Source organism: Lygodium microphyllum, chromosome 2 (assembly GCF_053477565.2).
Source record: "Lygodium microphyllum isolate KBCC chromosome 2, Lygodium_microphyllum_v1.1.10, whole genome shotgun sequence".
Taxonomy (NCBI): domain Eukaryota; kingdom Viridiplantae; phylum Streptophyta; class Polypodiopsida; order Schizaeales; family Lygodiaceae; genus Lygodium; species Lygodium microphyllum.
In genome coordinates this window covers 47,528,174-47,812,996 of record NC_141136.1, presented here as the reverse complement: position 1 = coordinate 47,812,996, position 284,823 = coordinate 47,528,174, and the positions used below count along the sequence as shown (strand labels likewise).

General features: G+C 42.5%; 3 protein-coding genes across 3 annotated transcripts; 2 read left to right on the top strand and 1 right to left on the bottom strand.

The window, feature by feature from the left end:
• Positions 1-59,585: 59,585 nt before the first annotated feature.
• LOC148039701 (phospholipase D beta 1-like) lies at positions 59,586-225,456 on the bottom strand. The gene is made up of 10 exons (XM_087693182.1): positions 223,751-225,456; positions 203,213-203,329; positions 187,504-187,698; positions 187,059-187,337; positions 171,239-171,307; positions 171,011-171,158; positions 132,407-132,555; positions 75,804-75,977; positions 60,435-60,632; positions 59,586-60,211 (listed from the first exon to the last, which is right to left on the bottom strand). The coding sequence occupies exons 1-10, from the start codon at positions 224,699-224,701 to the stop codon at positions 59,918-59,920; spliced, it is 2,574 nt and encodes an 857-aa protein (XP_087549308.1). The 5' UTR covers positions 224,702-225,456; the 3' UTR covers positions 59,586-59,917.
• LOC148039703 (uncharacterized) lies at positions 113,932-115,029 on the top strand. Its single transcript, XM_087689893.1, has one exon. It carries the CDS (start codon positions 113,947-113,949, stop codon positions 115,027-115,029), a length of 1,083 nt encoding a protein of 360 aa, XP_087546019.1. The 5' UTR covers positions 113,932-113,946.
• LOC148039702 (uncharacterized) lies at positions 151,044-161,527 on the top strand. The gene is made up of 3 exons (XM_087689891.1): positions 151,044-151,354; positions 151,866-152,101; positions 161,292-161,527. The coding sequence occupies exons 1-3, from the start codon at positions 151,056-151,058 to the stop codon at positions 161,525-161,527; spliced, it is 771 nt and encodes a 256-aa protein (XP_087546017.1). The 5' UTR covers positions 151,044-151,055.
• Positions 225,457-284,823: the final 59,367 nt, after the last annotated feature.

The following is a 284,823-nucleotide window of genomic DNA, read 5'->3' as shown; positions in this document are numbered from 1 at the left end:
AAATAGTTTCTCTCTCTAGGATCTCTTATTGAGATTGGTGAAGACGGGCTAAGAATCAATGGCCAATGTCCCCATGATCGGTCTCCAATGCTCCCATTAGCTCCATGATGACAACTTCAGCCAAGAATTGAGTCTTCAAGCTTGATTCTTCAATGGGGGAATGAAATGTTGAACTTCAGTAGTTCTCAGCATGCCTTGAAGATCATAGAAGAAGAATGCCCCAAAATTTCACCCCATAATGCCTTCTCGTGCTCCAAAGCTCTTCCCATTGAGTAAACAAGCTCCATTGATGGCAATGAGTCCAATCTTGAAGCCACGGGACCCAATCTTGAAGGGAACTTGAAGAAATTGAAGGTTGTGGTCTATGGCTATGGTTGCCCCAAATGTCCAACTTGCAATCTTGCCTCCATCTTCAAGTACGGGCCTCTTGATGCTTGCTTCTTGAAGGATTCCCATAGGTACAAGTTCCTGGGACCAAGGAAAACAAAAGCCCTCAAGAATCGGTGAATGCTGAAGGAGAATCCATGGCTGTCCATGGCCTGCACCTGTTAGGGTTTCAAAGGCTGAAGGATGTTCAAGAGGATGAAAAGGAGGCTTCAATCTTGCAAGAATCAACTGTTAGATGATGGGGAAGAAGGCCAAGATGAAGGAGAGGCCTGGTATGCTGCTGGTTTTGCTCAGGATGCAGCCCGAAATTTGCGCCAAAAATTACGGGCTGCTTCTTGGAGAGAAAGGGAGGGTCAACCAGTCCCTGGACAACTTGAATTGATGGCTGTGATCCTTGTGAGGCTTTGTAAGAGTGATGAAGATCACTGGGGCTGAGGTTGAGAAGATCCAGGGTGTTTCTCTTCCATAGGAGCTTGGTAGGAGCTTGAGAATGAGGAGAGATAAGACTCCATATGAAAAGTAACCAAGACTAACTCTTCCCTACTTCTTGTGACCATTGTTTCTAAAATTTTACCTTCAAATTTGGCCCAGAATGACCCACGACCTGCTAAATGTAGTGTTCCAGCCTCCAATCTTGGTCCAAGGACTCCATTAATGCTCCTGACTGCTGTCCTCTTAGTCCTTGACCTGTGGCTCTTCAGTGCTCCTCCATTTATGTGCATGTCACTGTGTATCTGAAGCTTCTTGGATTTTTAAACTGAAAAGGATGGTAAAACTGAGCATGTAAAGTACCTAAATGGATCAGAACTAGAGCTCTGATACCACTTGTAATGAAGGGAGGCAAGAGAGAGAGAAAGAGAGGAGAGGGAGGGTGCAGAAGAGAGAGAAACACTGCAGGAAGAGAGAGAAAGAGAGTGACAAGGAGAGAGAAAGAATAGAAAAGGAGAGAGAAAGACAGAAAGAGAGAGGAAGAAGCCAGGAGAGCTTGGAGAAGGAGATGAAGATGAAAGGACACTTGTATTATAATCTGATGATGAAAAATCAAGTCCCTAACACCTTATATACAAGCCAATGTAGCTAGTATTTTCCCATTATTAAATCCCCCTCTCTTACAAAAGGGAAAGAAAGTACTCACACAAGTAGAAGCAGAGCTACTAATTGAGAGTTGGAAGACACCACCTTGGCACCATGGGAGGATCGGAGCCGATGATTGTGACTAATGAATGCCCACTTAGTGGTCACCACAACAAAATGGTGTGCAATCATGTCACAAGTGAACAATTGCCTCACATGAAATGACCTCAAGTTGCATAAAGGCCTCATGAAAATGGCCATTTGATGAAACTTCACCCAGCTCTTTGTGTAGTCTAGCAATAGGATCACTACGTGCTCGTTCCGACCTTTGTTTGCATGACATGGTGTACATTTTGCCACTATGTTATCAAGCATGTGTTGTTGGCATGCAAGAAAGTTGTTAGAACTGACATTTGTTATGTATATCCATTACTTCTTTGTGAGACAGTAGTTTGATGATGTATTGTGACTACACTGCAAGTTGGACATATTGTTAGTGTACCGATGATGCTTGCACATTCCATTACCCAAGATAATTCAAATTTGTGTACATCATGCCAAGTTGTAGCACATGGTTTTAGTGATGTTTTCCTAAAATTAGTTAAAAAATCTAATACCAAGTTGTAGTAGGTAAAATTAATTAGTTATTTTTAATATAATACTTAATTGGTATAATAAAATTAACGGAGCTAGGTACATAAATTTGTACATCAATTAATTAGTAATTATTTTTTGTACCTTAAATAATTGTTTTTAATTACATTAGATATAATACTTAATTAGTATAATAAAATGAATGTAGTTATGTACATAGAGGTTAGATATAATACTTAATAAGTATAATAAAATTAGTGTAGTTAGACACATAATTTTATATAATTAAAACTAATTAATCAAGCTAAAAAATAGTTACTACTTAATTAATGTACAAAACTATGTGCATGACTACATTCATTTTATTATACCAATTAAGTATCATACAAAAAGTATTTAATGATAATATAACTAATTATTAATTGATTATTAATCAAATTTGTTAGATAATAAATTTTAATTAATTATTAAGTGATTATCTAAATTAATTTTAATACATTTATTATCTATTATATAGAAATAACTAATGAATTTAATTAAGTAATAAAAAATTAATTAATGATAATCTAACTCACTACTAATTCATAGTTAATCAAATTAATTAATAAATAATAATTTATAATTATTCAAATTAAATAAGTAATAACCCCACTAATAATTAAATAATAAATAATTTTATCAATTATTAAATACTATTTTAAATTTAAAATCAATAATTTAATGGTAAAACTATTATGATTACTTAAATTACACTAATTTAATCATAATTATTACTAATTACATATAGTTCATACTAGTGGACTAACGAATAAGTTAGTTTTAACTGTAAATAGTTAGTTAATGAATTAATTGTTTTACTAGTTCATTCATACAAATTAGTTACTTTTCCATTGTATAAGTGATCAATTAGATAAATTATCTATTATAATAACGGATTAGAGATTAGATAGCATATGATTAGTATAGTTAGTTATCCTTATCGATTAGATAGTCCAATAGATATTATTGATTATAATCAATTAGAATTAGTTTTCATAATCAATTAGACAGTTGCATTATAATCAATTAGTTAATGAAGTTAGTTACTTACCTAGACTTAGACTTGATAGCCATATGGATTGGATTTGATGCTGGCAAACTAGATGTGATGATAACAATATTGAATTGGATCTAACGGCAATGAACTGGATGTGATAGTGAGATGGGAGGATGGCGACAACTTGCAAGCAGCACGAACAATAGCACTTCAATGGGGTGAGGATAAATTTCTTGGGGTCAGTTTTGTCATTTTCGATGGGTCACAAGCTCGAGCCAGTTAGAGTCACCAGCACTTCTTAAACAAAATTTAGGGTGTGTAAATGAAAATGACAAAAGATGTTGAAACCAAAATAAGAATGAATGAAGCCATTAGTTCACAGGATTTTGAACCTCGATGCTTTTACGCATGAGCCAAATGCACCATTGATACAACATGGCAATATTATACAATGATTTTGGTGGTTCACTTTATATTATTTAACATTTCAAAATAGTATATACTAGGCTTCTAGAGGATCAAAAGCTTCAAATTTATAGGGAAGATTATACTAAGCATATAGAGAGACTTGCAATTGATAATTATGTGCATTACATTGATTCAAGTATCCAATGCTCCCAAAATAACTCATATTACCAAGTGGAACCTCATTGAAAGTAGGTTGACCTTTAATAAATAGTATATTCATGGACATGCTAACTAATACACATTTCGCATGTGTTAGCCAAACTTAAATATCATTTAGAATGAGCAATTGTTGTATATCATTGGAAATCTCTTCAAACAAGGAATCTTAATGTGCAATTTGTGACAAATTATGATTTGATTTGTGAAATTTTTAACGTACATGCATTTTCTTAATATGTTGCTTGTAATAAACACAAAAGCGTACTAGATTAACTTGCTTTCACCATGCAACAACTCATCTCTATATTTTATTAATAAGTGATTGTCTAATCTTAGAATATCTTTCTTTATAACAAGATTGAGTTATATCTTAAAAATATAACCATCACCAATAAATCTCATCAAACGAATAACTATTGTAGAAATATGTGCTATTGTTAATGGGAGCTTCAAGTTATAACCTTTCATCCAACCAAAAATCAAGTTTTTTCTTTCCTTCAAACCTCCGCACATGCTTCACAGACTCTAAAACAGTGTTGAGTTGTGTCCTTTTTATGAGTTTATACTCATATTCTAGCTAAAAATGAGGATAATAAATAGCTTTTTTACTAATGATGTAAAGACTTTTGGATGATTGATCTATGGCTAAGGATGTAATATGAAGATCAGTATCAAAAAACAATGCGAATTCAAAAAAGAAGAAGAAGAAGAAACTAGTAAGAAGGAAATGAGGATGGAGGGAGACATGCAAAAGTTAAAAAAAATCAATTGAGTATTCATTGCCACTTTTATGATAAAGGTTAGATCATTATTGGGACAATTAGTGTCGCCTTTATGGAGGCCCCAATTTCTAGGTTTAATGTAAGCCATAAGATTTTTTCAATAATATTTTTTAAATTTATATATGCTTATTTATCAAAAATATACTTTTTAAAAAACCACACAATGTTTTCTAAACCCCCAAATAGTTTCTCTCTCTAGGATCTCTTATTGGGGTTTCTTGAGACCTCAAAACTCCCCTTATGGATATTTGACCATACCAAGTGTTGGAGAGAGAGAGAAAGAAAGAAAGAAAGAAAGAAAGTTATATTAACGTCTTCTAAAGACCAAAACTGGCCTATGAGACAAACTGTGATACAACTGATGAGGTCCAGCTATCCAAAATAAAAGTGCTGAATGAAAAGCTAAAAACTGGAAACTGAAAATACGGTGCTGAGTGTGATAAGTGTCGTATATGTATATGTGCGTATGTAGCTCTGGTACTCCAGATAATGGCTACAAAGGGGGAACAAATATCGGCTGTGATAGGGGAACAACTGTCGGTTGTGATAAAGTGGTGCGATGTGTATATGTAACAGATGCAGGGAGATATACTATCCTGGGATGTAGTAGCAGTCGTCGAAGTCGCTAATAGCAAGTGATCCCTCATGGATGCAGGATGTGGTACATCGGCGGTGGAGAAAGAGCAAATTGGAGATCTGAGATCCAATGTGTCGAGTGTCGTCGGATCTCAGTCTGCTGTCGATGTAGATTAAGAATCCTCCGGATCTCCTGTCGGTGTGGCTGTGGGGTTCGAAACCCCCCGATCCTCGTGCGGCGTCGGGTACGCTGGTCCTCAGCCTGCTGTAGTGTGAGCCCGGAGGTCTGGCTGGAGGCTGGTATAGTAGCTCTCACTCTGTCTGTCTGAAAGAACTGTGTAATAGTCATCTGGGTGGGCCCCTCTCTGACTGGGACCCGCTGTGTGCTCTGCTCTCTGATGTGCCATGCCTCTCCCAAAAAACGGTCAAATGATCTCTAATCCATATCAGTCATACATCCCTGAAGTGAGCTGCTCAATGTGTATCTAGATCTCAACTCTGAGTATGTCGGGCATCTGAGAACAAAATGCTCCTCACTCTCCATCTCTGATCTGCAAAGGGGGCATATCCTCTCCTCCCGTGGGATGCCACTGGCTCTGCCACTCTCAATCATAAGCTGATGTGATGATACCCTGAGCTGTCCAATAAGAACTCTCAATCGATGTGGCATATAGATCTGCATATATCTCGGAATCTCTATGAATCCCTGCTTTGATATGCTCAAGAACTGTGTATAATAATGTGCCATCTTCGATGGCAGTGGCTGTGCAGGGCTGACCCATGTCCTCTGTATATAAATATGCGATATCTCCTGTCTGATGACTCTGTTCCTCTTAGAGAGAGAGAGGGTGTAAGTGGGAGCTTGAGTATCATATAGAAGAGGTGGGAGTCTATCAATGTCTAGCCCATGTCTATCAAACCAAGCTCTAGTCTGTGCATACCATGATGTGGTATCCCCCGCTCGAGCCATCTCCTGAGATGCCATATATGCTCTATATGCAATGCGATCTCTGTCCATATCCTGAAATCTGTGTAGGAAGCAGACTGTCTGAAATAATGCCTCGACTAGTATGGGCGGTGTGGCAAGCTCTGCTCACACAATGTCATGTGGGACTGAGGCCTTGTTGCGAATCAATCTAGATATCATGATCACTTGAGGTCTCTCCATCAATGTCCATACATAATCGGCAAGGCCTGGCCCCCATATAGCTACTCCATACATCAGTGCTGGAGTGACTAGAGTATCAAAGAGCCACCCCTTGGTGCGGGGCTCCTGGAAATGTGCCTGATAACACTGTCGCTCCATAAGAGCCAATGCTGAGTATCCTCTAGTGAGGCGGTCACGAGCTGCCTGTGTCATCGAGAAAGTCCCTGAAGCTGCTGTAAAGGTGACTCCCAAATATACATATGATCCAGTGACCTCAATACTAGAGAGAGAGAGAGAGAGAGAGAGAGAGAGAGAGAGAGAGAGAGAGAGAGAGAGAGAGAGAGAGAGAGAGAGAGAGAGAGAGAGAGAGAGAGAGAGAGAGAGAGAGAGAGAGAGAGAGAGAGAGAGAGAGAGAGAGAGAGAGTGTGTGTGTGTGTGTGTGTGAAATTGAAGGTCTCGTTCTACTTTAAAATAGTTTAATAATTTTCTAAGACCCTGATAAAATTGACCAAGTAGATTAGTGACATATAAGCAAATCTAGAGACCATATATATTCATAAATTACTTGAAAAGATTTCAATACACAACTCATAAGAGTCACTTAATCAGATTTTGTATAGATAGTATTGTTTTGTAATTATGTGAAAAACATGAATTAATACAAATCTGAAGAAGCTAATGTTTATCCCTACTATGCATATGAACAAAGAATAAATTCCCATTTAAAATTGACAATTGAAAAATTAATGTTCCATTATTCACCTTCGCTATGTATGTGATGAAGAGTGGATAATTAAATATTTATATCTAAATCCGACTAGATTTATATATAGCTAGTTAGTTTTACAAACCCAAATAGTGAAAATGAATATTACATTAATTTTAATATACAATTAATATATATATTTAAAGATACCTTAAGTTAAATATAAAAAATCATGGCATGTAAAATCATGTGGAGCAATAAGCTAGTTTACATAATTTTTGTTATTAGGGTCATTTCTCAACCCCAAAATCATAATGATCACCTAAGATTTGAACTATTGATAAGAAATTTGAGTTTCTTATACCTAAAACTACTCTTTTACAAAAGAAAAGTATGCCTAGATACATAAAATTATAGAGAAATATATTGAAGCATATGATAAGTTGTTTCTCAAATTGAGGATTTTTGCATATATTTTGCATTGCACATGAACAATCACATTGTAGAAAAGAACACAAAGAGCATATCAAGCAAAAGGAAACACAACCAAAGGGAAAGAAAGTACTCACATAGGTAGAAGCAGAGCTTCTAATTGAGAGTTGGAAGACAACACCTTGGCACCATGGGAGGAGCCGATGATTGTGACTAATGAATGTCCACTTAGTGGTCACCACAACAAAGCGGTGTGCAATCATGTCACAAGTGAACAATTGCCTCACATGAAATGACCTCAAGTTGCATAAAGACCTCATGAAAATGGCCATTTGATGAAACTTCACCGAGCTCTTTGTGTAGTCTAGCAATAGGATCACTACGTGCTCGTTTCGACCTTTGTTTGCATGACATGGTGTAAATTTTGCCACTATGTTATCAACCATGTGTTGTTGGCATGCAATAAAGTTGTTAAAACTAACATTTCTTATGTATATCCATTACTTGTTTGTGAGACAGTAGTTTAATGATGAATTATGACTACATTGCAAGTTGGACATATTGTTAGTGTACCAATGATGCTTGCACATTCCATTACCCAAGATAATTCAAATTTGTGTACATCATGCCAAGTTGTAGCACATGGTTTTAGTGATGTTTTTCTAAAATTAGTTAAAAAATCTAATATCAAGTTGTAGTAGGTAAAATTGATTAGTTACTTTTAATATAATACTTAATTGGTATGATAAAATTAATGGAGCTAGGTACATAATTTTGTACATCAATTAATTAGTAATTGTTTTTTGTACATTAAATAATTGGTTTTAATTACATTAGATATAACACTTAATTAGTATAATAAAATTAATGTAGTTAGGTGTATAGAGATGATATATAATACTTAATCAATATAATAAAATGAATGTAGTTATGCACATAATTTTATATAATTAAAACTAATTAATCAAGCTAAAAAATAGTTACTACTTAATTGACGTACAAAACTATTTGCATGACTATATTCATTTTATTATACCAATTAAGTATTATACAAAAAGTATTTAATGATAATCTAACTAATTAATAATTGATTATTAATCAAATTAATTAGGTAACAATAATTAATTAATTATTATGTGATTATCTAAATTAATTTTAATACACTAATTAATTATTATATAGAAATAACTAATGAATTTAATTAAGTAATAAAAAACTAATTAATGATAATCTAACTCACTACTAATTCATAGTTAATCAAATCAATTAATAAATACTAATTTATAATTAATCAAATTAAATAAGTAATAACCCCACTAATAATTAAATAATAACTAATTTTATTAATTATTAAATACTATTTTAAATTTAAAATCAATAATTTAATGGTAAAACTATTATGATTACTTAAATTACACTAATTTAATCATAACTATTACTAATTACATATAGTTCATACTAGTGAACTAACGAATTAGTTAGTTTTAAATGTAAATGGTTAGTTAATGAATTAATTATTTTACTAGTTCATTCATACAAATTAGTTACTTTTGCATTATATAAGTGATCAATTAGATAAATTATCTATTATAATAACGGATTAGAGATTAGATAGCATATGATTAGTATAGTTAGTTGTCCTTATCGATAAGATAGTCCAATAGATATTATTGATTATAATCGATTAGAATTAGTTTTCATAATCAATTAGACAGTTGCATTATAATCGATTAGTTAATGAAGTTAGTTACTTACCTAGACTTAGACTTGACAATAATATTGATTGGATTTGATTCTGGCAAACTAGATGTGATGATAACAATATTGAATTGGATCTAATGGCAATGAACTGGATGTGACGGTGATATGGGATGATGGCGACAGCTTGCAAGCGGCACGAACAATAGCACTTCAATGGGGCGAGGATAAATTTCGTGGGGTCAACTTTGTCGTTTTCGATGGGTCACAAGCTCGAGCCAGTTAGAGCCACCGGCACTTCTTAAACAAAATTTAGTGTGTGTAAATGAAAATGACAAAAGATGCTGAAACCAAAATAAGAATGAATGAACCCATTAGTTCACAAGATTTTGAACCTCGGTGCTTTTACTCATGAGCCAAATGCACCATCGATACAAGCTGGCAAGATCATACAATGATTTTGGTGGTTCACTTTATATTATTTTGGGGTTTGAACTCACACACCCTTCTTGGGGTCAACTTTGTCGTTTTTGATGGGTCACAAGCTTGAGCCAGTTAGAGCCACCAGCACTTCTTAAACAAAATTTAGGGTGTGTAAATGAAAATGACAAAAGATGTTGAAACCAAAATAAGAATGAATGAACCCATTATAGTTCACAGGATTTTGAACCTCGGTGCTTTTACTCATGAGCCAAATGCACCATCGATACAATGGCAAGATTATATAATGATTTTGGTGGTTCACTTTATATTATTTTGGGGTTTGAACTCACACACCCTTCAACGCTACCCACACACCTTACCACTACGCCATCACCCCCTTGGCATCAAAATAGTATGTTAAAAAAAGCAAAAAACAAAATGTGTGCGTACGTGCACCCCAACCCCCCCGCATACCACTGATCCACCAACCGCCATGGTGTCAATATGACAAAATGGACCACAAGTTTTTTATATTGGCCGACTTCAACGGATCACAACACACAGAATGACCAACAACGACTTGCACGAACGCATGACCAATAGCTTATAACTCACTGCCTTCATCACAACCACTTATGTGTTGTGTGTTAAATATAGTACACCATCACACAAGGTTACTCTACTATATAGCAAGCTAGCTAAAGAAGTATACGCTCCAACATAGCATAGTCATCAAGGAATGATGGGATTGTAAGGCAGCAATGTTAAGTATTTTATGACATTACATACCACATTCCCTTGGCCCATTTTGCTACTAGCAATGTGCAACTCTTCCTCAATGAGAATCTTGTCCAAAAGAAGGTGTTGAGGGAGTGATTCCATCAACTTGACACCTCAAACCATTGTAAGATCTCGGAGTGAAGTGGGACTTATGTATGTCTTGTCACATGAGGAGGTTTTGAGGGCTCTTCTTTGCTCCACAATGGTCATCCTTTGATAGCCCATTTTGGCAATGGAAGCCCAAATGGAATACCATTTCCTTTCGAATATCCTTTACTCTTTCATGTTGCACTCCAACTCTTTGACCTCCATAAAACTCATTTGATATAGTTCTATATGGAAGGAGGGAATGATCTAGAGATGCTTGGCTATGCGATCAAGGATGACTTGTATGTATTTGGCCATGATCATGGGTTATTTAGTGCAAATGTGCTCATGTAATTCCCACATTACCATAAAGGCTAGAAGAAACTCATGCCCTGTTGGTAGGACACCCACATCTACTTGAATGTAAGCCCAAGCAAGGGATTTGATCGTGGGCTTAAGCTCTCGGGATTGCTAAGTCATGGTTTGCTCCCCTTCCTAAACTATTTTTCATGTAATCTCCAAGATGGATCTAGTGATCAATTAGATTTTCAAGAACATGGGTGGTTCTAGTTGGGAGGGGCTCTTCTTGGCAAGAGCTGAGCTAATGGTATATCCAATATTAGGATGGATATCTTATTTCATTAAAGCACTAAGGTTTTGAGCCTCGGTAGACTTGATAGACTTGACTGTATAAGTCACAACTGAGGGGTGCGATTATTGGTCTTCCACTCTAGACTTGGAAGTAGTAGTTGCAAGGTTGAAGGACTTGGTAGCATATGTAGTCAAGGGGGATCGCTTGAGTTGTTCTTCATTTGAGAGCCTCATAGCTTTTAGAGATTGACTTTGGGTTTGGGCTGTGTCCTTTTGAGCAACAACTAGGGGTTATTGTTATTCTAAGTCCATTGGTGATTTGGAAGTTGTGGGCTTAGCCATGGGGGTAGTCAAGGATAATTTTGTTCTTGGATGTGTGGGTGGATGGTTGTTAGTGAGTTTTGCTTCTTATTTTTAGGGTTTTGATGTTTGTTTCCCCTTAGGATCCATTTTATTAGTTGAGGTAGTGACATGGAGCTACTGTAGCATTCTTCTTCCTTCTTTAGTGACAATGGTTTGGACTTGAGAGAGTTGGGGCATCGAATCGGACTAACAACAATTGATGTGTATCAATGCTCATCGATATCTAATTCTTTGATAATCTCTATGCTTCTAGGTTGGGCTAAATGGCACTTTCGGCCTTTGACAATCTCAACTCTTTTGCATGTTTGGACGTCCCTTCTAATTTTTTGGTTGTAATTAATAGGTCAAAAATGGCTTTGGTTTTCTAGGTTTTGAGAGTTGTAGGTTCCTTGGCCTTCTTTCATAAACTAGGGTAAGCTCTTTAGAGACCAATGGGAATTTCTTGGATGCTATAGTGATGTTGAGCTCTTTTCCTTGCATGAATGGCTTCCCATGCATCATTGATTCTCTCCTACGAGTTGGAAAAAGCCTAAGCTACTTGCATATTTCCCATTTGTCGAGTCCAAAGCCTTCTCTTAACTTGTTTGGTCCTCGTAGGCTTGGTTGCTCCTAGCTCTCGACTTCTATACTAGGCTTTTGTCCAAGGCTCCTCTTTTGCAAGTGCATTGGAGCCTTATTTAACATTAGTTGGTGGAGGTGGCTTTGATAACCATAAGCAATAGCTCCCTACATAATATCCTTGAGCATTCAAGAGGGTTTTGGGAACCATTATTGCTTTGTGCTAACTCATTGTCATCATTTGTAGGGCTATCCTTTGGCTTGTTTCCTTCATTTTGATGGGGCCTTTTGACATTTAGTTGTGAAGGTCCTAAAGGTTTTTTTCACCTTATAATAGTGTCAACTTTTTTGAATGTATCCAAAGAAGTAGTGCTAAGCAGTTGTGCTTCTCCTCCTATGCATTAAGCAACTCCTTGAGCACTTGCTTGTTTTCCCTACTAGGTGTTTGTGTTGACTCAAGTGATGGTACTTTGTCCTTTTTCTAGGGAACAAGGAGGTCACTTGAGATAAAAGCTATAACTATCTTGACAGTTGGTACATAATCTAAATTCATAGTGCCAATGTAGTTGATATCACATCTAGTCACATATTTGAAAGGTTATTCAAGTAGGACTTCCTTCCCTACATTCTCATGGTTGGGCAAAGCATAAAACATCGTTGGATGCTTTTAGTCTCAATACTCATCCTATTTCTACATTTGCCTAGGAGTGAATATGAGCATTCTCCATACCCAGGGGGTGCACCTTATAGAACATGTAAGATATCACGTGAGTTCAAAAGAAAGGGTATTTTATTTAGTAAAGTTTTTAGGATTATATTTATAAAATGAGTTTTGAAATTGCAATTTGAAAAAATTCTATAAGTTTAATAAAGTAAAAAGGGTCATTTTATAGTCTTCCAGCATGTAAAGAAAGGGTATTTCTTAATACCAGTTGAATGCACGTTATATAGATGATTTCTTGTTGGCGCATCCCCCAAGCCTCCATAAGGGTGGATTGTCACATTCGTAGATGCAAGATTTGGCTATCCAATCTTCATCCGCATGTCATATATTAAGATATTCTAGTCTGCACCTTCATCTATGAGAGCATTGATCACATGCTCTTGGTCTCCTATCAACTTGACCTTGAGATATGCTGGTGGTATGAGCTCTTCATCTTCATGGCCAATATTGATAGCATCAATTTTCAAGATTGCAATACTATCCCCTATTTCTCCCAACAAGTCATTGCTAATTCCTCCATCACCTTGCTCCATAAGTGGACCACTAGGTTTAAGCACTTCTATTGCTAAAGCTCTAGTCTATCCCCTCAATCTTTCCTCACAAGGTCTTGCAATCACATTCCCCATGGATCTCACTATTTCATAGTTATTGTGTGAATGCCCCATGTTGCTCCATAATTTCTCTCCTATTTTTAGATTGAGTGGATCAAGTACATTATTTTTTCAAGGGTATTGTTGTTGCGATCTACCCACATTTTGTATTGGAGCACCACATATCTCGAGTCCATTTTGTAGCGCTATGAGGAGTTAAGAACTATGCTTGAGTTTATGGCACTTGAGTCTATACATCCCTTTAAGTTTACTACACTTGACTCTATGCTTGCCTCTTGGTTTGCAGATGATTTTTACTCTTGCAACTCCCCTTTTTCCTTGAGCTAGATTGTCAGCTCATTTGTGAAATTGGGGGGCATGAATCATCACCCATTTGCATATAACTTGAATTTTGTAAATCTTGCATCTCTCCAAACCATTCTGCATGGCTAGTCATATGATTAGATGCACCTCAATCAACATATCATACGTCATAATGTGTCCCCTTTCCTATAACAACATTCATAATATGTTGCATAACAAATAGATACTCATTTTTGTCTTCAGTCTATCATAAAGACAATGCATAGTTTCCTTGCTATAATTTACCATTGTGGATATCATACTTCTTAGCATAACACGAGGCTGCAATATGATCTATTTACCACAATAATGCCAAATAATACCAGAATTTCTAGAACCTCTATTTTGCCATCCATCTATTCCTCTAGAGCTTCCCCTACCTCTAGAGTTTCCACAGCCTCCTAAAACCTGCATTCCACTAAACTACCAATTTAACTTGTTTTGTTGGTTATCACTAGCACGTCCCATACCACATCCTCTTGAAGAGAATCTACCATGTCCCCCCCTAAACTTGACTAAAATGCTTGGATTTTTTCACCACCTCTTTGAGATGATTCACCCTACATGGCTGCCCATTGTTCTACTAAGTAGGGATATTTATAGTGTTTAATTCTAGTTTCTTCAAAAATTCTAAAAGTACCAAAGATGGATCAGGTGAACTTTAATAGATCACAAACAAGGGTTAGAACTCCATTTCAGTCATCATCTTTTTAGCCACTTGGTTCTCAGCAAGGTTGTCATGGGCATTATAAACAATTGCCCTATGATAATGGATATGATGAGCATTGGTATGAGCAACAATCTCACTATGATAATGGGCATGATGATCATTGGTATGTGAGCAGAAACATGCATATGATGGTCGTGCTTATTCTCATGGATAACATAGTGATTCTATTGATTAGCATTATAATGCTGATTATGATTGCTTCAATGGCCAACCATGCAGACATGCTATTTCTTTTGAGCAACATGCATATCATGCACCATGCCAACCATGCCAAGAAAATGGGTAGCATTAAAATGTATTTGGACATCATCATGATGAATATACCTATAATGATAATGGTTTTGAAAAACATGTATGAAATGCACCTTGTCAAGAAATTGGGCAGCCACATGATTATTGTGGACAACATGATGATGATTATGCTTATGAGGTTCTACTTAAGCAACAATGTGATGGACAACATGTTATTGGTTATGCCCATGAGAGTTCATTTACTTTTGATAAGCAAAAAGATGATAATTATGCTTTCTACTATGGATAATTGTATCCCAATGGCAATCATGCTACTTCCTTTCAGCCACATTCCAATGAGTTTGAATAGCATGTTTAATTGGGACAAACTAATGCAATGGTGAACACTTTGCTTGTTGATGTGGGTAGTGAAGATGTGGAAATGCAAGAGGAAAGAGTTCTTGCCCATAGGAGCTACCTATCTAATGAAACATTGAGGGATATGCATTCAAAAGGGTTATGCTACAAGTGCATTGAACAATGGTCACTCATCATAAATATACATGTTGAGAAAAGCATTCCAAAATGCAGATCATTTTAGAGCACTCCCTTGAAGAAGAAGAAGAAGGCAATGAAGAGGAAAATGAACAAGAGGATAACAAAGTGAAGAGCATGAAGGATATGATGAAGAGTCGCATGAATCTCTTGAGGTTGAAAGAGAGCAAGATGAAGTGGATCATGAAGTACAAGATGGAGAGCAAGATGAAGAGCCACATGAATTTGATATTCAAGGAGAATATGCTGAAGACAAGTGTATTGAAGCCTTTGGGAAACTTCATGATAAGCCCTATGGATGGATATTATGATTTGGATGCATATGGTTTGGATGATTTGGATACATATGGTTTGGATGCATATGATGTGGACACATATTATGGAGATGATTCTTTATACCCGTTTGATCCGGGTGGTAAAGAACATATGATTGATGATACTTTTCCTATTATGTTGGGATTCCTTTTGACCTGGGAGGCTTCCTTCTAAGAGAAATCAACTTTCAACAAGGCATTCCACATCCAAGATTTGTGCCATTTTTTCTTCATGGTTTCTACATGTTTCTTATGGGAAGAAGGTTGAAGAAGATTGGGTTTCCTCTGCAATATAAGATGTTGTATTAAAAGCATTGTTATTGAATAAATTGCCTTACTATCATCATAGTCGGTGTTTCATGGTTGGAGGTGATGCCCCTTTATGTATACTTTGATATGACACCTCGTTTACTCAATTTGAAGTTGTCTATCAAGAGTTATGGCTATTTTTTATGATAGACCCGTTATGATAGCATGCAAGAAACTCACTACACTCTTTTATTTTGTACTTATCACCTATAGGATCTTCTTTAGCACATGAGATCTATGGTTTCCAAGTTCTATCCATTCTATTATTTCTCATATTTCAAGCTTTGAGAACAAATCTTCTTGAGGCCAAGATGGCTTGTAATGTAGGAATTTTTGGACCCTAAGCCTTGTAAATAACCTACACTACCTAGTCTTAGGTAAGAACTATGAATAGGGCACAATGTAGTATTGTAGGGGTCTTTTGTCATTTTAATCAACCAACTTTGGTGAGTTCACATGCTTGGGGTGTTTTCCAAGATTCATTTCTTGTTTCTTTTCCCTTTTCATATGTTAATATAGTTTTGAATATGGCTTCCACCAATTTTCTTGATATTATAAGTATTTTCTTTCAATTTCTTGGTTTAAGCTAGGCATTCTTCTTTACATAAATAGTGTCTTACATAGTATCCTCCTTCAATGCACAAGTATCCCAAATTAGGAAAGGTGCAAATCTAACCTCCACAAACACCTTGACACTATTTTACCAATCCCATAAGATAAAAGAACCTTTCTTTGTTCTAAGGATGCCATTAGTTGTGAGAAAGAGAGAGATGTGGGACCTTCCCTTGAGACATCCAAGTGTTGTGGCCACATTGTTTGACCACTCTAGAGTCGTGCACATGAAATCACATTGGGAACTTGGGAAAAAATAGGCCTCACTTTAGTCAGAGCAAAAAATCCAATCGCTCTCCTATTGAGAATTGGCTAGAGCCAAATAAAACCCTTTATTCACAAACTTATATTCCTAAGCATCTCCCTTTGATGATAAGTGTGCCAAAACCACTTATAGACCTCCTCCTTTGAGGAAGGTTTCCTGGTGAAATAAAAATAAACACTTGTGAGTAAGAAGCCTACATACATTTTCTTGAGTGCCGAGATTGAGAAGGTAGTAGGGACCTTGAGGATTTTATTGTCTTAAGCAACTTGAGCATGACAAAACTCATTATACATAAAAAGATCCTTTGAAGCTCTATAGGCACCATGTTAAGACTTTCATTATAGGTAGTGTAATGAAGCCAAAAGAGTGTCAATTAAAAGGACGTCCTTCAATCTTCCAAACTAGAAAATGAGTATGCAATGCATTAATGACACCCTTCTCACTTAAGTTGACAGGATTCTTGAAAAAGAAATTGCAAGGTGAAATGAAGCAAATGTAAATATTGGAGTGTTATAGAAATGTAATGGATTGCATAGAATGACTAGTAAGGTTACATTTTGTGACCATGTTTAGAAAACTATCTATTGCCACTATGGATGAAGATCACTCTACCACTAAGCTCTTAGAATAGTGGAAATCCCTGCTAGATGAAACCATAGTATCTACATTAGTCATCTGTGAAGAACTACAAGGTATATTTCTCCTCTCCTCTTTGCTTGTATCTTGGAGAGCTTTTATTACCACTCAAACCTCCATTGATAAACTCAAGCTTCAACCTCTGATCAATAGAATCAAGCAAGAGCAAGTCATGAGAGATACTGTTTCTACTTCTTCTACTCAAGATTCCAAAGCCCTAGCTGTAACTACCTACAACCCAAAACATCTTCACAAAAGAGCTCACTCCCTTCACCAAAAGCCTAAGTTTTCTCCTCGATCTAACTTCTGTGGAATTCTTGGTAATCCTCATTACAAGCCCAACTCTCATCATTCATTTCAATCCCTATCCATCTCAAGAATTTTTCACTATCATCTCGTACATAATGTTTGCAAATGACATGGTCATATAGAAAAGGACTGTTATAAAAAAAATAGATTTAACAAACATCACTCAAAGGGGCAAGCTCATTTTGTTAGCATTGGAAATTATGATACAGAAGATCAAACAAAAATTGTCATCAGCCTAGCCACAAGTGTTCAGGTACCTCATTCAAACTCCAAACAAGAATATACTTGGTTCCTAAACTCCAAAGAGGAATATACATGGTTCTTAAACTCTAGAGCTACTCACCACATGACTTTTCATAAGGAATGGTTGGTCAACTTCAAAGAGATATCCACTCCACTCAGTGTTGCCATGGGAGACAATAGCATTCAAAAAGCTCTAGGCTACAACACCATTCAAGTGGAGCTTCCTTCCAATCACGTAATCAAGGTACATAAAGTCTATTACATTTCCAATCTCAAGAAAAATCTGTTAACTTCTCAATCCTCTCTCACTGTTCACTTCTATAAAGACCACTGCATCTTGCAACTACTTTTACCTTCTCTCACACTCACCTACCCAAAACTAGGGTGGCTTTACACACTTGGCTATTCACTTCTTAAACCCTCTACAAATGCTTATGCTAACTCCACCTCACGCACCTGTACACCACAACATACTCTTCTATGGCACTCTCGAATTGGTCATGCCTCTTAAAACATTCTCCAACAACTTATCCATAAGAAACTTTTCCTTAGCATTCCATGTTCCCCCTCTCAACTCCCATTTTTTCAAGCTTGTGCCCTCAACAAAGCCACAAATCTTCCTTACTCAAAATCCTATTCCATCACAACTCAACCCCTTCAACTAGTACACTCTGATATTTGTGGTCCCATCGGTCCTGTATCTCTCACTAGAGCAAAATACTTCATGGTACTCATTGATGATTAATCTAGATATATTGTGGCATATTTTCTCACAAGGAAGTCAGAAGTCTTTTCCAAGCTCCAAGAATACATGAAAGTAGTTGAAAATAAGCATGAGTTATGACTCAAAGCTCTTCAGACATATAATGGAGGAGAATACACATCAGATGAGTTCAAAGACTATTGCAAACCCTTTGGCATTCAATATGAGCTTACCATACCATATTATCCACAAAAAAATGGAGTTACCGAACGTAAAATTGTACTTTACTAAATGCCTTAAGAGCTATGCTATTACTAGCATGTATTGGCAAAGAATATTGGGAGTAAGCAATTGCTACAGCAACATACCTTCAAAATAGGTTGTACTCTACCTCTCTACACAATAACTCTCCCTACGAACTATGGTTTGAGACCTATCACATTTAAAGGTGTTTTGATGCACTACTTGTCTTGTCAACATAGATCACAAGTCCAAATTCTCTCCTTGAGCCACAAAACTTATCTTTACATGATATGGCGAGCCCTATGGTCACAAAGCTTATTGGATTTAGACCCACACAACAAGTTCTTCCTTTATGGTAGGAGTGCTATATTTAATGAAGTTAATCTCTTCCCTGCATGTTTCCACCATCGCACAAAATCGAGCCCTAACCCTTTATCTAGTTGCCCCATTTGCCACCACATCTTCACATTCATCATCTAGAAATTCTCATGATGGGCCCACTATATCCACCACCACGTAATCATCTCCTCCCATTCCTTCCCTGTTCCTTCCCTTGGCCATTCTTGAGTATGCAACTCTCCCTTATCCCATCAAAAAGCTTCCTCACCACTTGCCACATGTGGACAAGCCCTAAGTCCAACCAAAATTAATTGATCTACCTTAGCTCAAATTTTCAAGATACCCTCCAGCTCATGACTGCATAACATCGATGGCCATCTAGTGCCATTCCCTATGCACAGAAGTCAATGCCAATCATGCCTGCTCCATTTAGTGACATGGCTACAGTTACAGATTAGCATTCCACATTGCCACTCTAGCCCATGCCACATTACATAATGTAGAGTATTGTGCCAAATCAACCATGTCAACTGTCCATGCAAGAAACCAACAATATCACTCCTTCTTGAGCTCCTATTACAACAACCATTGAAGCTTCTCATCCATCTAAATCCCCAAATACAAGCTCTTCAGCTATTTCCTCATAGCTATATGCATCTTAGCAGCCCCATGCTACCATCATTACACCTCCAAAATCCCAAACTACTATAGGAAATCAATTGTACTTTAGTCCACTCACAATTACCTCTTCTCCTCAACAATCTTCTCTCTTATTCCCTAATCAAATCCCCACAAAAAATCCACAATCAAAATCCCTTCCCACTCTTCAAAGATCTGGCCAAAATAGCTGCAATGTCCTCCAATTCTAGCAACTTCCCTTCTATTGCTCTAATTGTAACCACCCTTAAACCTCCATCTCAAATTTCCCCTTCCATGCCCATTACTCTCTTAAGCTCTTTTGAATTTGACAATGATGAGGCCATCTCACTACCAACTCCATGTTACAAGAGCCTACATGACCTTCATTTCCAAGCCACCAACATTGCCCTTGGAGACAAGCTCAATATCCACCTCCAAACAATATTCCTAAGCCACCCAATTGCCCTTCCATCGGTCAAGCACTTCAAAGTCATGAAGACTCTCAATGGCAAGCTGCAATGCTCAAATAATACAAGGCTATTCTTCAAAATCATATTTGGACATTTGTCCCACTTCCTCTTGGAGAATCAACCAATCAGCTAGCAAATGGGTGCTTCAAAAATCTCAAAGTGGATGGCACTATTGACAAGTACAAAGCTTGCCTTGTAGCTTGTGGTTTCAAAGAAATTGAAGGCCTGCACTACAAAAGTACATTCTCTCCCGTATTGTCTATGACTTCCTTACGGGTATTAGTTTCCATGGATGCTCGTTTCAAATTTATTCTACATCATAGTGATGTCAAAATTGCCTTCTTGCATGGTCACTTAGGGAAAGGGAGCGACAGATCGAAGGTTGGACTCGAGAGCTATGGCGGGAGAGCAAGAGCAAGAAAGAGAGACACTAGAAATGGGAACTCCAACAGTCACAATGTGTGACCTGGCCTTCCTTTATTCAAACTGTCACTAAAAGAATAAAGAATAAAGTGACGGTGACGGCCGCTCGCCGCCTGCAGTGTGCAGTGGCAGTGACTGTCAGTGTAGTAATACATGGGCGGCTAGGCAGAGGCACCTTTACCCCCAACAACCTCCCACTTAAAGGCAAATCTGCCCCAGTGAGGAGTGAAAAGAAAAAATAAAAAGATAGTACAACATGTACACATGTACAATAGGATGAGGAAAGACGTCATCTCATCCCACACCCATCAACCTCCCGAGGAAGGCAAAGCGCTTTGTAGAGAGGCTTTTCGTGAGCAGATCTGCAGGATTCTAGTCAGTCGAGATCTTGACAAGATCAATAGACTTGTCCTCAATGACCCCATGTATGAAGTGATACCTCACCTCAATGTGTTTCGTCTTCGCACGGAAGACCGGATTCTTGGCTAACTGAATAGCACTCATAGAATCCGAATGCAGTGTAGGGATAGCATCAATACCAAGGTCAGCAACTAAATGACCCAACCAAATGGTCTCCTTGCAAGCCTCAGTGGCTTCAACATACTCGGCCTGTGTAGTAGAAAGGGCCGTGCATTTCTACACCCTGGACATCCAAGAAACAGCACCTGCAGACATAGGTGAATACATAGCCAGAAGTGGACTTCCTACTATCTGCATGTCCTGCATAATCAGAGTCAGTGTACCCCATGACTCCTGTATCCTGGCTGCCATAGCATATGCACATATCTGCAGTGCCCTTCAGGTACCTCATGATACCTTTCACGGCATCCCAATGCTTCTTGCCAGGTATAGCCATATAGCGTGCCACAACACCAACTGCAAAAGGCAATATCTGGATCAGTGGCTATTATGGCATACATAAGACTGCCCACTACGGATACATAGGGAATCTTGGCCATCTCGGCCCTTTGCTCATCTATCTGTGGACAATCAGCCTATGATACCTTCACATAAGAAGGCAATGGACAGCCAATAGGCTTTACGTCCGCATGCGGAAGCACTCAAGGACTTTATGAATGTACTCCCTCTGTGACAAGTAGAGGAGTCCTTGATGCCTGTCGCATCTAATGTGCATACCAAGTATGTGAGCGTCCTGTCCTAGATCTTTCATCTCAAAACTCTTCTTGAGGTGAGCCTTAAGAGCATCTAGCTCATCATGAGCTTTCCCTGCTATCAGCATATCATCCACATAGAGTACCAAAATCAATAAAGAACCATCACGGGCACGGATCCATAGCACTCCGGCTGTAGCCCTGTGACTGCATAAAGGCATCAAACTTATGATACCACTCCCTAGGTGCCTATTTCAAGCCATAAAGACTTTTCTTCAATTTGCAAACTAGGTGCTGCCTGCCAGGTTGTGCAAAGCCCTTAGGCTGCTCCATATAAATCTCATCATGCAAGTCCCCATGTAAGAAAGCTGTCTTGACATCCATCTGGTATAAATCCAAGTCAAGCTGAGCAACCAAAGCCAAGACTAAGCGCAGGGTGGTCATCTTAACCATAGGAGAAAATACCTCGTCAAAGTCCACACCATGCTCCTGCTTAAAACCCTTTGCTACCAATCTAGCCTTGTATGTCGGCTTGGGGTGTCCAGGGGTACTTTTTAGCTTGTACACCCACTTGCATGGCAAAGCCTTCTTGCCCATAGGCAAGGAAACCAAATCCCAAGTGTCATTCTTATATAGGGAGTCTATCTCAGATTGCATAGCCCTCTCCTAGGAGTGACTTTCACCCTTGCACATAGCCTCATCATAGGTGAAAGGCTCTCCTGCATCTGTAACCATGACATAATGCCTCTAGTAGACCATGTCACAGCAGGCTTTGCTGCCTGCCCAGCTACCTGTCCAACACCCTGACCATGAGCATCTACTGCAGCTGTAGGCTGTCCAACTGGCTGTGCGGGAGCTCTAGGCTCCTCCTGAAATATGACCCTACGGATCTCAATAACTCTCTCAGGCTGCCTATGCTTTTTTTTCTTCATGGAAGACTACATCATGACTGCTAATGACTTTCCGCGCATGCGGATCCCAGAGACAGTAACCCATCTCGCCTGCATTTCCATAACCAAGGAAAATGCATTTGACACTCTTGGGATCCAGCTTACTTCTCTTGTCCCTAGGCACATGGCAAAATGCCTCACATCCAAAGACACAGAGATGCGCATAAGAGGGAGGTTTTCCAGTCCATACCTCCTTTGCAACCTGGAAATCCAAACCACTAGAGGGTGATCTGTTTATGACATGCACAGCTGTACTAACTGCCTCAGTCCAAAAGCTCTGTGGTAGGCCTGCATGGCTAAGCATACTGCATACATGCTCCTGGATGGTTCTATTCATCCGCTCAACCAAACCATTCTGGGGGGGGTGTAGGGGGCGGTCAACTGACACTTAATACCCCTCTCATCACATAACTGCTCAAAAGCACGTGAGACATACTCACCCCCATTATCTGTCCTTAGGCATTTTAGCCTATACCCAGACTGGTTCTCAACTAATGCAAGCCATCTCTGAAACACAGCCAAGACATCAAATTTCAGCTTAATGGGATAAGCCCAAACTTTTCGTGAAAAATCATCTATGAACGTAACAAAATACTTTGCACCACCCATAGACTGACAAGGCATGGGCCCAAAGACATCCGAATGTACCAATGCCAAGGGCTCACTCATGCGTGGCCTACCAAAATTCTTATGCGTAGACCTAGTCTGCTAGCCATAAAGACAATGCTCACATGAATCTAAACATGCATAATCAAGGGGCGGTAAGTATTGCAAATCAGAAAGCATTTTCATTCCCTTCAAAGACATATGGCCCAAACGTGCATGCCAAAGAGATACATGTGGGATAGAACCCACACACAAAACATGATCAAGGGAAGAAGCTGATACAATCAAGGGGTGGAGACTGCTAGCCTTGGCACCTCTCGCAATCACAAGTTTGCCACGAGCGATCTTCCATGTAGAGTCTCCAAAACATACATGATATCCTGCATCATCAAGCTGTCCAGCTGACATGAGACTGCGTGTCAAAGCAAGTCAAATAGTGATAGTAACAAAAGAAATCACAAGGAAAAACTTGGTGGTAGGGCTACTAGTGGGCTAAGAACCATACCTTTCCATAAAATTTAAAGAGTATACATTATTTAACAGGTTGTATCACAAAACTTAAACAAAAAGAAATCCTTAATAATTATATATATGTATGTATGTATATATATATATATATATATATATATATACACACATATATATATATGCTATCATTGGCATTTATAATCATGGTGTGGATAGGATAGAACTTCAATAAACCATAGTGATTATAAATCTCACTTAATATAAGCCACATACAATGAATGTGATCATCATCATTATCATCATGAGTAATGATGGCACAAAAAAAAAAACATATCCTGCATAACAAAACTGCTGCCAGAAGGAAACTGTAGCCTAACATCACCAATGCCCACAATATCAAGAGAGCTCTCATCACCCAAGCGCACAGAACCCGAAACAATACGGTATGAATGAAACCACTCTCGGCAAGGTGTCACATGAAAGGACGCACCTGATTCCAAGAGCCAACACTATGCATACATAGAGTGTATCTTTGTCATCTGCGAAGCACTAGAAGAGGCTGCAAGGATATAATCATCATCATCAACATCCTCAGGTTGCATAACATTGATCTTTTCAATTTTAACACTAGACTTTGCAGGCACTATGCTGCGATCAGAAGACTTATCCTGCACTTTGTCTTTCCCCTTATCTTTGCGCCTTTCATTGCGCAATTCATGGCATTGTGGCCTAATATGGCCCTTTTCCCCACAATGGTGACAAGTAACATCTGCATTCCTGCCACGGGATTTGCTACGTGACTTCCCACGAGACTTGGACCGAGATTTTTGAGAATCCTATCCACGGCCACTGCCACTGCCATGCTTTCCATATCCATCATTCCTGTCTCTAACTGTCATAGCATGCGACACACGAGAGGCATCCAAATTCTTACGGTTAACCTCTTCTTGCAGAAGAGCACTCTCAACATTAGATAATTTCAAGGTAGCAGTAGAGGCACATAATGCAGTGCGGAATACATCTCGTGACTCATTAAGAGTACTAAGCAAGAAAAGAGGAGTGACATTCTTTGCAAAAATGATGTCCTGCGAAGTCAAGTTCTTGAGTATAGCATGGAACTAGCTCAAGTGAGTAGACATAGTCACATTCTCCTTCATGCGCAGATCCAGAAGCTGCTTCAGCCCAATACATTTGACTCTCTGGACTTTTCTTGTCATAGAGATTCTTGATTTTATCCCACAACTACCATGCACTCTCTTGTTCCTCAAATACATTGTAGTGAACATGTTCTGTGAGAGACAATACAATGGTGGACTTGCATAACTCATCAAGCTCAAGCCATTCCTCATCTGGCATAGTTACAGGCGGATGCCCGCTTAACCTCAAAGGTTTGATCTGCGATTTCTGCACCAACACCTGCCAAATCTGGCTCTTCCAATAAGAGTAATTTGTACCATCAAGCTTAGTGATGTTGAAAATAGCATGATCAGTGGACGAACTCGCCATAATGCAGGCTAGAAGATTGTAGACAGTTCAAAATTGCTTACTGTTTACTGCAGAAAATGACAAAAAAATCACCAAAATCGAGGAAAAATGGCGAGGAAAGTGGAACCAAAGCTGCTGCCCACCAAATACTAGTGAAAGTACATCATTTCAGAGTGTTTCAACATGAAAAATCCATGTCAGTCCATACATATATGCTTGCTGTAATAAATTTCAGATTTCAGTAAAAGAGAGCTAACAGTGCCAAAATCCGATCCCAAGGCAACCAAATTTCAGTAAAAGAGAGCTAACAGTGCCAAAATCGGATCCCAAGGCAATCAGATATTGCCAAGACCAAATCCGGCATCATGCGGGCATAGCATAAGCATATGACGGTCGATAAGCATGAATCCAACACCCAAGTATGTCATACAAACATCTGCCAGTGAGTAGGTACACCCCCCAGGCAATGGGGCAAAGTGTTCCTGCTACTACCAAAACTTGACACAAGTAGGTGTCAGTTCACAAATATACAAATCCAAAACTGAGACTTAGCTCATAAGCATACTATGAACCAAGACATATGATGTATCATCCCAAAAGGTAAGAAGTCCCAAAGTCTCAAGTGTCTGTAATTGTTCAATAGCATGTAACAGCTCAATGCATAAAAGTACCACTTGCTCAATGTCTGATAAGCATTCAAGAATGCTCCCACGGGCTCAAGCCAAGGCAAGACACAGTGCCAATGACATAAGTCCAAGACAATACATCAATAGTACATCCCGAACGTGTAGGCGGTAGAGCATCCGTATGTAGCATCCATAAGCATGTAAGACATCAAGTACATCCCAAGATACAACTCTGGCAAGCCAATAAATAGCTCAAGTAAGCTCTGAGAATCCAAGGTCAAGCTAAGACCGAGCTCCAATAGCAATAGGCTCCAAAAAATGTAAGTAGCATGTAGTAATGGCATAGGCTAAGCATGTTAAGACCGGTCAGACATAAGCAACATATATGCCATAAGTACATCCAAGATGGAGCATCCAAATGCTTTCCAAAGCGAGCTCAAGCTCAACCAACGATCTCGAATCAAAACCAAGCTCTATGTCGAGCCCCAAGTGTCAATATATCACCATATATGTTCGAAACATAGCCTGAAAAGCATAGATATAAGTATACATGAGTAAAATGACTTCAGGACAACTGTGTATAGCAGTGATTTACTGTTCAAAACTGAGAATTTCAGCACCAAAATCAGCTTCAAATGGCTGCCAAACAATAAACATACATTCCCCTAATATCCAGACATCAAACGGGACCAACCGGGCATCAATGACAATGCCAAACAAGCTGTAGCATTAAATGTCAGTGTAACATTGTCATCAATTGCCTGTGGATTGTTATGACAGTCCCAAAACAGTGTTAAATCAGTCTAAATGCTATGCCAACACATCAACCATCAAAACCAAGCATCAAAGCATGTTCATATGCCCGAAATGGAGCCTTTCCAAGTGCCAATGGAGGGGGAGAGTTGCTGTTGTGACTGTCAATGCTGAAGACACATATGGGAGGGCTGTGTGATTTCGCCAACTATAAATGCTTGTCCTGGGGCTGCAAAAAATGATGGCCAAGCTTCGGAGGGGTCCGGTTAAAGCCAAGGAAGGCCTCAAACAAGCTCCAACAAGTCTTGTTCAAAGGCAAGTGAGATATGAAGCAAGGGAGCTTCAATGGTGGCTGCCCCAATCTTGTTTACAGACTGTGAGACCTGAGAACTGAAGTAAACCCTGAAGAAAATGATCAAATATCTCTGATGCAATGCCCTGAAGGTGCCCAACAATGCCGGGAAGGTGCTCGGGAAGCCGCGGAGTGACGCGAGCTCGAAGGAGTTGGATATGGCTACCGGGAAGGAGACCCAATGCAAGTAGGGAGTCGATGGGATGCTGAAAATGCCATGAATCAAGCTCAAGAGTCGGAAAGCAAAGCTCTGATACCAGTTGAAAGGGAGTGATGGATCGAAGGTTGGACTCGAGAGCTATGGCGGGAGAGCAAGAGTAAGAAAGGGAGAGACTAGAAATGGGAACTCCAACAGTCACAATGTGTGACCGGGCCTTCCTTTATTCAAACTGTCACTAAAAGAATAAAGAATAAAGTGACGGTGATGGGCGCCCGCCACTTGCAGTGTGCAATGGCGATGATTGTCAGTGTAGTAATACATGGGCGGCTAGGCAGAGGCGCCTTTACCCCCAACACTTAGATGAGCAAATCTATATGTCCCAACCTCCAAAATTTGTCAATCCTAAATTTCCTACTCATGTTTATCTATTGCATAAAGCCCTCTATGGCTTGAAATAAGCACCAAGGCAATGGTACACTTGCATATTCATTCTCACTTAATACACCATGGCTTTAGAAGGCTAGATACTAACCATAACATCTATATTCTTCTTCAAGGCAACACAGTCATTATCCTAGGTCTCTATGTTGATGACATCCCAATTCTCACTCACTCTCATCATGCCATGTCCAGGGCCAATCCATTATATGCTCCCAATTTTCTATAATAGATTATGGCCCTATGCATTTTTGTATTGGCATTGAAATTAAACAGACACCCACATCTATAAAAATGCATCAACACACCTACATTACGTCTATTCTCTCATGTTATTCCATGCTCCAATGTAACCTCATGGTCACTCCTCTTGCCCACAATCTCCAACTAGTCCATATTCATCTCACTCTCTTTCAAATGAGTAGGCTCGTGAAATAGAAACTATTCCCTATATGGAAGCACTCAGATATCTTGAGTATCTAATTACTTGTATTCGTCTAGACTTGTCTTGTGTATGACATATTATTTCCAAGGCCATGCATCAACTCACTTATGAACATTGTAAGCAGCTGAAACACATCTTAAGATACCTCAAGACCATGTCTCATATGGGGCTATGTTTTACTAAAGATAGCAATGACTTTCTTTTACGAGCATATTCGGATGTAGATTGGGGTGGAGACCTTGCTACCTGAAGATCTCTCACAAGTTTTATTGTTACTCTAGCAGGTGGTCCTATCTCATGGAACACTAAACAACAACACTCAGTGGCACTTTCTACTACGAAAGGCGAATATGTGGCATGCAACATGGCTACCCAGGACATTATTTATTTTAAGAAAGTCTTGGAGGATATCAACTTTGGATATCATCTAATTGCAGTAATTTCCCATCTTCACCGACAACAAAGCCTGTAGCTCTGTGGTTCAAGGCCCCAAATTAAGTCTCAAGCTCCATCATATTGATATGAGATATCATTTTGTATGCAAATTAGTTGAAAAATTCCCATATCATCCTTCAATATGTACCGTCCTGTGATAATGTTGCTAACTTAATCATCAAATCAGTTTCCCACCTGAAGCACAAAATTGTAATGCAAATCCTTTGCATGCTTTGACGGGGAGGGGAAAATATTGTAGATGAATGTAAATCATGAACTTCAGTGGTACTTTCTTATTTTTTTGTAGTTGTATTAAGTTAAATTTCCTATGGAATTCTTTTGAAGGGGGATGTTAGGATTAAAATCTAGAGAAGATAAGGATAGGCAAATACGTGGACAAAAGGATCCCATAGTTATCCACTTTCTAAATATCTTAGATATTTTAGAGAAGAAGCTCACCTACCTCATTTAATGTACCACATATATATACAACTACTAGCAATGAAATCAACAACTACTATTCACTCTATTTTCTACATTGTCTCTATCTCTTTCTCTCATTGTGTAGAGTGTCCTTTCATCTACTAATCCTCGAGTTCCTATTTTCACTACATACAATACCATGTGCTCTATGTATACTTGGTATCTTGATTGAAAGAATACCAAGATCATCATCCAAACTCTTTGAACCATTGGAATCTCCATCAAATCCCAAATGACTAGTAGATGCATCATCATCATTTGACACTTTCTTCTTCCATTTTTCTTTACATGCAACACTTTTAGATGCATCTAAAGATGTGAGGCTACTCTTCAGTCTCCCAGACCAAGGGCTAACTATAGATATAGTCCTAGATGATGTTCTTGGTCTACCAAGGCTCCATGATTCTTGCTTTTCTTTTTGCACATAACTATCATGATCATGATCATCATCCAATGGATCACCACTATATGCATACCAATTGCTCATCTCATAAAAAAGAACATCCTTGCTCACTCTGAAATCACTTGTGATAGGGTTATATCAACGATACCCTTTTTACTCTAAATAATATCCAATAAAAGTACATTTTTCATCCATTGGACCAAACTTATTTTGCAACTTATTTGGCACATGATTATATGCACAATACAACCAAACACTTTCAAGTATGATAGATCGAGCTTCATAATATAGATAGTAGTATGAAAAACTTTAGACCAAAAGTATTTTGGTATATTCTTTTCATCCACCAATGCCAGTGGAAATTTTGCAATATGTCTATTTTTCCTTTTTGCAACCCCATTTATCTATGGGGCATACTTGTAATAAGTAAACTATCTCTTTATCCCATGATATCTTAAAAAGTCACTAAACTCATTAGAGAGGTACTTTCCCCCTCCATCTTATCTCAACAAGCACTTAACTTTCAAGCCGGTTTCTATTTCAATGGCAGCCTTGAAAGTTTTGAAGTGCTAACATCTCTATCATGTGAAAAGGGTTATATTGTTTGCTTACCAAACTGACATATGTTACACACTTTATGAAATTTTGCAACTCTAAAAAAAGTAGGCAATCTCCAACCCTTTGGACTGTATTAATTTTAGCATTTGCACATTTGCATATCCAATGTTTGTGCCATATTTCAATGTTTGCAATCACTCCTTTTCCTTTAGCATACATAACAACATTCATAGTAGGAATTCCAGCATCTAAAGTAAACATGCGACCAACTCTACTTCTTTTTGCGACCAACCTACACTTGTCATTAAAATCTTTCACCATGCATCCTTTTGCATTGAAAAGCCTCAAATCCTTGCTCTACCATCTAACCAACAAACACTATATTCTTTGTGATGGATGGCACATGTAATATATTTGACAGATTCTTTATTTGACCATCATACAAAGACAAGAGAACCTTTTCAATGTGTAAAATCGGATAGTATGAATCATCACTCGTCTACACATAACTTAGATTTCTTAAATCATGTATCTCTCTAAACCATTTAGCATGATTGATCATATGATTAGATACACCTGAATCAACATACTATACATCATCATGTGTCCCCTTGCTTGTATTAGTATTCATCATATGTTGCATAACAAAGAGACGCTCATTTTCATCTTCATTTTTTTGTGAAGATGATGCATATTTTTCTTGTTACAATTTACCACTATGGATTGATTAAACTTCAAGTAGAGGAAGACAAAGATGGAGCAAGTAGAGGTCATGAGCTACATGCTCTCCTCCTCTTCATTATTCTCCAACCATTTCATTTCTCTTTAATATTCTCTCACAAGTCTCTCACACACTTACTTAATACAAAGCATAGGATAAGGGCTTAGGCTACGCCTTATTTCTCAACACTCCCCCTCAAGCTCAGAATGTGCTTGCAAAGGTAATACTCCAAGTGCACTCTTGAAATACTCAAACTTATCTCTACCTAATGCTTTGGTAAATATATCAGCAACTTGGTCATTTGTTTTGACATGGACCAAGTCAACCTCTCCATCAATGACCTTCTCTCTAATGAAGTTATAGTGCACTTCTATGTGTTTTTTCCTAGCATGATAGACTGGGTTCTTTGCCAACATAATGCTGCTAATGTTGTCACAATATATGATGACACCACCATCAATTTCAATCCCCATGTCACATAAAACCAATCTCAACCATGTCTGCAATACCTCGATACTTAGCTTCTATACTTGATAAAGCAACTGTAGGTTGCTTTTTGTTGCACCAACTTACCATTTCCGATCCAAATGAAAATGCATAACCACTGGTGGATCTCCTATCCATAAAATTACCTGCCGAGTCTGCATCAGTATACCCAAACAAGGTAGGCTTTATTCCCTTCTCATAGAATAAGCCAAGTCTAGCTGTCTTCTTCACATACCTTAGAACTCTCCTCACTACATCCAAATGTGATTTATATGGTCTTTGCATAAATTGGCTAATCAATCCAAAAAGATAACTCAAATTTGGCCTTGTAATGGTTAAGTAGATAAGGCTACCAACCATCTTTCTAAACATAGTCACTTCCACATATTAGCCATCATCAATCATTTTGATGTTCTGATCCAAGGGAGTATCCGCTGGCTTACATGCTATCATGCCATACTTCTCCAACATCTCCAAGGATTACTATCTTTGTACCAACCAAATACCATGAGGTTTATCAATGACCTCAATGCCCAAAAAATATCTCAACAGACCAAGTTCCTTTATGTCGAATTCCTTATGAAGACCATGCTTAACTTCAACAATCTCCCTCTCAAGTATACAAGTAATAATGAGGTCATCAACATAGATAATAATCACAACCATGCCATCCTCTGTATGTCTCAAATAGAGTGAGTAATCAACCATACTCTGTTGAAATCCCATGCTATAGAAGAATCTATTAATCCTCTCACACCAAGCTCCTAGTGCTTGCTTCATTCCATACAATGCCTTGTTCAACTTGCATACATAATGCGGGTATTTAGAATTCACATACCCTTCAAGATGATCCATGTATACTTCATTTTCTGAATTCCCATTCACGAATGCATTTTTCACATCCATTTGGTACAATTTCTAGCCATATAAAGAAGTCAAAGCAATCACTGATCTCACTGTAGTCATCTTTGCCACTGGAATGAATGTCTCCTCATAATCCAATCCATATGTTTGTGCACAACCCTTTGCCACCAGCCTTGCTTTATACCTTTCTAGAGAACCATCCAATTCGCACTTGACTTTGTATACCCATTTGCAACCAATTGATTTCTTTCCATGAGGTAACTGCACTAAATCCCAAGTTTTGTTTTTCTTCAATGCATCCATCTCCTCATCCATAGCTTGTCTTCATTCTTTGCTTTCCACTACTTCCTCAAAGTATATAGGTTCCACATGTTGTACATAAGAAACCATATAAGCATAATGCATCTTCATGAACCCATTATATGTCAATCTATCAACAGGGTATCTAACCCTTTCTGATCTCCTCAACCGAGGCACATTACTTGGCGTCTCAACTGCTCTTGTATGCGGTGGCACATATTTTTCTGCACTTCTAGTACCCGGAGTTTTTACATGGGGAATGCCATACTCATCATTGATAGATTCATCCTCTGAACTTTCAGCCATAGGCCTCTTGCCTTTTGCAATTTCCACACTCTTTTGTGAACTCTTCAATCTGCCACTCCATGGACTATAGTTGCCACTGCTTTCTGCATTCTCCTGAGGTCCAGACATATCTTCTAAAAGTGCTGATTTCAAAGCTTACCATTTGCTGAAATTTTCTTCCAATGAGCATCATCATCACTACTCTCATAAGAATCCAAGTCCATTGCAATCTTGGGCTTGTACCATGATTCATATTCACTGAATCTAACACCCTTGCTAATGTAAACTTCCTTAGTCACTGGACCATAGCATTTGTAACCCTTCTTCTCATCACGATATCCAAGAAAGATGCATTTTATAGCCTTTGGCTCCACCTTCTACCTCAAATCATCAGGAACATGAACATAAAAAATACATCCAAAAACCCTGAAGTAAACAACAGTGGGTGTCCTGCCATACATCTTTTCATATGGTGATACATGATGAGTCAATGCTGTAGGTGTCCTATTCATGATATGTACTACAGTATGCACTACCTCTACCCAATATGTCAATGGAATATTCATTTGGTTCATCATTGCCCTAGCAATCTCTACAATGATACACTTCTTCCTTTTTGCCACACCATTCTAATGAGGTGTGTACTTGCATGCCACCTATCTTTTGATTCCATGATCTCTCAAAAAACTTGAAAATTCATATGACATGTACTCTCCTCCATTATCAGACCTCAAGCATTTTATGTAACAACCAAACCATTTTTCAACCATAGCTTTAAACTCCAAAAGCCTTTCAAAGGCTTCACTTTTATGCTGCATGAAATACACCCAAGTCATTATGCTAAAGTCATCAATAAAAGTGATATAGAACCTACATCTCCCACTCAATGAAACATTCTGACATGGACCCCAAATATAAGAATCCATCATTTCCAAAGGATAAATGCTGATTCTCACCTTCTTTGGAAATGGTAATCTAGCTTGCTTGCCAAACTGACAAGCCTCACATACATTATCATAATTAACATAACCAAAATGGGACAAACTACGAACCACCTATTTGTTTGCATTTGTTTCAGTCTTTGCAGGTTTACATGTCCAATTCTCCTATGCCATAATTCAACATCCTTATCTTGACCATGCCCATTTTCAACATACATAGAATTTTGAATGACAGGAGTAGCGACATCCAAGGCAAATAACATGCCTTTCTTCTTCCCTTTTGCAATCAACTTGCTAGGCCTTCCATTTCAAAATTCCTCAATGAAACATCCATATCTATTGAATCTCGCCTGCATTCCTTGGTCTACCATTTGACCTACCATTTAACCAACTTATGCTATGTTCTTAGTGATTGTAGGTACATAAAGTACATCCCAAGCTTATTTTCAACTCCATCTCTAGTGACAAGTGGCACACTACCAATATGAGCAATTTTATACAAAGTGTCATCCCCAGAAGCCACATATTCTTCATTCTACATTTGTTGTTTTGTGTCAAACCACTCAATATAATGAGTCATGTGATTTGTAGCCCCTGAGTCCAAAAACCAATCATCCTCATCACTGGGAGGGTGTGTCATGCTCCCTAATACATGTTCCATGGCAAATAAATGGCCTCTAGCAAAGCCACCTCTAGGTTCATAACTTGCACCTCCATAGCCACATGCATAATGGTTATATTGAGTCCTTCCTTGACCCCTAGGCATAGCATTTTTCTTGTGATAACATTCCCTTTCAAAATGTCCATATTGCCCACAATAGTTACATGCACCATATCTATGTGGAGGAATAGACCGTCCTCTACCTCTAGAGTATGCTCTCCCCTTGCCTCTAGGCATGGAACCACCACGACCAAAGGTACCTCGACCATGTGCAAAGCTATCACCACCACAACCATAAGATGAGCCTCTAGCTCTAGATGGGCTGCCACACCCCCTTTGATGAAAGCCGACATGATGCTCTAACAATCCATTTAGCTCAAAGAAGCTTTGGACAGTTCAGTTCTTCTTCTTGGCCTGAAATCTCATATATTGTCAATTCGGTTACTCAAATCAGAACTGCTTGAGTTCATCTTCTAGAACTTTCAATAATTGAGAATTTCTTTCAGGAATTGGGCTTATTCTATTCGTAGTATAGCATTTTCATTTGACCAATGTCACAGAGCATGTCACGCTCTGATACCATGATAAAACTTCAAGTAGAGGAAGACAAAGATGGAGCAATTAGAGGTCAGGAGCTATATGCTCTCTTCCTCTTCATTATTCTCCAACCATTTCATTTCTCTCCAGTATTCTCTCACAAGTCTCTCACACACACTTACTTAATACAAGCATAGGATAAGGGCTTGGGCTATGCCTTATTTCTCAACATGGATATCATCCTTCTTAGCATAAAAATGGACTAAAATATGACATGTTTTGTCACAATAATGACAAACAATACCAGAAATTCCAGAACCTGTGTTCTACCATCCACCTCTTCCTCTAGAGCTCCCCTACCTCTAAAGTTTCCATTGCCTTTTGGAAACTGTATTTCAACAAAATACTGATTTAATATGTTTGGTTGGTTATCACCAATATGTCCCATACCATGGCTTCTTGAAGAGAATCTACCATGTCTCCTTCTTGAACTTGAGTAAAGTGCTTGGACCTATTTACTACTTTTAGATGATTCACCTTGCATGTTGATCTCTTCAGTGATCATGAGGGAGACCAATTCATCAAAATCTGGAAATGGCTTCTATACATATACAGAAGTAACAAAAGATTTCCAAGTCTTTTCATTATTAAGACCATCCAAAGTAGATGATACCAAATCATCATCATTAAGCATTATCGTTGCCAAAGCATCTGTAATGCTCCTCAACTTTGAACATGCTCAGTGATAGATATTTTTCCTTTCTTCAAAGTATTCAGCTTTTGCTTAAATTGAATTGTTTGTGCCTTTTTATTCATAGAAAACATATTTTCAAATGTGTTCCATGCTACATGTGAACTTTTTGCATTTTTAATATAACCCAATATAGTATTAACAATTAAGGGCGAGCTCAAAATTGGTGGATATCAAGGAGTTGAGGTGGAGGCAGAGGCACAAGAAGGTGAGGGAGAGGAGGGAGCTCTTGAAAATTGGGACCTCACACTCGTTGAGGATGATTGCAAGTGGTGGGGCTTAGCCTAGAGGGGCTCGACCTAAAGGGTCTTGTCCTTGAGGGGCTCGACTTAGAGAGGCTCATCCTTGAGGGACTCCTCCTAGAGGGGCTTAGCGTAGAGGGGCTTGGCTTGAAAGGGCTCGTCCTTGAGGGGCTTGGGGTGGAGGGGCTCATCCTGGAGGGCATTGAGAGACTCAAGATGGTGGGGTTGGGGTTCGTGGACCTAGAGGGGCTTGTTGTGGAGGGAGTCGGCATGATGGGGATCTACCTGGAGGGACTCAACCTAGAGGGCCATGACCTCGGCCTAGAGGGGCTCATCCTAAAGGGGCTTATCTTGGAGGGCTGAGACTTGGAGAGGCTTCATAGTGTCAAGATTGTGGGAGAGAAGGAAGGAGTCTCACTTGTAGCTTTCTTGCTTGCACAATGGGGGAATACACACAGAGGTGGAGGCTGAAAACAGTTTTTCTCTTCTTAGTTGTGTAAGCCAAAAGAACTCAAGTACATAGAAATAGAAGAACTCTATATATGGGTCTCAAACCAAACTCAACTAACTAAGGTGGCATACTAACTGAGCCACGAACTAGAGTAGATAAGGATAGCTGTCATCTAGCTATTATTCATGGGCGGTGTACCAACCGCATCTGCAATTGACACGTCGGTGACATAAATGCACAACGGTCACCCTGGCATATCACGAGTGGAGCTCGATATCTCAACACTCCCCCTCGAGCTCAATCCCAATTCCTGCACACCAAGCAGGTCTCTGAACTTGCGCAGCTTCTCTGCGCCCAATGCCTTCGCAAATATGTCAGCTACCTGATCCTCTGTGCTGACATAAACTAGATCAATAAGACCTAGTAAAATCCTCTCCCTCACATAGTGATTATGCACCTCAATGTGCTTTGTCCTAGCATGATAGACTGGGTTATTTGCCAAGTGCATACTGCTCATTTTGTCACAATAAATGACAACTGGCCCATCTGTAGGCCGATGCATATCATAAAGTAGCTTATGCAACCAAGCTACCTCACATGCAGCCATTGCTGCGCCCCTGTACTCAGCCTCTGTGGCTCGACAAGGCAACTGTAGGCTGTTTCTTGCTGCTCCAAGTGACTACAGCACTCCCAAAGGAGAACACATATCCACTGGTAGATCGTCTATCAGAAATGCTACCAGCCCAATCAGCATCAGTGTATCCATGCAACTGTATCTGAACCCCAGTCTCATAAAATAGTCCATACTGCAATGTGGACTTCACATACCTGAGTATGCGTCTAGCCGCATCCAAATGCGGTTTCCTTGGAGCCTTCATAAGCTGACTTACCAATCCAACATCATAGCTCAAATCTGGCATGGTAATAGTCATATAAATCAAGCTTCCTACTATGCGTCTGTACATAGTAGGGTCTTCCAGAAGCTCACCTGCATCTGCGCTCAGCTTCACATTCTGCTCCAAAGGAAATGAAATAGGCTTACAGCCTGTCATCCCATATTTGGACAGCATGTCCAATCCATACTGCCTCTGCAAGAGCTGTATCCCACTTGGTGATCTAATCACCTCAATGCCCAAGAAATAACGCAACTCTCCCAAATCCTTCATCTCAAACTTCTGCTTCAATAGCATTTTCACATGAATGATATCTTCATCACTGTCACCTGTCATAATCAAATCATCAACATAAATGACAAGTAGCATAATACCTTTCTCTGTTTTTCTCACATAAAGTGAAAAATTTACCTTGGAAATGTAAAAGCCAATAGTGACAAGATACAGTCCTATCTTGTCAGACCATGCTCTAGGTGCTTGCTTCAAGCCATACAATGCTTTCTTCAACCTGCAAACAAACTCAGGATGAACAGCATGCACATATCCTGGTGACTGCTCCATATATACCTCTTCTTGCAAATCACCATGCAAGAAGGCATTCTTTACATCCATCTAATGTAAAGACCATTCCTTTGATGCAGCCATAGCAATGACTGCTCTTATGGTTGCCATCCTTGCAATCGGACTGAATGTTTCTTCATAGTCAATGCCATATGTTTGTGCATACCCCTTGACTACTAATCTTGCCTTGTATCTGTTCACAAATCCATTTGCATTGTGCTTCACCTTATAAACCCACTTACAGCCAATTGCATTCTTACCTTTAAGCAAAGGTACCAATTCCCATGTAGCATTTGCTTCCAAGGCATCCATTTCTTCATCCATGGCTTTCTCTCATTTTTCTTTTCCCATGGCTTGCTCAAAAGAAGTGGGTTCTGGTTCCTGTATCACTTTGACCATATATGCATAGTGAATGGCTGTAAATCCATCATATTTCAGCCTATCCACAGGATACCTAACTCTGGTTGACCTGCGCAAAGTAGGTTCACTCCCAGGTGCTCTCAAAACATCCCTGGTCTTCCTTACTCTAGGTGTAACAATAGAAGGAATACCCAACTCATCATCAATGCTCTGTTCTGAGCCACTGGATTCACCATCCACATAAGAGTGACCTGCATTCACATCAAACATGGACTGATCTACCTTCTCTTTTCCTTTTCGTGATACCTGCATACCACTATTTGCACTGCCTTGAGAAGATTCTCCTGATCTCAATCTGCCTGTCCATGGCGAAGAACGTGAACCACTGCTAGAGGACGCTCCAGGTCCACTAATATCTTGTGATTGCTATTGAGAATTATGTGCAACATTACCATTTTGTGCATCTACATTATCAATCACATTTACTGGTTTATACCAGCTACTCATCTCATCAAAAACAACATCTCTGCTCACTGTAAACTTACGAGTAGAAGGGTTATAGCATCTATACCCTTTTTGCTGCAGAGAATAACCAATAAAGATGCACTTCTCAGCTTTTGAATCCAACTTGGATCTCAACTCATATGGCACATGAACATAGGCAATGCAACCAAAAATTTTCAAATGAGAAATATCTAGTTTCCTACTAATATACCTCTCCTCTGGAGTCATGCCATGTATTGCTGCAGTGGGAGTCCTGTTCATTATGTAGACTGCTGTAGCAACTGCCTCAGCCCAATAAAAATCTGGCAAGTCTTTTTCGTTGAGCATGGCACGAGATACCTCTCCAATATGCCTGTTTTTCCTTTCTGCAATTCCATTTTTTTGTGGGGTATGACTGCATGAATATTGCTGCTTTATGCCATGCTCCTGTAGGAACCTTGCAAACTCATTTGAGAGGTACTCTCCCCCTCCATCTGACCTTAGGCATTTTATTTGCAGGCCTGTTTCTTTTTCAACCATAGCTTTAAGAGTTTTGAAATGCCCAAAAACTTCACTTTTCTTTTTCATAAAATACACCCAAACTTTTCTGCTATAGTCATCAATAAAAGTGACAAAATAATGACAGCCTCCAAGAGATGCAGCTTTAGTAGTCTACACATCAGAGTGGATTAATTCCAATGGCTTCTTACTCTCTTGAACATGTCTAGGAAATGGTTTCCTTGCCTATTTTTCAAATTGGTAGGCTTCACATACCTTATGCATTTCTACAACCTTGAATTTAGGCAATCCTGCAACAATATTTTGGGCCTGCATTGATTTAAGTCACTGTACATTAACATGACCAATGCGTTTATGCCAGATATCAATATCTGCAACTACACCGGTCCCATGTGCAAACACTGCTGCACTCAATTCAGACATGTCTGCATCCAATATAAACATTGTGCCCTTCTTCTTTCCTTTTGCTATCAAGCGACCTTTATTTTTCATATCCTCAACAAAGCATCCATGAGGATTAAATCTGACCTGCAAGCCTTGTTCAACCATTTGACCAACAGAAACTAGATTCTTGGTGATATTCGGGACATGAAATACATCGGACAGGCATTTCTTTTTCCCATCCTACATAGACAAAGGAATTTTTCCAATCTACACAATAGGATGTGCAGTATCATCACCAGTCTCCACAAATCCTGGTTTTTCCATTTTCCTTGCATCCTCCATCCATTCTGCATGACCTGTCATGTGGTTTGATGCACCTGAGTCAACATACCATACATCGTTGCTTTCTTCTGTACTTGTCATAGAATTATTCATATGCTGCACCATAAACAAATGCTCATTTCTGTCATCACCCTGTCTACTAGAAGATGCATAATTCCCTTGTTGCAATTTACCATTCATGATGTCATTCTGCTTTTTATAGCAGTCCTTAGCCATATGACCCATTTTACCACAGTAGTAGCATTCAACATTGCTGTTTGCATTTTGGCCTCTTTGCCATCCACCACGACCTCTTTGGCTCCCCCTGCCTCTAGAGTTACCACGTCCTCCTCCATAGGACTGGTTTTCTTGAGTTTGCTGCATATTCTGATTTCTACCACGGCCTCCAAATCGGCCTCCTCTACCTCTGCCTCTACCTCTTCCAACATTTGAGTAGAAGACAGCTTCTTTCGAAGTTCCTCCTGAAGAAGATGCACCACCATTTCTCTGCTCCTCAGAAATTAGAGGAGCAATCAACTCCTCAAAATCAGGAAATCTTTCACGAACTGAAATGGATGTTCGAAACTGTGCATAATCCTTTCCTAGACATTCAAGGTCACAGAAACTAAATCATCATCTTCCACTGGCGACCCAATGGAAGCAAGTGCATCTGCAATCTTCTTCACCTTCATGTGGTAGTCATTGATGCTCATACTTTCTCTTTGCACATTGTGCAACTCTTGCTTGAGCTGCATTTTCCTGGCTTGCATATTTGTGCTATACATTTTTGACAAAGTATCCCATGCCTCCTTTGGCATACTTGCATCCTGAATATGCACAATCATAGAGTCTGAAATACTGATAGACAGCCAGTACATAACTTTCCTGGCTCTCTCATGCCATGCTTTGAATGCCTGCATTTGCTATTGATTGGGAACATAAGGAAGAACTAGTTCTTCTTCATTTCCTGCAACAAATTCCCAATATCCTTTTCCCATAAGGAAATTCGTCATTCTAAACTTCCATGCCTGGAAGTTGTTCTTGTCAAGCTTTTCAGTGACAATCTGTGAAAAAGAATCAGACGCCATTACAGAATACTGCAAAAAATTCTGTCACGGCAAAAAACACAGCTTCACCCTCACAAGGGCAAATCTGCAAAACTGGCGAAAGTGGTATTTGACCACACAGTCACTTCCTAGTGACAATTTTGCATCAACAAGCCACAATGATGATTTTGTAACTCCCAATGTCTCTATGCACAGGCATATGATGCAATTTCTACAGTAACTTTTCACCGACCTGTAGAACAGTGATCGCACAGCATAAAACTGGGCCTTTTCCTGAGTGCATGCAGAAAACTTCCGCCTCCAAAACAGGCCCCGAAATGGCCTTAAATAAAAAAAACAGGGTCGCCATGGGCTAAAGCCCTCACCCGCAGCATATACTGCCCTCTTGCTTCACCGCGAAGGGCGTCTCAACCTGAGATAATGCACTCTTGCAATTTCCGACTGTGCTACCTGCAGAGATCTGCTCCCAAAACAGAAAATGAAAGCAACACTGCTCCTCTTACTAGAACACCACGAGCTTGGCTTGCTTTCTTGAGCTCCTTACCACGAACAAGGCTCTGATACCATGTCAAGATTGTGGGAGAGAAGGAAGGAGTCTCACTTGTAGCTTTCTTGCTTGCACAATGGGGGAATATACACAGAGGTGGAGGCTGAAAACAGTTTTTCTCTTCTTAGTTGTGTAAGCCAAAAGAACTCAAGTACATAGAAATAGAAGAACCCTATATATGGGTCTCAAACCAAACTCAACTAACTAAGGTGGCATACTAACTGAGCTACGAACTAGAGTAGATAAGGATAGCTGCCATCTAGCTATTATTCATGGGCGGTGTACCAACCGCATCTGCAACTGACACGTCAGTGACATAAATGCACAACGGTCACCCTGGCATATCACGAGTGGAGCTCGATATCTCAACATAGAGTGGTAGGGCTCATCCTAGAGGGCCTCAAGGGACAGGACCTAGAGGGGCTTGAGGTGGTGGGGCTGGTCTTGGAGGGCCTGGAGAGGTTTGTCCTCCAAGCAAGGGAGGCCCCTCATTGGATCAGTAAGCAAAGAACGTCCCTTGGTGTTGACTCTCCTTAGAACTTGAACATAGTATGGGTCACGTATAGGAAAATGAGACTTCTCCCTAGGCTTAAGAGCTCCCATATAACTTGGTTTTGAGCCTCATGTGCATTGAATGCCTATGGGTCACTATAGAGTGAGGGAGGTCCCTCACTAGGACGGTGGGCAAAGAGCATTGCTTGGTGTTGATCCTCATACACACTTGAACACAGTAAGGGTCACTACTAAAGAAAAGGGGATTTTCTTTAGTCTTAACAGTACTCACATTGCTTGATTTTGACTCTCATGTGTAATAAATGCCATATGGATCACCACAGAGTAAGGAAGGTTTCTCACTAGGATGGCGGGTAAAGAGTGTCGCTTGGTGTTGATCCTCTGGGCATTGTGATCTTTGTCACTTGGTGGTATCCTGCATATGGTGTGAACCCTAGATGGGTCACCACCAAGCAAGAGTGCCCCATCCCAGTGGTGGAGTTCCCTCCTATTGCTTAGTGGTGACCCTCATAGTAGGTGGTAAAAGTAAGAACCACATAGTGCCAAGTGTAATTATAACAATGTTCCATCCTGCTATTAGATAATAGCCCTATGTTGTTATAGAACCCATCATAACTTTGGTACTATATTCTGAAACCGGATATCTATTCCAGGACAAGAAGAGTGCACAAGGAAAATAGGGAACACTAACCAAGTTTTAAAATAGAAGGTGATGGAAGGAGACAAAAAACCCATGTGCTTTATATCAATGACAACATTGCTACACTAGCTACAATTTGCAAGCATGAGGCTTGTTACAACGACCATGAGGCCACTTCTTCCCTACCTCAGAAAAGAGCTTCGACAAGGTGCAATCACGTGGAGATTTTGCCATCACACCACCCATCTTGGAATCAACATCTGCCTTGGTAGCTTCTCTAGTATCACTATGTAGGCTATTAACTACACCCTTGGCTATCCCTATGTCAGTACTTTCTCCCTCAACAATCTCTTGACAGACCTTTGACACCATAGCCTTGTCCAACTCAGCCTGACTCTGAGGGTTGATCTTATCATTAAATAAGACAGTGGAGAGGGGAACCTTATACCCATATAAGGCCTCAAAAGGAAAAACTCCAATGCTAGAGTGTGTGGAGTTATTTTATGCAAACTCAGTCAAGTGGAGCCACGTATCCCAACTGTGTTGTATATCATGGCAAAAGTGCCTCAAATATGTTGCAAGCCATTTGTTCACTCTTTGAGTCTAGCCATTAGTCTAAAGGTGGTATGCAATGGATGATTGGTCTCCATGGAGGTGAAAATTGTTTGCCAGAAGTTACCCATAAACTTTGCATCCCAATCATGCACTATGACTTGTGGTAAGCCATGCAACTTGAAGACATTTTCCATAAATTGAGTGGCCACCTGAGAGGCAGTGTATTGGGTCTTAGTGGGGATAAAGTGGGAAACTTTGGTGAGGTGCTCAACTACCACATAGATACTGTTCTACCCTCTCTTAGTCATGGGAAGGCCGGTGATAAAGTCCATTGTGATGTGAGTCCATTTCCCTTTGGGGATAGGGAGAGGCTGCAAGAGGCTAGTGGCCTTGAGTGTATTGTCCTTGTTCTATTGGCATGGAACACATTTGGTCACAAAGTCCTTGACTTCCCTCCATAAGCCTTTCTAATGAAAGCTCTTGGAAATCCTGTCATATGTTTTGAAAACACCCAAGTGACTAGTAGTGGGGAAAGAATGCATCTCTTCCATGATCTTCTACATGAAGGGGGAAGTGTGTGGGATGACAATCTTGCTATGGGACCAAATATGGCCATGATTGAGCTGATATTGGGAGTTTTCAGCCATGACCCCATGCTATAATTTCTAAAATATGTGGTTGACGTGATCATCTAACAAGTAAGTCTCTTGAAGCTCTTCAACCCAATCACTATGCAATTTTGAGATGGAGGATACTTTGCATGCCTACATTCGAGAGAGTGAATCAGCCACAATATTATCCTTGCCCTGAGTGTGCGAAATGTCAAAGTCATAGTTTTGTAAGGTTGCCACCCATCACCTTTGCTTAGGAGTCAAAGTGGACTGAGTCAAGAAGTACTGGAGGACTTGGTGGTCACTTTTTACTTGGAAGCGGCGGCTGCCATACAAATAATGGTGCCATTTCTTGATGGCATGGAGGATGGCCAACATCTCCTGGTTATATACATTCATTTGCATCTCCTTTTGATCAAGCTTGCGGCTCTCAAATGCAATCACACCATGCTCTTGCAACAATACTGCACCAATACCCCTTCCACTGGCATCACAATGAATGGTAAACAACTTAGAGAAGTCAGGGTAAACAAGGATGGGGGCGGAAGTAAACACATCCTTTAACTATTTGAAGCTGTGATCAACAGTGGCATCCCAAAAGAATGACTCCTTTTTTAAGAGATCAGTCAAAGGTGCTGCAACGGTGGCATAATGCTTAATGAAGCGTCTATAGAATGAAGAGAGACCAAGGAAGCCATGCAAAGAAGTGGTGGTGGAAAAAGTGGGCCAGTCTCTAACACATTGCACCTTCTTCGGGTCAGCCTATATGCCATTTTTGCTCACAATGTGTCCCAAGTACTCCACAGATGTCTGCATGAAGGTGCATTTTCTCTCCTTAGGAAAGAGTCGATGCTCTCTTAATATGTCAAACACCCTTCTGACATGTGTCAAGTGCTCCTTGGATGGCTTGTTGTAAATGAGGATGTCATCAAAGAAAACAAGCACAAACTTGAACAGAAAGGGTTGTAGGATTTTGTTCATGAGGCTTTGAAATGTGGCGGGGGCGTTAGTCAACCCAAAAGGCATCATTAGAAAATGATAAAGTCCACGATCAGTCCTGAAGGCCGTTTTTACCTCATCTCTCTCCCTCATATGAATTTGATGGTAGCCAGAGCGTAAGTCAATCTTAGTGAAAAAACATGCTCCTTTTAACTCATCCAGCAAATCATCAATCCATGGGATGGGGTAGCGGTTTTTCACCGTGATTTTGTTTAAGTCTTTGTAATCAATGCACATGCGAAAGGAGCCATCTTTCTTCTTGACTAACATGACAGGGGATGCATAGGGGGAAGAACTTGGTTCAATGAAACCCATCTCAAACAACCCCTTGACTTGCTTTGCAACCTCTTCATGCTCATACTTGGAGAGTCTATAAGGGGGACTTGTTTACTGGCTTGGAATGGGCTCTAAATCAAGTGGGTGGTCCACTTGCCTCTTAGGAGGAAGGGCTGTAGGCATCTAAAATAGGTCGTTGTATTCCTTAAGTAAGGCCTGCAAGGTTGAATCATTAGATAATGCAGAGGGCTGATCGGAATTGCCCTTACGCAATTGCAAAACAAAGATTTGTGAGCATTTCTTAAACTCCCTTTTTGAGTTGTTTTGCTACAATGAGTTGAAAATCAGCATGATCTTGAACTCCCTCTAGGTAGATGGGCTATCTATGCATCATAAACTCCATGTAGAGCTAAGAGAAGTCCATAGCAAAATTTTCCAATTGTTTCAGCCAATCACAACCCAAGACAACATCAATGGGGCCCATATCTAGGGCAATGAGATCAACCAATGCCACATAATTTTCAGCCAAGCATAAGGGAATTGTGGGACATACATGTGTGCTAATTTCTTATTCTCCATTTTCTACTTGGACCTTCAAGGGGTGGTGTAATGCCATAGCGATGCATTTCAACCAATCAATGGTTGATTTATTGACAAAACTGTGAGTGCTACCACTATCCACAAGGATGAAGACATGCTTTCCATGGATACTTCCTTGAATGCGAAGGGTGCTGGGGCTTCGGGAACCTATCCAAGTGACCAAGTAGATAGAGCAAAGGAAAGTGGTAGGTGGGTGGGATGTTAGATCAAGTATTCATGATGGATCACCGCCCACAGGTTGAAGGGAAACCCATCCTCTGGGTCATAGAACTGCTTGTGATATGATCAACATCCTCTGTAGGCTTAGCCTGGTTGGTGGGTAGGTCATCCTCATCATTGTGCCAATCTTCCATGGCATACATGATATGAACCTTGACTTTGGTTGTTTTGTGCGGGCATTTGGAAGCATGATCAACAGTGTACTTATCTCCACATTTAAATCATAGCCCCTTTTCCTTCTGTTCCTTCACAACCTCCGGAGAAATGAAGTAATGACTACTGGATCCATGGGAAGGTGATGCAGTGGACTATTTATTTTTAGTATACTTATTCTCATCATTAGAGCCAAATGCTGTCCCAAAAGTGCCCATTTTTCTTTCAGCATGGAAAGCGGGGTAAGTGCTACTTTGGGGCTGATACTAGGCATAAAAGTGCCTCAAAAACCACCTCCATATGGGGCTGATTGTGAAGGGATGAGGGGCTATCCAGAACCTTGCTGAAAATGTTCATTCTTATGGTACTTTCTTGCATATCTCTCAGTTAGTTCAATTGCATCAAACAGTGTGGTAGGTTTTTGGGCCATGACATCAGCCAATAGGCTTGGTTCCAACCCATAGATATACTTGTGCAATTTAGCATCATCGCTAATGCTCTCCATGTACATTGTTAAGTTCATGAACTGATTTGTGTACTCACATACATTGAGGCTACATTGGTCAAGAGTGTACCATTATCTTGCCAACCGTATTTTCCATAGGAGACACAAAAATTTGGACCTTATGCATTTTAAAATCTTCCCAGTCAATGAACTGATGATTCTCTCAATTGATATAGTGCCACCATGTGTGGGAAAATCCTTCCAAGTGGAGAGAAGCAAAAAGTATTTTGTGATCATCAGTGTGAGGGTAGATATTAAAGTAGGACTCCAACTTGGATGTCCATTCCTCTAAGTTAGATGGTGAGGGGGATTGCCCATTGTCCTTCATTAGGATGATCTTATTATGCAGATCATTAGGGCGATGCTACCCATGAAACCCTTGCTGCCCATACATCCCGTGGTGGCCATACATGCCTTGTTGTCCATACATCCCATGTGGTGCATTAATCCTAGGTTGTCCTATATAGCCCGATTGTCCATGATTGCCATGCTAGCCATTGGTACCATATTTTCCATGATGGGGCTGATTCATATAGGGTGCATGGGGGCTCCTAGGGAGAGCAGGGTAATTTTGACCAAGGGTGGGAGAGGGCCTCAGTGGAATGTTGGCTATATGGTTGACGGGGGAATTCAATAGGGGATCATCCTACGCATGAGAGAGTTCACCAATCTCATAGGTAGAAGGGGGAATTCCCTTAGCACCAAGTATACCCTATGGACCTTGCAATGGCTCCTGATGTGGAGGATGTCTAGATTCATGCCTAGAGTCATTGACCTTCTCTTGGCCTGAAGTGGTAGGCTGATTGAGCAACAAGAGTAGTGAGCTGCTCCAAGGTCTGTTGAGTCCTCGAGTTTGAGAGGGCCATATGCTCGATGGCTTCATCAAAATTTGACATCATTTAGTGGTGGTTGGTGACCATGTCATTATGCCATTCCATGTGACGGAGCTCATGCTGACATATGGTATGATTGAACAGGGTGTACGGGTCCATTTTGGGCATTTCCTCCTGTACATCACCATGGTAATCTTGTGCCGAGCTCGGTTCCTCATTCATGGAGTTCTAGGATTCTCTAATCTCCCTCTAGAGGTCCTCTTGGATCTTGTTTTTGCCTTTCTAGCTAGCCATCTAGATGCAGTCCACAGGACTTGTTGTCAGTAAATGGGGCGTAACTTTTGTAGGAAACTCCGATTGATGAGATTTTTGGTTCAGGTCGGAGGGAACAAAGTCCTCTTTGAGATAATATATTAATCTTTGTGATAGAAAATGAACATAATTTTCTACAATGGAATTACTATGCTTGTCCTGGAGCATGGTCTGCACCTTGCCCACATTGACCATAGAGCACAAAAATGGGCATAACTTCCAAACCATAGCTCTGATTGGGGATATTTTTTATTCAAATCAGAGAGGAAAATTTCCTCTTCAAGGTGAGCTATAGGGTTCACTCCTGAATTCAAAACAAATTTTTTTGTAGTAGGATCTTCTTGACTGTCCTTCAGGACTGTGACCAAAAACACTGCTTGGCTCTTATTGCAAAAGCCTTAGATGGATGGAGCATAGTTAGAGGGGCCTGATCAGAAACATAAATAGCATCTTGAGCGTATTGAGCATTATCCCAAGCATCATTGCATACCCATCTTATTTTCCATTCAATGCTTAAGTAAACTCACTGCCATACATCTCTTTTGACTGCATGCACTTCAAGTATCATATATGGGTGCCATTAGCATTGAGGAGGTGTCCAAGGGAGATCATTGCATTAGGGAAAGTGGAGATCATGGGGAGTACCTGCACTTGCATACAAGTATCGGGCTCCAGATCACCAAGAGGTGGGCAAAGTCCCCCCGGGATGGATTGTGCACCCCTTCAGGGTCTTAAGTGTTAAGGGAGGGTCACCTCTCTTTTGTTTTACCACCTCGCCTAGCATTGGAATTTTTCCTCAGCCAGAGTATACATGGCATAGATTTTTATTAAGAAATCTTAGATGCATTGGAAAGGAGACATTGGGCCTTTTCGTGAGATGCAAGGAATGAACAAGGGTTGGGGTAGGGGTTACCTTGGTAGTCTAGTGATTCACTGGCTGCTACTTACCCAATTTACAATGGCTATTATTCACTTTGAGGCTTATCCAAGGTCACAAGACAAAATGGGGGTTAATATCAGCCGATACAATGAATTTTCAGGATTAGATATGATGCATGCATGCAAGGGGATTGAGCTACTGAGTCTATGCAATCTTTAATCTCTCCAACAGGGGATTAAGCTCAACAAGTGGCTAAATTTGAGAGATTAAGATTAGATTGATATACCTCTTCAATGCTTGGGAGACTGTTGAATTATAGCTCATCATGATGCCCATTTGGTTGGGCATTCCCATGGAAGAAGACTTCAGTATTCGAATACTCTCAATGATGATGATGGCTCTCGTGCTTGTTCCTGAGCTTGAGCTTCAAAGAAGGGAAGCTTCAAGTGGAGCTTTCATGGCTGCCTACAAAACTCCCATGCATGATGAGCTCCATGTCTTCAATTCGGGTAAGAGAAGTTATTCATGGGCTGAAGGGCTTGTGGGGGTTGAGCTCTCAAGATCAGAGATAACTTCAGTTGAAGAATCCATGGTTGCCCAAACTGTCCCAAACTGTCCAGCTGCTCTCCATCTTGGAGATTGATTCTTGGGGGCTAAGATTGTCAAGAAGGAGGAGGTAGGAGTACTAAGCAAGTGCTTAGAGTGGCAGAGGGCAAGGGGGAGGGGAAGATTAGAGCAGGGGGTAGGCCGAGTAGGGAATGACAGTGCAAAATGCATCGCAAATTCCGGGCTGTTCCCTAGCCTCTCTCTTGGACTCTGACCCTTCACAAGGGTATTGACCTTGGTGAGGGGCAAGAGGGAAAGACTCCTGGGGGTTCAGCATGGCAATTCCATGGCTTCTCTAGAGAAAATGGGGGTTCTTCTCTACTGTGTGGATATAGCAGTTTGCCTAGGTGGAGAGAGAAAGGGGCTAAAGCAAAAAGTAATTGAGTTTTTGTCCTCCTCTAACCCCTGAGACTCCAAACTTGGCCTGGAACCCTTAAAGTTTGCATGAAAAGAAGTGACGACCTGCTATCTTAACTATTTTACCTCTAGATATGTTTGAGTCTCCAGCCATAGCTCCTGCTTTCTCTAAAAAGCCGAGGTTAATTGTAGTCCTTCTTGTTGTACATGTACCTGTAAGTTGAGTAACTAGGGTTTTTGGGATTTGAAAATGAAGAAAGGGGAAATGAGAAAAGGACCAAAGCTTGAAGCTCTGATACCAATTGTAATGAATGAAGCTGAGGGGAGTGAGAAGAGGAGTTGAAGAGAGAGAAAGAGAGCAAGAAGAAGAGAGAAGAAGACTAGAAGATGAGAGAGAAAGACAAAAAAGAGGAGAGAAGGGAGGAGGAAGCCATGGAAGTTAGAAATGAAGGTGAAGAGTATGTTCTTGATAATAATTGGTTGCCCTAATGTGGGACTCTTACGCCTTATATACCCCGGTTAGTGTGACTGGGTGTCTAAACCCTAGTCGATGTGTATCCCGCTTGTTACAACTAATCAAGACCTTACCACAACTTGTCTATATTGCATTGTTACAAGTTCTCTAGCACTTAAATCAATCTTTTTATGGCTCCCTACCAAAAAGATAATAAAATTTAGAGTAATTACAAAAGAAAACAAAAAAAAGATCAAAATATCAAAAGGAGACCCTAGATTATATAACTTACAACTTAGAATTTCCATGACTTCCTTTCAAAGAGTTGATGTGAGGAAACATTGCTTCTCCACACAATCTATTCCAATTAGGCTTCAATGAGAACTGAAAACAATCATACTTCAATAATTTAGCAAAATAAAATCTAACAAAATATCAAATTACTTACTCTTCATTGCATGGAATTAGAAGGATCTCCAAATTTGAAAGTCAATTGGATTGGAGTAATGATCAAATGCACTTACATCAAGCTCACTCCTCAAATAGTATGAGATAGATGGATCAAGAACCTCAAATTTTTGTTGTATATCAAAGGAGAGCTCATGCATTACATACCGAGCAAAGGAATGGAGATAGTAAGCATAAACATGAAAGCCTATTACTAGAAAAATGTAGTGAGTAAAAACAAATTTGGATAAATTATACCTCATCCAACAAGAAGAATAGAGTCGCGAGGTAAAAAACAATAGACATTAAAGCCCTTAGGATAAGCCCCTTCAAGAAGGGTAGATAGCTCTTTTTCAAAATATGGTAGTTGCTTTGCTTCCTTTTCTTTTGCCTTCTTCCTTCATACTTCCTCCATTTATTTGCCTACTCTTTTGTTTCCTTTTTCTCTTTCACATGTTGTCTTGTGTCCTTTTCATGGGTGATATCTTCAAACTTAGGACCTGTATCACAATTTTTTTTCTATATGGAGGCACATTTAAAATATTGGAAGTCTTCACATTAGTAAGGGGGGCTAGCTCAAGGACCTTTAAAAATATGTATCTCAACTTCCTAAGAATGATCATGTCTTTGTTCATAAGTGTAAGCCTATGTGCATAAGTAGCACATATATAGGATTCTTAGAAAAACTCAATCAAAAAATCTTCTGCAACAGCCTCCTAGACGTAATTGAGAGCTATCCTTGTCCATCTAAAACTATCAAGACTATGCTTGTTACAAATTTCTCTAACAAGTCTTTGAAATGGCACTTTTGGAATTGCATTATCTAGAGCCTTTATTGCACTTCTAATTTTCTTCAGGCATCTAACATGATGCGAAAAATTTCTCCTTGGCGTGGATTTCCTTGCAAGTTTAGAAGGCTTGGAAGAACGATGGATCTTTGAAACAAGACCTCTAGGATCAATTTTCTGCTTTCTTGTAGTAGCCTTAGTTCTAGCCATTTGAAATCTCTAGAAAAAACAAAAAAACTTAGAATTAGGACAGCCCCAAGTCAAACAAATCTTGACATAGCCAAGGATCTTATGCATTCACAGTTCTCATTTGATGTATACCATAGTTGCTAGTGAGGTACTTGAATGACACTAGTATTTACTTCAAAGTGCATGAACGATAACTTGCATAATTGTCACACTATGTTCCATTAGTGTAGGTATCCCATGGCCAAAAATACAGCTAAGAGAAAGCTTTGCATATGGTTAGTCAGTCTATTGCCATTCTTTATATTACTACCATCCAAATTTTCCCAATCCCAAACCAAATTGCACACCCTACTCTTGCTCTTGAAGTCTTAATCTCGATAGAATTTTATCCCAAAATTGTTGAGTACTGCCTCACTTATGTGGTAGCAAGAATCTGTTGCACAACAAGTTCAGTAGTAAGTTCTCAAGCTCTAGAAAGAAATTGAGCAAGTGCGGAAAGAGAATATGGCTCTTTAGGCCCAAGTTTAGCAACAGTAGAAGATAGAACTCTAGGAGCAATAATAAAGGCATAGTGTAGAAGAAGCCCGCTCCACAAATCACAAAGATTAATAGTAGGACAAGGAAAATGCACCTCCCTTCGACATCAAGCTGTGTTCCATGTGTTTCAATGTGATATATGAAACAGAGAATTGAAGACCTCTGCATGAGAGAGATATGGCATTTTCACGATTCATATGTCCAATAACAACTTCGAAGAAAATTCGAAGAAAAAAATTTTAGATAGAATTTGAAGAAAACAATTTGCAAAAATCTTGTAAATAAAATTTTGATCAGAATTTAGTGAAAATTTCAAAGAAAATTTATAAAAATTTTCAAAAATTACATCACTATAAAGCTAGCCAAGATCTATCAAAGGAAATTATAGGCCCAAGACTATAGCAAATACTATGCATTATGGGACCTATGTGATGAAATCTTACCTTGAGTTGTAATGAAACTACCTCATGCTGGGTGAATTGGAGCAGGAAAAGAGTTGAGTGATTCGAAAGTTCACTTTGTGGTTCAAAACTTTATTTTAAAAGGACATATCCTCAAAGAATAATGATAAATTTACTTTACACATGTAGCGACTATACCATTGTCGCCTTAGAACTTGTGCCACATATCACTGACCTTTTTAGACGTTGTGGCACTTTTATGACATTATTTTTTAGGTGAAAGGAAAATTTTATAGGCCTTCTTTTTTAATTAGTATGTGGCACTTTTGAGCAAGTTCCAAGGTGACCATTTATAAATAAATACACATTCCCAAGTCAGGCTTGTTTTTACACAAAATTTCCTTCTACGCATTTTTTTTCTCTTCCACAACCACACACTTTGCACATCACAAAAGCCGAGAATATGTGTGCTCTTGACTAAACTTGTTCATGCTAAAAAAGAAATACATTTCTAAGGTAACAAACTTCTATTCGTCATTTTTCTTGTGCACAAGTGTTGACAAATGATTGAATCTATTATTTTTCTTGTGTGCAAGAATTGAGAAATGATTGAATTAGTTAATTTTTATCGGATGAAATGCAACAAGTCTCCTCAAAGCTCCTCAGACCTCCATAATTGCATTTCGTAAGTTGTCAAGTCATAAATCACAAATGCCTGATGAAACACGAAGGATGAAGCCATGGTTCACTGCTTGAAATCTAAACTCGCATTTCATAAGTCATTTTGAAGGCAATCCTCTTTTGATTTCTTATTCTAGCTAATTTTGTTGAGTTTGATTAAGTATATATGCAATACTTTTCTCAGCCCTTGTACTATTCAAGAAGCTAATGCTAACTTGATTTTCTTCTAAGTTTTAGATTTTTGGCTTACTAGCTTTACCTTGAGTAGTTATTTGATCTTCTTTAAGTTTTGGAAATGAGATTTAGTCTCCTTAAGAATGGATGTAAGCATCATTAGGAATTAGATAGTCCATTCCTAACAAACACTCATAGACACCCAAGTTTGTAACATACAACCTTACACTAGTGGACTCATTCTCTAGATCAAAATCCACATTCCCAGTTTGTTGTGATAATGTAGCTTTCTTTCCATAACTTACACAAATTTAAATTGCTTATTTGGATGTGAGAAAATGTGGATTAGTTCTTTGTATTCCTAAACTTGCCTTGTTTACTTAGTCACTGGTTCCTTCACGTAACTTAGATACTGACACAAAAATATCAAGCAAGTTCCTTTTTCTCAATTATCTGTTCTTTATTTATCATAATTCCGGAGTACATCCAATATCATTCCTGAAGGCTATCCCAGCAATCTACAGGATTGCTGCTCCAAGTTTTGCCTGTTGACTAGTACACGGGCCTTGAGATCCCATCTCAAGTCACGTTGGCCTCTTGTGTGGGATCCAGAGGCAATGAATTTACAGCCAAAGCCTCCCCTAGCACCCAAGCGTCCTCGCGCTCCAAGCAGCACCCATGGAGAGACTTCTCGCGGCGAGTTAGGTCCATATACTCGGTGCGGCTAACAACCCCCTTGGATAGGGCCAGGCAGACAGTTGGAGGTAACTGTTCTTGCCTCTCCCTCTAGGCTTTTAACCTAAAGCATTAAATGTTTTTCCTTGGATTAATTCCTTGAGCAAAGGAGATCAAATAATGTACCTAAGTGTACAAGCACAAACATTTCAGAGGCCGTTTGTACGACCAACTGCCAAGGTGTGATTCCTTTTTTCTCGGATGCTCCCAGCACCCAATCCTGGATCCTCTCTCTCTCTCTCTCTCTCTCTCTCTCTCTCTCTCTCTCTCTCTCTTCCACTTCAAGGCTCACCCCCTTCAGCTGGTATTAGAGCCATCTTCCCCAAGTGATCGAGTTTGACCTTCAGCTTATGGAGAATACCTATAGTTCATAGTTTTCATGGTAGCCATGGCTTTGCCTGAAACACCATATTGGGGAATATGGGAATTTCCCATAAGTTTGGGACACGTGGTCAAATCTTTTGATTTGTCATAACTTGAGCACTATAACTCCATTGAGCGCTCTATAGCTCAATAGATTCCATTTTTCAAGTGCTTTCCAATGATAGGTCACATAATATGGTTTTGAGAAACTTACGGATATGTTATCCGGATGCCACCTTTTTAGTACTCAAAAAATGGGAATTGGGAAATTCCCAAACTCACTACTATTGTGTTCTGAAGTCATATACATTATGGTTCACTTACTTCATAGCTTGTCTTGGCATGTTCAGTAGCTTCATTGAGCTCCCCTCGATCCCCATTAACATCAACACAACCAGCAAAAGTCCTAGGACAACACGTGCGATTTGCACTGACTGGATAGCCCCCACTTCCTCCTCAGATTTGATCCATCTCGCCTCATCTTCAATTTCTGGCATTCGACCTGGGGCAATCACTTGGCATCCTACCTAGAACCTTTGGCACGAGTTTGGAAATCACTTGGAGCTCCTCGGTTCATCCATTGGCTCACAGTTCATGATAGTTTGCTATAATACAGTTCTGGATAGCACTTCCCTCATTGTCTGGAGGTCACTTATGCTTCCCGAGATATCTATTTGATGTCGAATCACTTGGGCATGCTATGTCAATGTCTTGGAATGCTATTGGACTGATTTGAGCACTCATTTTCTCAATTTTACAGAGGTTTTTCATTATTGTAATAAGCAAGGATAAATGCTATTTTGTTAGAGAAAATTCATACATATTGCTTGTTGATGCTTACTGATTACTCGACATGCTACACTAATGTCTATGGTTGATGCCATATACTTGGCTATGCTTCCAAAAATGCTCTTGGGTTGAGATTGAAACTCAATCTCATTGACTTTGATTGTCATTTCTCACAGCAAGCACTCATTTGAGACACTTCATGCCTCTTATCATTGGGTGATACATGAGCCATTTGTTAAATGTATTCTGATATGGATGCTACATTCTTGGTTATATTATGATAGACATTGAGCTTCACATTCAACTTGCACTTGAGCTATCTTGGAGCTTGGACACTTGACATTGGCTATCATTTATCTCATTGGATGCTATAGTAAGAGCTTTGCTGACTACATTGGGTTTGATGCTCCTAATATCTATTACTTGGGTCTTGGATGTACGGTACCACTCACATGAGGTTTTGAGCTTTGCTTGATCGTCTAGCATTTGACTTTTATTCTAGTGGGAGCTGCTACTTGACACTTGGATGTACTATAGAGCATTCGGTCTATGCAGTAGTTGAGCTTGAGCTTATTATAGTGAGACAGTAGGGCTCATTGTGACATGTACATGCTCCCTTGATACTCATTGGATGTAGTTATCCTATCATGGGTTGATTTGATCTTTTGTCTTGGACATTGCACTTATGTCTATAAGAGTGCTGTCAGTGGTATTTATATGCCTTTGGGTTATGTATTGAGACTTGCTCAATGGGGTTATGCATCTGGTAGTTCTCTTCATTTATCTTGAGACCTACTCTGTGCATGGCATCTATGCCTCTTGCATGTATGGTTACTGACACATTGCAATTGTGTTAGTCTTCAATACTTGTTCTTCCTGACTTTCCTTTTCTTGGTTGCTTGTAGTTGATTGTTTGTATATTGCTACAATTTATTACAACAACCTATCATTTTAGTTCAATGTATTCTATTTGAGGGCAATCACTTGAATTTGACAGCTTCTTACCTATAGTTTGTGGACATCTAATTATTTTGGCACCACCCCTTGTTTTCAACTTGATTTGGTAGTGGATTTGGGGTTGATTTGCAAGTTATTATAGCAACCTTATTTGCCCTTCTGTGCTCTTGCTTGGTCTCATTATGGTTGGTGGTTCTCATGATAGTGCTCTCTTCAATATTGACAAGTTGGATGGCACTAGCTACAGCTAATGGAAGGCCCAAATTTGACAAGTTTTAGTGCAAAAAATGTAAATTAAGCCTTTGAAACATGAGGGTGTCAAGCCCAAATGTATTGATGCAGATGATTGGGCTGAGTTGGATGAGGTATGTAAGTCCACGATCAATTTGTCCCTCTTAATAGATTTTCTATAATGTTGTCTCTATTGGGCAGTCGCGGCATGGAACTTACGAGATAAAATTTGCAATGTCTATGACAAGCAGCCTAGTTCTCACATATATTGGATGGCTGAAGTAACTATGGACCTTTCTATGTGAAGGACACTTTCATGGCAGCCCACTTAAATGAGTTTCATTCCATTCTCAACCATTTGTCTTTGCAAGGGATTGAATTCAAGGGTAATCTCTCTCCCTTGTTTCTCTTTGTTACACTACCTGAGTTATGGGATACATTTTGTACTGATATGTGTGTAAACATGCCCACTGATGGATTAAAGTTGTAGGATGTAGAGGATGCACTCTTAAATGAGAAGGCTAATAGAAAAAATGTTGATGCTTTCTGTACCTTTCATGCTTTGATAGTTAGAGGCCATAATGATAGGAGTGGTAATGACTGCCATGGGAGAGACTCTCAATAGTCTCATTCTCAGTCACGTGAGCCGTAACTGCTCATTGACTTTTCATTCTTGTAAAAAAGCAAGTCATATTCGACCATAGTGCCATAAAATGCATGAGGACAAGCGCAAGGTAAAGTTCTGGACAAAAATGATGATCGTTACATTGTCCCTAGCAAGTCCAGTATCAAGATTGAATATATTAATGTCAGGTAGATTGATTCTGATGATGAGCGATTTGCGTCCTCTATGGATTATGTTATGGTGATAGATGCTGGTGAGCCTCTTACTTATGATGAGGCCATGTGCAAAGGTGATAGCCACTCTTGGGAGAGGGTCATACAGTTAGAGTAGTATGACTCACTATAGAAAAATCATATGTGGGATTTGGTCTCTTTGCCTAGTGGAAAGCATGCCTTGTCATGTAAGTGGATGTACAAGTTGAAAAGTATCCTTGGATGCCCCAAGTTGGCATACAAGGCCAAATTGGTTGCCAAGAGTTTTAAGTAGAAGCATGGTGTGGAATTTGAAGTTTTTTCTCATGTTGTGAAGATGGCTATCCTACGCTTGGTATTGGATTTGGTTGCTCAACTTGACTTGGATCTTTGTCAGATGGATGCTCAGACAGATTTTCTTCATGGAGACTTACATGATGATATCTACATAGAGCAGTCTAAGGGCTTTACAGACCTTGGCAAGGAACATCTAGTGTGCATATTGAGAAAGAGCCTTTATGGCCTTAAGCAAACACCTAGGGAATGGTACCATAAGTTTGATGCTTTTATGCATGAAGAAGCCTTATGATGACAGCCTTATGTTTTTGCTATGTGGATGATATGTTGATTGTTGGGAGTTCTTATGATGAGTTGGATGCCTTGAGAGGTTAGCTCAAGAAGAGCTTTGAGATGGACATGGGATAAGCCACACATATACTTGGGATACGCATTATGTGCGATCGCTCTAAGGGGCTCTTTTACTTGTCATAGGAGTACATCTAGAAGGTCCTTGAGCAATTTCATTTGGAGGACGTTAAGCTTATTAGTTGTCCTTTATCTTCTCATGTGAAGGTTAGTTAAGTCAATTGTCTGCAGTCTAATGAGCAGAAAACCGAGATAGCCAATATTCTTTGTGTATCCTCAATGGGCAATTTGATATATGCCATGATAGCCACTTATCTCTTGACATGGCATTTGTAGTGGGAGTTGTGGCACGCTATATGGCTACACCTAATAGATGGCATTGGGATGCCGTCAAGGATATTATGAGGTACTTAAAAGGACACAACAACTATATGAATATCTTATGGTGGCTAGGATACATGAGTCATGGGATACATTGACTTTGATTATGCAGAATATGTAGACAGTATGAAGTCCGCCAGGCTATGTCTTCACCTTTGCTAGAGGTGCTATTTCTTGGATGTCTAAGGTACAAAAACATACACAATCCTATCTATTAGAGAGGTAGAGTATGTTGCAACCATTAAGACTTGCAAGGAGAGACTTTGGTTGGGGTCTTAGCATTACTGATGTGGTCTCTACACTGCATTCGAATTCTATGAGTACTATTTAGTTGGCTAAGAATTCAATCTTTCATGCAAAGATGAAGTACATTGAGGTACGTTACCACTTTATTAGAGAGATTGTTGAAAAGAAGTCTATTAAGCTTATCAAAATCTCAAGTAACCAAAATCCTATAGGCTACTCAATAAAAGTCTCTCAACAAAGAATTTTTTCTTCCTTAGGAAGTTAAATGACATTAGATGAGATGACGTCTTTCCTCATCCTATTGTACTCTATATATACTTATACTTCATCATCTTTTTTCATGTTCTCTCCTCACTAGAGACACATTCATCTTTACGTGGGAGATTATTGGGAGTAAAGATGTATATACCTAGTCGCCCATATATTAGTTACATTGACAGTACCCACACCGTGTATTAGTTACCTGCATACCTATACCCTATAGGTGCTAGGCACCCATCATTACTACTTTATTCTTTTTTCTTTCAGTGATTTGAATAAAGAAAATGCTAGTTAAACATTGTGACTGTTGGAGTTTCCATATCTTGTGTGTGTCTCTCTCTCTTGCTCTTGTTCTTTCCACCATAGCTCTTACTTTTGCTTTGTGCTTCCACTTCAAGTCTTACTCCCTTCACTTACAAGCTGAAGTGTTGACTCTTTCTAGATTGTTGAATTGGTGAGATAAAACATTGCTTTGAAGGAAGCTTTTTAGAATGGCATGACAAGGTTAAAAGATAGTGGGAGATTATGATATTTCTTACCAACCAAGACTTTATTATTTTTCTTTTTTGCTATGGTAATACTTTTGCATAACTATAAATTAGAAGTTGTGGCCTAGGTTGAAGGAGAAAATTGAAAAGAATATCTCCCTAATTTTGGGGGACTTCAATCCTTGCTGAGATAAGGTTTCACACACTAATTTTCTACAATTTGTAGCAAATGCAATATGCCATAAGATAATAGAGGATAAAATAGCTAAAAAGGCTAATAAGGTGTGGTCATGTAGAGGTGGTTGTTCAAAATGGCATGATAGATTGGTACAATTATGGATATCAAAGTTTCCATGTTAGGGAAAGCTTTAGTTTGGGAAGATCTTATTGGAGGCCTTTTATTAATGATGTGATGCCATGATGCAAGATTGCTTGTGGCGATTGTTTACATGTATAGAAACATGATCTCATAGTTTTGTTTCCCTATTTAGTTGCTAGATAGATTTGGGGTTTTATTTGACATCCCATAGAATTACAAGTCGTGCATCGGGCTTGGGAAGATTACCCCATAATTGACACATTATAATTGTACCATTCTCATTTGACTTGTTTAGTCACGCATGAGGCTTGGTAATAAATGCAAAAAATAGGTGGCCATTTGCAATTGCAGCTTACATAGCCATTTACAAGAGCTTTTTTTGCTACCTTTGAATTCGAAGAAATAAAAGAAATGCAATTTTGACTCAAACTGTACAATAGATTTTTAATTCCCCACTCATACAAAAAATAACTGTTAGAACTGAACCGTTCAAGGGTATTCTCTATGTTACAGGATCACTTTGATTCCAAGACAATAAAACAAATGTGCTAATTCAACCTGTAAAAGTGATTTTTAATTCCCCTCTGATACCAAAAATAACTGTTAGCCCTGAACTGTTAAAGGTTACTATCTATATTACAGGCTCCATTGTTGATAGAAAGCAAGGGTATTGCATTCCTGAGCTGCACCACAAGTAAGCTGCAGCTGGTGTTGTAGCCCAACTGTATTGTGACCATACCAGCTTGTAGTTAAGATGTCAGAGCATCTGGCAATCTTGTGCTAGTCCCTAAAACCGCCCCTCCGACATCAGGGAAATATTCATGATCAGGCAGTGGTGAAAGGTCTCCAGACTCATCTACTTGGACTGGGTATTGCATTAGATGACCTGTCATATCTTGCACTTCGTCGGCAGCATATTGCTCCCAGTATTGCTGTGCATGCTCCCGAACCTTCCTTACACATTCCACACTCCAGGGTTCTTTAAAGCATTGCTCCTCAACTCGCAAGTGCTCATACCAGAGTGACCTTCGATAACCATAAACCTGGTGCAAGAATACAAGGACAGTGAATTGCACATCCTATTCTTGTTCTCTAGCACCATTGATTTTATTCTATAGACCACAGCCAAGAATCACATTCACACTAGCGACAATAAGCGATTGATTCCAAGGGAACAAATAAATCAGAATATTCACTTTTTCCCCTTCTTTAGAGATACAAATTGTATACCTGACATGAAACTACCAGAGAGTAATTTATGCTCACCTGACCCCTAGGACAGGCCCTTTTACGAGCCCAACAATGATGGGGCTGATAAGCACCCATTGCAATCTCTGTATCCCTTGAGCCAGCCATTGACCGCTGATTGATATTGGCTGAGCCAATGATCACATATTCATCATCAACAATCATTCCTTTTGCATGAACATATATCATGAATCGTCTGCTTTTCTGCACTTTCTCCTGCATTGATAAAATAAATCTTAGAACCAAAGCTTGCATTCGTCATGTACTGCTCCAGATAACCTATAGAATCAATGTCAATCCATGTGAGGTAAATACAGTTGCAAAACTGCTTAAAGCACAGATCACTCAATATCTGCAAACAGCTAAAATGGCCCTATGAGAACTGAAAATAGTACAATTGAAGACAATCTCTCAACATAGAATACAAACCATGAGTACAAATCATGCTTTAAAAGCCCTACGATTAGACAACCAAAAGCAGAAAGAAAGCGTGACATAGTATTTGCTCATCCAAGTCTGTCTCTCATGGGGTGTTGCAGCAAGTTATCCAGCATAGCAGGACCGAGATATTTCAGCAAGCATCTGTGGCAGGCGATGATGGCTCTGAACTTTCAATGATTTGGGGGGGCAGTTTGTTTAGTAGGCATGGTTGTTTCACTCAACACAATCCTATAGATTTATCCAAGGAAGCTCCTTTTCATGATGACTTGCTATGTGATGGGTCTGTAGTAGGGAGGGGAAGAGTGCTGCCAGGGTCATACTGCCTCTGTCAATCTAGTTTGTCTCCTTTCTTTTCTGTTTGGGGTGGGTGGGTGTGTTGTGTGTTTGGTGGGTTTTTGGGAGGGTTTTGTTTAGTAGGCAGGATTTTCTAACCTGACACAATGCTATAGATTTATCCAAGGAAGCTCCTTTTCATGATGACTTGCTATGTGATGGGTCTGTAGTAGGGAGGGAAGAGTGCTGGCAGGGCCATACTGCCTCTGCAGTCTAGTTTGTCTCCCTTTTTTGTTTTTTGTTTTTTTTTTTTTCCCTTGAGCTTGCCAAGTGGCACTCATCACCTTAATATCAGTGTGATTGATAAGGCACTGGCAAAAATGATGGGCAGTTGACTTCATCCTATCCTTCCAGACATCATTAACGATGCACAGACAAGACTTGGAGGACATAGGGGTATCATGGACAAAATCTTTACCTTCTTTGAGCCTATAGGGTGGGCCCAACATGACAGCCAGAGGATTGTAGTGCTCCTGTTGGACTTCAAGAAGGCTTATGACAAGGTAGATTGGGACTTCTCGGAGGGTATCACGGATCAGTTGAGATTTCCTCAACACTAGATCAGCAGCATCTTTGCCTGCCAAGTGATTATAGGAAGGGGAAGGAGAGGCACAGAATTCTGCTTGGGGTGCCTGGTCCAACATGACTACCCCCTTGCTCCCTACCTATTCTTGCTCTTCATAGAGGCAATATCCTATTTCCTTCAATCCAGAGTCAATGGGCTGAGGGGACTCAGGTTGTCAGTGCAGACTGAGGTAGAGCTATTGGACTTAAAAGAGTACACGAATGACACAACACTCTACGTTTGACGATAATGACGTGATGTTGGACAGTGAGACTAGCAGTGGGGGTTTTTACACGAAACCGATTGTGAAAATCAACTGCCGTAAGTAACTTAGTTTTCTTGTAGACCCTGACTCCAGCACTGATTGAGGCATCCACTGGAGATTCAGTTGAGTGAACAAACATAGAGCAGCCCAGTTGTTGTACTGGTTCTAGACTCCATCTAGTGGAAGCTGACATGCTGGGGCACAGCCCGCCTCTCTTGAAACTGGCCTTCAAAAACCCTAAGGGTGGTAAACCACATCTTAGCAAACACTTATTTCAGCATAAAAGTAAATTCAGCAAGAAAATCAATCCCACACACAATCGGAGCTAGAGTGCTCTTGCATCACACATTACACTTGTGCCCAAAGCTTGGTGCCCCTTTCAATATTTCATTACAAATGGCTGTATTTTTGCAATTTGTTGTGGCAAAAGTGATCCAGGGTGCACAATGATCTTGTTACTTTCAATGTTGGCCTCCAACCAACTATAGAGTGTTCAAAAATGCATATGAACACTGCAATCTACCAAACCTTAAAAATGACAGCCAGCATTTGCACCCAAGAATTTGCCTTGATAATTGTCCTACATCGTTCCAATGCAATCCTAAACTTTCTCTCACAAATAGAGAAATTTCTTGTGAAGCCAAAAATGGTGACCACATGAGAATTTCACCTAGGTTCCTTGCAGGATTGCCTATCTTGGATGCCATGTGGGGACAAACATTACCTTAGTGTAAAATTGGCACCTCTTCTTCTGAGCATCAAACAAGAGCTCCTTTATCGGAACTCGCTGAGGCTTTCAGATGGTAATGCAAATAGAGCAAAGGAGGCTTAAGATGTGATCATACAGACCAAATCTAGAGGAGGCTTAGGGATCCTAGACCCCGATAGCTAGAGCAAAACCTTGTTGGTTAACCTAATTGTTAGAGGTCTTCTTGTAGGCAAGGAGCCTTGGAAGAAGCTTTTGATAGGGAGGCTTCAATCTATCACACCCATGTATGGAGGACCATGGCAACATAATTAACTAGATTTTTCAAGGGATCAAGACCAAAGACTTAAGGGGGAGCTAAGAGGCTAGATTTGTAGCTCCTATTATCAAAGCACGGAGATTTGTTTCATCTAGCCTTCATCACTTGCCACTGACTGAAGGGAATGCAATGGCAGTGGAGAAGGAGAAGAGGAAGATGCAGGAGAGAAGAGCACACACAATGTAGGTGTTGTCCAACTGAATTGACAACCTTATTGCACTATCATATTATATATGAATAAAGAATGGGCACTCAGTGTACACGGGCAGGCCCAAAGGCCTTTTACCCCAACAACCTCCCACTAAAAGGCCAATGCGACTAGGAAGTGAAAACAAAGAAAAGAAAAGAAAAAGACAAGGTGAGGAATCATGACATCTCACCCAATGCCCAATCGGAAAGCGAGCTGTGCAAGAAGTGTCGGGAACCTGTGCAGAAGAAGAGTCAAGCATCCCCGAGTCCATGACATCCAAGAGATAAGCGATCCCGCAGCTCCATACAATGGAGCAATTCAAGAATGCTTCTCATGAAGCAAGCACAAGTCATCAATGCACGGCTGTAAAGCATCAGAGTCACGCATAGCATCACTGTGGCGCATAGAAGACAACGGAGAGCAGTCAAACTCTCCAGAGTCAATCACTGAAAGAAAGCCAACATCCCAGACACTCGTCCAACGGGATCTCAAGGCTACATGTGGCCTTAGCGAAGCGAAAGACTGACATATGGCTGGTTGTCCAACCTGTAAAACTATAAGAAAACGGCTCTCATGAGCTTGCAAGGGGTCTAGCAACTGACCACCAACATCCTGACCCTGACTGCTATGCATAGCTATGTCATCTGGGCCAATAAGTGCCTCATTTTCAGCATAAACAGCTTGCTATAATGGCACTATAGCTGCTGTAAAATTAGCCATAAAGAGTACTGACTCATAGAAGACAGCATGACAGCTGCGTATGACTTGTTGGGCATCCAAATCCCATAATCTGTAGGCCTTAAAGTCACCATCTCCATAACCAAGGAGGATACATCTATGTGACATAGGCTCATGTGGCATATGTACAGATGCCTGGCAGCCAAACATCCTTAAGTAATCATAGGAGGGTTGCATGCCACTCCATGCCTCATGGGGTGCAATATCGTCCAAGGTCAAGCATGGCATCCTGTTAACCAAATATACTGCCGTGATAAGGGCCTCAGCCCAAAAGCCATAAGACAACCCAGCTGTAGTAAGCATAGAAGCAACCTTTGCCTGTAAGGTCAGGCATATGCCATGAGCAATCCCATAATACCGTGGGCACAAGAAATCAATGCCATACTGCTGACAAAAGGTTCGAAAGCTGGGATAGAGAGTATGACTCTCATAATCCACCTGCAAGCACCTAGGCTTGCTATCAGTAGAATCCATAAACTTGTCAAGCATAACTGTAGCATCCTCAATCTGCACCAAGGAAAAAGCCCAAACACGGTGGGTAGCATGATCAACAAAGGTCACAAAGTACGACGCTCCACCAAGTGACTGGGAAGGCATAGGTCCATATATTGCACAATGGACAAGATCTAGAGGAGCATGCCTCATACGATCGCCATAAGCCAAGGGGGCTCTGCAAGGACCAAGAGTACAATCAAGGCAAGCATTAAGATCTGTAAGAGACATAGGAGGCAACAATGAGTCTAAATGAGACAAGATCTCCATCTCTTTGTGGTGCATATGGCCTAGGCGATAATGCCATAACAATGCATGTGGTATCCGAATAACTGCAACCATAGAATCTCCCACATGAGAGACATGCACTGGGTAATGAGAACCAACTCTAGAACCTCTGGCCAAAACCAAGCAACCATGACAGATCTTCCATGACCTATCCTAAAGAGAAACAGTATATCTTGCATTATGCAACTGACTGACAGAAATCAAGCTCTTACTGAGCATGGGAACATGTAAAACATCCCTGAGTATAAGAGAAGTCCCATTGGGAAAAGCTAGGTGTATATCCCTTGTATCAACAATAGCATAAGACTACTCAAGGCCCAAATCAATACATCCGTCAACCTTCGTGTAAGAAGAGAACCATGCTCTATGAGGGGTAACATGACAAGATGCCATAGAGTCCAAAAGCCAATCAAACGCATAGGCCTGATCACTGAGCAAGTAAGCTATAGGAAAATAAGATGACAGGAGTACATTGTATCTCTGACTCTCTGCTCATGTCGAGTCCTCGTCTCTGTCTCTGCTGCTCTGTAATCCGTCTAAAGCATTTTCTTTGAACATGCCCAAGCTTCCCACAATGGAAGCAAACAACATCAGGAGTAGAAGAACCTGTAGAAGACAACAAGGAATCCAAGTCATCATGAATAGGGCTATCCATAGCATCCACGGAGCTCAAGTAGTCGAGGGCTATCCCAACGGAGGGAACCTGCTCATAAAGACAATCATTTGCAAGTACATCAGTGGTAGAAGCATGCTGCAAAGACTCATGAAACCTCAACAGACGAGAGGACATAAAGGCATCAACCAAGGATGCAAAATCTCCCACATGAAAAAGAGTCGTAGCTAGCTACATAACATAACCAACCACAGTACGGTAAAGCATAAGACATCTGTCATAAGAGCATATGGTATTCAGCCATGAAATCAGCCCATAACCATAACGGCAAACATGACTCTGCAGTACATCAGCCCACATAGTAACATGCAAATCAATGCAAGAATGGTAAGTGGCATAAGATCCTGCAATGATCAAGCTCGAGGAGAAGCCCAAGTATCTGTACAACAACATCCAAATAAGTGGCTCTATAAAGTACATGACAATAGATAAAGTGTATAGCCGGATAAGCATCAAGAGCAATGGCCCTCTGACTTGTATGGGCAAAAGCAACCCAACTAGCATAGAAGCTAGGCAACACAGAAGCAACAAAGCCATAACTACTAAATCCAAGCACTGTTAAGAAGTCTAGTGATCAAGGAGTAACCCGCAAAGAACCAAGCATCAATGAGCAATGAAATCTCAATAACCAACTACCAAGACAATGGAGCAAGCACTGCTCAAACATGTATCTGCATCCAAGTAAATTCAAGATCCATAATCGGGGCATTAAGAGACAAATAGCATCCAAGCTGCATAAGTGATAAGCCAACCAAATGCAAACTGCTCCACAAAATTCTCAAATGCACGTCAATTCAAGCCCAAACATCTGCCATACTGCAACCGAATCCAAAAGCATCCACATCAAACATCAGTCCCATAATGGGTAGCACGGGGCATAAACCTTGTCAAGTGAAATACCAGCTGCAAAGAAAATAACAGTGAACCAAGAATTGAGCTCTACTCGTTGCTTAAGAAGCATCCGGGAGCATAAACATCAAAGTGGCATCATCCAAATACATCAACATATCATCCCGAGTAGTCAGAGTACTCGTAGACCATAGGCATAACCAAACTGGAGGTAAAATAACATGTCAACCAAGACAACATAAATCCCAACCAACAACGAAGTGTCTGCACCCAAATCAAGGCTCAATAGCTCTCAAATAGCATATCCGCGCATAAACCATGATGACCAAGCATCAATACATCGAATAGGACATCCGAATGTCAACAAAGAGCATTATGCATAAGCCGTCCCTGATAAAACCTTGTTGCCCAAACAATGTACAGTAGTAAATTCCTGCATAAATCGAGCTATGGAAGCTCAAACCAAGTCCCAAAGCATCTCAAAACATTGGACAAACATCCCCAAAGCATTTGGGCATCAAATACCAAGCCTTGGGAGTATCACATAAGCTAAGAGCATGACCTTCTCTTGATGTAAATCAACTCAGATCTGTTACAGAAAATTCTGTGATTAGAATTTGGTGGATCTGATATCACCATTGCGTTCGAAGCGTGCCAAAACCCCAAGTTAGACTCTTACCTTGCCTAAATTGGGTTCCAGATGCTCGAGATATGAGAAAAAATGGGATTTTTTAGCCAGATTTTGAAATAGGCGCAAAAAAAAGTGAGCTGCTACTGTGGGGCCTACTGGTTATGCTGAGGATAAGGGGGCAAATGGAGGTATACAAGGTCCCCAATGAAGCCAAGGAACACCTCAAAGAGCCTATGAGGACCGGGGAGAGGCGAGAGATGAAATCTTACCTCGGGGGGAAGAAGCCATGGATGGCATTGAAGCTCCAAGCTCTAGGTCTTCAATCCGGGCTAAAGAAATACCGGGCCAAGCTCCATGATCAAGCTCTGATACCAGTCGAAGGAGATGCAATGGCAGTGGAGAAGGAGAAGAGGAAGATGCGGGAGAGAATAAAGCTCCATGATCAAGCTCTGATACCAGTCGAAGGAGATGCAATGGCAGTGGAGAAGGAGAAGAGGAAGATGCGGGAGAGAATAGCACACATAATGTAGATGCTGTCCAAGTGAACTGACAGCCTTATTGCACTATCATATTATATATGAATAAAGAATGGGCAGTCACAGTGTACACGGGCAGGCCCAAAGGCCTTTTACCCCAACACTGACTATAGCCAAGAAGAACAAGGCAGCCTCTTCTCTTCAATCAATATTTGAGATTAGAGTCGGGCCACACCCTTAGATAGAGGACACACCTATCTTGGGAAGGTTCTTTGTGTAGGTTACTGCCTTAGCAGGAGACTAGTTCACTTTCACGAGCAACTGTAGGAGATTCACAGGCAAAGACTACATGAGCTGAAGGGAGCATAGTTGTCTCCGTACGTAGTACCGTACGATCAATACTGTATGGTACATATACGTACGATTTCATATGAAAAGATAGGGTACTTTTGGCCACATCCCTCGAACCTCCTTTTCTTCAAGTATCAATCTTCCCACACCCCTCTCCCTCTCTCATGATAAAGTTTCTCACACCTCTCTCTCCCTCACCCCTACACTTCTCTTATTTGTATGATCATTTATGTATGAGCATGAGACATATACCATAGAGATTTTGACATGTTACCCTTAAGTAATCATCTTGTGTACTCTAATAGAATTGCTCATTAGACTTTACACACTTATTCTATCATCCTTAGTCCAAAATACCCAAGATCTTTTTTTTTCCATACTAATATCGTACCGTAGCTTATAAAATCTTAAGGTACCATTTCGTACCGTATTTTATCATATTGTAAAGTATCATACCTTTCATACTTGACGACTATGCAAGGGAGCCAAGGCTATGATCAAGGCTGTGATAAAGCGAGTACCTCCCCATTGGCGAATGGATACAAACACTTCTCAAACCTAGGTTGGTCTTTTTCCCTAAGGGGACATTCTTCCAATGGTCTTTGTGACTACCAGAGATAGGAAATTCACTTTTATGGTTGAGGAGAATAGCTGTCTCTAGTGTGAGGACTTGGACCAAATAGAGTTCACAAGATGCTCCATGCTAAGGATCAAAGTAGTAGCACACTACAAGAGGAAATGACACGTTCACCTAGACCCAACCCCTTTGCCTAATGGATATATTGGGCTTATCAAAGGAAGTCTCTCTAGAGATTATAGTGGGCTCCAAGAGAGAGGGTGTGGAGGGATCCATTCCTTCATAGGCCCATGCAATGTGGCCATCTTTGGCTACAATACTATGCTAGGAAGGAGGATTCAGATAGCTAGGATCAAAGCACAACCAAAAACCATCTTCCATTGGCACAAACAGGGCATTTCAGACCATTTATTACCGGATTTTGTAAGGAGGCTAGATGACAACTTTATGCCTAGGCAGCCCTCTCTCTTTCTATGGCTTTTAGCTCATAAGAGCTTAGCAATTGACATTTGGCTTGGATATTGCACAAATCCAATCACATGTGCAAGATGGAGTGAGCTAGAGGAGACACAAAGACTCTATCTACGGGACTGTCCCAAAACTCAGGAGATATGGAGGAGAGCCCTCAAGATGATATTCCATGGCACAACAAAGACTATAGTTATGACCCCCAAGGAAAGAGGGGATAGGGGTGGGGTTTGAAAAACCTAATTAAGCACTTAATTACAGAAATTAGCAAACCCATAAAAATTGAAATGCGCAATTTATCATACAATCTTGGGCATTAGACACCTTGTTGGCCCCAAAACTCGCACCCCTTGTGGTATTTCTTTATCTTGTATTGCAATTGGATGGGGTACAATTGAGATTTCTTAATCTCCACTGATCCAAAAGCATCTTGTGGTCATAAATGATCATAAAAACTTTTGGGTAATTTGCCCCTTGATCTTCACCCAAGACTTATACAAATTGGACCCTTGACTAGCCAAATGCTACCCCATATCAAATGGAATGGGATGGACTGACATTCAAAATCTTTAGCAATTCCTAGAATACCAACTGCTGATTTTGGTTTTCAATGCCTCTAACTGCTGACACAGATCCCAAGGTGCCTGCTAAACCCTAATTTCTACTACAAATTAGGGTTTACAGCAGCAATTCCTTTGTTGCCCACCAAATTTGACTGAGTTTTGCTCCAAATGACTGAGATTATCAGAGAATAGGCCGGAGAACTTGAGAGAGTGCTGTAGAGAGAATTTTTAGAGTTTCCCCACGGGAAAATCCTAGAAATGGTTGTTGCCTTGCCCGAATCAGCCCCAAATGTTGTCGCCTATTGCCAGGGAGTGCAAAAAATGTTGTCATCAGCCCTTGGCTCCTGTTGTCTGCTCTTGGGAAGGCCAACTCTGCTGTCGCCTCCTCCAGAATGAGTGGTTGCTGCTGTCGCTAGCCTCCAGAGGGTCTCCAACAACAGAAAATCAGACCAACTACCTCTCTTCTCTCTCTCCCACAGCCTGCATAAACTTAATGAGTCTTCCCAGCCCCCAAATAGCCTTCTCTCCCATTGCATGGCATTGCATGGGCATTTTTGCCAAGTGGCAACGTTCTAATCTCATTTTCCAGCAATTTTCAGCCTTTAATTCATTTCTAGAATAATTAATTCTGAAAATTAATTTCATCCCTTCTAACCCTATCCAAATTTAGATGTGCCCATCCACAATTTGATTGGCTGGGCCATTTGCAAACCCAAGTGGTCCCAACCTTAATTGACCCTTGGACAAGCATTAATTAATTAATTAATGCTTAGTCCCTAGTATCACCACTGACACTTATTGGCCAAATAATTGTCCTAGGGCCAAACTGATACCAACTATCACCTAGAACCTAACTGGCATAACTTGTCATAACTTTTGCCTTTGACACCCACTGCATCCTCAAGGTCCTTGGCCTATTACCATGAAATATTTGTTTGCACATCACATGCCCATCACAACATTGCACATTTGATTTTTAAATTAATCAAATGTCTCCAACAAAAGCAAAGCACCCAAAAATTTCATTTCCCTATGATAGTTGTAGCTTGGGTCACAAAGAGAGGCCTAGCAAGTGGCTATGATGATGTTCAAGCAAGGATGGTCTTGCATTATGGCCCACCAGATTGGTTATTCACAGACTCACACAATCATTGTATTTTTGTGAACAACATTGCATTTTTTATGTACTAAGCTACTCTTGACAGGGTTCTTTGTACATTGCATTTTTTATGTACTAAGGTATTATTAATAGATTTTCCTTTTCATAGGAAAAATAATATCAATCACACATAATTGACGCCCCCCCCCCCCCCCCCTTTTTAATATGCAAAATAGCAGCTAAATGACCATTCTATACAGTTGCAAAAAGGTACATGAAAGCATATTTTGATAAAAGTACTTGTGTGGAATTTTTGGGTATCAAAGAAAAGCTTGGGTGTACTAAAACAATCAAGTTATAAGAGCAGAAGAGCAGTTCAAGTTTCCCCACAATATTACCATACTTGTCAGCCAAAATTGACTATCTTTTTGGAGCTCTTAGAGCATTACCTTAAGGTCCTCAAGTTCATGAAACATTTAGAAGCTGCTACACCTATTATTCCCCACTTGAGAAGGCACAGCCTCATTCTTTTGTCATGGCTAAGATTGTCAAGGCAAGAGTGGAAGAAATGGGGCCTGAATTGAACTACAAGCTTATCTTTGGCTCAGCTTAAGCTTATGACCAACTAGAGTCGACATCTTCTTTGAAAAGGAGAAAACTATAGTCGACATCAATCATGGAGCATATACTCTCTTAGAAATGTGTATGCTATTCTATACAGTGCTTTATGAGTTTCTCTAGGGTGGCATCCATGGTGAATCCTAGGGTTTGGAAATGTGTATGCTTTGCTTTGAAGTTCTTTAGGAGTTTCTCTAGGATGGCATAGAATCCTAGGGTTTAGAATTGTGTATGCTATTGTATAAAGTGCTAGAGGGTCTTATAAACTTGTACCTTGTAAAGGCCCCTACTCAGCACTCCAACACATTAATGGCTTTAGTCATTGTTGCTTGCACTTGCTTGGTGCTACGCTCTTGGCTCTTGGCTCCTTGCTTTTTTTTTTTTTGAAAGTAAAATGTGGCTGATTATATTACTCAAAAAACTGATTACAACGGAGTGCTCATGCTCAACAGACTAGCTGGAGCTGATGAAAGTCACAAATACATCATGTATACAAGCCTCTCAAGGTGGTCTGGGGAGGATGGGGGCAAGAAGCCATGGAGGGGGGGTGTATCCCCATCTGGGGCTACCTGCCTATGTCACGAAAAACAGGTCTTGGCCGCCCCAAGTGCGCATGAAATGACATCGGAGCTCCAAGCGAGCCATGGACTTGCCCTGCACTTGATCCCATCGGCCACGGAGGGAGTGGATGATGGAGATCCAGAGCTCTACTAATGTTGCCTATACTGAAAGTCTCTCTCCGCCAAAAGCCTCCTGATACTAAGCCGTCTAGATATGTCAACCAGTAAGACTCCCTATGATCTCCCATACCTCAAAGAGGTCTGCTATGGGCTCTAGTACCTGGCCCTCTCCCTCCTATGGAAGGCAGGATCTCTCCACGCATCGCGTGCTCCTATTGCCAGTAGGAAGACCTCCCATATCTCCTGCTCCTCCCCAACCATGCCCTAGTAGTTTCTGCCTCTGCCTTGCTGGTCCTCTAAAGCCTCCAGGTTGTTGAAGTCTCCTCCAACGATCTAGGAGTCCACCTCTAGGAGTCCATCTGTGATCCCCAACCAGAACCTACTACGTGCCCTAACCTCAATAGGGGCATAGACATTGAGGACTCCAAGGTATGAGTCCCTAATATCCAATGTGATCCATAGAACCCTCCCTACCACTATTGTCCCGTGGTCTCGTACACAAGCGGTGAGACTTAGGCCAATAGAGGTGCATACACCTCTGCTCCTGTCGTGGGCACCGATGGCATGCTCCTAGTAAGTGTGCGAGCTGCCCGGGAGTACCTTCCCTACCCTCTAGGCCTGTGTGGGAGTGAGCTCGTGCTCCTGTAGAAGTAAGATGTCGATCCGTCTGGCAAGGGCAGGCTGCAGCTCCTGCCGAACAATAAACTTCCTAGAACCACGTGCCCCACTATAGTGGAGGCTATTCACATTCCAGGATGCAAGGTGTAAACTCAAGGGGAGACCTATGATTGACCGAACAAGCATCTGTTCGGTGTGTAAGCTCCTGACGAAGAAGAGGAACTATGAGGCATGTGGATATGCTTCGTTGTTGCCCTGGATGGTGAACTCCATTCCCCCATGGTATCCGTCGGTCGGGACCATGGGGGTGATGGATGCGCCTAGTGGTACCACCAGGGCATCTATCAACTAGGCTAAGAGGCGAGACTCCGTACACTGGTAGAAACAGGCCCCTGTGCCAAGGGCCACTCTATCACATCTACCGGTGCTCTCCACTGCGGGGGGGGCCTGAAAGATAATGCTCAAATGAGGAACCTCGGCCCCTGCCCACCAGTTGATGCCCATTATGCAACCCAGCCACTCTTGGGAGAAAAGTGTCAGTCCACCTTTTCCCATCCACTGGGAAATGTGGTCTGCCACCTGGCTCTTCACCTCCTCTACCTGAGTCATCATCCAATCTCCTGTGTGAGAGGTCTGACAGAAGAAAGCGTAGTTTGGTCCATCCGGTGGTGCTAATAGATGGACCTTGCCGCACCTAGACTTGTGTGTACCACGAAGATTCCCACCTCCAGGGGTAGTGGGAACACTCCGCGCTTCGCAACTCTCAAATAAGATCACAGCCCACTGCGAAAAAATTCTTGTGGTAGCAGTTATGCTTGTCTCGGGTAAGTGTGGCGGGCGGCATGGACGGATGAACCGGTGGCTGTGTGAGGGAGGGAGGGAGGGGGGGCTAGATAGCCAATAGGTGGAGGATGTCAACGTCTGGGGCTCCTTACCTCCTGTGGGGGGAGTGGCGATGGGTGGGGGAGGGGTCACCTGTACTGGGTGGAGATCTCGGTGGGGGGGGGGGGGGGGGGGGGAAGGGGCTGCTGGTCGGCGGGGGTGATGGTGGGGGGAGGGGGGGAGGATCGAGAGACGGTAGGGTGGTCGGAGACACCTGGTGGGTGTGGGGGGGGGGAGGGAGGGTTAGTGTCTCTGGGGGAATGGGAGTGTAGACTAGGGTCAGGGAGGGGCCGTGGGGGGGTGGGGGCTGTGGGCCCTCAGGTGAGGCGGCCTGTGACTCCTCTATGGGGGGTGGATGTGTAGACTTGTGAACCTGTCAAGTAGGGCGAGGAGGGGGGGGCCGCGTGGTGCTTTGCCGGGGGGGGACGCTCGCTCTCTTGCTCCCTGTCATGGCTGTGTCTGAGGAGCTCCCTTCAGCCCCCCTGCCGTCTCTCTCTCTCTGTCGCCTTTGTACTCGTGTGAAACCTTCCGCATCCACCTGTGGGCCTGTTGGTGAAGCCACCCTAGCACCGAAGTGCGTGCACTCTACTGCATGGTGCCCAAAGTCATGACAGCACAGGCACTGCCCTGGCTGCCCAGTCACAATGACTTACTGCTTGAAGGAGTGTCTGTACCAAGGGACCATGTATATGACCCCCTTCGTGGATGCATAGGGTGATCTGGCCAGTAACTCATGGGCCACGTCTGCCAAGGTGAGCCGTACCATGAAGATCCCTTGGCCCATTAGAACTTCCTCCACGATCTGCGCTGTGCCAATGCGCAGCGTGGAGTGAAGCCAGTCCCGAAGCTGGGCCCTGGATGGGGAATGTCCTACTACCTGACCATAGATCGCTGTTTCCTTTAGCTCCAGCTCTTTAGCCCGGACGGCTAAGAGCTGCTCCTCAGAGAGGACGACACGCAAGGTGTTTGACTGGGGGGCACTCGTTGAATGCGCCGGCATCTGACCAGAGGTTTCCATTCCACGTCCCTTCTGAAAAAACTACCAATCACATTGTAGTGCTACCGGAGGGGGGGGAAGTTGCTGCAGATGGAGGGAGCAACTAGGGGGGCGGGGGACCATGGCGAGGAGGGGGAGCTGCTGTTTTTGACGATGGGGGAGGTGTTGGATGCCACGGATGGCCGGCTTACGATGGGTACCGCGCGGGGAGTGGTAGGTCTGCCGGACGGAGCAGGGACAATGGGGCGGAGGGGGCATGTGGGGGGGGTAGGCGGCGAGGGGGGGGATCTGGTGCAAGGGGTAGCCTGGCGGGGGGAGGGGACAGCAGGGCGGGGGCAGTGCGGGGGATGACAGCGCAAGGGGGCTAGGCGGGGGGGCAGAGCCCCACGGGGAGGGGAGCTGGCAGGGCAGACGCACCATGGGGAAGGGAGATGGCAGGGGACAGCGCGCCACAAGGCGACGGGTGGGGGAGGGGGTGCGATGGTGACGGGCAGGTGAAAACGGGGGTGGATGCAAGGGAGAGGCGGGGGGCTGGCGCGATGGAGCAGTCGGGGAGGGGGGCAGCAGCGCGCTGTGATGGGCGGAGCTCTCTATCTATATGAAGGTGATAATATTGTCAGTGTACATTGGTTGCTAACTTTGCATTACCTCTGCTCAGGTACCTCTTTTGTGACCACTATCATTATTAAGTTACTTCCCAATTCATCACTGCTCTTGTTTGTGCCTCAATCTTAGTAGCGAAGTGCATGTTCTTGTGCTGATGATGAGAAAGAAAGCAGCAGCATTAGGGTATGGGCATGGTGTACAAGGCTCAGTTACTTTGTTACACAATTAGCCAAATTCTTCTTTAGATCATTTTTAACTTGGATAGCTGATTCTACAACAGCAATATGTGACTGATTATCGCCCTACATATCTTGTGAGGGACCTTCTCTTGATTTTCTTAGCTTGAATACCTGACATCAATACTCTGCTCTGAATGAAGCAAACAGTTTGTGCATAACTTGGTGTCTAGCACCTACTGAGTTTCTGGTGTCACATGGTCTTTGTATAGCTTGGTGCAGAAGAGCTAAAACCAATCCAAGCAGAAATCACTTTGCATAGGTGCTTGCTATAGATTGGAATAGTGCATCAATCTAGGGACCTTCCAAATTGTGGCAATTGCTTCACATAGACATCATTGCCAGCAGCCATTCCACCTACTTCCATGAGCATGCTGAAAGACCCGACTTGAAAAGGGATGCCCTTCACACTGCAGTACATACAAAAAATCTTAAACAGCTCAGATGAACTATGACGCTTACAACACTGAGCCCAGCTCCAATCATGGACTCCTTGCAGTTAGCTGATACTGGTAACACATGGCTATATAAAAGCCATGACTAACAGTAAACATGTTTTAAGTGACAAAACTCAATATCTAGAAATGTATAAGACAGAAAAGAACTTACATGTTCGAGACATGTCTGCAGTTGCACATCTTTAGGTAAGCATTCACATCATTCAATATTGGCCATTAAGAAGAGATCATTTATGGTCAGAATAACAAAAAAGTTAGTTTGTTATACTTGAGTGCTGTTTGGAGCAGGTGGAGTTGCGGGAACATATTCATTTTCACTAGGTTGTTCACGATTTCCCAAGCAAAAGAAGTTCAGATAATCAGTGGGATGATACTGGTTGTCCAACTTTTTCTCCTTCAAAGCATCTGCTATTAGCTTGTACATCATCATCATTGTCTGGGCCTGTTTCAACAGAAACTGATCACTCCATAGCTGAAAATGATGAAAACATGAAAAAATGTATGGAATAAGAAATAAGACAAGACAGAAACAGGAATGCATCAGCCATGAGGAGCAATAAACAACACGGGTTATTAGGCGGCTCAATTGGTGAAAATACGTACTTTGAAAGAGGTACTTTATTAAAATTAACACAGTCCTGGAGAATGTCTGTGTCCCATAAGCCAAACCCTAATTTGGGAGGATCCATCCATCTGATATAGACAGGCTATACACCACTCAGCCTTAAAATCTCATTATTGCAAATTACAAGTACCGAAACTCTGTTGTCCACACCCCACACGGAGGATATGTCAGTTTGAGCTGTTGTTTACTGCTGAATACTGTTGGTGCCTCCTCTCCAGCCCTCCCCAAGTGTTGGCAACTACTGTCCACTGCTATTCAGCCTGCATTTACTGCTGTACGACCATTTGCTGCTGCTGCAGGGACTTCTCAGACTGTCGCTGGCAGCCGTGTGGCAGTTTTTACTGCATTTGCTGCTCCAGACTATAACCAAGAGTGTCATGTCAGCAGCTGACCTTGCATTTTGCTGCTGCACCCTGTTACCCCGCTGCCACATCATCATTTGGCTGCATTTTGCTGATCTAAACTGCTGCCTACTCCATTTGCTAATCCAGCTCCTATTGCTGCATGTGCTTGTTGCCACACTTATCCGGAGGCCATTTGCTACGTTTTAGGATCTTTCAGAGTAGGATAAACTCTACAGCTCATACTCTCTCCCTCGATCCTTAAGACACGAGTTCGAGGGTCAATATTTCACCCTTTGCATGGTCTGTTTGCTGCATCGAGCATATTCAATATTCGTTATCTTCTTCAATGTTCATTGTCTCAAAGTTACCATAACCCTAACTTTGTTCTTTATCAGCTTGTGCTTTGTCCTATGATTGTGTTTGTTATCTATAGATGAGTATTTCTTCACACACATTCTTCAATGTTCATTGTCTTTGAATAATTGTAACCCTAACTTTGTTTTTTATCAACCTGTGCTTTGTCCTACGATTGTGTTTATTCTATAGATGAGTATTTCTTTACACGTACTATATCCAACCAATCCTAACTAGATGGAGCTAGACAAGATGGTGTTGCATGGCGTCATTGTGTCCTTTCAAAGTCATACAACAACTCATGTAGTGCTTCACTCATGGAACACCCTTTTTTTTGTGTGTCCCTATATGGGCATTCTATTGTACATTTGTCCACTATATATCATTGATTACCGTTTAGTAGGTTACACTTTGATATCCAAGGACTATTACCCTTGTACACAGTTTTCTCATTGTTTTCAATCTCAACAAATGTTATTCACTCTCTCTTTTTTCCATAATAAGTAATTATATTGGCCAAACCCATAAATGAGAGTGCAAGAGCCTCTTAGACACTTTCTTTTTCACTCTCTGATTTCCAGCACTCGAAACACACTTAAAAAAAGCTAAAAGGCTGGTTGCGTATAGTGCACGGAAAAGAGTACACATGTGAAGAAAACTGCTAGGGTTTGCGCTGAGGACACACAGAGTGTACGACCATGACCGAAACACAAAGAGACAGACGCAGACACAGAGGGCAAAACTCAAACCCTAAACGCAAAACTCAAAACTCAAAACTCAAACACAGAAACTCAAACACAAATAGAAGAAAGGAGAGAGAGAACACAACTCTGAAGTGAACAAGTAATGCATGTTTTAGCTCAACCCCTCTCAGGCCCAAAACTGAGCCGAAAGGTTAGGCTAGCCATTGTGATCTTTACTTATCCCAAGGCATCCCACCCCAAAGCAACCAGGGCATCGGACAAAGGGTGCACGTCGGTTGCCCAGTGGCCTACCAAGACTACAGAGGCGATGGTTATCTTACCAAGGGAATCTAAGTAGACTCCCCCCCAAAGAGGACACGGCATCGGACAAAGGGTGCATGGTGATTGCCTAGTGGCCTACCAAGCCCTACAAAGGCAGATGGAACCACATGGAACTTTTTTTTAAAAAAATAAGTGAGGTAAATTTTATGAGATGCGGCCGATTGAGTAATAGTGACCCAGAAGACGAGAGTAGGGAGGGTACACCCAACAAATCACAAAACATAACAAGCTAACCCATCCACTCAAGGTGTTGATGACGAGGAAAAATAGGTGATGAGATATCCATGTGATGAAGGAGGATGGTGGTGTGGTGATAACTGCCGCCAGTGGAAACAACTTAGGATCCGCTCAAGTGGTACTTTGCACAATGAGATGCAAAGTATGCTACATGCTGAAGAATGCTCGTGCAGCAGGTGCCACTTGGACAGTGTCCCTTATGGGGAAATTGTTCACTTGCCCAAGCACCCTAGTACAAAGATGATAAAATCATACAATGCAAAGGGTAGCGTACAGCAGGGGGAAAAGCCGATGTCGAAGACAAAGTGCTGAAGCTTGTAGAATACCAAGAAGAGTAGGAACCCCCTCTCAACCTGGATGTAGATGCCAAATAAGGAAGAGAAGCCTGATGTTGGTCTTTGGATAGTGCCAAGAACCATAAGGAATGAAAGAAAATGAAGTGGATAAAGTGGATGAAGCATGCCGCTAGAAGAGCAAGGTAAAAGTCACCGCCAGGATAGCATCGAGAGAGATGTTGCACGATCCGCCTCGGAAGCGGAAACCGCCATGCTGGAAGAAGAGCAAGCACTCCTAGGATGATGAAACCATGAAAGGAACGGTGCGCATCCCCACGTCTCTAGCCCAGGTAGGACCAAAGCAATTTGCAAGTTAGCCCTACATTGAAAGACAAAACCTTGCAAAAGAGATGAGAATCTGCAAACACAAAGATTAGTGGTGAGATGCTCCAAAGCAAAACATAGAAGAAAGAAAATCTAACTCAAAATAAATGCAATGAATGTGTATGTGTGTAAGTAAATGCAGCGGAAGACAAAAGAAGGGAAAAGCTAAGGACAATGAATCCTATGGGCCCAACTCTAAGAGTGCGAAAAATGAATGCTAGACTAACCTAGGGGATCCAAAAGGACCTAGAGACATGCTAGTCCGAGAAGTGGCTACCATCACGTATGTCTAGTAGCAGGGCTCTGCCAAGGGAACGCCTGACGAGGTAGGGAGAAAGGTGAGATAGATGCATGAAGTGCAACGAGATCGGAACCTACAGACCAATCAGCCAGTCCCTCAGGAATAGTGAAAGAGATGGGCTGTTGAGGCTGTACTCGAGCCACATGTTCAGTAGCAACGGCGGGTGCTAAAGGAGTAGATGAAGCAGGAGCAGAAGGCGTAGCCCCACTGGACTGTGCAGTCGCGGCGGTCTGCTGAGGCTTTTTAGGTGGAAGATCTTGGGCCTTGGAGCGACACTCCTCGTCCATATGGCCTACTCACAGGCAAGCAGTGTGTGCAAAACCGGTTTTTCTTAGGGAGTTGCTGCCAAATAGGTCTAGATTCTTTGGTTCCATCTGAAAAAGAGGAGTCACCCTTTGATTGGCTTGCCATCGCATCTGTCGAGTTTTTGCCACTCGTGGTTTTCCTTCCCGAAGAAGAGACAACCAACCCCCTCTGCTCTGAATAAGGCTGTGATGAGGATTTCTTGCGGACTTGATCATGCAGCCTTGCATAACACAAGAACAGACACTCAAACTCGTAGAAGGTTGGCGATCTAGGTTGGAGATGATGTGTTGAATGAAATTAAAGTATTTTTCGGACAACTTATTCAAGAAGAATGTAACATGATCGTCATCTGACTTTGGAGAGCCAATAGTGGTGAACTCGACATGTAACGGTTTATATTCAGCCAACTTGACTTTCAGATCATCCCCTTTCTTAATAGAGAACTCTTGAAGCTCAAAGTTAAGATTGATGTGCCGAGTACGATCACGAGCTGCATAGCGGTCAAGAAGATAACTGCAACGCTCTAACGCGAGCGGGAAGTGCTGCAATTGAGAGTGAAACTCAAGAAGCAATCCCTGCATCAGCTCAACATTGGTTGTGGCATTGCGGGCTCTCCATTGACGGATGTAATCAGGGTGAGCTAGTCAAGGATCCGGTATAGGCTCTAGACCAATGACAAGGTCCCAAAGACCCTGAGACTCAAGCACTTGTTGCATGAAAGTAGACGGAGTGGTGAAATTCGACCCGTTAAAACGTGTCTTATCCGTGAAGGCATTCTTGGCCGTTGCAACAAGAGTGGTAGTGCTCGGAGATGGATAGTGTGAAAAGTGTAGTGTGGGTAGGATGGGGGAGTGGAGTACACTTGGGAATGGGCCCCAGAGTGAAGGGGTGAGTGCGCAATGGAGTGCGAGCTCAAGGCGTGAGCTGCAGAGCTGAGCTGAGAGTTAGAGAGAGTGAACGCAGAGATAGGTATACCAATTTGTGACGGTACACAAAGAATACAAGAATGTATTTACATGTAGGGTACAAGGTACAATAAGAGTGTGTTCACACCCGTAGGACTACTTACAAGGAGATGAAGGGACTTTACACCAAAAAACCTCCCACTTAAAGGCCCGAAGAGGTACCTTTAAGCTAACCAACTCCCACTAAACGAATGCAATACTCATGCTGAGCCTTTGCAAGACACTTAGTGAGAACATTTGCAGGGTTATCTTGGGTTTTGACCTTAGTCAGTGTAACAGGACCATCATCCAAGACCTATCGAATAAAGTGATACCAATATTTATGTATTTGGTACGTGCATGAAGCATGGCATTCTTAGCCAGACATACTGCACTCTGGCTATCACAACCAAGCATTGGAGTACGTCAAGAAAGACCAAAATCCTTGACCAGAGGACCAAGCCAAGTAGCTTCCTTAGAAGCTTCTGTGGCTGAAAATATATTCAGCTTTTGTAATACTCAGTGCCACAATTTTCTGCAATCTTGAACACCAAGAGATAGTCCCACCAACCAAAGTAAAAACATACCCACTGGTAGATTTCCTAGTGTCAAGATCTCCTGCCATGTCTGAATCACAAAATCCCTGCAACTCTAGTGTACCCTTTCCATAGCATATACATTTTTCTTGTGTACCTTTCAATTATCTAAATATACATTTCACTGCTTCCCAATGTGGCTTGCCAGGGTTAAACATAAATCTGCTAACAACTCCCACTACATGAAAAATGTCAAGGCGAGTTGCAACCATGGCATACATCAAAGATCCACAAGCTGATGCATAAGATATACCCTTCATGGTACTAGCAGCTGCATTATCCCTAGGGAAATCAGATTTACTAAGCTTTGTATGTGGCGGTAAAGGCACACCAAGAGGCTTAGCATCAGCCATATTAGACCTGTCAAGTACTTAGCTGATGTACTTGTCCTGTGAGAGAAACAACAAATGCTTCCCTCTGTCTCTTTTAATGCACATGCCCAAAATGTGTTTAGCTGTCCCCAAATCTTTCTGTAACGTGTCCATCTCTTATTTTCAGGACACGTCTTAGCAGTCCATTGGAAAGTATATCTAGAAGACTCTGCCCGGCACTCCCATGGAATGTTACGAGATTTGCGATCTAGGACTCTCCGCGTATGCCACGTAGCGCCGAGTCACGTTAGCCTCTTGTGCAGGGCCTGGAAGGTGAGAGATTTATAGCCAGAGCCCCCCCTGGCAACCAAGCGTCCTGCTCCAAGTAGCGCTCAACGGAGAGACCTCTCGCGGCGGGTTCGGTCCACCTTCCCGGCACAGTTAACAACCCCCTTGGTTAGGGTCAGGCAAGCAGTCAAGGGTAACTGAAGTTGCCTCTCCCTTCAAGCCTTCAACCTGAAGCATTAGATATCCATTTATCCTTTAATTCTTTGATCAAACAAAGCAAAACAGTGCTCTTAAATCTGTAACAAGCACAAACATTTCCATTGGTCGTTATTGTTGGCCAACTGCTAAGGAGTGAATCCTTCTTTCCGAATGCATGCAGCACTCGATCCCGAGATTACTTGCGACTTGGCAAGATCCCCTATATCCTGGGTTAAAGCCGTACCCTAATAACTCGACTTGGTCAATACCTTAAGTTCATATGTTATTCCAAATTATTGATTGGTCTCATGCTTTCAAGCAATTATCTTTACCCAAGAAAGATACTATATTAGGACGATTTTTCATCCTCTTGCAAAGTAACTTGCGTAAGAGTCTGCCAACCTCATTCTGAGAATTGGCCATTCCCTTGTGATCCAATCACAAGATCATACGACTCTGCACTTGTTGCACAAGTGTCGCATCGAACTATGGGACTATTCTACCCATCAAATGGAGTCACGAAACAATCTGTTCCTGATTACATTAGGCTGACGTTGCCAGTCCTAGGGTTCCAAGTTCCATCTTTTTAGCGAAAGATTCTTAGGGACAAACCCTAGATTACTTCTCAAGTATGTTCCGCTGTCCCTACATTCGGTGAATGTGGGCAAGTATTTAGGGTATAGGAGTTTCAGTTTTTGCAATACGTGCGACTAGGTTACGTGTTAAATCCTAGTGAGTTCTTTGGAATTGAATTAACTCTTTCTAAAACGAGTACTCCACGGGTTTAGGTGTTTAGGTTTATGCCAATTTGTTTAATTCTTGAAGATAATTACGCTATCATTTCCATAAACACATGACTCATTGTCTACGCGTAAATTGATTTTCAACCCTAACTTACCGATTTAAGATCAAGCATAGGTTAGGTTATAACCTAATTCCAATTAATCATCCGATAACTTGCGAACAAGATTCATGCTAAACAGGCAACCTTTTACTAATAACTATGCAGTTGAAAAACAATATTTGACCAATTTATGCAACTTAGGAATCATTTCATGCCTTGCAATTTCCTATAGATTATTAGCACTTTCCGATATGTCCTAATAATGAGACATGCAATTTATACTTCCATGCCTAAACAGAGTGCACTATCTTAATTCCGTTTTGCCAATGTGGACATTAATCTAAGTTCAGTTCATCGCAATGCGTAAAACTACTTGCTAAAAATGCATATCAATTTTTTGTTCACTTTAATTTGTTCGTTTTATTGAAAATACTAATGACCGAACTTTTCTGTCTCGTGAGCTAATTCTTTCAGAGTTAATCTAAGTATTTAAGACGAAAAATGCATCCTATCTCCATCAATTATCCTCGCACGTTTGAATTATAACAATACCAAATAAAAATTAGGAAGGGAAACCTGGACTTGTGGTGAGATGTCCACGTGGATGCTAGGAGATGATCCTCCTGCGGTTGCGCCTTGGGCTTTCTTAGGAGCCATCGCGAATGTGGCCTTTCCATCTTGGATGCGGCCTTGCGAAACTCCCTTTGTAATTCACCCGTCCCTTGTGACTGTTTTTTTTTCCTTCCTTTTGTAGAAGCTTCGGTGCGAATTGAATACACAGGAAGGGGTTTAGCCTTGGGCTAATTTGGGAGATTGAAGGAAATCCAAAGGAAAATCTTGATGGGCTTTTTAAAGGCCTTGAATAGGGTTCCACGAAAAAAAAAGGTACTAAATGGATTTTTTTGAGGGGTTGAAAAGAAGGGCAAGGCGGAAAAGGCCTTAGAGGGATCTTTCGTGAGGGAGGGGGAAACCCACGGCTTGGAGTTCAATTCACGGGAAGGGGGTAGGAAACCCTCTTTAAAGTGGGCCTTACTAAAGCCAGGAGAAGGGGCTTTTCTTTTTTGTGGGGGGAAAAACAAAGATATACAAGGGCCTTAGGGAGGAATTTTTGCATGGGGGAAAAAGGGCTCTAATAGTCCATATGAGGGGAATTTTTGAGAAGGTAGGAAGAAGGGTTTAAGGGTCACATGAAGGCCCTTTTAGGCAAAAATTTCTTTTGGGGGGAAAGGGGGTTAAGACCACTTAAAGGCCCTTCAAGGAAAAATTTTTGGGGGGGGGGGGGGGGGGGGGGGGGGGGTGGAAAGGGGGCTTATGAAGCCCCCTTAGAAGCTTCCAGAAGCTTCAGAGAGCTTCTGCACGTGGGGGGTAAGGAAGATATAACCCGACGGCGGTTTCGTGGCCAGCTGGCGGATGATAGGTGGCAGGGCGGCTTCTCCCGATCCTCGTCTTCCTCCTTTACGGCAGCAGCTCGGCTTCCCCATGGCGGACTGGCGGTGTCGCTCCACGGCAGCCCCCCCTCTCACACCACACCCACACTCTCCCTCACGGCTGCTGTCCTTCAGCCATGACGTAATGACCTTCTCCCTCTCTTTTGCGGCAGGCGACAGTGTCTTCACCTCGTTCTATGGCGGCCACCCCTAATCCTCCTGCCATCATTGACTTAAATAGGTGAGGGGAGGGGGATCCTCCCTCCCCTGCGTGGCATCTTGCATGCCCTTTGCTTATGCATGCTATTTCCCTTCTCCTCCAGCACGACAGTCGGCTGGAGAAAAGAGGGATAATCAAAAAATTTTGCCATAATTCAATTTATTATCCTCACCACTTATCCTTTTGGCCTCGTCTTTTAGAGGCGGTTCATGCGTATTTCTAGGAAAGTCGGAATATTACATTTTCACAAAGAAGGCTGAACTCAGCTGCCTTTTAAGAGCATTCAAAATACTCTTATGCTGTCCTGCAATCAGGATGCCATCCACATATAAAACCAACACAATAAGGTTGCCATCATCAGCCTTTTTAGTGTATAAGCAGTGATTTGCATGATTGCATTTAAATCCATGGTTGAGCATAAAGGTATCAAATTTTTTGTACCATTGTCTAGGGGCTTGTTTCAGCCCATATAAGCTGCGTTTCAGCTTACAAACCAAATGCTATTTTCCTGGAATAGCAAATCCTTCTGGATGTTTCATGTACAGCTCTTCATCCAAGTCACCATGAAGAAAAGCAATCTTTATATCCATCTAATCCAACTCTAAATCCAAGGATGCAGTGAGAGCAAACAAAATATGGAGCGTAGTCATCTTCTCCACTGGTGAAAAGAGCTCCTGGAAGTCTATGCCTTCCTTTTGTGTATAGCCCTTAGCAACCAACTGTGCTTTGTACTTGGGCTTCCCATCAATACATTTCACTTTGTAAACCCATTTATTAGGAATAGCTTTCCTATCCTTGGGCAAAGGTAGAAGCTCCCATGTGTTTTTGCATATAGAGAATTCATCTCTTCTTGCACAGCAAGCTCCCACTTTCTCTTGTTTTCACATGATTGTGCCTGTTTAAATGTCAGAGGCTCACCCTCATCAGTCGACAAAATGCAATCCAAAGATGGCTGAAACCTCTGTGGCTGCCTTTTGACACGTGTAGACCGTCTTACCCAATGATCTGTATTATTAGGTAGTGGGACTACATCCTGAGGAATGTACACACCATCACCAGGTGGCTGATTTTCAGCATTTTCTTGCTGCTGTAATCTGTTTTCAGCATGTTCTTCTTGCTGTCCTATTTCATCCTGTGCATCTATTTGTCGTCCATGATCTTTAGGCTGTAGCACAATAGGTTGCTGCTCATTTTCAGCATCAAAAGGGACAGAACTTTCAGCTAATGTCTGCTGAATGGCTGGCTGTTCATGCTGAAATTTGACCTTTTTGTCAAGATCACCATGTGTAGCATTTTTCAACAACTTTGCCTCATTAAATACTACATCTCGGCTGCGTACTATCTTCCTGCCCTGAGGAAGCCAAACTCTATAACCCATCTCTCCCTTATCTCCATATCCCATGAAGATGCCCTTGATGGATTTCATGTCTAGTTTGGTCCTCTGTTCTACACGTACATGCACAAAGGCATCACAGCCAAAGACGCAAATGGTCATATGAAGCACATTTGCTAGACCAAACCTCTTCAGGAATGCCATTTTTCAATGCACGATTGGGAGAGCGATTGCATACATGAACTGCAGTTCTAAGAGCCTCTCCCCAAAACTGCTGCGAGAGATAGGCTGTGGACAGCATGCATTTGACTCTCTCACAAAGTGTGCAGTTAAATCTTTCAGCCACACCATTTGATGCAGGATTATAAGGGGTTGTCAACTCCCTCTTAATGCCATGCATCTCACAAAACTTGCTAAATTCTTTTGAGACATACTCACCCCCATTATCTGTTCTTATGGATTTAAACTTAAGCCCCTTTTGTGTGGTAACAAAAGCATGAAAGTTTTTAAAAGAATCCAACACTTTTTGCTCTTAAGTACATACACCCATGACTTTCTATTGAAATCATCAATGAAAGTAACAAAGTACCGTGCACCCCCATACGAATTAACAAGCATAGTGTATACATGAGAGTGTACTAGGTCAAGAGTATTAGACTTTTTAACGACGCCAGAGTAATAAGGAGACTTCACTTGTTTTCCATATAAGCAATCATTACAAAATTCGAGACCAGTGCCTTTTACATCAAATCCCCCTAAAGAGGAGAGAACCTGAAGGCCTTTCTGGCTCATATGACCAACTCTTTTGTGCCAAAGCTCCATCTGTGAATGGACTTCAGCCGCAACCAAGAACTTGCCAGGTATTGCTTTACAATGCAAGTAATAAGCATAGAGCCCTTATGGACCTTCCAAGATCCACCACCAAATGTAGTAAAATACCCTTTAGCATCAAGCTGCCCAACTGATAGTAGACTCTTCTTTATGCCACGTACAAATCTAACATCCTACAAAATCAGCTCTTGGCCATTTTCAAGATCCAAGTGAATGGTACCAACACCCTCTATCTCACATGCATAGTTATTACCCAAGTAAACCTTGCCTAGGCAAACCTGCAGTGTATTCAGAAAATGACTCCAAAGAGGGAGTAACATGGAAGGAGGCACCACTGTCCACTATCCATGATTGTGATAACCCATCATGAGTTGAAAGTAAGGTATCAATTACCTCCTCTTTGGTGACGTGCATATCACCTGTTGCTGCCATAATATCTGCATCATTGCATGAGGCTACAACAAGTATCTCTTCAGTGTCACGAAGCTCTTCTATGACCACACTAGATGCAACATTTGCCTTTGTAAGTTCTTTTGAGGAAAAGCTGTCATAATCTTTCTTATCATCCTTCTTTTTCTTACCCTGCTACTTCGTACTCTTTCTTGAAGTATCGTAAATCGGGCTTTTTATGCCCTTTACACCCACACTGATAGCATGTGACATCCTGTTGTTTGCCCTTGCTTTTGCTTCTGCTTTTCCCTTTACTGGCTGCATTACCCCTCTTTTCACACCTGCCTCTCACATAGTAAGCTAAGCCACTGCTTTCACCACTAGACTTTCTTCTGATTTCTTCATTAAGGATTAAACCTCTTACACCATCAAAAGTCAAAAAATGATTGTTACTAAGTTACACAACCAAAGCTTCCCAGCTGTCAAGCAAAGTCATCAATAAGAAAATAGCTTTTAATTTATCATCGAAAGCCGCTAAACTAGAGTCCTGCAACAACTGACTCAAAACCCCTGTGAAAGTACTCAAATGCTTAGATGCTGGCTTAGATTCATCCAACTCCATGTTCACAAGTTTACGTATAAGATGCACTTCATTAACATGAGTTGTATTTTCATAAGTATCCTTAAGCTTTTTCCATATAGCATAATCTGTATTAAGATGCTTGATGTCTGTAAGTACATCATCAGACACTGCCATCTTAATGTATGCAATGGCCTTCTTATTAAGTCTAGCCCAATCCACATTTGTCATAGCTACAGACATAGTCTCCAAGAGAGCATCTTCACAGTCCTTGAGAAACAAAATGCCTTGCATCCTATCCTTTCACAAGTCAAAGCCAGTGCCATCAAACCTCTTGATTTCAAAGAGGGATTTAGTGTCATTGTTGCTAGAAGCATTTGCAGCCATTTTTCAACAATAAACCAAAAATTCAATGCCGCAATTTATGATAGCAAAAATGAGCTGAATATTCAACTGATTTCAGCCTAATTTTTCAGCAAATAATAGCAAGATTCAGTCCGAGCACATGTACAACAGTACAAAGAATGACTTTCAGCAGTATGACTGCAATTTCAGCATACATTAAATGCATACACCACTGCCACGTAACTCCCACTTCAGCAATATCACCAAAGATACATCTGCACCAATCCCAGATCTGCAAATGATCACTAAGACTGCTGCAACATGAATAATCAGCAATACATTAACTCAATAGGAGCTGTCCACCAAGAATACTGCATATGTATGTGATTGTATCATCTTCTGATACCCAAAACACCAAGAAATCTCTGCAATTTCTCCAAAATCGCACAAGTGGGAGATAAAAATGCTCAAATCACTCTACTTATAACCACAAGATTGCTTCAGCAATATTCCCAAAGTGCATTTCACGCATTAACTTTGCCAAAATCCACAAATTTCAGCAAAAGCCCCAAACTTTCACTGACGGATCTACCCCGATTGCATTAATACATGTTCCCGAAAGTATAAAACGGGTAAAATTAGCAAAATTTCACAAAATTTTGCAAAAGCCCCAAATTTCACACATCCAAATGTGCACCAATGTCAGCCAATCTGACTCGGCTGAACAAAAAATTTCACCAATACAACAAAAGCCCCAAATTTTCTTGGCCTAATGTTGCGAAATTTCACTCAAATGAGCAAAATTTCAGTAAATTTGGCGAAATCCCCAATCCAAACACGCACAATGTCTGCAATTTCTGACAAGGATGCCTTAATTTTGCATGAGCAGCACTCAATCTAAAAAAACCCCAAACTTTTGGGCCTAAATTTGCACAAACTTGCGCACTGTGCTTGCACGCACGAACACCCAAAAGAGAGGAAATAAATCAGACAGAAAATTTCTGATTTAAAAAAATTATTTGACTGTTGATCTACCCAACGTCCGTGCTGTCAGGTCGTGTGACGGCTTGTCAATCATGCACCCCCCCCCCGTCGCCCGTTATGCGGCAGTCAACTATAGCACGCCTGTCGACTATCCGCTCGCTTGAGCCTTATCGCAAAGATATTGTCTGTCACGCACTGCCAATCTTGGACTTGACGCTTGAACCTGTCGTCTGTCATGACCTGCCAGTCTTGGACCTGACGCTTGTACACATGTCACCTCAACTGCCGACTACTATGCAGAAGCAAGCTTCCTCTATTGTGCAGACCTGATTCACACTTCTTGAGAAACGCGAACACAGTTACCAACACTCTGATACCAGTTTGAAGGGGTGATTGCGCAATGGAGTGCAAGATCAAGGCGTGAGCTGCAGAGTTGAGCTGAGAGTTAGAGAGAGTGAACGCAGAGATAGGTGTACCAGTTTATGATGGTACACAAAGAATAAAAGAATGTATTTATATGTAGGGTACAAGGTACAATAAGGGTGTGTTCACACTTGTAAGACTATTTACACGGAGATTAAGGGACTTTACACCCAACACAGAGTGCCCACCAGGCATGCGGGTAGTGTGCAAGGTGGATCCATAGGTAGGGATGGGATGACTAGGCATAGGCATGGTAACCACATGAGGAACCCAAGGAGGTGGGCCGAAAACATGGGAAGCAGAAGAGGGGAATCCCTGCGTAGGTGTAACCCAAGGAGAGTGTGAAGACGCACCATAAGCTGAGGATGGAAACCCCTACGTATGAGTGGTCATGGGAGATGTGAAGCTGGGGATAGTGAGGGGGATGCCTATCACAGTCGACCCAGGAGTTATGGGTGTGCTCATTTGCTGAAAGGTGAGAGGCCTTGTGTTAAAGGGGTGGCATTCCCCCTAACGAAGTATCATGGTGCAAAGAGGTAGAGAATGGGGTGGAGAAGAAAAAGGTGCTAGGAGCAAAGATGGAAGATCCAACCCCTAGGGTGTGTGATGCAAATATGAAGTGTAATCCAAGGTTTTGAAACATGATGAGAGGTGATCAAGGTGTGATATGGAAAAGGGTGGGATGGCAGGGAAGTCAGAAGTGTGTGTGATATGCTCAAATGAAACAGAAGCTGTAGATGTACCTGGATTCCATCTGCTTCGTGAGCCCCCTCTATTGAAGTTCACATACGGAAAGCCATCCGGATCCTATACCTCAAAAGAAGAAACAAGCAAGGGTTTTGATTCATGCAACACAAAAGAATTGTACAAAGCTGACATTGGACCCGACTGAGATGATGAAGTTGGATCGCCAAACGTTTTGAATGCCGTATGTCCTTCGTGATCAGAGAGGTGGCCAGCCTCAACAACGGGTCTAGATGTGGTAGCAAAACTGGTAGGACGGGTGTAAACATCAATGTACTTGTTGTGATAGTACTCCTCAAAGTCCTCTGTCATCTTAGGACGGGTGTAAACATCAATGTACTTGTTGTGATAGTACTCCTCAAAGTCCTTAGTGAAATCTGGTGAAGGTGGAGTGTCGTCCTCCTCACCGAGTCCATAATGCCATCTCAGGGCCTTCAATGATGGAGAAGCCCGATAAGACATCATAGGAACTGGAGAAGAAGATGTCTCAGACATTGTGATTCGGTTACGAGTCGTATTGTGTGCCTCGCACAAAGACTAGCTCTCCACAATATCCGCAGGATACTCTTTACAAAAGCATCGGCTCTGATACCATGTGAAGAAAACTGCTAGGATTTGCACTGAGAACACACTGAGTGTACGACCACAACAGAAACACAAAGAGATAGACACAGATACAGAGGGAAAAACTCATACCCTAAACACAAAACTCAAAACTCAAACACAAAAACTCAAACACAAACAGAAGAAGGGAGAGAGAGAACACAACTCTGAAGTGAATGAACGTTGTAAATGAATATAAGAGTGTATAGTGTGCTCAAGGGTAGAGCAATGTCGAAGTGTGACGTCCACCAGAGACGGATCCCAAGTCTGTGACAACCAGTCGGAGTGTAGGAGTGTTGAATAGTAAATGGCAGCAGGCTGGTCACCAAAACGGAGCACTCCAGAGGGTGGAAACTAGTAAACGCAGCAGTGTACCACCGATCAAAGGCTGGAAAGTGCGCAGAGTCTGCTGTAAATAGCAGGCTGAAACAATGTCTGATGTGGCTGGTGATGACTAGATGATCAGATCACAGCAAACGATGATGTCGCCAACAGCTGACGTCAACATGGATGAAGGCGCCAACAGCAGGAGCAAACACGGATGGAGTGGCAACAGTCTCGAGGGCTGAACAACCATGTGGGAGGAGGCTGATGGCTAAAATTTGCACGTGGAGTGAGAAACCTGCATACACAAAATAAGGCTGAATGGGGGCAGCTTGTCTATTTATAGATGTGAAAGGGCACCCCAAAAATTAGGGTTTCCACTGAACTCTCTCGAATGGCTCCCCGTTTTAGGGTTTCCACTGAACTCTCTCGAACCACTCCTTGTTTTAGGGTTTACTCTAAAAGAGCATTTTTTAGTGTGTTTTGGGGCTCTTTTAAGAGGCTAATCAGCAAGTAATGCATATTTTGGCTCAACAACACACACACACACACAGTGAAGATAAGTTGAGGACTGTTTATAATTAACAAGGAACTCACTCAGATATAAAAACTTGAAAGAACCCACCAGTAAGAGAACATCCCAAGACATAGACGGATGATCGAATCCCCCAAATGTAGAACCAAGTGAAAAACACAACTGAAAAGCCAAACGCAGCAAGGACCGACACTATTGGGGAAGTGGATCTATCCGAGCTCATCAACCTGATCGACAAATTGGCAAAACAGGAAACCTTAGACATGGCAGAGGGCAACTCGGATCGTAAAAGTAATGAAGAACTTTACCTCGGAGACTTTCCTGAGGCGATCCAACAATTAGTGAGCAAATATGATACTCAAACCTGGTTAGAACATCGCGGTAGACCTACAGAGGATATCATAGAGGACCTTGAGGAGGAGAGGAATCTAGCATGCAAAGCTCTGCAAGGCATAGTTGCTTACAACCAGGATCAATAGACTAGAAGCTTACGCCAGAGCATGGAAATGTGAGAGATCCAGAGAGTGCTACCCCTAGTAGGCAGAAATCGGACGGAGAACGAGAGAGCGCTAGGAGACCCCACGCTGAGCGAGCTTCTGACGACGCGGCTGCTAGATAACATGGTAGCAAAGAAAAGTACTACAACATTAGCAACATCGCTACTGGTAGGGTTAGGAGTCAGCCAAGGCTCTAAGAGCCAATCGAAAATTCTCGTAGTAGCGAAGTAGCTGCACAAATACCAGTAGAACGACGACTGTACAGCTTCGTAGAGCAATTCAAGTAGGTATGTGAGGCCAACGGCTTCACTGATCTCACTCAACGTTCGCAAGCTTTCGGTCTGTGCTTAGGCGATAAGGATAGTACCTGGTATACGAGTCTAGGTGCTGCTCCAGCGAGCCAATTTCAATGGCTTGAAAAATCTCTTCATTAAGAGATTCTCCGAACCAGGATACTTCGACAACCTACTAATGCGACTCATGAATGTCAAGTAGAGAGAGAGGACATCCGAGATTACATGACCCATGTGAGGAGCCTCTTCAAGAGAATCCCTATGGGCAAGAGACCAACCGAAAGAGCGGAGTCCACGGTATTCATTAACGGAATACAGAGTGAAGACCTCTACAAAGTCTTGACAAGCAACTCGAGCCTACAGCAAGACGCGCTGGCAAAGGTCTTTGAAGAAGCTATTAGAGTGGACGATCAGCTTAAGGAAAGAAGCACTAGGAGCTCGAATCGAGAAGAGTCCAGTGCTAGGAATTCCGAGAGAGCTTCAACGCCGAGCGAGAGATATGGCCCAAGTGCTTAGGATAAAGAGAAGGGCACTAATTCAGAACAAGAGCTAGCAGAGATGAAGATGGGCATAACCAAATTGCTGGAGATGATGCGACAACCAATGCGTCCACACGTCCAATGCGTATATTGTGGCGGCGGAAACCACTTGCCAGCCGAGTGTCAAGACTCTGGGTCACAACCTTGTGCTAATTGCAATAGGTTCGACTATGACACCATGCATTGTTGACTACCTTGAAGACTCCCATACTCGTAGCCTTACGATCAACCCTATCTTGCGAATAGGCCATCGAACTTCTTTGGAAGGGAAGCCCCATTGGCCCTCCCAACACCCAATGACACTAAGCCGGCCATCCCTAGAATGGAGATAAACCCTACAGGTATCCCTAGACCACCTCGACCCTACATAACCCATCCACCGAGTGACACTCTAGTCCACTATATGGAGGAGCCGAACGGCAACGAACCTTATGTACACCCTTACATATCATACAACGAAGAAGGCAATGCAGTCCTTGTGGATTACCGACCAGTACCAGTGATGGCGTTAAGTAGAGGGAGAGGTAGAGGCCTAGGAGGGCACACACAAGAGCCAATCCTATTTTGGACTTGCGGTCACTCAGGACACGTTTCTTTGCGCTGCCCTGAGAGGGAGCAAGCAAATAGAGACAAGACTGACCTAAGATGCGTTGAGTATGGAATCACTCATCTCTTTGTCGATTTCCCTAGACGGAAGCCATCCTCTAGTTCGGCAAACGAGCCACCGGTCCCATTGGGATTGTTTGGTGTCGAGACACTCGATGGGGAGGCCATACCGATCCCATTGCATGTCATGACCCGCACGCAAGCAAAGCAGGTCGGCATATCATTGCTAGGGCCTAGCAATCTCGACGCAACCTCAATCGAAAAGAAGAGTCAAAGACAGAGGAAGAAGAGACCAAACACTAAGGTCACATTGAAAACTGAAGATGCCACGACACTACCGGCAAGAAAGAAAGTCACTCATGTAGAGGCAGAAACGTCAACCCCAAGGACGACTGAAAAGGGAAGTGCTAAGGTCGAGGAGTACCCCAACCCGAAGCACCAACTCGAAGCCATCGAGAAAGTGAAGGAGTGAGTGAAAGAAGCCCAAGAGCATCTAAAAGACGCTGAGCCCATACTAGAAGACGAGATCGATGATTTCTCAACCATAAGCACGTCAGTCTCACTCCCACGACCAAAATCGAGGGATGCAACTGCACCACAAGCAGTGCCACTTAGACAAAGTCTAAATGCTACAGGCCAGCAAATTAGTCAAGGCCATTGGCCAAGAACCGTGGAGTTAGGAGAGAGGCAAGCAGCTAGCAACCTCCTTAATACATTGGTGACCACCCCTATGACTCTAAGCTTAGGAGACCTGCTTAGGCAGCATCCAACACTATGGCAAGAGCTGAAACAGTGGGTAGAAAAATCAAATGAGCAAGTTGCCGCAGACTTGCACGAGCATGACACAAAAACGCAAATACCGAGCCTAACGCTGTACTCCGTGCCTATGTCATTGCACATCAATGCTTTCTGGGAAGGCACAAAGATGAATACAGTTCTGCCCATCTTAGCTCTTCAAGATGTCACAAGAAAGGGAATCGTAGACATGGGAGCAGGAGTCAGTGTGCTAAGCCATGCACTACTCCAAACTTGGGGTAATCCACTGATCGAGACTGCTAGGTTCAACGTCACACTAGATAACGGAATGAAGGTGAAACCATTCGGCGTGTTAAAGAATTGGCCAGTGAAGATCACAGGAGTCCAATTCTCTATTGACTTTATAGTCATGAAGGGAGTGGACTACGACATCCTAGTAGGCCGACCTTGGATGCGCAACGCGAGAGTCATAGAAAACTAGGGTAACATTCTTATCTTCCTAGGCAATCGAACGGAGGCTGTAAGGGTAGAGATGGACACTTGGAAGACTATGCCGGTTGACCTAGACACCATCTCCACCATGCTGAAGGGTGATGGCTAAATTAGGAAATCCTAAGGGCCCTTAACTAAGTATATCCCATGTCCTGATGAGGACAAGCGAGACTGGATGCATGTTCTTGCTACCATCGACCTGCCGTTCTCGGACAATGAGGAGTACCAACAAGCCATCAAGACAATTGGCAAGCCCAAGGACACACCCTCTGTACCAATCTGCATGATGGCTGGAAGCCTACGCGGAAGACCCAACCCTATCACATTCCAAGTCCCAAACAATAGATGAGAGCTCCTTGAGATCCTAGGATATCTCATTGACAAGTTGGCTGGCAATCCAACAACGAATTTCAAGCCACTCCAAGATCTCTTGGATGAGCCTAAGTGGCGATGGTCCAAGGTGCACGATTTAAACTTGATGTACAATTGGGCCTTAGTCCCCGACCAACAAGAAGAGACATATCAGGACTTGGGAGATGATGAGTAGTCGGACAAAGATAGCTCTGACAATGAATATAAAGACTAATGTTCCTTCAGTGATGAGAATGAAGGGGAAATTAGACACTATAGAATACGACACTGGGGGACATGTAATCGAACAAATACGAGTTGACTCCAGACCATGCAAGCAGAATGTCTTTAGGATAGAGAGAGGAGTCACACGTATGGATTGCGATCGAACCTAGTTGGAGCACATAGGTGCAATTGACTACGAGCAAGCAGGCCTAGCCCAACCAAGCTAAGAACTCACCTTCCGAGCTGCGACCACCAGGAGAGACTCCCTAATCTAGCGAAGATGGAGAGTTCGATTTTGAGTCAAAAGTCAGCTCAGATGGTGATCCTGAGATACCTCAACCTTCCAAGACTAGACACACCAAGAGGGACCTACCCATCCACCCAAAGTGCCAACGGTTAAGGGAGGAACGACGAAAGCTGTCTAAGGAAATGCAGACAGAAGAGCAGTGAAAACCGCAAGACCTACCGAAGTGATTCACGAAATTCAAAAAAGGAGATAGGATAGTGATATTGCTGGGAGCCAAACGACAGGGGCAAGCAAGCGAACCAATCGAAGAACCTGCAAAGGTCAAGGAGGTCAATTTAGCCAGGGAAGGAAAGACACCTCAACTTGTCTTTATAGCTGATGACTTGACTAAGCAAGAGAAAGCAACCCTCATTGCTCTTTTCTGAGAGTATATAGACGTCCTTGCTTGGTCCCTAGAAAAGCTCAAAGGGGTGGACCCGTGTGTAGTGACTCACAATATACCTGTGACACTTGACGCAACGCTGGTCAAGCACCAACCGTATCCCATGAATCCAAAGCACGCCCACGCCGTCAAGGAAGAAATTTCCAAGCTAATGAGAGTAGGATTCATCTACGAAATTGAGCACACAGACTGGGTTTCACCCATAGTCATCATATTAAAGATGAATGAAAAGATTAGAGTGTGCGTCAATTACAAGAAGGTAAACGCTGCTATGAAGAGAGATAACTATCGATTGCTGTACACTAAGCATATGCTCGAGAGAGTAGCTAGCAAAAAGGCCCATAGTTTTCTAGACGGCTTCTCTGGATACAATCAAGTGCAAGTGCATCCTAATGATAGGCATAAGACTGCATTTGCCACTGAGTGGGGCGTCTTTGCCTACATAGTCATGCCCTTCGGGTTGACTAACACGCCAGCTACCTTTCAACGACTGATGTGCACTATATTCAAAGATATGCTTAGGAAGGAGTTAAAGGTCTTCGTAGATAACTTGCGTGTTCACTCTATTTGGAGGGAACACTTCGACAAACTCCGAGCGGTATTTGAACGGTGTCGACTATATCGTCTCTCGTTGAACCCTTTGAAGTGCCAGTTTTGGGTAAAGCACCGATGCATCCTAGGGCACGTAGTGTCAAAGAACGGCATTGCCACGGACTTCTAGAAGGTCAGGGTCATTGTCGATCTTCCACCCCCAACTGATTACAAGGGCGGTCAAAGCTTCTTAGGCCATACAAGGTATTATCAGCAGTTTGTGTTAAACTATGCGTTGATTGCTAGACATCTATACAAGCTGTTGATCATATTCGAATGGACCAAGGAATGCCAACGCGTATATGACGACCTGAAAAAGGCTCTGACCACTGCACCAATTCTACGAGTCCCAAATTGGACACTTATGTTCCATGTGTACATTGATGCTTCGAAATTTACCGCAAGAGCTGTGTTGTGCCAGCCTAGTGAACAGAACCTAGATTACTCAATGAGCTTTGCTAGCAGACAACTCACTGAGACATGTGAATGCCCTTAATTTTTCCCAAACATCTCATTTCACTTTATTTTCCTCTTTTTCTCATCTTCTAGTATATTTTTCCTTATCTTTTGGCTACGGCGTTTACCTTCTTTATTGACTATCCAGCCTTGTTATATCTTGTTAATAAACCTTGTGCTACAGGACACATCGCTCGATGGCTACTTTTGCTTTTAGAGTTTGACTTCTGCCTGGTGGTACGTAATGGGAAGCAGCACTACATGGCTGACCATATGTCTCGCATCCCCACAGGAGAAGCTGCTAGACAAGGCATTGTAGACAAACTGCCAAATGTGCATCTATTCAACTTATCCAGTGAAAGAGATTTGTTTAGAGCCGACATGGCACCGTATTGGACAGATGACATAGTCCAAGTGCTTGAGCACGGACTATTTGAACGACCAATAGAAAAGGCCTGACTTAGACGACTCATCTTGAAGATCCAACCCTATCAGTTGATAGCAGGCCAACTCTATAGGTTGGGGCAAGATGGGTTGTTGCGCAAATGCGTGTGTGAGCATGAAATGCATGGTGTACTCTCAGATACACACGGCGGAATCGCACGAGGACACTTCAATGGAGACACAACAACTCGCAAGGTGCTACAATCCTACCTGTGGTGGCTCACTCTTTTCCAAGATGCAGCACGATTCGTAAAGCATTGTGATGAGTGCCAACGGACTAAGATTCCTATTTATAAGGATCACATGGAGCTAACCCCAATCATTACATGACAACCCTTTGAGAAATGGGAGATTGACTTTATCGGACCCATTAGTTGCACGGCACAATATTTACAAGCTAAGTACATCATTGTCACCACTAATTATCTAACGAAATAGGCAAAAGCACGCGCTATGAGAAAAAATGATGCTAAGACCACTGCCAAGTTCTTATGGGAGCAAGTGATCTCACGATTCCGCTGCCCCACTGAACTTGTTAGTGACTAAGACACACACTTCATCAACGAAGTGATAGCTCATCTCCTATCCACCTTCCTAATCATCCATCAGAAACCTTAGCCTTATTACGCTCAGGCAAACGGCCAAGCTGAATCCACAAATAAAATCTTGGTAAATGTCCTGACCAAGGTAGTCTCTGCTTCGCACAATGACTGGGATAACAAGTTGATGGCAGCCTTGTGGGCCTACCGCATGGCTTAAAACGGCTGTGGGTCAGACTTTCTTTAGGTTGACCTATGGAACTGAGGCAATTCTACCCTTAGAGTTCTTCGTTCCTAGCCTGACGATAGCCCTTCAAGAGAGATGGGATGGGAAGGAGGCATGGACGGAATGCTTGGTTGAGCTCAAATGCTTATTGGAAACTCGGCTTCCACCCACCCATGTGCTAATATGCGAGAAGGCAGATACAAAAGCTAGTTTAACAAGCATGTCAAGCAGCGAGACTTTGAATAGGGCAACTAAGTACTGCTCTACTCAGTCAAGGGATATAAACAAAAAATCAAGTTTAGAAGGTTAGGACCTTTCAGAGTTCGGGCCATTAGCCAAGCTGGCAACATAAAACTCGAAACCCCGGAAGGTGAGGGCATAGGCTTCTTCAATGGCATCCGCATAAAGAAGTACTACCCTCCCATGCACCCACTGCATGAGTCTCCAATACTAGGGTCCCCTGCCAATGTACAAGTAGCCACTATCACTGAGATGGACGATGAGGATGAGGAAGCTGTAGAACCAACTTACCTAAGCATAACGATCACTGCCAAGCACACATGCATCTTCAATGCATTGATTGATGAGGGAGTTGATTTTAATGTCTTAACTCATGATCATTGGACCCAAATTGGCAAACCAAAGTTACAACCCACTAACACTAAATTCAGCCTGTATAGGGGCCGATCATTCACACTCTTGGGAAAGTGCAAGGCTGCAGTTTCTATGAAGTTTGAAAGCATGTCGATGATCTTCTATATGTTGCCCAACACTAAAGATGCAAGCACAGAGTTGTTAGGACGAACCTTTAAGAGGCAAGCTCGTTGCAATGTCGATTACGAGTCACCGCGTATCCACCTAGCCATGGGCAACGTGCGTATAGTTACAGCTTTTAGCAAGGGATACGTGACTCCTTCCAAGTCCGCAAAGCCACCGATAGAGAAACTTTCCGTCAAGTCTAAGGAGGGGGTAAGTGCTTCATCAAAACCCACCAAGCCTCAAGACCAGCAAATCACTGAAGTCAAAGCTAAGGCCCATGAGCCAAAGCTTCAATGGATGCCTAAACTGCAAGGACTGCCACCTAGAAGCAGGCACCCACAACCCCGTAAGGCTAAGAACCCCACCTCGCGCCTTAGGAGGCCAAGACGCAAATATAGACATCAATGTGCAGTCAAGCCATGATGGTTCCCTAAGACCCTATTGCAAGCGCAAGGCTATTACGAGGGTAATGCCTGGATATGGATTCCTAAGGCCAAAATGGCCAAAGGCACTAATCGAACACCACCCTCAAGCTTGACCACACAAGGCCACATGACACATCCAAGGCCAAGGCCGCAAAAGCCTCTGGATTCAAAGCCTTCAAAATCACAAACCCACAAACTAGTGAAGACTGAGCGAGTCTATCAACCCAAACCACAGCCCACTACTCACACACAAGCCATGACTAGTCCTACAACTCATGGAATGTTACCCGAATGTCGCAGTGCACCGTCAGTAGCCACAGCCCAGCCTATTGTACAAAAGGTCCACCCACAAGCTCAGGAACAACAAGCGGCCACCATCAACTGTTGAACTCTCTAGTTCTGTCAAACCCCAATCCCCCACCGGCCTTAGACCCTCTTGTGAGCGATGATTGATTCTGATTGTTGCCCTGGACTTAGTGGAGAACACAGGGGATGACTTGGTTGCTTGTCTTAAACGCTTAGATGCCACCTTCATGTCGCTTGCTAAAAGCTATGACCGCTTAGACTTGGGACTCTTAGACGAGCCTATAGCGACGGAAGTACGGATACTCCCTTGTTCTTGGGAAGAATCGGAATTTGTGTTTGTCAAGGCTTCGGAGGTAGCTGAGGAGCTGATTGCCACCGACGTTTCCAACGAACAAGCGCAGAAACAACGCCTCATCACCTCATATGACAAGCGCACAGCTTATGCCAACGATCAAGAGATAGAAGACTTAAAATAGCTTGCAGAGCAACGACGCGCAATCAAAGCATCGGAGTATGACCCAACTTATGTTGCTCCAACCTCTTATAGGATATTGACAACCATTCGTGACCGACCCATGGAAGAACACATTCAGGGACACCCCTACTTAGATTGCATCCTCACCGAGGAGGAACTGCACATCGCTAGTCACGTAGACTCCGGTGACTTCTTGCTCGATGTCCTTACTTACATCACCCAGGTAGGCATTCGACCTTTCGACATGGACCGATACCCTCATATGGAATATAATCCAAATTTCTATGCTTGGCTCATGTGAAAGTAAAACACTATGCCCATACGCTGAACACCCTTTACCCTCTAACCTTCAATCCTAGGAAGGATTCTTCTCAATTCCGAGGCGGCAGGGGTAAGGGGATAAGGTGAATCAAAATCAAAAGGGGGTAAGGTGAATCAAAATCAAATCAAACACATAAGAAAACGAGAAAAGGAAAAACACACCTTAAAAGCCTCAACCACACCTAAGAACAAAAAAGGAAGGAAAACATTAACTCGCGATTGAGGAAAATGTCACAAAATTTTAAAATAAAGCTTGAAGGGAAAGTCTATTCCTATACTAAAAACGTTTCAATTCAGCAACCATGAAGTCTTTTCTTCTAGCAAGTAACTATTTTGGAAAGCTCTAATGGTAAACCATGGTTCATCACAGGAGCTAAAGATGTCACAGCAAGACAGAGCCCATCGTCTTCCCTTCACGGAAGAGGAAAGAGCGAAGTATGGCCTTTCCCTCGAAAACCGACAACTAACTCAATTTCAAGAGCATTCACAACATCGAGGTGGTGGCCAATGAGGAGGCTGTCAAGAGGGTTGTAGTATAGTGCAACCTCGCCAAGTACATCGAAAAGTTCGGACAAGAGCCCTGACCACACTAAGTGTGTGGAATTCTTAAGGACATACAACCCTGACAAGGACTGTGGGACAGTAACTGTGGGGAATAGAGAAGGAACCAAGCAAGTGCAAATCCCGCTTAGTAAGACCTTGGTAGAGAAGGCGTTGGGATTGGAACCTAAGATGGAAAAGAGGCAGAAGATAGATGTTTATGCCATACTGAAAATGAAAAAGGAGAACGTCTTGACAAACGATGGCATAAGCATCCAAGACATCCCCGACTCAAAGGTCAGATTGCAGGCTAACGTGATCCACTCCCTCTTCTCCAGCCAAAGGTACAACTCGCTTACGCACAAGATCAGCATGGCCGTGTTGGAGAGCGTGGCCGCTCACTCGCTGGATGAGGTGGATTGGAATGGCTACATGCAGAAAACCATTGATCAATCCACTAAAGCACTAGCCCTTGGAAGCAAACCGGTGGGTGGAGAGTTCCCAGCGTCAAAAGAAGCCGAGAGAAAGAAGCCTTCAGTCAAAGCCTCGTTCATTAGGTATGGAGGAATCTTGATCATTCTTATCCAAGAAGCGATAAAGGAGGCACAGGATGGAGAGGAGGGAGCGGATGAACCACCTGACAGGTCACCTCCTCAACATGACAGAGAACAATCGAGTGAGAGGACAATTAATGAAGAGGAGGGAGAGCAAGAAGCTCAGTCCGGCAGAAGGAAATCAAAGAAGTCCAAGAAGAAGACAACACAAGAAAAGCGGGAGGAAGAAAGGAAGAAAAAGGAGAAAGCGGATTTGCAAAAAGCCAAAAAAGAGTCGATGCAAGAGATGAAGGAAAGGAAAAAGAAAGAGAGAGAAGAGTTTGAGAGGCTAAAGGTAGAGTCAAAACGAGCCAAAGAAGAGAGGAAGAGAAAGACCACTGAAAAGGAGTTGAGGAAGAAGGAAGAGAAAGACATCGAGCTGGGCAAGCACAGGTCAATGAAGCAACAAGGTGAACAAGACGAGATGGACACCTTGAGCCCGAGGAGAGATGAGGGACCGGGTTCAAGCACACATGTGCATGTGCCTGAAAGCACACCAACCGCAATGTTGGAGGGCAAGTGCAAAGCCCCCATCCACCCCATTTCACCCCTCATGGTACCTACCCCCACAACAACAACGCCGAACCAGGGCACCTTGGCCATGGTCAATGCCAATAATCTTATGGCCTGGGTGCAGTATTTTGTCAACAAGGAACTGGCTCAAGCAAAGAGTGTGGAAACCCCAACCGTAGGGTAAACGAGACCCGCAGTAGTAAACGCCGAGAGTCAAGGCAGGACCCTAAGCAGTAAAGGTGGGAACTTCCACAACTCCCATCCCCACAACTATGATGCCACCCACTAACTACGACGATTATGTCGCGGAGCTACTCTCTCAGTTGGAGAAAGCCAAGGAGAAAAAGAGAATAGCGGTGGCTGAGTTGGAAGCAGAGAAGAGTCAGTGACGGCCTTCCAACTGGAAAAAACCCGGCAGGTGGCCATGTACCAAAAGGAGATTAGCAAGCTAAAAGCAAGGCTCCGTACCAAGGAAGAAAGGGAGGAAACTTGGAGAAAACAGCTCGAAGATGAGAACCAAGAGCTGATTGGACTACAACGTGAATATAAACTCTTAATAATGCAACATGGGGACCTGGAAGCTCAGCTGAAGAGAGTCCAACTAGGCATGGATGAGCTCGCTACAAGAGAACAAAAAAGAGAGCAGGAAGAGGAAGAGCATCACCAAGAGGTCAAAGACTTGGTAGTAAGGGTGTTCCTAGAGATAGATGAGTAGAAGAGATTGGAGAGAGAGATTGAGCACCTGGAAAAGGAGGAGGTGATAACTCAGAAGTGGAAAGAACATGAATCGGCAATAACAGCCTTAACACAGAGGCAAGGGAAGAGCTTCGGGGAGATGATGAAGAGAGCAGAAGAGTGGGCAACCCACAATGAAAGGAGGGTGAAAACCTTGGCGTGTTGTCTGGCTCAAGTGGACAAAGACAAGGTACTCAGCTAAAAGCAGAGCAAAGGCCGCCCAAGTGGGCTTTCAAACTAGCAATGCGCCTTCCTGAATACCTTACTAGATGTCACACAAGCAGAGGAAGGAGAATCCATAGAAGTTGTAAAGAAGAAGCTAGGAATAGCACACAGGGCCCTGAAAGCAGGCTTGCAGATGCCAACACAACCCGTGGGAGTTGGCCTTAGCCTTGAAGAGCAACACCACTATCTCCTACTAGCAAGCCTAACCCCATAAGAAGTAGACGCACTTGGATTCACATAAGGGGCGCAGCAAGAGCCAAGGCAGGAGGAGGAGACTAAAATGAACTTTGAAATGGGACCACAAGAGGAAGAGCTTGTCCCACCGCCTCCTTCCCCACAACCAGACGAGCAGCAACAAGTAGATACCTCCGCAGAAAGAAAGGTGGCACTGCGAGAAAGGAGAAAACAAATGGTGGAGGAAACAAAAGAAGATGAAATGCCAGAGGAGTAATAGCACTACCTGTACCTATTCCACCCTATAAGGACGAATTCCCATTAAGCTTCCACACCAACCTTGTGATCTGGGAATGGTAAGAAACGGCCAAGGGCCCCTTTGATTTTAATTTCCAATTCCCAACCACCCTGTGTAGAGTTGCCCATCAAGGTGGTGGAGGAGGTGATTAATATTAGAGACAGGCTCGAGAAGTGGCCAAAGGAGAGAGAACAGAACCCCACTTTATGGGGCACTGAAGATGCTGAATTTTGACACAACAAAGTTTTTGAAGTGCTGAGGTCTATGCTTGGTCATGAATGCCAACCTACATGGAGAAGGCGAATCTACGACGTCAACATGGACACTTGGATGGCCTTTTGCAACACTCAACCCTTCAAGCGGAACGACCAAACATTCATGCTCTACCCTTGAAGGGTAGGAGTGGATTTTGACCCCAGTGTCCACCACGGCCGGTATGATTTTCCGATAATCTACAATCCGCATTGTACTATATATGAAGATGCCCTTATTTTCACATCAGAAAATTTGTATGATACCATGATCCGCTTCATCAACGAATTCTCTTCGTGCCCTCAACCCCGCCTTTATTACCACTTGTAATTACCTTAGATTGCTTAGAATAATCCTTAGGCAAGATCCCACTCTGCAAGAGCATGGCTTCCCAGCTCTCCATTTTGATCATAATGCTATAAATAGTTGCGCAATGGCCCGACTAATGATATGAGCTGCACTACAATCTTCATTTTTCTTAGCTCTTCTAGAGGATATGAATGATAGCCGCTCCACCCGCTACAATCATCCATTCCTCTCCACCACCACCCTTCAAGTCCGCCTCCAAAGCCACCAATTCCTTAACAAATCTATTAAGCCTCCTCCTCCGCCTCACTCTGAGTGTAACTAAAAAAAAAAAGGCAAGGAAGTACAAAACAAAAAGAATGGAAATGGAAAGAGAAATCACACGAAGACACAGGGAGCTGCACATAGACCACAGTTACTGCACCTAGGGGTTCTCAAGTTGGGCACGTCCGGTGGCCTCAGTCGGCTCGGCTCCGTGTCTAAACCCCTAGCCCTTTTTGATCCCCCACTACACATGCTTAGAGCACTTCAAGGGCAGGACATACCTAGGGAGGTAACACTCGCCAACAGTTAGATCTGTCTCCCTGAGTTGCAACCACCGCACCTCACTTCCGCACGCATGGGATCCTCAAGTATGAGACATCACCCAAGTAGACCCAACTCCCCATTCCACCTGCACAAGCACAATGCGCTACACGATGAGGTAGAAACTCCCCCTAGGTAGAGCACATCTTCTCTTTTCAAGTACTCTCGGATGCTACAACCACCACCATCGGAGGCCCCGCCATCCACTCAACATACCCTCGGTCTCCAACAACACAATCATTGCCAAGCTCCTCAACCACTACCAATCAACACAAGGCCCCATCATCCACTTCGGCAACCACCCTTCGAAGCATCAGACCCTCAACAACAAAGCCTCGCAAGTGCCATGGGACTTGCACTTGTCTAGGAGGGGGGTAATATTAACCCCAACTCGAGACAGAAGCAAAAGAAGTGAAATGCGGATGAAATGGAAGAAGTAGGATGGAGAACAAGCAAAGACGCAAGGGCGGCCTCTAAAATCAAGTTAAAGGTAAAAGCGCATTTTTAAGTGAAATGTGCCCTAAAAATTTTGTAAAAGAGCGCTAGGCTCCCTCCTGTGCAAATTGTAAAAGGGTAGACGGGGGGCATAGGCTAAAGAAATAAGCCAAGTAGAAGGGAATGGAAAAGAGGACCTGGCCACAATGGCCAGTCATGTAAAAAAGGAGATGCGTGCCCATGGAATTTTAGGACATGTATATAAAGTTCAAAAAGTGAATAAAAGCTCATTCTTTGGTGTGTAGCAACAAGAGACTCTTCTTTTCTCCTCTTGACTTGCTTATGTGTGCTTGAGAGAGGGAGTGTGAGAGTGTGAGGGAGTGAGTGTGTGAGGGTAAGGCGAAGCTCTCCACCATCTCCTCTCTTCTTATTCTCTTCTCTTGTCCTCTCTTGTCTCGCGCGCAGCTATGGAGCATGAAGCTTGGAGGTGGAGGCTTGAGGATGCTTGAGCTTGCATCAAGAATTGTGGGGCTACCAGTGTGCTTGAGAGAGAAGGCAACTCATTCGAGTATCAAGGTAAGCTCACTACACCCCGATAGGATCGAAGGCGCGTCCGCTAGGTGAGAGATAGCCATAGGCGCTTGCTTGAAATGCTTGAACAAAAAAGCAGTCTGTGGGGCTTGGCGGTTGAGCATGAGCTCCCTCAACACTTCCATACACTATGTATAAATAAAATAGTCTCTAATGATCTCATGTGGGACATAGGCCTTACATCTGATCATCATCCTGGAGGTCATGGATACCAAGGGCCTCTCCACCCATCTCCATCCATCATATGCATAGTTGCCTCCGTACATGGTATGAAATGGTCCGTACGGTACGATCTCGTACGATTTCCGCATGCTCTTTCCGCGTAAATTCATGCTCCCCCGCGTCCCGCATTTCGCGCTTTTCCTGCAAGCTGCACTTTGCGCTTTTTGGGGGGGTGGGAAGCCTTGGATACCTCACCCCACCCCCCTTTTCCAGATTCCAGCCATCATCCATGCAAAACTTAATGCTCCTCTTTGGCTTCCTTCCATGCTCCAATTTGCAGCCCTCTCTTTAGACTTTGGATTCCTTCTCTCTTTAGACTTTGACTGTTTGAACTTTGAACTTTGACCCTTCTCTCATCTACAAAAGGTGCTCCTCTCCTCCATGCTTCCACACCAATTCAGCAAGCACTTACAAGTTACCATTCTCATCTTCCTCTTTCCCGCACCCTATCGAAGCATTTACCATTCTCAAAGAGTCAAATCTCATCTCCCATCCCCTCTATCCCGTACCCTATCAAAGCATTTGCCATTCTCATCTCCCATTCCCTCTCTCTCACTCTTGCTCTTTCAACTTTACCCCAACCCTCGGGCCTCTCGAGTTTCCCTCCCTTTCAACTTTCAAGACTCAAGTTTCAACTTTCAAGAGTTGAGAGTCGAGACTCAAGCATCTCTCTCTCTCTCTCTCTCTCTCTCTCTCTCTCTCTCTCTCTCTCTCTCTCTCTCTCTCTCTCTCTCTCTCTCTCTCTCTCTCTCTCTCTCTCTCTTTTTTTCGTAAAAGGTAATTGTATTAATTACGAAAAAAAATACAAGATTACTTGATTACAAGATACATGACGACAATCCAAGCCATCATGTGAAGAGGTTCTAAGTACTACAAGTTACAATGTCATGGCAAGGATGCGGAGGAAATTGCCATATGCCAGGGACGGAAATCCTCCGTAGAGAGCAAATCAGAACGATGGAGAAGAGCTAACTGCCAATACAAGAGGCCCTTAAGCCTTACAATATGCCGCTGAACATTATAGGCGGAGTCAAACAGAAAAGCATTCCGAATGGTCCAATTATGCCAACAGCCCCAGTATCGAAGAAAGTGAAACATGAGCTTCATATGTGGCTGTGCGGAAGTGGGGTATTTGGGCTGGCCAAAAACCCAATCAAAGGGGCGCAGGGTGATACCAACCACCCCTCGCCAAACAGCCGACAAAAGTAACCAGACTTTCTTTGCGACGGGGCAAGAAATAAATCGGTGGCGGGCGGATTCCATAGTAGTGGTGCAAAAGAAACAGGTGCCATTGGAGATTCGTCGCTTGAAAAGAGCTGAAGCAAGCGGAAGACCCCCAATCATCACTCTCCAAAGAAAGACTTTATATTTAAAGGGTGTCTTGTTCAACCAGCCCTGCATCACAGTTACCCTCCACCAAGACCGGGATTTACGCAATCCCCATAAAGCATTTGCTTTAGTAACTAGCCATTGATGATCTTTAATCAGGAGATGATACACTTGGTTTGCAGAAGCTTTGCTCAAATTCAACCGGCCTTGTAGGTCCCAATCCTGCCAGGGATGATCCGAAGCAAGAGCAGGAAAGGGTTGTCTGCTCTGGAGTACCGTCAAAAGCTGTTCCCATAAAGGCCTATATCCAAGAGGGATCCTGAAAAGCCTCCTAGCTGTACGAAACGATATAAGCACATTGCGACTGGCAAGGGTGGCATCCGCAACCGAAGACAAGCCCAAACGTGCCATCCGGTTGAATTGTGGTCTAAGCTCATGTTTACCTTCCCACGAAAGTAAACGCGAGACTGCCAGTAATTCCAATTGAAAAGAGTTAGTTGCCAAGCGATTCTCCGTTGGATGCCACTGAGCCTTTTGAAGGACGTGTTTCCAGGAACACACCAAATGAGTAAGCAACGATGAACAAGAACTGAAGAACCGCGAATCAGCATTAAGAACATGCCACCAAGAACTCCGGATTTGGGTATTGCCATGCAGAAGCCCATGGCCCTCAAGGAAATAACGGGCTATAGCGACCCACGGATAATGATCCGAGCACATGGCCCGGAAAAGAGACCAACGAAGTGCCTGCATGTGAGTTTGGGCATCTAAAATAGCTCCGCCACCCATGCGTTTGGGGGTGCACGCATGCGACCACGAGATCCAGGAAATACCTGCATGCAATGAGTCCTTCTTCCATAGCATGAAGCGAATAGACTGGGTAAGAGCATTCAGAGTCGTAGTAGTCCAGGGCAACAGCGGCAAGAAATATGTGAGCATCGGCAACATAATTGTCTGGGCTACTTTGAGGCGAACATGGAAGGGCCAGGCCTGAGACTTCCAATACATAAACTTAGCCACCATTTTCTGAGAAATCCACTGCAGAAGCTGCTTTGGGGGAACATCAACACCCAAAGGGTATCCAAGATGCCTGACAATGGAGCCACGAGGAACAACCAGACCCTGCCAATCCAAGGACTGCAAATCCGACTCCGTGCAGCTTAGAATGGCTGATTTGAGCGCATTAATACGAAGGCCTGACGCCTGACCAAAGAGACCCCAAACATCCAATGCTTTTCGAAGGTTATCCTTGTCCACACACAAAATCATAAAGGTACCACCCGCCAGGGATTGGCTAATGAAGTGATGTCCTGTAGGAAGCGACAGTCCGGCCAACTGAGAAGAGGCGGCCATATGTGATAACATGGAAAGAACTGGATGTGTCGCAAGGGCAAAGAATAAAGGGCTCAAAGGGCACCCCTGACTGACAAAACGGGCAAGGACAAATGGCTCAGTAACACCTCCGTTTAGCATGACTCGCGAAGACGCCGCCGCACTAATGGTGTAGATTAGACGAGACATCCGAGCACCAAAGCCCATAGCAAACATAAGTTCAGCAACGAAAGACCAGTCCAAATAGTCAAACGCCTTTTCCAGGTCCAGTTGAATCAGTACTACCTCCTGATTAGAATGCCTGGCATAATCAATGGCCAGTTGGGCATTCAAAACATTGTGTAGAATATTGCGGCCCTTAATGAAACCATACTGGAGAGGGTGCACAAGGGCAGGGAGATGCTTATGGAGCCAATTCGCCATTACTTTGGAAAAGATTTTGTACATTGAACCCATCAAAGAAATTGGGCGCCACTGTGTCAACTTAGATGGCGAAGGAACTTTTGGAAGCAGTTTAATAAGTCCTTGTTTCCATGAGGGAGGCATGATCCCCGTGTCCCACACCTGCTGAAACAAAGCCTGCAATGGTTTCGCCAGTTGGGAAGCGAAAGCTTCAAAGAACTCATTGGTGAGACCATCCCAACCCGGACTTTTATCTTTGGGCAAGTGTAACAAGACGTCCATAATCTCTACCTCACCAATATCTGACTCCATAGTAGCTTGCATGTCCTGCGGAAGCTGATTGCGGACCAGGTCATAAAAAACCGAACGGGCCTGAGTAATTTGGGCTGAAGGTGGAGAAGCGGAACCGAGAAGGTCACGGAAATAATTCCTGCACATATGCACAATAGTCTATGGATCCAGGATAAGGTGGCCGTCTGCATCCTCGAGTCGGGTCATATTCTCTCGAGCAGGAGAGGCATGGAGAGCTCGAAAGAACTTATGGGTCTGACATGCACTATCTTGCAAAGTCTCTGTGAGATGTTGCAATTTGGCCTGCTGATACGATTTTAACTGGAATTCTTTAATAAGATCGGCCACCCGCATCGCCAGTGCAAGTAAAAATGCATCATCCGGAGTGTCCATCAGCAGGGAGCGAACCAAAACCAGCAGGTCCTCCGCTGCCTGTCGACGGCGGCGACGAAGAGAGGCATGATAGATCCCATACTGGCGAGCAACCCGCTGCACATTAGAGAGCAATCTTTCAAAGGACGCAGTGCCCTGAGAGGAAAAGTCCAAGAAGAATCTGTCAAGCAATTGCTGCATATAGCCCTGGAAAATTGCATGCTTCAAGTATGACGAGTTGAAACGCAAAGGGAGTCTCCCCAAAAATTGCTTGAAAGGTGCAATAGGTTGTGCAAGCAACTCGAACTGCAGAGGGAAATGGTCCGACAAGGCATATTGCTGCAACACTTTTATTTCGAGCATCTCAGGCAGAAAATCATCATTGTGCATGATATATATACGGTCCAACCGCGACCATGTTGTTGCATACTGGGCCGAATGGAAAGTAAATCCTGTAGAAGATGGGTGTAACCAGGACCAGAGATCTTGCTTAAGAACAACAAGAGCCAACTCCTGCCACATACGACTTTCCAGCGCATCCATTACCGAGTGCTCCGATGTGGACTGGGAAGAATCAACACACATATTGAAATCCCCCATGAAGAAGCCCCGTCTGCCAAGTGCCAAGGAAGACTGCAAAGTCTGCCAAAGCTCCCGGCGAGATAACGAATCATTCGGAGCATAGAGGCCAAGTAACCATAAGATTTCTCCTTCGAATAAAATTTCAACCACCAAAAAGCGGCCATGAACATCATTTTTAATAAGAACAGGCTGATATTTGGCATGTACAATCATGAGCACGCCCGAATAATGCATGGCCTGTGTTCCTGCATAGAACAAACGAAAGCCATGGCAATCCACAACTTTTCCGACGTCACCGTGACTCTTGTGCTCAACAGCGCACAGGGCATCCCACTGATTCTCATACAATGCAAACCACATGGCATGTTGCTTGTGTCGAGAACAAATTCCTTGCACATTCCACGTGGCTATTTTCATGTGTATACAAAACACAATCAGGTACGAGGCACAGCTTGCCTCGATTTGACTTTGTCGGCGAGAATGTCCAGGACTCCCTCATCCAAGAAATTCGCCAACACCGCAAAAGAGTTCTGAGGACCAGACTTGGAAGTAGACGGCATATCTGCTCGCTTGGGGGTGGAACGTGGATAACGACGGTCCCACGGGGTAATGACGTTGCCTCTGGTATCAAAAGCCAGCTTTGCAGGTGGAGCCTTTAGACGATCCGAATACATTTTCCTGGCGGGCTGAGGACGGGGGGCGGAGGAAACCATAGCAGGAGCAGAGCGCTCGGAAGGCAACATTTCCTTCCTGCGCATATATGTACGCATGGAATCTTGTGAGGTAGTAGGCACAGTACTCTCCATGCCAGCAACAATCCTGTTGCCTTTTTTTGCACGTACTTCAACCCAATCAGTGGCACGGGAATCCAGACCCGAAACCTGTTGTTTACCTTTGGCTAGAACTTGGGGCGGGTGGATAGTATCCCGCGACGGAGCATCACACACCATATCATCCATGGGCGGAGCAACATGGCCCGCATCTGAAATGTGTTGCTGCTCTGGGCATTCGGCCATAAAGTGCCCCAACTGTCCACAGGAAAAGCAATGGCCTGCAAAATTGCCCCATTTCAAACAAAAGTGTAACGGATGCATGCCAGAGCAATTGAGGCGTAACCAAGCAGGCCTTTTCCTTGCAATATCCCATAACATGCACAAGCGGTTGCGATTCATAGCCCTGAGACTGGGTGGGACCAGAACCGTGCCCACAGCGGCCATGGCGTCCTTCAATAGCGGCCAATAAACAGCCGGACAATTTTCCACTTCTACCCACACAGGGCATTCACGTTGCAGGAGGGGCTGAAAATCTGCCATCGGGCGCCATGGAACCACATGAACCAACCGACGATCAAAAAACAAAGGCAGTTTAGACAGGAGAGCAGCACGGTGCGTCTCAGTTTTCAAGAGGACCTCAAAAAAACCTCGGGACCCAACAAAAATCTCTTCAACACAGTCCCCTTGTAGCAGACTCTGCAGCCATTGGCGAATACGGGAAAGCAGCGGGATTCGACCAGTGAAGAAGAGTATCACAGCGCGATCGTAAAACACCGAGAAGGAGCGTAGGACAGTTTTTGGATCGACGAAAGCTTCCAGAACATCTTCAGGTGCAGAGTCAGAGAAGGCTTCCTGATTATGTTGAACATATTCGCCAAGCAGAGTGTTGGCAAATTCCAGCAGATGCTCCCAGTCCACCTCCTGAGAGTCCACAGAATCCGAAGCAACCTGCGCATAGGAACGATCTTGAATAACACCTATCTCTTCCGAGGTATGCTTGGTACGTTTACCCGCAAGCTGGATATCAGGGCCCGGGGGCATCTCTTCAGTGCACGGAACCATATTCTCCGGTTCCTCAGCATCAGAATCTGGGCCAAGTGCTGCCACCGTTTGGTCAATGAAATCCAGATCCAAACCAGCCATCTTGTATGACGAAAAAAAAGCTGATCTCGAAGGAGGACTGACGCACAGTGCAGATCACTGTCGGCTGAGTTAGAAATCTGCACCCCTGTAGGCTGGTTTTGCACACGGCAGATGAAGACCCGCAGGGCGTCACACGAACAGGATGCAGGCGTTAAAAGTCTGGGGCGAGCAGCACAGTGGCTGACTGGCGAGGGGCAAATGACCCGGGGTGTCGGGTAACAGGAGAAACACGGGGGAGGCGTAAATGTGGCTGCGTCAGCCCCGCACGCGGCCCCAGAGGAGTCTACCACAGGCGGAGCAGATGTCAGGCAGGGCGGACGACAGGTGGGGCAGATGTCTGTCAGGGCGGACGTCAGGCGGGGCAGTCGTCAGGCAGGGCGGTCGCCAGGCAGGGCAGACATCAGGCGGAGCAGCGTTCGACAAGAGGGGCAGACGCCAGACGTCGATGCAGGCGGGCAGACGAAGTCCACGAGTGACAGCAGGCGGCCAGCAAGCAGGCGCGAGGGGCGAGCGAAGGCGTGAATGAAAGCGTGAACGGGCGATGATACCTGGGGCGAGCGACGAGTCAGCTTTGCCAAGGAGCTGACAGGCGATGGCGGGCAGGTCCGACGGCAGTGACAGCGGCCAGGACGGGCAACAACGACGACCAGGACCTGGAAGTTAGGCGGCCGACGACAGGGCAAAGCGTTCAGGCGACATCGCGTTCCCCATCGCTCCCGCCAGTGACTTCCACGTTAATCTCTCTCTCTCTTCACTCTCTCCAATCCACACACACACACACACTCTCTCTCTCTCTCTCTCTCTCTCTCTCTGTGGCCGCTTTATTCGTCATCGGCACCATGACTCATGAGAAGTACGAGGCCTTTAATTTGCATGCGATCCATGTGGAAAGGGACACAAAGAAGTCCAACTCCCACCATTGGACATGCAAGTATTGCGGGAAGCGCTATACAAGTGGTGCAACTCGGCTTCTCCAACATCTTTCCAAGACGCGGGGGGGGGGGGGGGGGGGGGGGGGGGGGGGGGGGGGGGGGGGGGGTGGGGGGAGGGGGCAAGTTGCTCCATGCAAGGAGATCCCTCCAAACATTGCAGAGGAGATTCTCGCCAAGATGAGAGGGGGATCCACAAGAGCAAGAGGAAGTAGCTTATCGGCACCAACTCCTATGCCTACTAACGAGGAAGCATCCAATGTGGGCATATCTTCAACGGATACGGGAGAGGCCTCTGCCATTGGTGGTGGGGGCTCCACATCGGCATCCGGCTCCGGTAAAAGACAAAGAGTGGAGGCTCATGCAGTGCCGGAGAGACAATCGTCTCTCTCTCAAGCACCCAGTCATGTGCGTGGATCGGTTGCCTTTCTTAGAGAAAGGCAACGACTTGCGGACATTGAAATTGCACGCACGGTGATTAAGTGCAATCTTGCATTCAATGTCCTAAAGCAAGAGCAATGGAAGAAGATGGTAAAAGCCATTGCCAATATGGATCCATGTGAAGAATGGACCGGTGTCACATACAACGACATGAGGACGAGAAAGATTAATGAAGAGAAGGAGAGGATTGATAGAGCCGTTGATCCTATCTAGGCCACATGGATAAAATATGGTTGCTCCATTCTCACCGACGGATGGAGTGATCATAAGAAACGGGGCATCATCAACATACTTGTCTCATGTCCACTCAGCACTTACTTTTTGTGGGCCGTAGATACCGACAAGAGGGGGAGAAAAACGACAAGCGCATTCATCTACCACCACATTCGACAAGCTATCATTGAGATATACATTGCAATTTGCGTTTTAAATTTGTTTCACTTTCTTTCATTATGATAAATCATAATATCATGATTCATAATTGAAATTTGATTTATACTTAACTTGTAATTTGTAAATTGTGGTTGTAGGTGGGCCCCTCAAATGTAGTGCAAGTTGTTATCGACAATGCATCAAATTGTCGGCGCATGGGCCATTTGCTTGAGGCCGAGTTCCCTACCATTGTATGGACTCCATGTGCAAGTCATTGTTTGGACTTGCTCATGGAAGACATTGGAAAGCTCAAGTGGGTGAAGAGGGTGGTCCGCAAAGCTACATCAATTGTAACATTCTTCACGGTAAAGGTAAAGGTGCTTGCGATGTATCGTGAGCATAGCACACTTGAGTTGAAGAAGCCTTCTTCAACTCGGTTTGCTTACATGTGGTTATTGCTAGAGCGCCTTTATGAGGTGCGGTCCGCCCTGACAGTGGTGTCTACTCTATGGAATGAGTGGGATGAGCATGAGACAGAGGAGGCCAAAGCCATGCAGTGCTTATCCCTTAATGAGCAGTTTTGGCAAAAAGTCCGTGCCGTTGTCATTGTCGTTACTCCCTTTTATAGGGTGTTACGTATGAGTGATTGTGAGAGGTCCACCATGGACCTTCTCGTTCACTTCTTTAGAGCGGCATTGGCGGAGGCACGTGCTTGTACAGCGATCACAGAGACACAGCATACACATATTTTAGAGATAGTAGAGAGGAGATGGGCATGGATGCATAAGCCCATCCATGATTTTGCCGCATTGGTACATCCAGCCTACGAGTCACCAACGGTCATGGATGATAGAGAGTTCCGTTCAAACCAACTTGCTTATTTGACTCGTGTGGTCCCTGTTGATGACCACAATGTAGTGCTAGAGGAGCTAGGATGCTATGCAGATCAGAGAGGGCATGTGGCTTTTGCTTCTCCCACTTGTTGGAGGAGAGAGTCACTTGTGAAGCCTTTATTTTGGTGGCAAAACTTTGGATACGCACTAGAGACCCTTCAGCCCTTAGCCATGAGGGTCCTTGCCCAGAATTACTCTTCGAGTGCATGTGAGAGAAACTGGAGTGCCTATTCTCTCATTCACACAAAGATTCGCAATCGGCTTAGCACACGACAGTTAGAGCGGCTAGTCTATTGCCGCACTAACTTACGCATGATGAGGGCTATGATGAGCATGGGTAGTCCGAAGCAAGTAAAGTTTAAACACTTAATCATAACATTTAAAATTTGTTGTTTTAACTTTTAAACTTTGAACTTTGAAGTTTAAACTTTATACTTTACAATTTAGACTTTACCATTTAGTATTTAGTATTTACAATGAATCATGATCAATCTTATGTGTATCACTGCATTGATGATTGTGTAGGCGAATGTTGATACATTCAAGTTGACGGGCGACACTCTTCCGAGTAGTATACATAAGGAGGTGGACGAGGAGGAGGAGATGATTTTTGCAGAGCTCTATAGAGAGCTTATAGCAGCAGATACTCGTGACACTCGCAGTCAGCGTGCCCGTAGGCAAGGAGTTCGAGTAGATGGTAGCAGGGGCATGGTCATTCGACACCCTCCATCATCGAGAAGGGGTGGTTCAAGTGGCTTGCATGTATATGTAAGGCGGGGCTCTAGTAGCTCACATCCTATGCCTCATGATGACATCCCCCCCTTGCCTACACAACCACCACCTAAGGAGCCATCATTTGATGATGATGGTAACCTCATCAATGAGGATGAGTATAAGTATGTCTCATCATCGGATGCCGAGGAGTCATCTTCAGACTCTCTTGATGAGCACTCAGATGGTTCTGATGATGATGATGATGATGATGATAGTGATGCCCCATCATAGATTCATCATTCATATGACATGTCACATAGGTCTCTCTTTTTTTTTGTATTAGATATACTAGACTGTAGTTGTATCGCATGTTTTGCATAGCCCATGCAACCGCGATGGTCACCCTCATGTATTCATCTTATTCTGTAATGAAATGGCTATTTCCACTTTAAACATGTACTCTATGATCTATCATTTAATGATTTATGGTTTTTGTTATTTAAAAAAGCATCTTAATTTTTTTTCATACTAATATCGTACCATACCTTATAAAATCATAAGGTACCAATTAGTACCGTATTCTATCGTACCGTACCGTATCGTACCTTTCGTACCTGACAACTATGATCATATGGTAAGAATTGATCAGTTACCATGATTAAAACTAGTCCCCCATACCTAAACTCCATAAAATAATATAGATGTGATCAGTGTGTCAAATAGTATCACAGAAACAAAAAAATTTAGGATGCTTTAACATTGCTAATAACATTTGATTAAGTTATTAATCAAATGTGCAAGGTTGTTTAGCACATGTAATGCACATGGTAGTTATTTCATGGTAACAAGCCAAGAACCCTGAGAATGCGATGGGTGTCAAAGGCAAAAGTTGTAATAACAATGGTGGCACTAGAAACTAGCATTACTTAATTAATTAATGCTAGTCTAAGGGTCAACAGAGATTGGAGACCACATTCCAAGTTGCAAATGGCCTAACCAATTCAATTATGGATGGACACATTTAATTTTGGATAGGGCCAAAAGGGCTAAAATTAATTTTCAGAATGGTTTAATCCTGAAAATTAATTGAATGGTTGGATAATGCTGAAAAATGGATTATAAGGTTGCCACTTTGACAAAAATGTCTATGCAAACTCACAAAACGTTTTTGGAGGCTAGGTCTCAGCAATTCAACTAGTTTACAACTTGAGAGAGAGTGTGTGGGAGAGAGAGAGAGAGAGCGAGAGAGGGGGAGGGGGGGAGCTGTCGGTTCATTTTCTGATCAGAGAATAGTAACTCGCTACAGAAGACATCCATATGAGGGCCTCATCAAGCAAGAAACAATAGGGAGACACCTTCCAAGGGTTAGCATCAGCATTGTTGATCAAGTGACAGCATTTTGGAGGTGTCTGGCAGTAGGTGACTATATTAAATGCAAGTTGGAGAAGGCAATAGACAGATTTTAGGATTTTCTTGCGAAGAAAAACAAATTTCTCTCTCATCTTGGCTTTCTCTCACCTCTAGTAATTTCTCAAAAGATCTCAGCATTTCTCAACCATTTGGAGTAATTCTCAGCCATATTTGGTGGACAGCAGAATCATTTCTGTTGTACACCCTAAATTTCTACAAAACTTAGAGTTGGATGACCACCTCGGGACCCGTGCCAATAGGAGAAGGCATCATACACTAAATTCAGCATCTGAAATTTGTGTAATTGTCAGGGTTCATCTTCCTCTTTATCATCCATTTCATAGTCTTCACTTGCTATAGGCAGATCCTCTTCATCCTCCTCCTCATCACTAGCATCTCACACAGACCCAGAATCCTGCTCACTTTTATGAAAGCCTATATACACATCTCGAGAATACTCTGACTTCATTTTTGTCAACAAACGTAGGTTTGAATTGACAAAAACGAGGTCATCTACTCTTTGAAGCCCTAAGCGATTCCTTTTCTTCGTGTGGACGTGACTAAAGGTGCTCCAAAGCCTCTCTAGTGCTGATGATGAGCAAACTTATCTAAGAATCCTGATAGCCAAGTTTTGAAGCTCAGGTGAGTCTACTCCATAGTCCTCCCACCAAGTCACAGCACCAACATGGAATCTGCAAGATAATTGAGGAAAGAATCCCTTACTAATTCAAATTATAATACTAAAGAATGGTTGCATAAAGATTTTAAAAATGTAGATGGGATTACCTATCACGTTGAGCATCAGGCCACCCAAAAATTCCCTCCTTATTATGAAAGTTTGAAGTTGATCTTTCACCAACCTGCGTTCCTTTGGAGTAGGAATCAATTTCTAAAGAGTTAAATTCCAATCTCGCACCACCTCTACATCTACTTGAAGAACTTTTACCTTGTGTTGGAACTCAAGATCCAATGCATAAGCTGCACAATGTTATGGAGAGTAATATTGATTCCACCTACTTACCATAAGTTTTTCAGTCGCTTGTAATCTAGCATTATCTATCTCAATGGATCGGATGTTTTCTATCATTTGATCCATTGCCTCATAAATCTTCCCAATATAGGGAACATCACTATCCACATGACGCAACAACTTCACAATGGGTAAGCACAGAAGAAGTAAATGTTTCACCTCCGGCCAATACTCCTCTTGGATGATGGTGGTATAGCACAATTGGTGCCATAGCTGTGCGAGAAGTAGGCCAACCCTCCCATTTTGGACTAGCCACCATTTGCTTCAATGTCAGTCGCATGTTGCACAAACGGCGAAGCATTAAAAAGTTATATGCAAATCTGGTCTCTCCATACTTCAACAACTCTTTCTTTGCAAGCTTCCTATATAATGCCAGTGATAAATGGTAACGAGTGATGAATGGCACTATTTCCTTACCTGTAGTGATAATGATTTTTACTGTCACGGGGACATGAAATTTTGAGATGCTTTAATCTTGCTAGTAACATTTGATTAAGTTACTAATCAAATGTGCAAGGTTGTTTAGCACATGTGATGCACATGGCAGTTATTTCATGGGAACGAGCAAAGAACCCCGAGGATGCAGTGGGTATTAAAGGCAAAAGTTGTGTTAAGTATGCCAACTGCGTTTTGGTGGTCAGTTGGTGCCAGGTTGGACCCTAGGACAATTGTTTGGCCATTAAGTGTCAGTGGTGACACTAGGGACTAGCATTAATTAATTAATTAATGCTGGCCTAAGGATCAACAGAGGTTGGGAACCACTCCAAGTTGCAAATGGCCTAGCCAATTTCATTACAGATGGGCATGTTTAATTTTGGGCAAGGTCAAAAGGGCTGAAATTAATTTTCAGAATTAATTAATTCTCAAAAATTAATTTAATGGCTGAAAATGCATTAGGAAGGCTGTCACTTGACAAAACTTTCCCATGCAACTCGGGAGAAGGCTGTTGGAGGGTGGTGGAAGCTGAATGGCAGCCATTCGAAGCTTGGTGGAGGGAGAGGAGGTGATCAAATTTGGCTCTGAGAGGCGACGACGACTGATCGCACGCCACGACAGGACAGGGGGCAGTAGGTTTTCTCTTCCGCCTCAAGAGAGGCGGCGGTAGGAGAGGAGGGCTCGCCAGCCAAGCTGGTGTTTTACCCCCCTCTTGAAGCTGTTGGTGCCATCAGATTTGTCATCAGAGCTACGAATCAAAAGATACATTTCAGCTGATTTTCTCTCTTTCTACAGCATTCTCTCATCTCCTCCAATCTATGCTCAAGTATTCTCAGCAATTCTCAGCCATGAGTAGCAGAGTACAACCAAATTTGGTGGACAGCAGAGAGTTTACTGCTGTAAACCCTAAATTACAGCAGTAATTAGGGTTTAGCAGCCACCTTGGGACCCGTGCCATCAGTGAAAGGCATTGAACACTGAAATCAGCACCGGAAATTCGTGGAATTCTGAGGATTTCAGATGCCAGTCCATCTATTGTGAATTTGCGGCAGCATTTGACCAGTTGGGGTTCCATTAGAGCAAGTCCTGGGTGAAAATCAAGGGGCAATTTGCCCGAATGCTTTGCTGATTATTGGAACAGCAAGGGGCTGTTGAATCAACCAAAAAGATCGTGAAATCTCGGCTTGTAATTTATCCATCAGCAATTGAAATTAAAGAAATACCGAAAGGGGTGCCAGTTTTGGGGCCAACACAGTATCCACTGTCCAAGTTTATGAAGGTAAAGTGAGCATTTCAGTTTATGTTCATTTGCTAATTGTTGTAATTAAGCGCTTAATCAGGTTAAACCACCCTATCCGAGAAGGAAGGTTGGTTTCATTTACCCATGGCAAAGCACCAATGTCCTTCAACAAATTATTGAGACAATGTGCTATGCATGGACTCCATGTGATAGTAACTCCAATAAGCCACCTGCTACTCTATTGGTAGCCTCTCCATCTGATACAAATTGCACAACATTCTGTGGTCCCACATATTCCACAACCTGACTCCAAAGCTCGCGTAAGACAGGAGCTGTCTTTTGTCACATGGACCACACTCCGTGGACTTAATGTGAAGTGCTTTGCCGCAACAAGCTGCAACCACTCCCTCCAAAGAATGACTCCGCACATTTGTCCATCCATCACCTAGCAATGATACACCATATGAGCTCCACCTTTGTTTTATTGGTTGTATGGCCTCTTTAATGCTCAAGACCTCATCCTCAAGAAGATTTTCCCGCAAGGCATCATAAGTGGGTGGTGTGTAGGTGGGCCCAAATTGAGCAACCTTTGTGGCCATCTCCTTCAAGAAAGGAGGTTGCGCAACATTAAAAGGAATCCCACAAGAATTAAAAAAACAGGCTACTGTTGCATCCACTTGTGCCTTACGCTGGGGATGCCAAGAAGTAAACAAAGTATTTTGTTTACCTTGAGAGGCTGGTTGAGAATATGTTGTAGTTCCATGTATATTAAAAGCACCTCCACTAGAGAGAGAAGATTAGCTTCCTCTATCTCCACGTGCATGTGTAAAGTTCTAAATTTCTTCTTCGTGTGAACTAACCCTTTTAGGTAATAGGGATAATGATATATCAATTTTGTTAAATGCCTAAGGTTAATGAATTTTTTTTTTTAAACTTCCCTCCCCAGCCGACTGATGTGCTGGAAGGGGAAGGGAATAGAAAGGTCGCAGAAGCTCCTCGGTGGAGCTCGATGCTTCTAGCTGCCATGGCGATGCGACACATAGGAGAGGGAGGATCCTCCTCCCCTCCCCTATTTAAACAGGAGGAGGCGCTGCCATAGGGGGTAGTTGAGCCATATGGAGAGATAGAGAAGGCTGCTGCTAGCCGTGAGGGTGGGATATGTGAGGAGTGAGGGCTGCCGCCATGGGAGAGAGAAGCTGTGCTCGTGCCACTTGAAGGGAGAGAGGAGGATGCCACGGTGCTGTTGAAGAAGGAGACGCCGTCGAAGCCATCGCCTTGCTGACAGTTCGCGCCCGCCACTGCCGTCTGGTTGCGCCGTCAATTGACGGCCTTATTACCCCCCCCCCCCCCCCACACGTGGAAGTTTGGAAGCTCAGAAGCTTCCAAGGGGGGGGCTCTCTTAAGCCCCTTTCACCCCCCCTTCTTGTGCCTTTCCAAAACCCTTTCACACCCCCCCCCCCCCCCCCGTGATTTAACCTTTAAGCCCTTTCTTATGGGCTTCAAAAACCTTATCACCCCTCTTATTCCTTAAGTCTAAACACCCCCGTGTTTATCCCTTAAGCCTTTAGGCTTTAAAGGTCTTATCACCCCCCCCCCCCCTATCCCTTAAGCCTTTAAGCTTTAAAGGTCTTATCCCCCCCCCCCCCCTCGTGCTTAAAACTCATAAGCCCCCTTTCCCTTAAGTTTTAAAACCCCCCTCACCCCCCCCCCCCCCCCCATATTTAAAGCATTATATGCCCCTTCCCATAGTTGGAACCCAACCCCCGTGTTTTTTTTTAATTTTCCTTTAGCCTTCCTCATTGGCCTCGGAATCATTTCCCCCCCTCCGTGTGTAAACCCTCATAAGCCCCTTTTTCTCCTAAATTGCCTAAGGGTCCTTAGACCCTTACTTATAACCTTTACGGTTATTATTTTTCCCTTGGAGCTCTCCCACACCTTGTGTCTTTTCCACACCTTTCTATTCCCGTTCATGCGAGTTTACAAAGGCCATTAAGCCTTCCCCATGGCTTCAATGGGTCTTAGTCGTGAGAAATTTTGAAGCACCCCCTTGCGAAATCCCTACTTCCAGGAGGGAGCCTTCTAAAAATACTTTCGACGGACAGTGCAAGGAAGAGACGGTGGAATTCCAAAGAAGAGTGGTAAAGCTGCTTCCACGTCCGAAAGACTGCAATTGCGATGCCTCCTAAGAAAGTCCAAGGCACAGCCGCGGGAGGGTCATCTCCCAGCATCCATGTGGATATCTCACCCCAAACCCAGGTTTTTCTTCCTAATTTTTATTTGATATTGTTGTAATTCGATCATGAAAGGTTAATTGTTAGAAATAGGATATATTTTCGTCCTAGTTGTTCACGACGAAGGAACTTAGTCATCAATACTTTTAAATGAAACATGCAAATTAAGAAAGTATAAACGCATTTCTAGCAAATAGTTTATGCATTGAAATGAATTATAAGACTAGATTATTATCCATTAAAATAGTATACTTCGGTTAAGCCTAGAAGTATAAACTGCATCTCGCACTATTAACCCATATCGCAATGAATCATCATGGAAAGTGCAAAGCATGAAACGATTCTTACGATGCATAAACTCTATAAAATTATCGTTGTCAATTGCATAAATTAGCAAGGAAAAGGTTGCTTAATTAGCATGAAATTTTGTTCGCAAAGAAAAGGGAAGATTAGCTGAAATTAACCTAACCTATGCCTGACTTCAAACCGATAAGTTAGGGTTAAAAAAATCAATTTACGCATAGTCAACGAATCATGTTGAAGTAATCTCGAAATTATCTTCTGAGTTAACCAATTTTGCATAAACCTAAAACACCTAAGCCGCGGAGTACTCGTTCGGAATAAGTTAAATTCCAAGAAACGCCTATACCTTATATACTTGCCCACATTCTCTGAATGTAGGGACAGTGAAATGTAATCGTAAAGTGAGCTAGGATTTGTCGCTAAGAATCTTACAAGATGAAACTTGGAAACCCTAGGTCTAACGACGTCAACCTAGTAACCTGAAACAGATTGTTTCATGACTCCATTGTCTCATAGTTCGATGCGACACTCACGCAGCAAGTGCGGAGTCATATGATCTTGTGATTGGATCACAGGAGAATGGCCAAATTCTCGCAATGTGGTTGGCGGATCCTTACACAAGTTATCTTGCAAGACGATGAATACTTTAGTAGACTTTCTTGAGTAAAGAAGATTGATTGGAAACTAAAGACCAGCCAATAAACTGAAGTAACCAATGAACGTAAGGTTCGACCAAGTTGGGTTAATAGGGTACGCCCTGACCCAGGATATAGGGAATCTTGCCAAGTTGCAAGTCATCCCGGATCGAGTGCTAGATGCATTCGAAAGAAAGGATTCATTCCTTAGCAGTTTGCCAACAACAAAAACGATCAATGGAAATGTTTGTGCTTGCTACAGATTTTAGAGCACTGTTTGGCTTTGTTTGATCAATGAATTAAAAGATAAATGGATATCTATACTTCAGGTTGAAGTCCTGAAGGGAGAGGCAGCTTCAGTTACCCCCGACTGCCTGCCTGACCCTAACCAAGGGGGTTGTTGACCGCGCCGCGAAAGTGGACCGAACCCGCCGCAAGAGGTCTCTCCGTTGAACACTACTTGGAGCAGGACACTTGGGTGCCAGGGGGACTCTGGCCGTAAATCCCTCGCCTTCTGGGCCCTACACAAGAGGCTAACGTGACTCGGAATTGGATCTCGAGGCCCGCATACTAGTCTACGGGCAGAAACCTGCGTAAAGTAGTTCGCTTAGGTCCGACGCTAGTTGCTATTAGGAAATGACCAATCAGGGAAACCCTAATTCAAGTCGATCCTAAGTGGGAAGGGCCGGAATACTTCCGCTACGTGGCAGACGTGGAAAGCCCTAGATCGCAAACTCCGTAACATTCCATGGGAGTGCCGGGCGAAGCTTTCTAGACATCCTTTCCGATGGACTGCTAAGATGTGTCCTGAAAATACAAGCGGACACGTTACAGCATGGGGTTCAAAGGTTGCACTAGTGGGTTGCCTTGATGTTGAAATAGCAAAGGAATTTCGAGGAGTCCTTGTTTCTTGAAACATTTTGTGCTCTTTGTCCATTCGAACACGCTCCATAGGGATCCTGGCGAAAGACTTAATCCCAATTCCACTAAGACCAAGCAGATGGGCTTTCACCCTTTCTACTGATCCATCTTTTGCAATGCCACAATAATGGCACATCCACCATCTAGCACCACCTTTCTTACTATTGTACTTGTGTAAGATATTCACTTGATCCTACCAATATTCGGCTTGGGTTCTCCTTGTCCATGCTAGTCTCATTGGGAAAGGCTTTAGCAACTTCGGGATTCATATTTTGAGAGGAAGAGAAAGAGAGCGAGAGAGAGAGAGAGAAAGAGGTAGATACTTAGCTTGATAGTTGATTTGGATACTCTAGCCTTGGATGGCATGGGACAAAGCTGAAGTGCATATTTATAACATTTCCAGACCTGATTGTTACCCCTTACTCCATTATTTTTAAAACTTTATGACAGATTTGATTATTGACTATGTGGTATAATAATTACTTTATTTCTATGATTGAAATATATTAGACAAAAGAGAAAGAGAGGTCTACAGGTGGACTGTTGTAGCGAGTGAGTAAGAGAGAGAGAGAGAGAGAGAGAGAGAGATATTAACGTCTACATAAGGCCAATGTGGCCTATAAGACAAAATCCAGAGTACATCCATGTCTCATGTCATCTCATCAGTAAGGTAAAGATAACATTACAAATACGTGGGTGGCCTATGAAACAATACTAAAAATAACTATACGATGGGACTATGCTAGGGTTGAACCATGTGTAGTGTTGTTCCATCGATAGAAAAGAAAAGGAAAGGAAAGGAGAACTAGATCTAATAGAACCATGTACAAAAGTATGGTGGAGACTATGGGCTGTAGCTGATCTCAAGATCTGCACATGATCTCGGCTATGATGGGGTCCCTAGCTACTTCACTGATATGCATGGTGGTGAGTCTGCAGTGTCTCATGATAATGGCTCTAATCCGCCTGTGGTGTGGCCTCCTCGGACGTGGTCCTGGTAGACGGGGTCGTCCTACTCAACTAAGGGAAATGGCTCTATCCAATATGACTCCACGGTATAGCCTGTAAGGTGTTTGGCAGGGTGGCTCAGTCTCTGCTAGGCTGGTAGTGTCAGTAGGGTCGGCTTTGTAGAAGAAGTCTGTCTCTGTGTGGGTCCCTCTAGGTGAGCTGGCCACCTATCTCGCAGTAGTGCAGTTCGGCGCCTTTCGAGCTCCAGGAACAAAAGACCTAGGCATCTCTAGTCCTCGTACTCCATGACGTGACAAAGGGGTCCAAAGACAAAGGGGTCCAAATCCATCACGGAAGAGGCAATGGTACCGTCCTCGTATGTCATAGTATACTGTGCATTTGCATATGTAGTGCTCCTCTCTCAGGCTCTCGACCACAAAGCTGGCAAGTCCTATCCTCTACTAGGGTATTTGTCCATCTGCCATCCAGGGATTAGAGAGAGAGAGAGATAGTTGCTAGTGGTAATTCTAGGTCTGTTTTAACCTCTTAGCTTATAGTTGAAGTTTGGCAGCCCTAGGTCTGTTTTCACTGTTCAGCTCATAATTGGAGTTTGTGGGGAAGTGGATTGTCAATCTATGGTGAGAGAGAGAGAGAGAGAGAGATGTCACTGCAGTTCTGGCTGAGTGACAGACTGTTTCTTTAAAATTTTTGTGTGTTCATGTTTTTTGGGGGGGGAGGGCACCAGCGCACACAAAGAGAGAGAGAGGGGATCTAGATTCTGTTACAAAGCATGGGTCTTGGACTCTGGAGCATGACAACTATCACTACCGAATCCGAATTCATGAAAGAAACAAACTACTGGCAATATCATCTGGAGCTGGGTCGTGCCACACAGCCCCGTTTAAACTATTAAATGTTTTAACTTTATTATTAATAACTTTCAAGATTAAATACCAAACATTAAGATGTTTGGAAGTTGGACGCACAATTAAAACAAAACATAGTTAAAAATGAAACTTTAAATTAAAACATTTATTATTAAAAACGTTTGAACAACACGATTAAAACAAACAAAAGTGAGACATTAAAAGAAATCATTTGGACATTAAAAAGCGAGACATTAAAAGAATGTTTAAAATTTTATTAAAAGCAAGACATTAAAAGAAAATGTTTGGATGAAACATTTGTGACAAGACATAAATAAAAATCACTATCGTATTTTAAAAAACAAGCCGATTAACCAAAAACGTTTCGGCTATGTGGAAAAACGTGTCAGCCCAAAACGTTTCCTAAGCTGAAATGCCACATGGCAACGTTTCCCCCAAAGGGCTTGCGTTTCAACTAGGGAAACGCGTTTCAAGCCCAGCTCTCTACGTTTCGGCGTTTTGACTCCTCCCAAGGGGAGTTTCCCACTTCTATGATGCTAGTTATGCAAATGCTCTGTTTGGTGTTGGTTTTGATGTAAATTCAACAAATGCACCAGTTTTGCATCAGCCATTGTATGACAACTTCACACCCAAAGGGGCAACAAAAGACTATGATGTGGGTGGAAAAGCAGTGAGTTTGAGTCCTTCAATAGTGCACAAGATAGGCTGAAAGTTTGGACTTTCATTCAGTAGTTTGATGTACCCTATTCAAGGGGAAACTTCGACAAGTCCTCAAAGATTCAAAAGGCAACCACTTTCTTGAAGGGGAATACATTGCAATGGTGTTCAAATCTTTGGTGCAAGGTACAGCACCATTAAAATGGATACAATTCAAACAAATGTTTACATTGAATTGGTTGACAAGTACCTTTGAAGTGGACATCATGACAACCTGGAATAAGCTCGATACTAAGGAATGTAAGAATTTGGAGCAATATAATAAGAAGTTTTGGGATGCATTGCTGCCTATCACTTCTTATCACTCCGTACCCCTTCATGAGCAAGAGGAAAAATATGTTTGTGGGCTACCCAAAGAAATCAGTGCAATGCAATGCAACGAATAATCGTTAAATATAAGCCCCTAAAGCTCCGGCCCTTACCCCAACCAATTTGCCTTGGAAATAAGACAAGTGCTCGGCCTTTCAAAACCCCAAAAGAAAATAAATGATACATTCATTGACCCTTTTTCTTTTAATAGAGCATCCCTTTCTAGACAAGGATTTTTGCATTGAATACACAGTCTCTAGCATCTCTCAACTCATAGATATTGCTACTACAACAAATACTTTGCTGCGTGGGAAGGATTCGGGCTTCCTAGAGAGTGGAAAGCTCAATAAGAAGTTGTTTAAGGCTAAGAAAAGGGGTGGATCTGAAAATCAGCCTATAAAGAGGCCAAAACAGCAAAGGAAGGGCTCAAAAACATTGGTGCAGAGTAGGAAATTCATGGTTGCAAACTGTCATGGGAACATGAAATTTTAAGATACTTTAATCTTGTGAATAACATTTAATTAAGTTATTATTCAAATGTGCAAGCTTATTTAGCACATGTGATGCACATGGCAGTTATTTCATGGTAACACGCCAAGAACCCCAAGGATGCAATGGGTGTCAAAGATAAAAGTTATAATAAGTTATGCTAGCAAGGCTTTGGGGGTTAGTTGGTATCAATTTAAAACCTAGGACATTTGGCTAATAAGTATCAGTGGTGACACTAGGGACTAGCATTAATTAAGTAATTAATTAATGTCAGTCAACAAAGGTTGGGAACCGCTCCAGGTTGCAAATAGCCTAGCCAAATAAATTATGGATGGACACATTTAATTTTGGGCAACGTCAAAAGGGCTAAACCTAATTTTCATGATGATTTAATCCTAAAAATTAATTAAATGGCTAGATAATGCTAAAAAATGGATTTAGAAGATTGCCACTTGAAAAAAATTGCCATGCAAACTCAGAATACGTTTTTGGGAGCTAGGTCTTAGCCATTCAACTAGTTTATAGCCTGAGCGAGCGTAATTTCTGATTAGAGAACAACAATTTGTTGCAAAAGACAACCATTTGGGGGCCTCAACAAGCAGGAGATAGAAGGGAGAGACCTTCCACGGGTTGGCAACAACATTGCTGCTCAAGTGACAACATTTTGGAGATGAGTGACAGTAGGTCACAGCATTAAATGCAAGCCACAGTAGACAACAAGCAAGTTTTGGAATTTTCTCACAAAGAAAATCAAATTTTTGTCATCTTGGCTTTCTCTCACCTTCTCCAATAATTTTCTCAAAAGATCTCAGCATTTCTCAACCATTTGGAGCAGATCTCAGCCATGTTAATGAATAGTAGGAGCATTTCTATTGTGAACCCTAAATTTCTACAAAAATTAGGATATAGCAACCACCTCAAGACCTATGCCAACAAGAGCACTCATCGTATATTGAATTCAGTACCTAAAATTTGTGCAATTGTCAAGGAATTTAGATGTGAGCCTATTCATTGTGAATTGGGGCACCATTTGGCCAATTTGTGATTCCAATTGTACAAGTCATGGGTAAAAAGTCAAGGGGCAAATGGCCTAAATCGCTTGTTGATTGGTATTATAGCAAATGGCTTTTGAAACAGCGAAGCAAAATGTGGAATCTTGGCTTGTACTCATTCCATTAGCAATCAAAAATAAAGAAATACCGAAAGAGGTGCCAGTTTTGGGGCCAACAGGGTGTCCAATGTCCAAAATTATTAAGGTAAATTGTGCATTTCAATTTATGTTTATTTGCTGATTGTTGTAATTAAGAGCTTAATCAAGGCATTACCAAAAGTGGGTTTAGAAGGCTGGCACTTTGCAAAAATGCCCATATATTTCAAAAAACGTTTTTGGGGACTGGGTCTCAACCATTCAGTTAGTTTATAGCCTGGGAGAGAGAGAGAAGGAGTTGTTCCGTTTTCTCATCAAAGAACAACAATTTGCTATAGAAGACATCCATCCATTGGTCTCAACAAGCAGCAAACAAAAGGGAGACACCTTCCAAGGATTAGCGATAGCATTACTGATCAGATGATAGCATTTTGGAGGTGCTTGGCAGTAGGTGACTGCATTAAATGTAGGCTGGAGCAAGCAGCAAGAACAGAAATTTGTTGTAGAAAACCGCCATCCAGAGGCCTCAACAGGCAAGGAACAGTAGGGAGACACCTTCCAAGGGGTAGCATCAGCATTGTTGATCAAGTGACAGCATTTTGGAGGTGCCTAGCAATAGGTGATTATATTAAATGCAGGTTGGAGAAGGCAACAAACAGATTTTAGGATTTTCTCGTGAAGAAAATCAGATTTCTCTCTCATCTTCTCCAATAATTTCTCAAAAGATCTCAACATTTCTCAGCCATTTGGAGTAGATCTCAGCCATACTTGGTGGACAGCAGGAGAATTTCTATTGTAAACCCTAAATTTCTATAGAAATTAGGGTTTGACAGCCACCTCGGGATGCATACCAATAGAAGAAGGCATCGTACACTAAATTCAACACCTGAAATTTGTGTAATTGTTAGGAAATTCAGATGCCAACCCATTCATTGTAAATTGGAGTAGCATTTGGCTAGTTTGTGGTTTCAATTGTGCAAGTCTTGGGTGAAAGGTTAAGGAACAAATGGCTTGAATTGCTTGTTGATTGTTATTACAGCAAGGAAGATTTTGGAATCTCAGCTTGTACTCATTTCATTAACAATTAAAGGTAAAGAAATCGAGGTTATCAACTACGAAATGTACAATACGATACAGTACGATAAAATACGGTACTAATGGGTACCTTATGATTTTACAAGGTACGGTACGATATTAATATGAAAAAATAAAAACTTCGTTATTTTGGATCATAGATAATAGAACACATGTTTAGAGCTAAAGCAGCAATGTCAGTTGTGTTAATAGGATGAATACATGAGGGTAACAAGGTAAAACCTCATGCACAACATGCGCAATGCGCTACTAGAAGACAGATGGGAGTGTATATGTAATACATCATACAACAAAGCAAAGTGTAGGGTGGATGGACAAAGAGGCTCTTCATTCTTTTGTGTGTGTGTGTGTGTGTGTGAGAGAGAGGCTTAGTAGTTTAAAAAAGGGGGGGGGGGGGGGGGGGAAAGAAGATTATTACTCTTGGAATTGCATACTCATCTTAAGAGTTGGGAGAGAGAGTGTGTATATGAGAGAGACTTGAAATTATGTACGGTACGAACTAGTCCGTACATAGTACAAATGCAACTATGAAAGAAATACCAAAAGGGACACCAGTTTTGAGGCCAACAAGGTGTCCAATGTCCAAGATTATTAAGGTAAATTGTGCATTTCAATTTATGTTTATTTGCTAATTGCTGTAATTAAGTGCTTGATCAGGGAATAACCACCCTCTCCAAGAACGAAGGCTGGTTTCAAATAGCGATAGCTTAGTTGCAGGATTCCTAGCACTTTATGTCTAAACACATCCCCTCCACTCCACCTAGTGCTGTATATCCTCCTGTCACTCTAGTAATTGCTGCCTCTCTCATAGAGAAAGTGGAATCTCTAAACAGGACTCACATGTATAAATAAGAATCCACATACTCTATCTCCTCCTGTCCATAGATAAACACAAATACTGATCTCTTGACCCACTCTAATGCCGTGTTAAACACCATAACCTTGATTTTACCAAGATTCACTGAAATCCCACTATCTAATGCATAAGAACTTAGTGCATCCAAATGTCTCTATAGCCCCTGTGTAGATTCAGGTATCAACACAATGCCATCTGCATGTAATAATAGGGCTATCCAAGTGCTAGCTAGCAGAGCTCCTCTATCCCCTCCCTGGACAATATAATTAGAGATCCCCTTAATGTGAAGCCCAAATAGTGTCCAAGAGGAGAGAGATCCTTAGTTCACTCGAATGGTGGAAGGAACAGGAGCTGAAAGACCCTTAGATCTGTACTCTACTAATGACCCTCTCACATAGTGCCAAAAATCCCCCAAATTAGTCCCCTACGTACTCCCATATCGCATAGCCTGTGAACAACCATGATATTGAATATTATTGTCATGTTTAGGTACCATGGATACTCATATCATGTTTATACCCCAGCCTCTTGGCATCTCAGTATTTCAACACTGACAACAGTATCACTTATTATATTTCTTTTGGCTTTTAGCACTTAGTCTTTCTTGTCTAAACAATTATATCACTCTATAGATGATTGTAACTCATGGTCTCATAGGTCATTTTTGCTTTTTGCCAACATAAATAAAATAATTGCACTCATTTCTCACAATGCAAAATAACATGGGGGACACAAATAACTCTTCACAAAATATACATCCTGTTCTATTACACAACTCATCACAAAATAACATGGTGGACACAAATAGAACTCTTCACAAAATATACATACTGTTCTACTGCTCAATTCAACTCCTCTATATCATTCCATAAATCATTGCTTCTCCTTTCACAAACATCTCCCTTCCTTTTAATAGGATGAGATACAATCCTTCTATAAAGGCAAGAAGCTAGAAAAGATCTACAGCAAGGGTGAAATCCAAAAATCTGTCCAAGAAAAGACACAATGTTAAAAATGTTTTCTAAAGATAAACCCTTTTACCCAGGAAATCCCCACCCTGATGCATCCAGCTAGCAAAAGCTATGTTGAAACAATGCTATGGTTGCTGCTGTTCTCCCCATGCGTGCTGCAACAACAGGACGTTCTTGTCCAGCCCCATAAAGAAGCATGCCTAATGCCATGCTATGAATGCAATTCACGCCAACCTGCACCCATATCTACATGTCTTCCATGCCACACATGCTACAATGCATACCATGGGAGTTTTTAACCAGCTATCCACCCATGATCTACTTCCTCTAGTCCATGTAGGTCAAGTCATATAGGTGGCACTTAAGCTCTAGCCATAAAAGAGCCATCTCATCTATGTACATCCTTGTTTCCCTTATCTACAAGCCACAATTGAGTCCATATGTTCATTCCACATTTATGTCCAATATGCTTGTTAGTGATTAATTTACCATCAAACTGAAAGTTTCATGAACTCTTGCCACCCAGGTAGACGGTAAAGCCTGGCAAGCCAAAGCCACAACCATATGAAAAGCTCAGCCCATGATCACATAAGCCCATAAGTCCTTGTATGGTGATGAACCCATGACATAACAGACTTGCACATCCCCAAGGATATAAGCACTATCAGAATTAGGAATCCCCAGCTGATACGGACCCTGACCTCAAGATGCAGCCTCTTGAAGGTCTCGATAAGCATTAACTCCAGCAGCACCCAGAAGCCTAGAAAAGTTTGTATGGATACACACAGGTCCAGGTGAAACCCTGCTATCCATGAAAGAAAACCTTGGGACATTGTCCTAGAAAACAAGAAACTCCTCAGCTCCTGAAAGAAAACCTTGGGACATTGTCCTAGAAAACAAGAAACTCCTCAGCTCCTGAAAACCTAATAGATCAGTTCACAGTGATGCACAAACCTGTTCTACTCTGCTCCTTCTAATCATGTCTGACATCTAGGTGTTCTTAGCTCATTCCCATTATACAAAAATGTGTCACATAGCCATCCCCCCAATCCAATGAGTATTCATGCTCATTGGACACAAATCAATTCTGCATCCTCCCAGATGGGAAGGGAACATCTTGTATCTCTGATCCCCGCTCAGTCCAGAAAGCCTCCTTTTAAGTGCAATCAATATTACAAAAACAAACATTAGAAACTATGGAAGAATACCCACTTTCTGAATCTCTTACTAGACAAGTCGCTATTATTTTATTCAGACCCCATCAATAAGCAGTAATGTTGCTATACATATAATACACAGTTATAATTGAAGAAAGACTACAACAAGCATGGAAAAATGCATTTTGTGTGAGCAGAAGTTGGCAACAAAGGTCCCTACAAGACCACTTGCACATTGACTCAAATAGCTTGTCGAAAATTTAAAATTGGATGCTGTCTGAAAATACCTGGAAAAAAAGAATCTCTTGCACAGAATCACTTGTAGGATCACCTTCAGGCCACATAGGTATCACAATATAAACAGCAAAACGTTCATTAGCCTTGATTTTGCTTACAATCTTCAAGGCAAGCTCAATAGGAATTAAATGATTTGCACCTGTTCATCAATTATCTCTGCTTCAATTAATTCTCGAGTTCAAGACCCTTTTGGGTTTCAAGCAAAAGAAAAACAGATTTCGTAACAAAATGCAATGGACTGATATATCAATATAACAGCTTGTCAGAAGACCATCCACAAAGCCGACCTGGGGCTCATAAATTAGAATATAAGCATTCAAAGAGAAAATGCAATAAATAGCAGAAAACAAGGACAATATGAAATTCTGCCAGGTTCCAAATCACTTGATTGCCCACTGTTCTACAAGCTGTAAGGCTAACTCTGGATATGATAGTATCCGAAGACCCTAAATGCAGACAGTCATGATATCTAAAGCCAGTCTTGCAGCATCTTTCACCCCATGCATATCTCCAAAGATCCTAAATGCAGACAGTTATAATATCTAAAGCGAGTCTTGCAGCATCTTTTACCCCATTCATATCAGTAACCAAATAAAAGACAATGTTTAAACCAGTTTAAGATCATGTTGTGCTTTCGGATAGTTTGACATATCCCGAAAAATCAGTACAAGCAGGCACCTTTCCCAGGCCACAACATAAAAAGCCTTTGCCAGCAGGCCAAAGTATAAGAACATAGCCCTTGCCACTCCCTAGATTCATCAATATCCACATTAAAACCATTGCTCTAGAAGGTCGAGGAGGCAAATCATGGGTAGTATCATTGAGAAGACCCTCATTGGATGCCCAATGTATGCAAAAATTGATTTGAATAGCATCTACTCAAGAGAGATCTTCAGACTACTATATGAGATCAACCCTCACACTCCACTACCCGAGCTCACTCAGCATTTCAGTGAGGCTTTATACAACAAGCTCCTTCTAGGGTGATACCCCGGAACAGTTGGCTGTTGGCATGATGAAGAGTGCCAGGAGACTAGAGCACATCTACAGAGGGAGATAGCACTAGGAGCTATTACTCAGGCTGGCAAGGACACTCTTCAAATGCCTCATATGGTGAAAGAAGAGAGCTTTCCTCAGCCAGTTGGAGAGAGATTTGTACCAGCTATTCTCAAGCCAGGATTTCAGAGAGGCATGGAGACTTTTCAGATAGCATTGTCCAGCCAGGCCTATCACATCCCCCAACACATGGAGACAGTACGCAGCCAGCCTGTACACAATTATAAAAGCCCCTACCATGTTTTGTGCATACCAGATCAGTCCCCCTCTTCCAGATCCACCGACATCTTGCCCACAGTCATCTACTTTCTTCAGAGAATGGCAGGGGAGGCCATTGACAGGCTACACACAGGTAAGGCACAGGTTCATGATGGATTGGTGGCTGAGCACCTGATATATGCTAGAAATATGGTGGCAAAGCCCTTGGCATACATGTTTATCCTTAAGTTAGGAGATCCTACCTCACCTAGTAACTATCGCACCATCATGGTTGGCCACACATTGAGTAGGAATTGAGTCATTGGGCAGAGAGTGTGCCCCTCAAGGCACAAGGGCAGGCTAAATTCAAGAGGGGTTTTTCAATGGTGGATCATATCCTCACACCTAGAGCCATAATTGAGGACAATAGAGCACATGGGAGATAGATCAAAGCTCTTAACAAAGTACCCAAGGCTAGACTGATGCAAATATTATACAGCATGGGAGTACCTAGAGAGCTCACTTGGGGTATTCTAGCATTAGACGTTGGCAGAGTATGGACATCTAAGGGCCTCTTAGCCCTTGTTCACTCCACCATTGGAGTGAAACAAGGATACCTTGTTGAGCTAAAACATGCTTTATAGCTGATTAGCATTTTTAAACAGCCCCAAAACATGCTTAATTAATGAAAAATGCAAATTTGGTATGCAGTTCGAGAGAGTTTCTATGGTCCCCCAAAACACTAATTTTTTGGGGCACCCTTCAACATCTATAAATAGGCAGGCTGCCCACCATTCAGCCTGATGCTTTGTGCAGGCTTCTCACTCTACCGTGCAGATTTCAGCCATCAGCCACCTACCATCAGCTGTCCAACCATCACCGACTACAGCCCATCATTATCCACCCCTAGGTGGCCTATTTTCAGCCATCGCCCTACTATTTGGAGATCTCCACCCGCTTTATCATTATAGTGTTGGGTTTCACTCACACCTATGCTCACAAAGGAGTGTCGGTGATCAGTAGGACATTGCGGCGCTTTTTACTCTCGGAACAAGAGGATTTTTCCCCCATACTTATTCTCTTCTTTCGTATGTGCCTATGTTACACACTTACGGGCACTTATCATGTTCGGGTGTGAACACCCCCTACAACCCTAAGGTTTAAGGGTTGTACTTTGTACTTTCAGTTTACACACTCTTTCAGTCTATTGCGTGTCGTGCTTCACTCTACACACTGTCTACTGCACTCTCAGCTGAGCTTCGATCCTCTTAGCCTCTCACATTTAGTATCAAAGCAGAGTTCAGCTCAGTTCAGCTTTCCTCGGTTTAGTTCTGCTCAACCTTCAGGAGTGCCCGCGAGCTACCTTTCCAGAGGCCTACAACTTGACCTGCTCTATCCTCAGCACCTACAGAGTGCCGCTCTGTGGTGCTCTTCCTGGTCCCTGCCCGCCAGCGACAGCCAGCACCAGCAGCGCTGCCTACTGCACCCCTGCGCCAGCCTGGGAGCCTGCCCGCCAGCCTGCCTGTACCTGTAGTGCGCCGCCCTGTGGCACTCTTCCCGCCAGTCTGCCTCCAGCGCCCGTCAGTCAGCCCGCAACGCTGCCTCCACCAGCGCTTGCCTAGACTCCAACCCTACTGCCACCACCTGGTCCCAACCACCTTCAGCCCTTCTGCGCCGCTTGGTCTTTTCCACCCCCGCCCCCGCCCTGGTCTGCGCTGCCTGGTGTGCAGTGGCACCCTTGAGCACCGCCTTTGATCAGTACAGCACTGCTCTTCAATACTAGGCACATTTATTTTAAGTATCACCTTTTTTTTTAATTCCAGATTAATTTCTGCAAGAAGGGGCTTCTGCCCAGGCAATCACAGTAATCTGGGTGCGTGTCTGGGACACGATTGATGGAAAATTTCTTGGCAAATAAGTCCAGAATTTTTGGGGCTTTTGGGTTTTGGGAAGACATTGGCAAATGTATTGTGTCTCAGTCTGAAATAGACTGTTTTTGACAATTTTGGGGCAAGAAATTTTGGGGTTTTTGCTCGTACAGTGTTGCTGAGCATTGAATGCACCTTGGACTGCGTGCATTACAGATAGTTTTGACAAAGTGTACCTCAGTGTACTAATTGCAGCAAGCTATTTGCTGCTATTTCTGAAAATTTTGGAGATTTCCAGGTTTGTCCAACTTGGAGATTATCATGGCAAATCAAGGAGGGGATGTATTTACCTATGTATCCAAAGAGGATAGATTGGATGGGAACAACTACTCACTTTGGTCCTTCATGATGAAGAATGTGTTGATTGTGAAAAATCTTTAGGACTATGTCAGCGGAGAAGAAGCTAGGCCCAGAGTTGTGGCTCCTGCTACTCCTCCACCAGAAGGATGTGGACAACAGGCACCTCAGCCTATTCAACCTGCTCCACTTCAGCCACTTCCCCAAAGATCAACAGCTCAAAAAGCATGGGATACACGAGATGCACAGGCTTTGTCGTTGATTGCATTGGCAGTTCAACGGTCCATCATCCCTCACATTCGGTCTGCAACTTCTTCACGAGAAGCTTGGCTAACTTTGGAGCAGATGTTTGCTGGTAAAAATGAGACCCGCATCTCTTTCTTAAAGAAAGAGCTTGAGACACTCAAGATGGATGAGGGTGATTCTAGGCAAGATCACTTGAACAAAATTCAGGACTTGCGTGAGCAACTTATGAATGTCGATGAGTACTACTCAGATGCACAGCTGATATCTACTACATTCAACTCATTACCTCCTTCATACTTGGCCTTTCATATGGCCCTAAACCTCACCATGAGGATTGCCCCGCAACCAATTACTTTTCTTCAATTAGTCAGTTTGCTTCTAGAGGAGGAGCAAACAAGAAGAAATAGTGGTGTGGATGTCATAGCCTCTGAGCAGGCTTTTATGGCAAGACAGAAGGGTAAAGGCAGCCAAGTAAAGAATACTCCGCAGAGCTTGGGACTTCAAGCACTTCATAGGGTAATAAAAAACAAGGGGGCACACAAGCCAAGAAGGAAAAATGCCATTATTGCAAAAAGCCAGGCCACTACATCACTAAGCGTAGAAAGCGCATCGCCAAGGAGAAGAAAAAGGAGTCAGAGATGTCAGTTTCTGATGCTCCTTCCACTGCTATTGAATCAGCATCCTTGTTGGAGTGCACAGGTAGCGGAAGCGTGAAGATTTGCAGCAGAGAAAGTGAGCAGGTGAGTGAGAGTGAGAGTAAGAGTGACGAACTGATTTGGGTGTACCAACAATGTGTTGGTACACAAAGAATAAAATGTATTTATACTTAGGGCCCGTAAGGGTGCATTCACATGTACAACATAACAATACACGTGTAAAATACACGGAGGTGAATAAAGGACCTTTACATCCCAACAACCTCCCACTTAAAGGTCCGGAGTGAACCTTTAACCAACTCCCACTAGGCGTATGCAATGCTCATGCTGAGCCTTGTCTAGACTTTTAGTGAGAACATCTGCAGGGTTGTCCTGTGTTTTGATCTTGGTCAATGTGATTAAACCATCTTCCAGAATCTTTCTGATAAAGTGATATCGCACATCAATATGCTTTGTGCGTGAATGATACATGGCATTCTTAGCCAGATACACAGCACTCTGGCTATCACATCCCAACACTGGAGTACTTATAGACATGCCGAGATCCTCCGTAAGTCTGCTCAACCATATAGCTTCCTTAGAAGCTTCAGTAGAGCTGATATGTATTCAGCTTCAGTAGTACTCAGTGCTACGATGTTCTACAACCTGGAGCACCAAGAGACGGCCCCTCCAGCAACTGTAAAGACATACCCGCTAGTGGACCTGCGAGTGTCTAAGTCACCTGCCATGTTTGCATCACAATAACCCTGCAGATTAAGTGCATCCTGCCCATAGCAAATACACTTTCTTTGTGTACCCTTCAGATATCTAAGAATACACTTGACAGCCTCCCAATGTGGTTTGCCAGGATTTGACATAAACCTACTGACAACTCCCACTGCATGAGCAATGTCTAGACGAGTAGCCACCATAGCATACATAAGAGAGCCACAAGCTGATGCATAAGGGACTCCCTTCATAGCATTGGCTTCCATGTCATCTTTTGGGCTGTTGGCTTTACTAAGCTTAAGGTATGGAGGTAAGGGTACTCCGAGAGGCTTAGCTTCAGCCATGTTAAATCTGTCCAGTACCTTTTCAATGTACTTTTCTTGAGATAAGAACAGCAATTTCTGCGTTCTATCCCTACGAATCCTCATGCCCAATATATGCTCTGCATTCCCCAAATCTTTCATGGAAAAAGCTGATTTCAGCTGATCTTTGAGAGCATCCAAGCTAGTCTTTCTCTTCCCAACTAGCAACATATCATCCACATATAAAACAAGTATGATAGGGCTGCCATCTGTATCCTTTTTCATATACAAACAATGATCTGCATGGCTGTGTGTAAACCCATGAGAGAGCATAAAAGTGTCAAACTTTTTGTACCACTGCCGTGGTGCTTGTTTCAGCCCATATAAGCTGCGTTTTAGTTTACATACCAACTGCTCTTTTCCAGGAACTACAAAACCCTCGGGCTGTTTCATGTAGATCTCCTCATCAATGTCACCATGCAGAAAAGCTGTTTTCACATCCATTTGGTACAGCTCTAAATCCAATACAGCAGTGAGAGCAAAAAGCACATGTAGTGTGGTCATCTTCACAACAGGTGAGAAGACCTCCTAGAAGTCAATCCCTTCCTTCTGTGCATACCCTTTGGCAACCAATCTTGCCTTGTACTTGGGTTTCCCATCAACTGTCTTTACTTTGGAAGAGGCTTTCTTCCTTTGGGCAACGACACAAGATCCCAAGTATCATTAGCATATAGAGATTTAATCTCTTCCTACATAGCTAGCTCCCACTTATTGCTGAATTTGCATGACTTAGCCTCTTTATATGTCAGAGGCTCACCCTCATCAGTAAGCATCACATAATGCAAAGAGGGGTCATACCTATGTGGCTGCCTTCTTAGGCGTGTAGACCTGCGTACCCAATGATCTACATTCTCAGGAATCGGAACTACATCTGGAGGCATGTTGTTTTTAGCATTTATTGGCTGCTGTAAGCCATTTTCAGCATGCTGTTCATGCTGTACAACACCTTCATTTTCATTTCCAGCACCTGCATTTTCATAATCAGCAAGTCTATCTTGCTGTCCATGACCTCCTTGTGCTTCTATTTGCTGTCCATCATCATCTGGCTCAAAGATAACCGGCTGATCATCAGTTTCAGCCTGTGGTACAGCACCATGAGGCTCATCATTTGAAGTAATAGGTGGCTGCGAATTCTGAAATTTGACCTTTTTCATGTCTTCATCAGAGGCTAAAGTACTTTTGAGTAACTTTGCCTCATTAAACACAACATTACGGCTACGAACAATTTTCTTGGACTAAGGTAGCCACACTCTATAGCCAAATTCACCCTCATCACCATAGCCCATGAAAATGCCTTTGGTGGATTTCGGGTCAAGTTTATTCCTCACCTCATTTCTAACATGCACAAAAGCATCACAGCCAAATATTCGTAAATGGTCATATAAGGCCGGTTTGCCAGACCAAACCTCCTCAGGGATGCCATTATTTAAGGACCTGTTTGGAGAGCGGTTGCAAATGTGAACCGCGGTTTTAAGTGCCTCTCCCTAAAATTCATGAGGGAGATTAGCATTGGACAGCATGCACCGCACTCTTTCACATAGGATCCTATTGTATCTTTCAGCCACACCATTTGAAGAAGGGCTGTAAGGAGCTGTAAGCTCCCTCTTGATCCCATGCAAGTCACAAAAGGACTTAAATTCATTAGATGTGACCTCACCCCCATTATCAGTTCTCAAGCATTTCAACTTTCTGCCTGTCTGAGTGGTCACGAATGCATGAAAAGTTTTAAAAACAGCAAACACTTCACTTTTCTTTTTCAACAAACAAACCCAAATCTTCCTGGAACAATCATCAATAAAAGAGGCGAAGTATGCAGCACCACCCAACGATTTCAAAGGCATGCTACATACATCAGAATGCACTAAGTCCAAGACATTTGACTTACGGGAGACACCAGAGTAAAAGGAATTTTTCATTTGCTTTCCAAACTGACAGTCATTACAAAAATCAAGTTTAGAGAGTTTTCCATCAACCCTCTTCAAAGAGGTAAGGAGATCAAGTCCTTTCTGGCTCATATGGCCTAATCTCTTATGCCATAACTCCAAATGACAGCCAATTTCAGCAACTGCAAGAAACTTGCCATTCAATGCTTTACAGTGCAGACAATACAAAGTGCCCTTCTTGGTTCCTTTAGCAATCAGCATGGAACCCCTTTTTAATTTCCACAAACCACCACCAAACAGTGTGGTGTAACCATGCAAGTCAAGCTATCCAACAGATAGTAAACTCTTCTTGATGCCAGGCACATATCTGACATCTTTCAACACAAGTTCTTGCCCATTATCCAAAGACAAGTGTATGGTGCCAATCCCATCAATGCTGCAAGCATGATTATTTCCAAGGTAAACCTTGCCATAACAGCCTGCATCAAAAGTAGCAAAGCACTCCAAGCATGGAGTCACATGGAAAGAGGCACCAGAGTCTACAATCCAAGTCTGAGTGACACCATCATCAACTGACAAAAGTGCATCAATCACATCAGCCTTGGTGATCTGCATATCTTGCATGTGACATACAAGGGCATCATAATCCACTGCACATAATACATCAGCCTCTGCATCTGAGAGCTCCTCTATGACAACACTGGAGGCCACATTGGCCTTTTCCTTGCCTTTGCCTGCCTCAGATGCATCTGTCTTTTCCTCTTTCTTCTTTTTGTCTCCTGCATTCTTCTTTCTCTCTTGTTCCTTCTTGTAATACTTGCAATCAGGCTTCTTGTGGCCCTTCCGACCACACTGATAGCATGTAACATTACTCTTTTCTTTTCCTTTGCTCTTGCTCCTGCTTCTCTGTCCAGCATTTGCATTTTTCTTTTCAGCCCTGCCTCTAACATTATAAGCTGAGTTGCTGCCTTCTCCACTAGACTTATGTCTAATTTCTTCATTCAAGATCGAACCCCTCACACCATCATATATGAGATTGGGGTTATTACTGAGAGAAACAACCAAAGTCTCCCAAGAGTCAAGCAATGTCATGATCAAAAAGATCGCCCTCGACTTATCATCAAAATCCAAACTTGCATCCTTGAGCTGATTTAAAATGCCAGTAAATGCACTCAAGTGCTCAACTGCAGGCTTGGACTCATCCAGCCGCATATTCACCAACTTGCGCATTAAATGCACCTGATTAACAGGTGTGGCAATCTCATAGGTAGTTTTCAACTTCTCCCATATTGCATGACCAGTGTCTAAACCCTTAATGTCTGTCAAAATGTCATCAGTGACACCCATCTTTATATAAGCCACAGCCCTTTTATTGACTTTGGCCCAATCCGCCTCAGACATTTGTGCAGGTTTATCCATTTGCAAAGCATCCTCACAATCCTTTAAGAACAGTATGCCCTGCATACGATCTTTCCAAAGATCAAAGCCCTGACCATCAAATCGCTTGATTTCCATCAAACTTTTAATGTCAGAACTGGAAGAAGTTGCAGCCATTTTTATCACAAGTACAAGTGTAAATGCACTGAACTGCAAGAGCACAAGCTAAATCAGCAAATACACTGCTGTTCTTGCATAACCAGCAATAATCCTCTGCTGTTTTTACATAAACCAGCCACTGCACAGGCAAATAATGCAGAAATTTATCAAATTCTGCACAAAATCCCAAATTTCCAGGTCCAAATGTGCGCAAATGTCAGCCAAACTGACTCAGCTGAGCAAAATTACATCAGTACATGAAAAGCCCCAATTTTTCTTGGTCCAATGCCAAGAAATTTTACTCGGATGAGCAAAATTTCAACAAATTTGGAAAAATCCCCAATTTAATTGAGGTCAATGCGCACATTGTCTGCAATTTCTGACATAGATGTCACTGTCAAGCATAAACAACATCAAATCTGGGAAAAGCCCCAAATTTCCAGGCTCAAATTTGCACAAATCTGAAAACTGTGCTTCCACGCGCGAACCCCCGTCAGTAAGGGGCTGCTTGCAGGAAATTTAAAAAAATGAAGGAAAAGTGCCTGAAAAAGTGATGAATCTGCTGCCGTTGACCAGCCGCCTGCTGTCGTGACCTGGAAACTGCCGCCTGATGCCACGGAAACTCTCGCCAGCCTGTCGCCTGCTGTCCCCTGATCAAACACGACCTGTCCTGCTGCCACCTGATGAAAAACGACCTGTCTTGCTGCCGCCTGATCAAAAACGACCTGTCCCTGCCTGCCAGGTCAAAAACGACCTGTCGCCTGACTGAATCTGCTGTCGCCTGTCAAAAACGACCTGTCCTGCTGCCGCCAGGTCAAAAGTTGTGGAGTGCGCGGGTAGCAAAAGCGTGAAGATTTGCAGTAGAGGAAGTGAGAAGGTGAGTGAGAGTGAGAGTAAGAGTGACGAACTGATTTGGATGTACCAACAATGTGTCGGTACACAAAGAATAAAATGTATTTATACTTAGGGCCCGTAAGGGTGCATTCACATGTACAACATAACAATACACGTGTAAAATACACGGAGGTGAATAAAGGACCTTTACATCCCAATAATCCTTTGTTGCAGACAAGGACTATTGCTTTTACACATGCAGTTATGACTCTTCTTGGGCTGATAGAGCATTTAGCTCTATTGAGGATGCATGCACTTGGAAATTTTATAGTGGTGCATCCACGCACATCACATCTCACAGAGATTTATTTGCCTCTATTGGTATAGCTCCAGTTGGCAAGTCTGTTCAGTGTGCCAATAATGCATCATACCCTGTTAGAGGTATTGGGGAGATTATGCTTACAGCCATTGATGGCTCTATTCTCCGCCTATAGGATGCTTTGTTTGTGCCAGGCATAAAGAAGAATTTGCTCTCTATTTCTTCTTTGGTACGTTGTGGATTGCAAGTCACCTTTGATGATGACAGAGGCATGGTGAGAGATAAGGAACACATGACTTTGGTCTTGACTGGCACTTTATGTCATGGGTTATATGAGTTGGATGCTCTTTTAGTTGATTAGTCAGCGTATTTAGCATCCACTCTTACTCTTGCTATGTTACAGGTGGAGTTATGGCATGCTCGCATGGGACATGTGAACTATGGTAGCTTGATGCTCTTACAACGTACACAGATGCTTGATGGATTACCTCCTTTGGAGAGACCTCCTAAGCACTTGTGCGAAGAATGTATTTTGGGAAAAATGCATCGATTTTCATTTCCCCGTGATGTTGCTTTAAGAGCCACAACTAGGTTATAGTTAGTGTATTCAAATGTATGTGGCCCTATGCAGACAAAGTCATTGGGTGGATGTTACTATTTTGTGACTTTTATTGATGACTTTACTCGCTTATGTTTGGGTCTATTGAATATTCTATGGTTAAAAAGTCAGAAGTGTATGATGCATTTTTGGCTTTTGTAGCACTTCTTAAGAACCAATCTGGCTGTAAAATAAAGACTCTCCGTTCGGACCGAGGGGGGGAATATATGTCCTCTATGCTGAATTCTTTTTTGAAGCAAAAGGACATTGTCCATCAATTCACTGTTGCTTATACTCCACAACAGAATGGGGTTGCAGAGAGTTCGATCACTCATGGAGATGACCAAATGTATACTGAAAGCAAAGAGCTTGCCATAGTTTTTGGATGGAAGCCGTAATGTGTGCTTGCCATGTTTTAAACAGATGCCCTACCAAAGCATTAAAAAATGTTACATCTTTTGAGGCTTGGAACAGCCGGAAACCTTCTGTTGGATACTTTCGTACCTTTGGGTGTCTTGCACATGTACACATTCCTCAGGTACTCAGAAAAAAGTTGGATAACAAGGCTGTCAAATGCATTTTTGTGGGATATAGTAGTGAGAGCAAAGGCTACAAACTCTATGATCCATTGACAAATATAAGGCAAGGCTTGTAGCTAAGGGCTATGCACAAAAGAAAGGCATTGACTATAAGGAGACATTTGCTCCTACCTCCCAAATGACTACCATTAGGTCTATGGTTGCTTTGGCTGCCCATTACGGATGGATTGTGCATCAATTAGATATTAAAACTGCATTTTTACATGGGGAACTTCATGAGGAAGTATATGTACAGCAGCCCATTGGTTTTGCAGTTGAGGGATCTGAACACTTGGTGTGCAAGCCAAAAAAGGCTTTATATGGCTTGAAACAAGCTCCTAGAGCTTGGTATGCAAAGATTGATGGCTTTTTACTCAGCCAAGGGTTTATAAACAGCTCATCTGAGTCTACCCTTTACGAATGTAAAGAGAGGGGATCCATGCTAATCATTTGTCTATATGTTGATGACCTTTTGCTTACAGGGGCACATGATAATCATATTTCAGCATTTAAACAAAATTTGCAGCAAACTTTTAAGATGTCAGACTTGGGGTCCTTGCATTATTACTTGGGCATTCAGTTCATACATGATGCTAGAGATATTGGTTTATCACAATCAAGATACATTAGTAAACTTCTTGAGAGGTTTGGCTTACAAGATTGCAAGCCAGTCTGTACACCAATGGAACCTGGGCTAAAGCTATCATTACATGATGACAGTGATTTGTTTGATATACACACATATGCTCCAGCAATTGGATGCCTTATTTACCTATGCAGCACTAGGCTGGACATACAGTTTGTAGTTTCAACCCTGAGCAGATATATGCATCAACCACGAATGTCACATTGGCAAGTTGTTAAGCGTGTCTTTCGCTACCTGTAGGGTACTAGATCTCTTGGATTGTTTTATGCCAAGGGGGGACCCACTGCAACTACATGCTTACAGTGATTCTAATTGGGCTGGTGATTATGATTCACGTCACTCCACTAGTGGCAATTGTTTCTTTCTTGGCTCATCTTGCATATCTTATCTTAGTAAGAAGCAATCCACTGTTGCCACATTGTCATGTGAAGCTGAATACAAGGCAGCTTTCACTATCACAATTGAATGTGTATGGATTCGACGCTTGCTAGCTGATCTAGATGTATCTCTTATGAAGCCTGCTCCTTTGTTCACTGACAATCAGAGTGCCATTGCAGAGGCACGGAACCTAGTGTTTTATACATGCACGAAACACATTGAGATACATTATCACTTTGTCAGAGAGAGGCTACATGTAGGTGATATCAGCCTTGTCTATTGTCCTACCACCAGTAATGTGGCAGACATCTTTACCAAAGCTCTTCCTCGTGACAAATTTGAAGCATTTTGCAATGCTTTAAATTTGATCTTCTTTGGTGGTGGATGATCCTTCTACTTTTGATCACTCTTCACTCCAGGGGGGGTTTGTTGGGTTTCACTCACGCCTACGCTCACAAAGGAGTGTCGATGATCAGTAGAACATTGGCGCACTTTTTACTCTCGGTACGAGAGGTTTTTTCCCCCATACTTATTCTCTTCTTTCATATGTGCCTATGTTACACACTTACGGGCACTTATGTTGTTCGGGTGTGAATACCCCCTACAACCCTAAGGTTTAAGGGTTGTACTTTGTACTTCCAGTTTACACACTCTTTCAATCTATTGCATTGGGTGTCGTGCTTCACTCTACACACTGTCTACTGCACTCTCCGCTAAGCTTCGATCCTCTCAACGTCTCACATATAGCACCTGATTAGCCTACGTTTTCAGCTAGGCGACAAGCTGCTGCCTTCTCTCCCACTAGGTGATTGCTGCAACGTTTGGTGTTTTCTACACTCTGGCGAGTGGTCATAGCACTTGGGATCCATCTCCAGTAGACGTCACTCTCTGATATTGCATTGCTCTGTCCTTGGGCATTCTGTACACTCTTACATTCCTTTATAGCATTCATTCACTTCAGAGTTTCTTCTCTTTGTGTTTGTCTCTGTGTTTGAGTTCTAAGCTTTGTGTTTTGCATTTTGCATTTAGGATTTGAGTTTTGCTTGTCTTTGTCTGAGTCTTTGTATTTTAGTCTTGGTCATCCATGTTGTGTTTCCTCAGTGCAAACCCTAGCATATCTTCACATAGTATCAGAGCCAATGCTCTTCCAAAGGATATCCTACAATGATTGTGAAGGCTAGTCTTTGTGCGAGACTCATACGCAACTCAATTCTAACTCATAATGTGTCAGGCACTTCTACTTCAGATCCTATGATGCCCTATCAAGCTTCTCCATCATTGGAGACCTTGAGAAGGCATTATGGTCTAGAGGAGGTAGGCACACTTTCACCTTTACCATCTTCTCGTTTTGGTCATCTTATAGATAAAAAGTTTGAGGAGTACTTGCACATCATGTATAGTTCGATTTACACTCCAACGAGTGCTACTACTCCATCTAGACCGATTGGTGAGATTGACCATAGAGGGACCACGACATTCGGTGCATCTAGTGATCCATCTCCTTTATCTCAGCCAGGCCTTATGTCTGGTTCATATAACCTTTTTGAGTCGTATGAGCCAAAACCATCTTTTGTTTCTTCTTCTGTTGTGCAAGATCCAAATGATTTTCAATATGTTAACTTTAATAGAGAAGGCTCTCAAAGCAAATACCCTTCATCATGTATGTCTCTACCATCTGTTTCATTTGAGCAAGTAAACCACAATTCTCAACTCCCTCCCATCCCACCACTATCTTCTCCACATTCTAATCTACTCACATCTTCATTCCAAAATCTAGGATTACATTGCACTTCAGGTCAAAGCACACTAGGGGTTGGATCTTTCATCTTCGCCCCTAACACTTTCTCTTTCTCCATCCCACCATTTGCCTACCCTTCATTCACTCCACCTCTTAGTGCACCATTAGGGGGAATGCCACCCTTAGACACCGTACCTTCCACCTACCCCCACTTTACCACATCCTTCCACTTTGGCACGATTATGATGGGCATCCCTCTCACTACCCTCGAATACTCACAAACCCCCCCACACGACCTTTCAAACACAAGGATATCCATCCTCTGCTTATGGATTGTCATCACACATTCCTTGGATCACTCTTACATAAGGATTTCCATCCACTGCTCCCTGTGTCCCTATCCCTCCACCATCAACTCCATAGGTGCTTACCATGCCAATACCCAATCCACCCTTGCCTGCATTTGGATCTGTTATGCACACTTCTCATATGCATAGTGGGCACTCTCGGATTACTTGCCAAGTATAATCCACTCCATCTCTCTATTGTCCCTATCCACCCTATCCCCATTACACACCTCCATCTCCTAGCACTACCACTCCTATTGCAACGGCCAAGAATGCCTTCACGAATAAGACTCGCTTTAACAAGTTGAATTTCACCACTTGATCAAACTTCATGCAACAAATACTCAAATCTCAGGGACTTTGGGACCTCGTCATTGGTATCACAAGCATATGCCGAACCCTCCATTAGCTCACCCTGATCACATCCGTCAATGGAGAGCCTGCAATGCCACAACCAATGTTGAGTTAATGCAAGGGTTGCTTTCTAGTTCCACTCTTAATTACAACATTTTTCCCTTGCATCTAAGAGTTGGAGTCATCTCATTGATGACTATGCGGTTCGAGATCGCACTTGACGTATCAATCTCGACTTTGAGCTTTAGGAATTCTCCATTAAGGAAGGGGATAATTTGAAGCTAAATTGGCCAAATATCGGTAGTTACTCGCTGAGTTTGCTACTACTGGCTCCCCAAAGTCAAACAACAATGAGGTCACGTTCTTCTTGAACAAGTTGCCTAACAAATACTTTCATTTTATCCAACACATTATCTCACTACCAAGATTACCGACCTTCTACAAGTTCGAGTGACAGTTCTTGCGTTACGTGAGACTGCATGATCAAGTCCATAAGAAGTCCTCCACACACACATCCATTCAAAGGGACGAGGGTTGGTTGCCTCTTCTTTGAAAGGGAAAACCAACTGTAGCAAGAGCTCGCAAGATGGGAAGGCAAGCCAAAACAAGGGTGACACGACTTCCTCTGATGGAAACAAAGAAACATGACCTCTTTGGCAGCAAATTCCTAAGAAAATTTCCTAGAAAACCACAACAGACTAGTGCGACTACCTCCACTCCAGCTGGCCAATCCAATGGCACTACGCCTCCCGCTACTATGCCATCTACTCCATTTGTCACAACAGCTACTGAATATGTGGCACGCAAACCGCCTTAGTAACCTATCTCCCTCACTACTCCTGAAGGATTGGCTGATTGGTCTGCTAGTGACTCACCTATTGTACTTTACATATCCATTCCTATGACATCCACTGCACCTTCTAGGACCACTTCCCCACCTCGCCGTACGTGATGATGGCCACACAGTTAGCCTTTCCCTTTTTAGACTTCTGTTGTGTATTTACATACTCATTGCATTACACTCAACTTTGCTTTCTTTTATTTTATTTTCAATTTTGTTTTTTGGAGCATCTTACTACTCACATATGTGCTTGCTCATTTTTTTCTCTTTTGTAGAAATTAAAAAAACAATGTGGCCCCATCCACCTTTATAGGGCTTGGAAGGCCACTGGGCACCGACAAGCACCCTTTGTCTGATGCCCTCTCCTCTCGTGTGATTACTTGGACTCCCTTGGTAAGATAACCATTACCTCTTTAGTCTTGGTAGGCCACTGGGTAGCCGACGTGCACCCTTTGTCTAATGCCCCAGCTGCTTTGGGGTGGGATGCCTTCGGGTTAACATTGCCGGCCTTTTCCTTTTAGACTCAATTTTGGGCTTGAGAGGGGGTATTGAGCTAAAACACGCTTTACAGCTAATAAGCATTTTTAAACTGTTCCAAAATACACTTAATTAATGAAATACGCAAATTTGGTGCGCGATTCAAGAGAGTTTCAATAGTCCCCAAAAAACCCTAATTTCTTGGGGCACCCTTTAACATCTATACATAGAGAGTCTTCCCACCATTCAGCCTGATCTTTTTGTGTAGGTTTCTCACTCTACCGTGTAGATTTCAGCCCTCATCCGCCTATCATCAGCTATCCAGCCATCATCAACAATAGCCCATCACTATCCAGCCCTAGGCAGCTTGTTTTCAGCCATTGCCCTACTATCTGGAGATCTCCATTCATTATGTCATTATAGCACCTAATCAGCCTACGTTTTCAGCATGTTGTACCAAGCAACATGCTGCTGCCATCTCTCCCACTAGGCGACTACTGTAATACTTGCCTTTTTGTTGTACAGCAGGCCATCTACATCCACAAACACCTCTCTTATTGTCGCCGCAGTTCCCTAACACTTGGGTGATCAGCGTTTGGTGTTTTCTACACTCCGACTCTCCAACTGGTGGTCACAGCACTTGGAATCCATCTCCAATGGACGTCACTCTCCAATACTGCATTGCTCTACCCTTGGGTATTTTGTACACTCTTACATTCATTTCCAACATTCATTCACTTCAGAATTTCTTCTTTCTTTGTTTGTTTCTATGTTTGAGTTTTGAGTTTTTGTGTTTTGCATTTTGCGTTTAGGGTTTGAGTTTTGCTTATCTCTGTCTAAGTCTTTGTATTTCAATCTTGGCCGTACATGTTGTGTTTCCTCAGTGCAAACCCTAGAATATCTTCACATGCCCTCTCTCATTGAAACTTGTTGGACTATACAATGATGAGGTTTTTGACTACATTTGCAAGGGAGGAGATAGAGAAGCCACGCTAGCCAATACTTGGATACCTCTCTTATTGTATGCAAACAACACTGCACTAATAGCTCTAGGTTGACTCCCTGTAGGGGCTCTCAAGGCATCTAGATAAACTACACTCCTATGCACACACAAGACTGTGAACTCTCAATTAACTTTCGCAAGACCAAGGTGATGGTATTTAATATTACATCGCAGTGGATCATGAGATCAGCACTGAGCATTACCTATGGAGAGCAGATAGTGGAGTATGTTGATTTTTACACATTTGGGGATCTTATTTACAAAGCCCACTTTCTATTACATGAGGGTATACAGCATTGGAAGGGGTAGAGAAATCGATGGAGAGGCCACTAGTATCCATGATTTCTAGAATGATTAGATGTAAGCCATCAATCCCACAAAAGATTGCTAGAGCTAACTAGGGGTTCCTCTGATTGTAGTAGCTCTTTCCAAATCAATCTCATTCATTCACACCTTATGGGAGCTCCCTCGACACAGATATGCACGATTGGCCCTTGTGTCTTCACAATAGCTTGCAACAAAGTGTGATACATCAAATTGGTATACCCAGATGACATCATGGTTTAAGTTACATGGTATTACCACGGATAGGCTACTTCCTTTTCAATACTCCCTTGATGCACCATCTCTCACTTTGAGCCACACAGAGACTAGCAGGGTCATCAAACATGATCTTGTTTGACTAGAGACCAGGAGAACATGGCCGATGCCAATAAATAAGATGGGGACAAAGATCACTTTCTACTGAGCATTTTCTCCACACCACTGAGGATGGTTTTATTGTATGCCCAAGGACTAAGGTACATGTATACTCACCTATCACATGGGATTAGATGTGTTATTGGCCATATATACAACACCAGCTAGACATTGAGACTCGCAAATATACATCCATACCCCTAGAGGAACAAACAAGCTGGATCACTCAGCAAGAGCGAGAAACAAAGGAGCACCACATCTACAGATGCCCAGTGTACTGTGAGATTCACGACTACTTCCATTGTGTGTTCAGGGATGGATTTGTGCCATTGTCGAGAGCTATGGACTACACTCACCAAAGATGCCTTCATCTTTATGGAGATACGAGGATTGAGAGAGACCTCTCCAAGGCAAAGCACCAGTTTATCGAAGGCCTACCCAAAGACAGCTCATAGATTTCTGTATAAGGAGCACCTAAACCACCTCAAACTAGACTTAGTCTACACTTGAGAGGAGTATTGAGGAGCCCCCTACACAGCTTCAACTTACATCCATCCAAGGGATATTGATTGATCATGCAACCCAACTTGGCTAATCCACACGTCCTAAATCTGGACACATATTTCTGCAACATATGCATAGGAGGATACAATAAATCATTGCTCAAAACCACCCAAGGCCTTCTCTGCATCAGAGGAGATTGGGACTATGCTCCATTGACCAATGAGAAATTTTATGAGATGATGTGTATCCTCATACTATGAGCTAGTTTCTTTTGTCATCACATATAGATTTACATTTCTTTAATTGTTATCATTATCCCCAAACGCTTGTATCATTCTACAAATGGTTGTAACTTATGGTCTTACAGGTTATTTTGGCCTCTTGTAGACATTAGTAAATCATTTCATTTCATCTCTTTTTTTTTCTTCTCTCTCTCTCTCTCTCTCTCTCATCATGGTTTTCAATACCTCAGCAGCATGGGTGACTAGATCTATATACCAATTCACATTTGGGGGAAACATACTGGAGCATGTGAGGGAATATGTCTATTTGGGAGTCACCTTCTCTGGCCCACGTTTTTCGTTGAGAGGGGCATCAGAGGCACGTTTGGCACGTGGATATGCAGCACTAGGGGCACTCGAGAGTCAATGTGCTCGCATACAATTCCAGGAGCCCCGCACCAAACTCTGGCTGTTTGACACCCTAGTCACACCTACAGTACTATATGGAGCAGAGGTATGGGGTTGCAGCTTGTACCACAGGCGTCTTAGCCCGAGAATACATTAATATATAATTGATTGATGTAGATGTATTAGGGGGGCCAGATTTCGAGCATCTTTAGGCTTCATCATTCTCCCCAAACACAATTGCAAAGCCGTCCTTGGGAAGCACAAAGAAGAAGAACCACTAAGCTACTTGTCATCTCTTTAGCTCAATGACGAAGCCGAGCCATAGGAGACCCCACCACACCAAGGATGCCATCCCTTGCTCCGCCATGAGCTTGTGCAGTTCAAAATCTTAAGGACCACCATCTTCTTCATGCCCTTGAGGATGCTTCAAGGAATAGTGTGTTGAGAATGGTTTTGCATAGAAACTCTTTACCAATAGCCATTGTTAAATATATATAATGAACATATATTATTGTGAATTGACAGGAAATTGATGATGGAAGATTCTACACGATCAAAACACTGTTGTGCCTAATGATAAAAGAGCAACAATCATAGTCCCAATGATGCTCACTGATCAGATTGGAATAGAGAGGGATTATTATGATGGTTGGGATAGCGTGAAAAGGCCATTGATCATGATGATAGCACGCATGATTAGGAGTAAGCTCTCCACTCCACATCCCATTGTCAGAGCAGAGCTAGGGGCAACACCTATAGTTATGGAGCCACTCTTCAGGCCAGTGAACTTTTGGCACAAACTATGGGAACTTCCACGCCATAGATACTCTAGATTGGCACTAACCTCATCTAGACAACTAGCAGCTGGAGGCAAGAAGAACTGTTGGTTTTCACAGATTACTATTTGGATGAGCCTACATGGTCTGGATATTGACTGTCTTCCACCTTTGGATTATAGCCTTGACTGCCCTACACTTTCTCTCAGCCAATCAGAGTTAACCAAGTGATCAAAGCTGATATCCTGAGGATTGAGACAGCAAGGACATGGATCCATCCACCATTCCCTCTAGGATCAAGGATGGAGTTCTACAGGAGTCATTTCTTATGTCTCTCTGATGATGGCTTCACTATTCGGCCAGCATATATGGACACTCATCTCTCCCATAGCGTACGGGTTGCTATCGGACAGATTCGCACCTCCTCACATAGACTTCAAATGGAGGCAGGCAGATGGACAAATACCCTAGCAGAGGATAGGACTTGCCAGCTCTGTGGTCGAGAGCCTGAGACGGAGGAGCACTACATATGCAGATGCACAGTATACTATGACATACGAGGATGGTACCACTGCCTCTTCCATGATGGATTTGGACCCCTTCGTCGCGTCATGGAGTACGAGGACTAGAGATGCCTAGGTCCTTTCCTCCTGGAGCTCGAGAGGCACCGAACTGCACTACTACGAGACAGGAGGCCAGCTCACCCAGAGGGACACACACAGAGAGCAGTGACTGACTTCTTCTACAGAGCCGACCCTACTGACACTACCGACCTAGCAGAGACAGAGCCACCCCGCCAGACACCTTACAAGCCACACTGTAGTGTCACATTGGATAGAGCCACTTCCCTTCATCGAGCACGATGACCCCGTCTACCAAGACCACATCCAAGGAGGCCACACCACAGTCACATTAGAGCCATTATCACGAGACACCGTAGACTCACCACCAGGCATATCAGTGAAGCAGCTAGGGACCGCATCATAGCTGAGATCATGTGCTGATCTTGAGATCACCTACAGCCCATAGTCCCCACCACACTTTTGTACATGGTTCTATCAGATCTAGTTCTCCTTTCCTTTCCTTTTCTTTTCTATTGATGGAATAACACTACACATGGTTCAACCCTAGTATAGTCCCATCATATAGTTATTTTCAATATTGTTTCATAGGCCACCCACTTATTTGTAATGTTATCTTTACCTTACTGATGAGATGACATTAGACATGGATGTACTCTGGATTTTGTCTCATAGGCCACATTGGCCTTATGTAGACGTTAATCTCTCTCTCTCTCTCTCTCTCTTTCTCTCTCTCTCTCTCTCTCTTTTCGTAAAAGGTAATTGTATTAATTACGAAAAAAAATACAAGTTTACTTGATTACAAGTTACATGATGACACTAAGTCTTCCAGTATTAAGAGTTACAAAGACATGGCAAAGACGCAGAGGAAATTGCCATATGCCAGGGACGTAAGTCCTCCCGAGAGAGTATGTCAGAATGCTGAAGATGATCTATCTGCCAATACAAGAGACCCTTAAGCCTAGCAATATGCCGCTGAACATTACAGGTGAAATCAAAAAGGAAGGCATTCCGAATGGTCCAGTTATGCCAACAGCCCCAATATCGAAGAAAGTGAAACATGAGCTTCATATGTGGCTGTGCCGGTGTTGGGTATTTGGGCTGCACAAAGACCCATTCAAAGGGCCTTAGCGAGAAACCAACCACCGCTCGCCAAACGGCTGACAAGAACGACCAGATTTTCTTAGCGATGGGGCAAGAAATAAATCGGTGACGGGCGGATTCCACACTGGTGGTGCAAAAGAAACAGTTGCCGTTGGAGATTCGTCGCTTGGAAAGAGCTGAAGCAAGCGGAAGACCCCCAATCATCACCCTCCAAAGAAAGACCTTATATTTGAAGGGTGTCTTGTTCAACCACCCCTCCATCACAGTTGCCCTCCACCATGCCCGGGATTTATGCAATCCCCATAGAGCATTAGCTTTAGTAGCTAGCCATTGATGATCTTTAATCAGAAGATGATAAACCTGGTTAGCGGAAGCTTTGCCTAAACTTAGCCGGCCTTCAAAGTCCCAATCTTGCCAGGGACGATCCGAAGCGAGAGCAGGAAACGGGTGTCTGCTCCGGCGCACCATCAAAAGCTGTTCCCATAAATGTCTGTATCCACGAGGGATCCTGAAAATCCTTCTGGCTGTACGAAACGATATTAACACATGGCGACTGGCAAGGGTGGCATCTGCGACTGAAGTTAACCCCAAACGTGCCATACGGTTAAATTGTGGTCGGAGCTCTTGTTTACCTTCCCATGAAAGTAGCCGCGAGACTGCCAGCAATTCCAATTGAAAAGAATTAGCAGTTAAGCGATCCTCCGCCGGATGCCAATGAGCCTTCCGAAGGACCAGTTTCTAGGAACATACCAAATGGGCAAGCAGTGATGAAGAAGAACTGGAGAACCGAGAATTGGCATTAAGAACATGCCACCAAGAACTCCGGATTTGGGTATTGCCGAAGCCCATGCTCCTCAAGGAAATAACGGGCTATGACGACCCACGGATGATGATCCGAGCACATGGCGCGGAAAAGAGACCAACGGAGTACCAGCATGTGAGTTTGGGCATCCAAAATAGCTCCTCCTCCCATGCGTTTGGGGGTGCACGCATGCGACCAAGAAATCCAGGAAATGCCTGCATGCAGGGAATCCTTCTTCCATAGCATGAAACGAATAGACTGAGTTAGAGCATTCTGAGTAGTAGTAGTCCAGGGCAGCAAGGGCAGGAAATATGTGAGCATTGGCAACATAATTGTCTGGGCTACTTTGAGGCGAACATGGAAGGGCCAGGCCTGAGACTTCCAATACAGAAACTTCGCCGCCAATTTCTGAGAAATCCACTGTAGAAGTTGTTTTGGGGGAACATCAACACCCAAGGGGTACCCAAGATGCCTGACAATGGAGCCACGAGGCACAACCATACCCTGCCAGTTCAATGACTGCAAATCCGACTCCGTGCAGCTGAGAATGGCTGATTTCAACGCATTGATGCGAAGACCGGAAGCCTGACCAAAGAGAGCCCAAACATCCAATGCTTTGCGAAGGTTATCCTTGTCCGCACACAGAATCATAAAGCTATCATCAACCAAAGATTGACTAATGAAGTGCTGTCCAGAAGGAAGCAACAATCCAGCCAACTGAGTAGAAGCTGCCATATGAGATAACATCGAAAGAACTGGATGAGTCGCAAGGGCAAAGAAGAGAGGGCTCAAAGGGCATCCGTGTCTGACAAAGCGGGCAAGGACAAATGGCTCGGTAACGCCTCCATTCAATATGACTCGCGAAGAGGCCGCTGCACTGATGATGTAGATCAGACGAGATATCGGAGTACCAAAGCCCATAACAGACATAAGCTCTCCAACAAAAGACCAGTCCAGATAGTCAAAAGCCTTTTCCAGGTCCAATTGAATCAGTACGACCTCCTGATTAGAATGCCTTGCATAATCAATCGCCAGTTGCGCATTTAATACATTGTGCAGAATGTTTTGGCCCTTAATGAAACCATATTGAAGAGGATGCACAACGGCAGGGAGATGCTTGTGGAGACAATTCACCATTACTTTGGAAAAGATTTTATACATAGAACCCATCAAAGAAATTGGGCGCCAATGTTTCAACCTAGATGGCGAAGGAACCTTTGGAAGCATTTTAATAAGTCCTTCTTTCCATGAGGAAGGCATGATCCCCGTTTCCCACACCTGCTGAAACAAAGCCGTCAATGGTTTCGCCAGTTGGGTAGCAAAAACCTCAAAGAACTCATTGGTGAGACCAACCCAGCTAGGACTTTTATCCTTGGGCAAGTGTAACAAGACATCCATAACCTCCGCCTCACAAATATCTGACTCCATAGTAGCTTGCATGTCCTGCGGAACCTGATTGCGGACCAGGTCATAAAAAACTGAACGGACCTAAGTAGTTTGAGCTAAAGGTGGAGAAGTGGAACCAAGAAGGTCGAGGAAATAATTCCTACACATATGCACAATAGTCTGCGGATCAAGGACCAGGTGGCCTTCTACATCCAGGAGTCGAGTCATATTCTCTCGAGCAGGAGAGGCATGGAGAGCTCGAAAGAACTTATGAGTCTGACACGCATTATCTTGCAAAGTCTCCGTCAGTTGCTGCAATTTGGCCTGCTGATACGATTTCAACTGAAACTTTTTAATAAGATCAGCCACACGCATTGCCAGTGCTAGTAGAAATGCATCATCCGGAGTGTCCACCAGTAGAGAACGGACCAAAGCCAACAGGTCCTCTGCTGCTTACCGACGCTGCCGACAAAGAGAGGCATGATGGATCCCATACTGCCGAGCAACCCGCTGCACATTAGAGAGCAATCGTTCAAACGAAGCAGTGCCCTGAGAGGAGAAGTCCAATAAGAATCTTTCAATCAATTGCTGCATATAGCCCTGAAAGATTGCATGCTTCAAATAAGACGAGTTAAAACGCAAAGGGAGTCTCTCCAAAAATTGCTTAAAAGGTGCAATGGGTTGTGCAAGCAGCTCAAGCTGCAGAGGGAAATGGTCCGACAAGGCATATTGCTGCAACACTTTCATTTCGAGCATCTCAGGAAGGAAATCATCATTCTGCATGATGTATATGCGATCCAGCCGCGACCATGTTGTTGCATACTGAGCGAAATGGAAAGTAAACCCTGTAGAAGACGGGTGCAGCCAGGACCAGAGATCTTGCTTAAGAACAGCAAGAGCCAACTCATGCCACATATGACTTTCCAGCGTGTCCATTACGGAATGCTCCGATGTGGACTGCGAAGGATCAACACACATATTGAAATCCCCCATCAAGAAGCCCCGTCTGCCAAGTGACAAGGAAGTCTGCAAAGTATGCCAAAGCTCCCGGCAAGATGAAGGATCATTCGGCGCATAGAGGCCAAGTAACCATAAGATCTCTCCTTCGAATAAAATTTCAATCACCACAAAGCGGCCATGTACATCGTTTTTAATAAGAAGAGGCTGATATTTTTCATGTACAATCATGAGCACACCAGAATAATGTATGGCCTGTGTCCCTGCATAGAACAAACGAAAGCCGTGACAATCCACAACTTTTCCGGCTTCACCGTGACTCTTGTGTTCAACAGCACACAAGACATCCCACTGATTCTCATGCAATACAGTCCACATGGCATGTTGCTTGTGGCGAGAACAAATTCCTCGCACATTCCACGTGGCTATTTTCATGTGTATTCAAAAGAAAATCAGGTACGAGGCACAGCTTGCCTCGATTTGACCTTTTTTGCGAGAATGTCCAGGACTCCCTCATCCAAGAAATCAGCCAACACAGCAAAAGAGTTCTGAGGACCAGATTTGGAGGTAGACGGCATATCTGCTCGCTTGGGGATGGAACGGGGATAACGACGATCCCACGGGGTAATGACGTTGCCTCTGGTATCAAAAGCCAGCTTAGCAGGTGGACCCTTTGGACGATCCGAATACACTCTCCTAGTGGGCTGAGGACGAACCATAGTAGAAGCGGTGTGCTCTGAAGGCAACATTTCTTTCCTGCGTATATAAGTACGCATGGAAACTTGTGATGCAGAAGGCACAGAATTCTCCATGCCAGCAACCACCCTAATACCTTTTTTTGCGCATACTTCAACCGAGTCTGTGCCACGGGAATGTACAGAGCCACGCCCCTTAGCTTGGCTGATAGATGCTTTGGTGGTACCACTAGGTGCATCTATTACTCCATGGTCTGGCCAAGGGCTACCATGGGGAAATGGAGTTCACCATCTAGGCCTACAACCATAGTTGTCAGATACGAAAAGTACGGTACGGTACGGTACGATAAAGTACGGTACTAAATGGTACCTTAAGATTTTATAAGGTATGGTACGATATTAGTATGAAAAAAAAAATTAACTTCATTATTTTGAACTATAGATGATAGAACAGATATTAAGAGTCTAAATAGCAATGTTATTGGAGTATATAAGATGAATACCTGAGGGTAACACGCCAAAACCTCTATGGCATATGCCGTGTGCGCAACATGCGCTACAACTTACAAGTACATACATAGGAGTGGATACATCATACATGAATGATCATACAAATAAGAGGCATGTATGCTTGAGAGAGAGAGAGAGAGAGAGAGAGAGAGAGATGAAATGACATGAGATGCTTTATTAACGTCTACAAGAGTTGGGGTACTCCCCGACCTTAGCACTTTCCTTTTCAGCCGTCTTTGGAGCCAACATTTTTGCCTCTACGTCACTGACTTTCTTTCCAATAGGAAATGCCATGGCACTTTCGGTTTTGAGCGTGACCTTAGCGTCTGGCCTTTTCTTCCTCCGTCTCTGACTCTTCTTTCCGACAGAGGTTGCATCAAGGTTGCTAGGCCTTGGCAATGATATACTGGCCTGCTTTGTCTGCGCGCGGGTCATGACATGCAATGGGATAGATGTGGCCTCCCTATCAAGTGTCTCGACACCGAACAACCCCAATGGAACCAATGGCTCATTTACCAAACAAACCACCAAAGGTTTTGGTAAAGGATTTATGAATTTTGTTATGGTTTTGTTTGGCATTGCTAAGGCTAAAGCAGCTACCGATGGTACATTCACTAATTCGTGTACTCTCAGAAGGTACATTAGGCCAAGCTATCCTCTAGCCTAGTTTTATTAGCAATGTGTACTAATGCTTTGGGTTGGGTGTTGCAAAATGAGCTGTGAACAAAGGTAAGCTACTTGATGATTCTCAAATGGTGCTGAATTTATTTATTGATGACACTAACATATTGTAAAAAATGATGGGACATCAATTAGAAACGTTTGAAACTACTTGAATACCTTATGTATGGCCTTTGGCTCTAGGATAAATCATAACAAAACATGTATGAGGAGTCTAATCAAGCTTCCACCCCCTTTCTTGGTTGATCGATCAAGGCTACAAAATCACCACCACCACAACAACAACAACAGTGAACAACCCAAACCACCACCAACAACAACAACCACGCAAAAAAAAAGGTACTTGTTTTTTGGTACGATTTCGTACGGTACGTTACGGTACGAACCGTATAGTACAAACCAGTTCGTACTACATACGAGTACAACTATGCCTACAACAAAGCATATCCACATGCCCCTTAGCTCTTCTTCTTCGTCAGCAGCTTCCACACCAAACATATGTCTGTTCAGTCAGCTGCAAGCTTTCCTATGAGTTTACATCTTGCATCCTGGAATGTGAACAGCCTCCACTACAGCAGGGCACATGGTTCTAGGAAGTTGAATGCTCGCGGCAGGAGCTGCAACCTGCCCTAGCCGAACGGATTGACATCCTACTTCTGCAGGAGCACAAGCTCACTCCCGCCCAAGCCTAGCGGGTAGGGAAGGTACTCCCAGGCAGTTCACACATGTACTGGGAGCAGGCCATCAATGCCCACGGCAAGAGTGGAGGCGTATGCACCTCTATTGGCCCAAGCCTCACCACCTGTGTACAGGACCACGAGACGATTGTGGCAAGGAGAGTTCTATGGATCAAATTAGACATTGAGGACTCGTGCCTTGGAGTCCTCAATGTCTATGACTCTACTGAGATTAGGACACACAATAGGTTTTGGGTGGAGATCGTAGCACGACACCCAGAGGTAGACTCGTGGAATTGTTGAAGGAGACTTCAACAACCTGGAGGCCTTAAGAGGACCAGCAAGGCAAAGGAAGAAACTACTAGGGCATGGCTAGGGAGGAGCAAGAGGCATGGGAGGTCTTCCTACTGGCAGTAGGAGCACGCGATGGTTGTAGAGACCCTACTTTCCACAGGAGGAAGAGGTCGTTGAACTTCTCTTGGGGATATAGATGGCTAGGCGGAGTTTTGTTGGAGAGGCTGGACAGGTTTTATGTGGGAGAGTGGGGATGCTCTCGTGGAGGCCAGTTGGCAAGCCCCACTTTGTCTAATCACTGCCCAGTTCTCTTGACACTTGATGCCCCAAGCCTTTGCCCTAGACACACGATCCTGTCGGATCCCTAACTCAATCTACAGAAGGAAGGAGGTGAAGAGACAGATTGAGCAGATTTGGATTAGGGAGTAGGGCAAGAGAGACCGGATCACATAGGAGGTTGTAGAGGCCCTAGCCGAGTCGAGCAGTATCTGCCAAAAGACAGCCCTACAAGCCAGGCAATAGAGCTAGGAGGAGGAGAGAGCACTCTGGCAGGACCTAGCAACCACACAAAGACTCCCATAGGAGGCACCATGGGACCCCATCCTCCATGCACAGGAGGTGCACGGGAAGTGTGGCCCTAGCTGGCCTAGAGGACAGGTGCTCAAAGTTTTCTTTCCGCATCTTAGCAGCCTTTTGGGCACGGAAGGGGGACACGATGTATAGGGAGTTCTTCCGCACCTGTGGAGAGCAAATACATAGCCTCCGGGATCAGTATGGGAGGATTCACTCTAGCCCAAAGGAGGTGATGGAGATTGCCACTGACTACTACAGAAGTCTTTTCGAGTAGGAGACAGCCTCAGCTAAAAGGACAGCGATACAGACAGCACGTCTGGGATCACATCATGTCCCTCATCACAGAGGAGATGGGACACTCCCTTCTAGACCCCTTCACAAGAAGGAACTAGAGGAGGCTTTCCATGCACAGGACATGTAGAAATGCCCAGGAGAATTTAGCCTTTCCAAGGCCTTCTTCACTGCCTATTGGGAGGTGGTGAAGGACCCCCTACTACTGGCCTTCCAGGAGATCTTCAGCTCATGCCGGATGCCAGGGAGTCTATCGGCAAGTCTTATCAGTCTCCTCCCCAAAGGGGGAGACCGGTTGGAACTATCCTAGTGGAGACCGATCACCCTGTTGTCAGTGGCCTATAAGGCACTGGCCAAGATAATTGGTGGGCAACTCCGCCCTATGCTTCCAGACATCATTCATGACACACAGTCAGGCTTTGTCCAGGATAGGAGCATCCTAGACAATGTCTTGACCTTCTTTGAGGCGATAGAGTGGGCCCAGCACAATGGTCAAGGACTGGCAGTACTACTCCTGGATTTTGACAAAGCCTATGAAAGGGTTGATTGGGACTTCTTAGAGTGCACCATGGTGAGGTTGGGCTTCCCCCAAGCATGGATCTGCCGGGTCCCAGCACTTTACACATCACCAGCAAGGTTCTCATAGGTGGCAAGCGAGGGGAGGAGTTTCGGCTGGAGAGATCAGTCCGGCAAGGCTGCCCTCTGGCCCTGTATCTGTTCCTACTCTTTACAGAGGCGATGTCTTACTTCCTCAGGTCACGTGTGAGCAGGTTACATGGCCTTCGACTTCCGGTGAGAGAGGAGACGGAGCTACTAGACTCAAAGTATGCAGATGATACAGCACTATACATAGAGGACGATGAGCTGATACTAGAGAGTGAGACTAGCTCTCGAGGTGTTTTGCACTGTAGCGGGAGCGAACATCAACTGGTGAAAGTCAGTTGGTTTCCTTACGGACCCAAACTTTAGCGCCGAGTGGGGCGTCCACTTGGGATTCAGGTGGGTGTGTAAAGGGCAAACCGTCCGTTACTTAGGGTTCAAGGTGGGACTCGGCACCACTCCTACCCAGCAGCTTCCTCCAGTCCTCGATTCTATTTGGTGGAAGCTGACTTACTGGAGTACTACTCGCCTTTCCCTAGCGGGCCAAGCCCTGGTGGTTAACCAGGTCCTCCTAGCGACAGCCTAGTACATTGCCTCGTGTCGGTGCTCTTCCTCGTCCTGTGTAGTTCAGCTTCACTACCTAGTGCAAAATTTTCTCTGGGCTGGGTCTGACGATTCCAGAGACTCCCAGGCAAAGGTGGCGTGGGCGACCATCATATGGCATCGGTCAGAGGGAGGGCTTGGGATCACAGACCCAGAGTATCAGAGTCAGGCCCTTTTGGGCAAGCTAGTAGTCTGCGGTCTCACACCAGGTGGGCAAACATGGAAGGTCCTATTGCAAGAGGATCTCCAGGAGTGCAAACTGAGGCTTGGTGATGATTGGAGGCCGTACTTGAGATGGATCTTCACGACAGCCCAGATCACGCCCCCCAGAACCTCCTTCCTCCGCAGCCTACTTCGGGTACGGCAAGGCCCCCGTAAGACCCTTATTCAAAGCCCCCCAGGTTGCTAGGAGGAGATAGACCGCCAGCCGGTGATCTCGAACCCCCAAGACAGAGATTGGCAAGTGACCCCACATCCAGTGGGCTCTTTGGCCCACCTCGTACCATCAAGACGTGGCGGGAGGTGTACAGGATGGCAGACCAGGAGGTGTTGCAGCGGGCCTCAGGTCAGAGATCGGGAGGGGGTACAGATTGGCGAGCGCTCCCACATCCAGTGGACTCGTTGGGAGGCTGGCCTGGCTCGTACCATCAGGACATGGCGGGAGGTGTACAGGATAGCGAACCAGGAGGTGTACAGGTTGCCAGAGAGCAGTTGAGTTGAGGAGAAGGGAGATTGACATAGCCATACCTCAGGAGTGGCTTGGACCCCCGATACGAGAGCCAGTAGAGCCCGTTGAGGTATTGTTGGGCTGCTAGGTTTTCACAAACAAGCATCCCTATACAGGTGGCAGGTAGAGTGGGTGGCGCCCCACATGGGACTTTCTTCACCATGTAGGAGGGAAGGCGTCTAGTCCTTGACAAAGGGCAACAGGATGAGGGGTTGTGTCCTTTCATGGAGGAGGATTCGGGTGGTTGGCCTTCAGGGGAAGACATGGCGTTTGGACCCTTATGTGTTCTGGGAGAATCTTGGGGAGTAGCGCCTCTAGATTTTGGAGGGCAGGCCACTGGATGAGCTGGAGTGGAACCCTGGAGAGTGGTTATGGCCAGCCACTGTAGTTGCCAAGAAGCCACCGAGGTTCCTAGAGTACACAGCCAGGATTGGTAGACACGTACTGATGCAGGAGGGCATGGACTGGGCGCCTTCGAGTAGCAGGTACTGGGTGGAGCACAACATCACGAATGCTTTCCGGCGGACTTTCTGGCACCGCCTATGGGACAGCTAGAAGCTAAGGAGAGTTTCATATTTCTTGTGGCTGTTGGCACATGGAGGTCTGGCGGTAGGGAGTTGGTTAGCCTAGATGTAGAAGGATGGAGGTTGTAAATGCTGTACACAAACTCCAAAGCACTGCCTTTGGTCATATGAGGCATTGCAGCTCATGTGGAGAGACCCATGCCGCATTCTCCGTCGTAGAGCACCCAGCTTGGGATGTCTCTCATGGGGAGCTTTTTGCAAGCAGGCAATCAGCGGCCATCACCTTTTGTATGAGGCCGGGATGGAGGACACGATCTTCATCATTGAGGATGGGTCTTGCACAGTGGTCGATTTGGAGGCTCTACCCATCCGCCAGGTACTGAAGCCCACAGCAGATTGTTCTGAGGTATGGGAGATCGTAGGGAGTCTGACTAGATGGCACATCTGGAAGGTGCGGTGTCAGGAGGTTTTTGGTGGGGAGAGACTTTCAGTACAAGCGACGGGACCAGATGCAAGGCGAGCCTCGAGCTTGTCAGGAGCTCCGTTTTCATTTCATGCGCACTTGGGGTGGCTAGGACCTATTTTTCACGATGCAAGCAAGCAGCCCCAGTTGGCGATGCACCCCCCCTCCATGGCTTCTTGCCCCCATCCCCCCTAGACCGCCATGAGAGGCTTGTATACTTGATATATCTGTAACCCTACATCAGCTCCAGCTAGTCTGTTGAGCATGAGCAGCTCCTTGTATTCACGTTTTTCTGAAGTAATGTAATTCGCCACACTTTATTTGGAAAAAAAAAAAAGTATTGTTCACTGTTTATTTTCCATTTAGTTAGTCTATTTTGGTACATGGAAAATTCCCAAACTTTTCAAATGTAACATTTTAGCCTTAAAGGCCGATTTGCTCTCTCTCTCTCTCTCTCTCTCTCTCTCTCTCTCTCTCTCTCTCTCTCTCTCTCTCTCTCTCTCTCTCTCTCTCTCTCTCTCTCTCTCTCTCTCTCTCTCTCTCTCTCTCTAAAAGGTAATTGTATTAATTACGAAAAAAAAAGGTACAAGTTTACATGATTACAAGATACACGAGGGCTCTAAGCCAACATGTGTAAAATCCCAGTACGAAGCCACGAAAAAGGTACACAAGTCATGGCAAAGACCCAGAGGAAATTGCCATATGCCACGGAAGTAAGTCCTCCCAAGGGAGCAAGTCCGAGTGCCGAATGAGATCTATCTGCCAATGCAAGAGACCTTTAAGCCTGGCAATGTGTCTCGGTACATTAGAGGCCGAATCAAAAAGAAAGGCATTCCGAGTGGTCCAAATGTGCCAGCATCCCCAGTATCTAAAAAAGTGGAATAAGATCTTCATATGCAACTGTGGCGGTGTGGGGTATTTTGGGCACACAAAAACCCAATCGAAAGGGGTTAGTGAGAACCCCACCACCGCGCGCCAAACCTGTGACAAGAGCGACCAGATATTCTTAGCGAGCGGGCAAGAAATAAATCGATGTCGGGCCGATTCCACAGTAGTGGTGCAGAAAAAACAATTGCCGTTCGAGATTCGACACTTGGAAAGGGGCGAGGCAAGAGGAAGACCACCAATCATCACCCGCCAAAGAAAGACCTTACATTTGAAAGGTGTCTTATTCAACCAGCCCTCCATCACAGTTGCCTTCCACCATGACTGAGATTTCCGCAATCCCCATACAGTATTAGCTTTAACACCCAGTCATTGATGGTCTTTAATCAGAAGATGATACATCTGATTAGCAGAGGCCTTTTCCAAACTCAACCAGCCTCCAAGGTCCCAGTCCTGCCAAGGACGATCCACACCAAGGGCAGGAAAGGGTTGCCTGCTCTGAAGTACTAACAAAAGCTGTTCCCATAAATCACGGTATCCACGCGGGATTCTGAAAAGTCTCCTTGCAGTACGAAACGATATGAAGACATTACGACTGGCAAGGATGGAATCCGCAATTGAAGTCACACCCAAACGGGCCATGCGGTTAAATTTTGGTCTGAGCTCATGTTTGTCTTCCCATGAAAGTAATCTCGAGACTGCCAACAATTCCAGTTGAAAAGAGTTAGTATGCAAGCGGTCCTCCGCTGGATGCCAACGCGCCTTTTGGAGCACCACTTTCCAGGAGCCGACCAAATGCAGTAACAGAGAGGAGAACGGACTGGAAAACCGAGAGTCTGCATTGAGGACATGCCACCAGGAGCTCTGAAGTTGTGTATTACCATGCCGAAGCCCGCTGTCCTCAAGAAAATAACGGGCTATAATGGCCCACGGGTGATGATCCGCACACATGGCGCGAAAAAGAGACCAACGAAGTGCCAGCATATGAGTTTCAGCATCCAAAATAGTCCACCACCCAGGCGTTTGGGGGTACATGTATGTGACCACGAAATCCACGAAATACCTGCATGCAATGAATCCTTTTTCCATAACACGAAACGAGTAGGGCGAGTGAGAGCCTTCAAAGTAGTAGGAGTCCACAGCAGCAATGGCAAGAAATATGTGAGCATTGGCAACATAATTGTCTGAGCCACTTTGAGACGGACATGGAAGGGCCACGCTTGCGACTTCCAATACATAAATTTAGCTGCCAGTTTCTATGAAATCCACTCCAGTAGTTGCTTTGGCCGAACATCAACACTCAACGGGTACCCAAGACGCCTAACAATGGAGCCACGGGGAACAACCTGACCCTGCCAGCCCAAGGACTATAAATCAGACTCCGTGCAACTGAGAATGGCTGATTTGAAGGCATTGATACGAAGACCAGAAGCATGACCAAAGAATGTCCAAACATCTAATGCCTTGCGAATGTTGTCCTTGTCTGCACGCAGAATCATAAAGCTATCATCAGCCAAAGATTGGCTAATGAAGTGATGTCCAAAAGGAAGAGACAATCCGGCCAGCTAAGTAGAAGGTGCCATAGAAGATAACATTGAAAGAACCAGGTGGGTCGCCAGGGCAAAGAAGAGAGGACTCAAAGGGCAACCCTGTCTCACCGAGCGCGCAAGGACAAATGGCTCTGTAACACCACCATTGAGCATAACTCGCGAAGAAGCCGCAGCACTAATGGTGTAGATCAATCGGGACATCAGAGTACCAAAACTCATAGCAGACATAAGTTCTACAATGAAAGACCAGTCTAAATAGTCAAAAGCCTTTTCCAGATCCAATTGAATCAATACCACTTCCTGACTAGAGTGCCTTGCATAGTCAATAGCCATTTGCACATTTAAGATATTATGCAAAATGTTGCGGCCCTTAATGAAACCATATTGAAGAGGATGCACAATAGCTGGAAGGTGCTTGTAGAGCCGATTCGCCAGCACTTTGGAAAAGATTTTATACATCGAACCCATCAAAGAAATTGGTCTCCAATGTTGCAACAATGACGGCGAAGGAACCTTTGGAAGCAGTTTGATAAGGCCTTCTTTCCATGAGGAAGGCATGACCCCTGTTTCCCAAACCTGCTGAAACATAGCCACCAATGGCTTCACCAGTTGGGTCGCCGAGCTCTCAAAGAATTCATTGGTGAGACCATCCCAACCAGGACTTTTATCCTTAGACAGGCGTAACAAAACATCCATAACCTCCTCCTCACAAATATCTGCCTCCAAAGTAATTTGCATATCAAGTGGAACCTAATGGCGGACCAGATCATAGAAGACTGAGCGTGCATGCGTAACCTAGTCAGAAGGCGACGGAGAAGAACTAAGAAGATCCAGAAAAATAATCCCTGCACATATTGACAATGGTCTGCGGATCGGTGACCATTCGACCTTCTGAATCCTGGAGTCTAGTCATATTTTCTCGAGCAGGAGAAACATGCAAGGCGCGAAAGAACCCGAGGAGGTCCGTAGGGTTGTATTCCGAGAAGAAATACCTTTTGGACAACAAAATGTGTCTGCTATACAGCAGCAAATACCTACTGTAAATGAACTTGTAAATGCAGAAAATAATACCGGAAATGATCAGGCAGCTATTGCCCATGATAATGAGCCACTACATGTACAAGAACAACCAAGACAACAAGCTGTTAATGCTGATTTGCAGGCTGAAATATCATGGCAACAATTTGAAAATGCTCAACAGCCAGCAAACAATGATCATTGGGTTAGGAGATCGTCTAGGGCTACTAGACAACCTGATAGATTCATTTCTAGTGCAAATAATGTGGCTGATTATGTCATGTTGACAGACTGTGGTGAACCGTCTTGCTTCAAGGAAGCAATGGACAGACACGACAGCAAGAAATTGTATAAAGCCATGTTGTCAGAGATGGAATCTCTTGAGAAAAATGACACTTGGGACTTGGTGCAGTTGCCTAAAGGGCAAAAACACTTCCATGCAAATGGGTTTACAAGATGGTCACTTCTGGTTCCCCACCAAAGTACAAAGCAAGATTGGTTGCAAAAGGATACAAGCAAAAGCATGGAATTGACTTTGATGAGATTTTCTCTCCTGTAGTCAAGATGACTACATTGAGCACCATTTTGGGCTTGGTTGCAACTGAAGATATGGAGCTCATACAGATGGATATAAAGATTGCATTCTTACATGGTGATCTGCATGAAGACATATATATGCAGCAGCCTGAAGGGTTTGTTTAAAAAGGAAAAGAAAAGATTGTATGTAAACTCAAAAGGAGTTTGTATGGGCTGAAACAAGCACCAAGAGAATGGTATCATAAATTTGATACATTTATGCAATCTCAAGGTTTCTATAGAAGTCAAGTAGATCACTGCTTGTACACTAAGAAGGCCTGCAGATGGCAGCCTGATTATCTTGGTTCTGTATGTTGATGGCATGCTGATTGCTGGCAAGTATACTCATGCCTTGGATTCACTGAAGCAAAGTCTTTATGGCAGCTTTGACATAAAGGATCTTGGTGATGCAAATCACATTCTTGGTATGCGAATACTTATTGATAGGTGAAAAGGATTGCTCTATCTATCTCAGCAGGAGTATATCTCCAAGGTTTTGCAGCGTTTCAATATGAAGGAGGGAAAAACAATTGGGATTCCATTGCCTCCATATGTGAAACTCAGTGCAGAGAACAACCCTACATCTGATGATGAGAAGGCTGAAATGGCCAAGTTACCATATGCTTCAGCTGTTGGCAGTTTGATGTATGCTATGGTTGCTACACGTCCTGACATTACCTTTGCAGTGGGAGTGGTTAGCAGATACATGGCAAACCCTAGCAAAAAGCATTGGGCTGCAGTGAAAGGTATTATGAGATACCTCAAAGGCACAAAGGAGTTATGCATCTGCTTTGGAAAGCAGAAGGCATCTGGTGTTGGCTTTACAGATGCAAACTATGCTAGTCATGCGGATTGCAGAAAGTCCACTTTTGGATGTGTGTTTAATTTCACAGGAGGAGCAGTCTCTTGGATCTCCAAGCTACAAAAATGTGTCGCATTGTCTATTACAGAGGCAGAGTATATGGCTACTACTGAGGCATGCAAGGAGGCTTTATGGCTTTCACATCTAGTGGGAGAACTTGGCATCACAGAGTTACATGTTCTCCATTGTGATAATCAGAGTGCTATCATGCTAGCACAGAATCCTATATTTCATGCAAAGACGAAGCACATACAGGTGAAGTACCACTTCATTAGAAATGTACTTGACAGCAAGAGCATTGAGCTTGTCAAAGTGCATACATATGATAATCTTACAGACCTTCTCGCGAAGGGTCTTCTAATAGAGCGGTTTGCTCATTGCCAACAAATGATGGGAGTTGGATAGATATATGTATTTCAGCTTTGTACATACATGGACTTAGCTGATTCTTTTCTTCTTCCTTTAGGTGGAAGGTTGTTGGGAATAAAGGCCCTCATGCCTTTTAATGTGCTCGGGTGTGAACAAACCCTTAGCACTTGTACTTACACATATGTATCTATCTAAAAACCGAAAGAGGTACACTTGTCATTGTACCCTAAAATCGTGCACACTCTCTACTCTACTCTCTTTGACTCTCTCTATCTCTCTGCGCGTAAGGAACACCGACTATCTCGATCTTCATACCTCCCGGTCACTACATGAGCAATTTCAAAATCCAAGAGGTTGGGACCTATGAAACTTTAATTAAGTTGAAAGTTTGTACCTTAGAATCAAGTTACATTGAAAGTTTTGCACAATAAGCAACTCACTTAGGGCACTTAAGTTATTAAGCACGCCCTAAGCTAAAGTGTTGTCCAATGAGCATCTCACTTATGATTAATGATCAAGTCATTAATTAGCACTGAATCAAAAACGTGATTGATTGACAAGCAATTGGATATTCAATTGGAAACTTGATCTTGGCTATTTGGCACTCTCTTTCTCTCTTCTTCTCTCACTTTTGGAAGCAGCCCAAGTTTGGAGAGCTATAGTAACAAAAGGAGATGCATGCTTGCTGATTTTTTCGCAATGAGAAACAAGAGGAGATCTTTTGCAACCATCCTAAGGTGTTGGACAACAGGAAATCAATCTCTTTCTTCTCCTTTCTCTCTCTCATGCTATGCAAGTTTTGTTTTGCAGTAGATAAAAATTAGGGTTCGTGTTTACAACAGATCAGCAGCCAAAGTTTGTCAAAATCAGTCAATTTGAGAGTGGAATTGCTTGTTGAAGGCAGTCCAACAAAAACCTGCAATTTTCCCCTTGTTTTGGGTCGCCGGATCATTGAAGATTCAGGGCATACATTAGGGAAAATGCATTTAGACATGTAGGTCTGATTTTCAGCCACCGAAAGCCTTATATTCAGTGTCCAATCTTAGAGCAAATACATGTCAGATTTTTGGGTTTATGGACAGGAGGTTTACAGGTCTGAATTACTTCAATTTGATGGTGAATTCAAGGTGCCTTGGTTAGGGTAAGGCACTAAGATTGTTAGACAATCAAGGCTGAGGCCTCATTCAATGAATCTGATCAGTTTGCGATGGAGATTCATGCAAATTCCTCATTGATTTGCAGTGTGGCAGCACAGAGGGACCATGGATGCATTTCTCAATTTCATGTTGGTCAACATTGGAGTGATTGCAGCTCTATATGCTTGAAGACAGAGTAGTTTGAGTGTGTAATTGAGACATTCAAAGCTCATTGGTCAAGATTGGTGAAAACAACTAAGGACAGAGCAGTTTTGCAGCGAATTTGGTCTGTGACTACCACGTTGATCGCATGAATGGGTCACAAGTGGTTCATGTGAAGGCTCATCTTCTCAATATTAAAGAGATACTATAAGGGGCGCTCACTTGGAGGACAAATCTGGTGTCATCTACTATGCAAGAGCACTCTAGCTCTCAGGTGATCTACAGGCCAATTTCAGGATCAAAGACATTGGCTATCCATTTTTCGAAGGGATTCTAGCAATGAAGTTAGCAAAGGACAAGTGTTTCTTACCTACAGGAGCATATCACTGCTCTCAAAATATTTGCAACAGCCATCAGTTTAGCAGTTCTGACACCAGAAGTTGTTTTTACTTGATAAAAAATCTCTCCTTAATTGAATAAGGTTTCGGATCTCCATGTTGTGCATAACAATTAGTAGCACACACCATAATCTTCTAGACAATGCACCTGGTGACACCAGATTCTTTGCCACTGATTAATGATTTGTCCTGTAAAGAATTGCTTGCTAATCAATAAATAGCCTAAACTCGTGCAGAGGTCAAAAATGTTGAAGCAATGCCTCAGCACATAAAGAAAGATTGAGCAAGCAATCATGCAAGCATACCTATGAGAAAAGGCAATCTATCACAGAGTTACAACACTTCAAACCATATCTCTAAGGTTTCAAGCAACAGTATTATTGCCTTTAAAGCTGAAAAAAGTAACCTTATCGTCTAGGTGATCTTTCCGTTACAGGTCACCATGCTATGTATTTGTATCGCCTGATAAATGAATGCATGTGAAGCTATTTGAAAGCTTTGACTATCTGCAATTTTCTTGCAGATTTTTTGACATTGGGATTTAATTTTACAATGTGTTTGTTTGTTCATTGAGGTGTACCTGCATTTTTATATGCTAGCCAAGCGAAGGAAGAGCCAAGAAAGTATTGATTCTCAATGTAGATGAAGTGTTGAGCTGAACGTATAGCCTTTACATATGCTGTTTGTATGCTCATATCTATGGCAATGTTCTTTCCTCCAACAAGATTCTGTACCAAATCATTTTACCAGTTCAGGAGTTGAGAAATGAACTTTTAAGACGTGTACATAAAATTAAAAATGTCAATACCTGGAATTCAATCTCTTTAGGATCCTTTGGGAACCCTTTAACAGATCCTGAATCAATGGACCGGAAGATCTGTCCAAAAGCAAAGTAGAGATCATTTAATTTGATATGATAGGTAATTTTGACCAATTGGAGACATTAAGACAAGTCACACCCTCCCTCACCACTCTCCTACTTTTCCACTCATGTTCCCCGCTTCCCTCCCCTCTTTTCATTAAATAAGTTATGGCCCCATGGGAAAATAGAATACAATGTTGAGCCCCATGGGATAACTTGGCACTGGAATATGTGAATTCACAAATTTCCTCTTACACTCCTAGATTTTCCATACAGAGGGCAGCTGAGGCTAGACTTAGATAAGTTTAGTTGACACTATGGACACTAAAGAGACTGCCTCTTACACACCTACATATTCTGTATAGAGGACTGCTGAGATTAGACTTAGATGAGGCTAGCTGACACTGACACTAGAGAGGCTATGTTCACATACGTAGTTCAAAGGGCCCAACACAAAGTTGTGGATTATTTATACAATCCTTACCATGAAACAACTAAGGGGTTGAGACCATACTTATGTGGCATTCATGACGAAACATTTTTAGGAGCTGTAATTCTGTATGTATTATATAATATACTTGTATGGGGGTTCAGGGGTGCATGATTAATAGCATAAGCAAGGGATGTGTGACCAAGGGCTTAGGCTATTTAAGCAGAGCTCCAGCCATTTATTTAATGGGTGTGACCAAGGGCTTATGACATTTAAGTGGAGCTCCAGCCATTTATTTAATAGGTGTGTGCAGGGTTAGAGCCAAGTAAGTAAATGATCAGCCAGGCATGCACACATTACTATGACCAAGGTCAAATTTTAATAGAATAAGGTTGTGTTGTGGTTGGGAGGTGAATTTTGCAGCTCAGATACTATTTTATCTCTCTCCTCTCCTCTGTTCAACTGCAGAAGCCCTAATTTGCAGATCAGACCAACAAGCTGAAATATCTCATCTCTGATTGGGTTTAAAGGAAGTAGACCTTGGGGATTCCAAGATATGTTTTAAATTTTCTACTTTTATCCCAAAAAGCAAAACAGCACCCCAAACTCACCAGGATTACTCAAAATGTCCCATGACTGCATCAAAATGTCAATGACTGAAGTAGGGAGAGCAATTAATGCTGTTAATTGGTCCAAATCTGTGATGTGGGAGCTCAGTTGTGCATCCGACTGATGGACAGCATTTAATTAATGCCGCAGGTCATTTTGTGGATTCCCAAAATAGCCACAAATACTGCATACAGAGAAACTCCTGTAGTAAATGCATTGAATATAGCAGATTTGCACTCTTGCCTGACTCGAACAGCAATACAACTGTGAGAAAGGTTTGATTTCTCATCCCAACCACCTATCCCAATTATACCAACATCAACTATTGTTGAAAACAATCCTAGATCTTTAAATTTTACTGTACACCAAACCCACGAAAGGGAGAACGGCAAGCCAGTGCAGATTTGGTGTGCACGAAAGCTGAGGCATGCTGAAAACAAGCAAAAGCAGCGGCAGACAACTAAATTTTATATCCCCCCCCCCTCAGAAAAGGAAATTCTATTAATGACACCTCAAGAAAAATCCTGAAGGTAATGACAAAGCACAAAAAAGGCCCAATAAAGAGCAAAGTTCTACATCATAAATACAATGATTGTGTGGACAACCAATCTGGTGAGCTATAGTGCCAAACGGTAAACCATTTGAGGGGCTAGGTGAAAGAATGTGTCAGAAACCCATGAATGCCAAAAGAATCTCTCCTTCTCTTCATCCTCTCAAAACCGCTCTGTAGCCTCTCCCATCTCCCACAAAAAGCATGAATGATCTCTGACCAGATCCTAGAAAGATATCTTGGGAAAATGCATGCATACTTGCCTTCGTATGTTGTATGGACTAGTTTGTACAGTACCAGCCATACTGTACCATATGATACGTACAGATTTGGCAGAGAAGATGGGAATAACGAAGCAAACTAAGTCCCTACAAAGAACAAAAATGTGGATAGCGGACTGAGTTGACCCCACTTCAGCTCAAAAATCGACCAACAAAATTAGCCAAAGTCAGAGAACAATGAAGAAATGGTAAGTGGGTACTGTATCAAAGAGAAAAAGCAGTCATCAAGATCTCCACCCCATTTCCCCAGAAGCAAATATATCTTCTAGTGGAATTTAGCTACCCTCTATATCAATAATGGAACTTGATGTTTAGTTAAAACTCTTGTGAGTTGTAAGAGTTTTGAGTTTATCCTGTCTAATTTTCTTTATTTTCTTTCATTTTATGTGCCTTCATGACACTAATACCCAAAGTGGAATGTAAATTGTAATAAACTATCTGATTTGTCCTATAGGTCAATTTTGGCCTCCAAAGGACATTAATAGCTCTCTCTCTCTCTCTCTCTCTCTCTCTCTCTCTCTCTCTCTCTCTCTCTCAGAACACACAGTACAAGACATATAGCCGTTGTCGTGCCACTATGCGGACACAGTGTGAAAAACTCTAGCGTGCACCATCATCCGACTTTCTTATTGATCTAGAGAGTCAATGTGATCTGAGTCATTAGTGCTAGTGTCCGTGGCAATACTAGATTTTTGGACAATTTTAGCCTATTTTGATATTTTGGATATTATTTATTGTAAATATCCTAAAAAGCTAGGGAAACTTCTAGATTAGAGTGGCATGCGAAAAGCAAGTTGCTTTTTCAGCTAGTTTTGGATTTTTCATGAAAAAAAAAATTTGGCGAAATCGTGCGTGTCGCGATCGCAGTTGATAGACAACAAACAGTACTTTCAACTGGAAGAAGAAGAAGGAGTGAACTAGGAGATTTTGGACCATGTATCCTAAGGTTTTTTCCCCCTTTCAGGTCCAACGGAGCCATCAGATTTGGGTTCCAAGCAGCAGAGAAGAAGTTGTTGTTTGATACACGTTTTTGGTTTACGAGGAAGCTCCAGGAGATCTAATGATTGGAGATTACTTCTGAGTAGTGTTAGACAAGGGATTTCAGATTCTATCAATACATATTGATTTGATTCATTGTGCTTTGTCTTTATCGTGTTTACCTCTTGTCTATTCTTTTTCTTCTCTTCCATCTCCTATCTCTACTTCCTGCTATCTCTGATCCTCGGTGGATACGACCTTTCGACTAAAACCCCTCCAATGCCATAAGGTCCATGACTAGACCATCTCCTTAATCTGACAGGCATGGAGAAACTTCACGTACCATGAATGAAAGGAAGTACAAATAAGTTCATTCAACGATTCGCTCTGAACTACGAATTATGAGACAAGAGTTGAAAAAAGAAATATGAGAGCGGGTCAAGGCGAAACTAATAGCAAACCAAAGGCAAAAATGCAAGATATACAAATAAAGATTAAAAATGAATTGCAGGCACAAATGCTGTCCAAAATGCACATACTGAAAACTCAATCGCAAAAAGTGGTAGATGCTTGCAAATCTGAAATCTTCAAATTGAGGGAAGGATTGAACACATTTAAGGAAAAAGAAACAAACATGCAAGAAAAACTACATGTTGGGTGTAAAGGCCCTTACACTCTCCCAAATGTATATTACTTTACACATGTGAACACACCCTTGCGGGTGTAAGTGTGTCGTATCCCAAGTATAAATATATTCTTTTATTATTTGTGTCTAACACACTGGTATACACCTATCCCTCGACTCTTCACTCTCACTCACTGCTCTCTCTCAACTACTGCGCACACCTCGATCTACGTGCATATTATGATCACTTTCTCTCGCACTATTCAAACTGGTATCAAAGCATGAGAATTAGTGCTAAAAGTCGTGTTCAGTAATCATTGCAGTCGTGATCATCATGACAGCAGGCAGGACAGTTTTTGTAGGTTACAGCTCTCAGCAACAATTCGCAGGGCACGAACTGCAATTGGCAGCGCATTCAGAAGGCAGCTTGATCGGTGACAGGCAAGCGAGTTTGTAGGCAGGCCCAATAAACGACGTGGCGAGCAAACGACATGGCGGGCAGGTCTAGCAAATGAAATGGCAAGCAGGTCCAACAAGCAACACGCGCAGGTCAAGGCCTAGTCAACGTCATGACAAGCACTCGTTTGTTTTTCCTCTTTTTTATTATTCTACAATTTTCTCTTCTATTTCCTTTACCGAGTGTTCACGTCCGCAAGCACAAGGTTCAGATCTATGTGAATTTACACCTGAAAATTTGGGGCTTTTCCCAGATTTGGTGCTAGGCATGCATAGCAGTGACTGTTGACCCAGAAATTGCAGACATTGGGTGCACATGCCTCGAAAATTTTGGGCCTTTTCATGTAAACGTAAAATTTTGCTCAATTGAGCCAATTTCATTAAAATTTGTGCACAATTGGACCCCGAAATTTGGGGGTTTTGCAAATTCATGAAATTTCTGCAACATTTGCCCGTATTTGATGCTCAAGAGGATGTATTGATGCAATTGGGACAAATTTACTGCAAAAATTTTGGGGCTTTACACATCAGTGATGCATTTTGAGCCGATTTGAGCTTTGACAATGAAATTACAGCACATTCACTACTGAGTGGGAGAAATTTGAACTTGGGATGTTTCAAATGTTGTAAAACGGCAGCTTCTCTTGGTACATGTATTGTTGAATACTCATTATGCAATGAAACAATGATACATACAGCACTTGGGTTATTGCATTTGGGCACTATGGTGATGTATTATTGAAGTGGGAGCTGTTGACAATGAAATTACAGCACATTCACTACTGAGTGGGAGAAATTTGAACTTGGGATGTTTCAAATGTTGTAAAAGGGCAGCTTCTCTTGGTACATGTATTGTTGAATGCTCATTATGCAATGAAACAATGGTACATACAACACTTGGGTTATTGCATTTGGGCATTATGGTGATGTATTATTAAAGTGGGAGCTGTCATTTATGCAAATGTATCAAATTTGATTCATGTACATGCTATAATCAGCTCTTGGGACTGAAATTGCAACATAAATGTTTGCTTCTTGGACACTCGTGGAAGTACAAGTGTGTATACTTGCTATTACATTCAGCAACCTTGCTATTGGCTGAAAGTATTCAGCATTTTATTATAGTCTTTCTTTGCTGAAGTTGGTTGGCAATGCATCTACATTTGACACAAAGAATCTCTTTGAGATTCGTAAATTTGATGGCAATGGCTTTGATCTTTGGAAAGATCATATGCAGGGTATACTCTTTCTGAAAGATTATGATGATGCCTTGGCAGAACATAAGTCTGTTGCTTTGTCAAATGAGGATTAGGCTAAAATGAATAAAAAGGCTATTACTTACATTAGATGATATCTTGGTTAATATCAAGGAACTTGCAACTGCTTATGCAGTTTGGAAGAAACTCAAGGCTATGTATGAGAATACAACTCTTGTCAATCAAGTCATCTCATGCGAAAGTTGGTCAACTTGAAGCTTGATGAGTCTAAGCCTGCCTTAGAACATTTAAATGCTTTCACTGGTATTTTGAGTCAATTATAGGATGCAGCCTTGCCAACTTTTGATCCTAAGTTGAGGGCTATCTTCTTGCTCATGACTTTGCCCGATTCATGGGAAGCATTGGTTGTGTCATTAAGCAATAACTCCAACTTGACATTTAGATGCAAGACAAATAGGGAAAACACTGGATCAACCTACAATGTAAGAAGAAGAACTAAAAAAAGGTCAAATGTTGCAAATAAGAACAAAAATCACAGCAAAAGCTAGGAAAAACAGCAAGATATCACTTGTTATCAGTGTGGATGCAAAGGGCACAAAAAGACCGATTGCAAATACTATAACAACAAACAAGAACGCAAGAAGTAGACTAATGTAAAAGTCAAAAAGAATGAAAAGAATGGAAGCTCTACCCCTAAAGAAACAAAAAAAGCAAATGTGGTGTCTAATGTTGTTATTGAGGAGATAGAAGAAGATAATGATGCTGATTTGCTAGTTGCATCTTCAGATCCACATGCTATGACAGTGGAGAACATGTCACAAGGACGTGAAAATTTGATGCTTTGCTTATGTTTAATTGACATTCGATTAAAGGATTAGTCAAATGTGCAATTAAAAGATGCACATGTGAGGTGCAAGGTTACTTTCTCACAGTTGAAGATCGAAGGACCCTATGAAAAAGATGGGTGTCAAAGGCAAAAGTTGTAACAAGTTACACTTATTAGATTCTAGGTGAATTTTGGTGTCAGTTTGCTCCTAGGACCATTAATTGGCCATTAAGTGTCAGTGGTGACACTAGGGACCTAGGCATTAATTAATGGATTAATGCTTGTCCAAGGGTCAATTAATGCATGGGACCACTTTGGGTTGCAAATGGCCTAGCCAATTAATTTTTGGATGGGCAAGGTCAATTTTTTGGGCATGGATTAAGGGCTGAATTAATTTTCAAAATTAATTAATTCTGAAAAGTAATTAAATGACTGGAAATTGCTGAAAATGGATTAAGAAAGCTGCCACTTGGCAAAACTTTCCCATGCAAATGGGGGAAATGCTAAATAGGGCTGAAGGGAGAGGGAAATCTCGTTTTTTCATTTTGGAGCTATTGGGAAGAGGTGTTGGACTGTTGCTGCCAGCTTTTGGGGCCATTTCCCAATCATTGGAAACCATTTTGGTGATGGAGATTGCATATTCTTGACCTTGGGAAGTTGGCAATTGCTGCTGATGCACTTTCTCCTGAAGATCACAGTCTCTGATGCCCCTATTGTTGTTGGTGCATCCGTTTGGGGCTGGTACAGCAGGGCAGCAGCTGATTTTGATCAGTTCTTTGCAAGAAATCTCAGAATTTTCTCTCTCTATAGCATTCTCTCATCTCCTTCAGCCTATGCTCAGTCATTCTCAGCAATTCTTAGCTATTTGGAGGAGATTTCAGCCATTTTTGGTGGGCTGATCTGTAATTTCTGCAGTAAACCCCAATTTATAGCAGAAATTAGGGTTTAGCAGCCACCTTGGGATCCGTGCGCGAGATTGAAGGCTCAAGGGACTGAAATTAGCAACTGATAATTGAAAATTATCAAGGGATTTCAGGAGCCAGCCCATCCCAAATTGATTTGGAGCAGCATTTGGCCAGCGAAGGGTCAAATTGGAGAAGAAGTCCTGGGTGAAACAAGGGGCAAATGACCCAAAAGGCTTGCTGGTCATTTATGACAGCAAGAGCAATTGGTTAGCAGGAGGAGATTGAAGAATCTCGAGTTGTACTCCTTCCAATTGAATGAAAGCTAAAGAAATACTGCAAGGGGCACCAATTTTGGGCCAACAGTGTGTCTACTGTCCAAGAATGTTATGGTAAAGTGTGTATTTCATTTTATATGCATTTATTTATTGATGTAATTAACTCTTAAATCAGGTTATCACCACCCATTCCAAGAAGGAAGGCTGGTTACAGAACATGTATATCACTAAAAGGGATGTGATAGATGCTTTGTTGTCAGCTCATGCTGGTTTGTCGCAATCGTGGATTTGAGAGCGATGCTTCATTTCATGTAACTCCATCTTTGGAGTGCTTTTCTTCTTATGAAAAAGATAATCTTGGGAAAGTCTATCTAGGCAACAACCATGCATGTGATATTGAAGGAATGGGTACCATACACCTGACTCTTGAAAATCATTAGGAATTGATCCTTCATGATGTTAGATATGTACCTCGCATCAAGAAGAGTTTACTTTCTATTGGAGAGCTGGACAGCAAGGGTTACTTCTCTACTTTTGGTGGTGGAATGTGAAAGATACAGAAAGGGTCTAAGCTAGTCACTAGAGATAGTAAAAAGGGAACTCTATATTATCTCTACTACAAGGCACTTCCTAGAAATTTTGTTGCAGTTGCTGAAGTGCAATCACACATGGAGTTATGACACAAGCGTCTTGGATACATGAGCCAAAAGGGTTTGCATGCACTTTCTTCACTTGGAACAGTTGATGTGAAAAACGCAAAGCTTGACTTTTGTGATGACTCTATTTTGGGAAAACATGTAAAGAGTTCATGCTCTCATAGAGCCTCTAGAAAGGCATGTATCTTGGATTTAGTCCATTCTGATGTATGCACCATGCCAATAAAAACTCATTGTGGTTTTCATTATTTTGTGTCTTTTATTGATGACCATTCTAGAAAGCTATGGATTTACTTGCGTAAGCAAAAATGTGAGGCATTGGGTGCTTTTAAAAGATTTTACACTTTTTGTTAGTACTCAAAAGGGTTTGAAATTAAAATGCATAAAAACAGACAACAGAAAAGAGTATGTATCTAAAGAATTCAGAAAGTTTTGTGATGTCAATGGGATTAAACGGGAGCTTACAGCTCCCTATAATCCGTCATCTAATGGTGTGCCTGAGCGAATAAATCACACATTGTGTGAGAGGATTCGGTGCATGCTGTCCACGGCTAATCTCCCGCAATCATTTTAGGGAGAGACACTTGAAACCGTAGTGCATATTTGCAACCAATCTCCATATCGGGCATATGAAAGTGGCGTCCCTAAAGAGGTTTGATCTGGCAAACCTGCTTCATATGACCACTTAAGAGTCTTTGGCTGCAAATGCTATGTACATGTACCTGTTAATAGCAGAACCAAACTTAACATGAAATCCCATAGAGGCATCTTCATGGGTTATGGAAATGAAGGTAATATGGGCTATAGAGTTTGGATTCCAAGTATGAAAAAGGTGCTACGCAGCCAGGATGTGGTATTTAATGAGTCAAAGCTGCTGAAAAATGTCACATCTAGTGACTTGGACAAAAAGAAAGTGAAATTTCAGCATGATCAGCCATTTGAACAGCTATCAGCCACTAAAAATTCAGCTCCATTTGATGTTGGTTATGATAATCAGCGTATCATCATTGAGCCATATGAAAATGGGCAACAAAGGGATGCTGAAAACCAGCTTGGGCAACAAAATCAGCATGCTGAAAATGAATTACAACAGCCTGAAAATGTATTATAGCAACCTGAACATGCAATTCAGCAACCAATGTAATGTCCCCATTAGTTTATTTTAATATGCGTATACATTCCAATGTATGGCTGAGACCGCTAACTCCTATCTCATGTCAACATTCCTTTTTAGATTGTGTCACCCAACGCAATGAGGGGAAAAACTATGTGCATTTGTCCCTTCCCAAAAGGCGTTTACTTGTAGAGTTCCTAATATAGGGCTCTCTCTCTCTCTCTCTCTCTCTCTCTCTCTCTCTCTCTCTCTCTCTCTCTCTCTCTCTCTCTCTCTCTCTCTCTCTCTCTCTCGCACCGAATATGGAACCTGCCCCGGCACCGGTACCCCAGACTCGCCCTGGAGTCATCCAAACAGCTAGCAACACAAGGGGACACTGAGTGCTGGTATGCCCGAACAGAGACTTGGCTATGGCTCCATGGCCTGCACATGGACCACCTCCCCCCACAACAATACAGCCTAGACTGCCCACACTTGGAGCTCAACCGAGAGAAGGTGAATCGCATCATCAGAATGGATATCATCCAGACAGACACAGCAACGGCATGGGTGACCCCCACGTCGGAACTAGGAACCAAGAAGGCTTTCTACCGAGAGCACTTCCTGCACATCTCCCCGGATGGCTTCATCACCCGCCCAAGCTACATGGACACACACCTGTCTCACGGGGTCAGAAGTGCCATTGGACAGATTCGCACGTCCTCACACCAACTACGGGTCGAAACGGGCAGATACGGGGCCAACCCCCTCCCCCAAGAAGACCGAATCTGTCAACTTTGCCATCTCGAGCTAGAGACAGAGGAACACTATATCTGTAGATGCCCAGTATACTACGAAATCTGGGGACGCTTCCACTGCCTATTCAGCGAAGGATTCGGACCACTCTCCAAGGTAATGGAATTCAAAGACCAGAGATGCCTGGGGCTCTTTCTACTGGAAATACGACGCCACAGAGACCACCTCCTACGAACCACGGAGCAAAGACAAGGAGCCACCAACCAACGCACACTCAACGAATTCTACCAAATACCAGCTACCCTCCCCACCACCGAGCCCCCACCAGCCCAACCGGCCTCCCAACCTTGGGGGACCACCTTAGAAATAGCCACAGCGAGAGGCAAAGCCCAGCGCCCACGCCCCGCCGGCCCCCGTCCCCGCAGAAGACACATGTCGAAGATACAAGGGATACTACGCCGCCATCGGAGGGCCCTGCCCCGCCGCTTTAGTCTCTACATGTTAGACCGACCCATGCGGGACATCCTAGGATGAACACTCCAGGAGCAGTTCCACACCGCACTAGGAGTACCTCTAGATTGTATCTAGTCTAGATATCATTTTGTACCTACTCAATTTAGTTCAACATAGCATAAACGTTAGCTTCACTGGGACTTTTGAAATCTCCCAGACATTCTGACAGTCGGTATCCCCCCTTCACATACGGCGGAGAGACTGTGGACGTGGTCCAAAGATACGTCTATCTGGGGACTAAATTCTCTGGACCGAGATTTACCCTGAGAAAAGCAGCAGAAGATAGACTAACCCGAGGCTATGCAGCCCTCGGGTCAATGAAGAACCAATGTGCCCGCATACAGTTCCAGGAACCCCGGACAAAGCTCTGGCTTTTTGACACCTTGGTCACACCAGCCCTCCTATACGGGGCTCCCATATGGGGGTCCAGTCTCTACCACACGCGGAGGGCCCCACAGGACCAGCCACTGCCTAAGGAGGAGGCCACCTATGAGGGATGCGAGCAGATGGAGAGACCCTTAATACTTATGATCTCACGGATGATCCGAAGCAAGGCCTCCGTACCACACGAGATCATCCGTGCAGAGCTGGGGGCACCGCCACTCGTGGCTGAGGCCCTCATCCAGACCGTGACCTTCTTGCACCGAATATGAGACCTGCCTCGGCACCGGTACCCCAGACTCGCCCTGGAGTCATCCAAACAGCTAGCAACACAAGGGGACACTGAGTGCTGATATGCCCAAACAGAGACTTGGCTACGGCTCCATGGCCTGCACATGGACCACCTCCCCCCACTACAATACAGCCTAGACTGCCCACACCTGGAGCTCAGCCGAGAGGTGAATCGCATCATCAGAATGGATATCATCCAGACAGACACAGACAGGACATGGATGACCCCTACGTCGGAACTAGGAACCAAGAAGGCTTTCTACCGAGAGCACTTCCTGCACATCTCCCCAGATGGCTTCATCACCCGCCCAAGCTACATGGACACACACCTGTCTCATGGGGTCAGAAGTGCCATAGGACAGATCCGCACGTCCTCACACCTACTACGGGTCGAAACGGGCAGATACGGAGGCAACCCCCTCCCCCCAGAAGACCGAATCTGTCAGCTCTGCCATCTCGAGCCAGAGACAGAGGAACACTATATCTGTAGATGCCCAGTGTACTACGAAATTCGCGGACGCTTCCACTGCCTATTCAGCAAAGGATTCGGACCACTCTCCAAGGTGATGGAATTCAAAGACCAGAGATGCCTCGGACTCTTTCTACTGGAAATACGACGCCACAGAGACCACCTCCTACGAACCATGGAGCAAAGACAAGGAGCCACCAACCAACTCACACTCAACGAATTCTACCAAATACCAGCTACCCTCCCCACCACCGAGCCCCCACCAACCCAACCGGCCTCCCGACCCCGGGGGACCACCTTAGAAATAGCCACAGCGAGAGGCAAAGCCCGGCGCCCACGCCTCGCTGGCCCCCGTCCCTGCAGAAGACACATGTCGAAGATACAAGGGATACTACGCCGCCATCGGAGGGCCCTGCCCCGCCGCTTTAGTCTCTCCATGTTAGACAGACCCATGCGGGACATCCTAGGATGAACACTCCAGGAGCAGTCCCACACCGCACTGGGAGTACCTCTAGACTGTATCCAGTCTAGATATCATTTTGTACCCACTCAATTTAGTTCAATATAGCATAAACGTTAGCTTCACTGGGACTTTTGAAATCTCCCAGACATTTTGTATGCAACATTTTGGTCTCATAGGCCAACTTGGCCTGTTGTAGACGTTAATATAACTTTCTTTCTTTCTTTCTTTCTTTCTCTCTCTCTCTCTCACACACACATACTCTTATTTGTATAATCCTTCATGTATGATGTGTCCACTCCCATCTATCTACTTGTAACTTGTAGGTAACAGTAGCACATGTTGCACATGCGGCATGAAGTTTTGGCGTGTTACCCTTAAGTATTCCTCTTATACACTCTAATAGCATTGCTATTTAGACTTTAAACATCTATCTATTATCTTTAGTCCCAAATAATCAAGGTTTTCGTCGGTACTAATATGGTACCATACCTTACAAAATCTTAAGGTACCATTTAGTACCATACTTTATCGTACCATACGGTATTGTACCTTTCTTACCTGACAACTATGTTGATGAGCCTACATAGTTTGGATATTAACCACCTTTGCCCTTTTGACTGCTAAGATAGCGAGGGCATGGATCCACCCACCACCCCCTCTACGATCGAGGATGGAGTTCTACTAGTATCACTTCTTGTGTCTCTCTGATGATGGATTCACTGTTCGGCCAGCATACATGGATACCCATCTCTCCCACAACATACGGGCTGCTATCAAACAGATTCGTACCTCCTCTCATAGGCTACAAATGGAGACAAGTAGATGGAAAAATACTCTGGCAAAGGATAGAACTTGCCAACTTTGTGGATGAGAGCCTGAGACAAAGGAGCCTTACATATGTGGATGTATAGTATACAATGACATATGAGGACAGTACCACTACCTCTTCCGTGATGGTTCTGGACCTCTTCATCAAGTCATGAAGTACAAGGATCATAGATGCCTAGGTCTTTTCGTCCTAGATTTCCAAAGGTGCTCCACAGCACTACTGCGAGACAGGCCGACACTAAGAGGAACTTGATCATACAATAGGACCTTTATCAGTTGTACACACAGCACACATGGATTTCATCTCAGTAGCCTCTTCCACTGAAGATGTACTACTACAAGGATCACTTTATGAGGACCATAGGGGATGGCTTCATTGTGAGACCGGGATATCTAGATGTATACATGCCACATGAGATGCGGGTAGCCATTAGCCAACTCAATGTATCCTCTCATCAAATCAAGATTGAGATTGGGAGGGCAGCCCACATTCCCAGAGCTGAGCAGATTTGAAGACTATACCAGGAGGAGGTGGAGAGCAAGGAGCCCTATATTTGCAAATGCAAAGCCTATAGCACAGTCCGAGCTAGATACCCCACGCTATTCGGAGAAGACACCTCCCTCAGACTAGCCATGGAGTCCCCAAACACACTAAATGTGACATTAAATGTTTAAGCCCTTGAGACATCAAACTTTTCAATGTGCATTTAAAAGGCTCACATTTCACCTTGGCATAACTTAAGGGAAAATGATCATTTCCATGGAGCATCTTTTGACCTGCTGGCCTTTATTTGACACTGACCGTGCACAATCCCACATGCCCAAACTATGGAAGTGCATTCACATGCCGGTGACAAACCATCTATTCTCGATGCATAATCACCTCACTTTACCGACCACCCAACTAACCTTATGCTTGCACTATGCATAGTCTTGGTCTCCCCACCTCCCAAAGCTCACAAGCCACCTACTCCTCCTTTTGGAAGCTGAATTCAAAGCAATCTGAACACATATGACCCATTCACTTTCATCACCAAGCAAATTCTTTGCCCTTTGCCTACAGCTAGTGCTGGTCCTAAGGGTAGGGGCTTTCATCACCAAGTATTTCTTGCCCTATGTCTATGGTCATTCCAAGGGTAGTTTTGATTTATGGGTCCTTCAAGCCTTGACATTCTTCTCTCCGAACTACACTAATATTATGTTGATCCATGTGAATGAGTTCACCTTTACAAGCTAGATTTGGGTCACATTTCAGAGCCTATGTGATTCAGATTTTCTCATACAGCCGCATTTTGGACATGAGGCCGCAACATCAACTATCACCTTCCGAATTTTTTACTATAAGGAATCACATTAACAACATGGGTACCTACAAATTGAGATGGCTGTTTATGGGAAGAAGGTATCTTTAGAGCATATGGCAATCACACTGCTTACTCACTTTCCCTCCCCCAAATACAATGCCTTTATTCCAGTTTGCTTAGTGCTTAGGACTTTGACATGACACCAATTGGTCCCTTTGGTGTTGCAACAAAGGCCCGCACAAAGAGGCATCTGGTGGATCTAGAATAATCAAGGTGTTACATCCTTGGACATCCAGATGAATGCTAGTAGCATCGCCTCAATGGTCATGAAGTGACTTAGTGTGGATGCACTAAAAATACTTCAGGATTAGGGCAGCCAAGTCTTATTTATAGGACTCAAGGCCCTATTGTGCATATTCATTGTCTGATCACCATTCTTGGACTCTTGGCCCATTGGCCAATGCATCCGTCCACTAGGATGCACGTGATCATGTACCTTCTTGAATCAAGGAGTATAATGAGGTCTTGAACAAGCAAGAGCAGCGGACTCCCAAAGGGTGAATGTATTGTCCAAGCTATTGCACTCTCAAACAAAGTCTGCCAGGTAGGGTGGATAATATTTGGCATCCATGGGGCCAGTCAAAGATGGATCACCTTTGCAAAAATCTTGTAGGTAATTCCAACCAAGGTGATTGGCCTCCATGGTGTACTCTCCGATCTGTCCCAATTATCCTTGGGAATGAGACGAATCCCTTCATGCCATAATCTCGCAGAAAGCTGTGATGAGGCCTACACTGATAAGATCTCAATAGCTTAGAAAGAATGACTTAATCATCCCATCTTCTCCTAGACACCTGCCTAAGGGCCAAGCTAGAAATGCCTTCTCCATCTCCCCCTTTGCAAAATGAGCCATCAAATGCCTGATCATCTTGTGACTAACCACAGTTGGTGCTCTACCATACTGTCTATTTGCCACTCTCATAGCATGGGGTCTAGTTGTTATGTAACACTTTGTACTGAGTCTCTACAAAATATCTAGAGTGCTTTGGCCCTAGGTGCATAAGAAATCTCTATTAACCCTATCTCCTGACTGAGTCCAGAAGGAAAGTGTTCACATGGAAGCTGTACTCTGATCTTGTTTCCATCATGGCATCAATCTCTGCTCTGGCAATATGGATCCTCTCAGCTACCCATCTCCAACCTGGACATCTCTGCTCCTTCCTCTAGAGTGCAGCCACCTCCAGCAGTCCTCTCACTCTTTACAAGGGCTTGCCTCCTCATGGTCTCCTCCCTGAAGAAGGAGCTGATCTACTGCAAGCTCTCATCCAAGTCTTTAGCTGCCCGCCCAGCTGAGAAAGGTCTAGACCCCACACACTTTTTCCGACTTACTGAAGGAATATCCAAAAAGAGACTCAAGAAAAACAAAAATAAGGAGAGCAATGTCAAAATCATGCATTATATGTCCTACTTTTCTACATTCAGGCCAGTTTTGATTGTTTTCTGTGTAGAAGTTCAGTCCCTTTCAATTGTGAGAGTATACATTATGCAAATTGCTTTCATGGTTCTTATGCTTCTAGAATCAACAAATTCATTGCTGTAAATATCTATTTCTCTTTATATGCGAACTCTGTGCTCTTGCTTGAGTTTCAAATTTTCACAGGAAGATAAACAGAATTTCAAGAAAAAAACCGGAGAATATACAAGGTTTTCTTTTTTCTTTTATTCGGAAACTCTGTTTGAATTAATAAGCTAAGCTTCTGATCCTGTCAACTCTATAAATCCTATAACATCACCTTGCAGCATTAAATCTATCCACGAAACAAAGACACCAACATGACAGGACAAAGTCGAAAAACCAACCTGAACATGCCACGTTTGAGAATCATTATCTTTAGTCACAAATACTTCGTCATTTTCTCTACCATCTTTAGGATTAATTATCCAAGGAACTCTTTTCAGATCAATTAGGATATCATCCTCGCCCCTTGTGCGCTTTCTCCACTTTAATGTCAGCCAATGCCATTTTGCAGCTTTTCTCCAACGCTGCTCAAAATTTGTAAGAACATCATAAGCAGCTGGCCCTTCAATCTTGCAATGCAGGTCATGCCATGGTTGCCTTGGTCCCCCACTTTCAGGTTGCTACTCGATAATGAGCCCCCCAAAAAAGAGAGAGAACCGTTCTCAGAATTGCACATGAAAATGTACTTAATAAAACATGAACACCAGTGTTTTCAGTGCTCCAGCTTGATTCAATGAGCAAAAATGTGTAGAGAAATTGCATCAGTTAGAAGTGCTTATAACTTACTGGGAAATTTGGGTTGTGATAATCATTCTGGAATGTTGTATCTAGACCTTTAAATAGAGGATGCTCAGGAGTGTCATAGCGTCCATCACAAAGATCCAACCCGCCAACGAATGCAATAAGCCTTCGAGTATTTCCAGGACCTTGAGCATCAACAATAACCAGTTTCTGATGGTGTGTATAAAGGGTTCCAACAATCTGCACCGCCAATATTATGTCCCATATTTAAAAATTGACCTGATAATTTATGCACACAACACATAGACGACCATAGACAAACACTACTATACATCCTTGATTACATGAAAATATACGTGCAGATGATCACAGTTGCACAAACAGATAAAGATGCTCTTTATTTTCATGAAAAAAATCATTCAATAATTGTAGCATACAATACAAAGAATCCAACTATTGCATCTGATAAATGATTTGATCCTGTAACATGGAACTTGGAAGCCCATACAGTCACAACCAATGTAGAGAGTCGTAAATGTGCCCGATAGTATGGCCAGAACCGTTAAAGAATTGACCATGTGGACAAGGCATCCAACAGTCTACATAAGAGGTCTCCAGAGTGTGAACATGTCCAAAACTAAAGTGAGAACTCACATGTGAAGCCATGAGATGTCAATAGGAAGTCATTGTCATTCTTCTCTTCTCTCAATGTCCGTTACTCGTAAAGCTCCAACAGGACAATGCTGATACACACACACACACACCCCACAAAAACACATGCACAAATCCACCAGAAAATATGCCATGTAGTACTTACGGAAGCTTAATGATTACAGAGAGCAAGTAGCTCTCTGCACTTCATAATGTGAGAGAATAGTTAACATGTTTAAAGGTGATCAATTGGCCACAACAACTGTGGGCACAGTACTCTTGCATTGCATGGCCAACTATCACGATCATATTTTTTCTTTTTTCCTTTCTTTTTCCTTTTTTCTTTTAAGAAGTTCCCTCCCTGCTCCTGGGGGCTGGGGGAAAAGGCAGCAAGAAAAGGCCCTCTGTGCATGATGTGATATTCCATGTATCTTGTCCCAATGACCTCGGGAAGAATGAGTAAGATCTGAGAATGCACTATACGATCTTGCTGGTCTTGTGTCCTCGTCAAGGGCAGATAGGGGCCCAAGTATTGTCAAATGAGAATAATCTATACGGTCTATCATGCCTTGAAGTGTGTTAGGCTCATACCAAGCAGTATGTTCATTGCTTTCTCCTTTGCCATTGGAGTCTTGCTAGTGTGGAGTAGCGAGCTTAATGAATGCTGCAGAAAAGTTGAGGGGTCCAATGTGGCGAGCTGAGAGTGTGCTTAGTGTGCAGAGAGGGTGTGGTGGTGTGAGAGTGCTTGATTGTGCTAGTGATCAGTCTAAGGTGTGACTAAAGAATGAATGTAGACACAAAGTTCCCTCAGGTGTGGGTGGTGTGTGGTGGTGGTGGGGTGTGTTAGTGTGAGTGGGTGGGTGGGTGTGTGTGTGTGTGACATAGAGAGAGAGAGAGATTGGTGCAGAAAATCTGCACCCTTTTGTCTAATATTTGGAGGGCTGTGGTTGGCATGTCACTACACTCCTTTGATTGGGTCTTTGCTTGGCCCAAATACCCACTTTGACACAACAACATATGAAAATTTTGTTTCACTTCCTCTATTTCTAGGGCTATTGGCATAATTGGATAGCTTGGAATGCTTTTGTTTTTGATTCCGTGTCTCGGGTGCAAAGGCACCTTGGTAAGCTGAAAGGTCTCCTGCATTGGTAGTTGGATCTCATTCAGCATGCTGATCTTCTTTCCAAGGAGGACTTGGTTCCTTGGCATGTAGCAATTTCTGTTGCTTCTTTGACATGACTTCTGCACACTTTTCATCATCTGACTTTCTGTACTCTTGTAGTCTTTTGATATAAAATAAATTACTCATTACACGAGAGAGAGAGAGAGAGAGCCATTCAGTGTGTGTGTGTGTGTGTGTGCGCGCGCCCACGTGGGTGGGAGAGAATGAGACAGCGTGACCTGACTGGACAGCCACAACAGTTAAACATCTCTGTTTGGACACACAAGGACAGGCCTGCTCCTGTCCTGACATACAACCTGCAGATTGACGACTGTTGACTGACATGACATAGAAGTGATCTACAGATTGACACACATGACAACTGGCAGACTGTCAACCATCGCCATATTCAGGCTAACATGACAGAGGACGGCCTGCATATTGCTGAATAGGCAGAGTATAGACAGTGCAAAGAACAGACAGACCTTAGACTGTGCAAACGGGCAGCGCAAACACGTGGGATTGCTGGGCATGACCAGTGCAAAAACCTAGGATTGCAGGCTGATGACCAGAGTGGACTTGCAGGATCACAGACTGGTGACCAGAGATCAGAGATTAGAGTGACCAGCAGAGAGAGAATCTACAAACACTGGAAGGAGGCAGTGAAAGGCTGAACAGACTGCTCTGCTTTGTGTGTAGAGAGGTTGCTTCAGCAGAGAAGAGGCAGAGGCCCAGGTGGACCCCAAGAGCTAGGCCCAATCCAACTACAACAGACCTGTTTTTGTACTCTGCTGTGTGACTGTTGTCATACAGGACAAACCTGTAAGGCTGTATACCTGCATCTCTGTGCCACAGCAAGAAAGGGGGTGAGAAGAAAGAAAGAAAGAAAGAGTCTATTAACATCTCTAAAAGGTCAATGTGGCCTATGAGACCAAAGCAATACATACAATGGTGTGTTTCTCATCTAGAACAAGAAAAGAATATAAAAAGAAAACATGTTGATGATCTAAAAGTAAAAGCAGAAAAACGAAACTCTCCATCAATGAGATGTCTGTCCTCCAAGGAGATGTATCTCTGCATGGCTGAGGCATCTCGGCATCTATCTCCTATGATGCTCAATGATAGCTCTGATTTGTCTATGGTGTGGATGTCTAGGCCTTCATCCAGGTGGACGTGGGCGCCTAGACCAGCTGAGTGCCACTGCTCTATCCAAAGGGACACCTACAGAAGATGAGATCCAATGATGATGTACTCCTGTAGGCTGCGTTGCAATGGTGGTGGTATGTGCCATACTCGGTTGTGTAGCAGTGAAAATGTCAGTGACCACTCTGTCTATGTGAGCCAAGTTATGGGGGTCTCCTCCGTAGAATAGCTGCCATGCGCCTTTGAAGCTCCAAGAGGAAGAAACCCAAGCATCTCTGATCCTCAAACTGCATGATTCATCTCAAGGGTCCAAAACCCTCTCGAAATAGACAGTGGTATCTCCCTCGTATATCATACTATACCATGCATCAACAGATGTAGTGTTCCTTTGTCTCTAGCTCTCTGTTGCAAAGTGGGCATATGAGTTCCTCTATCAGTATGCCCTCCCATCTGCCTATCTCAATTCTCAGGTGGTGGGATGAGGTGCGAATCTGACCAATAACTGTGCGCAATCCATGAGGTAGTTGTGTATCCATGTAGTTGGGTCGGGTGATGAAACCATCCTCAGATACCTAAAGGAAGTGGGTTTGGTAGCGTGCCATGGGACAGGGGGGTCAGATCCAAGTCTTCTCCATATCTAACCTCAGTATGTCTACTTTGATCACATGGTTCAGTTGGCTTAGGTCAAGTGTAGAGCAATCCAGGCTATAGTCAAGGGGGGTAGTTTGTCAATCTGCAGCCCATGTAAACTCATCCATGTACTCATCTGAGCATACCAACAATGTCTATCACCACCTGCTGCTAATTGTCTAGCCGTAGGTATCTATCTTGGGGGAGCTCCCATAGTCTGTGTATGAAAGTCACTACCTGGATCAAGGCCTCAACCACCATGGGTGATGCTCCTAACTCAGATCTGATAATCTCATGTGGGGTCGAGCTCTTTGCTCGTATCATACATGAGATCATCATGACCAGTGGTCTTTCCATATGCTCCTACCCATCATAGTATTCCTTCCCTGGTCCATCCTGGTCATCATGACCAGTGATCTTTCCATATGCTCCTACCCATCATAGTATTCCTTCCCTGGTCCATCCTGGTCTCCCAAAGGCTGTCTCCTCATGTGGAAGAGACTTGGACCCCAAATAGCTGCCCCTTATAGGAGTGTGGGTGTAACCAAGGTCTCAAAAAGCCACAATTTGGTGCCCAGTTCATGAAACTGTATGTGAGCACCTTGCCTCTCCAATATACCTAAGCTGTATATGCTTTTTTCAAAAGAGCCTTTGATGTCTCTCCCCAAGAGAACTCTGGTCCCTTCAACATGACCCCCAAATAAACATACTACCTAACCATCTCCACTAGCTCTCCATCAAGAGTAAACCACTGCTCAGCTCTTGTCACCCAAGCAGCTGCAATGTTAAATACCATAACTTTAGTTTTCCCTAGGTTCACCCCTCAAGGTCTCTATCTCTACAAAAAGCCAATAATGCATCCAAGTGTCTATTTGTTCCCTCAAGTGAGTCTGATATAAGTACAATATCGTCTACATAAAGCAGTAATGGTATCAACACTCCAGCTAGGTTGTCTCTAGCCCCATGAGTTCTATCCACATATTCTCAAATTTCATCTATGTACAGCCCAAATAGTGTTGGTGAAAGTGGGCAGCCTTGTTTCACCCCAATGGTGCTATTGGCTGTATCTGAGATGCCCTCAACTATCCATACTCTACTTGTCACTCTCTCATACAAGGCATAGATAGTCCACTATATCTCTATGGGCACATCAATGTCTTGCATTCTTCTCATGAGTCTAGCATGTGGCACTGTGTCAAAGGCCTTGCGAAATTCCACAAAATAGTAGTAGATCTTTTTCTTGAATGCATTGCCTTCTTCAATGATTGACCTCGATATAAAGATATGGTTTAGAGTTGTGTATCCCCTCCTGAAGCCAGCCAGGCCTTTTGATCTCAGGCCATGCATCTTGGCCCATTCACTCAATGCTTGTTCCACAATAGAGCCATATATTTTGGCCAGCATGTGTCCAATCATGATAGTTCGATAGTTACTAAGTACTCCGGGGTCTCCACTCTTAAAGAGCGGCACAATAGTATGGTCTGACCAACTCATTGAAAATCCCTCACAGACTGCCCTATTAAAGATGTGAGCCAATGCTGGTGTCAAGATATCACAAGCGGTGAAGTGTTCTACTCCTTAATCATCATGACCTTGGGCTTTCCCATTTTTCAGTACTTTCCATATGGCATTCCTCACTTTTTTTCCTATGAAAATTTTGCAATTCATTGGTCTTGAGGTTGAGGGGAGTGGCATAGGCTCTTGGCCAAGAACATCATAAAGTATGCAAGTATATTCATGTCAATCATCAAGTCTAGTAATCTGTATAGGTGGCTAGCTCTCATGCATCCTATTCTGATACCATGTGAAGATATACTAGGGTTTGCATTGAGGAAACACAACATATACAATCAAGGTTGAAACACAAAATAGAGACAAGCAAGCAAAACTCAAACCCTGAATGCAAAACGCAAAACGCGAAAACTCAAAACTCAAACATAGAGACAAACACAAAGAGAAGAAACTCTAAAGTGAATGAATGCTATAAATGAATGTAAAAGTGTACAGAATGCCCAAGGGCAAAGCAATGCACTATTGGAGAGTGAGGTACACTGGAGACGGATCCCAAGTGTTGTGACCACTAGTCAGGATATCAGAGTGTGGGAAACACCAAACACTGATCATGAGAGTGTCAAGGAACTAATATGACAACAGGAGAGATGTTTACTGATGCAGACAACTTGCTAGACAACAAAACGCAGGTACTATAGCAATCATCTGGTGGGAGAGATGGCAGCAACCTGTCACCTAGCACTAGATACTGAAAACGTAGGCTAATCAGGTGCTATAATGACCAACAGATGGAGACCTTCATATAGCTAGAAAACAGGCTGCCTAGGGCTGGATAATCATGGGCTGCAGTCGGTGATGGGTTGGACAGCAAATGGTAGGTGTCAAATGGCTGAAATCTGCGTGGTAGAGTGAGAAACCTACACAAAAGGATAAGGCTGAATGGTGGGCATCCTGTCTATTTATAGATGTTGAAGGGTGCCCCAAACAATTAGGGTTTAGAGGACCACTTAAACTCTCTCAAACCGCACACCAAATTTGTGTTTTTCATTAATTAAGTCTGTTTTAGGGCTGTTTAAAAATGCTAATCAACAGTAAAGCGTGTGTTAGCTCAACAAAAACTTCATTAGACACTTATACTCCCAAATGTATTTGTGATGTGCTTGAGCTTCCTAGATACTTTGATGTATGTATCTTGAGCTTTGCTTGCTCACTTTACATTCCGGATTCACTTCAACTGGGAGACGCTTGTAACTTACTTGGCAGAGCTTGGTTCTTTAAGACAATGGGATTCTTGATTCATATATTTACTCTCTTGATCACCATACCACCATACTCCTTCATCACATGGTCACCTCATCACCTGTTTCTCCTCGTCATCGACACCCTTGGGTGGATGGGAAAGCTTGTACTGTTTTGTGATGTGTTGGGTATACCCTCACTACTCCAGTCTTCTGGGTCACTATTACTCAATCGACCGCATTCCATAAAATTTAACTCTCACTTTTAAATTTAATTTTTTTTGTAAAGTTCAATGTGGTTCCATCCGCCTTTGTAGAGCTTGGTAGGCCACTAGGCAACCGACATGCACCCTTTGTCTCATGCCCTGTCCTCTCTGGGTGACTACTTGGACTCCCTTCGTAAGATAATCATTGCCTCTGTAGTCTTGGTTGGCCACTGGGCAGCCGCTGTACACCCTTTGTTCGATGCCCTGGCTGATTTCAGGTGGGATGCCTTGGGATAAGTAAAAATCAAAGTGGCTGGCCTAACCTTTCGGCTCAGTTTTGGGCCTGGGAGGGGGTGTTGAGCTAAAAATATGCTTTTCAGCTGATTAGCATTCTTAAATAGCCCCAAAATAGACTTAATTAATAAAAAAACCCTAAAAAGGGGAGAGGTCCGAGAGAGTTTCGATGGTCCCCCAAAAACCCTAATTCTTTGGGGCACCCTTCAACATCTATAAATAGACAGGCTGCCCCCATTCAACCTCATTCCTGTCTATGCAGGTTTCACACCCTTGAGTGCAGATTTCAGCCATCAATCTACCTCTACGTGGCTGTCCAGCCTTCAAACTGCTGCCACCTCTCCATCAGCCCTTGCAGTGCCCCGGTGCCTTCCTCCAAGCTGTGTTTGGCATCTTCCAGCCATCACCAGCATCTTCATCACCCTCAATTGCGTGTGTTGGGTGTCATCTTCCCGGCAACAGCTTCCTCTATCATGCGACAACTTCTCCACACCATGCAACAGCTGCCCACCCTCTTCGTCATCTGTCCAGCTAGCTTGTGTTGGTGCTGCACGTCCTCCTAAGACCTGCATTTGCTGCATCCTCTCCATCCTACACTCCAACTAGTGGTCACAGACTCAAGATCCGTCTCTAGTGGACGTCACTCTCTGACACATTGCTCTACCCTTGGGTATCTGTACACTCTTACATTCATTTGTAGTATTCATTCGCTTTAGAGTTGTGTTCTTTCCCTTCTTCTATTCGTGTTTGAGTTTCTGTGTTTGAGTTTTGAATTTTGCGTTTAGGGTTTGAGTTTTTCTTTCTCTGTCTATGTCTGTCTCTTTGTGTTTCTGTTGTGGTTGTACACTCTATGTTTCCTCAATGCAAACCCTAGTAGTTTTCTTCACATGAGGAGACTATGCACAGAGGAGATTCTCATTCTTGGAAAAGGACTATACAGCCTGAGTTTGATTTGTTGCAAAAGAACCATACATGGGACTTAGTTTCATTACCTGATGAAAAACATGCATTGCCATGCAAGTGGGTGTACAATCTGAAGAGTATCCCTCGTCACCCTTGTTGAGCTAAAATATACATTACTTGCTGATTAGCCTCTTAAACAGCCCCAAAACACACTAAAAATGCTCTTTTAGAGTAAAACCCTAAAACGAGAAGCGGTTCGAAAGAGTTCAATGGAAACCCTAAAACGGGGAGCAGTTCGAGAAAGTTTAGTAGAAACCCTAATTTTTGGAGCGCCCTTCCACATCTATAAATAGACAAGCTGCCCCCATTCAGCAATCATCCTTGTTTTGCAGGTTGCACCAGCCCACACACCCTCTGCTACTGTTGGCGCCCAGTTTCCAGCCTGCAGCCCGCCTCCATCTGCTGTCTAGACATCATCGACTACAGCCACATCATCTTCAGCCTGTCCATTGCTGTAGGCGACAGCTCTCAGCTACTGGTGACTGTTCCAAACTGTCCTAGACTGCTGTTTAGCCTGCTGTCCATCATCTCCAGGGTCAGCCAGCCTGCATTTTCAGCATTGCAGGCCCTGACACTCTCAGACATTGTTTCAACCTGTTGTTTACAACAGACTGTGCACAGTTTCCAACCCCCGATCGGTGGTACACTGCTGCGTTTACCAGTTTCCAACCTCCAGACTGCTGCGTTTTGGTGACCAGTCCGATGCCATTCACTATTCAGCACTCCTACACTCCGACTGGTGGTCACAGACTTGGGATCCGTCTTCGGTGGACGTCACACTCCGACATTGCTCTGCCCTTGAACACACTGTACACTCTTACATTCATTTATAGCATTCATTCACTTCAGAGTTATGTTCTCTCTCTCCCTTCTTCTGTTTCTGTTTGAGTTTTTGTGTTTGAGTTTTGAGTTTTGCGTTTAGGGTTTGAGTTTTGAGTTTTGCATTTAGGGTTTGAGTTTTGCGCTCTGTGTCTGTGTCTGTGTCTGTCTTTGTGTTTCTGTCGTGGTCGTACACTCTGTGTGTCCTCAGTGCAAACCCTAGCAGTCTTCTTAACATGGTATCAGAGCCGGTGCTCTTGTAAAGAGTATCCTTCGAATATTGTTGAGAGCTAGTCTTTTTGCGAGGCACACAATACGACTCGTAACCGAATCACAATGTCCCAGACACCTTTTTCTCCAGTTCCTATGATGTCTTATCAGGCTTCTCCATCATTGGAGGCCCTGAGACAGCATTATGGACTCGGTGAGGAGGGAGACACTCCACCTTCACTAGATTTCACTAACATGACAGAGGACTTTGAGGAGTACTATCGCAACAAGTACGATGATGTTTACACCCCTACTACCAATTTTACTACCACATCCGGACCGGTTGGTAAGGCTGGCCACCTCTCCAATCATGGAGGACATACGACATTCGGAACGTCTGGCGATCCATCTTCATCATCTCCGCTAGGTCCAATGTCAGGTTTGTACAATTCTTTTGTTTTGCATGAATCAAAACCCTCGCCTGTTTCTTCTTTTGAGGCACAGGATCCGAAGGCTTTGCGTATGTGAACTTCAATAGAGGGGGCTCATGAAGCAGACGAAATTCAGGTACATCTACAGCTTCTGTTTCATTTGAGCATATTACACACACTTCTCACTTCTCTCCCATCCCACCCTCTTCTATATCACACCTTGATCATCTCTCATCATCTTTCCAAAATCTTGGATTATACTCCACATCTACATCACACACCCTAGGGGTTGGATCTACCATCTCCGCTCCTAGCACCTTTTCCTTCTCCACTCCATTCTCTACCTCTTTGCACCATGGTACTTTGTTAGGGGGAATGCCACCCTTTAACACAGTGCCTCTCACCTTTCAACAAATGAGCACACCCATCACTCCTGGGTCGACAGTGATGGGCATCCCCCTCACTATCCCCAACTTCACATCTCCCATGACCACTCATACGCAGGGGTTTCCATCCTCAGCTTATGGTGCGTCTTCACACTCTCCTTGGGTTACATCTACGCAGGGATTCCCATCTTCTGCTCCCCGTGTTCCCATCCCACCTCCTTGGGTTCCTCATGTGGCTACCATGCCCATGCCTAGTCAGCCCATCCCTACCTATGGATCCACCTTGCACACTACTCGCATGCCTGGTGGGCACTCTGGGGCCCATTCCCAAGTGTACTCCACTCCCCCATCCTACCCCCACTACACTTTTTCACACTATCCATCTCCGAGCACTACCACTCCTGTTGCAACGGCCAAGAATGCCTTCACGGATAAGACACGTTTTAACGGGTCAAATTTCACAACTTGGTCTAATTTCATGCAACAAGTGCTTGAGTCTCAGGGTCTTTGGGACCTCGTCATTGGTCTAGAGCCTATGCCGAACCCTCGACTAGCTCACCCTGACTACATCCATCAATGGAGAGTCCGCAACGCTACAACCAATGTTGAGCTGATACAGGGATTGCTTCCTGAGTTTCACTCTCAGTTGCAGCACTTCCCGCTCAAGTCAGAGCATTGGAGTCACCTTCTTGACCGCTATGCGGCTCGTGATCGTAGTCAGGCCATCCATCTCAACTTTGAGCTTCAAGAGTTCTCTCTTAAGAAAGGGGATGATCCGAAAGTCAAGCTGGCTGACTATAGGTGGTTACTTGCCGAGTTCGCCACTACTGGCTCTCCAAAGTCAGATGACGATCAGGTTACATTCTTCTTGAATAAGTTGCCCGCAAAATACTTCAATTTCATTCAACACATCATCTCCCAACCTCGATTGCCAACCTTCTACGAGTTTGAGTGCAAGTTCTTGCGTTACGCAAGGCTGCATAATCAAGTCCACAAGAAATCCTCATCACAGCCTTATTCAGAGCAGAGGGGGTTGGTTGCTTCTTCTTCGAGAGGGAAAACCACCAGTGGCAAGAACTCACTAGATGCGAAGGCAAGCCAATGAAAGGGTGACTCCTCTTCCTCCGATGGAACCAAAGAATCAAGACCTATCTGGCAGCAACTCCCTAAGAAAAACCGGTTTTGCGCACACTGCCCGAGAGCAAGCCATGTGGACGAGGAGTGTCGCCCAAGGTCTTCCACCTAAAAAGCCTCAGCAGACCGCTGCGTCTTCACAGTTAAGTGGGGCTACGCCTTCCGCTGCTGCCCCATCTGCTCCTCCAGCCCCCACAGCGACTGTTGGACATGTGGCACATGGGCAGCCTCAGCGGCTATCCTTCTCTACTCCTGAAGGATTGGCTGATTGGTCTGCAGGTACCGATCCCGTTGCACTTCATGCATCTATCTCACCTTCCTCCCCACCTCGTCAGGCATTCCCTTGGCAGAGCCCTGCTACTGAACGTACGCGATGGTGGCCACCTTCTTAGACTAGCATATCTCTAGGTCCTTTCGGATACCCTAGGTCAGTCTAGCATTCATTTTTCGCACTCTTAGAGTTTGGCCCATAGGATTTTTGTCTCTACATTTTATGCCTTCCGCAGCATTTACTCACACACACATACACATTTGCATCTTTGCACTTGTTCCTTCAGTTAGCTTTTCATTTTTGTTTTGTTTTGTTTTTGGAGCATCTCACTACTGACCTTTGTGATTGTAGACTTTGATCTCCTTTGCAGGTTTTGTTTTCAGTGTAGGGCTAACATGCAGGTTTGCCCAGTCCTACCTGGGCTGGAGACTTGGGATGCGCGTCGTTCCTTCATGGTTTCATCATCCTTGGAGTTTTGCTCTTCTACCAACATGGAGGCTTTCCCTCCCGAGGGGGATCGTGTAGCATCTCTATTGATGCTATCATAGCGGTGACTTCTACCTAGCTCTTCCAGCTGAGATGCTTCCTCCTCCTCTTTATTCCTTATGGTTCTCGACACCACACGAAGACCGACATCAAGCTCCTCTTCCTTCTTCGGCATCTACATCCAGGTTGAGAGGGGGTTCCTACCCTTCTTGGTATTCTACAGGCTTCAACACTTTGTCTTCGACATCGGCTTCTCCCCCCTGTTGTACCTTACCCTTTGCATTGCATGATTTCATCATCTTTATACTAGGGCGCTTGGGCAAGTGAATAATTTCCCCATGAGGGACACTGTCCAAGTGGCACCTGCTGCATGAGCATTCTTCAGCATGTAGCATACTTTGCATCTCATTGTGCAGAGCACCACTTGAGCGGATCCTAAGCTGTTTCCACCGGCCGCTGTTGTTACCACACCATCATCCTTCTTCATCACATGGATACCTCATCACCTTTTCCTCGTCATCAAGACACCCTGAGTGGATTGGTTAGCTTGTACTGTTTTGTGCTGTGTTGGATGTACCCTCCCTACTCCCGTCTTCTAGGTCATTATTCCTCAATCGGCCGCATCCCATAAAATTTACCACACTTACTCCAAAAAAAAAAAAACAACACACAAAAGTTCCATGTAGTTCCATCCGCCTTTGTAGGGCTTGGTAGGCCACTGGGCAGCCGACGTGCACCCTTTGTCCGATGCCTTGTCCTCTCTGGGGTGACTACTTGGATTCCCTTGGTAAGATAACCATCGCCTCTGTAGTCTTAGTAGGCCACTGAGCAACCAATGTGCACCCTTTGTCTGATGCCTTAGCTGCTTTGGGGTGGGACGCCTTAGGGTACATCAACATCACAATGGCTGGCCTAACCTTTCGGCTCAGTTTTGGGCCTAAGAGGGGGTGTTGAGCTAAAATATACATTACTTGCTGATTAGCCTCTTAAATAGCCCCAAAACACACTAAAAATGCTCTTTTAGAGTAAAACCTTAAAACGGGAGCGGTTCGAGAGAGTTCAATGGAAACCCTAAAACGGGGAGCGGTTCGAGAAAGTTCAATGGAAACCCTAATTTTTGGGGCGCCCTTCCACATCTATAAATAGACAGGCTGCCCCCATTCAGCAATCATCCTTGTTTTGCAGGTTACACCAGCCCACACACCCTCTGCTGCTGTTGGCGCCCAGTTTCCAGCCTGCAGCCCGCCTCCATCTGCTGTCCAGCCATCATCAACTGCACCCACATCATCTTCAGCCTGTCCATTGCTGTAGACGACAGCTCACAGCTGCTGGCGACTGCTCCAAACTGTCGCAGACTACTGTTCAGCCTATTGTCCATCATCTCCAGGGTCAGCCAGCCTGCGTTTTCAGCATTGCAGGCCCTGACACTCTCAGACACTGTTTCAGCCTGCTGTTTACAGCAGATTGTGCACAGTTTCCAGCCCCCGATCAGTGGTACAGTGCTGCGTTTACCAATTTCCAGCCTCCAGACTGCTGCGTTTTGGTGACTAGCCTGCTGCCATTCACTATTCAGCACTCCTACACTCCGACTGGTGGTCACAGACTTGGGATCCGTCTTCGGTGGACGTCACACTCCGACATTGCTCTGCCCCTGAGCACATTGTACACTCTTACATTCATTTACAGCATTCATTCACTTCAGAGTTGTGTTCTCTCTCTCCCTTCTTCTGTTTGTGTTTGAGTTTTGAGTTTTGCGTTTAGGGTTTGAGTTTTGCCCTCTATGTCTATGTCTGTGTCTTTGTGTTTCTGTCCTGGTCATAGACTTTGTGTGTCCTCAATGCAAACCCTAGCAGTCTTCTTAACAACCCTAAGCCAAAATATAAGGCTAGATTAGTTACAAATGGCTTTAAGCAAGAGCATGGTACAAATCAACAAAGTCTTTTCTCTTGTAGTCAAGATGGCTACCCTATGCTTGGTCTTGGCCTTAGCTGCTCAGTTGGATTTGAATCTTTATCAAATTCATGTTAAGATAGCTTTTCAACATGAAAACTTGCAGGATGAGATTTATATGCCGCAACCTAAGGGCTTTGCGGAGAAAGGCAAGGAACACTTGGTGTGCAAATTAAAGAAGAGCCTGTATGGGCTTAAGCAAGCACCTAGGGAGTGGTACCATAAGTTTGATGCTTTTATGCATTTGTTGGGGTATTCTCGCAGTGATATAGACCTGTGTTTATACACAAAGAAGACCCATGATGGTGGCCTTATCATCTTGATGCTTTATATTGATGATATGCTTATAGGTGGGAGTGCTCATGCTAAGGCAGATACTTTAAAGACTCAACTCAAGAAGAGCTTTGAGATAAAAGACATGGGACAACCCTCACACATACTTGGTATGTACACTATGCGCAATCGCTCTAAGGGACTTCTCTACTTGTCCCAAAAGAAGTATATCCACAAAGTACTAAAGTGATTCCATATGCAAGATGGTAAGCCTATTGGTTGTCCTTTACCTTCTCATGTGAAGATTAGTTAGGCCAATTATCTGCAGTCAGATGATGAGAGGACCAAGATGGTCAAGGTTCCGTATGCATTTGCCATGGGCAATTTGATATATGCCATGATAGCCACTCGTCCTAACATAGCATTTGCAATGGAAGTTGTGGCACGTTGTATGACTACACTTGGCAGACGACATTGGGATATTGTGAAGGGTATCATGAGATACTTGAAAGGCATACCAGATATGTGCATTTGCTATGGCAACCAGGACACACAATCATGGGTTACACTAACTCAAATTATGCAGGACATGTAGATAGCAAGAAGTCCACCTCTAGGTATGTCTTTACCTATGCTGAAGATGTTATCTCATGGAGATCGTTGTCTAGAACAATCCTCACACTGATAGTGTAACCATGATGCTCCACAAAGTTCAACGATGATTGAGAGGCCTGTTGAAATAAGGATAGCCAAAGGCATATGGATTAAAAATTAGTAACATGAATTTATCCTCAAACTCTATGTGTGGAAGCCACATTGATTTGAGGATATGTAAATTCAAGGGCATGTGACTTTGGGATAAAAACTGATGGTGTTTTGTTCCCTTTCCTATGATCTTCAACAAGGTCATTTTTACTTATGAACTGCTGCTCCGTGTCATTAGGGATACCTTTTGCAAAAAGCAAAAAAAATTCCTGCGTGTTTAGGCAAGTTTAATATGCATCTTTGTGTCTACCTCAAGAACACATTATTTCTTAAAACAAACTTTGTATCTAGATCAAGCACACACAATTGGAAGCTACAATAATTTCCTCTTCTCTAATGCCAGTAACTGTATGTCTACATCAACTTTCAAGAACATACAACAAAAGAACTCATATAGCCTTCAATAAAGATAAAAACCAATCATTCCGTTCTTCAGAACGCAGCCTCAGAGACATAGTTGACGTATAGAATTGGCTACCTTAACATAGCATTGAAGTACAAGTTAACTTTTTTTGCTCATAAGGTAAAGCTCAAGAGACGGCATGAGAGAACAATACACCAGAATGAGATATGGGTGTCCAGGTATGAACCTAGATTCTAAGAGCCTACCCATAACAACTTCCTGTATTACACAATATGCTGACAAACTCCATGATATGTCAACAGTACATGTTTGTTTATACATTCTTGGAAGCCAAGGAGTGACTTTTGGGTTCACCACCAAGAGCCAAAGAGCATTAGCATGGCTTCCTGACCACCTCATCAATCACCTGGACACTTGTTCAAAGATAATCATGGCCACATTATGTTCACATGTGTTGCATGAGCACACCCGCCTTTTTTTCCAGAGGGACAATCTGGTGTTTGTACCCTTTTAAACTTCCACAATAAGAAAGATAATTTCATTTCATGGAATATATGAATTGCTTTCCTTCAAATTCAAATGCATTGTGAAATGACAATGGTGGAAACATCTGAGATTCAAAGTGGCAGGACTCCATGAACTGTCAGCAGGGCTACATGAGCTGTGTGCAATCTGGGGTCTGTGCATTCGTAACATGGTAAAAGAGCATCATGATTGCATCTGTAAGGTTTAAGGCTCTAACAAGTGAAACATGAGAAAACATACTGTTATTGATGCTTGAAAGTGACATGGTGGTTGACATACAGAGAACATGCAACATGGAGAAGTTCAGAATTTAACAGTAGATTAAGCAAGAAGCACCAAACCTTCTGTTTAACCCAACTGACTTTTCTATCTGCGTAACGAGGAGCAAGTAGACAATGAACACGAGTATGCTTGAAGAACCTCTTCGTTTCTTCATCGTGTGTTCCCATCACACCTTGCTGCATATGCAAACACAGAACTGCATAGGTCAGATGTGCGTTAACAGCATTTTTAGAATGGTTAAACATTTATTTTCATCAACTGATCCAGTTAAACTTCTTATGACGAATTCTATTTCCAATTCCTTAAGCTGGAAAAGTTTGGGCTGTATTTGGTCAACTATAGTCACCTGCCATGCAGGTTTACACTTAATTCAAACTAAACATGTGTGACTAGACTCGTGAACTGAAAGTAAAGGAGTGTTAGTAAAGTTGCAGTTACCTGGGCTACTTTTTAAGTATAAGCCAAAGATAGAGTGTCACTACAGTTGCAGATTCCTGGGGCATTTGTAAGGATAAGTCAATGATTGTTTTGGCAGGTCATCACTATAGTTGTGCAACAAATTAACCCTAGGTCTCCAAAAAGCCATCTATTAGATGGTTGATGACTCACCCATATACATCTGACCTGCATATTGTAATGTCACCATCCATCCCCAAACGAACTATTTGCATATGAACAAGCACTATGTTAAAGGTTTAAAAACCAACCTTAGATAATAAGATTCAAAGGAAAGATTCATTAAAAAAATTAAAAGCATAATGTCGTTAAATGCCACCAAACCATCAATATAATGGAAGCCATCATGCCATCATGACACTCTCAAACACATCAATCGGCGCTGCCAGCCCACTCATCAGGCAAAATGTGTGCATTAATAAACCCAAAAAAAAGGGGCCAAAACATCTATTGAAAACGTGAAAACGCAGGGCTAATTCAAACACAAGGAAAAGCCAAGGGGCTTAAAGCTTTGCCTTTCAGCCTTAGCATTTGCCTTAAAAAACATTTTGCTTTAGCCTTAGCAATTACATTGGAAGACAAAGTATCCCCCCCCCCCCCCTTTTTTAATTCCCAAAACTATAAAAAGGGATCCTTGGGATCCCCTAGGATCGTCTCAAAACACAACACACAATCTCAACACACACACACACCCCCACCCACCCTCCGCCCTCAACACATGACACCACACTCCAACCTCCTACTACTCAAGCAAGGAGCGCTTGGAGGAGCCACTACAAGAGAAGCACAAGACATCAAGCATCACCTTGCCACATTGCATACCCTAGTGAAGCTCTACCAAGTGAGGAGCCTAAACGCTAACACCACTGAATTTATCACCTAGTAACTGTTAGCAATCATGTTTGTCATGCACAATCATCTCCTACTTGTGAGCCTCACTCTGAGTCAGACAAGGACATTAGGAGCTTTGACGTGTCTGTCATGTGCTCTAATGGAGGAGGCAACTCTATTTAGTGCATGCACTCTGCTTCTATGAGTGTTAGGGGTGTTCACACAATTTGTTTTGCAATGGTTAGGCACCCTATCCTGGCTGCAATCAGCCCTAGACTGCTGCAATTTTTCCCAACAGCTGCTACATCAACATTTTCGTCTCCTATGTGGGCTGGTCAACCAGTTTTGACCAAGCCAACTGCATTATTTTACTGTGCAGCTGCTGTCTACCAGTTTCAGCCATTTTTGGCTATTTATAGTTAGTGGCCACTTTGGGGCAGATCATTCTTTTCTTCCTCCTGCAGATTTTCAGCTAGATTGCAACGTTCTTCTCCATCTTGTCCAAGGGCTGCTGGCTGCACACTCCATCTCTGTGACCATCACTATCTCCAGTGCTACCATCATTTTCCAGCCTGATCCGGTGCCCTCACTGACGCTTTGGGATGCATGCAGGGACTGATCGTTCCACCATCATATTCAGCATTCTTTCCAGATTCAGTGCAGTTTCTCTTTCATTCTTGCTGTCTTCTCTCTTCTCCTTTTCTCTCCGTGTTTGTATTCCTCATCCGTTGTGCACTCTCACATGGTATCATTGCCTAAGTGAGGACAAAAAGATTTCCTTCAGAGAAGACCACCCTAATACTGAAAACACAAATTTTCAGCCTGCTGTTTGCTGCAGAAAACACAATTTTTTTGCATTTTACAAGGGCTTTCAACAAGGACGGATCATCTACAAGTGTTTTCTTGCAAGTATAGCTGATTCTTCTCTCCGTTCGAGCTCTCCTATAACCAACCACAGCAGATGTAGTTTGTTTGCAGGTCTAGGGATACGGATTATCACTGCTTCTAAGGCTTTGATGACTCAAATGAGGAGTCTATTCATACTCCCTTTGAGAGGTAGTATCATTGCGAAATCAGAGGTCCCAGCCCCATTCTAAACAAGAAACTCTCTTCCCATGATATCTTCAAAGGATATTGCAATGAATGTTAGCTGTAAAGTCCCTTCGGGTGTAAAGTTCCTTAATCTTCGTGTATAAACTTATATGGGTGTGAACACACCCTTATTTGTACCCTAACATTTAAACACATTTTATTCTTTGTGTACCATGACGAGCTGGTACACTCATCTTGGGATTCTCTCACTCTCACACTCAGCACTGCTCCTCCTCCATTTCTGACTCACATTCCCATTGCGAACTCATCACAACAAACTTGTATCAAAGCTACAGCAAAGGTGTGCGCGCTTCCTGAGGACAGTGCGAGTCAGTTCCAGCATGTGTGCACGAAGGAGGAGTCACGTTGTCACTTTTTAGTTAGTCATGTCCAAGGGCAACAGCGTCCATTTTGACCAAGCGGTAGTCAATTTTGACCAAGCTGCAATTAGTCGTGTTCAGGCAACAGGCAAGCAACAATTGTGACCAAGTTAGGTGGGAGTCAACTTTGACCACTTACAAATGTTGAATAATAAAATTTACTGCTTCATAATCAAACATTTTGTGAGAGAGTCAAATGCATGCTGTCCACAGCTAATCTCCCGCAGTAGTTCTAGGGAGAGGCTCTTAAAATTGCAATTCATGTATGCAATCGCTCTCCCAATTGTGCATCGGAAAATGGCATTCTTGAAGAGGTTTGGTCTGGCAAACCTACTTCATATGACCATTTGCGTATCTTTGGTTGTGACGCCTTTACGCATGTTCTTGTAGATCAAAGAACTAAACTAGACATGAAATCCATGAAAGGCATCTTCATGGGATATGAAGATGAGGGAGAGATGGATAATAGAATTTGGCTTCCTCGAGGCACGAAGATAGTACATAGCCAAGACGTAGTATTTAATGAGGCAAAGTTGCTGAAACATGCTACATAGGGTGACCTTGACAAAAAGAAAGTCCAATTTTAGCATGAACAGCCAACCATTCAGCAACCATTAGCTAAAGATTCTATTCCTTTTGATGTTGAAAATGGGCAACAACCTATTGTGCTACAGCCAGAAGATGATGGGCAGCCAATAGATGCATAGGATGAAATAGGAGATCAAGAAGAACATGCTGAAAACAAGTTACAGGAGCAAGAAAATGCTGAAAATCAGCCACCAATTGATGATGTGCACATATGTGAGGATGTAGGCCTATTGCCTAACAATACAGATCATTGGGTAAGAAGGTCTACACATGTCAAAAGGCAGCCACAAAGGTTTCAGCCATCTTTGGATTGCATTTTATTGATTGACGAAGGTGAGCCCTGACATTTAGAGAGGCACAGTCATGTGAAAACGAGAGAAAGTGGGAGCTTGCTATGCAGGAAGAGATGAAGTCTCTGTATGCAAATAACACGTGGGAGCTTGTACCTTTGCCCAAGGATAGGAAAGCTATCCCTAACAAATGGGTTTACAAGGTGAAATGTATTGGTGGAAAGCCCAAGTACAAGGCACCTTTGGTTGCTAAGGGCTATACACAGAAGGAAGGCATAGACTTCCAGGAGGTTTTTTCACCAAGGGTGAAGATGACTGTGCTCTCTGTTTTGTTTGCTCTCACTACAGCCTTGGATTTAGAGTTGGATTAGATGGATGTAAAGACTACTTTTTTTCATGGTGACCTAGATGAAGAGTTATACATGAAACAGCCCGAAGGTTTTGCTATTCCAGGGGAAGAGCATCTGGTTTGTAAGCTGAAACACAGTTTATATGGGCTGAAACAAGCCCCTAGACAGTAGTATAAAAAGTTTGATACCTTCATGCTTAGCGATGGATTTAAACGCACTCATGCAAATCACTGCTTATAACCTAAAAAGGCTGATGATACAAGCCTTATTGTGTTGGTCTTATATGTGGCTGACATAGTGATTGTTGCAAGAAAGCATAAGAGTACTTTGAATGCTCTTAAAAGGCAATTGAGTTCAGCCTTCTCAATGAAAGATTTGGGGGTAGTTGAACACATTTTGGGCACTTGCATTAAAAGAGATAGAGAGCAACGCTTGTTTTTTCTCTCACATGACAAGTACATTAGCAAAGTACTTGAGTTTAATATGGTTGATGCTAAGCCTATGAAGGAAACTGCTAGGGTTTGCACTGAGGACACACAGAGTGTACGACCACAACAGAAACACAAAGAGACAGACACAGACACAGAGGGCAAAACTCAAACCCTAAACGCAAAACTCAAAAACTCAAACCCTAAACCCAAAACTCAAAACTCAAACACAAATAGAAGAAGGGAGAGAGAGAACACAACTCTGAAGTGAATGAATGTTGTAAATGAATGTAAGAGTGTACAGTGTGCTCAAGGGCAGAGCAATATCGGAGCGTGACATCCACCGAAGACGGATCCCAAGTCTGTGACCAACAGTAGGAGTGTAGGAGTGTTGAATAGTGAATGGCAGTAGGCTAGTCACCAAAACGCAACAATCTGGAGGCTAGAAACTGGTAAACACAGCAGTGTACCACCGATCGGAGGCTAGAAACTGTGCACAGACTGCTGTAAATAGCAGGCTGAAACAGTGTCTAAGAGTGTCAGGGCCTGCAATGCTGAAAACGCAGGCTGGCTAACCCTGGAGATGATGGACAGCAGGCTGAACAGCAGTCTGGGATGGCCTAGAGTAGTCGCCAGCAACTGAGAGCTATCGCCTACAGAAATGGATAGGCTGAAGATTTCCACTAAACTCTCTCGAACCACTCCCCGTTTTAGGGTTTTACTCTAAAAGAGCATTTTTAGTGTATTTTGGAACTATTTAAGAGACTAATCAGCAAGTAATGCATATTTTAGCTCAACACCCTCTCTCAGGCCCAAAACTGAGCTGAAAGGTGAGACCAGCCATTGTGATATTTATGTACCCCAAGGCGCCCCAGCCCAAAGCAGCCAAGGCGTCGAACAAAGGGTGCACGCCGACTGCCCAGTGGCCTATTAAAACTACAAAGACGATTGTTATCATACCAAGGGAATCCAAGTAGTCACCCCAGAGAGGACAGGGCATCGAACAAAGGGTGCACGTCGGCTGCCCAGTGACCTACCAAGCCCTACAAACGCGGATGGAACTACATGGATTTTTTATTTTTTTTTAATAAGTGAAGTAAATTTGATGGAATGCGGCCAATTGAGTAAAAGTGACCCAAAAGACAGGAGTAGGGAGGGTACACCCAACACATCACAAAACAGTACAAGTTAACCCATCCACTCAGGGTGTCGATGACGAGGAAAAATAGGTGATGAGATATCCATGTGATAAAGAAGGAGGGTGGTGTGGTAATAACAGCCGCCGTTGGAAACAGCTTAGGATCCGCGCAAGTGGTGCTCTGCACAATAAGATACAAAGTATGCTACATGCTGAAAAATGCTCATGTAGCAGGTGCCACTTGGACAGTGTCCCTCATGGAAAAATTGTTCACTTGCCCAAGCGCCCTAGTACAAGGATGATGTAATCATGCAATGCAAAGGATAAAATACAACAGGGGGAAGAAGCCGATGTCGAAGACAAAGCGCTGAAGCCTATAGAATACCAAGAAGGGTAGGAACCCCCTCTCAACCTGGATGTAGATGCCGAAGAAGGAAGAGGAGCCTGATGTCGGTTTTCATATGGTGCCAAGAACCATAAGGAATGAAAGAAAATTAAGTGGATGAAGCACCTCGCTAGAAGAGCAAGGTAGAAGTTACCGCCATGATAGCATCGAGAGAGATGCTGCACGATCCGCCGCGAGAGGGAAAACCGCCATGCTGGAAGAAGAGCAAGCACTCCTAGGATGATGAAACCATGAAAGGAACAGTGCGCATCCCCACGTCTCTAGCCCAGGTAGGACCAAAGCAATCTGCAAGCTAGCCCTACACTGAAAGACAAAACCCTGCAAAAGAGATGAGAATCTGCAAACGCAGAGGTTAGTGGTGAGATGCTCCAAAGCAAAACAGAAAAGAAAGAAAACCTAACTCAAAATAAATGCAATGAATGTGTATGTGTGTGAGGAAATGCAGTGGAAGACAAAAAAATGGAAAAACTAAGAATAATGAATCCTATGGGCTCGACTCTAAGAGTGCGAAAAATGAATGCTAGACTGACCTAGGGTATTCGAAAGGACCTAAAGACATGCGAGTCGAAGAAGATGGCTACCATCGTGTATGTCCAGTATCAGGGCTCTGCCAAGGGAACACTTGATGAAGTGGAGAGGAAGGTGAGATGGATGCATGAAGTGCAACGGAATCGGAACCTGCACACCAATCAGCCAATCCCTCAGGGGTAGTGAAAGAGAGGGGCTGCTGAGGCTGTACTCGAGCCACAAGTCCAACAGCAACAACAACGGGTGTTGAAGGAGCAGATGAAGCAAAAGCGGAGGGCGTAGCCCCATTGGACTGTGCAATCGCAGCAGTTTGCGGAGGCTTTTTAGGTGAAAGACCTTGGGCCTTGGAGCGACACTCCTCGTCCACATGGCCGGCTCTCTGGCAATGTGTGCAACATCGGTTTTTCTTAGGAAGTTGCTACCAGATAGGTCTAGATTCTTTGGTTCCATCTGAAAAAGAGGAGTCACCCTTTGATTGGCTTGCCTTCGCATCTAGTGAGTTCTTGCCACTAGTGGTTTTCCCTCTCGAAGAAGAGGCAACCAACCCCCTCTGCTCTAAATAAGGCTATGATGAGGATTTTTTGTGGACTTGATCATACAGCCTCGCGTAACGCAAGAGCTAGCACTCAAACTCGTAGAAGGTTGGCAATCTAGGTTGGGAGATGATGTGTTGAATGAAATTGAAGTACTTATCGGGCAACTTATTCAAGAAGAAAATAACCTAATTGTCATCTGGCTTTGAAGAGCAAGTAGTAGCGAACTTGGCAAGTAACCGCCTATATTCAGCCAGCTTGACTTTTAAAGCATCCCCTTTCTTAATAGAGAACTCTTGAAGCTTAAAGTCAAGATTGATACGCCAAGTATGATCACGAGCCGCATAGTGGTCGAGAAGGTGACTCCAACACTCTGACACGAGCAGGAAGTGCTGCAACTGAGAGTGAAACTCAGGAAGCAATCCCTGCATCACCTCAACATTGGCTATGACATTGCGAGCTCTCCATTGACGAATGTAATCAGGGTGAGCTAGTCGAGGGTTCGGCATAGGCTCTAGACCAATGATGAGGTCCCAAAGACCCTGAGACTCAAGCACTTGTTGCATGAAATTAGACCAAGTTGTGAAATTTGACCCGTTAAAACGCGTCTTATCCGTGAAGGCATTCTTGGCCGTTGCAACAGGAGTGGTGGTGCTCGAAGATGGATAGTGTGAAAAAGTATAGTGTGGGTAGGATGGGGGAGTGGAGTACACTTGGAAATGGGCCCTAGAGTGCCCACCAGGCATACATGTAGTGTGCAAGGTGGATTCATAGGTAGGGATGGGTTAACTAGGCATGGGCATGGTAGCCACATGAGGAACCCAAAGAGGTGGGATGGGAACACGGTGAGCAGAAGATGGGAATCTCTACGTAGGTGTAACCCAAGGAGAGTGTGAAGACGCACCATAAGCTGAGGATGGAAACCCTTGCATTTGAGTGGTCATGAGAGATGTGAAGCTGGGGATAGTGAGAGGGATGCCCATCATAGTCGTCCCAAGAGTTATGGGTGTGCTCATGTGCTGAAAGGTGAGAGGCACTGTGTTAAAGGGTGGCATTCCCCCTAATGAAGTACCATATTGCAAAGAGATAGAGAATGGGGTGGAGAAGGAAAAGGTGCTAGGAGCGGAGATGGAAGATCCAACCCCTAGGGTGTGTGATGTAGATGTGGAGTGTAATCCAAGGTTTTGGAAAGATGATGAGAGGTGTGAGAAGAGCCACCGGTGGGATGGGAGGGAAGTGAGAAGTGTGTGTGATATGCTCAAATGAAATAGAAGTTGTAGATGTACCTGAATTTCATTTGCTTCATGAGCCCCTTCTACTAAAGTTCACATACGCAAAGCCATCCAGATCCTGTATCTCAAAAGAAGAAACAGGCGAGGGTTTTGATTCATGCAAAACAAAAGAATTGTACAAACCTGACATTGGACCTCGCTGAGATGATGAAGAAGGATCGCCAGACGTTCCGAATGCCGTATATCCTCCATGATCGGAGAGGTGTCGCGAGCCTCACCAACCGGTCCAAATGTGGTAGCAAAACTGGTAGGAGGGGTGTAAACATCACCATACTTGTTGCGATAGTACTCCTCAAAGTCCTCCTCTGTCATGTTAGTGAAATCTAGTGAAGGTGGAGTGTCGTCCTCCTCATCGAGTCCATAATGCCGTCTCAGGGCCTCCAATGATGGAGGAGCCTAACAAGACATCACAGGAACTGGAGAAGAAGGTGTCTGGGACACTGTGATTCGGTTACGAGTCGTATTGTGTGCCTTGCACAAAAACTAGCTCTCCACAATATCCGCAGGATACTCTTTACAAGAGCACCGGCTCTGATACCATGTGAAGGAAATTGCTAGGGTTTGCACTGAGGACACACAGAGTGTATGACCACGACAGAAACACAAAGAGACAGACACAGACACAGACACAGAGGGCAAAACTCAAACCCTAAACGCAAAACTCAAAACTCAAACACAAAAACTCAAACACAAACAGAAGAAGGGAGAGAGAGAACACAACTTTGAAGTGAATAAATGCTGTAAATGAATGTAAGAGTGTACAGTGTGCTCAAGGGCAGAGCAATGTCGGAGTGTGACGTCCACCGAAGACGGATCCCAAGTCTGTGACCACCACTCAGAGTGTAGGAGTTATGAATAGTGAATGGCAGCACGCTAGTCACCAAAACGCCACAGTCTAGAGGCTGGAAACTGGTAAACACAACAGTGTACCACTGATCGGAGGCTGGAAACTGTGCACAGTCTGCTGTAAACAGCAGGCTGAAACAGTGTCTAAGAGTGTCAGGGCCTGCAATGTTGAAAACGCAAGCTGGCTGACCCTGGAGTTGATGGACAACAGGCTAAACAGCAGTCTAGGACAGTCTGGAGGTGTCGCCTACAGCAATGGACTGGCTGAAGATAATGTGGCTGCAATCAATGATGGCTGGACAGCAGATGGAGGTGGGCTGCAGGCTGGAGACTGGGCGCCAATAGCAGCAGTAGGTGTGTGGGCTAATGTAACCTGCAAACAAGGATGATCGTTGAATGGGAGCAGCCTGTTTATTTATAGATGTGGAAGGGCGTCCCAAAAATTAGGGTTTCCACTAAACTCTCTCGAACTGCTCCCCGTTTTAGGGTTTCCACTAAACTCTCTTGAACCGCTCCCTGTTATAGGGTTCTACTCTAAAAGAGCATTTTTAGTGTGTTTTGGGGCTGTTTAAGAGGCTAATCAGCAAGTAATGCATATTTTAGCTCAACAAAGCCTCTTGGTGTGCCTTTACCATCACATACAAAGCTTAGCGAAACCGATTGCCCAAAAGATGATGAAGCTACTACTGCTATGAAGGGCATACCTTATGCATCAGCTTGTGGATCTTTGATGTATGCCATGGTTGCAACTCGCCCTAACATTGCTCGTGCAATGGGAGTTGTTAGTAGATTCATGTCTAACCCTGGCAAGCCACATTAGGAAGCAATAAAATGTATCTTCAGATTACTTAAAAGGTACACAAGAGAAGTGGCTATGGAGAGGGTACACTAGAGTTGCAGGGATTCTATAATTCAGACACGATAGGAGATCTTGACACTAGGAAATTTACCAGTGGGTATGTCTTTACTTGGGCTAGTGGGACTACCTATTGGTGTCCAAGGTTGCCGCAAATTGTGACACTAAGTACTACATAGGCTGAACATATTTTAGCCACTAAAGCTTCTAAGCAAGCTATTTGGCTAGACAGTTTGGTCAAGGATTTTGGTCTCTCTTCAGTACTCCAATGCTTGGTTGTGATAGCCAAAGTGCAATATGTCTAGCTAAGAATCCCATGTTTCATGCACATACCAAACACATAGATGTTCGGTACCACTTCATTCAACAAGTCTTGGATGATGATCTTGTCATACTAACTAAGGTCAAAACGCAAGATAACCCTGCAGGTATTCTCACTAAGAGTCCTGCAAAGGCTCAGCATGACCATTGCATCAGATTAGTGGGAGTTGGCTAGCTTAAAGGTACCACTTTGGGCCTTTAAGTGGGAGGTTGTTGGGTGTAAAGTCCCTTAATCCCCATATATAAACTTATAAAGGTGTGAACACACCCTTATTTGTACCCTAACATATAAATACATTTTATTCTATGTATCATGACGAGCTAGTACACTCATCTTGGGATTCTCCCACTCTTACACTCAACACTACTCCTACTCCACTTCTAACTCGCATTCCCATTGCGAACTTATCACAACAATGACTCTCTTGACTCAACTGCATCTCCGTAGTAGGTAAGAGCTAGTGGATCCAACTCCACAAAGGCTTTCACAACAGGTAGATTAAGGGGGGGAAGAAGCAGCAGGGGGATCCAAAGACCAAGCACAAGAAGGAGAAATACGAGAGTTCTTTAGATGCTACACAAATTCACAGAAGCCTAGATGCCCACACTATGGGAAGAGGACACATTCTGAGGAGAAATGTTAGAAGAAGTACACATCCTGTGAGAGAAATGTTAGGATGAAGCAAAATCATCTGAGCCTTTCTCTACCTTTACACCAGTCGTTATCCATGAGTTTGTGTTCCTTCATATCCATGAGTTGGAGCAACCTTCTTCAGTGGATCCCTCATCTTCCAAGCAACCTTGACTTGTTTACAACGGTGCTTTGAGTCACATGACTTCACGTGAAGATTGGCTACAAGATGCTTCACCTGTGTTCCCTCATATCTATGTGTTGGAGCAGCCTTCTTTAGTAGATGCCTCGTTTTCCAAGAGACCTTGGCTTATTGGCAGCAGTGCTTGGAGTCATATGACTCCATGAGAAGATTTGCTATAGGATATTTGTCCATCCGAGGGTCTTGTTACTACTAATGACATTTGTTCAATGCCTATTAGTGGTGTTGGCACTTTGCCATTATTGGCAACCCATTCACTGAGCTCCATTTTAGAAGTGCTACATGTTACAACCTTGGGCTTTCCACTCCTCTCTATTCGTGGCCTTATTAGACTCCATACCTGGGTTATCTTCACCCAACAGGCTATCTTTACTGCCCCACCTCACCACCCCCTCGCACTTCCCCTCTATCTCATCACTGGAGAGTCGTTGAGAGATGACCGCATCACAGTACTAGAAAGCAGCAAAAGGAGGGGCTGCCAACCCCTTTCCTCGATCTAAAGAGAATAACTCCTTCCGCGCCTTGGCCTTCACCTTGAGTGGAGGATCGAGGTCAAAGGAGGAGGAGGAGAATGACACCACAGAGGAATTTGTATCCATTCTTCTTCCTCAAAGTCACTATTTCTTTGCAATCCTTGCACAAATGTCTCTTCTTACCACACTAATAACATCAGGCCTTCAGCATCTTCTTCCTATCGCCCCTCTTGGAAGCTACAAATGCCTCATTGGAGCCACCATATTGAGATGGAAGCCTCCCCTACAACTGCAAAGATGCCTCATGCTTACGCAATATTGAGGACATATGTGTAAAGCACACTAGCATCTATGATGTCTATGCTCGCAAAGCATTGGTTACTCCATCAAACTCCAAACGAAGCTTGTAGAGCATAATCTCCACAAGATATGCCTCTAGAAGAGTGGACTACATGTGACAAAATTGATCCTATACATGTGTAACATGAACCAAGAATGATTAGATAGTATCCTTCAGCTCAAACTTCATTTACTGGAGTTGTTCATAGAGGGTAATTGCACACATAGTCGAGGGAGCCTCATACAACATCTGAAGTTTCGCCGAAAATCGCTAAAGCTATCATGTACAAGTAGTGACTGCCAGTACTGCCAAAACCTCTTAACAGATAGGACGAAGAATAGTAAAATAGGCATAGGTATCATCGGAATCCCATGTAAGCACAGCTTCTGTTAAGAAACCCTTCACCTTTCACCCACAATTTGCGTTTAGGGTTTGCAGCCCCAAAAAGGGGCACCACCCTAGACTGATTGTGCCTATTTATAGGCCACTCTCTCATTCATTCCTTACAGATGATTCATTCAATCCATCACCTCTTCTCTCTAGCCTCTCCACCGCCCTCACACCCCTTTAGGAGGACATTGCGGTTCGTGGTTCGTGGCTGTCTTCATCATCTTCCTTGTGCTACGGCACCCTTGTTCCCTTGTATCACATTCACTCCATGATTCAGATCTTCATCATTCCATTCATCAGAGTTTCTTCTCGCTTCTTTTCTCTCTCAGTGTTTGCCGTACACTATGTTTTCCCTCGCAAACCCTACTATCTCTCTAGTCACTTAGTCATTCTGACATGGTATCAGAGCCAGAGGTGCTCAGAGAGCCACAAAGATCCTCCTCATCAAAGAAGACAAAGATCGGTGGCGGGTTTGGCATCAACATTTGATTTCTCTATCATTTTTGTTGCGCATTGGGAGATATTCTTTTTCTCCCTCCCACCCTCCCTTCTCCAGTTTGCCACACCGGTACCATGGCGTCTCCACCGACAGATTGCCCTTCTATTGGATGCTACTACTGCGGCATGAACGGTCATCCCACCAAAGACTGTCGACATCGACCTTTGCTCCCCATTACAGCATATGTTTACACTTCCATTGCTGCTCTACTTCTGACATGGTATCAGATTTCAAGATTTTTGCTTCTACTGTGTTTTCTTGCTGATTTCAGGACTATTTTCACCCTTGCTGATCAAGTGACTGCTGCTCCATACAGGCGACCTGTTTGACCTGCGTTTTCTGCAGATTTGCTATCGCCTGCTGTCTACAGCCCCTTTGTTGCATGCGTTTTCAGTTTTCAGCCTGCTGCGACATTTTTTCAGCCTATTTGTGGCAGTACTCAGCCTGCGTTTTGGTATTCCTGACTCCTTCCTGGTTGAGCAACTGTACTTTCAGGCCGTTTTTGGTGTTTTTTGAAATTTTTGACTGATTTGATGATTTTTTGCAGCAACTTTTGTCTTCTTTTGGTCAAATTTTGGGCTATACTGTATGTGAACTCTTGTTTTTTGTAGTCTGTGCTCATGTTTTGGCTGTGTTCCCTCTCCAAATACCTTATTTTCTCTACTTCTCTTCTAAATCCTCTACAGAGGGCTTCTCCATGCACATCCACTGATGACAATCTCCATGGACCTGATTATTACACGTGGAGTGCAGTGATGAAGGCTTGGTTTATACAAAAGTGGTTACAGGGGAGGCTTTCATCAGGTTCTAGTGAGGCTCTTGCAGCTTCAGAGAGGGATTCGAAGAAGACGAAGTTGAAGACCCAGTGTTACCACTGTGGGAAGAAAGATCATTTACGCAAGGACTACAAAGTATTAGCGGCTTCCAGAAAGAAAAAGGAGCAGAAGACAAAGCCGGATGTGGACTCCTCCGACGAGTCATCATCTGCCTCAGATTCCGACTCAGATCCTCTAGCCAAGGTGAAGTCCAAGGTGCGGAAGGGATCCTCTTCATCAGATCGTGGGAAGGGCTTGGTGGCCCCTTCCTCAGTTGCTTTCTAGTGGTGGTGGTGAGGTCATTTCTCACAACTCTCCAGAGCCAAAGATGGAGTATGAGAGGGTGATGAGATGGGGCAACCGTGCCTCCTCTATATTTCTATACAAATGCACACGATCCAAAGAGGGACATCCCTGACGCATCGATCGAAATCTGGCATGTACAAATCCTGGAGCTAGGATTGACATCCAGGTTCATGATAGACTGGTTCTTTGACAGAGAACGGGTGGCTTTTGTTTGGAGCTCACAAGAGGGAACACTTTGGCGGTTCGGCCAAAGGAGGGGGATCCATGGTCACTTATGTGCTATGGCATTGGTGACAGGAAGGTCACGTGTGCTACATCAGCGGCATTGTTGACAGTGTCAAAAGATGACGTACCAGCAAGACAGTAGGGTTTGCGGGGAGGAACACGGAATGAACTTGGCAAACATGGAGAAGAGAAGAGAAGAGAGAAGAAACTCTGATGAATGGAATGATGAAGATCTGAATCATGGAGTGAATGTAATACAAGGAAACAAGGGTGCCGTAGCACAAGGAAAATAATGAAGACAGCCACGAACCGCAATGTCCTCCTGAAGGGGTGTGAGGGTAGTGGAGAGGCTGGAGAGAAGAGGTGACGGACTGAATGAATCAGCCATATGGAATGAGTGAGAGAGTGGCCTATAAATAGGCATAGTCGATCTAGGATGGAGCCCCTTTTTGGGGCTACAAACCCTAAACGCAAAACGCAGAAACGCAAAAAACGCAAAATGCAGGTGAAGGGTGAAGGGTGAAGGGTTTCTCAACACCCCCTCTCACGCCCAAAAAGGGGAACAAGAGAAGAGTAAGGTGGAGATACAATGCTACATGCTGAAGAATGCTCATGCGGCAAGTGTCACTTGGAGAGTGTCCCTCGTGGGAAAATTATTCACTTGCCCAAGCACCCTAGTACAAAGATGATGAAAACATGCAATGCATAGGAGGAATGTCAGACTTTGTGTGGTGCCGAAAACCATAAGGATATGCCCGTACTCAATCTCGGGAGATGGCTCCATGCTGACCAAGAAACGAAGGCAAGAAGAAGAGGAGGAAGAAGATGAAGAGGATCCCTAAGATCCAAGATTTCGACCGGAAAGGGAACCTGCAGTAAAGAACAGTAGACAGAGTGAAGTGGGGAACCCGAAACTCAACCTCGGGAGAAAAGCCACTAGCTCCGTGCATCCATGCTGGAAGGAATAGGAAGGCCTCGTCACCAAGTCGCAGCTAAACCTCCAAGGTCCTGATCTAGTTGGTACCTGAAGATCCTCGGTATCAGTAGAAGAGATGACCGGTCGAAGACAGCCACCCCAAGAAAGTAGGGAATGGGTGAAGAACTTCATGTGGAGTAGGTTCCCCCTCTGAGGTGGGAGGTGGAGGGGCCCCCGCAGAAGTTGAAGAAGAAATAGATGCCCCCTCTTAGGGCAAAGAAATAACATCCCTCTTCGAATCCCCCTCTGAAGTAGATAGGGAATCCAAAAACTCATGGATCACAGACTCCGAAATGTTTGATGATGAAGGAAGTGCCGCCGGTCGTGCCGAAGAAGGTATCGGGGATGCTGAAGAGCTCCCAGAGGTAGCCTCTCGAACTTGAGTAGTCGAGGGTGGGAAAAGGTGGGGCTCAGAATGAGTAAGAGGTGGGCAACAGTCGCTGTCTCTTAGTGGAGCAGACTGGGTAGCCGAAGAAGAGGAAGGAGTCGAGCAGCCACTGTCTCTCGAAGGAGTAGACTGACGAGGAGACGGTATCAAACAATCACTGTCTCTCGATGGAGCGGACTATAGATCCGTAGGTCGTGAAAGCCACTGTACCTGAAAATAAGTGGGAGAAGACTTCCACTGGCATTGATGGCGTACCAGCAAGACAGTAGGGTTTGCGGGGAGGAACACGGAATGAGCTCAGCAAACATGGAGAAGAGAAGAGAAGAGAAGAGAGAAGAAACTCTGATGAATGGAATGATGAAGATCTGAATCATGGAATGAATGTGATACAAGGGAACAAGGGTGCCGTAGCACAAGGAAGATGATGAAGACAGCCACGAACCACGAACCGCAATGTCCTCTTGAAGGGGTGTGAGGGTAGTGGAGAGGCTGGAGAGAAGAGGTGACAGACTGAATGAAACAGCTGTGAGGAATGAATGAGAGAGTGGCCTATAAATAGGCACAGTCAGTCTAGGATGGCGCCCCTTTTTGGGGTTGCAAACCCTAAACGCAAAACGCAGAAACCCAAAAAACGCAAACTGTGGGTGAAGGGTGAAGGGTTTCTCAACAGACAGACATTAAGAGCTACTATGATCTTCTCTATCTTCAGGAGCTAGTACAATCGACATCAATGAGGTTCTCTCCAAGGAACCTTGGTGGTGGCTTGATCACCCAACCACTGCTTGGATATCCATGGTCCTACTTGGTGGTTCTATGTTGTATCGTTTATGATTCATTATCATTGTACCATTGTATTGTATCAGATCACCCATGATCTGAGAGAGGGTGTTAGTAAATATGTTAGCTCATGTGTGAGTCTAAGCTGTAAAGGCTTGGGCACATTATTTAGACTATTTAGGCATTTTTTATTGTGTCATTTTATGGTCATATTGGGCATTTATTGCTGGCCGACCTAACATATTTTATGGTATTATTCATGCCTATTTATTATGGGCTCCTCCTCAATTGGTCAATTCACCACCTGGAGGTCTCGTGGAGAGAGGAGCCGATGTCGATGCCCACGCAGCCAATGACTCACTATTGTATGCAACAGTCTTGTGTCTGATATATGGATTCCATTTCCCGAGCATACATCTGAGTTCTCATTTGTATTGTGTTCTTTCTTTCCCTTTCTCTTTTGTCTTGTGTTTCAGCAGTTTATTACAGCATATGTTTACACTTCCATTGCTGCTCCACTCTGACAAATTGTTGCCCACCCTTGGCTCATCTTGAGCCTCCTTCCCCACCCTCTTTCACTCAGGTTCAAGAGACCACTTCTAGGTGCTTTCCGGCTTCTTCTTCTAAGCCCCAGATACCTTCTTCGGCACGACTGGTGGCACTTCCTTCGTCATCAGATGCTTCGCAGTCTTCTATGAGCCATGAGTGGTTGGATTCCCTTTCTCTTAGACTAGGATTCAGAGGGGGATTTTCTTACTTTGCCCTCAGAGAGGGCTTTCAATTCTTCTTCGGCTTCAGAGGGGGCTCCTACTTCTACTCCTTCCGATTCAAAGAGGGACCCTATGTGCCATGAAGTTTTGCACACACCACCACCTTTCACTTTCGAGGAGTGGCTCTCCTTTGAGCAGCCATTTCCTCTACTCATACCCAGGATCTAGAGGATCTACCTAGATCAGGGCCCTTGGGTCTTTAGCAACAAGTTGGTGGCTAGGTCTTTGAATTCCTTCTGGCATGGAGTCATGGAGCTAGTGGCTTCTCTCCCGAGGCTGAGTTTCAGGTTCTACAGCTCATCCTATCTCCTAACTATCTTCAAAGGTCTCCTTTCAAGTGGTATTCTCATATCACAGGGTGGATCTTCTTCGTCCCTTGGTCAGCATGAAGCCAACTCCCAAGATCGAGTACGGGCATATCCTCATGGTTCTCGGCACCACACAAAGTCCGACATTCCTCCTATGCATTGCATGTTTTCATCATCTTTGTACTCGCACGCTTGGGCAAGTGAACAATTTTCCCACGAGAGACACTGTCCAAGTGGCACCTGCTGCATGAGCATTCTTCAGCATGTAGCATTGCATCTTCACCTCACTCTTCTCTTGTTCCCCTTTTTGGGCCTAAGAGGGGATGTTGAGAAACCCTTCTTCGCCCTTCACCCGCAATTTGCATTTTTGCATTTCTGCATTTTACGTTTAGGGTTTGCAGTCCCAAAAAGGGGCGCCACCCTAGACTGATTGTGCCTATTTATAGGCCACTCTCTCCTTCATTCCATATGGCTGATTCATTCAGTCCGTCACCTCTTCTCTCCAGCCTCTCCACCACCCTAACACCTCTTCAGGAGGACATTGTGGTTCGTGGTTCGTGGCTGTCTTCATCATCTTCCTTGTGCTACGGCACCCTTGTTCCCTTGTATCACATTCACTCCATGATTCAAATCTTCATCATTCCATTCATCAGAGTTTCTTCTCTCTTCTTTTCTCTCTCAGTGTTTGCCATACACACTCTGTGTTTTCCCTCGCAAACCTTACTGTCTCTCTGGACACTTAGTCATTTTGACAGCTTCCTCATGGTGGCCCTAGTCCCAATCATCTGGAAGGAACGAAAAGCTGAGGATGCTCAATAGCTCCAAAAACCACATGCCACAATCACTTCTACACAAACCATGCTTTCATAATAGCACTCTAGGTTAAGTAATCAAGGCCATGGAGTTTGTCATCAATAGAACAACAGGAAGGAGCTATCTAGAGAGGATAGGAAAAGAAGATAAAGAATAGAGAGAGGGAGAGAGTACAGCCAAGCACAACATAAACTGCACAAAGTACAAGTTCAAATGCAATGTAAAGGGAAGCTGATCACAAAACATCAGTAAAATCTGGAAGAATTGAGATGACAATGGCTGTCAGCCACAAACAGAGGCTGAAAACACAGTCGCCCAGCCTAAGGAGCACGAAATGCTCCAATTGCAATGCTGCAGATCAAAATGCAGACAGAGAAGCATCAAATGCAGTCGCCAACATTAAGATAATGCAGAAAATTGGAAAACAGAGGTAGCAGCATAAAAATGCAGAGATTGGAAGGCTGAAAATCCCCAAAAACTGGCCGCCCAGGCTGCAACAAACAAATGAAAGCAGATCGGCACCACAAAATTGTGAGGGCAGATAGTCCACAGCAGAAAACAGCACCTAGAGCCCGAACACAAACGTTTGATACCATGCCAAACCCTGATCTGAAATCTGATACCGTGTTAGAAGTGGGTGTAATGATAGAAGCGTAGAAGACTTCTATAGTAGACTGCACAACACAAGAGAAAAGAGAAAACAAAAGAAAAAAAAAGAACAAAGGAACACTACAAAGGGAGAACTCAAAGATATCCTTGGCAAATGGAATCCATACACCAAACACAAGACAATCACGTACAACAATTAGTCACTAGTTGCGTAGGCACTAGCACCAGCTCCCTCTTTCCAATAGGGCTGGCACTGGAATCTGCAGATGATGAATGACAAGACTATGGAGGAGGGAGCCTGAATATATAGGCCAAAAAAAATGCAATAAATGCATAAGGTTGGCCAGCAATAAATGCCATAAATCACATAATAATGACCAACAAAAAATGCCTAAAAACATCTATAATGTCTGGCCCACTGAATCACATGCCCAAACTCAATCATGAGCTAACTAGACTACTAACGGCATCAACCTCTGCACAAGAGTATTAGGTAAGAAAATAACATCATCATTTGCATGTGCTCCCCATGTCCCTATTTCCACTAGTAGCATCCCATACCACCCTATGTGAGAGTGGAATATACCTATTAGGGTTGACTATCAAGGTCCCATGAGCCTGCAATTGTTTTGTACATATTGTTCTTTCTTGTGTAGTAGCATGTGCTGTGAATGAAATCTGAACTCAAGACCTTTCAGTCTCATTTTCTGTGGTTGTTGAGTAGAGAGCAGATTGTTGCTCTAATATCTTGAAACACCCATGGGCCATATAAATGCAACCTACACATGTGACATGACACAAGCCGCACAAATATAAACAAAGACATAGAGGAATGGACATTACATTCACCTCCCAGCAATAAAGCTAATAAGGGCTCGCCCACAAGCCACTCCCATTTTGAGCATCGAAGTCCCATACCACCAATGTGGATAGGCCAAGCCATCCCACTACACCGATACTGCCAATGGGCTTGGAGCCTAAGTGTAGTGCTCACACATGTGACACAAATGAGCCCCTAACTCCATTATGTAGAATCCTTAACTGCCCTGCTCTTTGAGCACGTTCATACTTAGTCGCTTGGTGGCCCAAGGTCAGCGGGCAATGCTGTGGGCACTCATCTTGGTGTCGAAGATATAACAGTCCAACTCCACTTAGTTGTTAACAACCAGCTTCAGCTGTTAACCAATGAAAGGTCTCCTTCCATACGAGAAACCTCTATATCAACAATCATTAAATTGAACCATAGATATGATGAATGGTAATCATGAGCTTAATAGTCTATTTCAGTAGCCTCCTTTGACATAAGTTAAATCAACTGGTGACCATTAGCAGTTGAAACTTTGAGGAGGCAAGCTCAAATGGACAAATCCTATTCCAGAACTCGGGTGGCACACTCTTGCTTGAAGTGAAAAACTTCCATATTATTATATGGGAATCTATATCTCTCTTTGAGATCAGCATTAATACTTATTTCAGCATAGTTTTCAATCAAATTGGAAATCTACTTAATCAGTTTGTGGGACAGTTCTAACAGTTGTTTGTGATGATCAACCAAAAGACCTTCTTCCTTAGGAAGGGTGACCATCAGTGTGTTCAAGAGTAGCAACCTTTCCAAGTGGGAGATTATAACACTTAGCTAAGCAATCAAAAATACTATAAGAGAAGGAGCAACAACTTCATCACCATGAATCTTGAAATAAAGTTTTGAAGGATCCCAAAGTAAGGAAAAGGGACACATACATTTTTGAACCAGGAATGTGAAGTTTTATCATCCCAAACAAGCAGTAAAACACGAGCAGTTTCATACTGTGCTTTCTCTTTCAGAAGGTCTCCCAAAGTTTTGTATGCTCTCTCATGCCTGAGTTTGTCCTGATTCCGTATTAACTTTATTTCTGTGTAGATGGACCACCCAGCAATGTATACTAGATGATGTGCATTCATTATTGCTTCACAAATATCTTCCCAGCATTTATTATGTTTAAATGTCACCCCATTGTCGAGCTGAAATTCTGGGAGAAGACTGTCCGGCACATGAGCGTCTTGGTAGAGAGTCACACTCCCACCTTTCCGAAGAGGGAAATAAGTATTTGGAACCCCATGAAAATTTGAATCTGTACAAACACCTTTTTCATACAACGGATCGTTCTCAACTGGAAGGTAGCTCAATGAAAGCACCAGAGTAGCTTCCTGCTTCAAGGGTTTACCATCTCTTCCCATTAACTGGTAAGTCCTCTCTTTGATTTCCTCCATGAGTAATTGTTCAGCTGGTATTTTCACTTGCCCAATGAACTGGGCCCCTAGTATATCATCGTCCTTGACGACGATATCAACCTCTGCCACAGTGTGAGCTACCGGAATTACAAAATGCTCGTTCCACACAGGATCTGAAGTGTTGCGGGAAACTTTTGTCCTTGCCACTGTAGCATCTTGTAGAACCACACACACATAAGGATCACTAGTGATTCTCTTGTGAGCATGCTCTCTCCAGGTTTCTGGCACAGCAGCTACACATGGTTTCATGCAAGTAAAGCATTGCCTCAAGCCTTCAGAAAATGTGTCCATGTTCGGTAAATTATTTGCTCGAATTATGTGTACATCCAAAGTTCCATATAGGGTAATGAATTTGTAGGACCAGTTTCCCTTCTCTACCGCAGATCCATCATCAACTGGTTTGGGAGAGGACATCTCCATCTCTAATGCAACCAAAAACCTTCTTATTTTTCCTTGTGAATGATGCTCTGCTTATAGTGGGCCTGTACAGTGATGTAGGCCAACAATGCTCTTCGAATCAAGCCTTTCAAGACTCAAATCTTGGGTGATCGTGAAGCTCTCCGAAATCAATCAATCAATCAATCAAGGGGTTGAATCAATGCCACCTCTTGGGTCATGCAAGGCAGCAACACTCTATAAGCAAGCTAAGAGGATTGAATGAAAACCACTTCGTTCTGAGGTGAAGGGCGCAATCAAAAAGATAAGAATGTTGACGGAAGGGCGGCACCAACCCACATTTGACAGGAGCAGAATTTGCAGTCCTTATAACTCTTTGCTCCCATAATATCCTTTCTGCGGACCTGGTCATTTGCCATTAAGCTCCCCTGTTCCTTTGGCACTAACCTCCCCTGTTTCGATGCTAGCCAAATAAGCCGAATTCGTTCTTGCTGCGAAATCGCAACCCGCTAGTAGACTATACGGCATCTGACCCTGGCCAAGGAGAATCTTTTATGGATGCCCAGGCAGATAATCTTCCATCTCTACGTTCTTTCCTTCAGCTAAGCCAGTTGGGTGGGGACGAGTCCTGAACACGCAGGAAGATGTCTCTCCAGCCCCTTCCGTGCAATCTGAGCTAATACAACTGAGCTGTCATATGATTCCAGACGTGCGTTATTGCCCTTTCTTTCCGAGAACGAGGCTTCGGGTGGCAGCAATCTCTCTCTCTCTCGCCTGGCCCCCCCGCTCCCGTCCCCGACCCCGCCCCGCCTCGCCCTCCTGTGATAATTTTCTTATTATTATTATTATTATTATTATCTATACTATTAGTTAAGGAGAGGGGGGGCCGGTGCCACGTGGCAGCCCCCCACCTCCCCCACAAAAAAGAAAGAGAACGTCGGGGCGGGTGCCACGCGTCCAGCACCCGCCCCCCCGGCGCAAAAATCGCGCCCACCCCACCGCTTCCCAGTTCTCAGCTCGATTAGGCATTAGACACATAGTGAGAGATAAGTCACCATAGTGAGGGCCATGCCATGGGTAGGAGCGGCTCACAATAACTTTTTGGCATTTTCTTATATGAATAAGGGGTCTCTTTTTCCTCAACTTTCCCTATAGTGTTCAACATCATGAATTTCTCCTTTGGGAGGCCCCACATACCCCAAGCCAACAACCCCCTTCCCCTAATTGCACCTAGCAAGGTATATAGTCCCAACCTAGCAAAAGCTTATGATGTTGTCGTAATTCACAAAGTGAGAACTATAGTGGGAGTTTGTCTAAAACTTATTGTGGTTCTCTACACATAAATGTGGTTGCAATCATTCTCTTCCATTATTATGATACGTCTAGGCCAAGTTTAGTTTTCTGCTCAAGGTACAGAGTTCAAATTCAACAAATGCAGCTTCAAAAAGTGTGCCTTATGAGAAATAATGCCCTTATGTGAAGCTCGTCGCAATTTTTCACCCTACCAAGTTTATGCACAGGATCAAAGACATAAGGCATCCGTAGAGCATCTATCAAGTAGGCCCACAACACTATCAAAATTTTAACATTAGCAAAAGAGAACATTTTCACCTATATACATTTCACCTTAACCTTTCCATGCTTTTGGTAACCCTTCTAAATAAAGTTGCTCCACATGGAGATTCGAGGATGGAGACATAGTTAGCTACTCCTTAGGACTAGGAGAGAGGAACTATTTAGCAAGATTATCATTGTTTGAAAGCCCACTACTCCATGAGGAGAGGTCCATAAAAGAGGCCATTATATTTGCGAGAAGACCTTATTAATCTCTCTCTCTCTCTCTCTCTCTCTCTCTCTCTCTCTCTCTCTCTCTCTCTCTCTCTCTCTCTCTCTCTCTCTCTCTCTCTCTCTCTCTCTCTCTCTCTCTCTCTCTCATGCGATAAGATCTCTATCAACTACACATGCAGGATACATGGAACTTACCCTACCCTAATAGCCCCTTGTCCTAAAGATGTCATACTATAGGGACCTAGATAGCTAGATATATACATGCCACTTGGGATGTGAGTAGCCATTAGCCAGCTTAAAGTCTCTTCTTCATTAGCTTGAGACTAAGACAAGGAGAGCCCATTGTCTACATTATAGTCTAGGCAAGATACTCCACACTATTCAAAGGTGACACCCCCATGAGACTAGTCATGGAGTCCCCAAATTAGTGACAATTGGGCCAGCTCCTACTTAAGATCCAAAGTCTTTACACGTCATTACTCTAATTGACCATCCAGTAGAGAGGGGGCAAATAATCACAATTCATTGATTTATATTAGATAGTGACCACACATACTACACCTACACAAAGAGCGGTGACAGTCAAGAGAGCTGAGGAGATGAAAGTTGCACATCGACCGAGGATGTGGGGATACCGAGCATAAAGACTACACTAGAGAGAGATATGATGGAGATCCATTGGCAACATGAGTAGCACCTCATAAAATTGAGATTCTAGCCCAACGACATGAGTACCACTTAATAAAGTTGAGAGCCCAACCCAACGACATGAGTAGCACCTAATAGAGCTAAGAATCCAACCCAAATTCTATCTGTACACTCTCTCATTAAGGATATATGAGATATTATACCCACACATTGATCCTAACTAGATGGAGCTAGACAGGATGGTGCCACATAAGGGCATCATATCATTACTTAATCATATGGCTAATTATATAGTGCCCCACCCACCCCTTTTTTAGGTGTATCCTTATATGGGCATTGTATTGTACATCACTTTGCATTTTTCTTTGAGCTACATATCCTCGATTACCATTTACCATGCTAAGTTGTGATATCCAGTGATTATTATCATTGTATAAAAACTTGTCTCATGGACCATTTTCCATCCCATTAGACATATATATGTCAAACTAAGTACACCAAGATTTTGGCTGTATCTCCTTTTGAAGCTGCCTTAAGACATATCTAAGATTTTAACAAAAGTCACCTATTCTAGTTCCATGAAATTTCAAATAGTCTTTATTTCGAATTGACTCCAAAACGTTTGAAGATATTTGATTGGTCTTCTAGATTTGCATTTGAAAAGATATCAACTGGTTTTTTGGAATTACTAACAAATTCCACACACATGGCCAATATCGAAAGTCATAAGCACAAAGGTCATTGAGGCAAGCATGTCACCCATGTTCAATTTTCATCTTCACACAATTCACTTTTTGTCTCTTAGGCTACATACAAATGTTTGCTTTTCAATGTTTATTTGTATTGTGTTGCTTTGTTGCACTTTCATTGCAAAGTTCATAAGGAAAGCATGTCATCTCTTGTGCAAATAAGACCATATAAACGCAAATCCATGTGTTAGGTCAAATTTAAAACCATATAAATGTGAACATAAGAATCCAATCATGTATTATCTTATTGAATTGTGTAGTTATAAATGTACTTAAATTGATCCTTAATCACTTCATGTTTCTACTTGTACAAATCCATGCTTTATATCTTGCACTAAATATAATATATAACTATTGTAGTAGTGATCCCCAATTGCCACATGTTTGTAGTTGTGCAAGTTCATGCTCTAAAACTCACTCCACAAACAATATCCTAGGATTCTCGAACACCTTCTAAATGGTTTAATATTCTCTATGGTGTAGCCAATTGTTGGCATTAAAACGTTTTTCCTCATGTACTAATTTATTTAATAGCCTATCATTATTACAGTAGAATGAGCTTCAAGAGGAATGACATTATGCTAGTCACACTTATTGTAAGATGTTTTTTGTTCTTTTGCATTCCTCTTGTAGCCATTCATTAACTAATGTTGAAATATAAATGTAAACATTAGAGCTAGCAACGTAGAATAAATTTTTTTAAATCCATTACTCAATTTAAGTTCACAAATGTAAAGCAATGGATAGAAGTATTTTTATTTAAGTCTTAGTTTTAGATGAAAGGTTGATGTATTAAGACTTGATATTGGTGACCCTTATATTTATATTTTCCACGTACATGTAACTTATAAGTATCACATGTACCGCTTGCTTTTAGTGTGCATGAAAAGTGTACAAATCATATATCATAACATAGATCCGATGTCCCTATCGACATTGCTTACATCATAAAATAGCCCATTTCAAAGTCTTTGTGGACATTACCCTCAACTACCTTGCCATTCATGTAACAAGCTATTGATTTGAATAAGACATAGACCTAACATGAATATGTGAAGTAGTGAAGCCAAGCTAGCACCCTAGAAGAAAATGGCATTCCATTACGTAATATAAGTGCTCATATATGTAATCCATAGAGATAAACCTTTGAGAAAAGAAGATTACTTCTTCAAATTATACATTTTTTACCAAATGTTGATATATTGAAAGTGGATGTTAGTGCCTCTTGTACTTATATTTCCCATGTGCTTATAACTTATAAATATCATCCACATCACTTGATTTTAGTGTTCATACAAAGTCTACCAATCCTAGAATCATAATATAGGGAGGAAGATATTGATGCCTCTTGTACTTATATTTCACATGCACTTGTAACTTATAAGTATCATCCACATCACTTTATTTTAGTGCTCATCCAAAGTTTACCAATCCTATAATCATAATATAGATCTAATGTCCCTATCTACATTGCCCACACCATAAAACAACCATTTTCAAAGTCTTTGTCAACTTTATGGGCTTCAACTACCTTGCCATACATATAGCAATCTGTTGATTTGAATAAGACCTAGACCTAACATGCACATGCGAAGTAGCCAAGCCAAGCAACTATGACATCATGCATGCGATTACTCGAGATGTTATAACCAACTCTTGGAGTCCTCTCAAAGATAACATGCTTGAACTTCCTTATCAATCACTTGCTATTTTACACTTCCATATTCATCAAAAACCTTTTGAAACATCAAGTTAGAAGCAACTTATCAACCTCTCTCTTACTATGGTATCTAGTGACATTGGGATCATCTCTCCACCCACAAACATGCTATCTTATTCTTTTCTCTCACTGTTATTTCCCTCAACCACTATTAAGTCCCAATTGCAATACATCATCTATCTACAAGACGATACCATCTCTTATCAAGTCTATCATGAAACAAACTATGGTGATCAACTCTTCATCAAGGTATCCATCAACCAAATCCCAAACATCTTCATCATCAAGTTACATCCCTTAAATCATTCCAAGCAAATATTGATGTGTATCTTCATCAAAACACTAAGGACAAAGTCTCATGCTATAGTCATCATTGTAATCTTACTTCTCTTATAGTCAAGATGATTGGTAGAAAGTCCTTATATTACAAAAGAAAATCCTATTTTCTTTTGAGAAGGGAGAAAAAATGTTAGAAGATATTGTCAACCTTTTCTAAAGAGGGGGAATGTTAGAATGTACTCATATAAAGATGCACTTAGAGAATATCTATGAAGACAATATCTAGATATTTAGGACAATTAGATAAGCTAGATATAGAAAGTGCGGAGAATACTTTAGTAAAAGAAGCTACCATATACATAACTTTTTGTATATGTGTATTCTTAGCTATTGCAATGCAAGTGTGTAAGCAAGTGAGCGATACAAGTGTGTGACTCTCTCTCTCTCTCTCTCTCTCTCTCTCTCTCTCTCTCTCTCTCTCTCTCTCTCTCTCTCTCTCTCTCTCTCTCTCTCTCTCTCTCTCTCTCTCTCTCTCTCTCTCTCTCTCTCTCCACCTTATAGCTTGGACACCGACCTCATACCTTTACTTATAAGATTCAATTACATGTGCCTCTAGCACCATACATATATTTTAACAAGCCATTGGTTCCTAGGGACAAGACCCTAAAATTCACCTTTGTGTCTTAATTAGTTCCCTAAACAAAGTTTTATGTTTTTTATTACTTGAGTTGAATAAGCTTCTCTCCCATTTTTTAGTTTGACTATTAGCTTCCTAGTGAGTTTGGGTTTGAATTATAATTTTTTAATATACATACGAACATGAAAAAGTGAGTAGCACTACAATCAATGAGGATTTGGAAGGAATTACCTCGGTGGAATGCAATAGGAAGGTAGTGCTAGATGTCCTCCTTGCCTTTATTGTTGCTAGTCATAAGTCATGTTGGTTACAATGTGTTTTAGTAAAATTTCCTCCATTGATCCTTGCTTGCTAGCTACAAAATTACTCAAGTCTCATTGGTCACAAGAGTAATGAGGTAGAAAACTTTTCATAGCTTATATTGATTACAGTGATGATTACAACAAATTTTCAAGATCCAAAGTTCATGTTCTTAACTTGCATTTTCCTACATGTTTGTTATTGTGCCACTAATCTTTGGTTGTATGACTCAAAATTTTGCACTTTGGTTCACTCTTGTGGAAATAATCTAATTCTTCATGACCTTACTTAACTGTAATGGTTACATCTTGAATATGAACCTTTGGTTGAAGAGCTTTTGTCGGTGAAGAAAATTGTGACTTTCTCTTTGCTTTCATGTTTCTTAAAGTATCCTTTTTTGAGTTATATTCTTGAGGAAGGCTCCCTATGAGCATGGCAACCATATCCTTTTTTGGTATTTTTGCTTTACTCCCATTTACTTGTGCCATAATGCTCTTTATTTCGTTGATATACTCTACTAGAGAGAGTATTTTAGTTACATTTTGGGCTAGAGAACTTTATTTTCAAATGGATTGTTGAGTTGCCTATAGGGCCAAATATTTTCTATCCTTAGTAGTGCCTTGCACATTGATGTGATGGATTAAGCCTAAATTTAGATGCAAGGATATCAATGATAATTCTTGTAGATCTCTTTCTTTACATTCAAGATTGTTACTAGATTTTGTTGCATTTGAGTAACAACATCCCGTTAGTTTTTATGCATAAACAAGAATGTACACTAGGTAGACCAAGTGCAAAAACTATGTCCATCAAACTTGTCTATCTAAGCATTAAGAATAAAACTTCCAATTTCGGAGAGGTCTTACCTTGAGTTTTGTGGCATCAAGGTAGTGCCTAAACCCTTACAATTTGGCAACCACTAGCACACTTGGCACGCAAAATAAATACTAAATTCCATTATAAACTGACTTCTTTGACCAATAATCTAACTTGGAAAAAGGGTTTAGACACTTTGGCTTCTTGTTCTTGTTCTTGTTCTTGAGTATACTGTTCCTTACCTTGATGCTCTTTCTTGACTTAAGTATCTTAAGTTTAGATTGGACTTCTTGCTTCTCTTTGTTGCGTTTGAATTTTGTAAACTATTTGGTTGAGCAAGGGTTGTCAATATCTTCCATGCACTTACTTATATTATTCAAAGAGGAGATGGATACTATGAGGGGCTCTTCTTGATGTGGTAAACTCTAAGAAATTAAACCAACAATAATAACATCCTTCTTGTTTAAACTTATAAGTGATAAACCCAAAATTTATGACACCCTAGCAAAGGCTTAATTGTCTTAAGGAGCAACTATGGTTGTCTTTGGACTAAAAGATTGTTCCCTAGTGGAGGATAGTTGGTAGCATTGATCTTAGACATTGTGCTTTTGGAAGACATATAGATTGGAACCCTTGGTTGCTATCCACAAAAGGCTTCATCAAGATTTTACCTGTAACTCCTAGCATTGATCTTAGACATTGTGCTTTTGGAAGAAATATAGATTGGAACCCTTGGTTGCTATCCACAAAAGGCTTCATCAAGATTTTACCTGTAACTCCTACATAATTATCTCGATATAGAAGTTGCTTTCTATTGCCATAGTTTGCAAACTTTTTGTGATGTTGCTCTTATAAATAGAATTTCCATGGCTTGTATTAGGGATAATGTGCACCTTTGTTTAGCCTTTTAGATGAGCTACTAAGGTTAAGTAGTAGCTATGTGAGAGAGAAGATGTTTGCACTTTCTGAGGTACTGTAAGTTATGGCTACCAACTTTTATAAGACTAGTTTGGGGCTTATTGTGATGACCTAGATAACTGAAATTTAGCTAGTATGAATATACAAAACAGGGAATTTAAAGTGACCTTAAGGTAATGGAAATATCTTTAGTATTGGACAAGTGTAGAGTGAGATGTGAGTTGAGTTGTAGAGGGAGCATGGCGATTATAGTTTTAGCTATGGAGCTAGAAGATGCATTTGGAGGCAAAATGAGTTCAAATGGGACAAGATGTTGAGATATCGAGCTCCACTCGTGATACGCCAGGGTGACCGTTGTGTATTTATGTCACCGACTTGTCAATTGCAGACGTGGTTGGTACACCGCCCATGAATAATAGCTACATGATAGCTATCTTTATCTACTCTAGTTTGTGGCTCAGTTAGTATGCCACCTTAGTTAGTTGAGTTTGGTTTGAGACCCATATAGAGGGTTCTTCTATTTCTTTGTACTTGAGTTCTTTTGGCTTACACAACTAAGAAGAGAAAAACTGTTTTCAGCCTCCACCCTTGTGTGTCTTCCCCCATTGTGCAAGCAAGAAAGCTTCAAGCAAAACTCCTTCCTTCTCTCCCACAATCTTCACATGGTATCAGAGCCTTGTTCGTGGTAAGGAGCTCAAGAAAGCAAGCCAAACTCGCGGTGTTCTAGTAAGAGGAGCAGTGTTGCTTTCATTTTCTGTTTTGGGAGCAGATCTCTTCAGGTAGCATAGCCGGAAAGTGCAGGAGTGCATTGTCTCAGGTTGAGACGCCCTTCGCGGTGAAGCAAGAGGGCAATATATGTTGCAGGAAAAGGCTTTAGCCCCGGGCGACCCTGTTTTTTTGATTTGAGGCCATTTCGGGGCCTGTTTTGGAGGCGGAAGTTTTTTGCACGCACTCAAGAAAAGGCCGAGTTTTATGCAGGGCAGCCACTGTTCTACAGGTCGGTGAAAAGTTACTGTAAAAATTGCATTGTATGCTTGTGCGCAGAGACATTGGGAGTTACAGAATCATCCCTGTTGCCTGTTGATGCAAAATCGTCACTAGGAAGTGACTGTGTGGTCAAATACCACTTTCGCCAGTTTTGCAGATTTTCCCGTGTGAGGGTGAAGCTGTGGTTTTTGCAGTGACAGAATTTTTTCCAGTCTTCTGTAATGGCATCTGATTCTCTTTCACAGATTGTCACTGAAAAGCTTGACAAGAACAACTTCCAAGCATGGAAGTTTAGAATGACAAATTTCCTTATGGGAAAAGGATATTGGGAATTTGTTGCAGGAAATAAAGAAGAACCGGTTCTTCCTGATGTTCCCAATCAACAGCAAATGCAGGCATTCAAAACATGGCATGAGAGAGCCAGGAAAGTTATGTATTGGCTGTCTATCAGTATTTCAGACTCTATGATTGTGCATATTCAGGATGCAAGTACGCCAAAGGAGGCATGGGATACTTTGTCAAAAATGTATAGCACAAATACGCAAGCCAGGAAAATGCAGCTCAAGCAAGAGTTGCATAATGTGCAAAGAGAAAGTATGAGCATCAACGACTACCACATGAAGGTGAAGAAGATTGCAGATGCACTTGCTTCCATTGGGTCGCCAGTGGAAGATGATGATTTAGTTTCCGTGACCTTGAATGGTCTAGGAAAGGATTATGCACAGTTCCGAACATCCATTTCCGTCCGTGAAAGATTTCCTGATTTTGAGGAGTTGATTGCTCTTCTAATTTCTGAGGAGCAGAGAAATGGTGGTGCATCTTCTTCAGGAGGAACTTCAAAAGAAGCTGTCTTCTACTCAAATGCTGGAAGAGGTAGAGGCAGAGGTAGAGGAGGCTGATTTGGAGGCCGTGGCAAGAATCAGAATATGCAGCAAACTCAAGAAAACCAGTCCTATGGAGGAGGACGTGGTAAGTCTAGAGGCAGGGGGAGCCAAAGAGGTCATGGTGGATGGCAAAGAGGCCAAAATGCAAACAGTAATGTTGAATGCTACTACTGTGGTAAAATGGGTCATATGGCTAAAGACTGCTATAAAAAGCAGAATGACATCATGAATGGAAAACTGCAACAAGGAAATTATGCATCCTCTAGTAGACAGGGTGATGACAGAAATGAGCATCTGTTTATGGTGCAGCACATGAACAATTCTGTGACAAGTGCAGAAGAAAGCAACGATGTATGGTATGTTGACTCAGGTGCATCAAACCACATGACAGGTCATGCAGAATGGATGGAGGATGCAAGGAAAATGGAAAAACCAGGATTTGTGGAGACTGGTGATGATACTGCACATCCTATTGTGCAGATTGGAAAAATTCCCTTGTCTATGCAGGATGGGAAAAAGAAATACCTGTCCGATGTATTTCATGTCCCGAATATCACCAAGAATCTGGTTTCTGTTGGTCAAATGGTTGAACAGGGCTTGCAGGTCAGATTTAATCCTCATGGATGCTTTGTTGAGGATATGAAAAATAAAGGTCGCTTGATAGCAAAAGGAAAGAAGAAGGGCAGAATGTTTACATTGGATGCAGACATGTCTGAATTGAGTGCAGCAATGTTTGCACATGGGACCGGTGTAGTTGCAGATATTGATATCTGGCATAAACGCATTGGTCATGTTAATGTACAGCGACTTAAATCAATGCAGGCCCAAAATATTGTTGCAGGTTTGCCGAAATTCAAGGTTGCAGAAATGCATAAGGTATGTGAAGCCTGTCAATTTGGAAAACAGGCAAGGAAATCATTTCCTAGACATGTTCAAGAGAGTGAGAAGCCATTGGAATTAATCCATTCTGATGTGTGGACTACTAAAGCTGCATCTCTTGGAGGCTGTCATTATTTTGTCACTTTTATTGATGACTATAGCAGAAAAGTTTGGGTGTATTTTATGAAAAAGAAAAGTGAAGTTTTTGGGCATTTCAAAACCCTTAAAGCTATGGCTGAAAAAGAAATAGGTCTGCAAATAAAATGCCTAAGGTCAGATGGAGGGGGAGAGTACCTCTCAAATGAGTTTGCAAAGTTCTTACAGGAGCATGGTATAAAGCAGCAATATTGATGCAGTTATACCCCACAACAAAATGGAATTGCAGAAAGGAAAAACAGGCATATTGGAGAGGTATCTCGTGCCATGCTCAATGAAAAAGACTTGCCAGTTTTTTATTGGGCTGAAGCAGTTGCTATAACAGTCTATATAATGAACAGGACTCCCACTGCAGCAATACATGGCATGACTCCAGAGGAGAGGTATACTGGTAGGAAACCAGATATTTCTCATTTGAAAATTTTTGGTTGCATTGCCTATGTACATGTGCCAGATGAGTTGAGATCCAAGTTGGATCCAAAAGCTGAGAAGTGCATCTTTATTGGTTACTCTCTGCAGCAAAAAGGGTATAGATGCTATAACCCTTCTACTCGTAAGTTTACAGTGAGCAGAGATGTTGTTTTTGATGAGATGAGTAGCTGGTATAAACCAGTAAATGTGATTGATGATGTAGATGCACAAAATGGTAATGCTGCACAGAATTCACAGCAGCAGTCACAAAATATTAGTGGACCTGGAGCGTCCTCTAGCAGTGGTTCACATTCTTCGCCGTGGACAGGCAGATTGAGATCAGGAGAATCTTCTCAAAGTAATGCAGATAGTGGTATGCAGGTATCACGAAAAGGAAAAGAGAAGGTTGATCAGCCCATGTTTGATGTGAATGTAGGTCACTCTTATGTGGATGGTGAATCCAGTGGCTCAGAACAGAGCATTGATGATGAGTTGGGTATTCCTTCTATTGTTACACCTGGAGTAAGGAAGACCAGGGATGTTTTGAGAGCACCTGGGAGTGAACCTACTTTGCGCAGGTCTACGAGAGCTAGGTATCCTGTGGATAGGCTGAAATATGATGGATTTACAGCCATTCACTATGCATATATGGTTAAAGTGATACAGGAACCAGAACCCAGTTCTTTTGAGGAAGCCATGGGAAAAGAAAAATGGGAGAAAGCCATGGATGAAGAAATGGATGCCTTGGAAGCAAATGCTACATGGGAATTGGTACCTTTGCCTAAAGGTAAAAATGCAATTGGCTGTAAGTGGGTTTATAAGGTGAAGCACAATGCAGATGGTTCTGTGAATAGATACAAGGCAAGATTAGTAGTCAAGGGGTATGCACAAACATATGGCATTGACTATGAAGAAACATTCAGTCCGGTTGCAAGGATGGCAACCGTAAGAGCAGTCATTGCTATGGCTGCATCAAAGGGATGGTCTTTACATCAGATGGATGTAAAGAATGCCTTCTTGCATGGTGATTTGCAATAAGAGGTCTATATGGAGCAGCCACCAGGTTATGTGCATGCTGTTCATCCTGAGTTTGTTTGCAGGTTAAAGAAAGCCTTGTATGGCTTGAAGCAAGCACCTAGAGCATGGTCTGACAAGATAGGACAGTATCTTGTCACTATTGGCTTTCAGATTTCCAAGGCAGATTTCTCACTTTATGTGAGAAAAACAGAGAAAGGTATTATGCTACTTGTCATTTATGTTGATGATTTGATTATGACAGGTGATAGTGATGAAGATATCCTTCATGTGAAAATGCTATTGAAGCAGAAGTTTGAGATGAAGGATTTGGGAGAGCTGCGTTATTTCTTGGGCATTGAGGTGATTAGATCACCAAGTGGGATACAGCTCTTGCAGAGGCAGTATGGATTGGACATGCTGTCCAAATATGGGATGACAGGCTGTAAGCCTATTTCAGTTCCTTTGGAGCAAAATGTGAAGCTGAGCACAGATGCAGGTGAGCTTCTAGAAGACTCTACTATGTATAGACGCATAGTAGGAAGTTTGATTTATATGACTATTACCAGGCCAGATTTGAGCTATGCTGTTGGATTGGTAAGTCAATTTATGCAGGCTCCAAGGAAACCACATTTGGATGCGGCTAGACGCATACTCAGGTATGTGAAGTCCACATTGCAGTATGGACTATTTTATGAGACTGGGGTTCAGATACAGTTGCATGGATACACTGATGCTGATTGGGCTGGTAGTATTTTTGATAGACGATCTACCAGTGGATATGTGTTCTCTTTTCGGAGTGCTGCAGTCACTTGGAGCAGTAAGAAACAACCTACAGTTGCCTTGTCGAGCACAGAGGCTGAGTACAGGGGTGCAGCAATGGCTGCATGTGAGGTAGCTTGGTTGCATAAGCTACTTTATGATATGCATCAGTCTACAGATGGACCAGTTGTCATTTATTGTGACAACATGAGTAGTATACACTTGGCAAATAACCCAGTCTATCATGCTAGAACAAAGCACATTGAGGTGCATTATCACTATGTGCGAGAGAGGGTTTTACTAGGTCTTATTGATCTAGTTTATGTCAGCACAGAGGATCAGGTAGCTGACATATTCACGAAGGCATTGGGCGCAGAGAAGCTGCGCAAGTTCAGAGACCTGCTTGGTGTGCAGGAATTGGGATTGAGCTCGAGGGGGAGTGTTGAGATATCGAGCTCCACTCGTGATACGCCAGGGTGACCGTTGTGTATTTATGTCACCGACTTGTCAGTTGCAGACGCGGTTGGTACACCGCCCATGAATAATAGCTACATGATAGCTATCCTTATCTACTCTAGTTTGTGGCTCAGTTAGTATGCCACCTTAGTTAGTTGAGTTTGGTTTGAGACCCATATAGAGGGTTCTTCTATTTCTTTGTACTTGAGTTCTTTTGGCTTACACAACTAAGAAGAGAAAAACTGTTTTCAGCCTCCACCCTTGTGTGTCTTCCCCCATTGTGCAAGCAAGAAAGCTTCAAGCGAGACTTCTTCCTTCTCTCCCACAATCTTGACACAAGAGAGAGAAATAGAATTGTAAAGCACTTGTATCTAGCCACCACATTAACTATTTGTGCTAGAGAAAGCAGACCTGAGAGAACACATCATACCCATCAAGGTGCGGATAGACTTGATAATTTGCTTCATGATGCGCTCTTCTTTAGTGGATAGGACCCAAGGAGCGCAAGGGAGTTGCAAACGACCATCAATGCTTGACTGTGGCTAAAGTGCCTCCATCTTGCCTACCTCCTTCAAATCCATTCGTGCCCCTACAATGTCTCTTTTTCATGTGATGTGGTCCCATAATAAGATACCCACATTCTTGAAAATATGCATGGGAAGCAACAAATGGTTGATTTTGTACCTGCACACTTTTACATTGTATGTGGTGGGTGGCTATCGCCATCTCTTCATTCTTATTCTTTCAATCACTATTGAATAAAGGAAGGCTGGTTACACATTGTGACTATTGGAGTTTCTACACACAATGTCTCTCTCTTTCACTCTTTTGCTCCATCAATCATCATAGCTCTTACTTTGATCTTGCTTTTGCTTGTGTGCTTCCATTTGGGATCTACCTTTCAATCGGTATTAGAGCTTGGACTCGACGAGCTTCATCGATCATTTGCTTCAGCTTATGAAGCAGCTTCAACTCAAGGTTTCAAGGCAACCATTGTTTCTTTTTCCCAAGGTACACATTGAGTCTTCCCTTCTCCCTGCTTGTTTTGACTGACTTGTGGGGGAGTTTACTAGGGCTTAATTGAGCCTTATTGAGTGCTAATTCAATTTGAGTGGATATAGAGCATGCTATAGAAGTCACAGATAGCTATTGTAACTTAATAGCACTTTTGTATTTTGGTCAGAACTTTTATATATGATATTGGATTCATGTGTTCTATAGCTAGAAATGAAGAGTGTGATAAGAGCTACACAATTTAGCAATCATAGAGTTGATTCTCTATTTTACACAGAATAATATAGTTCAGGTTTGGACAACAAGCATTTGATTGGTTTATGCTCTACTGATGCTTATGTCAAATTTTTGTGATGCCCGAATATTGCATTGATGCTCCAAAAAGACTAGCATACAATAGTGAGCTTCATGCTTTGAATGCCTATTATATCTACATGGTATTTTGGGTATCTACATGTCTACAATGATGTCTAGCATTGACATATGAGCCTAGATATAGTTATGGCATGCTTTGCCACTTGGATTTGAGCTATATTTGATGTACTTGGGCTTTTCTCAGTTGCTTTGATCTTTCATGCTTACTCACTTATAGGTATTAAAGCATCATTGGACATTTGATGTACTTGGGCTTTGGTAGCTTTGGTTCTTACTTACTTAAGGGCATTGAAGCTTCATTTAAACACTTATGCTCTCAATTGTATTTATGATGCACTTGGGCTTCTTGGATGTTGTGATGTATGTGTCTTGCTTTACTTGCTCAATTTGCATTCTAGATTCATTGCCAGTGAGAGACGTTTACTTGGCAGAGCTTGGTTCTTTGAGAGTGTGGGACTTTTGGTTTATGTATATACTCTCTTTTATGCTATTGGATGTAGTTACATGTGCTTATGGGTTGATTTGATTTTATATGCTTTGGACATCAACATTTACCTTTGTCAACAATTTATTAATGATGTATACATGCATATTGGTTATGTACTGAGATGAGCAGCATCGCTCTTGGATTAGTTAGTTGTGCATTTGACCAATCCCTACTACAATTGCTCTTGAGATCTTCTACATGCATGATACATATGCTTTTAGGATATATGGTTTACTAACACTTTGAATTCATGACAATCTTTGGTATTGGTGATCTATGCGCAGTCATCATTGCTAGTTGCATTCTTTGTATCCCAATTGCTACTCAGATATCCCTGGCAGTGGAAGCTTACTCGATAGTGTTATTTTCAATATTGAAAAGCTTGATGGCAATAACTTCCAATTTTGGAAGATGCAGATATGGCAAGTCTTAGTGCAAAAGAGGCAAGTTAAACCATTGCAAAACATGACATAATGCTTGAGCTTTATGATACATAGGATTGGGCAAAACTTGATAAGCTATGCAAATTTACTATCATCCTATCATAATTAAAGCAGGTGTATTTCAATATTGTTGACATTGAGGGTGGTACTTATGCATTACGAAAAAATATTTGTAATTTTTATGACAAGCAAAGTCCTACATCTTTGTTGTACTAGTAGCTGAAGAAGCTTGTGGACATTTGCATGAAGGAGGGTATGTCTATGTCTACTCATTTGAATGAGTTTCATTTCATTTTTATCTAGCTTGTATCATAAGGCATTAAATTTAAAGATAACATCAAGTCTTTGTTCTTTCTTGTTGCACTGCTTGAGTCATGAGACATCTTTCTTTACTATTATGAGTGCTCATCCTTATGAGGGTAGTTTTAAATGTAATGATGTAGACAATGCTCTGATAGAAGAGGTAAACAAGTAAAACATTGATGTAGCCCGCACTTCTCATGTATTGAATATTAGGACACATTTACTCCCATTATCAAACCTTAGACATTTTAGCCTATACCTAGACTAGTTCTCAATGAGAGTAACAAAGCGCCAAAATGTTGCCACAACATATGATTTCTACTTAATAGAATAAGCCCGGACCTTATACAAATAATCATCACATGATCGATAAGGCATAGAACCACATACATCAAAATCCACAAGAGCCAAAGGCTCACCCATGCGCATAGAGATAGACTTATTATGCAAGTTATGAGTTTTCCTGCCATAAATACAATGATCGCATGAATCAAAATATGAGTAACCAAGAGGCAAAAGATGCTTAGGGAGAAGATGCATAACTAGCCTAAGAAGGTAGTTGAGGTATGCAGGGTGGTCTTTTAGGAGGAGCCTCCTATTATAGTACATCCCAACTAGATAGTCTATAGTTGATGATGTAGTGGCCCAAGATTTGCATGTTGTACAAGATCATGTTGTTAGACATGGAGGACATATTGTATAGGCTCCATAGCCAACTTTGAGGTGCTCTCTTAGAGCTTCACATCCTTCTGATTACTATGAGCCCTTTATGGATTATGTCATGGGGACAAACTCTACTAAGCCACTTACTTATGAGGAGATTATGCGTAGAGATGATTCTCATTCTTGGGAGAGGGCTATGTAGTTTGAGTTTGATTCATTACAGAAGAGCCATACATGGGACTTAGTTTCCTTTCCTGATGGGAAACATGCATTGCCATGCAAGTGGGTGTACAAGTTGAAGAATACCCTTGGTCACCCTAAGCCAACATATAAGGCTAGATTAGTTGTAAAAGGTTCAAGTAGGAGCATGGTTTTGACTTTGATGAAGTCTTTTCTCTTGTAGTCAAGATGACTATTCTACGTTTGGTCTTGGCCTTGGTTGCTCAATTGGATTTGGATCTTTGTTAGATGGATACTAAGATGGCCTCACATGGGAATCTACATGATGAGATTTATATATAGTAGCCTAAGGATTTTGTAGAGGAAGGCAAGGAACACCTAGTGTGCAAATTGAAGAAGAGTCTTTATGGGCTTAAGTAGGCACTTAGGGAGTGGTACCATAAGTTTGATGCTTTCATGCATTTGTAAGGATATTCTTGCAATGATACGAATTCGTGTTTATACATGAAGAAGGCTCATGATGGTAGCCCTAATTTTGGTACTTTATGTTGATGATATGCTTATATTTTGGAGTGCTCATGCTGAATTGGATGCCCTAAAGACTCAACTCAAGAAGAGCTTTGACATGAAGGACATGGGACATGCCTCACACATACTTGGTATACACATTATGTGCAATGGCTCTAAGTGACTTCTCTACTTGTCCCAAAAGGAGTACATCCACAGAGTAGAGTGATTTCATATGCAAGTTGGTAGTTCTATTGGCTGTCCTTTACCTTCTCATATGAAGGTTTGTCAAGTTGATTGTTTGCAGCTAGATGATGAGAGGGTTGAGATGGCTAAGGTTCTATATGCATCCACAGTGGGCAGTTTGATGTATACCATGATAGCCACTTGTCTTGACATAGGATTTGCAACGGGAATCGTGGCACGTTATATGGCTACACATGGTAGACAACATTGGGATACCATGAAGGTCATCATGAGATACCTTAAAGACACTAGAAATATGTGCATTTGTTATGGTAGCTAGGATATAAGAGTCATAGGTTACACTGACTCAAATTATACAAGACATCTAGACAATAGGAAGTCCATCTCTGGTTATGTCTTTACCTATGTTGGAGGTGCTATCTCTGGATATCCAAGGTACAAAAATGTGCAGCTTTGTCTTCTATCGAGTCTAAGTATATTGTAGCCAGTGAGGCTTGCAAAAAAGGAAGTCCTATGGTTACATTGTCTGGTTGTAGATTTTGGTATGCCTATGACTCCTACACTACATTCAGATTCGATGAGTGCCATTCAGTTGGCCTATAATTCAATCTTTCATTTGAAGACAAAGCACATTGAGGTGCACTATCACTTCATTAAGGAGATGATAGATGACAAGTCCATTCTATCAAGATACTTGCATATACAAATCTTGCATATCTGCTCACTGAAAGTCTCTTAGTGGAGTGATATGCTTTTCTTGGGAGGTTCATGGGCGTAGGATGAGATGACATCTTTTCTTATCTTATTGTACTCTATATACATGTTGTGCTTTCTCTTTTCTTTTTCCCTTTTGCTCCTCACTAAGGCACTTTCACTTTTAAGTGAAAGGCTGTTGGGAGTAAAGGCACAAGTAAAAGAATCTAGTCAAATGATGTCAAAGTCAAAGGAGTTGTTGGAGGCTAGCTACTAAAAGGAAGTGAATCCAAAGCTAAGGAAAGTGAATTGCAAGTCCAATGAGGTAGGAAAGTAAGTTGCATGTCCAATGAGGTGTCAAAAATCACAACAATAAATTTTTGTACATTAAGTTCTCAAAGCTTACCTTAGACATTGATAATCCACAGGCATGACATCTCAATGAGATTTTATCATATATCCACTAGAATATAATTCTAAACAAGTGAAAGTTATGCTCACTCTTGTGTAAATTGTAAATTCTCTTGGAGTACCTGGCTTAGTGTTTAAGTCGTGTTACGTGCATTCATGTGTGTGAAATATTTGAACTCTTGGTTCCATTTTCTCCCTTCTTGCTTCCTTCATAGCCCCACTTGAGAGTGAGAGATTCTATGCATTTTTTTGGGATAAAGTGAGGACCTAAGAGAAGAAGTCTCTATGATTGATTACTTTTCTCCCCCTTTTTTTCTCTTCTACCATACTTGCTTTCCATTGAGTGAAAGAAAGTGAGAGTTTGAGGGAGAGAGTCAGGTAATGAGAAAGGTGAGCTTCTTCTCCATGCTTGCACTATTCTTATTTTTCTTGCCTTCTTTTTTTCTTGATGACAATGGAGGTGAAAGTGGCTCATATCAAATCAAGGACTTGATATCTTGAAGGTGGATTAGATCATATCAAGGACTTGAGAGGTTGAAGCAAATATACCTTAAAATTACGAGTTTGTAAAGATCCTTTTGGTAGACTAGACTACAATAAGAAAAGGTAAGTTCAATGAGAGTACTACAAACTTTGAGTCTTCTTTGCTTTCTTGCTCATGAGATTGAGTGGAGGCAACACGGTCAAGTTGGAGCTAGAGTATAAGCTAGTTGTGTGAGAGGGTCGTAAGAGGTAGCTTTCACCATAGAAGGGAGGGGAATCTCTTGAAATAATAAGAACTCCACCAATGTTTGACTATTGTGCATAGAGCCCAATAACTACCCTCCTTGGATGATCAACACCCTAGTCTCCTAAGCACCTTTTCAAGGTGCCCATTGTCGCAATTTCAAATAGGAAGTAGTATAAGGTTCTTCGAGAGGAAATGGCCACCATGGTCTTTCCTTATACCAAGGTAGACAAAGCTAGTAAGGTCACACCCTTGAGAAGAGCTACAATTGAGTCTCCAAAAGAGTGACACTTTAGAAGTCAAATCTAGGGATTGGATCTAGCCTTCTCTCTATTTCCCAAATGGGATTGACAATATCTGTGTATTCATAGGTATTGTTGAAGAAATCCCAAATACCTTTTGCAATGGGTATTGTTCTTACTAGTTGTACTTGTCGATCTCCACAATGGATAAGTATTTACATTCGTGTAGCTGCATCTCTTTGCATCCAATCTTCCTTGTTTGCTCCTTCTTGTTCAGGGAAATATTCCTTGCCATTGATAATGTTCTAGAGGTTGGCTTGAGATAGGTAGAGTTCCATCCTTAGCTTCCACACTTGATAGTTACTGCCATTGAGTTTGTTGATCTAGATGTGTTGATTGTAAGAGATAGTGGCATTGATGAGATCCATTGGAAGAATGAGAGTAAAGGAGGATTAATGATTTGTGATTTTGATAAGGATGTGATAAGCTAGAGAACTAGGACCTGGGGCTTTGATACCATGTAGTGAAAACAAGAATTAGAGGATTAGTAGATGAAAGGACACTGTGCACAATGAGAGAAAGAGTTAGAGACAATGTAGAAAATAGAGTGAACAGTAGTTGTTGATTTCATTGCTAGTAGTTGTATATATACACGGTACATTAAATGAGGTAGGTGAGCTTCTTCTCTAAAATATTTAAGATATTTACAAAGTGGATAACTATGGGATCCTTTTGTCCATATATTTGTCTATCCTTATCTTATCCAGACTTTTATCCTAACAATGTAAAGTCTTCACTGAGTGATCCAAAGGTACATAGGTCTAGAAAGGTCAGATACCCTATTAAAAGATTTAATTTTGAAGGTTATGTAGCTCACCATTATGCTTATATGGTAAAGGTGGTTGAGGATGTTGAGCCCACTTGTTTTGATGATGCTATTGATCATGCTCATTGGAATGTAGCCATGGATGAGGAGATGGTTGGTTAGAAGCCAATAAGACTTGGGATCTAGTACCATTGCCTAAGGGAAATAAAGCTATTGGTTGTAAGTGGGTTTATAAAATCAAGCATAATGCAGATGATTTTGTTAGCAATTATAAGGCTAGGCTAGTTATAAAAGGCTATGCTCTAGCATATGGAATAGATTATGAAGAGACATTCAATCCAGTTGCTAGAATGACAATAATTAGATGTGTGATTGCTTTGGCAGTAGCCAAAGGTTGGAGTTTGCAGTAAATAAATATCAAGAATGCCTTCTTGCATGATGGATTACAAGAAGAGGTATGTATGGAGCAACCAAAAGGTTGTGAGGATTTAGAGCATCCCAAATATATGTGCAAGTTAAAGAAGGTGCTCTATGAGGGTTAAAGCAAAAACCTAGAGCATGGTCTGACAAGATCAGAGAGTATCTTATCAACATTGACTTTTATGTTTCTAATGTTGATCACTCACTTTATCTGAGAAAGGGAGATACAAGCTTGGGTCATCATAGTCATCTATGTGGATGATTTTATTATTATAGGTGACAGTGACAATGGATTGTTGAAGTTAAGGACTTTTTGAAGAAAAAGTTTGAGATGAAGGATTTGGGTGAGTCGAGGTACTTTCTTGGCATTGAGGTGATCAAATGTGATGATGGTATATGGTTGTCCCTTAGGCAGTTGCTTGGATATATTATCTAAGTATGGGATGACAATATGTGAGCCTCTTTCAGTGCCATTGGAGAAAAATGTAAAGTTGAGTGCTAATGTTGGAAATGAGATAGAAGACCCTACTATGTTCAGGAGGATAGTAGGGATTTTGATTTACATGACCATTACAAGGCCACCAGACCTATACTATTGGCCTTGTTAGTTAGTTTATGTAGATGCCTAGAAAACCTCATTTGGATGTAGTTAGAAGCATATTGAGGTATATGAAGTCTAGTTTGCATTATGGACTTTTTTATGAGGTAGGTAAGGATATACAAATATTTGGATACATAGATGTTGGTAACATGTTTGACAGAAGATCTAACATCATATATTTGGAGTAGTAAAAAACAACCTATAATTACTTTATTGAGCATAAAGTTTGAGTACAAAGGTGCTGCTATGGCAACATGTCAAGTGGTATGGCCGTAAAATCTATTGGGTGATTTAGATGTGCAAGGAGATGGTCAAGTTGTCATTCATTGTGACAACATGACAACGTATAGCTAGCTAGGAACCCAATGTTCTATGCTATGATAAAATACATTGAGGTCCTTTACCACTTTGTGAGAGAGAATGTACTTACAGGAGAGGTCGACTTGGTATATGTCAGCACACAGGATCAAATATCTAATATTTTCCTAAAGGCATTGGGTACGTAGAAGCTTCAAAAATTTTGAAGCCTACTTGGAGTTGCAAAGATATAGTTGAGCTTGAGGAAGTGTGTTGAGATGGCAAGCTCAACATGTATAAATATTGATAATGGAACACCTAGCTAGATGGGTCCACACATCTACACTTAGCATATCAGTGGCCATTATGATCCTCACATGGCCATTGACTTATCAATTATTATATTTAGTTTGTTACACCTATCTACAGCTAGCATAGTTATAGCACTAGTCGATTAGTATAGTTAATTATGTACTGTTTGACTTAGTGGGCCACTTTTCTTTATGTTGTATCTGATCTAGACTTTGTGTACATTGTATTGTGTGAGAAAGAAGAAGAAGAAACCAGTGAGAAAATGTTTTGGCCTCCATCTCTCTTCTTGTGTTCTTGAGTGAGCTTCCTCTTATGTATATGGTTTTTGTTTGGCATAACAGCTCACACCACATGATTTGTGGCATTGATAATGAGCTCATGATAATGAGCTCATTATCAGTTTGTGACATTGATAATGAGCTCAACCTTATCGTCAATGAGTGCATAGTGGCAATGGGGGAGATAGTAGCCCACACTTGGGTAGTTTTACCCGTGAGAGGGGAGCGGCAGGTTGTGGAGCTAGACAATGTTGACATTGGAGTGCTTGCTCACCCTAATGAAGCCAACATCATTCTTTTTGCCCTCCAATAGTAAATTTTCACTATATTTTTTCAAGCATCTTAATCCTTGATCTCATTGGTATGTTTCCTTAACGATTTTTTTTCATGCCCCTTGCTTTTGATAGCTATGTAATATCACTACTACCACTAGAGTTCCAGGGATCCATATATTGTCTTGACCCACTACTATTGGGTCCTGTACAAGATGATTACATGTCGATCGATGATGTTCGAGCTATTTTCATTTCATACCATTCGTAGTAGTAAGTTTTTGATTAAATAACATTACTTGTTTATATATACCGAGTTTTTAAATCTTTGTTTTGGTGATTTATCGTATTTGATTATTAAATAGGTCTCCTTAAATTCTAATATTGTACAATGTGCATCAAAACATTTGTTATTTTACAAATATTGCCGGTAGGGGCTACTATGGAACAACCCAACAATAAGTATCTACACCTCTCCTTTGAGATTTAGCTCTTGCTCTTTGAAGATGTTGACCCTAAACTAACTTCACTTGTGTCTTTAGGGTTGAGAGTAAACTTATGACCTGCATGGAGGGCATTCTTTTTGTACTAACCCTTTTATGTAACCTGACTACAAAGATTATACGGGTTCCACAGCAAGGCCCTTGAGACATTAGTTGTGGATGGAGAATGTGCCTTGATGCATTTCTTCTTTTGAAGGTTATATATGGTCTTCCAAATGTGAGTGGTTTTTATGATGCAAGCTTGTTTTGGCAGTTGAAGCTCACAGTTTGTAATTTCTTTTTTGGTGCAGGATATTGATATAGGGAGCTACTCGAAGTTTGAAGTTAAGAAATTCAAAGTCAGCACCATTCAATGTTTCGCATATGCAACAATTACTGAGTGCCATAGGGAGGAGGTTTACCTGCAAAGGAGGCATGAGCAAGAACAAGAGAAAATAAGGGCTCTACAAGAGGCGAAAGATGCCATACAAGGTCATGAGACCACCATGAAAGACATTCGTCAATGGGTTGAATCGAGAGAAGCTATAGAGAACAGGTCGCAAGTGGTGGAGAGGGGACTACAATTGTGAAAATGCTCGTTCATTTTGATTATACTTGGGCTGAATAATTCTCACTCTTTGCCTTTGTCTATCTCTGTCATTGTCATTGTAGTAGCTTCATCTCTTTAAAGAGCGAGGCTAGCTTTATTTTGGGATTACTAAGTGTAGATGGAATTCTTAGGTGATGATGACATGTATCTTTCTTTCATAGTCTAAGCCTTGCTGCTAATGGCAACAGAAAGGTCCAATATTGTTTGTTATCTCTTTACACATGAATCTCTTTTCTTTTCTTATTGGGACCTCACAAACATCAAGAGAGTAGTTGGAGGTTTGTGAGAGAAAGAAGTGAAGCATGAGCTTGAAGCTTGATAGCTATGGCTACCCTCTTTAGGGTTTTGACAGGTGACTGATATTTTGTTCACAGCTGATCAAGGAGCAAGCCATTCGACACAAAACTTGATGAAAATGAAGCTCAAGTGTCAGGATTCAAAAGCCCTATGTCATTTGTCAACATCATTGTGCATGCACGTTGAACGGACGATATGAACAGAGAAGGCACAAAAAATGGCAGCGGGCTAATACAGGCGCAATGGTGAAGCACATGTTGGGCAATGTCACACTGTGAAGTGATAGGCAAGAGCATCTAGAGTAGAGGAAGAGTTCCCCAGAAGAAAGTATGAGTTGAAATGGCCTGGTTTGAGAGATTCAAGCTCTCCACTGAGGGTGGGTGGCTATGGAGGTAGGTGAGAGATTCATGGGAAAGTGGAGGGAGCTAGAAATTCTAACTGGAATGACCCAATCAGTGGCCTAATGACTCTTTAACTTGAGACCTGCTTTGATACCATGTTAAAATATTGAGAACGTATGCTAAGGAGGATCACTGATGAGCAAATAGACAATCATAATGAGACATAAACATTGATAAAGAAGAACAACTAATATTATCCAAGCATAATGCAAGTACAACTGATGAGAATGAGTGTGGGGATGAGTGCCTTTTATAGGCTTACAATAGGTGGTATTGGTAGGTGGAAAAAGGTGGAAAGGGACCATGGTAATCACTAACCATGGTTTAAATAAACCATGCATACATGACCTAGTCTAAGGCTTTATTTGCAGTATGTTTCTTTGCCTTGTTTGTTCCATACAAAGAGGCTATGGTGGATGTGATTGCACATTTCTCAACAACCTCCCCTTTTCCTCTTCCATGCGAGATTATTTTCCCCATTTTCCCCTCTATTTGAGCAAGAGGCCGCTGAAGTTCCTACGCGGGTTGCCCCTAGAAAAGAAGATCGAGAATGACCCCCAAGCAAAGAATGTCGCATGTAGGTGGAAATCCCACAACCAACAATGAAGCTTCGGGTGGGGGTATCACTGTTAATACAACTACGGTACCGGATATAACAAATACATTTACAAAATTTTTAGATGCTTGCTTTGATTTTCGCATGAGATACATCATGTCCTGTACTATGCCACACAAGAATAGGTCATTGAAAGGGATAAATTCCATCTTTATAATTGTAGGATGCATATCCAAGTGCAAGAATTAAATTTAGGAAATAGAAAATTACACTCAACTATGTAGGATAAATGCATCTATACCTAAGTGTAATTAGTAATGCAAAATTTATACTTGGTTGTGATTAAATAGAATCATGTGTACCCGATGAGATGGATAGGTTAATCTAAGTTAAAGGGGTTATTTATCCTAGGTCATCGTAAGCATCCTCAAGTGGCCCAATAAACCCTAGAGGATAGTTATAAAATCACTATCAAGATAGTCAAAATATTATCTATGATCAATCTCCATAAGAATATTGGTTTTTACCTTCATGATAAATTAGAAGGGTCACCAAGATGATGATCTCCAAGATCGTTTTCATTGAAAAACATGCAATTACCTATAGGAAATGGATGCCCACTATTGTGCAAGTTAGGATTCTTCGCATTTATCTAATCTCCAATAGAGTTGCCCTTGTTGGGCAAGAGGATAACATAAATTTTTTTGTCATGGAATCATGAGACAAGAAATTCTAGAAAAGTTACTTAGAGACTTGATAGATTCAGACCGGCCAATTAGAAACTTAGATTGACTTACCTAAGCTTTGTACAAAACTTTAATATGGGAGACTAGGTAATGCTTATACGGAGCCTTGGCATGCACCCTAGGCAAAAGAAGGGAACCTTAAGCAAAACTCGCCCTTAGATCCCAAGGGGGAGAGGGAATATATGGATGAAAATGTTATCGCTTCTATTCTTGTATTGTTTGGAAAAATACAATTGGTTTTTTTGGTTGATCAAACAACATCCTAAATGCTCTTACATTCAAGTGATTGTTGGATTTTCATTTGGATGATTATTCCAGGTGCTTGTGATTGATGGTAAATTCATGGGGGGGTCTGTGATGACAAATTGCCATGGGGATAAAGTAATGTTTTCCTGGAAGATGATATTAGGGCTGACTGCCTTGACTGTGCTTGATTCTTAAATGAATTAATTAAGGAAATGTTCCTTGAATGGGTGGATCACCTCCATGATGGCACCACGAATCAACTTGAAAAAAGGGCACTGCTCGATTCATAGGCCGAAGGTCCATTGGTGAAAAGGCTAACAATGGGAATAATGTTTCACTCTTAGGCATCTTGGAGGTCAGGGGAGCTTTGGACACCCCTTGACGAGTTCGGAATGGAGTTGAAGACTTTCGTGGCCCCAACATCTGTGGCGTTGGAAGATTCTATTCTAGATAAAGGGTGGAAAATGTGGTACCATGTGATTTGGACTAGTTCCTTCTGCAGGGTAGAGGGAACAGATAATTTCTCTTGTATGGGTAGGAGATAAAAATTAACTTGAAGATAAGTTAAGAAAATTGTTTGAACTTGTTTGTCAAAAGAATTGCTTACCCTATATTCATGTCTGTGCTATAAATTACGCAAACGAATCCTGTTCCCCAAAAGTCTTAATTAAGGAAGCTGATTTTAAATGTCACAAATAATTGTGATAGGACCTAATTAAATAACTAAAGAACAACTATTGAGGGAAGTGGGTGGATGGAACTCCTGACGGGTTTGCCTTACGACAAGGTTCTAACCTAACAACTTCTAAGGGTCAACATCGGAACTAGGAGGCTTCTCACAAGGTTTTATCGACGTCGACCCTTAGAAGTTGTTAGGTTAGAACCCCGATTCATGCAGCTTTAGGGGACTAGAATGGGATTTTGCCCTACGGGTAGAGAGATTGAGCGACCCATCCCTCTCGTTTTCCATTCTCTTTGAGCCAAGTGCGGTATGGATATGCTTCAACCTGGGTGTCTCTGCGTAAAGTAGGATATCCAAGACTCGACGCTAGAATGCTATCAAGAGACCTTGACCATGAAACCCAAAATTTCAGGCTGATTCTAGTGGGTTCGGCCGTGAACGTTTTGTTGCGGGGCGAACTTGAGAACCCTAGGCGACAAACCCCGTAACATTCCATGGGTGTGCCGATCATGAGTGCTTAGATACATGTCTCGATGGACCGCTAAAAACATGCATGGACAGCCGATAGGTAGGCACATTATAGTTCGTATTAGAGCAAAACTTCATAATGATATGTGATTGATTAATAATGGTTTGTACACATATTCTAAACAGAATAACTTAAGTGGTATGGCTTGATTGTCAGGCACCTTTTGCAGCCATGAATGCTGACATGCAAGATAAGAAATTCCTTCTCAAGCAAATTAAGGCAACCGAGTTTGCTGGAAAAGGGATAGATGTCACAGTGGAGGCGGAAACATGGATTGAGTCCATAAATGATTATTTCTCTACTGCGGGAACTCCTTCTGCCAATCAAGCAATGATAGCCAAACTAAAAATGAAGTTATTTGTCAAGGCTCAAATATGGTGGAAGCAATGGTGTAAAGATCAAGGTATTTTTGAAGCCGCTGTCATTTGGGTTTACCTAAAAGATGCTATATGTGGACGATACCTTCTACCAACGTACCAGACTTTGTGGATGAATGAAATTTTCAAGCTAAAGTAGCTGGACTTAACCTTAGATGCTTACTACTCAAAGTTTCTATCCCTACTAAAATATGCACCACCTATGGATATTATACAGCAAGTATCTATGTTTTTCCATGGCCTGAATACTCCTCTGAACCACTGTCTTGAAGCAATGCATCCAACAGACTTGCAAGATGCATTACTTTGAGCAAAGCCAATCATCCAAGAACTTAAATCGAGCAATTGTGACAAAGATGATTTCCGAGATCAGGACAAAAGATGCCACACATGCAAGGAGATAGGGCACATCTGTAAGAGATGTCCCTACCACCGATGCTTCCACTGCAATGAGCTAAGGCAAGTCCAAGCTGACTACCCTACCTTAAGTCCAGAAGATATTGAGTCTCCAACAAAACCAAGCTACATAACTGCACTCTTTGGATATATAGAGGAATCAGATGTAGACGAAGACCTAGAACGTACTACACCTCTTCAGGATGATTAGAAACCCTAGAAATTTTAATGACATGTAATACAACTTGTATTGAAATAAACCTTACTCTTGTAACTACAGTTAACCCGAGTAATATGAGTTGCATCAATTTTGAGCCAGAACTTACAAGTGATCCGAGATACTTTAGCAAGAAATGACAGTTACAACTTACAATGAATTTCTTTTAAGTTGTTTCTTCTCATTTAATATAGATTGTGTCTTACTAGAATGTCGAAGCTTGGGCGTATTCTTTAGTATTACAAGCAAATACAATTGTCCATGGATCTCAATCCAAATCTAAAAAGAGGACAATTTGGAAATAGGGTTTCCGAGATAAAGGACCACTTCGGTCCGCTAAAAGGATCATAGGGCAATTTGGTCTAAAGAAGAAAATTTTGCCAAAGACAACCAAGAATCTTGTGACCCCAAGTGATAAAGTTCGACGATGTTTATATTGCAAGGAGTTAGGTCATTTCAAAAGGAAACGTCCAAAGAACCCTAAACACCAATGTTTCTAGTGCCACAACATTGGACATATCCACATTAATTGTCCCAACAGGACTCAAAGAGAACTTGAACTTACAAGAAATGAAGTTGTACAAGCTTCAGTGATCCAGAATCTACCAGATACTTAGGAAAAAAAAACCTAGAGGATATTCATGAGATGTAACTACAATAAAGTTTTCTCTTGTAATCTAGACTCGGATATATCAAATACAAAAACTTGTTGTTTTAAAAGACTGCATGCTTATGAGTGGTAAGAGTGTTGCAACAAATGTGTAATGGGTCCTACCCCCCCATAGGTTCCAAAATGAAACCCCCAACTTCTTTCGAGATGAGGACATCTGGAGTTCTCTAAGGGGGAGAGGATGTAATAACCCCCCCTTCCCGTGTTCCATAGGAACCCCCCTATAATTTTCTACCAAACTTATTGTAAATTTTTTTAATCTCCTCTCCCCCCATGTTGATGTTGAATAGGTGGCAAGGGGGGGGGGGGGGGGGGGGGGGGGGAGAAGAGAAGATAACGATGATAATGATAAAGCGGGAAGCCATGTGGCCTACCACTCCCTTGGCCATCTCGCCCAGTCCGCGGCCACCTCGGGGGCTGAGAACTCCTCATCGCCATGTACAACACCGATAGGTGGTGGGTGGGGTGAGACACCACCACGACCACCACCCCATACCACTTTTCCCCACCTCCCCATTATAAAACCACTATCCCCTTTCCTCGCCCCCCCTCCCCCCCCCCCCCCCCCCCCCCCCCCCCTTCCCCATCGTAATAGGAGAAAGATGCCTCGGCACGCTGCACTGAGAGAGAGAGAGAGAGAGAGAGAGAGAGAGAGAGAGAGAGAGAGAGAGAGAGAGAGAGAGAGAGAGAGAGAGAGAGAGAGAGAGAGAGAGAGAGAGAGAGAGAGAGAGAGAGAGAGAGATCCAGGACATTCTTTTTTTTCCCTCCTTGGAGGGAGACCACACACCTCCCCTTTTCCTCTTCCCTGCAAGCTTATTTTCCCCATTTGCCCCCTATTTGAGCAAGAGGTTGTTGAATTTCCTGCGGGGGTTTCCCCTAAAAGAAAAGAAGATCAAGAATGGCCCCCAAGCAAAGATTGTCGCGTGCAGGTGGAAATTCCACAACCATCAAACGAAGCTTCGGGCGAGGGTATCACTGTTAATACAACTACGATACCGAATATAACAAATACATTTCCAAAATTGTTAGATGCTTGCTTTGATTTCGGCATGAGATACATCCGATCTTGTACTATGTTGCATGAGAATAGGTCATTGAAAGGGATAAATTCCATCTTTATAATTGTAGGATGCATATCCAAGTGCAAGAATTAAAATTAGGAAAAAGAAAATTGCACTCAACTATGTAGGATAAACGCATCTACACCTAAGTGTAATTAGCAATGCAAAATTTATACTTGGTTGTGATTAAATAGAATCATGTGTATCCAATGAGATGGATAGTTTAATCTAAGTTAAAGGGGTTATTTCACCTAGGTCATCGTAAGCATCCTCAAGTGGCCCAATAAACCCTAGACGATAGTTGTAAAATCTCTATCAAGATAATCAAAATATTATCTATGATTGATATCCATAAGAAAATTGATTTTTACCTTCATGATAAATTAGAAGGGTCACCAAGATGACGATCTCCAATATCGTTTTCATAGAAAAACATTCAATTACCTATAGGAAATGGATGCCCACTATTGTGCAAGTTAGGATTCTTCGCATTTGTCTAGTCTTTCATGCTTATAGGAAGCCTTGACATGCACCCTAGGCAAAATAAGGGAGCCTTAAGCAAAACTCGCCCTTAGATTCCAAGGGGGAGAGCGAATATGCAGATGAAAATGTTATCGTGTCTATTCTTGCATTGTTTGGAAAAATACAATTGGTTTTGTTGGTTGATCAAACAACATCCTAAATGCTCTTACATGCAACTGATTGTTGGATTGTCATTTGGATGATTATTCGAAGTGCTTGTGATTGATGGTAAATTCATGGCGGGGGTTTGTGATAACAAATTGCCATGGGAATAAATGAATATTTTCCTGGAAGATGATATTAGGGTTGACTGCGTTGACTGTGCTTGATTCTTAAATGAATTAATTAGGGAAATGTTCTTTGCACTTAAATGAATGAATTAAGGAAAGACTCTTTGCATGGGTGGATCACCTCCATGATCGCACCCGGATCAATCCAAAAAGGGCATTGCTCGATTCATGGGCCAAAGGTCGAGTGGTGAAAAGACCAACCACGGGAATAACGTTTCACTCCTAGGCAGCTTGCGGGTCAGGGGAGATCTAAACACCCCTTGCCGAGTTCGGAATGGAGTTTAAGACCTCTATGGCCCCAAAGTCTATGGCATTGGAAGATCCTATTCTAGATAAAGGATGGAAATTGTGGTATCATGTGATTTGGACCAGTTACTTCTCCAGGGCAGAAGGGACATATAATTTCTCAAGTATGGGCAGGAGACAAAGATTAACTTGAAGATAAGGAACTTGTTTTTTTGAAATTGTTTGTCAAAAGAACTGCTTGCCCTGTATTCGTGTCTATGCTATAAATTAGAAAAACGAACCCTGTTCCCGAAATGGCTTGATTAAGGAAGCTAATTTTAAATGTCACACATAATTGTGATAGGACCTAATTAAATAACTAAAGAACGCCTATTGAGGAAAGTGGGTGGGCAAAACCCCTGATGGGTCCACCTTAGGGTAGGGTGGTTCGAGAGAACTCGGAGGCTTCTCACAAGGTTTTACCAATGTTCGACCCTTATTAGAAGTTGTTAGGTTAGAACCCTGATTCATGTAGTTTTAGGGGATCAGAATGGGATTTTTCCCTATGAGTAGAGAGGTTGAGCGATGCATCCCTCTCATTTCCCATTCTTTTTGAACCGAGTGCAGCATGGATTTGCTTCGGCCTGGGTGTCTCTGTGTACAGTAGGATATCCAAGACTCGACGCCAGAATTTTGTCAGGAGACCTTGACCACTAGGAATCCAAATTTCAGGTTGATCCTAGTGGGTTCAGCCACAAACATTCTGTTGCGAGGTGGACTCGAGAACCCTAGATGAAAAACCTCGTAACATTCCATGGGAGTTCCGGCAGTGTCACTTAGATACATCTCTCGATGGACCGCTAAAAAGGTGCCTGGACAATTGATAGGCAGACTTGATAGGCATGTGCATTATAGTTGGTATCAGAGCAAAACTTCGTAATGATACATAATTGATTAATATATGGTTCGTAGACATATTCTAAATAGAATAACCTAAGTGGTACAACTTGATTGTTAGGCATCTTTTGCACCCACGAATGCTAACATGCAAGATAATAAATTCATTCTCAAGCAAATTAAGGCACTTGAGTTTGGTGGAAAAGGAATAGACATCACAACAAAGGCGAAAACATGGATTGAGTCCATGAATGATTATTTCTCTGTTGTGGGAACTGCTTCTGCCAATTAAGCAATGATAGCCAAACTTAAGTTAGTTGGTAAGGCTCAGATATGTGGAAGCAATGGTGCAAAGATCAAGGTATTTCTGAAGCCACTGTCACTTGGGTTCAACTGAAAGATGCTCTACGCGGACGATACCTTCTACCAACCTATCAAACTTTGTGGATGAATGAATTCTTCAAGCTAAAGCAGCTGGACTTAACCTTGGAAGCTTATTACTCAAAGTTTGTATCCCTACTAAAATACGCACTACCTATGGATATTGCACAGCAAGTATCCAATTTTTGCCATGGCTTGAACACTCCTCCGAACCACCGTCTTGAAACAATGTGTCCAGCGGACTTGCAAGATGCATTATTTCGAGCAAAGCCAATCATCCAAGAACTTAAATTAGGCAATTGTGACAAAGATGATTTTCGAGATTAGGACAAGAGATGCCACACATGCAGGGAGATAGGGCACATTCGTAAGAGATGTCCCTACTATTGATGGTTCCATTGCAATGAGCTAGGGCAATTCCAAGCAGATTGCCTTGACTTAATTCCAGAAGATATTGAGCTTATTCTAGAATATGGTAATGGCCACTCTCTACTCTTGAAATCTAGAAGGAGAAGGCTAAACAAGGCTCCCCATCACCCATTGGGGAAAGGTGGCATGTAAAAATGGTTGTAAAGAATATACCCCTCTTAGTCAATGCCACTTTGTTCCTCCCCTTATAAAGCTCTTTGTTGCAAATAGAGCCGTGGATGATATCCAAAATATCTATCACATATTCTACTAGCTACCACTCGTAAATGCTCGATGGATATAAATCTATTAACATCAAATGGTCTTATGAGTTACAAGGTGAATAAGAAACATGAGCCTTCATTCATACTAGAAAGTAGATTCAACCAAAATGTGTCAAGAGTTGGGTCTATGGAGAGGGAGATTAGAGGTAGTGGGCTCAAGGTGAGGTTCCTTATGCATGAAAACATACTTCATATGCACTACTTTGATTGTCTTCTTGGAGCCACCAAGCCTAAAATCTATTACCTTGCCATTCCAGCATGATAAAAAAGGTTGGTTATTGAATATCTCTTCTGCTTTCTTTGTTGCACGATTATTCAACTTCCCTTTGTTATGGTCAAAGAAACCCAGTTATCTTACTCATCAAGTGTATTGAATGTGACTATGGTCTCAATAGAAGCACCATGTCTTCTACACCAATAAGATGCCTCCATGGAGTAGGAAGTTGGGGGGCACAAATATGCAGTTGAGTGGAGAAAAAACAAACAAAAACTCCAAAGGGTGTAGAGTGGAGGCAAGAGAGAGGAGAGAGAGTGAGCATTGAGCGGAAAAGCTGTAAAGGGCTATTTGCAAAATATACGATGTTGTGCTCGCACACTAAATCTCACAGCAATTTGAGATTTTCGCTTTACCCTGCTTCTAGTGCCTCTATAGGCATTATCCAAGAGAGAGAGTGAAAGAATGGGAGAGCTTCTTACCCGTTGCTTACTCACTCAAACCCTTGCTTCTTCTCCTCCATTTTAGCCTTCAAAACTAGCCTCTCTCAGTGGTGTTGCTTTAATACCATGTGATGAATTGCATGGTAGAGGGACTTGCTTAAGCTGCTGCACTAAACACACACCATATACATAAGAGTAAGCTCACTTAAGAACACAAGAAGAGAGATGGAGGCCAAAATTTTTCCTTGCTAGTTTCTTCTTCTTCTTTCTCATACAATACAATGTATACAAAGTACAGATAATATACAATATAAAGGAAAGTGGCCCAAAAATGGCAGTCACTTCGCTTTATGTTGTTGGAAAGCAGCAATTACTCTACTCATTTCAATAAAATCATTAATATTAAAATACCAAATTTATTTTTTAAAAATATTAAAAATAAAAGTTAAAAAAATCCATCATGGAAGCCTTCTCATCATTGATGGAGTGCCTACACTCTCTCTCTACATGCTAAAAGATCGAAAAGTGACCTCAAACTCCCACTAATGACTATAGCATTCTAAAAAGGAATAAGAAGTTTCCCAAGCCTAGCTACAAAATGAATAAATGGATTATGAGAGAGCAGATGAGACCAAGAGACCTCCATGTAGTAGAATTTCAAGGAAATGCCACAAAAGACCTTGTAATAAGTAGCAAAAAGTGTAAGGAAGGAAAATAAAAAACATTTGAGGGAATGCCATCCTCCAGTTATGATATATCATATGAAACTATCGACTTCCTACAAGGCCATAGAATAGTAGTGAAAGAAGTAGCTCCAAAGGTGGAGTGTTTGGAGAAAAGGTCCATAGATGACACCGCATTAGCGACCACACCATGAGATCAATTGACTCTGAGATGATGACTATTCCTCCCACCAAGGTATTAAGAGTACATGCTTTCGCTACCAATCTTGAAGACCTCTCTCAAGAGCCATAAGAGGATAAGGATAGGGTTGTCAAGGAGTGGCAAGAGGTGTAGAGGTTCCTCTATGAGAAGAAAGAACTACATCAGGGAAACAAGAAGAAAGCAAATTGAGATCTTTGACACCTCTCAAGAGATCTAACATTCAATTGACTTTGGAGGAGCAAGAGCAAATGATTATGAGTCAATAGGAGGAAGTTGCAAGCTTGAAGGAGGACTTGTAAAGCCAATTAACACTAGGAAACTAGAAAAATATCTCCAAATGTAGTTACCATAAGGTAAGAATGCAACCCTCACCACTCAGCTACTATAAAACATCAGCATTAGGAAAGCAGGCTATAGATCTCCAAATGCAGTTACCATAAGATAAGAGTGAAATCCTCACCATTTAGCTATAAAACATCAAGGATTCACATAAGCAACTAAAGTAAGCTTTCAAGGGCCTATAAGGAACCCTTAAATCTCTATTACTACGATAACAAAGGTCCTAGACATTGAGATTAGACAAGTGCAAGAAAAGAGAAATACATTGGTTCAACAGCTAGTCTCAAAGCTTATTAAGAGACTCTAGAAAGGGCCTACTAAAGGAGTAAGAGGTTGAGAATAGACAAGTGCAAGAAAAGAGAAAGGCATTAGTTCAAAAGCTAGTCTCAAAGCTTATTAAATGACTCTAGAAAGGGACCTACCATTCAGCTATAAAACAACAAGGATTCACATGAGCGACTAAAGTAAGCTTTCAAGGGCCTATAAGGAACCATCAAATCTCTATTACTATAATAACAAAGTCCTAGATTTTGAGATTAGATAAGTGCAAGAAAAGAGAAAGCCATTAGGTCAAAAGCTAGTCTCAAAGCTTATTAAGTGACTCTAAAAAGGGGCCTAGTAAAGGAGCAAGAGGTGGTCACAAAGAAATCTCATGCTCATCTAGCAAGACCTGGGCTCAAAAGCTATCCATATTTCCATCAACCCAACAAATGAGGATATTGCCAGCCTGAATAAGAAATTGGCCATAGTAAAAGTAGCTCTCTATTGCAACTTTGGCACAATATTACCAAAGGCAAATGTACAATATGCCAAGGAGGATTTAATACAAACTTATAGAGATATTTCCTATACCAATTAGGGAATAAAGGGCATGGGCTTCACCATAATAGAAACATTGGGAGAGCCATCCACTTTATGTCTAACCACAAGGACCAAAGAAAGAATGAGTAATGACACTAGATCATCTTGAATCACCTTTCCACCACTAGTTTATGATGATCAATTGGACATGGAATCAAAAGATTGGTCTCATGAGAAGAGTGAGGAGCATGTTGGCAAAGAGTCACTACAAAACTGCCATAATTAGACCCAGAAGTAGTCAATAAGATGATCAAGACTTTCATATACTCAATGGAGCACATCAAATATCTTAATAGAGATGCTAGAAATAGAAGAATGGGAGGAGCTCAAAGTGCCTGATCACAAGTACAAATCAACATAAGTTAGGATAGATTTTCCTATAGCTTTTGACTTTGTTATCCCAAGGACCTCAAAAGGGTACTACCCACCTCCACTATCAATCCACTTATTACCATAGGTGCTTTCATTGTTGGCACATTGTTTGATGAAATTGATAAATGCTTTGTCTATGCTTTCAAGGATAGCAAATCTTGCAAGTCAAATAAGAATTGAGGCCCAAGGATGCATATGGGAACCAATCATCATGGAGGTGTAGCATCCTCTATATGAACAACAACATGGTTTTCTTTTTAGAAGAGCATAACTATAGAGAAAAGAGAAAATCTAACATATTGTCCATACCCAAGGTAGCATGGAGCTTCTTTTGACCCTAACAAGCATCGAAGGGATAATTCCCAAAAATCCCTAATAGTAATGTCAAGGACCCTAAAACTATGTATCTTTTCCAACCCAACGACTCAATACCATCATTTATAGCTTTCATTAGGATATTCACAATTTGCCTAGATCCTATCTTCTTAGTCACATCATCTAACTACTTGAAGTTACTCATTCTTTTGGTAAAACAAAAGCCCATTATGTTTTAGTGATGTTTCCTACATTGTCCTTTGATGTGAGTATTTGGAATTACAAAAGAGCCAAGGCGAGGCTCATTTTCCATGCAACCTTTTTTAATAAAATGAAGTGTTTGGGATTGCCAAAGGATATGGCCAAGGCTTGGTTTTCCCATTTATCTCACCCCTTCCTTACGTATTGCCCCGAGGAATTCACTATATGTATACCCTCTATATCATGTGCATTCAAGGCCTATTTGTAAATATCCTTATCTGTGAAATTTTCCTTAATAAAACGTAACCCTTTTCCATTCAATCTATAAGTAATCCCTTTACATGGGACCCTTTAGTATGTAAAAATTCACAAAAATGGTATTTTAAAATCCCTTATGTTGAACCTACATGATACATACATATATTTATTGACTGAACTCCCTGGGCATATTGCCCCATCCAGATGATGCTAGTCCCGTAATGAATGTTTAATGAGTGAGGCTTGCCTTAGTGGAACTGGTGCCTACTCTCTAAGTCATGAAATATTCCACAAAACAAAATAAAAAGAGAAAAATGAAAATCACGAAAAGAAAGAAAAAGCTCCAAAGCTAGTTAATTACATTAACAACCACTGCATTAGGGGTCCTCAAGCTAGAGATAACTCATGGCCTTTGTCAGCCAACTAATCCCCTAGCCTAGTTCCCTCCACATCACAATTCAAGGGTAGAACATCCTTGGTCTCACTAGACAAAATTTTCACCCTAAATTTCATTGCACATCCATCCTTCCACCAATTGGATCCTCAAAGTGTGGGACATATCTAGAAGGTTTGGCCTTGCCTATGATTAAACCCATCTCCTAATTGCAATCTATTACCATACTAGGATAGCTATTACTCTTAGGGAGAGAGAGCCAAATATTTTCTTTTAGGTACACCTTAAAGACACACCCATCATCTCATCAACATCCAACTTGCTTCCTTCAATAGCTTCCTAGCCAAATCATTACCTCTAATATTTGCATCCTAGATCTATAGTATTTGGTGTCTATCACAATATGCTACCTCAAACTAGCATACACATATGTGACTAGCACTCATCTATAGATGGGAGGAATGTTAACCCCAAAAGAGAAGGCTACAAAATGATGCCAAAAGAAAAGTCAATGGAGTCATTGGAGGTCACCCAATGGACTTTGTCAAATGGTTAAAGCTAGTTGAAGCACAAAGGGTGTTGGAAATGATGAGAACATTTTTTTTTGAAAATGTTGAAAAAACTCAAGAGTGAATAAGTAAGCACTTACCAACCTCTATTAGGTGTGTAATCAGGCATGCATCAATTACTTATGTAAACTTTAGATTTTAAGCACATAATTAAGGATCACTCCATTGATGCATTTCTTAAGTCGAGGATCTCAAGAAGGAGCTCATGTGCAATTGATGAAATCATGTTAATTTAGATTTTGAGCATATAATTGAGGATGACTCCATGGATGCATTTCTTAAGAAAGTCAATGAACTCAAGATGTTTCTTGCTTGCACCTTACCAATGTTTTGAATGCTTTACTACATTCTTGTCAAGGATTTGCATCTAGACTTTGGCTCATGATGATAAAGGAAGACCCCAACATCTTCATGCTTGATGAGTTGACTTTAACACTAGCGTGTGATTTGTATAGGTGATCGTGCATTTGTTGCATGTTATGCAAAGCCAAGGGAAAGACATCGAATCCTTCTATGATGTGTATAGGTGATCATATATTTGTTGTATGCTACATAAAGGAAAGGGAAAACCTCTTTTTACTAGTGGCTCAAGGCCTATGTCTTATTATGCGCAAAATTGGGTAAAAATTAATGACCAAGGTCATAAGAAGAAGCTTCTCTATTGTTGTTGCAAGCATGAAGGTCACATTATTAAGTAGTAACAAAAGTTTCAACCTAAAAAAAAAGAGTCTACCATGGCAATTGCTGATGTATCAAATCTGGTTTGAGAAAATGGATATTACATATTAGTTCAGGAGGGATATGAAATCACCACACATTACAATATTGATCCTTTTGTGCATGACACATGTATGGCTATTTCTAACTTGATGTTTGGATTTTGATAATGGTACTAGCATGCTTATCACTCCTTATAAGGAACTATTGGGCATTGTAGAAATTCCTTTGCAAAAAGGTTTTGTTTAGTATACCAACTACACATGATACCATGTTAAATGTGTTGGTAAAGTGTAGCTTACGACATCTAATGGTAGTACACTTACTTTCCCATGGAGTGATGTGTAAAAAAGAGCTCATTATTAGTTTTGCAATCACAAAAGAATATTTTGTAGTTTCATTTATGGATAGCAAATTTATGGTTCATGATCACATTGGTGGTGATATTATTGTTACACCAAGAGCTTTATGTCATGAACTTTATAGAATGCGTGTCAATGAGAGGCTTCATATAACGGACATGCTCCTAAAATCAGAGAAGCCTTGGACATAGGCATTAATTGAATTCTTTTGGCTTTGATTCTAAATATCATACCATACCTAGTTCAACTCTTCATTTTATTGATATTCTTGCAATAAGAAACCTCACTTTAAGCAATGAAAAGTAGGCTATTTAGGTGGTTCCCTTTCCTATTGTTTAGCTTTATAGACCTTTGGCTGTACATGGGATTCATCATGTAAATAGTAGGAAAGGGGTCTCAATGTAAACTTTGACTCCTACTTATTATTATAATGCATTTGATTTCCATCTATTCAAGAAACTTGACACTATCTTCTTATTGCAAACCAAAAAGGAAAAAGGTTTTCCATAACCTCCTTAATCAATATTGCAAGTCTTCTAGTTCAACCATGGGTTTTATGACAACTTGCCTCACAAGAGAGAACCCAATTCTTATTTTTTTAAAACAAAAATATAAGAGTTTCATATTTATAAGTAATGGTGGATGGAAATGTTACATGTTCACCTTACAGACATATGGTTCCTAAATTAAGAAAGAAGTTCTCAAAAATCACCACTCTGTCCAAAAGTTACTTTGGTACATTGATTTACCTTTCTTACTTCTAGATAGTTATATTTAATACTTGCTACCTTAGCACTTTGTGAATAAAGTTAAAATTTGAATCCTCCTACATGTCACTACAATATATGAAGGGTTTATTGACAAACACCAAGATAAAGATACACATAATTTTTTTAAAAAAAGTCTAGCCCTACCATTGGAACATGCTTTAGTAAAAGCTTCCCTCTATGTGCATCGTCATGGCATTGACATTACCAACACAAATATTACTGCATCTATTGGCATGTATATCGATGCATATATTTGTGAGTATATAAACATTTATACCTTCACATATACTAGCATGCATGCCAATGTGTATATCATTACATATATGAACGTGTACTATCACAATTATGCACATATGTAAATAATTATTCTGATGGATATATTGACAAGTGTAGAGAAAGAAAAACTATTGCTCTCTTAAGTTCAAACCTCCATAGCCATAGCTCTTGCTTATGCTTGTGCTCTTCTCACTCTCACTCTTGCTCACCCTTTTAGATGATTCTGCTTAGTTCTAGAATAAAAGGATTATAAAAACCAATAATTTTAAATAAAAAATGACAAAATATTGAAACCTTATCAAGATGGCATAGCAATACATAGGTCTAACAACCAGTAAGAATGATTTTTAGAGCAAAAGGAACAAAAATGGAGGAAGTATTTAGGGAAAGCATAACATCTCAGACCGCAAAAAATCCTAAACTTAAGACCTTATATTCTAGGCAATCTCAAAGGAACTCAAAGCAATAGGAATACCTAGGGACTTGTACACAAAAATAGGGACTAAAAAGGCATTCATAAAGAAGGAAGCCCACACACACAACAACTTAAAAAAAATATTGCAGAACATAAAAGGGCCATGATATTAGGCCACACATGAACATTTGCACATGATATTCAAACTACACTCAATTTGAATAGAATGCAACACTATCGAAAGACAAACACAAAGATTAATAGACTTAATAACCCTAACGTTCAATGCACTAGGAGCGATATTACACTAATGAGCCATGATTCTAATATGCAAATTGTATTTGGTACTATAGCTAGAAGTTCAAATATTTGCATTTCAAAGATTGGGTTTGTGGGCTTCGACCCGAGAGACGATGAGATAATACCTATTGCTTGTCTTAGGTCTAATTTACTACAAAAAGAGAGCATGTTATTGATGAACTTATCGATGAAGGAGTGGACTTCAATATCCAGACCTACAAAGCATGGACTGAAACGTGGCATTCACAACTTAGATTGAGATCAATGTGATCCCTAGTCCATATGGGGAAAAACCATATTTCTCTTAGAAAAATACAAAATCCTCACAATTATCAAGATTAAAAGCTTGCCCCCATCTTATACCATGTACTCCCAAAACATGAGGATGTGGGAAGGAAATACTTTTTGGTAGAGCTTTCAAGCAATCAATAAAATGTGAGGTTGATTATGTAATGCAATGGATACATCTAAGCTCTTCAATGTGAGGATTATCACAACTTTTAGCAAGGATAATCTTGTTGATCCTCAAGGAAAGGGAGAAGAGAAAATCTGTGACTCAAAAGGATACTAGCTATCATGAGAGAAGGGAGAAACACTTGAGGAATTTCTTCGAGCACACAACAAAGAAAGAGAACCTATTAGCACGACCATTATTTAAATGAAAAATCCAGGGAGCAATGGCGAGGATATAACATGAACCTACAAAACTCATAGAAAAATGTGAAAAAGGCCCAACCTCAAAAGGCAAAGATGTCAGCAAAGAGCTAGTACGTAGCAATGGGTTCCTCAATCCCTCTTGCTTGGTCAAGGGTACTATGTAGGAAATCATTGGTTATGGCTACCCAAACCACCTACAAGATCACCTTGATCACACCACAAACAAGTGCCTTCTTAGTGGAAGAGAAAAAAAAAAACTAAACGTAAAAGAAAGCTTGAAAAGGAGTAATCAAGGAAGGGAACATTGACTAAGACCCCCAAGGATAAGCCATTGAGAATTGGATAGGATGACGCCCTAGAACCAGTAATTCTAAGCAAGAGTAACCACCAACATCCATAGTTAATGTGCTAACAAAGAAGAAAAATTTGAAAGGTAGACTCTTCCAAAAAAAAAGGCTAATTGAGCCATTGCAGTCTAATAATATTCTCACCACCCACACGAATTGGGGAAGCACCATGAGAAGATAGAAACAAAAGAGATCCTTGATGAGTAGCCCACTGACACAATTGCTAGACCAATGGAGCGTAGGAGACACACAACCAATCAATAGATATTTACATTTCCTCTTCTCCCAAAAACGTTAAGCCTATGAATGTTCCAAAAATTCCAAGGATTCTAAGCAACAGGAGCTTCCAACTATTGTGAATAAAACTTGATCCACCAACAATGAAGCACATGAGGCCCAATCAAATGAGGAAACAGAATAGTGACAACCATTAGTTGTGACTACATCTATCACATCTAACCAGGAACAAGACATGGTATCCATGGAACTTTAGGATAAACATAAGAACCTTGAAACCACAATCAATCTCACCTTGAACCTCCCACTGTGCTAAAGGCAAAGCAACAGTCAAAACCCTAGAAGAAATGGCAATAGAGCAAGCTCGCTTAAAAAGTAGGAGTGTTGCAGTGTGTCTTATGGAATTGAAAGCTAGGTTAAAGTTACTTGCATGCAACTACATCCACATCAACATGGGGATTGCCCAAAAAACATGATGAATACCTAGTATATTTGCTAACATGGGAGGAGTAAGAACATCCTAGTGAGAACTATGATAAGCTTCTAGATAATTTTCTATAACATATCTTAGACAAGGAAGCCAAAGAGCATTGCTTAATAGGTACATTTAATGAAGTGCTTTGTCAACATGATGAGATAGAGAAGTTCAATTAGCAAGCTAAGAGACAAAGCAAATTCCAAAAACATTTGTTTAATAATCGAGCTTTAATGGCTAAGAACTCGAAGGCCAGGTAATGACTATCTAAGAGGAGTGAGGCCACATGAAGATCTCAAAGGGACTTGATATATGTAGCCCCTACCCCTTGTCATGTACTGGCTATGGTTCAGATATGGATTTAGCAAGTTCCATCCTAGAACATCCCTTGACAAAATTCTAATGGAAGAGGAGCTGCATGTTGCTAGTAGGCTAGGACAAGGAAAAGTGCTACTCAATGTTGCACAATACGCAGGCCGGTCCTTCGCGATCTGATGATGGAAACAGAGGTTCTTGATATCTAGGAATCCACCCGTATCGACCATTCGCGACGAGATTGACCGTAGAGATCGATCGTTCCAGGAGCTTCGCCTTCGCACAAGATGGGTAGCGATTGGAAGCTCTTGATCTCAGCTTCGCTCTGATACCACTGGTGCGCAGATCAGATGCTGTACGCTTGCGTAGTGAATGCCGGAAGGTCCCCAAGAATAATAGAACTCTACTTTTTGCACTTCTTTTGATAGAGCCATGGAGGACAACATAGGTGATTATGATGGTAAAGCAAATGTTTCAAGCCAGTAAGGACTCTATTTCCTTGAAGATTTACCAAAATCAGCACTAAGTAGCGAAGGCTATATAGAATGCTTCAATGGATGAGAGTTTAATGACCAGGTCTCTATAAAGATCATCCTTCACATGCAAGTGTGCCTACATAAGCATTCTCTTGACTATTCTCTCTTTCCACAAACAAGGCACAATACCAATAAGAGGATAAGCTTCTTTCAATGGCAAAAGTCCCTTCATCGACCAAATGTAAATCTCTAGGATGTCCTACCTTGAGTCCCATGATCCACTCTATTATTACTTCTTTGTGAGCTATCCCTAGCTAAAGAACCTTCTTAGGCCTCCTAATGTTGCCATCATAGACCTCTCATTGAGGTTGGAAAGTCTTCTTGTACTAGTTTGTATTTCAAAGAAAATAAAAAATAAAAAGGAAAATACTCATGCACAAACACAGCACTGCACCTAGGGGTCCTCAAGTTAGGTATGTCTAGTGGCCTCAATCCGCTAGCTCCATTGCCAACCCCCTAGCCCTACTTCCCATTCCCCCACATAACCTCAAGGCACATCAAGGGGGGCAAGACACACCTAGGTAGTCTCAGCTTGTAGACCTATAACATGAGTTCTTCCAATCTTTTCCAATCTCTCACTGTTATGACAATAATACAAGAAGCATAATAATTAGCAAGCCAATTGGGCATCATTCAATGCTACAATCCTAGCAGGAATGTAGTTTCTATTCATTGTAAACTATAAACGAACCTCCTTCATCACATCCATGATTGTGAGCTCCATGAACCTCACAATAATTCAAAGTTCTCATCATGATTCTCAATTGACTATGCTATCCCTCATCATTGACAATACTTTCCATCACATATCCATCAAGCAATGTCCTATGACAACACTCTAGCTTTGGCCTAGAGTTTGCCCCATCTCCCAATCCTTCAATATATCATGTACACATTAAACATACTATCACTCCCCTAGGGAGAGAGCATGAGAGGTTTTCCCTTGCAAATACAAGTGAATCTAGAAGCTTGCAATTTCTACCATAAGCTAACATTCTCCATCATGGCTAGCTTCAACCATTCCATTCAAATCTGACTACTCTCACACTAGAAGATCCTAATCTCATAATTTTCGTTTGATCCAATTCCCACTTCTTGCTTGACATCCAATGCACAAGCCAAATCCAACCTCCACATTAAGCTTGCAACAACTTCAACATCCAAATCAAGCTCCAATGACAATAATTACTCTCCTCACAATAGCTTTACAACTATCCTCGACATTCCTCATCTCCAGTGCAAGCTAATACATGCTAACTTGATAAAGAGTACCATGGGATTAGCACTTGGCTAGAAGAGAGGCAATGTTTAGTATAAAGCATAAAAGGTGAAAAAATGGTAGAACAAGGGGGTAAAGTTAGCAATAGCAAAGAGAAGTACAAAGTAAGAAAAAGGCACAAGGCGTGCAATAAATTTTGTAAAATTTTATCAATATCTATAGTTATTCTAATATTATTTTGAGCCAGGCATAGCACCCATGTAAGTTGTAACATTTTCTACTAGAAATACCCATAGCTTAATAAAAGCTTTTGTGCATTAGCTGTCATGATGGTCTATGTAATCTAAATGCACATGAATGAATGAAGAAGGATTGACTCAGAGCTAAGTAGGAAAGATGGGCACCCAAACTCAAACCCCCAATGGCATGTATAAAAATTAGAAAGTGAATAAATAAGCTTATTCTTGTGTGGAGTGCAAACTTGAGAGCATGCTTATTCTTATTATTTCTAATCTATCTACTTGTGCTCCATCTTGAGAGTGAGAGAGAGTCAGAATGTGAGTGTGAGGGAGAGATGAGGGACTTAAGAGTGAAGCTTCTTCTTTGCATGTGCTCTTCTCTTCTTTCCCTTCTTGTTTTGTTGAGAGGTAGATTGGAGCAAAAGTTGGATGCTTATTTTGTTCTTTGTGTTTTCTCTCTTAGATTGGCTGTTTGTGGATTGAATCAAGAGCTATGGAGTAGAGGAGGTGGATTGAATACCATCGCATAGATTGCAGAGCAACAATCAAACCTTTGCTTAGTAGCATGGTGAAAAAGGTAAGGCTATGAGTTTACTACACCTCGTCAATTTGTTCATTTATACTTTTGTGTGGTTGGAAAGAAGAATGTATAGATTAATAAGTGCGAGAGATGTATCAGTTATGTGAGATGTAGCCATAGTAAAATTGTATGAAGATATTGAAACAATAAGCATTCCATCAAGTCCAACGATTGAGCTTATGAAAGCTTTGACATCCACATTTAGTTGTTCCTATCCTTTCTTATTGGTCTCCATCTTTTTTATCTGCTTAAATTGTTGGGCTTTCTAAGGGCTCATGTTTAGACTTGATACTCCATTCTTTCTCTCTTTTCCACTTTCCTTGCTAATAGGGATATCAACTTGGTTGTAATGTACCCACTACTTGATTGCAAAACATAACATTTGGTAGTCATATAGGATCTATCCTAGATACCACTATTTGCACTCCATAGAAATAATCCATGACTAGACAGCCCTAGGTCTACCTCATTGTGAAGTGCTTGGCCTCAACCCACAAGGATCAACATGAAGATTCCTATAAGATTTAACAATCTTAACAATATTCTAGCACTTAGCTTAAGCGATCACATTGTCACTCTACGATACTAAGAGTAGGTCAATGATCACACTTGGTTTATAGTGAGTGAGAGATAAGGGGGAATGAACTCTCCCCCTTTGTTCATAAGGCAAAATCTCATCTCTGTTCCCCTAAAACAATACGTGACTAGGATCTAATATTGAGCCCTAGAAAAAATATGCATACAACTCTTTTATCTTAAAATTTTCCTATGAGAAAAGCACCCAACTTATGGGGTCCACTCAGCCATGGATTTTTTTCCATGAAGGAAAGATGATTACCTGCTTTTGATTTAAGCATGGTTTTTCTTTAATTTTCTAAACAAAGTATGCTAACGTCCATATATATAAGTAGCTTCCTTCATTATCCTTTAATACTAGGTTCATTTTATGTCTTTATTAGGCACAATATAAAAGTAGTAAAGACAATTGTGGAAGGTCTTGCTCAACTGCCAAGACCCACAGACCGCTTATTGTTTCAAGCATTTCAAGCCAAGAGCAATGGCTACCTCTTATATAGATGTGTACGCTTTCACACCTACGAGTGTAGTGAGCTTGCCTTCATGCCCGATCGAGTTGCCTCTCTAACGAGCTCTCCAATAGCTCCATGATCCAAGGTGCAAGCTTGATCCTCAAGCTCCAAGCTCCAAGCTCCATTGCCATATGTGAGACAAGAGAAAGGAAGAGAAGAGAAGAAGAAGAGAGGAGAAGATGGGGAGCTTCTCTACCACAATCCCTCACCCTCCCTCTCTCAAGCACAAGCACAAGAAAGAAGAAGAACAAGAAGAGGAGGAGGAGGAGAGCTAGTTTTGGCCACAAAAAAGATTGAGCTTCTTCATTCACTTTTTTCTTTTTATACATGCCCTACTCCCCTTGGGTGCCCATTCCTTTTTTACATGACCAGCCATTCTAGCCTAGATTATCTTTATCTATTCCCTTCCTATTTACATTGTTCCTTCACCCATGCCTGTCTACATTTACAAATTGCACAAGAGGCAGCTTGTTGCTCTTTTACAAGGATTTAGGGTGCCCCTTTATATTTAAAATGTGCATTTTTCCTTTTGCACTTCCCTTGGACTTTTAAGTTTGCTTCTTATGTTTTCGGCCCTTTTTCTCTTGCTTTTCTATTGGGCCACCTTTTTCCACTTTGTCCTACATGTTCTTGATTTTCTTTTACTTTCTTTTTGCTTTCTTTGCACTTGGGTTAACATTACCTCTCTCCTAGTCGAGTGCCAATCACACTAATTCTGGCATTGAGACAACATCTTGACCATCTATTCATTCTCTTTCCAAATTTTGAGCATCTCCTCTTTCTAATGTCTAAGGCAGTTCAACTGCTGTGCCAGTTCTTCTTGCTCTAGGAGGGCCACCTAAATTTGGTTTTCCACCTCTATCAACTTTTTGGCTGACACTTCATCTCTCTGTGTCTTAGCCCTGTGTAGTTCCTTAAGTAGTTATTTCTTTTGTTGTTTCTCCTTTCAGCACTCTGCGTAGGCCTGGGTCCTTACTCTTTTCAGCTCCTTAGTGAGCTCGTCTCCGATTTTCTTCAGCTGGTCGTCGAGGAACTCTTACATCTCCTTATTCTATTGCAAGAGGACTAAAAAGTCCTTCTCTAGCATCATATATTCTCCTCTTTTCTCACATTGGGACTCTTTTACATCCTTCTTCTCCTTCGTCCCTTCCAATCCCTTTTTGGCTTCCAACTCCTTCCTTAAGTCAGTTATTTGCCTTTGCAGAGTTGGGTGGCTATTTGGCATGTTTTTTCAAGTTAGTAAGCTGACAAAGCTTCTCTTTCTGTTTCCAACTCTACCACTACTGCCCTCTTGACATATTCATCATATTGTGCCAACCCTGGTAAGAGGCTGAGGCTATGGACAGGCTTCTACCCTCGCCTTCTTTAGGTCTTTTCTTGATTCTGCATCCACATCAATAGGCCACTTCATCCCTAAATGGGGCTCCTCCACTGGGTGCTGGACCAAGCTACTACACCGTGTTCACTAGGTACTTTACCCAAGCCATCAGATTGCTTTGGTTCACTATTGCATCCATGGTTTCTTGTGTGGTGGTAGTGGTGGCAACCATGATGGGCAGGGATGGTTCTAATGGGGACTTCCCTTTTCCTTCCACTATAGGTCCTTGAGTCACTTCTGTTCACTGTGGCATTGATACCACATGTGTCTTTTAGGCTCCTCTTAGCCAACTCTTCTCTTGGGAGGGTTGCTCTATTGATAGCCTAATGGCAAGAGCCATATGCTCATCCTCTTCTCTCCTTAGTTTTTCCTCCTCCTCTTATTGCTTCTTCCTTCATTCTTCCTCTAACCTTCTGGACTCTTCTTGTGCCTTTTGCAAGCATTCCTCCTCTTTTTCCTACTTCTTCTTCCATTCCTCCTCTAGCTTCCTTGATTTCCTTTGTGGTGGCTACTAGGGCTTTGTCCTCTCATGTTGTAGTTTCCTTCTTCTTGCCAAGATTTTCAGCATGATTTTTCCTTGCTCCTCTTGGCTTGATGGACTGAACCCTCCCCACCTTGCTCATTAATGGTCCTTTCACTAGAACCCTTATGTTGCCACTATGCTTGGGGTTGAGCCCCTTTCTTCCTTGTAGCTTGCTTTGTTTTTTCTTTCTGTGCCTTGCTAGCTTCTTCCTCTCCCATATTTCTCACTTTTGGAGACATTGATGGGATTTTTGTGATCAAGAATAAGTGCTACTCTTAAATAGGAGATCTCTCTAGAGTCTCCTCTACTTCTTCTTCCCTTCCCATCTCTCCCACGACTCCGATGATGGCCATCACAACACCTCTCCAAACCCTTTCATGGATGCTTTTGAAGGAGGCGTTTTCCTATCTAATTCAGTCTCGTGGTGGCCGGGATTCACCTCCTAGTAGGTCTTTGGCTCGATGACAATGGCTTGGCTAATGATTCAATCATTTTATGGACATAGGCATTCAAATTCACTTCATTTAGGGTCCTTGGTATGATGCTTTTGAGCATCGGCACTAGTATCTGGACTATGAGGGTGTGGTATCAATGACTAGAGAAAAGGGTATGCACCATCTTTGCATGTAATTGGACGACAAGGTCAGGGATGTCTACTAGGTTAATCCTATCATTGGTGTGCACCTTTGTCTTCAACATCTTTAGCATGCCATAAACATCCCTCTTTGGTCTCTTTCCTTGTGTGTTTGCCAACCCTAATGCCTTCTCCATTATTTTAGGGCTAAGTACAACTTCTACCCTTTGGGGTAAGCGTCCTTGCCTGCCATACCACTATTCTTCCTTACGTCGAAAGCTCTCAAGAACTCAGTGCATTTGTTGTTTGTGGTCGATTTTTTGGCCCCAACCTTTTCTGCATATTTGTGGAGATTGCATTGATAAACTCTTTAATTCACCACCGCACCTCCCTTTGTTACAAGCTCTTCCAAATTACGGACGTTGCGGTATTTTAGCTAGTTGTAGACTTGTATCTCAGTGTCCAATCGGTACCTATTGTGCTCTTCCTCTGAGAACGAAAGTTATCCTGCCAACTTGAGTTCCTGTTATGGCACAACAACTTACAATTAGCTCATTTGAGAGTACCTTTTGCATAAAAAGAAAAAGATTAAGAACAAACATTATGGAATGGTGTGATGTTCCAGTATGAAATTGAAAATTTTTATACTTCAAAAAATCCACACATTCCAAGCACAAATTCCATTAAAAAAATATTCAAGTATAAGGTCACTTTATTCGTCCTTTTTTGCTTTTGAAGTTCTAAAGTTCAAGTCATGTTTCTTTTTCACCTTACTCCCTCCCCCTAGGAATGATGAAATCCGTCCTAGGATTGGAGGATGAAGGGTTAAGTGTTGAGATGACAAGCTCAACACATGCGGACATTAATGATGGACCGCCTGGTTAGATGGGTCCACACATCTACACTTAGCACGTCGATGGTCATTATGACTCTCACATGGCCACCGAATCATTACTTATTATATTCAGGTTGTTACACATATTTACAGGCTGGCATAGTTATAGGGCCAGTCGACTAGTGTAGTCAGTTATGCATTGTTTGACTTAGTAGGCCACTTTCCTTTATGTTGTATCTTATCTATACTTTGTGTACATTGTAAAGTGTGTGGAAGAAGAAGAAGAAACCAGCAAGAAAACGTTTTGGCCTCCATCTCTCTTCTTGTCTCTTGAGTAAGCTTCTCCTTGTGCATTCTGTGTGTGTTCGGCGCAGTATCTTGAGCAAGTCCCCCCACCACACGATTCGTGACATGGTATCAGAGCTGCATTATTGATTGAGGCTGGTTTTGAAGGCTAAAGCAAAGGAGAGGAGCCAAGGATTCGAGCAAGCAAGCAACGGGTAAGAAGCTCTTCCATTCTCTACTTCTTCTCTTGGACAGTGCTTGTGGAGGCACCGGAAGCAGGGCAGAGCAAAAATCTCAGATTGTAGTGAGATTTGGTGTGTGCAAAGAGCGCTATGTATTCTGCAGATTTTCCGTTTAGGACTTTCCCGCTGCTATTTTGGCCATCCGAGGTCATTTGAGGCCCTGTTTTAGACTCGCAAGGTTGCGGACAACAGTTCAAGGTATCCTGCAATTTCAGCTATGTCTGCCGTATACAGGTGCACAGGTTACAAATTTCAGATCTATAAGTTCAAAGGTGTTTACAGTGAATAAACACAAGGTTTATCTGTAAACTGGTTGCAGATTGCATGTATTGTTGAGCACACAGTGAAAAAGGCTGTCTGGTGTATTGCTGTGCACTACAGGTTGAGGGTTGCAGAAGATTTGCTTGCTGTTTGGTATTAATTTTGTGATAATGGCAGAGAACAGTGACAACCCCATCATTGAGAAGCTTGACAAGAACAACTACCCTTCATGAAAATTCCGCGTCACGAACTTCCTTATTGGAAAAAGCCTCTATGAGTTTGTTTCAGGTGAAGAAAATGAACCGGAGGTGAGTGATCCTCCAACTGTAGAAGAGACAAAGGCAGGGAAGGAATGGAATGCAAAAGACAAAAAGGTCATGTATTGGCTGTCTACAGTAATTGACAATAATATGCTGAGACATATTAGAAATACAGAGAATTCATATGCAGCTTGGACCATACTTGAAAGTATGTTTTCCATAAATACAAAGGCACGAAAGATTCAACTCAAGCAAGAGTTGAATACATTGAAGAAAGGGAAGATGTCTATCAATGAGTATGCACACTGAAGGTAAGGAGCATTGCAAATGCCTTGGTAGCAATTGATGCAATGCCTGATGATGATGATTTGCTGTCGTTTACCTTGGGTGGACTGAACAATGAAAAGGCTTGGAAGTCTTTTGTAACTTTCATATATGTCATAAAGCCATTTCCAGATTTCGATGAGTTGTTCTCCCTTATGATCACTGAAGAGATCAACATGCAGAGTGAGACATCTGAAAAAAGTGGTGAACAGGTCCAAGCTTTCTACTCTAGTTTAGGAAGGGGACGTGACAGGTCCTCTTCAAGAGGTCGTGGTATAGGACGTGGTAGTGACAACCAACAAAACAGATTGAATTAGCAATTTGGCGATATGCAGGTTTCAGGAGGTCGTGGTAACTTTAGAGGCAGGGGGAGTTTAGAGGAAGAGATGGATGGTAAAATAGAGGTTCTAACAACTCTGGTATTGTGTGTCACTACTGTGGCAAAACAGGTCATATTGCAGCCCAATGTTATGTTAAGAAAGATAATATTCGCAGTGGTAAGTTGCAGCAAGAAAACTATGCATCGTCTTCACGACAGAATGAAGACAAAAATGAACGTCTGTTTGTTATGCAGCATATGCTGAATGCTGTTACAGGAAAGGGAACACATGATGATGTTTGATATGTTGATTCAAGTGCATCCAATCATATAACCAGCCATGCAGAATGGTTTGGAGAGATGCAGGATTTGCAAAATACAGGTCATGTGCAGACGGGTGATGATTCATGCCACCCAATTTCACACATTGGAAAAGTTCACTTGTCCTTGCATGATGGTAAGACAAAGAGTCTTTTAGATGTATTACATGTGCCATCTATTACAAAGAACTTGGTGTCAGTCGACACATGGTAGAGCAAGGGCTGCAAGTTAGATTTAATGCAAAGGACAGCTTTGTAGAAGACTTCAATGACAAGTGCAGGTTGGTTGCAAAGGGAAGCAGAGTTGGACGTATGTTTACTCTAGATGCTGGAATTCCTACTATGAATGCTGCTATGTATGCTAAAGGAAAAGGTGTTGTTGCAGATATTGAAATTTGGCACAAACGCATTGGACATGCAAATGTACAAAGGCTGAAATTAATGCAGTCCAAAGGGTTGGTTACAGGTTTGCCTACATTTAGAATTGCAGAATTTCATAAGGTATGCGAAGCATGTCAGTTTGGTAAGTAGGCAAGACAACCCTTTTCACATGACAGAGATGTAAGCAGAAATATCCTTGATGTTATGCATACAGATATTTGGGGGCCTACACAAAATGTATCTCTTGGAGGCAGTTCATAATTTGTCACATTCATTGATGATTGTTCTAGAAAGCTATGAGTATATTTTATGAAGGAAAAGAGTGAAGCGTTTGAGCACTTTAGAACTTTCAAGGCTGCAGTTGAAAGAGAAACAGGCTTGAAAGTAAAGTACTTGAGGTCAGATGGAGGGGGAGAGTACCTCTCGAATGAGTTCAGTGATTTTCTGAGGTCTCATGGGATAAAGAGACAGTTCACATGCAGGTATACCCCACAACAAAATGGGGTTGTAGAAAGGAAAAACAGGCATATTGCAGAAGTTGCACGCGCCTTGATGGCTGAAAAGAATATGCCTAAGCATTTTTGGTCTGAGGCTGTTCATACTGCTATTCATATTATGAACAGAACTCCCACAGCTCTGCAGTTCATGGTATGACCCCCGAAGAATGTTTTACAAGTAAGAAGCCTGATGTCTCACACTTGAAAGTGTTTGGCTGTATTGCATATGTTCATGTGCCAGATGAGTTGCGGAAGAAACTGGATCCAAAGGCTGAAAAGTGTGTCTTTATTGGATACTCTTTAGAGCAAAAAGGGTATCGTTGTTATAACCCTGTCACATGTAAGTTCAGAGTGAGTAGGGATGTCATCTTTGATGAAATGAGCAGTTGTGGTATGCATCTAGTGGTGATGCATTGGATGATGATGATGATCATGACACTCATGTGCAGGCTGAAAAGCAAGAATCACAGACTCTTAGTGGACCAGAGACATCATCTTGTAGTCCTTGGTCTGGGAGACTAAGGAGTAGCTCTACATCTTCAGGTGCATCTAGTAGCACTACAGGTAAAGACAAAGGAAAGAATAAAGTGTCAGATGGCATTGATGTAGTTCTTGATGGAGACTCCAGTGGCTCAGAGAGCTTGGATGATGAGCTTGGCATTCCTTCAGTAAGGACTCCAGGTGTGCCGAGAGCACGTGTCAATGCAAAGACTCTATTGAGTGATCCAGTGGTACGCAGGTCTAGCAGGGTGAGATACCCTATTAACAGATTTGGTTTTGAAGGTTATGCAGTTCACCATTATGCTTATATGGTGAAAGTGATTGAGGATGTTGAGCCCACATGTTTTGAGGAGGCTATTGGTCATGCTCATTGGGATGCAGCAATGGATGAGGAGATGGCTGCATTAGAGGCTAATAAGACTTGGGATCTAGTATCATTGCCGAAGGGCAAGAAAGCTATTGGATGTAAGTGGGTTTATAAGATTAAGCACAATGCAGATGGTTCTATTTTGTAGGTACAAAGCTAGGCTGGTTGCAAAAGGCTATGTCTAGACATATGGCATAGATTATGAATAAACCTTCAGTCCAGTTGCTAGGATGGCAACTGTCAGATGTGTGATTGCTTTGGCAGCAGCCAAAGGTTGGAGGTTGCAGCAAATGGTTGTGAAGAATGCCTTCTTGCATGGTGATTTGCAGGAAGAAGTGTATATGGATTAGCCAATAGGTTATGAAGATTTAGAGCATCCCACGTATGTGTGCCTGTTGAAGAAGATGCTCTATGGGCTCAAGCAAGCACCTAGAGCATGGTCTAACAAGATCAGAGAGTATCTTGTCAATATTGGCTTTTATGTTTCTGATGCTGATCACTCACTTTATGTGAGAAAGGGAGATGCAGGTTTGGTCATCATAGTCATCTATGTGGATGACTTGATTATTACAGGTGATAGTGATAGTGGGATTGCTGAAGTCAAGGACTTTTTAAAGAAAAAGTTTGAGATGAAGGATTTAGGTGAGCTAAGGTACTTCCTTGGCATTGAGGTGATCAGATGTGATGACGGTATATGGCTGTCCCAAAGACAGGATGGCTTGGATATGTTGTCCAAGTATGGTATGACAGCATGCAAACCACTTTCAGTCCCGTTGGAGCAGAATGTAAAGTTGAGTGTTGATGTTGGGGATGAGATAGAAGACCCTACTATGTTCAGGAGGATAGTGGGAAGTTTGATCTACATGACCATTACAAGGCCAGACTTGAGCTACGCTGTTGGTCTTGTGAGTCAGTTTATGCAAGTACCTAGAAAGTCACATTTGGATGCAGTCAAACCCATATTGAGATATGTGAAGTCCACATTACATTATGGACTTTTCTATGAGGCAGGTACAAATGTACAGGTGTTTGGATACATAGATGCAGATTGGGCTGGTAGTATGTCTGATAGAAGATCTACCAGTGGATACATGTTCTTTCTTGGTAGTGCAGCAGTTACTTGGAGCAGCAAAAAGCAATCTACAGTTGCTTTGTTGAGTATAGAGGATGAGTATAGAGGTGATGCTGTTGCAGCATGTGAGGTAGTATGGCTACAAAAGTTATTGGCTGATTTAGATGAGCAGGTGAAAGGTCCAGTTATCATTTATTGTGACAACATGAGTAGTATACAGTTGGCTAGAAACCCTGTGTTCCATGCTAGGACAAAGCATATTGAGGTACACTACCACTTTGTGAGAGAGAAGGTACTAGCAGGTGAGATTGACTTGGTGTATGTTAGTACACAGGATCAGATAGCTGACATCTTCACGAAGGCATTGGGTACATAGAAGCTTCAAGAGTTTCGAAGCTTACTTGGAGTTACAAAGATGCAGTTGAGCTTGAGGGGGAGTGTTGAGATGACAAGCTCAACACATGGGGACATTAATGATGGACCACCTCAAAATGAACCAAAGCCAAGGGCTCACTCATGCGTGACATACTAGACTTCTTATGTGTAGACCTAGTCTGCCTGCCATAAAGACAATGATCACAAGGATCAAAATGAGAATAGTCAAGGGACAGTAGGTACTGCAAACCAGAAAGCATTTTCATTCTCTTAACGGACATGTGCCCCAAACAGGCATGCCAAAGAGATACATGAGGTAAAGACCCCATAGAAAAAGCATGATCAAATGTAGATTCATAAAAACTAAGGGGTAGAGGCTACCAACCTTGGCACATCTCACAAGCACAAGTCTACCATGAGTAATCTTCCATGCAGAGTCTCCAAAAGATACATGATATCCTGCATCATCAAGCTATCCAGCAAACATGAGACTACATATCAATGCAGGTACATGACGCATATCGTGCATAACAAAAGTGCTGCCAGAAGGAAACTACAGCCTACTAATATCACCAATGTCGACAATCTCAAGAGATCTGTCATCACCCAAGTGCACAAAACCCAAAATAGAATGGTATGATAGGAACCACTCTTGGCAAGGTGTCACATGAAACGACACATGAGTCCAAGAGCCAACATTGTGCCTACATAGAGTGTATCTCTATCATTTGCGAAGCACTAGATGAAGCTACTGTCTGTAAGGATATAATCCCCATCACTATCCTTGGGCTGCATAACATTGATCCCTTCAATATTAACACTTAACTTAGCAGGTACTATGCTGCAATCAGAAGACTTTTCTTGCACTTTCTCTTTCCCATTGTCTTTGCACCTTTCATTGCGCAATTCATGACATTGTGGCCTTATATGGCCTTTCTTTCCACAATGATGACAAGTTATATTGGCATTTCTCCCACGAGACTTACTACGCGACTTGCCACATGACTTGGACCGAGATTTCTGCGAATCCCATCCACGGCCATTACCATGGTCATTCTTTGCATTTCCATCATGTTGGCTTCTAACTGTCAAAGCATGAGACATACGAGAGGTATCCAAATTCTTATGGTTTATCTCTTCCTACATAAGAGAGCTCTCAACATCAGATAGCTTCAGAGTAGTGGCAGAAGCACATAAGGCAGTGTGGAATACATCACAAGACTCATTAAGAGTTCCAAGCAAGCACAACGGAGTGACATCCTCTTTGAAATCAATACCCTGCAAAACCAAGTCCTTAAGAATAGCATGAAATTGGCTCACATGAGCTGACATGGTCACATTCTCTTTCATGCGGAGATCCATAAGTTGTTTCAATCAATACATTTGACTTGCAGGACTTTGCTTGTCATAGAGGTTCTTGATCTTATCCCAAAGTTGCCAAGCACTCTGTGCTTCCTCAACCACATTGTAATGCACCTGTTCAGTGAGAGACAAGATGAGGGTGGACTTGCATAACTCATCAAGCTCCATCCATTTGTCATTAATCATAGTTTCAGACTGCTCTCCACTCAACCTTAGTGGCTTTATCTACCATTTCTACACCAATACCTAACAAACTTGGTTCTTCCAATAGGCATAGTTCGTACGATCAAGCTTAATGATGTTGAAGATAGCACTGTCAGTGGAAGAAGATGCCATACTGCAAGCTGAAACAATGCAGACTGTTCAAAACTACTTGATCTAAACATCAGAAAATGACTAAAAACCCACCAAAACCAAGGCAAAATGGTGAGAAATGAGTATTTAATGATGCTCCCCACCAAGTTCCATCAAAAGTACATCAAATCAGGATGATTCAGCATGAAAAATACATCACAGTCTATGCTTGCTGTAATAATTTGCAGTAGTGTACAATGAGAGCTGACAGTAGGCAAAAAATAATATTCCAAGTCAACCACTAACTGTCAATGCAAAACCAGCATCAATGTAATGAAGCTAACCTAACTAGCCTAAATTGGCCTAGCTCCATGTTCAAACATGGATAAAGAAACAGGAAATCAACAAGACAAACTAAAAATGGAAAGAGACTAATCTTCATTAACATGGCAAGCTGCCATAGCTAAAAATGGAATACAAGAAAGAAAGTTCCCTAGAACAAGAGATCTTCCAATGATCAAGTGATAATGCTACATTTGGCTAGCTATTTACAAAGGCAAAATAGGGGCAAATTTTCCTACATGACAAAGCTCCATGTCCAACCATGGATAAAGAAACAGGAAATCAACAAGACAAACTGAAAATGGAAAGAGACTAACCTTCATTAACATAGCAATCTACCATAGCTAAAAATGGAATACAAGAAAGAAAGTGTCCTGATTCTTCATAAAGATATTTACAAAGGCAAAATAGGGGAAAAAATTTCCTGCATGAAAATCAAGCAGGCATCAACAAGCATATAATAGTCAAACTGACATGAGCCAACACCCAAGCGTGTCAAACAAAGTCCCTCAGTAAAGTCAGTACACCCCCCACAACAAGGCAAAATATACATAACACTGCCAAGACCTGATACAAGTCGGTGTTTGCTCAGTGAATACAAAGCCAAATCAGCCCAAATACATCTACACGGACCAAGGCATATCAACCATACATCATCCACAAGGAGATCTCAATCTCAAGTATCCAAAAGCTCAATGTGCATAACCTCCACTGCTCAATGTCTGATAAGCATACAAAGACACTCTCACTGGCACAAAATCCATAAGTGTCAAGAAAATAAGCTCAAACAAAGCATGTAAGAGCACTAATGATGGAGTATCCAAGATCATAGATCAATAATACATCCAGAGCATATGAGCGGTTAAGTATCCAATGATAGCATCTGTTGTCATGAAGACAATCCCAATCGATCTCTGACGAGCCAAAGAAAGACCAAAATAGCTCCAAAATATCCAAATTCAAGCCCAAATGAAGCTCCAATAGCATTCAAGTCCAAACAATGTAACTAGCATGTGTAGGTAATATAAGCATCAAGCATATAGCAATGGGTCATACATAGACCATAGGTATAACCTTTGTCACAAAGCATACCAGTGTAAATTAATGTCAAGTAAATGCCAATCAATATGAAACTCAAACAAGGCTCAAAATACATTTCGAAACCATCCAAAGCATTTTCCAACCTTCATTTGCATCCCAATAGTCATATGAAACACCCGAGAAGCACTCGTGACCAACAACAAGCATAGCATAAAGTGACTAAATAAGCTTTAGCCTTGGAGTGTACATCAGTGATTTACTATGTAAAACTGAGTATTTCAGGCCACTAGATCATCTCCAAACGATGGTCAATCAATAGGCATACATTCCTCTAACATTCGGGACTATTCGGGAACAGCTGGGCGTCAAATGTCAATGCTATCCAAGCATAAACATAAAGTGCTAATGTAAAATAGTTTATGGCTGCCGATGGACTATGGAAAATAGTCATGGATTGAGGCAAATCAGTCCACAAGTCAATGTCAATGATAAACCACCAATGCCGAGTATCAAGGGGGTGTTTCCAAGTGCCAAATGAAGTGTTTTCAAGCTGCTAACGAGTGCCAAGGGAGGGCTGAAGTAAAAAATGAATTTTTGCAAGTCTTCAAGCTGCCCAAATAAGGTTGATGTTGCTAGGTATGATGCTGGTCCACGTGGCATTAATGGGGTGGAAGGGGGGCTCAAGTAGGGCCTAAAGAAGGCCTATGCAAAAGCCTTTTTAAGTCTAATCAGGTAGGAGCCAAGATATGAAATGGGGGAGCTCCAATGGTTGAAGCTATGGCTGCCCCTTCCTATTGTGCCCTACAAACTAAAATAAACACTCAAAATAATGCTTTGATACCTCTGAAGGAATGCCTTGAGGGTGCCCAAATGGGCTGAGTATGTGCTTGGGAAGTTGGGGAGTGATTGGAACTTAAAGGAGTCAGATATGGTTGCCAAGAGTGAGAACCAATGGTGTAGGGATTTGAATGAATGTTGAAGGAGTCATGGACCAAGCTCAAATGCTTAAGCAACCATGCTTTGATACCAATTAAAAGGTGAGAAGGATCGAAGCTTGCATGGGAGAGCTATGGCGGGAGAGCAAAAGTAAGAGAGAGAGAGATACTCACAATGTGGGAGCTCCAACAGTCACAATGTGTGACCGGCCTTCCCTTTATTCATTTGTCACTAAAAGAATAAAGAACAAAGTGACGGTGACAAGCACCTGCCACATCCAATGTGCAGGCATGAGTACTGTTAGTGTAGTAATACACGGGCGGCTAGGCGAAGGCGCCTTTACCCCCAACAAAAGCTTCGAATGGTTGGATTTAGGCTTCCTCAACAAGCCATTAGCAATAGATGTACGCTCCTTGCCATGCACTTGGGAGGAATATGAACTCATGTTCATCAAGATTCTTGAGGTGACCAAGGACATGATTGCCAACTAGATCTCTCGAAAGCAAGCTCTCAAACAACGGTTTCTCACCTCTTATAACAAGAGCAAAGTCTCTAAAATAACCAGGAAATGGAAGAGATGAAGCAGTTAGCCGACTCTGGCTCTTTCTTTTTGCAAAAATGGTATGCTCTCCGTCTCCAATGGGAGTGAGAGGGCTGCCAAATTATAACCAATGCCAAGCATGGACACACAATCAAGACCTCTGAGTATGATCTAACCTATGTGGCTCCTACCTCATTCTCAGAGTATCGTCCCAGCACTTTTGGGCTGAGGCAGTTACGACTGTCGTACATATCATTACTAGATCGCCCTGTAGTGCCATTGATTTCCAGGTTGCAAGGGAGGTATGGACATGAAAGCCTCCCTCTTATGCACATTTACGTGTCTTTGGATGTCAAGCATTTTGCCATGTGCCCAAGGACAAGTATAATAAGCTGGATTCTAAGAGTGTTAAATGCATATTCCTTGACTATGGAGATGCATGAGAGATGGGTTATCGTTTATGGGATCCATAGGCATGGAAAGTCATCTACAGCTATGATGTAGTCTTCCATGAAGACAAGATGCATAGGCAGTCTAAGAAGATAGTGGAGATACGCAAGGTTATATTTAAGGAGGAGCCACGAGCTCTCGTACAACCAGTTGGATAGCCTATAGCCAGAACAACAGCAGGTACTCATGGCGAGGGTGTTGGACAGAATGTTGAGTAAGCAGCAGAGCTTGCAGTGCGGCATTCTACTAGAGATAGATGCCTCCTTGACAGATTTCAGCCCTCTATGGATTATGTCTTAGTTACAGATGCAGGAGAGCCTTTCACTTATGATGAGGCTATGTG

Excerpts from the sequence above, each read along its gene's own strand:
- LOC148039703 (XM_087689893.1), top strand. The coding sequence starts at position 113,947 with ATGGGCCATTTGCTTGAGGCCGAGTTCCCTACCATTGTATGGACTCCA.
- LOC148039702 (XM_087689891.1), top strand. The coding sequence starts at position 151,056 with ATGGTTTTCAATACCTCAGCAGCATGGGTGACTAGATCTATATACCAA. Across the intron at positions 151,355-151,865 it reads GAGGTATGGGGTTGCAGCTT|GGATTATTATGATGGTTGGG; the intron begins GTACCACAGGCG and ends TGGAATAGAGAG. Across the intron at positions 152,102-161,291 it reads TAGACAACTAGCAGCTGGAG|AGGCGATGTCTTACTTCCTC; the intron begins GCAAGAAGAACT and ends TACTCTTTACAG.
- LOC148039701 (XM_087693182.1), bottom strand. The coding sequence starts at position 224,701 with ATGGAGATGTCCTCTCCCAAACCAGTTGATGATGGATCTGCGGTAGAG. Across the intron at positions 187,699-203,212 it reads TCAGTTGGGTTAAACAGAAG|ATTGTTGGAACCCTTTATAC; the intron begins GTTTGGTGCTTC and ends TTGGCGGTGCAG. Across the intron at positions 60,212-60,434 it reads GGGCCTGTCCTAGGGGTCAG|GTTTATGGTTATCGAAGGTC; the intron begins GTGAGCATAAAT and ends TTCTTGCACCAG.